Genomic DNA, 238,008 nt, shown 5'->3' on the forward strand with positions numbered 1-238,008 from the left:
TGTGTGACCTAACAACTTTCCCCCTAAGTATGTACCTCTCCCCCCAAGAGAAAATATATCTTCACACAAAGCATATACGCAAAAGTTCATAGCATTATTCATAATAATCAGAAAAGTGGAAACACCCCAAATGTTCATAAACAAGAAAATGGATAAATAAAGTGTGGTATATTCATATAATGAAATATTATTTGGTAATAAGAAAGGGATGAAATACTGGTACATACAATCACACAAATAAACCTAGAAAACATTATGTTAATGAATAAACTAGTCACAAAATTCCACATTTTGCCCATAGATATAGAAAGTAAATGGATGCCTAAACCTGGGGCTGTTGGGAGAAAATGGAAAGTGACTACCTAATAGTTGTAGGGTTTCTTTTTGGAGTTATTAAAATATTCTAAACTTTTTGTGGCAATGGTTGCAAAAATCTGTAACTATAGGCAGTCCTCAGGTTACAAACAAGATAGGTTCTGTAGGTTTGAAAAGTTTTAAGTGTTTACATGCATAAAAAAGGTAAAAATAAATACAATGTTAGGACAAAGGTAAAAATAAATACTAAATTAAGACAAACATTGACCTAAGTTGCATTTAATAGGTAATGTACCTGTTCCAACTTATGTACAAATTCAACTACAGAACCTATCTCCTTCATAACCCAAGGACTGCTTATATACTAAAAGCAATGTAGTTGTACACTTTAAATGGATGAATTATATGGTAGGTAAATTATCTCAATAAAGCTGTTTATTAAAAATTGGTAATACAACCAGTTACCTTTCTAAATGAGTTAATATATTTATACTACTATGATTTTATCTGAAATTTTGTGTGCCTGAGAAGTTTTAGAGCATTATTTTTAGTTGTGTGATGCAAAAAGAGAAGAACTTTTCATTACTTGGCCTCTCTGCAGATATATCTTTTTCAATAATAAAGTACATGTTGCTATAAATGAACACAGCCAAGAATTGAGATGTCCAATATTGCTCAGTGATGCACAGTTTGCCACAAAAGATTCTGAGGCTTTAGTGAATAGGATCCATATTGTTCCTTCTGTTCTCAAATAAGAGGGTTGCTTAATTCATTATTAGTGATTCTATTCGGGCATCCAACGTGCTTCTCTGCTGTGTTTTGATTTTTGGAGAGCCAATCTGTAAAATTAGGCTTATTCACCACTGGAAAACACTGGACCTATAATTTCAGCTCACCCCACCACATCTGTGCTTTTTAAGAAGGGAGACTTTAGTCATTACTATTTAAGAAAAGAGACTGAAACATATATATCCTTTGGTTCCAAAGCATAACTCTTTATTAAAGCAAGTAAATTTAAGTAACATTAGCCAATGAAGCATAATTCTTCTAGAGAAAAACTTCTTTCAAAAATAAAGACTTAGAATGTATTTATTAATAATTATTTTTAAATAGAAGACCTTAGACATCTCTTTTTTAATAATTTTTTTATGTGTATGAAAGAGAGAGAGGGAAACATCAATCTATTGTTTCTCTTACTTGTGAAATCATTGGTTGATTCTTGTATGTGCCCTGACTGGGGATCAAATCTGCAACCTTGTTGTATCGGAATGAGCTACCCAGCCAGGGCCAACACAACTCTCCTTGAACACATGTTATACATGTCAGCTTGCAGTTCAAAACCTCTCATAGTTTATTCTCAACTGTCCTCCACATTAGAGGGAAAAGAGTATCAGCTTCTGTTTCCTAGCCACAGACTATTAATCAGTGTCCACATTAAGTTAAAAAAAAATGGTTTACCTTTGTAACCAACTTGCAGTTAGAAATTCTATATCCTTCATGGTGTGCAGTGGAGAAGAGAACCCTCTGCACCAACCATTCCCTCATCTCTCACTTGGTCATGGTCGCTCAGAGAGCCCACTTTCACAGGCTAGCGTTCTGTTATTTCCCTTCCTCTTTCTAACTCTTCCCTCCAGGCAAAGATTTGACTTCAGAGCTGGAGCCAGATGGACCTTCAGTAATTTAAAATATATTTGTTTACATTTTGAAAAAATGGCAGCCCCTATAAAAAAAATGATATAAACTATTCGAAAGCACCGATATTTTCTAAATGATTGTAATATTCTGAGAACAACTTAACGACTTTCCAATGGAAATAATGCTTGTAAAGAATGGTGCCTGACCTGTGGTGGCGCAGAGGATAAAGCGTCGACCTGGAAATGCTGAGGTCGCCGGTTCGAAACCCTGGGCTTGCCTGGTCAAGGCACATATGGGAGTTGAGGCTTCCTGCTCCTCCCCCTTCTCTCTCTCTCTCCTCTCTAAAAATGAATAAATAAAATAAAATAAATAATAAAAAATAAATAAAGAATGGCACCAGGCTGAACTGTTTGGGGGCTACTTTGTAAGTAGCCTGCCTTTAGCCAACCACATCTAATTTAGGAATCAGACCCTTTTCTAGCTCAAGGCACCAACAATAAATTGATGGCAAGATGGATCATTAAATTCTGGTAATTAGTGGGATATTATTCTTTCTATCAAATTTGAAGCATAATTGATTAATCCCTTAACTTTGAGATATGTCACATTAATTTCTTTTGCTTGTCTCAATTGTAATCTTTCCAGTTCTTAACACAGTTACTTCAAAATTATAGATCTAGCAATCGATACATATTTACAAGTGCCAAAAAAGGTGTGAGTTATTATGGAGAGCTTTATGGAGCATACAAGGATAGATAAAATCTCTTTGTCACAGATAATTGGGAACAAAGTAAATGAAAGATTTGTTTTTTTTAAGCAGAGAGAGGTAATAAGTATGTCCAATGACTGGTCTGAATCTCCTTTAAGCACTAACCATCAGATGAGTCGTGAGATTATCAGTCACACAGCTTATTATTCACAGTGCTTTCATTGGCTACCCAAATCCTTCATCGTACTTATAGAAATAAGAATATTCTCATTTCCTTCAATAATTAAAAACTACAAGACAGCCCAATTTCTAGTGACAAATGCATTTTTGTTTTGACTTGGTATTATAAAATATTGTCTTTTAAATTATTCATTCATAAGACTATTTCTTTTTTTTTTATAATAAATTTTTATTAATGGTAATGGGATGACATTAATAAATCAGGGTACATATATTCAAAGAAAACATGTCTAGGTTATTTTGTCATTAAATTATGTTGCAAACCCCTCGCCCAAAGTCAGATTGTCCTCCGCCACCCTCTATCTAGTTCTCTGTGCCCCTCCCCCTCCCCCTAACTCTCTCCCTCCCTCCCTCCCATGTCCTCCCTCTCCCCACCCTTGGTAACCACCACACTCTTGTCCATGTCTCTTAGTCTCATTTTTATGTTCCACCAATGTATGGAATCATGTAGTTCTTGTTTTTTTCTGATTTACTTATTTCACTCCTTATAATGTTATCAAGATCCCACCATTTTGCTGTAAATGATCTGATGTCATCATTTCTTATGGCTGAGTAGTATTCCATAGTGTATATGTGCCACATCTTCTTTATCCAGTCTTCTATTGAAGGGCTTTTTGGTTGTTTCCATGTCTTGGCCACTGTGAACAGTGCTGCAATGAACATGGGGCTACATGTGTCTTCACGTATCAATGTTTCTGAGGTTTTGGGGTATATACCCAGTAGAGGGATTGCTGGGTCATAAGGTAGTTCTATTTGCAGTTTTTTGAGGAACCACCATACTTTCCTCCATAATGGTTGTACTACTTTACAGTCCCACCAACAGTGAATGAGGGTTCCTTTTTCTCCACAGCCTCTCCAACATTTGCTATTACCCGTCTTGTTGATAATAGCTAATCTAACAGGGGTGAGGTGGTATCTCATTGTAGTTTTGATTTGCATTTCTCTAATAACTAATGAAGCTGAGCATCTTTTCATATATCTGTTGGCCATTTGTATCTCTTCCTGGGAGAAGTGTCTGTTCATGTCCTCTTCCCATTTTTTTATTGGATTGCTTGTTTGTTTGTTGTTGAGTTTTATGAGTTCTTTGTAAATTTTGGATATTAGGCCCTTATCTGAGCTGTCGTTTGAAAATATCAGTTCCCATATAGTTGGCTGTCTGTTTATTTTGATATCAGTTTCTCTTGCTGAGAAAAAACTTTTAATTCTGATGTAGTCCCATTCATTTATCTTTGCCTTCACTTCTCTTGCCATTGGAGTCAAGTTCATAAAATGTCATAAGACTATTTCTTAAAGCATTTTGGTAATCAATTATTACTTTCTGCACTAGGCTTTCTTGTTGTTGTTGTTGTTAGAGAACAGTCTAATGACTATGGTATTAGACACGTTTTGAAAAATTTAGCCTGCTAACATAAGTCATCTAGAATTGTGAAGTTGCTGATACTGCATACACCAAGGAAGCAAAACAGTGACAACTTGGAAGAATATTTTTATTAAAAATCAGGCAAAGAATTGACTGTATGTTCATGGCTTGGTTATTTTCATTTTTATTGTCCCTGTTTTTTAAAAAGAGAGAGCTTTCACAGCAGATTATTTAATTAATAATGGATGTGTGACCCTGGGTTCATTTTCACCCACTCTGAACCCTGCCTACAAACATAATTCATATCCAGAAATCTGCTCGTACACAGGAAAGGAAAGCAGTGACCTGCAGCCTCATTACCAGGTTTATCTCTAGTACGTGTCATATCAGAATTTTTATTTCATCTTCTTCTAAATTTGATTTTATAAACAACAAATATGTTACTGTTATGCAAGGGACACATTCATTAATCACAATACCACCTGCAATTATGAGCTACATTTATTTATTACACTAAAATAATAGCTGCCAGATGAGTAACTAATCTGTTGTTAATATTCTATTAAGATAATTCAACAGGGCATTATAAATGTAAACTACAAAGAGGATCCAGAAAGACTAGAGAGTTCTTTTGTTTGAAACTTAAAGGTTTAAAGTATTGTCATGAGGTGGTTAATAAAAAAAAAAAAAACATAAGGCACCAATTCCATTGTGATGATAACTGCAAGTAAACACAGCAAAGAAATATTTCCTTTTATCCTTATAGCATCTTAATTTCAGTTCTAAAAACTGTTATTTAAAAGTATATGAAGGCTTAGGATTTTTAAAGCAATATGCTTTATGATACGTGCACAAAGATAAAAGGAACTACACATGTCTGACTTCTAACTCATGCTGATAACTAGGAATTTTCTCTTTCTCAGGAATTTATGTTTCTAACCGATAATAAGCACCCTGGGGAAAAGGGCCCCGGGGAGAAACGGGTAGTAGCTATTACGGGGAGTTTACAGAGTGCTGTTCTCTATTAACATTTCTCACTCCCTGGGTGCCTGTCTCTGACAGCTCCCAAGGCGCAACACCAACACAAAAGCTTCAGCTGGTGGATGATGGAAAGTTCACAGGTATTGTGGCATTCTGGAAACCATGCAAGTTTGAAGTCCGATGTGTGTTCAAATTCTGACTTGACTATCTAATGACTAACTGGCCTTTGATAGCTGTCAACTTTCTACCTTTCAAGTTTTTAATATGCAGAATAAATCGAGTATTATACACCCTCAAAATAAAATGATATGATGCGTATAAATATCTGGTAAACCATAGGCCTTTAATTAATTATAGGTAGTTTGAAATATTTAAGGACTACCATGTGGCGTGCACTGCACCAGGAGATGGTGAATAAGATAGACTGAGCTACTTTGGGGGCCCAAATGTTGTATTTTGTCTGAAGGTTATAGCAAAGAAAGTCCTGGATTCCAAAAACTCCTAAGCCACTGGCAAACCAGGACTGTTGCTCATCCTACCAGAGCATCAACCTAACTAACTATATCTCAGTGCCAGCAGGGACATGATCCCACCAAAGTGGGTGTGAGAATTACAGGATTTCAGAAGGGTTAGTGAGAGCATCCAGAACTGGATTACAAACAGGGAGAGCCAGGGCCATCAGGCTGGGTAAGCAACTGAAGAGCCATCTGAGATTTCTAGGAACTCTAAACTGTCCTTGAGGAAATGTTCTATAGAGTGTTTGTCACTTACCTGTGGCATCCCATGGAGGAAGAAGTTATATAGGAAGCTAATGTATGTAGGTAGTTACACCACTTGGGGAAGAGCCAAAGCATAGGACATTTTCTGTGGTCAAAGCTTGATGAGACCACATACTGGGCATATAATATAGTGTTGGATAATACTTTCATAATACCTCCATCTAGTAGTGAGAATAACTAAAGCTCCAAATGTTACCTTCAGCCTCGTGGTCCTGAGTCACTGTTCCAAATGTGAGCTCCTCTGTTTTTCTTCCTTGCCTGGACCTTAGTCCCAATACTCCTCCAAGCTTTTTTGCTTCAGTATTTCCTCCCATGCCTACTTTCCCAGCCAAATCTACTCTCTGGAACCCACTATTTTATTGGAACTCCCACCAGATTTTAACTACTTTATCAATATTCCTCTTGCTTCTCCTCTGCTATTTCATGACTGCTGTTTCAGTTCATGTTGCATTGCTGTTTACAAATCCCATGGTAACCTCTAACCAGTCTCTGTGCCTCCATTTCATCCTTTTCTAATGTAGCCTCCAAAGCTGGCAAAGCTAGAGGCCCCCAACCTGCCAGAGAGAGTTCTACAATGAGAATCTGATCACGTCTGTGCCCAGCTTTGAAATCATTCAAAATTTCCCTTTTAAGTTTTTCTTTGACTTAATGTTTCTTCAAGAGTGTGTTGTGTTGTTGAAATTCCACAGATTTGTGAATTTTCCAGTTTTGCTTCTGTAATTGATTTTTAGTTGATTCCATATTGGTTAGAAAAGGTACGAGGTATGATTTCAATCTTTGAAAACTTGTTAAGACTTGTTTTGTGACCTAGCATGTGACCTTTTTTGAAGAAAGGCCTACATGCGCTGGAGAAGAACGTAAAATCAACTGCTATAAGGTCTAATGTTCTGTACATTCATGTTACATAGATTTGGCCCATGTGTTGTTCAAGTCCTTTGTTTCCTTATTGATCTTCTATATAAGACATTTTTTATCAGAAGTCTGTATAATTATGGATAATCTTTCCATTATTTTAAGTAGGGTATTGGAGTCTCCTATATGACTGTGTCACTGTTTATTTCTCCCTTCAATCTGTCAGTATTTGCTTTATATATTTAGATGGTCTTATGTTGGGTACATATATAGTTATAATTGTTATACCCCTCTGTTGAATTGACTCTGTCATTGTATAATCTCAATTTTTTTGGTCTCCTGTCACAGTTCTTGACATAAAGTTTATCTTGTCTATTTTAAGTATAGCCATCCCTGCTCTCTTTCGGTTATCATTTGCATGGAATTTTTTTTTTTTATCTCTTTACTTTCAGCAAAAAGTAAAGAGATTGTCTTAAATTAGCAAATAATTTAAATGTTTCTTATAGACAGCCCATACTTGGGCCTTGTTTTTTAAAATCTATTCAAACACTCTCTGTGTTTTGATTGGGGAGTTTAATCCATATACACTTGTCATTATTGACACTTTGTTAATATTTTCTGTCTGCTTTATAGTTTTTGTTGCTGTTGTTGTTCATCTCTTCCTCTCTGGAGGTCTTCCTTTGTGCTTTGATAAGATTTTTATTTATAAACACAATGACCAAAAGGATTTATCCTTGGGATACAAGAATCATTCAACATATACAAATCAGTTAACACACACAGTAACAGAATAAAATATAAAATTCGCATGATCATCTCAAAAACATTTTTCATGATAAAAGCTTTCAACAAATTAAAACTTACCACATAACACAATAAAAGTCATCTATAAAAGGCCCACAGCTAACATTGTACTGGTAAAATGGTAAAAACTAAAAGCTTTTCTTTAAGACTGAGAGCAATTTAGGAGAGAAATAAAAAATAATAGAAATTAAAAAAGAAGTGAAAGTATCTCTGTTTGTAGATGATATGTAGAAAACCTCAAAAACTGAACCAAAAATATCTCCTAGTTAATTTATATTGCATCTCCTGACCATGCGGTAGGTAGCGCAGTGGGCAGAGCGTCAGACTGGGACTCAGAGGACCCAGTTTCTAAACCCCAAGGTCACTGGCTTGAGTGCAGGGGCTCACCCAGCTAGATAGGGGGCTCATCAGTTTGACCGTGGGGTTGATGACTTGAGCATGGGATCATAGACATGACCCCTTGGTCGCTGGCTTGAGCAAGGGGTCACTCACTCTGCTGTAGTCCCCCCCACCAAGGGGCACATATGGGAAAGCAGTCAATGAAAAACTAAGGTGCCACAACGAAGAATTGATGCTTCCCATCTCTCTCCTATCTGTCTGTCCCTATCTGTCTCTCACTCTGTTTCTCTCTCTGTCTCAGTCATACACACAAAAAAGTTATATTGCATCTTCCAGACCAAGTTCAAATGCACCTTCTTAGTATCCCTACAGCTGGTTTAGATACCCTTTCCCAAACTTCCAAGGCACCCACTTCATTTCACTTAGCACTTTGTATTTTCCTGAGAAGAGAGGACTGCTTATTTACCTTGGTATGATTAGTACCATTTTTGACCTATACTAGATACTTGCTAATTGTGGAATTAACAGGATATTGAAAATATAGTAAAGAAGAAATCATTAAACTAAAATTTAATGGGGGAAATTGGACCAGTAACTACCTATCTAAAAAATGAGTAAGAAGCAGCAAAGGTGTCCTTCTGGAGTGCTCTGAATACAAGAAAATGAACTACAGGGCCTCTGAGGTCTTCTTCTTGCCTTTGGAGTCTGAAATTCTGCGAGAATAATATATATCTCTCTATGAGTTTGACCTAGCACCTTCAAATGGATTTATCATTATTTATTTAAATAATGTATGACTTACCCTTACAGCTGAATATCAAATGGAAAAACAAATCTGATCATAGATTTCCTAACATCACCAAGTTAAAATCACATTCAAATTCAATGAGATGAAAAGATCTTAGATAAGAATTATTAGAAATTTCTCCACCCTCTTTTAACTGTCATTTTTATAGTCTTTCTTTTTCATGTCTATTTTGACTTTCTAAAGCCTTTTACAGAGATTTTAAATTATCCTTTTTTGACTTGTTTAGTGAAAACATTAGAATCTACAGAGAAAATTTGTTGCGTTTATAACCATCTTTTTTCCCTGTCAAAATTTTATTCCCTTGTTCTTTTATGACTTCTTTTTTCATTAATCCACTCTGTCAGGAGTTCTGATAGCTGAAATATGTGATTAGTGCCATATTATATCTCAACATATAGACTTAAATTTAGTCAAAGTGGTTCTAGTTGAATTTTTATTTGTCATAATATTTTAGTCTTAAATGAAAGCTACCCACGCATACCTTTTACAAAAATAGTTCTTGCACAGAAAGATTTACAGTATCCTTCCTTCATAGTAAGTCTGAATGAGTCACCTCAAGCAGCTGAAAACAAGTTTTGTTTCATCCTCTATATTTGGGGATTGTATATACACAGTAAAATTTTTCACCTGACCTGTGGTGGTGCAGTGGATACAGTGTCGACCTGGAAATGCTGAGGTCGCCAGTTCAAAATCCTGGGCTTGCCTGGTCAAGGCACATATGGGAGTTGAAACTTCCTGCTCCTCCCCCCTTCTCTCTCTCTCTTTCTCTCTCTCCTCTAAAATGAATAAATAAATAAAAATAATTTAAAATTTTTTTTTCATGCCTACCAGTACTTAAGATGCACTAAGGAAGTTAACTTTCTTACCTCCTGGAAAGCATGGTCTTATGACTTCCTTCCTTACTCAAGTGTGACTCACAGTTCACCACTTTATCCAAATACTACCTTAAATGTTTTTTTATCCCTTGTGACATTCCTCAGAATTGCTTGAGGGATGAAAAAATATAAAGTAGTTCAAATTTACTCCCATACCTGCTCCTCATCAAATATTTTTTTTTTTGCATAACTGAGCACTAGATCTCTTATCTTATTAGGAAACAATAAGACAGTTAGAGACAGGAAACATTCTTTTATCAAAAAAGAACATGACAGATGACGTCAGAGTAATGGCGGAGTAGGAAGCGATACCGATAAATCTCCCCCAAACCTCAACAAAATCTTCAACCAGAAACAGAAAAACCTATCCTTGGAGCCTCCAGATGTTTCGCAATACACCCAAAGGTAGGATGGAGTGAAAAATTGGCTAAATATATAACCAAAACCCGAAGGAAATAGGGAGTAAGAAATGCTCCGCCTTCCTCACTAACCTAAACAGGGCGGCTTTCTCTGGTAACTGTGAATATAGAAACTGAGGCAGGCAAAGGGAGTGAATAGATCCAGGCCGTGGCACAAACGGCTGAACCAGGCTGTGGCACGGAGATCCAAGCCAAGGAAAAACTGTTCCTGTGACAACCCGGGCAATACAGCTAACACTAGCGCCAAACCCAGACAAAGAAAGACAAGTGGAGCGGCCATTTTACCTGATCCCCTGCTAGCCGCATAGTGGGCGAGAGATTCCTTCCAAAGCCCCCGGAAGGTGCGCCCATGTTACTCCACAGAGAGGCAGAGTCAGAGGCCTTTGTGTGAGCCGAAAGCCTCCGGGCTGCCCCAGCACCTGGGGAGAGCCGCACACGGGGAGGAAGCGAGAGCTAATTCCAACACTGGAACTTTTCAGTGCGGGCGGGAGGTTTCACTCAGAGGGCGAGACTCCGACCTCACATCCTGGTCTGCGCGCACGGAGAGTGGGAAGGAGACTCCTCCCAGCACCTCCGGAGTGGGAGCCCGTGTTGTCCCACGAAGGGGCAGAGTCGGGGGCCTTTGTGTGGGCCGAGGGCGGAGTCACGGGCTGCCCCAGCGCCTTGAAAGAGTGGCACACGGGGATGAGCGAGAGCCAAGTCCAACATTGGAACTTTTCAGTGCGGGCGGGGGGTTTCACTCAGAGGGCGAGACTTCCGGTCTAACATCCTGGTCTGCGCGCAGACCTGCCCGTGTTACTGGACAGAGTGACAGAGCCAGAGGTCTTTGAGTAGGCAAAAGCCCCGGCTGATTATGCTAGCAGCTCTGACTGACTGAGCCTTACCCAGAGCCCTGTGCTGAGTGGAAATAAGAGTGGGGAGTTGACCACTCTTAGAGCCTCTTACTATCCAGGCAGAGGCAGCAGCAACCCCATAGTTGGATTCTCAGGCTGCTGGTTGAGGAAGGAAAGACTAGGAGAGAGGCTCCTGGAACACGGACTCTCTCACTGTCGGAGCCTATAAACGCTAATGAGCCTTGACTGCCAACAAGACTGAAGCATAATACATGACATCGCCATAGAGACTTATCAACTGCAAACCTCTACCTGAGCGTGCCGAAGGGGCAGAACCCGGGGTACAGAGTCGTCGACCAGGAAGAGGGAGAGAAAAGAAAAAGCAAGAAGATAACCTCTCAAAATCAGAATAATCCGCAGACTTTATAACTTATCCCATTTTATTATATTTGTTCGTTTGTTTCTCTTATCTTCATCCTTGATTTTTTTTTTCTTCTTTTTTCTTTTTTTTTTCCTCCTCCAATTTGGTCGTTTAACTCCCTACCGGTCTTACTCTCTCCTCTCCTTGAACTACACTACTCATAAGTGCTATATCTCCCATTATCTTTTCTTTCCTCTTCCTTTCTCTCTATGAGGGTTGCACTCCAAAACCCTTAACTCTCTCTCTTTCTCTCTCTCTCTCTCTCTCCTCTTTTTTCTTTTTTCTTCTTTTAGTGGTTCCCTCTTTTTTCTCTCTCTCTCCCTTCTTTTCTCCCTCTATATTAGTTTCTTCCTTTTTCCTTTACATCTCCTCCCATTCAAACCTCAATAACACACAAATTATTTTATCTGGGACTCAAACTTATGTTTGTGGCATTTTGGGGGGTTTTTACTTCACCTTTTTAACTCACTAGCAGTGCTCCCATCCCTGGCTCTCCATTTTATCAAGCTCTTGTTCCACTAAATACAATAGTAATTTTTTAATTTGTCCCCCATTTTCCTGTTTCCCTCTTACTCCTCTCATCATAACTCTTAGTCAACCAACACCTTAACGCAAATCATTTTATTCTTGATCCAAAATTTTGCATTATTTGCTTTTTGTGGGTCCATACCACCACCCCTTTTTTTATTTATTTTTTTTCTTGCCCCTTTATTACTTTTCCCCAATTCAGGCCCTCCATTACAGGCATTGTTTGTTCTATTAAATACAATATAATTCACAGTTCACCACAAGATTTTCTCAAGAAAGAGGGGAGAGAAGAGGAGAGGAAAAAAGGAGGGGGGGGAATAATTTCCTTTTTTTTAATTTTTATTTTATTTTATTTTTCTTTATTTCATTATTAATTTTTTAAAAAAACAACTTTTTCCAATTTTTTATTTTTTTAACTTTTTATTTTTTATTAAATCTCATTAATACTATCAACAAAACCACCCTCAGATGCCATTAAGGAAGAGAAAATCGAATATCATGGATACAAAAGAAAGAGAGGTAACACAGATAGAAGAGGAAAAATCTATGGAAAAAAAATTTAATATATTGGAAATCTTGGAGTTAAATGACAGAGAATTCAAGATAGAAATCCTAAAAATACTCAGAGATATACAAGAAAACACAGAAAGGCAATTAAGGGAGCTCAGAAAACAACTCAATGAACACAAAGAATATATGTCCAAGGAAATTGAAACTATAAAAACAAATCAAACAGAGATGAAAAACTCAATTCACGAGCTGAAAAACGAGGTAACAAGCTTGGCTAATAGAACAGGCCAGATAGAAGAGAGGATTAGTGAAATAGAAGACAAGCAACTTGAGGCACAACAGAGAGAGGAAGAAAGAGACTCAAAAATTAAAAAAAAAATGAGATAGCCCTACAAGAATTATCTGACTCCATCAGAAAGAATAACATAAGAATAATAGGTATATCAGAGGGAGAAGAGAGAGAAAATGGAATGGAGAACATACTCAAACAAATAATAGATGAGAACTTCCCAAGCCTGTGGAAAGAACTAAAGCCTCAAATTCATGAAGCAAACAGAACTCCGAGTTTTCTTAACCCCAACAAACCTACTCCAAGGCACATCGTAATGAAATTGGCACAAACCAATGGCAAAGAAAAAATTCTCAAGGCAGCCAGGGAAAAGAAGAATACAACATATAAAGGAAGGCCCATTAGACTATCATCAGATTTCTCAGCAGAAACCCTACAAGCTAGAAGAGAGTGGACCCCAATATTTAAAGTCCTGAAAGAGAGGAACTTTCAGCCACGAATACTATACCCATCAAAGCTATCCTTCAAATATGAAGGAGAAATAAAAACATTCACAGATACAGAAAAGATGAGGGAATTTATCATCAGAAAACCCCCACTCCAGAAATTACTAAAGGGGGTTCTCCAATCAGATACAAAGAACAAAAAAAAAAAACAGAGCCACAAGTAAAAGCTCCAAGAAGAACACAATAAAACCAAATTTAAACTGTGACAACAACAAAAAGAAAAGGGGGAGAGGATGGAGATTAACAGTAGCAAAGGACGATGGAGTGCAAAAGTACTCACAAAATAGTGCGCTACAATGAACAGGGTAGGAACCCTTTTCATTACCTAAAGGTAACCACCATTGAAAAAACCACCACAGAATCACATGAGATAAAAAAGATAGCAACAGTGGAAAGATGTATGGAATACAACCAAATAAAAACAAAAGATAAAAAAACGAAAGAGAAGGATCAAACAAGACACAAAACTAACAGAAAGCAATCTATAAAATGGCAATAGGAAACTCACAAGTGTCAATAATTACACTAAATGTAAACGGATTAAACTCACCAATAAAAAGACACAGAGTAGCAGAATGGATTAAAAAAGAAAATCCAACTGTATGCTGCCTACAGGAAATGCATCTAAGTAACAAGGATAAAAACAAACTCAAAGTGAAAGGCTGGAAAACAATACTCCAAGCAAATAACATCCAAAAAAAAGCAGGCGTAGCAATAGTAATATCTGATAATGCTGTCTACAAGACAACAAAAGTACTCAGAGACAAAAATGGCCATTTCATAATGGCTAAGGGGACACTGAATCAAGAAGACATAACAATTCTTAATATATATGCACCAAACCAAGGAGCACCAAAATATATAAGACAGCTACTTATTGACCTTAAAACAAAAACTGACAAAAATACAATCATACTTGGAGACCTCAATACACCGCTGATGGCTCTAGATCGGTCATCCAAACAGAGAATCAACAAAGATATAGTGGCCTTAAACAAAACACTAGAGCACCTGGATATGATAGACATCTACAGGACATTTCATCCCAAAGTGACTGAGTATACATTTTTCTCCAGTGTACATGGATCATTCTCAAGAATTGACCATATGTTGGGCCACAAAAACAACATCAGCAAATTCAGAAAAATCGAAGTTGTACCAAGCATATTTTCTGATCATAAAGCCTTGAAACTAGAATTCAACTGCAAAAAGGAGGAAAAAAATCCCACAAAAATGTGGAAACTAAACAACATACTTTTAAAAAATGAATGGGTCAAAGAAGAAATAAGTGCAGAGATCAAAAGATATATACAGACTAATGAAAATGACAATATGACATATCAGAATCTATGGGATGCAGCAAAAGCAGTGATAAGAGGGAAGTTCATATCACTTCAGGCATATATGAACAAACAAGAGAGAGCCCAAGTGAACCACTTAACTTCCCACCTTAAGGAACTAGAAAAAGAAGAACAAAAACAACCCAAAACTAGCTGAAGAAAGGAGATAATAAAAATCAGAGCAGAAATAAATGAAATAGAGAACAGTAAAACTATAGAAAAAATTAATAAAACAAAGAGCTGGTTCTTTGAAAAGATCAATAAAATTGACAAACCCTTGGCAAGACTCACCAAGGAAAAAACAGAAAGAATTTATATAAACAAAATCCAAAATAAAAGAGGAGAAATCACCACAGACACCGTAGATATACAAAGAATTATTGTAGAATACTATGAAAAACTTTATGCCACTAAATTCAACAATCTAGAAGAAATGGATAAATTCCTAGAACAATACAACCTTCCTAGACTGAGTCAAGAAGAAGCAGAAAGCCTAAACAGACCTATTAGTAGAGAAGAAATAGAAAAAACCATTAAAACCCCCCCAAAAAATGAAAGTCCAGGACCTGACGGATATACCAGCGAATTTTATCAAACATTCAAAGAAGACTTGGTTCCTATTCTACTCAAAGTCTTCCAAAAAATTGAAGAAGAAGCAATACTTCCAAACACATTTTATGAGGCCAACATAACCCTCATACCAAAACCAGGCAAGGACGGCACAAATAAAGAAAACTACAGACCAATATCTCTAATGAATACAGATGCTAAAATACTAAACAAAATACTAGCAAATCGAATACAACAACATATTAAAAAAATAATACATCACGATCAAGTGGGATTCATCCCAGAATCTCAAGGATGGTTCAACATACGTAAAAGAGTTAACATAATACACCATATCAACAAAACAAAGAACAAAAACCACATGATCTTATCAATAGACGCAGAAAAGGCTTTTGATAAAATACAACACAATTTTATGTGTAAGACTCTCAACAAAATGGGTATAGAAGGAAAATATCTCAACATGATAAAGGCCATATATGATAAACCATCAGCTAACATCATATTAAATGGCACTAAACTGAAGGCTTTCCCCCTTAAATCAGGAACAAGACAGGGTTGTCCACTCTCTCCACTCTTATTTAATGTGGTACTAGAGGTTCTCGCCACAGCAATCAGACAAGACAAAGAAATAAAAGGCATCCATATCGGAAAAGAAGAAGTAAAGGTATCACTTTTTGCAGATGATATGATCCTATACATCGAAAACCCCAAAGAATCCACAAAAAGACTACTAGAAACAATAAGCCAATACAGTAAGGTCGCAGGATACAAAATTAACATTCAGAAGTCAATAGCCTTTCTATATGCCAACAATGAAACAACTGAGAAGGAACTCAAAAGAATAATCCCCTTCACGATTGCAACAAAAAAAATAAAATACTTAGGAATAAACATAACAAAGAATGTAAAGGACTTATATAATGAAAACTATAAACCATTGTTAAGGGAAATTGAAAAAGATATAATGAGATGGAAGAATATACCTTGTTCTTGGCTAGGAAGAATAAATATAATCAAGATGGCTATATTACCCAAAGCAATATACAAATTCAATGCAATTCCCATCAAACTTCCAATGACGTTTTTTAAAGAAATAGAGCAAAAAATCATCAGATTTATATGGAACTATAAAAAACCCCGAATAGACAAAGCAATCCTAAAGAAAAAGAATGAAGCTGGGGGCATTACAATACCTGACTTCAAACTCTATTATAGGGCCACGACAATCAAAACAGCATGGTATTGGCAGAAAAATAGACACTCAGACCAATGCAACAGAATAGAAAGTCCAGAAATAAAACCACATATATATAGTCAAATAATTTTTGATAAAGGGGCCAACAACACACAATGGAGAAAAGAAAGCCTCTTCAATAAATGGTGCTGGGAAAACTGGAAAGCCACATGCAAAAGAATGAAACTGGACTACAGTTTGTCCCCCTGTACTAAAATTAACTCAAAATGGATCAAAGATCTAAACATAAGACCTGAAACAATTAAGTACATAGAAGAAGACATAGGTACTCAACTCATGGACCTGGGTTTTAAAGAGCATTTTATGAATTTGACTCCAATGGCAAGAGAAGTGAAGGCAAAAATTAATGAATGGGACTACATCAGACTAAGAAGTTTTTGCTCAGCAAGAGAAACTGATAACAAAATAAACAGAAAGCCAACTAAATGGGAAATGATATTTTCAAACAACAGCTCAGATAAGGGCCTAATATCCAAAATATACAAAGAACTCATAAAACTCAACAACAAACAAACAAACAATCCAATAAAAAAAATGGGAAGAGGACATGAACAGACACTTCTCCCAGGAGGAAGTACAAATGGCTAACAGATATATGAAAAGATGCTCATCTTCTTTAGTTATTAGAGAAATGCAAATCAAAACTGCAATGAGATACCACCTCACACCTGTTAGATTAGCTATTATTAACAAGACGGGTAATAGCAAATGTTGGAGAGGCTGTGGAGAAAAAGGAACCCTCATACACTGTTGGTGGGAATGTAAAGTAGTACAACCATTATGGAAGAAAGTATGGTGGTTCCTCAAAAAACTGAAAATAGAACTACCTTATGACCCAGCAATCCCTCTACTGGGTATATACCCCAAAAACTCAGAAACATTGATACGTAAAGACATATGCAGCCCCATGTTCATTGCAGCATTGTTCACAGTGGCCAGGACATGGAAACAACCAAAAAGCCCGTCAATAGAAGACTGGATAAAGAAGATGTGGCACATATACACTATGGAATACTACTCAACCATAAGAAATGATGACATCGGATCATTTACAGCAAAATGGTGGGATCTTGATAACATTATACAAAGTGAAATAAGTAAATCAGAAAAAACCAGGAACTGCATTATTCCATACGTAGGTGGGACATAAAAGTGAAACTAAGAGACATTGATAAGAGTGTGGTGGTTACGGGGGGAGGGGGGAAAGGGAGAGGGAAAGGGGGAGGGGGAGGGGCACAAAGAAAACTATATAGAAGGTGACAGAGGACAATCTGACTTTGGGTGATGGGTATGCAACATAATTGAAAGACAAGATAAGCTGGACTTGTTGATCTTTGAATATATGTAACCTGATTTATTGATGTCACCCCATTAAAAAAATAAAATTATAATTAAAAAGAAAAAAAAGAAAAAAGAACATGAATAGCCTCAGCAATCTTGAAAAAGAAGAATAAAGGGGGAGGTATCACACTTCCGGATATCAAGGCCATTGTACTCAAAACAGCCTGGTACTGGCATAAGAACGGGCACATAGATCAATGGAACAGAATGGAGAACCCAGAAATAAACCCACAGCTCTATGGACAACTGATATTTGACAAAGGAGGTAAGGGCATACAATGGAGTAAAGACAGCCTCTTTAATAAATGGTGTTGGGAAAATTGGACAGCTACCTGCAAAAAAATGAAACTAGACCACCAACTTACACCATTCACAAAAATAAACTCAAAATGGATAAAAGACTTAAATGTAAGCCGTGAAACCATAAGCATCTTAGAAGAAAACATAGGCAGTAAGCTCTCCGACATCTCTCGCAGTGATATATTTGCTGATTTATCTCCACAGGCAAGTGAAATAAAAGACAGGATAAACAAATGGGACTTGATCAAACTAAAAAGCTTTTGCACAGCCAAAGACAATAAGAACAGAATAAAAAGACAAACTACACAATGGGAGAACATATTTGACAGTACGTCTGATAAGGGGTTAATAACCAAAATTCATAAAAAAACTTGTAAATCTCAACACCAGAAAGATAAACAATCCAATCAAAAAATGGGCAAAAGAAATGAATATGCACTTCTCCAAAGAGGACATACAGATGGCCAATAGACAGTTGAAAAAATGTTCAACATCACTAATGTTTAGAGAAATGCAAATTAAAACCACAGTTTGACATCACCTCACACCAGTCAGAATGGCGCTCATCAACAAAACAACACAGAGTAAGTGCTGGTGAGGATGTGGAGAAAAGGGAACCTTCCTGCACTGCTGTTGGGAATGCAGACTGGTACAGCCTCTGTGGAAAACAGTACGGAGATTCCTCAAAAAATTGAAAATCGAACTGCCTTTTGACCCAGCTATCCCACTTTTAGGAATATACCCCAAGAACACCATAGAACTGTTCCAGAAGCAAAAATGCACCTCCATGTTTATGGCAGCATTGCTCACAATAGCAAAGATCTAGAAACAGCCCAAGTGTCCATCAGAGGACAAGTGGATTAAAAAGCTTTGGTATATATATACTATGGAGTACTACTCAGCCATAAGAAATGATGACATCGGATCATTTACAATAACATGGATAGACCTTGATAACATTATACGGAGTGAAATAAGTAAATCAGAAAAAACTAAGAACTATATGATTCCAAACATAGATGCGACATAAAAATGAGACTCAGAGACATGGACAAGAATGTGATTGTAACAGGGGGTGGGGGGGGTGGGGAGGGGACGAGGTAGGAGAGAGGGGGGTGGGGGGAAGGGAGGGGCACAAAGAAAACCAGATAAAAGGTGATGGAAGACAATTTGACTTTGGGTGAGGGGTATGCAACATAATCAAATGTCAAAATAATCTGGAGATGTTTTCTCTGAACATATGCACCCTGATTTATCAATGTCACTGCATTAAAATTAATAAAAATAAGAAAAAAAATTTCCAAATGGACAAAATATATGTATCAGCTGATGATAAAAGAGAGAGCAGTTATGAAGTATGGCATATCCTCTTTCAGATACTTTCAAATACAGAGAGAGAAAGAAGAGAGAAACAGAGAACCCAAAATACACACACACACACACACACACACACACACATCAACAAAAAGCTTCTTAATTCCAAGTAAGTTTCTAACTTCAGGCTCAAATAAAGGACATCACATGTATACTCTCAAGGGTGACCAACAGGCCACATCCCTTCATCCTAAAGAACCTATTCCTCTCTTCTTGGAGGCTTCAGCACTTTTTAAGCTCTCCTCACTCCCGAAGTTCCAGTACCGTTTTGTGCACATCCTCTAGCATGGTTGAGTTATTTCCTGCTTCATCTATATCCATTGCTGCATGAAACAAGGAAGAATATTTATATCACAAAGTAGGAGGATATGAAAGACGATTTCATCAACTTTGTTTACACTGTGGGAGGAAATATACAAATTTTCATACATATCCTATTGTTAAGGTTATAATTGTATTGACTTACCTCTTTATTGAATAAAAGAAAAGTGTCAATTTCACATTATATAAGTTACTCTATTTTCTTAATTTGGGAAGCATGAGACTCAAGAAAGAAGGTGCCGAAGACAAATTCATTTTTGTGGAGGCATTTTCCTAGCAAATAGAATCACCATTCATATACTTAACATGCCAGAGATGTGGGAAATATTCATATCTCTTTCTATTTAACTCACCATGTTTAATCAATCAAGTTCTGCTAAACAGCTGCATATTTGTGAAAATCATATACATTTCACAATTTCTACAATTACTGCCCAAAGACAAGCCATCATTATTTATCACCTGGAATACAGCAGTGGCTTCCCAAAAGGCATTTTTACATCCAGTCTTGTGTTCTTGCAAACCATTGCCACACTTCAGCCAGAATGAAAAAGTAAATCATCTCTTCCCCTTCATCCTCCTAGATATCACCCAATACAACATGTCCATTGGGATGCTAGCAAATATGCTGAATGCAAAAGCTTAAATATGTTTTAATATTGGGGTTTCCTCTTTTTTGGTGTTTTTGGAACCCAGTCACCATGAGGAAAAACAAAGGCTAGCCTGCCATTTGATAGACTTGTGTCTTTATCACTTCCATTGACCTACCAACCTCCAACCATGTCAGAGGGGCTGTCTAGAACCAGTCACTAGCTGACTACAACCATGTGGAGAAAACCAGGCAAAACCAGAAGAATGCCCAGCGGAGCCTATCCCAACTGTCAACCTACAGAATCTTGAACTAATACATGAATGACTGTTGTATCCATTGATTTGAAGAATAGCTTGTTACACAGCAAAGGCTATTGCAAATGAAAACTTACAGAGAGAAATTTGTCTATAGCTACCAAAAAAAAAATGTGTGTGTGTGTGTGTGTGTGTGTGTGTGTGTGTGTATATATATATATATATATATATATTTCACTTTGATCCAGCAATAGTATTCATTGAAAATTATTCTATAGACATACCCAATACATTTGGGTTATACCCACACATGCTCAAGAATATCATTTCCACAATGTCTGTAATAGCGAAGTATTTAAAATAAGCTGTAAGTTCATTAGTAAGGAATACTTAAACATAATAAAACTTGTTTATACAGTGGTATTATATAAAATCATTAAAAATAATGAGGTAATTCTTGATGGATGGATATGGAATAATATCTAAACTATATTTTTAAATAAAAAAATAAACAAGGAGTAAAACAGTATACTCTAATGGGTGTGTAAAAAATGTGTTGTGGTCTATTTGTGTACCTCTGAAAAATTTCATAAGGAAAGCTCATCTGGGGAATTGAAATGACTATCCTAGGGGACAGTTTGTGAAAGATGACACACTTTTTTTATCATATGCTTGTTTACATTTTGAATTTTGCACCACATGCATAAATTACTGACCCTAAAAGTAATCAATCAATTTCTAAATCCATGATATCTTTTCATTGTTCTTGGGATATAATCTAAAAATTTTTCTGTTGCTTAGCCTGCCCCCCTTCGCCGCTAGGTTGATGAGGCTATCAATAGCTTGAATCTTCTATTTGCTGCAGACCTTTAGCTAGCCTAGAATAATTATCTAACTCCTACCCCTAAGGCAGCCCTTGTTATCAAGAAGGCCCAACAACACAGGTTAGAGGAAGCAGTTTCTGCTTATTGGCTGACTTGACTGGAGAAAAATCAGTTTTCTTTCTACCTTAAGAAAAAGACCAAAAAGTATGGAAGGGGGATGGTGTAGGGAAGAATGTCATATATGCTGACCATGTGTTTTATTGTCATCAACTAAGAGTGGTCTCAGTGGATAACTGATCCTGTCACCTAATTATTGTCAGGAAGAATGGCTTAATAACACCTATTCAAAAGCTTTAATAATCATTTGGCAGACTTCCAAGGCTTAATTGACTCATAGTTAACAACTTTATATCATAGGTCAATTCATTTAGTTACCTAGGGGTATATTTTTGTAACCGGTTTATCTTGGAGGTGTACCAGGAAATGCCTTTGATTAATATTAGGCATTCTGTTGTTCCTCATTGATATGTTTATGACTACCATGAACAATTCAGAACATCTGCTTTGACTTTTTTTTTCAGACTCAAATTATTATGGCCAAGTTATATAGTTCTCTGGCATAAAATTTGAGCAACTTGAGTGCCCCTTTATTCATTTGTTGGAATGGCCTGATGCTAAATTGCTTCAAAATTATATGGCTTGTCAAATATTCTACCTATGTTCAGATAACCATTAGAGATGAGAAATAGCCCTGGCCTTAACTGAATTTCTGACTTACAAGGTTTACCCGGCGATTTCAATTACCTATTTTTCTAGATATTTCAAATCGTATAACTTGTTCCCCATTGCCTTTAGGAGAAAACCCACACACCTTACCATAAATTAGTATGCCTCTTTCTCTCATTCACTGTGCCGCACCCCCATACCAGCTTTCTTGTAATCTCTTCAACTCACCAAGACCGTTTTGTCCTCTGGGACCTTGCAGTTGCAGTTTCCCATACCTGTAATAGCTTTCTTCTTAACCTTATCATGAATGGGTCCTTCTCATCATTTAAAAGTGCTTCAATTATCTCTTCCAGAAAGGCCTTCCTTAGTCTCTTAGTTACGCCCCATCACGTAATCCTGGTGTGTCCTTTTTGTAATATTTATTACTGTTGAAATGGGTTTACTGATTTATCACCTATTTTACAAGCAGTAAGTAATCTGTGAAACTTTATCCATCTCCTTCACCAATGTATCTACAGTGTCCAGCATATACTGAATACTCAAAAAATATTTTAAATATTTCTTAAATTTATAAATAAATCCAGATTACCAGAGTAGTGACCTATAGTGAGGGACAAGCAGCCAAAAAAAAAAAATCTATCTCATATATTATAATAAAATTTTGAGGATTTAATCCACAATATTCCTGCGTTATTCCTCTAAAAGATTTAAAGGGGCTATTTATCTTGCATATTTATATAAAAGAGCAACTGGCAGCTTGTGGGCTTTGACCTGGGGTCATATATCTCTTGTATCCCGTCCTTTGTCTATTCCTAGCTGAACAAAAACACAGAACAAAACCTGAGACCCAGCTCCAAAAGCCAGACAGAAATTTATGGTGCACATTTGGAGTCCTGAACTCACCCCCAGAATTATTGCTTAGTATCATTTTGATCCATCTCTTTATTTTACGCTACCATACTGCACTGTGTGCCTTTCTGTAAGTTGTCTCAAATCCTATTTGGAATGAAATGAGCTGGATAAAAAAGAACAAATATATAAAATATGTATGTTTATTCAATGTCTACAGACAACTTAGTCCAGGATTCTCCCCTCTGCAAATCTTTTAAGTGGTTAGCCTCCTTAAAACTAAAGTAGCTCTTAAAGTTCACTGGTTATAATTCAGCATTCAATCAAATGCTCTTCTAGTATGCTCTCGTTGTTTTCATAAAATAGGTCCCATAAGATTTTTAAGTCCCTAATGTATGTATGTATGTATGTATGTATGTTCTTAGAGCACCTAGAATAGTACTTATTACATAAAAGGTATCCCATAGACCTTTATTAAATTAATTAATGAGCAAACTGCTCAATGAAAGAGTAAATTTTTTTAAAAAATTCTTAAAATCAAATCAATCCTAATATTCTGGAATCATAGCTATTGAAGCAATGGAAAATTAGTAAAAACATTTTTTCTAATAGAAATGCTACAAGAACAAAGAGAGTCTTGATGATGTTCAACTACATCAATATTAAGAGACAGTCTATGCCCTGCTTTCCGGATACAGAATTTTACTGGACATAGATTCATCAACCATGCAATGCTTTTGTATTGATTCCAAAGTGCTTTTTGGATGAACTTTGAAAGCCATTTGCTGAGTGTGAGGTTTTTGTAGGCTTGGGGTTGTCAATAAATGTGTTTTGCTGTAGTTAATAACTATATGTTCTTGCACCTGTGGGGAAGATGAAGCATCTTTCTAATTTCATGTTCAGCAATAAACATGAGCCACTGTCTGCATGATTCCTCTTTTGATTCCAGCTGCCAACAGCTTGGAATGCTGTGAGTCCAGCTCAGTCTACATTCCCTCATTAACTGGTGTCCCCATTTATTTTTCTGCCTAAATGAGTAGAGAAGTCATTTTGTTTAGCTCATTGGAATCTGTTGAGAAAGATACCAGCATATCAACACCTGTCACTTCTCAGTAAATCCTAAGAGGAACTGGAGCTTTAGAGCAGATTTGCCTTGGCAGGAAACAAAATGCTTGAGGATTGCAATAAATGACTAGATTCTCTGAAAGTGCCATCTCCTCCCTTAAAGTGGGGAATGAATATCAGTCTACTATGGATGTAATTAATCTACATCACTTATAAGACAATAAAATTTAATTATAGATTCTTAAAAACTAAGAACACACCAATTATGCTTAATAGGCTTTTTCTCGATTGTAGCTAGTGAGTTAAATTTATTGAGGCTATATTTCCAACATTTATTTTTTTAAAATATTTTATTTTTAGTTAAGTAGCTTGGGATAGCATTGCTTGGTAATGATATATCAAATACACCATTGACTTTAGTTTAGTTCCTGTATTTCGGAAAAACAATTAGTTAAAAACTAAATTCTTAGATGTGTCTCTATATAATTGATGTTCTCTGTACTTTTGAGACCTTCTATCTTTATTATCTGTTACAGAAAGTATTTCCCTCTTTCTCTGAACAGCTGGATATCTGTATTTACATTGATTTTTGGCACCTCTGTGCTTTAGAGTGCAAACAGGGCAAAAGAGTTCAAAATTCATCCTGATTTTGTCAGATTCCATAGTGGGCCAACTGCTGTTTGTGAGTGAGAACTTCATCCCGTGAAAGTGTATGAACAAGGACATTATGTATTGGATGACCCTTCTATCCACAAAGGAGTAAGTTGTCCTTACTCCTGATATGCTAGGGTTAGGTACTAGCAGTCTACATGGATTATCTTATTTACCTGTACTACAACTCATAAACTAGGTACTATTACGCCCCCCCCCTCCACTTTACAAATGAGAAAATGAAGCATAAGAAGTTTAGATAGCTTGCCCAAGTCATGCAGCAAGTCCGTGGTGGAGACAGACTTTAACACTAGAAACCTTGTTTTTAATCATTATACTCCAGTACTCTCACTTGACTAGAGCGTAGAAAAGGGTGTACACATACATGTGCACTTCTTTTTTTATTGATTGATTGATTTTGGGGAAAGAGAAACATTAATTTTTTGTTCTACTTATTTATATATTCATTGGTTGATTCTTGTAAGTGCCCTGACAGGGGATCAAGCCCAGAACCTTGATGTATTGGGAAAACACTCTAATCAACTGAGCTACCAGGCCAGAACTGTGTTTTTTTTTTTTAAGTTTGTCATATGCTTACTGTTGCAAAGCACTGTGATCAATAGCATAGTGTTCTATATGTATATATTACATGCAGGCACCTTCTTCAGATCCTGTCCAAAGAAAAGTTACTGCCAAACAGAGTCTGTACCTAGTTCTCGCTATGCAAATTCTTCAGAACTTCCTGTCTCTTCTAAGCCTCATTTAAATGCATCTTCCCAGCAAAGATTTTTTTTGCTCTCAAAATCAGTCAAAATTAGTATTAGTACAGAGCTTGACTCCAGTTGACTTTAAAGTGCCACACAGCCTTCAACAACAAAATATTATTTTTGTGCTATGGAAGACCTAGGTATGTTTTGAAGTAAGAACATGTTGTTTCATACACAGCTGATGAAATTTGCCCTGTGAATGGTGTTTACAGCTCTGATGGTGACTGCATAGAAAGCTTCAGATTTTTGGGTTAATTGAAATGATTTGTGAGTTAGATAACTAAAGTTAGGGGGTGTGATTAATTAAATAGGGCAGCAAATTCTTTGCTACTCCTCTGATTGAGAGGTGGAGTTCAATTACTCTCTCACTGAATCTGACATGGCCTAGTGATGTTTTTAACCAATTTCAATGCAGAGGAAGTGACATTCTGGGAATCACAAGGATGGGGCATAAGAAGACTTGCAACTCCCACTTAGGTCTTTCAAAATGCTTACTCTGGAGGAAGCCAACTGCCATTTAAGAAGTTTAACAGCTCTCTGACCACCACGTTGAAGAGGCCATATGTAGACAATCATTCAAAGGTCTCAGCTGGGTTCATTCTTCTACTCATCCTTCCCAAGACACTACACATGGGAGTGAAACCATCTTAGGGCTTCAAAACCAGCCCAACTACCAGCAGAGTCCACAAAATGACCTCAACCAATGTCAAAAAGCAGAAGAATTACACAGCCAAGTCAGGTTCAAATTTTAATCTACGTAATTATGAGATTAAAAAAAGTTGTTTTAAGCCTCTAAGTTTGGGGGTAGTTTTGTATGCAGCAATGGATTACCACACAGAGTTTGATATCTATTTTGGTCACAAGGAAATGAAACCTGGCATTTTGACTGTTTCATCACATAATTCTAAAATCCCCAGGCCCTAAAAAAAGTCATTTGACAGTTATTAGCAAATTTCACTTCCCTGTTGGAATCCAGCTGACTAAGGATTGACTCTCCCTATAACTAGTCCTGAAGAATGCATCTCCAATGTATTTGGGAATGCGTCTGGAGGCTGGCTGCCATCCTGGCAGACTTGCTCACTGTCTATCAAAAAAATAACAGGTTGTAATTTTGTCTTCTTACAATATGTTTTATTCGGTGATCTTTAAACATTTTAACATTATATCAATTTTACATTTACATTGCTAAGAGGTCAATGATAATTATTAGAATGTCTTCTTATAAGGCTCATTTTTCCCCCAGAATGTATTAGGTATTCAGTAAAATATGTATTTAATGATAACCAATCTCTTTCCAATCTTTAAAAATTAATATACAACTACCCTCTCAACATCTCATTTGGATGTTCCATAACAATACAACAACAACAATAGCTAATGCTTAGCACTTATGCTGTACCTAGGACTATTGCAGGTGCCGAATTTGCATTCTCTCAGTCTAACCTTCACAGCAGCCCCAAAATAGGCAGGTGTTAAAGCAGAGACAGACAGGGATAGACAGACAGGCAGGGAAAGAGATGAGACACATCAACTCATAGTTGCAGCATCTTAGCTGTTCATTGATTGCTTTCTCATACATGCCTTGACTGGCGGTCTCCAGGTGAGCCAGTGACCCCTTGTTCAAGCCAGTGACCTTAGACTCAAGCCAGTGACCTTGGGCTTCAAGCCAGAACTTTTAGGCTCAAGCCAGCCACCCCGTGTTCTATGATACCGCTGAGCCCTCACTTAAGCCAGCAACCTCAGGGTTTTGAACCTGGGTCCTCATTGCCCCAGACTGATGCTCTATCCACTGAGCCACCACCTGGTCAGGCACCACAATCATTTTTTAGAAACAAAATTTTGGTTCTGGCCGGTTGCTCAGTGGATGTACTGTTGGTCCAGCATGTGGATGTCCCAGGTTCAATTCCTAGTCAGAGTACCCAGGAGAAGCAACCTGTTTCTTCCTCACTGCCTGTCTCCCTTCTCCCCCTCCTCTCCTCCTGCATCCAGTGGCTCAATTGGTTCAAGCATGGCCCTGGACACTGAGGATAGTTCCTTTGGTCTGAGCCTGTAAGCCTCAAGAGCTAAAAATAGCTCAGCACTTGTGCAGCAGCCCCAGAGAGGGGTTGCTGGGTGGATCCTGGTCAGGGTGCATGAGGGAGTCTGCCTCACTATCTCCCTTCCTCTCAAAAAAAAAAAAAGAATAAAAGTTTGTAGATTCAAGATTCAATAGTTTTGAACATCTATAATTACATTCTAGAAAAAAAAAGGATCAATAAAACAATCTGTACCTTCCATATGCCTATATAAATACAAAAGACTCTTGATTGGTTCTCAGTTCTAGCTTTCAGGGTGAGAAAAAAAAAAATTCTGAATAATCTGGAATTATTTACAGTAGGCTAATCTCAATGGGTCAACAAAAACCATCATTGTTTAAAATGAACTCCATCATATGGGCTTTAGTATGAATACAGAAACCCAAGAACCTGCTGTTCCATGTACTTCTGAGAATATCAATTTGAAACCAAACTCCCAGAGAGATTAGCATAGCAAAATTCAAACCGCGTAATCCAGGAACCATTCCCTGATGAGTTAGTCTGCAAATTACCATCCGGTTGCATTCAGAAATCCCTATGGTCTCAACACAACATGGCACTAGGGCTAGTGAATCACTTCTGAGGCAAACAGGACTTGACCCAGTACTATAAGGCAGGTAATGATAAATTTCAGATAAAGTGAATTTTTGCTCTGGAGAACCCCAATGTTGAGAAAATCAGGTCAGTTCTGCTTTACCTTATTCTGAAACAACAAATAAAGTATGAGCCTAATTTACATTAAATACTTATGCCTCATGGTTTTAAAAATTTCTAAAAACTGCTACTCACATTTTTAACTGCAACCACCTCATTCCCCCCTGCAGCTCCCTATATATTTTAATTATGAGTGGGAAAGAAAGTATATCAAACCTCGCAAATGATATGACATTATGTCTTCGATTTAATTAGAAAACATTTTTTAAAGAATTTATATGTAAATCCTCTTGAATGGAGAGATGAAAATAAATGTTACAGTCAAATTAAATTATTCTACATAAATTTCATTTGCAGCATTTATGTGGAAATTTGTAAAGAGTTATGGAAAACATTTAGCAGAATATTTCTGTTATGCTAAAGACCTCAAAATCCTGCCATATTTCTTCTTTTTTTGTGTGTGGCAGAGACAGAGAGAGTTAGAGAGAGGGACAGACAGACAAGAAGGGAGAGAGATGAGAAACATCAATTCTTCGTTGCGGTTCCTTAGTTGTTCATTGACTGATTTCTCATATGTGCCTTGACCGAGGGGCTACAGCAGACTGAGTGACCCCTTGCTCAAGCCAGTGACATTGGGCTCAATCTGGTGAGCCTTGCTCAAACCAGATGAGGCTACACTCAAGCTGGTGACCTCGGGGTCTCAAACCTGGGTCCTCGGCATCCCAGTCCGACGGTCTATTCACTGCACCACCGCCTGGTCAGGCAAAATCCTGCCATATTTCATTCTTCAGGACCTCCCATCGGCAGGTAGAAGAAATACCATAAAAATATGCCTCAATTCCCTTAAATTTTAGTAAAAATATATAGTGATTTAGACACTAGCTATTCAAATGTAACTTTATTAACAGAACACAGACATTTTCAAGTTATTTCTCTCCTTTAACCTATTTAAATTTTTTAATTCTTTACCCTTCTGACATGTTGATACTTTGCCGGTCTCACAGTGGCTGCCAACAGCACTAAGCTTTGTGTGGGAAACTGTAGATTGGGGACACAAGCATCTTTGACTGTTCTGTGAGGCTGTTGGTGTTTATTTCTTTGATGAACAAAAGCACAGGTACCTCTCTTTGATTTCTGTGTACCTTTGAGGGGACACCTTAAAGAAATAACTAGCCAGGCTGGCCATTTCAGGAGAGAAAAAGTGGACCTTTGCTACCAGAAAAGCCTATTGTTTTGTTTCGGTTGACAATCAATAGTTTTCTTTGTGAATACAAGTCCTTTTATACAATGAAAGCTGAGCCCTGGCCAGGTTGCTTAGTTAGTTAGAGCGTCATCCTGAAGTCAATATTGCAGGTTCGATCCCTTCAGGGCACATCCAAGAATCAATTGATGAATGCGTAAATAAGTGGAATGATAAATTGATGTTTCTCTCTCTCTCTTCCTTCCTCTCTCTCTAAAACCAATAAAATAAAAAATTTAAAATAAAATGGAAGTTGCAAAAAAAAAGAACTTTAAGCAACAAGAAGCGTGCACAAATGGTGCTGATTTTGACTTGTTGAGGGTTCCCCCCCACCATTACTGCATTGAACTCAACAGCTGTAGATACTTAAACCCTCTTTCTGGAACCCTTGCGCCCGACATTATGCACGAGAAGTAGAGACAATTATTATCAGTTTCTCACAGAGCCCAGGGAGCCACTCAGGACGAGGAGAGACATTCTTCTGCCACATTACCTTCACACTCACCAATTGCAACAGCTTCTTGTAAAATAGCATGGCAATATTCATCCAGAAAAACAGAATTTGTATGCAAGAACAAAGGTGAGAGAAACAGTAAGAGAGAGAAAAGGGGAAGAAATAAAGTTGAGCTAGTTTTTTTTGTGTTTTTTTTCCCAAGCAAAACGTGCCTCCAATGCTTCGTAATGAAAGGTCTTTGTGGATTTGACTGGTGTGTGTGCGAGCATTCACAGCACCTGTGCCTGCCTGTGCGGGGGCCGCTCCAGCAGCCCAATGGTAATAGGGCTGTGTAATTACAGAGCACTTAGCCCAATTCAGCATGCTTTGTTTCCCTGATAATTTTCACTTTCATTGTTCAAGAGGCTGTGGACACCATGGAAGCTGAGGTTCAAATACCTGCAGCTGTTGAGATAAATGAGCGTTGTAGCTGCTTTCAAAAGTTTCCAATGGGAATGCTGTTTAAGAGGAAAGTTGGAAAAAGGTGCAGGTAAAATATCCTACTTACCTTTCCAAAGCCATAAAACCCTAAATCTATGCGTGGATCGTTCTTTTTCCCTCTTCATTTCACTGAGCTGCCTGAGCTCCCCCGCCCCCCTCCGGCACAGCCGAGCCAGTCATCCTCGCCTGCTATTAAATTCTCGGTATGGAAAAAGCTACTTCGATTTTCTACTCAGCTCTGCAGACATGGGCCTTATGTTGTCTGTACTTGTGATATATAATAGAATCAGACGTTTAAAAATGTGTTAACCTGTTTATATGAGAGGATAAAAATGTCCCTAAAGGACAAAGCCGTGCCAAATCGGAACACAAAGCTGCTTCCATTTTCCTGCACTTCCCTCATCCAACCCAAGTTCGTCAGTGTAGTATTTGCTGGTTCTTTCAGTCCTTTTGAAGTTTTGAACATTAGAAAACAGGAAGATAACAAAACCAAAAATTAATGCAATTCAATTTTCAGCACCAAAGAGCCAGTATATGTTGTCCAGTTTTCAAAGACCCTTTATAACAAAAATGGAGGGTTTATTTAGAAAGAATGCTGCTTTTTTCTATTGATTGATTTTGGAGAGAGGGAGGGAGGCATTCATTTGTTTCACTTCCTTGTACATTTATTAGTTGCTTCTCGTATGACCAGGATTGAACTGACAACCTTGGCATTTTCCGACAACACTCTACCAAGCTTAGCTATCCTGCCAGGCTGCTTGATTAATTACTATATAACTCTTCTCAATTTCCTGTATCTTACAAATAGTCTGTTCAAATTAGTATAAAAATTGAGAACCTTTTTTTAAATTCCCACAATACAAAAAAAAGCATTGCTTCAAACTTTTATAATTCCAGCAAGCAATTCTGTTTGTTTTCATGTATGTTGCCTTTCTAACTTGAGCACCTGCAGTCTGCTTACTCTTTCTCCTCAGAGTATACTTTTCCTCTTCCTCTTTCTGAGCATGTATGTGTTTAGCTAGAGAAATATATGGTAGTTAGATGACAGATAAGAGCTAGAGCAAGCAATACTAAATCAATAGGGTAAAATAGTACCAACAGGGAAATCTGGGTAAAGGCTGTACTATTTTATTTTTGCATTTTTTACATCCAAAATTCTTTTTAAATAAAAAGTCTTGGCCCTGGCTGTTTTGCTCAGTGGTAGAGCATCGGCCAGGCATGTCGGTGTACTGGGTTTGATTCCTGGTCAGGGCACACCAGAGAAGTGACCATCTGCTTCTCCACCCCTTCCCCTTCCTCTCTCTCTCTCTCTCTCTCTCTCTCTCTCTCTCTCTCCTTCCACAGCCATGGCTCAATTGGTTAGAGTGCATTGGCCCCGGTGCTGAGGATGGCTCCATGGAGCCTCTGCCTCAGGCTCATTTGTGAGCATGGCCCCAGATGGGCAGAGCATCAGCCCCAGGTGGAGGTCGCTGCTGGGTAGATCCTGGTCAGGGCTCATACAAAAATCTGTCTCTCTATCACCCCTCCTCTCACTTGAAAAAAAAAAAGTAAATTAAAAAAAATGTAAAATTTAAAAAATAAAAAGTCTTAAATTTTCCTTGTAGTTTAAACATGCACAATGAAGAATCCAGTCTCAACTTCTGCCCCAAGCCTTTTATCTCCACACATACCCTGACATCCAGACATGCTAAGCTACTCATTCCGCAGATAAACGCCCTCATCCTCTAGTCTGCCCGAGGAGCTGAGTCACACCGTTCCAGACTACACTGGAGTCCATTTCGCCAAAGAGGTCTCGGCCTGATTTCTTCAGGCAAGATAAGTGCTTTCATTACTGTGAGAAATGAATTTTTTACATGGCTGTCTTCATTATAATAGAAGATCAACAAAATAAGACAGTATTTTGTGAACTTAGTCAGCTATGCCTCAGTCTATTTATACTATGGAATACAACACCACCTTCTCAGAGGAACATTTTGAGGGTTAAATGGTTCATTGATGTTAACTTAGATAGGCCTGATGACTAGCAGGTGTTCCCAGCGTTACGGGGGTGCCTGGTGATGGTGGTAAGTAGTGCAGTATCAGAAAAGTATTAGAATCATAGGCGCGGGAGAGATCGTGGTACATCCCACATCAAACGTTACGGAAATTCATTAAATATTTTCAAGTAAATAAATGGATGATCAGGGAATACATTATTATAATATGCAGGGAAGAAGTAATGTGGCCCTCGCTGTGATAACAAGGAGAGAAGGAGAAACTGAATTTGAAAAGCCTTCCTGCAGGTCCGTATCGAGGTGGTAAAACCTTGATTGTGGACTGAGAGGGAAGGGATACAAACTATTATGTTATCAATACCTTAGAGCCTCCACAAAGTTGCAATGTTCAGTGGTATTTCTAGGATACGGTACCACTGTGGCAACTGGCCCTATCTCTACCAGGCAGTATGAATCATCCTCTGACTGGGTCCAAGTACTTTTCTTCGTATTTTGCTACATCTTTGGTTACAAGTTTACAATACATGTGTGGCAACCTTTAGTCAGCATGTAGTTGTAACAATACATTTGAAAGGATCTGGATCAAAGGTGATTTAGGACTATATGACCACATAATGAAAATTTTAATGCGGTATAAACAAGAGAGAGAAAAACAAGAAAAAAGATGCAACAGCTTAGGCTTTATTATTTTTAATATTAAATTTCAGCAGACTGTATGTCTTTGTATAGAAAAAAAAAAAGTGAGCCTGACCTGTGGAGGTGCAGTGGATAAAGCGTCAACCTGGAATGCTGAGGTCACCGGTTCAAATCCCTGGGTTTGCTCAGTCAGGGCACATAGAGGAAGCAGCTACTACAAGCTGATGCTTCCTGCTCCTCCCCCACCCCCTTTCTCTCGCTCTCTCCTTCTCCTCGCTCTAAAGTCAATAAGCAATATCTTTAAACAAAACCGTGACATCACCCTGGTTCCAAACCCTGTTTCATCAGAGAAGTGAACTAATTTCTGTATCAGTATAAAAGAAAGAAAGAAATGCAAGAATACAACTGCATTGCCTCTTAACAGTATTTTATTCAAAAGTTCACAAATTAGAGCGCTTGTAATAACACAAAAATTTTAAAGATACAAAGGCTGCCTTGAAGGAAGGACTTTTCTTGTATGCAGAAGGAATGGGGACACTGCTTAAGCTGTGTGGAACGGACAGCGCAGTGTGGGCCCCGGCAGGTCGTCAGAACCCGTCATCTGAAGGGAATGAACAAATTCCCAAGTGTATCTGAAATGGCGGGGGGGGGGGGCAGGGGGGGATGGCATAAACCTAAAACTTTCAGTTGGCTCAGGTTAAAAACCCAAAAACAACAGGAATAAAACCACCTCAGCGGTATCTACTAACTGCTGACATACTCCAAAACACAAAACTGCAAACTAGTGAGCTCGAAATAAATCCATTCTTTAAAGACCTCTGTCACACCTCTCAAATTCAGTACTGTGGGGAGGAACGATGACATTCCTGAATGAGCCACACAGGATGAGTATTGAAAAGGAGCGATAAACAAGCGTCGTGATGAAGGGCTTCATAAATTAAATCTGTACTTCATTTTAACAAATCCTTAGAATATTCTGCCTTGTTCAAGTGTCCTGAGTGTGGCTGTTGCTATTTAAAAACAACGACAGTAGGGTCTGTGAAGTATATGGAGAAAGAGTTCAAAAGACAAAGCAGCAAGTTTTTCTACCGTGATTATCATTATTAATCAGCACCATAAAACGTTAGCAGCAAGTAAGCACGTGGGGAAGCGTAGCCCACCAAAAATAAGGCACGAGAGAAGTGACGGACAACAATTTAATGGTGAAAGGAAAGAACATGAAGGTGTAACTGAGTAAACTAATACAAAGTTTGGTATCAGTATTCATCTCTGGGAGAGCAAGTTCAGAATCAGTTCCTCAGGCTGAGACGTGGCTTAGGTCGGGCTAGAGGTGGAGCCGGGGCCCCGTTCTCTATGCCCCTTTCCCAGCGCTGGACTGCCTGTAGTGGAAAAGACTCTTGGAGTCCACAGTGCGAGACTTCTGCACGGCTTCAGCAAACAGTTTGGTCACCTGAAAAATATAAGGGTAGGAGTCTTAGCAACCCAGAGGATATGACAGCGAATATTTAATGAAGCCGGCGTAAAAAGTCACAGTTTCTGCTCCCAATTTTCAAAGGCACATGGGATGAAAGAAACAAAAATTTGTATTTCGTGGGGACTTTTAGATCTCACCATGAAAAAGTTTATCCGCTACCCTCTACCCAACCCCTGAATAGAGATTAAAACTAACTCAGGGAACAAATATTATGGATAGAAAGTTAATGAGTGTTGAAGAACAGTTCTTCCCCTCGTGATAAAGAACTTGGTGAGTCATGTCCACGTGGAGCTGGATATGTCTTGGGTGATCATTTTCCATGAGTTGAACCAGTGCTTCACTGTATCTGGACTGTCAATTATCATTAACCTGTTGCTGTTATGTGGTGGCCTTCACTCAGAAACAATGGAATAACTTTCTCTCTCTACTCCGTGCCACACCACATTTCTTATTTAATGGGTAATTAGAGAGCCGTGGCTATCCATGGCTTCTGATTGTCTCAATCGCTTGATCACCAGCTGTCTCAGGTAGGCCATGACCTACCCTGATAGCATCATTATTTTAGATTCTGTTCAGAAATTCTTCTCCACTCTGAATGTTACAAGCGGGGAAGAAAAGGGATGTGCATAGATCGATGAACACTCTTAAGGGAAGCGCAGAAATAAAAATCCTCCTGCAACCTGCATTTGAGAACGAGAACATACCTGGAAATTAGTAAGGAGAGCAATTCCACTGTCAACAGCTGTCCTCCGAATCACATAATTATCATGGACAAACTTAGTGTTGTTGTTGGGGAGGTTAATCACCAGGTCAATGCTGCCATCTCTAATCAGTCTGGAAGAATCAACAAAACAAACAAAAGCTTGCAGGTTACCATGTATATTTTATAATTAGTTTTTAAAATACTAACATAAATGATACTCTTAGCCATGTGAGTCAATGTCACACTCAACTGACTGCCATTCATCCTCCTCTAAGTAAATGTTCAAATTAAACTCCTCGGGACTTATAATGTGTGTGTGTGTGTGTGTGTGTGTGTTCTTGAAAAAATAAAAGTCTTGGTAAAAGTCTAACTGAATGGAAAGGTTTGTTTTCTCTTTAAAAACTACCTATGCACCCTGGCCGGTTGGCTCAGTGGTAGAGCATCGGCCTGGCGTGCAGGAGTCCCGGGTTCGATTTCCGGCCAGGGCACACAGGAGAAGCGCCTATCTGCTTCTCCACCCTCCCCCTCTCCTTCCTCTCTGTCTCTCTTTTCCCCTCCCGCAGCCAAGGCTCCATTGGAGCAAAGTTTGCCTGGGTACTGAGGATGGCTCTGTGGCCTCTGCCTCAGGCGCCAGAATGGCTCTGATTTCGGCAGAGCGACGCCCCAGATGGGCAGAGCATCGCCCCCTGGTGGGCATGCCGGGTGGATCCCGGTCGGGCGCATGCGGGAGTCTGTCTGACTGCCTCCCGGTTTCCAGCTTCGGAAAAATACAAATAAAATAAAATACTACCTATGCAAGGTAAGAATTGGTAATTTGATGGATATTTATTTATTTTACAAGGAGGTGATTCCTTCAGTGTTGAAGTCTAGTCCACCCCGTCTTCCCCTCCCAGACTAACTTCACTGCCTCCTTCCAAGTGCCTCTCTGCTAATGGTATAAAAATACAAGTCACCTGCTTTTGATTTAAACCTTTTTACATTCCATTGTTGGGCTGCTACACACACAGGAGACATTTAAATGTCAAAAGCATAAAGTAATTCTAATTATTGTTTTACCAAGCCCTAAGCAAGGGCTTATAACATCATTGAAAGTCTACTAAGGTCTGAAAAATTTGCCCTACTTTTATTAATTTGATAATGACTTATAGGTTGCCTTCTTAGGAGCTCTAACAAACAGTATATTGCATAGAATTTGGCATGACTTAACCATCTGATGAGCTGTAATACCCTAGAGCAGCTGAGCAATATCTCCTATGTCCTCATGCCACATAGTTCTGCGTTTATGTAATTGTGTTCCTGAAGGCTCATACTGTGTGCTGAAATAATACATCTTGCAAACTAATGACGACACAGCCTAATGCACAGTAACCAACCTGACCAAAGAATGGCAAATTAGGTAATCCAATGAATGACATTAGCATAGCTCTCATCATAGTCTTCTGTATGTAGCAATGCTCAGTACATTGACTGAGTCGTTGATGCATAACCTCCGTGAAAGACAGCTAGTCAAACTCATACGTGGCATGCATGTATATACATAAGTTTGATGGCCGCTATACAGCTCTGCATTACAGACTTCATGCCATGATTCTCATCACTGAGCTCTCGGTGTCCGTCAAGGAAAGCGCCCGCACTAGGAACTATTTTGAAAGATGCTACATATCACCATGTGCAAATATGGCATTTTGTGTTCACAGTAATAGCAAAGTTCACAAGAACGAAATTTTATTATCCTCCACAGATATACTCATTTTAAACTCATTGACTAAGACAGCTTTCAGGCTTCCAGGTGGGCAAGGTGAAGTCCTCATACCACACTTGTTCCCCAAGTTAAACCTCTCTCTGCTTTGTTATCTCGGAAAACTCTGCCCAGTTCTTACTTTCTGATGGAAGAGAGGCTGGGATTCTGTCCTTCCTGAGACGGCCATGCCACTGGGGTGGCAGGAACATTGTTGGCATTGAGCCAGTCTGACGTGGCTTCCGTGGCAAAGAGCTGCATTTAAAATGGAAAAGTCAGTTATTGTATCACAGGGAACACTTCCACAAAGCAAAGAAGACTACTGGGTCATACATGTCATTTAAAACAGAAATTATAAGAAACCGGTGAGTATGAAGAGCAATACGATGCCATGAATAGGGCTTTGACTCAGTACCAGTCATGGATATTTTAAGTATTTTTAAATTATTTGCAGTGGTAAAGATTTTCACAACCTCAATTGTAACTGCTTTTGTAGAGGAGAAAAATAAAAAGTACTCACGGCTGATTATTGATTGTTATTAGGTCAACAAAGCCCACCACCCACAATCCCACCCTGAACGTTAGGAGTTACTTTGTTTTACTAAACCAGGCTTTGTGTGAATGTATTCACAGAAAAAACATTTCACCTATAACCGTAACCTAGTTGGAAACCATGACGACACGTGGAAAGGGAAAAGGATCAAGGGGAAATATATGGAAATGAACTGGAACTTTGTTCCAACTCTGTGTAAGCTTAACTTTCTAAGTTTATGATAATTCTGTTAAAACTTAAAACTGGTCTCTAATTTTTTTTTATTCCAGTGAAGATTTGAAACTATCAAGTTAGGATATGTTCTGAGCTATTTAATTCCCTAAGATTTTTCAATATCCCTTTGGTGGATAGAGTTTAATGCTGACAGAGAACAACTTATACAAAAATGAATAGCACATACCTTGAAGCCTTCATTGTGTAGTTGTTCAGCCACACCGAGGAATCTTGGACGGAATGATTGCTGAAATTAAAGAAATTTAATAAAATTCACATTTTAGATGTACATGCCACCACAAAAGGCACATATTGTCAGGTGTTTTATATTTAAAGATGACACGTTTTATCCATTATCCTCTTATAGTGAGTATGAGGTCTTACTTATTTTTCAATGCATATAAATTCCATCCATATTGTCTTACTCTCTGCTCTCCTACTTTCTACCCCGTCCTCAAATTTCTTCACTGCCTTTTTAATCCATTTAATCTCTGTAAATGCAGAGAGACCCCAGTTCTGCATGGATCTGTTTCCTGGTCAGAGAGTATTTATCAATACCTTGGTTAGGCGCTCAATGCCAAGTCCACTTTGCTGGATGTTTTGCCTGTTAATACCTGTTCTAATTGCTCAATTGAACCTTGTCCTGTCCTGCAGTTACTAGGTCCTGTCCTAGCCACTCATGCATAGCGCCCTGTAGTAAATCTCATGTGGAATGAACTTTTGCATTTACTTTAAGGCAAATAGTACAAGAAAGAACTCTGGAGTCACAAGCTACCTTTCAAATCCTGGCTTTACTGTTCATAGTTGTATAGAAAAGTTAATGTCTTTGAACTTCCATATCTTCATTTTTAAAACAGCAGTGAAAATAATATTGTGCCTACTTCTTGGGGCTCCATAATAAACTCTGTAACCTTGAACAATGTACTTAACCTCTCCACAATGCGCTTTCCCCACCCGTTAAACAGGAATAGTAACAGTATGAACTCAACTACCCAGTGCATTTCAGGCCGCATATCTTATGACACCCCCAACATGCATATCCGTAATAAACTTTGTATATTTTCTCCTGTTCATCTGTCCCTGCTAATTTATTAGCCCAGATAGAAGAACTTAGAAGGCGAGAAGAAAAAAAAGCAATGTTTTAGCCCCCACAAGTCAGTGAATGAATTTAAAATGAGAGAACTACTTAAGCATTAGAAGGGTGACTTAGCATTGGCCGATTGATAGTTCTCATTAAATATTATTATTATTATTCAAATAATTGTTTGTGTTCTTTCCAGAGACTAGATTCCAGCCCCTGCACCTTAGTCTCCAAGCCTGGGTCCCTCTACTGGCCGTCACATGTAAACACAAACCAACTTCCTCACATATATTTTACTTCTGGACAGGCTTCCCAGCGTTGCAGCTCACTGTTCAGATATTTTCTTACAGTTCATTGCTGTAATCTTCCAAGAGCCTCAGCTGGACCCATATAATTTCCAGGTCCTGCCTTCCCTGGATTCCTGCCCATTGCCATCAGGATTCCCCAGTTTTGAACAAACAAACCTCCTTCCTGTGGCCAAAAGCCAGAATTTGCAAGACAGTCGTCAGGGTGAAAGAAATCAGACCTAAGCGTTCTATCCAAAGATCAGTCCATGACCTCGAGCTCATTAACATAAGTAACTAAGCTAAACAGAGTATGCAAAATCATACAAAGTTAAGAAAAAAATACATTCTGCTTTAATGAGAACATTTTGGCTGCTTCCCCTTACAAAAAGTTCATACAGCAATGACATCATTTGGTCACTTTACTAAATGTTTTACAATCTATTTAGGAACCATATTAGTCATGGTTGAATAAAAATCCTGGATAGGATCTTCTTTCAGCAATTTAGAGAAACTACAAATTATGATAACAAAACATATCAAAATTGTTTCACAACTTTGATAATGTCCAGCCCGTAAAACCTCCTAATATTTACTTGCAAAGGTTTTCTGAGAACAAATCCAAATCCTAGGAAAAGACCCCAAAGACTATGTTCAAATACAGAATTCTTTCAGATTCTGGCTCTCTCAATCCCAGAACTGCAGTTTTCTGAGAGAAAACTACTGGCAAATAGAAAAGATAAATGCAACCAGATAAATCTCAGTTAAGGCAGGCCCAGGGCTTATTCATGACCGTCTTCTTGAACACCAATTGTAACCATGCCCGGAGAGGTAGCTTTCCATTTCTGCTTAGGACCAAAGAAGAAAAAATGGGCTTAGCAGTAAGAACCTCATAGCGAGACACAAAAAATAAAATAAGTATAAAATCAGAGAGTAACTCAGTGATGTTAGGGCAATTTAATGAGCTCGGTGGCAGTCTCTTTAAGACCAGATTGAGGCAGAAGAATAAGCCAATCTTTTGTTCAAGTTTGATTTGCTTGGAAAGCAAAGGACTGAATTAGATGGCATTTTAGGGTTTCTGCATGTTTTAAATTCCTTGAAATATAGCAGATATACATGAAATATTTTAAAAGAACATTTGAATTTTGGAACATTACATTGTGGCCTTTTGCTAAATAAAGAAGAGACTTAAGTGAGTGCCAAAGTACATCAGAAGGCTCACCTTTATGGTGTCCAACAAATACTTATGGACTAATTGGTGGATTAGTCATGAACTGAACAAACTAGTCTCAGTCTCTTAAATTTTCCTCTAGCAAAAAGTCACTGACAATATATGGCCATGTGATAACATAACATTGAACTACTTTTCTAAAATCCCATTTCTCAAGTACAGTGAGTCTCCAAATGTGGTCCCCTGGGAAATCGGCATCACCTGGTAACATGTTTAAACTGTGAAAACGTGGGCCCCACTGCAGGCCTACAGAATCAGGAGCTCGGAGAGTGAGTCCCAGTAATCTGCAATCTAGCAGCCCCGCCTGGTGATTTTGACCCACAACAGTGTAGGAATAGGAGGGAATAGGACATAGGAGGACCATCTTTCCCTCATTTTAGAATTTGAGGTGAAGATGTACTAAACTTGGTCAAAACACAATAAAAAATGTTGAGGGAGGAGTACTAGAATGCAATTATATTTTTCTTCACCATTTTAATGTAAAATAAGTCATCAAGTCCTCTCAGACCTGCAGATACCATTTTCGGTGCTGTACCCACGTGAAAGAGATAAATACCCTACATGACAGTCCTGGCAGGTCCCAGCCAGGCGACCCTCTGCCTTCTGGTCCGGGGTGTTGGCATTCACAGCCACGTTATAAACTCCTACCAAACATATACTGAACACTCGTGACACATAAAAGCAGCCTCTCTACAAAAAGAAACTGCAGCTGTCAGCTCGCATCTGAGCAGCCCCAGATTTAATAGCTGATTGAAAATACCTGGATAAAAACCAGTTTGTTACTAAAGCTGAAGAGTACAAGCTGATGTATCTTCTGAAAAATGTGTATAAGAAAGAAAGTTCTTTAAGAGTAAAATGTATACATATGGCTGTATAGATCTCCACCAGTTGTCATTTTCACATCACTCCAACTTTGGACGGCAGAACAGAAAAGCCAAGTTAATATTGTGCGATGCCTGTGCACTCCAGAGGACGTCTGGATTGACAACTCTGTGGCCGTTCCTAATGACTCTGTATTGAAGATAAAAGGTTATTCAAGTCACTTGGAGTTGTCTTTTTCAAACGAAATGCTGGCTTTGTGTTTCTGAGCGATGCTGAAGCCCAGATGTCAGGACAGCGTTCGCCTCTCCAGGAGCCTCGCTGAATAGCCAATCAGAGGGGACCGTAGCGGAGAGCTCTTGCTCTAGAGTAAATCACTTATTGTTAAAGGGTGTTCCAGAAAACTTCAAAACAAGGCAGACTGCCTGCCTGCTCACAGCAACCATAAATTAACCCTGATGGGATGAAAGGAAGCTGGAAACATCGCAAGAGAATCAAAGATGATTTTGTTCCCATATAAACCTGCATTTATTATGCTTTTCTTATATCAGGATCCAGGATGGTGGAAAGCTTCTTGGTAGAGACACAATGCATGTAATAGTTAAGTCGGCAAAGATCCTTTGACAAAATCTAAATTCTGATCCCCCCCCCTCCCAAACTTCTAGTTACACCCAGGTTGATGTTATAAATATTGCTAATTTCCTAAGTAATTTGACTCCTAGGATTTAACCTTAGGAGGGTGGAAGCAGAGGGTCTGTGTGTGTAAATGATTAGGGTGGGAAAGAGAAGAGAAATGAAAAGTTAAGGAGACTGCTATAAAACCAACTGGTGTACGCATGCATCCCCCCACACCCCCACTCCCCGACAACCACACAAACTATTTACTAAATGTTTCAAAGTGGCTGAGATTCTCTAGTAATAATTACTATTTAAAATATCTGTTAAACCATCAACAATGAGAAAAAAAATATCTCCTGGCTCACAGCCACTTTCACCTCTTTGTCATTCTCTTTTCCCCCCAATTTACTCCTACAACCCATTGTAAAATATTAATAATGAATTAAGGTTTCCTCAATTAAATCCAATTTAATCCATAACGGGCAGATGGATCAGGCTGGAGAGATGAAGAGAAAACGACATTTATCTCAAATAAATGGGATAGATATTGACCATTCTCCCCATTTATACATGTGAAGGAATAATAAGGGAAATTAACTGGAACAGTGCTGGCTATCAATGCTCTTCTGTGAGTGAAGTCTACACACGTGCAAAATGGATGATTATCTTAAGAAATAATATCAATTATGGATTCTCTTTCTTAGTACTTCATTACATAACTCATGTAAATTCCTTTCCTTGTATTTACTGACCCTAACACCACTTATATATTAACAGTATTATTTGGCTCCTTTTAAGTTCTGACTGTATATATTCTAATGAGTTTTTGGGACTTCTTCTGACCTAATGGAATCCTGTTAAATAAAATGATTTTTTTTAAAGTACCATGTATCCTGAGATATGGAACCCTAATACCTTATCCACAGTTGCTATAAAGTTTGGGTAAAAGGATGTGATTAGATTTTATCCCATTCTAACGAAGAAGATGCCCATGACTTTTATAGCTAGTAACTCTCAGGTTAGTGAATTCCATCATACTGTTCAGCTAAATTTATGACTACATATTTTTTAAATCACTACAAATGAAAGTCCTTCATATAGTAACAGTGCGACGATACATTAACTGATGGTGACAGCAGCTTTCCTGGCTTTCCGTATAAAGCAGGTCAGAAAATGATTCTTGTACATCTCTGAAGGCTTAGAACCATGCTGACCAAATTTACAACAGCTGAAAATATTTTATTAAGTATTTCTTTAAATGTTTTTACCTTTGTAATTAAAATACGTATATATTTAAATCCCTAACCTTATGCATTCATGCACAGGGAGAAAGCTAAGTGACTCACATAGCTGCTGGAACACTGCTTTCTTTAAAAAAAATGAGTACATGGGAAAGTAGAAGTTCAATAGACAGAAACTCTTGCTTAAAAAACTCTTTGCCCTGGCCGGTTAGCTCAGTCAGAGCGTTGTCCCCAAACACCGAGGTTGCGGGTTCAATCCCCAGTCAGGGCACACTCCAGGAAGTGACCAATGAATGCACAACTAAGTGAAACAACAAATAAAGGCTTATCTCTCTCTTTCTCCCTTCCTCTCTCTGCCTCTCTAAAACTGACTAATAAATTTTTTAAAAAAAGAAAGAAAATTCTGTTTTCTGCCAAAAACTCTTTTTTTTTTCCCCCTGCGAAGCAAAAATTCTGTTCACTAAGGCCAAATTTACACAAATATTTCATAGGCTCAAATTTACTTTGCCTCACATTGCCCTGCAGCACTGGAACCAAACAAGGCACAATTTTATACATCACTGCCTTTTTAAACTGGTATTTTAAAATGTTAGCGCTGTGTGATTAGTTGTGAAGATGGGGATTAAGGGCATGGTCTCCCCTGAATGCCCCCAGGTCTCCCATTAAACTTTCAGCCATAACTGGAAGTTGGGCAAATACTCTCATACTTGCAACTTAATAATACTTAATACCCATTTATAACATAATGAGCTGCTCCTACAGCGTGATGTGTCTCTGAATTGCCATTAGGCTTTGCAATTGCAAGTCATCTTGTTAGTCTCTGCTCTAACTGCTCACCATCACCCTTTTGGCACCTTTATAAAAGTAAGACCTCAAGTTACTGTTTGTGGAAACTTCTCCAAAGCCACTAGCTTCCCAGTCTCTAGGGTCTAATTTGCAAATATTAAGACACCCTAATGAGGTGATATGTATAATAATCACCCACTGGCTTGAGAATACCTGGTACTGCTCTAATTATATTTTAATGATTTTTATGTAACCATGCAGGGTTTGAGCTTATTAAAAGTATGGTAGGGGTAAAATAAAATATAAGAGCATCTATTGTTTCCAAAAGATCCAAGAATTGCAAAACTCCAAAAAAAAAGATAGTGAATGACCCTTTAGAAGCATCTAGCATTTTTCAGGAAATTTATAAACAGAAGAGTTTTTATATTCTTGCAAAAATTATTCTAAGGAATAGTAATAGAAGTTTCCTGGCTACCATTTTGCACTAAGATTTATATTTGACTTGGAATAATAAACCAATATTTTTCTTTTCTTTTCATCATATGAAGATATTCACTTATAATTATTGCACGCTGCTTGGAATTAGAAGGGTTACCAAATAATAGTATTTCAAGGATCTCCACAGTACACTGTGGGATGTGCTGACTTTTTTAGGACCATTAAGTCATTAGTCATGGAGAGCCGGGCTGAGAAAATGTCTCACATAATGCCCATGTCTTCTTTAACTGTGAATCTTTGACATTTAGTAGAAATTGAAATGTGAATGAATGAATGTAAGAAAAGAAGGAACAGAGGTCAGGATGAAGATAATAGGACTTCAGTTTGGGGGATGGCTTGGGTCCGAGACATGAGATAGCGGTATCCAGCAGATCATTGGAAGTATGAGAGAGCTGAGGATTCGGATTTAAAGGTGATTATTATAGATAGGAGAATGGATACTATAGGCACAGATGAGCTAAAAGGGGGAAAATCAAGAGACAGAGATAGACATAGACAGAGAGAAAGAAGAGGTGAGATAAGACCCAACCTATGGAAAAACCTATGTTCATAGCAAAGAAAGAAGAAATAAAAGAAAAACGTATAGAAATGATGTAACCAAAGAATGAAAGAGATTCCTTTATAAGGTACCCTAAATTTCTACCAAAACAAATACCCTTTCGCTAGAGACTTTTTCTGTCTTCTTTTATTTATTCCCTTATTTGTACTGGCTACTGCAATGGAAAAAGGCAAAAATTAGGGAACATACAGAGAAGAAATGGCCATTCTCTCTGTAAACTGCTGTTTTCTTTGGAGGAACTTACAACAAATCTCCCTCTTCCATAGCATAAGTCCCTTCCCCGACCCATCTCCAGCATGTGCCCACAGGCACGCATGCAACCACACCCCACGCACCTGGATTCCAATCAGGATGCCTTTCTGGGGTATCTTAAATCCTGTGGAAAGCATTGCCTTCAGGAAAGCTGTATGAATACCTTCACCAAAGCAAGCCACCTGTTTAGAATAAATGAAAAGATTAAATAAAATAAAAGGAAGCAAATAATACTTAACCACCTTTACCAAAAAACAAACAAACAAAAAAAACCCACAACAAAAAAACAACAACTACAAATGGCAAGTACTTTACTCATAGACTCCTTTGCTAGATTTTATTGAGTTGCCCATGCAATCTGAATCCAGGGATAAAAACACTGGCCAGGGCAGATGTATCTTATGTTTTTAATTAAGCATAATAAATGAATAAGCAATTATTTCTCTATCCAACAACACTCCATGGAACAACATAACTAAATTCTACTGTGAGTTATTTGGATACCAATCACAGCTTCTGGTCCATAATGTGGTGAGTTACCACATGTTAATATGACACCATGTTTTTAAACAACAGTGTCTGCTGTGTACGCTTTGTAACAATGCATGCATTCACAGGTCAGTAGCACAATTGCATAACTGCTGATCCATCAGTTGGGAGCTATTTCATACAGCTTATGAGAAAGCATTCTGAGCAATCCAATATATCTATGAAAATCTCAAATAAGTTTTTTTTATAATTTTCATAAAATGAACCTAAATACCATGCTACTATCCCTCAATCTCACAGCCATAAGTAAAAAGCAATTCCAAACTAACATATAATATTCTGATATAGAGAAGCTTCATCTAGGGTAATTGTGCTATAACATAACGACAAGTCACATGGCCAGCATAACTAGGACAAGCGGTATATGTGAGTACGATGGGAGGAAGTTCTGCCACGCACATCATCATTTGGCACAGGTACAGAACCACCCTTATATTATATAACACTAATGGCTAGATTCATTCTTTAAGCAAATGACTCCCATCCTGTGAAAGGTAAATTCTCATCACTTTGATCTTCAGTTGATCACCAATATACTATATACTGCACAGCAGAAATTTTTTTGGCCAAGTGCTGGCCAGGTAACATGAGACCTAAGTCAACAGTACCCAAATTCTAAAGGAAGGACCTGGGCCATCCCAACAGAAGTGTGGATACAACACCACATATGATGTTTTAGAGGTTTTCTACTGAAAAACATAGAAAGTAGTCAGATATTCAAGTAAAGATTAGGAATCTAATCTTTCCCACCTTACCATTCCCACCTTACCATTACGAGAACAAAAAACATCCCTTACCTATCTCAGGAGCTAAAGGTTCCTTCAATCCCACAGTAAACCATTTGAACACTGAAAGCATCTTTTCAGAGCATAATTGACATTTCACTATGTTAGAATTATTATTCTGATGTTAGTTATACAATAGACCTTGTAACATCACGCTGAGTGACACTTAGAAATATGACTCTAATAACGGAAGACAAATTATCTCTTTTTATATCTCTGAAACAAATATAACAAAGTAGAAGCCAAATTTCTAATTCTTTTATATTTCCATATTTCAGCAACTCCAATAATGTATGTTTGGAGGCAGAATGGACTTAGGCACTGAAAATAGATTTCCCACACTAAGCAAACAGCATGAAGAAAAATAGATCTCTTCCTGATCTGAGCTCTGGACCAGCTGAGAACAACCACACTACTGAGTGACCATGGGGTCAGATAAAGAAGAAGAGAGTCTCCTGCAACAGCCCAGAAATGTAATGGAGGTCCCCTACTTTAAAGTTAGGTTTTCTCACCTATTAAATTAAAACACACAATACACACCATACACACACACACACACACACACACACACGTGCGCGCGCAACAGCAAAAGAGCTAAGAGAATGTAATTATCAGTCCAAATGCAAACAAGATAGCCATTTATTCCTCACTGCTTGCCTTCCTGTCTCACTGGCTTCTCTCATCACACACCTTGCTTGTAACTAGGCAACCATATAAAACATCACGTATTTGTTGCAATTAAACATTTTCCTCTTTCAGGTTTTTCTTAACACCAAGAGGAAACAATAATGCCTCACACTCGGATGCTGACACTCCGACGGACGTGCACGGATGAGAATTTGAAGGTTGTATCTAGTAAGTTTGTCAAGGGCTAGGTGATTCATAAAACGTCCTGACACTGACATGTAGGGAACTTTCTAGAATCTGACAGCTTTCTACAAGAAACACATTTCACATTGCTGAAGAAACCGTCAGCTGACAGTCCCAACACAAGTGAAGAGGGACATCCAGTGGCCAGCCCCATTATAGGTTTTAGATGATCCGCAAGAGGTTCAAGTGGCTTTGAAAGTGGTCCTGAAAATTTGCATACATTTGCATGTTACACAATACTTAGGTCCACAATCTTTCTAATGCTGTACGTTCACTTTTACATATTGCTAGTAAAAATGTACTGATCAAATCAGGAGGGGGTTGCTATCGATAGCAGAGACCTGAGAACCTGAAAATAAAAGGACCAGAAGATATTTAAAAGATATTGTCAATGTGTAATGCAGAAATAAATTAGGATTACATGTATTATAGTCACATATAAGTGAGAATTTAGACTCTGATCTCCAAATGTAAAAGGTGATCACCCAAGATTCTTAAACCCTTTCAGGCTTACTCTGCGAGCAGAAGTTGATGTCTCCCTTATTTCTACTTACTAACTTACTTCACTATATTCAGATCATCAAACCATATATTTCAAATTAGATTTAGTGTAAGTGTTCATGGATCATTAACTAGTTACCTCTCCAGTGGAAGCCATCTCACATCGCAGGATAGGGTCAGCATCCCTCAGCCGGGGCCAGGAAAACATTGGGGCCTGTCAAAAGTAAAAGGAAAGAGAAATATGTGAGAAAAGTATTAAAGGACTAAGAGAAAAAACATATGATATTTAGTGAATCATCTCTCACACGATTCATTTAGCTTATGGTAGACATGTAAAAAAAAAAAAAAAAAACCCAAAAAAGTTTAGTCCACACATCTGACTTGAAAAACAGCTTTAAAATTCTGTTCCAAGAATTTCTTGAGCTATTGGCCAAAAACTTGAGTTAAATAATCACAAATTATTTCTGTAAATAGGGCCCGTGTGACCAGTCTAAGCCAGTGTTTCTAATCTGGCCTACACAGATTCTTACTGGAGTGATTTCAAACGAAGTCTACTGGGCATTGGTCTACCCAAACACAGAGTTCAAACACATTTTTTCCTTGGTTGGCTTTTGAAACATTCCTCTTCTTGTTTTGATCATTTGAACTTGCAACAAGCCACTTTGCCAGAAATTTCTGTCTGGAAGCTGACTTCTGAGATATTAAACTGTTGTTGACACCTCTTAAAAAGCTTTGAAAAACATTCTGCTTGAAAACACTTTTGCCCAGAACTTTCATATGAACTAGAACATAGATAGGAGTGCTTCCTTTTCATTTACTGTTATCAGTGCAACTCACTAACCACCGAATTCTTATTTCTTGCACATATTCATTTATCTAGTCTAGACTATTCCTCCTCTGAGTCTGGCACCCCTCTAAGTTGTCATGGGAATTCTAGCTTGGAGTCATTTCACTGGGACATTTTAGATGTTATTATACATTCTTGCACTCCAGCTTCTCAATGCCCTCATCTGTTGACATCCACCCACCTTACTAGGGTTACATTAAGACTGACTATATGAAAGAAAGAAAAGATTGACTATATGTATGTAATTTGGGGGGAAAAAGTAGATTTATACCATAATAACTAGGAAAGAAGTAAATTGGGAGATCCAGTGCATTTTTAAAAATGAATACCTATTCATCAATATATTTTGTGGGAAATTGTTTCATACACATGTATGCATGTGTGTGTGTGTGTGTGTGTGTGTGTGTGTGTATTACTGTCAAAATAAAGAACCATAAATTTGAAATGTATAAATAGAACCTTAAGTGGAAAGTATTTTTCAGGACCTTGTTGGTCTTTAAACAGTGTATGTATATATATCCCATTGAAAACTTTTAACAATTCATGTTCTGTCATCATCTCCAGTATTAAATGACACCCTCTCCCAACATTAAAAGTAATGTTCTATTTCAGTACACTATCAAAACCAAGGCATCCTAAATTATTAAGATTAATAAATATTTTTTATTTATAGCTTCAGATTTCCCGTAAAAGTCAGAGGTCAGAGTCTCAGCTGTAACGCCATTATGGTCGAGGTCACTAGAACACATTAAAATGGAATCTTTTGAGGGCATCTAAAATATGCAAGTGTCACCCAAAGATGTCATTCAGTATAAATTAACTTCCTGTGTGCTTCATCTAAAACAATCCAAATGTATTTATATAAAAATCTCACTAATCCTTGTGCTTGTCCGGAAAAGCAGTGAAAGTCATGTCAATTCTCCGTGCACAGACACACTGAGAAGGCTGCAGAGCACGGGGCTTTGTGACATGTTATCATAAGAAACACGCACATATACCTAGGAGATGGGAGAACACACCCTTAGGTTTTCTTTGTCACTCTTTACAAAGGGGTCGGCAATGTCATCAGTTTTACAGCCCCACGGTCAACAGTAACTGCTGCCTCAGCTTTTCACATGAACAAATCGTGCCACTAAAAGTAGAAACTAAGCAAGAGTGGCCCAGGTGGTCAGAATTTAGCCAACACCACAGGGCAAAGACTTCCACAAGATTCATGCATTCTTGAAAGCTTGGCACAATTCAAGCCTTATCCTAAGAATCTATGTCCACAATCCCTGTTGACCAACTAAACTGGCACCGTCGTATATCAGCTGCAGCAACATCGTTTATAACATACTCAACTAGTTGGTTGTGAAGTTACCCAGCTCTAAATGAGTTTTAATTATTGTGAAATACATAGCAGTTTACATAAAGAGACTGTCATGCACTTGCATTATATTTTTCAAAGGAAACATCATCTCTCCCCAGTCTAGCACTTTAGTGAGAAAGTTCATAGAAGATCCAGATTCTTTTTATGGAAAATTGTTCTTTTAATTTTCCTGGAACTCATAAAAGTGACTAACAGATTTTTTTTTTCAAATGCTACCTTAATTGCAACATAGTCAGCAGGAATGATGGGATGCTCCAACGTCGGGAGAAGTTTTTCATCGATGTTCTCTCCAATCATCACTTTAGTGGCCACATCAATGAAGTCAACCCCAAGTGTCTTGGAGACAAAGGGGAAGGACCGAGACGCTCTCAGGTTACACTCGATCACCTGGACAGGTTACAAAATTCAATAGAAGAGAAAAGACGGTGAGAGCCAATGACAACACTATTAATGTTCTCCTCACCAGCTGGGTCCCAGCGAAACTTCAGTGCATGTAATTTATGACTACTATGCAGGATGAGGCAAAAGTCAGTTTACAGTTGCTCTTGTGGAAAATAATACATTCATACATAAAAATATAAGCATAAACTCAGTTTCACATACACACCACTGCAAACCTACTTTTGCGCCACCCTGTGCATATTAAGCCTACTTCATGATAGTCACCATATCTATCTATCTATCTATCTATCTATCTATCTATCTATCCATCTATCCATCCTATGCTAAGCTGTGCTGTGCTGTGCTGTGCTATGCTATGCTATGCTATGCTATACCATACACAGATATAGTGATCTTTCCAATGGGTCAGATTACTCTACAAATCTGTACTAACATATCAGTCCCACCAAGAGCCTGTGCTTTCAAACTAGGAGGTGTTGCATGCTATGAAACATCCCATACCCGGTTACTAACAGTGGTAGGGTCTCAGTTGCTCTGTGGCTGTGTTCAGTAAAGATTACCAGAGGAACACAAACCAATATGACCTAACACAGCAGTGCTGTCTTCTTTAACACCTTGGCATGTCTTACCATGACATCGTTTCCTTTGACAAGAAACTGGACGTTGAATGGGCCGGAGATGGCAAAAGCCTTTGCAATCTTTCGGGTAGCATCCTTCACCTAGATCAAAAGGAAAATAGTATAGTGCTAAAAGCATACCTTAGAGAAAAACCAACAACAAAAAAGTTACAGAACCTTCTATGTATATCTCTTTATATCTACAGAGAGCTATAGACCCTCAAATAATAACAATAATAATAATAATTAATAATAATACAACAATAATAATAGCCACTATTAGGCTTCTACTAATAAAATAATGTGTGCTAAATATTCACAATAGGATATCAGGGGGAAAAAACACATTTTACAGGCTTATTTCTCTGCCAAATGCTTCTGTCTATCTACAATGATATATTCTGGTTTAACTTTGAGGGCTATGTACCCTTTTGATCAATTTCACCCCATTAAAATTAATAAGAAATAAATAAAAAACTTTGAGGGCTAAATGAAATCCTTTTGGTTTACTACTTTCACGACCAAAAACTGAAGACCAAACTCTATACTGATCTATTGACCCAGCTCTTGAGAGGTACAGACCCAGAAACTACATGGTTGGTTCTTCAAAGAGACCAGAGAGATTTCCTTTATATGCTTTTCAATTGCCCTGGACTCTTCAAGGGTAGGTATTATGGTCAGAAAGAAATGGTGTTACCTTGAAGGTAGGGTCGGCATGTCATATGTAGGCATTTTTGTATCTTACAGCCAGAGCTACCCATGCCAACAAGCGGCACTGACTGCAGAAGTAAGAGCTCCTCCCTCATTGCCTTCAGAATCCACCCCAGTGTGCAGCCAGACAGACAGGCCTGCCTAGATTCCGATAGCAGCATTATCAGAAAGACTCACTAAAAAGCCGGGCTTGACCTGCAATACCCGAAGACTAAGGGAACATCTGTGTGCAAGAATTAAGACAACAGTCTCTAAGAAGACACCTAGCGATGCAACACGAGAACGGAGACAGAGTCACTGTTCCTAGGAAGGTCTTTAAAGCAGTGGTTCTAAAAGAGGGGTAAAAAGTGACATATCAGAAAGTTCTGGTTTGAGCTGTCATTAGGGGTGGATAGTGAAAGCGTTAGTTCCAGAAGATTTCTGCATGATGGCTGGCTGCATTCCTGCTTCTGATCGCAAGACATTGCTTCATATGCTGCTTGCCTATAAGTAGCTCTCAAACATCAGCATCAGATGCAGCATAGTTTTCCAAATGTGGTCTCCAGACCAGTAGCAACAGCATCACTTGGAAACTTGTTAAACATGTGAATTTTGGGGCTCTGCCCAGAACTACAGAATCAGAAACTGAGGGTGCCGTCCAGGGTCCTGTACCATAACAAGTTCCCCGGGGAATTACGATGCACATGGAAGTTAGAGAACCACCGCACCAGTGTACAACCAAACACGCTCCAAAGGGCAGTGACGGGAACTATTATCTTTTAAATACCCAGCAGACTCAAAGCAAGGAAGTTCCCCTCCTAATTAAATTTTACCTGGGCATGTCCTACATTGCAACCTAGCTTTAAAAAAATACGTTTTTTTTTATCTTTGTGCTTTTCCCTTTGACTCTTCTTTATAAATGATGGCTGACCTTTTCGATGGCTCCTTGGCTGATGCTCTGTGTGGGCAGCATCAGAGTCGCATCTCCTGAGTGGACGCCTGCGTCTTCCACATGTTCAGAGATGGCATGGGAGACAACCTGGCCAAAAGAAGATTTTAGAAAGAATTGTCAGGCCCCTACTTCAATGAAGCTACTGCCCTGCCCACCCCATTTAATGCTGACAGATGCCTCGAGCACCGACTGGTTTCTTTGCCAAGTCCCCAGTGAGGAGAGTAGAAAGAGCTGCACACGTCGACTTGTCAAGCCTCCCTGGGCATTGCCTGTAGGGGAACCTGAGAGTGGCTGAGAGCTTACCTCCCTCTCCCATTGATTAGAATGGGTATAAATAATAGGAAAAGAGGACAAGTAAACCAATTTATATTGATGTTTAAGAATAGATTAAAAAAAAAACTAAAGCATTTGGGAGGCACTAGCAATATCTTTATCTTTTCCTTCCAGGTTAAGTTTTAGACACTGAAAGGGAAAGAAGATAGGGGTAGATGAGTATCTAGCTAGGTAAGTATCATCATTCAGGTGAATGAGAAAGAACACTTCAGATCTAACTAATGATCTCTTGAGGAGAGGAGAGGAGAGGAGAGAAGAGGAGAGGAGAGGAGAGGAGAGGAGAGGAGAGGAGAGGAGAGGAGAGGAGAGGAGAGGAGAGGAGAGGAGAGGAGAGGAGAGGAGAGAGAGGAGGAAAGCAAAACAAAAATATGCTTGTCCCTTTTATAGGTGAGGAAACTAGGGTAATATGAGAATAAATAGCTCAAGTACATGTGACTACCATGTAGCTGAGTCAGGATTATAAACATTTATCTGTCAGATTCTGAAGTTTATGATCTCGATTATGATACTGTGAATGTTAATAACGTGTGTCTTTGGGAAACGATAAAGCTTAGAGTGGAGGAGAATAATTGGGTGACTTTAAAAGACTTAAACTACAGAGAAGATTTGCTTATCAGATTTATAGATGACTTAAAGCAGACTGACATTTAAGACTCAGTGCTCCTTTTATCACAAACAGTGCTGTGACCTGGGCAAGATATTTCATCTGATTAGCTTTGGCCGCTGGTAAGATGGGAATCACAATAGTATCTGTCTCACAGAATGTTTGTAAGGATGAAAGAGAACACATATTCAGTGTCCCACATGATCTTTTAGTGCACAGTAAGCACTTCATTTTTTTATTGTGTCTAGAAATGAGAAGGCAATAGTCCAACTGAGCTCTGAAAATACTCTAATATATGTGAAGTACTATGTCCATTTCTGAGTGTGTGATTCATTAAAAATAATGTGAATAATCTGGAACATTTCCAAAAGAGGGAGGCCAGGATGATAAGCAGTGGTCCATGTCTGAGACGAGCTTAGGGCAAGAGCTTAGCTTGCAACCTGGAGCTAAGTCAGACCAACAGACCAACTTTACCAGCACGAAACCTTTTCAACATATAAATTTTTCTAAGCCAGTCTTACATTCCCCACCTCCGTACTGGTATGATCACATTATTCTTATTTTATAACTCAGTCTTAAATATTTAAAATATTTAAAAAACAGAAAGATAAATTTTGCCCTACAATTCTGGAGGTCAGGAGATGAGGGAGGAAAATTCTAGGGAAGCAGACTTTAGTTCTAAAGATGGAATATGTCAGATTTCAAGAAAAAACAAGAACAAAACAAATACATATATAATATATAATCTTAAGCCTTTTTGTGCTCTGTATTTCCAAAAGAGTTAAACATAAAACAAATGGCTACCTTCCAGGGAGGCTGTGAAAAAATATTCTCATCTTTGGAGGGTGTGGGATTGAAATAAGTGATTTCTAAGGATGCTTTCACTTAAGATTATATGAGTCTGTGGTAAGAAGTCATCATTACTATATAGATTTTTTTCAAAAAAAAAAAAAGAAGAAGAAAAACCCTCACTTTGAACCATTCATCTGAAAGACCAATGAAATAAAATAACATCTTCAGTCGTGTTTTTAAGTATCTGCAAAGTAGAAAATGAAGGCCAACCTTTTACATTTCCTTAAAGCAAATAAAATGACATGGACTTCCTAAAACATAACTTCCTATATTTCAAGACAAATCATAAATGCCTGACTACAATACAAGCAAACGAAGGAAAGCATTCTTCTCGTTGTCATTTACCCCTGAAGTTGGACGCATCTGTTGCACTGGCGAGATGTGATATAGTAAGTCAATGTTATGGTATTACCATTATCCACCCTGCTCTGTTTGGTTTTGCTTTTATTAATGCAATAAATAGGGGGTGGTTGGGAAATCGAAAGAGAAGAGAAATCAGGGATTCAATTAGGAACTTCAGAAAGAAATGTATTAGATGCTTTTAAAATATCCACTGGAACATAAAAGGAAACTCACAAACAAAAAAAAGTGAGAGAGAAAATTTATTCAAAAAATGATAAGTAGAGGATGATAATTAATTTTGAATCTCATGAAAGAGAATTTCTAATAGTATGAAATGTAAGAAATATGATATCTCTGACACATCAACTGAATTATTAGTGAGTTCAATTTTTTTTTTGCTGGGAAGTTTGTGCATTATTAGTAGAGACCCGTTTTGTAGAATCAGAAACTCTAATCTGTGTTGTTTCAAAACTGCTAAGAAAAAATACTTGATGGGAAGGAAAAGATGGGGGAGATAGAGATAAAGTACTTACTCTTCCTTCTTTGCCGACAGCATCCATTTCTACTTCCCGGGCCCCCTCGACGAATTTTGTCAGCACCACTGGGTGTTCCTGTCACCAAGGGTAAACAGAAGGACAGAACCTTTAGCTGAAATTATCTGTGTAGTGTCAAGTAGGCTGTGTACCGTAAGTAAATACAAGAACAATGCTAAATGTACTACACAAACTCATTAGGCAGTTGTTTTGTAAGAACAAGGTCATTCTCTATTTACAGTGAGACAGAGGGTGTTTCTCCAACTGAACATGGGGTTTGAAATTTCACATATACACTCCTAAGTGAGTTAGAGAAAAGAAGGGACTAAGGAGAAGACAGAATGGAGTTCCTTTTCTGTTTCCACTTATTGATGTTACAGAATAAAATAACCATTTTATTATTAATTATGTATTATTATTGGTTCAGGTTTTTTATGTCTTCCTACACTTATCTTTTCCAAGTACTACAATTTTCTAAGTCAGTTATCTATATGAGAGCTGTAAAATAATTTAGAAACAGTACGTAGCATTTTGTGTCGGTTTTATTAAATGAAAAATGGAATCCTTTACCTAAAATGTATATGCCTTAAACCACTTCTAAGGTATGGCATTTACAGTTGCAAAATCAAACATTTTTCTTTACTAATATTAAAATGTCCTTTTCTTCTCTGCTGTTTCAGACCCCTTGTCATTCTTGAAGCTCTTGCCACACTCAGTTCCTTCATGACAGTGTTGCGATGTGCAAACAACCTGACCACTGCTTGCTTTTTCCAGATTGAATTAAGAGGCTTAAGGAAGAGCTTCAGGGTTAGAGCAGCTCTTCTCCTCTGTGTCCTCTTGTCTTCTTACCAGACAATGATTTTCCTGTCTCCATGCCTCTCTTCCCCAAATGTGTTCCACCTTCTCTCCTCAGCCTCATCTTTTAAAACTAAATTCATTCCTTTAAGGCCCAGCTAAATGCTGCCTCCTCCCAGAAGCCTTCTGTGAACATTTCTTTCCCCTCTGAATACAAACCCCATTTGGCCACTATTATGAAGTTTATTACCTTATGCATGTGTTAAATCTAATATATCTCATCTCCTTTAAGAGAAAACTAAATGTCATTAAATTTTGTGGAACATTCAAAATAACTAATGTCTTATGCCACCAATAAGCTTTTCTAATCTCAAAATTTATTGTTAATGGGGCAAACCTCCACACTTCCTTTTCTTCAAAGCCTATGGAACATGCAATTGTGGATTAGCCAAAAATAAAAATAAATTTAAAAATTCTTTCCATCTATATTTCCACTTTTTAAAATATTGAAGGTTTAGTGTAGCAGGCCTGGCCAAGCTGTGTTGAGACCTATGTGTTTGATGAGGAGGAGGAGGAGGAGGACGACAATGTAACTTCAAAAAAAGATCAAGTTTACCAGCTGCCTTAGTTTCCTCAGCCAAGCTAAGATGGGGATTCTTACTCAAGTGATTTATCAAGGGAGTTAGAAAGCAGGCTGGGGCAGAAAAATCGGGTGAGGTTGTGCTCGGCGGAGGCTGGGTGTGGCCTCATGCCACAGGAGCTCTGGAGCATGAACTGCAACACAGAGTGCGTCCCGTCTTCAGGCACATCAGTCATTGTCTAGGATTTTGAGGGTGGTGGAGAGGTGGAGAGCTTTGCCTCCCCGTTGACAAGATTCTGCCTCCATTGAGAACAGTTATCTCCAGAAGTTCAGCTGGGAGGAGGTGTCATCAGCTATCACAGCATTTGGGGGACAGGTGCTCCCACAGATAAAAGGATCTGAGTGGGACAAAAAAGAGCACCCACCATCCTGGAAAATTTTAAAAATTTATGAAATAGCCCTTTCTATATTGAGGAAGAAAATGTTGTAATAAATTTCAGCCTTACAGCCCTGGCCGGTTGGCTCAGCGGTAGAGCGTCGGCCTGGCGTGCGGGGGACCCGGGTTCGATTCCCGGCCAGGGCACACAGGAGAAGCGCCCATTTGCTTCTCCACCCCACCCCCCCTCCTTCCTCTCTGTCTCTCTCTTCCCCTCCCGCAGCCAAGGCTCCATTGGAGCAAAGATGGCCTGGGCGCTGGGGATGGCTCCTTGGCCTCTGCCCCAGGCGCTAGAGTGGCTCTGGTCGCGGCAGAGCGACGCCCCGGAGGGAAAGAGTATCGCCCCCTGGTGGGCAGAGCGTCTCCCCTGGTGGGCGTGCCAGGTGGATCCCGGTCGGGCGCATGCGGGAGTCTGACTGTCTCTCCCCGTTTCCAGCTTCAGAAAAATACAAAAAAAAAAAAAAAAAATTTCAGCCTTACAGCAACTTATCCATTGTCACTTATGCATTCTTCCTTTGGTCCCCACGAACCACCCCTCCTGCTGCTCCCTCAGGTCCTTCCAGGGCTCTCCTCTCTCAGCCCTTCAAGGCTGGAACTCCTTCTCTTTCTGTCTTAACCACTCCTTTTCCTCTGTCTGCTCTTTGGTGATCTCTTCCATTCTCAAAACTTCCATTGACATTGTATGCTGTTTATTTTCCAAGTCTGTTTACATTTCTTTTTTTTAATTTATTTATTAAATTTAATGCAGTGACATTGATAAATCAGGGTACATATGTTGAGAGAAAACATCTCTAGATTATTTTGACATTTGATTGTGCTATATACCCCTTCCCCAAAGTTAAATTGTCTTCTGTCACCTTCTATCTGGTTTTCTTTGTGTACATTTCTATCTGTAGCCATGATCTTGAACCTTAATTCCAAATCTATAGAACTCCCTGCTTTCAAAGCATATCTACTTGGACTCCTCACAGGCACCTCACATTCAAAAAGCCAAAAATTAAACATATAATTTCCCCTTCTAAAATATCTCCTTCTCTAGTGTCCCTCATTTCCATAAGTGATAGCACTGTCCATCAAGGTGCCCAAGGCAGAAACTCAGGGGTCACAACTTGCCCTCTTTCCCCTCCTTCACCCCTGTCCATTCACTAACTGCCTCCGAGGCACATCCTCGATACTTCTGGAATGCGTGCACCTCTCTCCATCTTTACTGTTATTACTCCAACCCAGGCACTGTCATCTCTACCCTGAGCTACAACAACAGCCCCCTCACCCCTTTCCAGGGATTCAGTCCTGCCCCAGAATTCACTCTCTACACTATAGCACAGTGATCCTTGTAAAATAGAAAATACGACTAAAATCCAATTTTATTATAAGGACTGACAAGGTCTTCTTTATCTGCTCTACATCTGTCTACTTCTCCACCATAATTATCATCAATACTGCACCAGGTATGGTGCCTTAGTCATACGGTGAATACTTGATTAGTTTCTAGAAACTCCATGCTTTTTCTCTGCTACAGATCTTTACAATGCTGTTCTTCCTCCTCATATCCACAATGTAATCCTATTTAACTATAAATCAACCATTTTAAAACAATTTAAAAGTCTCTTCTTCAGAGACTGGAATACAATGCTTTTACACAGTACCTCAACATCATGTATTTCTTTTTGTTGCAATGTGCATTGTATTTAATTGTAATTATCTGATGTCTCTAGCAAAAAGGGTCCTCCATGAGAGCAGAGACTTATCTGTCTATTGAAGAGTGTAGCCCCCGACACCAAGAACAATGCTATTCTATAGCAGGTACTAAATATGAATGAATACATAATGAATGACTGATGGGGGCTGGTTTTACTCTAGTATCCTTGAATTGAGTATACCAGATTCTGCTATAGTTTGATGGGAAGACTTGACCAAGAAAGTACTTAATCAAGACATCTCTATTATAACACATTGGTTCCAGAAAGGTTCTATCCATATGCTAGCGGGGAAAAAAAAAATGTTTTTAAAAATGTTCTACCAAGTAGAGGCCCTCTGAAACCCAGTGTTTCAGGCAAAAGAAGAGAGGATACCTTTTCATCACTCCTCCGAGACCAGCTGGAGCCAGCTGCTGGTTTCTCCAAAGGGGAGGAGGGCGGGACTGTCGGCAGAGAACTGAACAGAGGCAGTCAGCCTTCCACTCCATAGCGCATTAGTGAGGACTGGCCCGCTGGAGAGATTCCCTCCTCGGTTATCTGACTTTCACACAAAAGTGAATTCTAAATCCACTTGGTTTTCTTTTTTTTACATGCTTTGTCTTTCCTCACTCTTTATCTTTATCCACTCTCCTCATTGCCCGAATGCCCTTGGAGAGCAACTATTACACAGAAGGGAGGTTCAGCTTCATGCAAGCGGGAACAACCCACGCTCTTTATTTCTCTTTGAAATGCCCCTGATTTCATTCTTCAGCTCCCTCCAAATTCCACTCACCTAATGTCAAACTCTTTTTTTTTTTTTCAGGGACAGAGAGAGAGTCAGATAGAGGGATAGACAGGGACAGACAGACAGGAACGGAGAGAGATGAGAAGCATCAATCATCAGTTTTTCGTTGCGACACCGTAGTTGTTCATTGATTGCTTTCTCATATATGCCATGACTGCGGGCCTTCAGCAGACTGAGTAACCCCCTGCTTGAGCCAGTGACCTTGGGTCCATGCTAGTGAGCTTTTTGCTTAAGCCAGATGAGCCCGCGTTCAAGCTGGCAACCCCAGGGTCTCGAACCTGGGTCCTTCCGCATCCCAGTCCGACGATCTATCCACTGAGCCACCGCCTGGTCAGGCTCAAACTCTTTTCTATAAGTTGTGCTTTCTAAATATTATATATATATATATATATATATATATATATATATATATATGGCCACAACTAGCTTTTGAAAGCTTTTAAAAGGAAAAGATTACTTTCATCCAGTACAGTACAAGGTCTGCAGATCAATAACCCCACTGGGTAAATCTTAAATGGATCACATTGAGGAAACATTAAAGGAAAAAGTAAAAGCCGGGCTAGTGCAGGAAGGCGGTTGTTTATAACAAAATTTTAAACATTTTTATTAATGAAAATGAATGTACTAAAATAAAAGAGAAATCAATAGGTGAACAAAGGGATTTACCATTAAAGTTGTAAAGTTGACTAGGTAAAAGTCTCTCCAAATGTGAAAAATTAAAAATAAGGGTTCATGAACATGGTTGGGTTCATGAACTCCCCAGTCTAGGGATAGCTTAACCAGCATCTCACTCATGATGGGACAGGATGTTTATCCAACCTGGCTCCTGGAGTCTAAAATCATGTAAATCTCTGCTGTGATCCAGTATATACTGTTCGCCTCTTCTTAATCTAACCATAAGAATCTAAATACAATTCAGTGCATTTGAGTTTTTTCATCCCCACCTGTAGGAGACTAGTGGATAGAAGAAAAAGGAAAACCATCCTAATAACATCATGTGAAAAGAAAAACAACATGAAATAAAGTAGCAATTAAGAGAAGGGGTAAACATCATCAGGAGGAAAGTGGACACTACCTGAGAGACCCTAGTGGCTTCCTCCAGGAATTTTTTCATCTCATCCTCAGTGAATACCACATTCATGGCAGACCCACTAAGAAAGAAGGGGGGAAAAACAGGTCAGTTTCTTTACCACTTTGTAAGTAAAGCATCCTAGACTTGATTGCTCCTCAAAACAGTTACAGACAACTTCTAGTTTTAGTCTGGGCTAAGTAAAATGGTACCTTTTTCTAAATTGAGACTTTATTCCATTTAATCAACAGGACACATGTTCAAAGTAAAAAGTCACCAAAGTTGAGATGAATAAGGGGTTAAAATCTGTTAAGAGACAGCACATACCCCAGATCTGTCTTTTCTGATTTACTGGTTTAACTCTCTACTGGTTCCAGGTAATTCCTGACCTTTAACAAGCTTCTTCCCAGGACCTCGTTTCTCTAACTCTGTTTCTTTGAGTTCATCATTACCAAAAGCTGACCTTAACCCACAAGTTCCCAGTCATAACAGGGCATTCTACTTTCTCAACCAGGCTACACAAAAATCAATTGTTTTAGTAACTTTTGCAATATAATGTACAGCTTGTGACAGAAATGTATTCAACTATGTCCTTCTTCCTAAATACTTAAAAAAGAATGCTGTGTGAAATCAATTTACTCCAAATTTTGACATTTTCAAAGGGAAATGGCAGGGGAACAGAGAAGGAAAACTAAGAATAGGGGAAGAAACAAGGAAAATATATTACTTCCCCATTCCTTTTTTTAAAAAGTAGTATTTTTTTTTTACCTTTTCTACTCTATTACAAAGTTCTGCATAAAGAGCTTTCAATTTCTTCATCTGTTTAAGACAAGAAAGCTAAGGCTATAGCACTGATAATTCACAGTATGAGAAACTAGAACAAAGATGTAGATAAAGATGATAAAGGCAATGCAATAGTCAAAGCTGCTTTCTGTGATCCTCCCTTAAATATCTGTGTGTTTAAATGAACTTACATTAATAGTATTATGAGACTGTGGTTTATACAAAATGTCATTTAAATAAAAAGAAAAGTTTTCCACCTCATTTGAAATTTTTTATTATTTTAAAGGATCCCATCTCAAATTCCATTTACACTTTCAAATTGTGCACAGCAAATGGTGTGTCTCTTATTATCCCCTGTTCAGTGAAGTAGGCTCCTTACATGTGGTAACATCTGAAGAGAGGAGGTGATAATTCACAACTTCTCCTTTGATGATAGATCTTAGTTTCAGAGTCTAATACAAAAGATCCTCACCGCCCATATCCCTCTCCATGATAAATCATCTATTAAAAAACTGTGATCTCACAAACTTAAAAATTCAAACCAGAGGCACCATCAGAAGGTGCTGACAACAATCAAAGATAAGCTGTCATTTCCAGGTATTAGAGAACAGATGCCGGGGAATAGATAGCTCAAGTTTGCTTTGTTTTGGTTTTGCTTTTTGGTTTTCTTGAATCGTCCTGTTCTCTAATGTAAAACTATCTTCCCACAGTTTGGCAAGGAGGTACCCTCAGCCCTGTCTCCAAGAAGTAGGACTGTCATGTCTTCCTGTTGCTACTCCCTGAAGGAAAAGCATTATGCTGAAGGACTGTGCACAGGACCTCAATCTGGTTGTATTTGTTTGGAAATTGTTGATGCATTTACAAGTTACTACACATCAAAGCCTAGTGCTATTAGCATACAACATGCAGTTTTCTATCTCTCAGTTTTTAAATCATTTGGAAAGCAATGTATTACCTCAAAACATAGGAAGGTCTCAATAAACAGGGGTAGCCCACAGACTTCGCAAAGTCCAATGCCTCGTTCTAATTAATGGAAACAACAACAAAATATATATGGTTTAAAATATTCAATGAAAATGCAGAATGGCATCATTACAATAAGTAGTAATGCAACTCTTCTTATTCTTTCTCTCAAAATACACCATTAAAATGTAAATTGGACACTGAAATACATAAAATCTCTAGCTTCTAATTCTAAATAGCAAATCTAGTTCAAAAAGAGTTTGAACTTCTTTTCATTGTCTGAATCTTAATGAGAAAACTCCTATCAATTCATAAGCAACATTTAAGTGCAATCATGGAAATACTGCAACTTTAAATTCACTAAGCACAGTGCGTTTTCTCTGCCCTGCAGTTAACACCTGCAGTAGTTAACATTCAGGTTATGACTTCAAAAGAGAACATTAAGAACAGACATGTATTTCTCTCCTTACCAGAGTGTTAACAGCTTTCCAGGGTGCCTGAGCCACCTTCAGCTCGTCCAAGACCGCTGAGAAGATGGAGCGATCCTCAGCCCTGTCGATCTGCATAGGGCTCGTGCCCATGATCTTAACACCATTCTTGTACAGAGGGACGGCCAGGTTGTTGGGAATCTGGCCTCCGACGGAAATGATGCAGCCACCACACGCCTGAGAAAACATGTGCAATGTCAGCCACTGGGGTAACTTCATCATGAATGAACAACCGTGCTGTTACTGCCTCCATTTCCTTCCTGAAATGATTAGCATGATTGTGATGGTTTCATTTTTCCTATCAAGGTAAATATTGGGTCATGCCACAAAGAGATAAATGAATTAGTTCTGATTTTTCAGGCACTTACATGATAAAGTCTACATAAAAGCCCATACAACTATACACTATTCCATATATAACTGCCATACAATTACGCATGAGTGGGTGACATACACATGTGGGACAATTAAAAAAAGAAATTCAATCCAGTAAATATCTTTGTCATATACTCTACAGCAGTGTTTTTCAACTGTTGATCCGCTGACTGGTCTACTGGAAATTTTGTGCCCATCTGTGAAAGAGTTAACTACCTGATGTTGTAGGAAGACTATAGACCCAATGATCTTAGTCCAATTTGCTTAGGCTCAGGATGATTTCTGCCTTAGCAGTCCCCAAAATAATTTTCCTATTTTCACCAGTCGCCCAAATGTAAAACTACTGCTCTACACTACGACCAATTCATTCTTGGACTACTGTTGTCATACCGATGCATCCTTCCAACATGCACCTCTCCTGTTTCCCTCCACACTGCCCTGCACATTCAGATTAATCATCCTACAAGTTATTCCTTTACTCAGAGTTCTCTAATGGTGTCCATCACCTGAAACATAAAGGATAAACTCATACTTTCCTATCTTGTCTATCATCACTTCTCTTAGCCACCGGCAGAGGGCTTGACCACTGTCCCCAACCAGGTTCACTCCCATTGACAAGCTTTTTGCACCACTTCCCCCTTCCCCTTCTCCTTTCCTGCCCTTGTTTCCTTCCTCCTTTTTTCCTCTTCCTTATTTAATCTCTACCCCTAAACCAAAAGTCAATCTAAATCCTGCCTCCTATTTTAACATCTGTTTTCCTGCTACTTTGGTGCTTGTCTATAGGATCCAATCGTAGATTGTTTTTTCCTTATTTCCTTACTATTTGCCTTACAAGCAGTGTCAGAATCTTTAACCGTAACCTCCTATTAGCAGTCAAAACTTCAAGATTAAAAAAGAAAGAAAACAAACACAAAATGTCAAATTTTCTCAAGGCTGGTGTTCTAATGGTGAGGGTGAGCCAATGAGGAATGTTGGGAACTGAATTTCATGTCAGAAGTCACTTCCCATCTTGGTCCCCTCTGTGAAGTTTCCCTTGAGGCTCAGAATTCTTGTCTGTACAATTAAGACAACAGTACGTGCCAACTTCATAAGGTGGGTATGAAGACTCAATAAGAATAAACATTAAAAATTTTATAGAAGTATATAAATGACATTATCATCAATATTAGAAAATATAATATCTGATAGGCCATTGATTTTGGCATCATTTGTGTTTGCTTTAATGACCTACTGATGCAATATTAAAATTGCTGAAGTCAAGATGAGTACCAAATGTATTTTATCAGTCTTTGAAATCATTCCGAACTGCTCTTAAAAGGAATAAAGCTAATTTCTCTCTGATAAAAAAAATGATTGTTCTGCCTAAGCAAACACCTGCAATCTCATGCTTAAATGCATTGTAAACAGTATTGAAAATAATAATCCACAGTTCTGCATATTTATAAATGTACTTTAGCTACTTTTTATCATTTTTATAGTCAATATACACTTTTGAAAAACTTTAAGAATTATTCTCTTTATAATAATATTTGTATCTGCTTATTTTTAGCTTTATTAATGGTGTTAATATTTTAAAGGCTTAAAAACTCATCCCTCAATTAAATGAATACAAAGGTCCTTCCTGTGAAGGACTTCAAAACAATCGCTATAATTAAGGAAGCAAACGTGAAGTTAACTAAATAAGAGCTTGAAGTTGAATTAAAAGCCTTTAATTAATAAATATACCAATATATTTCAAATTAGCTGTATGCAATTTTTATTTTTCAAGAAATTAAACCACGTTCAAAACAATAATAATACAAACTGCTACTATTTTCTAAGGTTGCTACTACATACCCTAGAGATCTGTTTGACCTCTAAGGCAGTCACTCCCCACCCATTTGACAATGGAAGAAACTAAGGCTTATGAAGGTAAAATGACTTGTCCATATTTCCCATCTAACAAACAGGAAGGCAGTAGTTGAACTCAATTCTACATATTATAAAGCAGATATGTTTAACTAACATTATACCAAGTTTTTGAATCTTAAGCTAATTATTTTTCCAGCTGTTTTCAGTGGTGGTTAATGTTACAGGATACAAGGAGAGCTACTTCTAAAACATTCATTTTGAACAGTAGTAGGTAGAAAAATTACTGGTAAAACCCTATTCTCCTCGACCTCCAGAAATACAGATCATCACTGGAAAGACAAAGCATGCCCATAGGAACGGTTGAGAGTACCGGCATGATGGTGTAGTATAAGTTGTGTTCATACAGCAGAAGGAATTCAAGAGCAGAGAACAAGTTTGTAGGATGAAGTTAATACAGAATAGTTTTCAGGAAAAATTCTAACTGAAAATGGCCCCAATTCTAAGTACAAAACTTGTAGGGACCTAAGAGAAGCTGGTATCTCACACAGGTAAGTGACCATCATTGTGATTACTTAACACCTAATTACTTTCAAGGAATTTACTGAAATAAAATATTCCAAAATTCAGATAGTGTTTCACCAATATCTAAAATCTTCAGCCTCAACTAACTTCATTGACTCCCAAAGTTCCTAAACTTGGCTCTTACCTAAATTTGTTTGTATCTTTTTTACCCAGCTGAGTTTCCTACGTTTTAAACCCAGTATCACTAAGCTAATGTCTTCAGATAAAGGAATATATCACTACAACATTTTCTATTAAAAAGGGAAAAGAACAAGTGAGAAGGAGACTTCAGCACGTCTAGCATTCCCTCTCACTCAAACTCTGGTCAAGACTGTCGTTCAAAACAACCAGCTTTACACAAGGGCATGCCACTTTGTTGACATCTTAATGTTTCTTTAGAGATGTTCCCTTGATGCCATGGGAACAGCATTGGTCCTGAATTAGACCAGGAGACCCATCATATTTCCCATCATCTCATGTAGCTACATATCCTCGGGAAACCCTACTACCCTTCTCAGTGACTCAAATGTGTGCTTTTGAATAAGTTTAGATGTGCTTCCAGTTTTCACAAATTTACCTCCAACATCAGATAAGGACAGTATCCTGAAGGTTAAGAAATACCTGTTATGAGAGACAACAAAACCTGTAGAGCCTGCTGAGAAGCTACACAACAATCTCACGAAAGGAAACCTATATACACATACACATACATGCACATGTACATATGATTTGTGTAATTTCCTACAATAGTGCAAAAAATACATCAATGGAATATTGTTCTTATGTTTCCCAACTTAACATTTAAAATTACCTTATAATATATAGTTGCCCTTTAATTGCCAATTAGTTTCAAAGAAGGGCCAGTTTATTTATATTATATTAAATTCAGTTATAGTAAAAGGAACTCAATAATATTTATGTGTAACTATATTCAAAGGCAGTTATCAACATTTCTAATCTTTCCTTAAAGAATTCCTGGGGAAATAATTAATTATGTATAAAGTGCCTGCTGCTACTGCCCACAGTTCTTACCAATATATATATATATATATTTGTGACAGAGACAGAGAGAAGGACAGATAGCAACAGACAGGAAGGGAGAGAGATGAGATGCATCAGTTCTTCGTTGCAGCACCATAGTTGTTTATTGATTGCTTTCTCATATGTGCCTTGACTTGGGGGGCTACAGCAGACCGAGTGACCCCTTGCTCAAGCCAGCAACATTGTGCTCAAGCTGGTGAGCCTTGCTCAAACCAGATGAGCCCATGCTTAAGCCAGTAACCTCAGGGTTTTGAACCTGGGTCCTCAGTGTCTCAGTCTGATGCTCTATCCACTGAGCCACCACCAGATCAACCAATTATGTATTTTTTTATACATTTATATCATAAAGTTTAGTTTTATTTCAATGCCTTAAACATAGAGACCTGGTTTTATAGCTCTCTGTCTTGTTACACCTGGCATTTAAAAGGTGCTCAAGAAACATTTGCAGAATTCACTTATTTTTATCCCTACCTAGGCATCTGAAATGAATATTAGAGAATCATTAGAGAAATCATGTCAGAGAGAAAACTAAAAATGGAGCATATTCTGCATAATGGCTCAATTTGTTATATTAAAAGATCAGTAAGCCAGGACTAAAGAGACAACTATGATGGCACATTCATCCTAAATTTGTCCATTTTTCTTTATATTAACAAAACCATCACATTGTTCTTGCACTATACTTTATATGTTACCATGTGATTTCAACCATAAATCTCACGTTACCTTCACAGTATCTGCATGAAGCACACGTTTACATTTATATAATTTACTAACAACCAAAAAAAGATGAAGCACTGAGAATGTAAATAACAAGTCAGTGAGTTCTCAACTAAAACTAGAATTGAAGTATTATTGGTCCAATTCAGTATTCTTTATTCTAAGTGACCATATTTTACATTTTGGGATGATTTTCTATGGGAAAGAATTAACTGTCATGACACCAAAAGGCACAACTACTGGATATCATTTTGAAATTTTCCAGTAGTTATTTTTTTTTAATTTAACTTAGGATCATTTAACTTGTTCTACAGGATATACAGTAACCTATAATCATCTGCACTCCTGTAGGAAAATGTTATAAAGGTACCAAAATCATTCAGAATGGACTTAGTGATCTTACATTGAGAACTAAATGGATTTATCTGATAGCACAAAAACTTCACTGTCCTTTGTGAACAAGTAAGTGGCTTCTCAACTCTGGGAATCATCATTTCATCATTAAACTCCAACAGCCCATGAACTACAGTAGAAAGAGGCTGCTTACTGTATGTCTAGATGACCAATTCAATCATTCTACAAACTATTTATTGGGATTGTCTTGTACTAGTTAATATGTATCTGGCACATGTTACCAAGAAGAGTTTTTAGGAGAGCTGGAACGCTTAGAAAGAAAACATGAATTTTATATGAAAAATAATCACTCTGAGCCAAGGCCTCAGGAATCAAAGGCTGGGGTGATTCTTTTTAAAATTTCACTACAAAATTAGACAACAGAAGACACTGACAGCCCTTTTTCTTCAGGGGAATTACAATATACATCTATATACTGAATATACATATAGAAAATATTCATTGCAATATATTTTTCTTCTTTTTCTTTTTTTTTTTTTTTCTTTTTTTACCTCCTGATGGTAGATGTCTAGGATTCTCTCCAAAGACAACTCTTCAAAGTACAATTTGTCACACTCATCAAAGTCTGTGCTCACGGTCTCAGGGTTGCAGTTCACCACCACAGTCTTCTTGCCAAGTTGACGCAGTGTGCGGATACTGGAGACAGCACACCAATCAAATTCCACACTGCTGCCTGCAGAGACATGGAGATTGAGAAGAAGGGTAAGAGAAGCGTGAAGTTACTACATAAAGAGCAGCAGAAATATGTATATACTGCAGTCAGTTCAAGCTAAGGAAGCTAATGCTCTTCCAATTTTTTTTAGCTACATTTGCTTTATTTGACCCTTCTCTTCCTCTTTTTCAATTCAATTTTTAAGACTCCAGAATATAAATTTCAGATTTATTATGTACATTATAGTAATAGCAGGAAAAATGGGACTAATTAAACAACAACGGCATGTTGGCTTGTTTTATATGCTAAGTTCTGCAATAGGTAACAGCCATATTTGAAGCCTACAGAATCTCAAAGTCAATGGGTGAAAACTGTAGTGATAAAAAAAATAGCTCCCATTTACTGAAAAGAAATTCAAAGTAAACATACTAACCTCAGTATACAAAAGTAGTTAAGTTAGTGATCAGAATATTTGAGTTCTTATTTCAGTCCTTCCACTTACCCTGCTATCTAAAGGCTAAGCCCAATGATCCCTGAGGTGACTTGTAGTTCTGACATACCTTAATTGATTAGAAAGTCCTGTCTTTTGCATGCATATTCTTTTAAGCTTGACAGGGCTACCCCATGCAGAGTGAGTGACCTTCTAAGATGTAATTTGAAGTATAATAATGGCTTAAATGCCTCAAAATATCACCTCTACTGGGATGCCATAGAACTGAAAGTTCTGGGATTTGTACTAATCCTTGACATTAGGACTTTGTCTCCTAAAGATTATTGTCAGAATAAGTTATGTAAATTCTTGCTATCAATTAAATATAGATTTGATTGTCATCTCAGCTAGCCTTCCCTGGGCCCTAGTGTGATGCAGAATTGTGGCATATATTAGATGAAATTTGAAGAGGAAGAAAAATAGGTCTAGAGAAAGAAAGAGTAGATCCTTGGGGCAGTGTTTAGGCCAGTTAGCCAAAAGAAAATATACTGGTAAAGGTACGAGCATTTATTTCCGCCTTCATAATTTGGTCAAAAATTGGTAAACTACATTTAAGAATACTTTAGAGAAACAATGTTAAATACACTTATTGGAAAAATATCATTGCCTGTTTCTATACATACTTTGTAACTGTAATAGATCTTGATTCATTATTAAATATCTACTTTTAAGTGTCTAGGGGGATATGTAACAATTTCTAGTGAGAATGTTCTAATCAAATTATATAATACTCTATGCACCAATGAGAGGAGGTCTTTGCATTTAATGTCAAAGAGATCATACATTAAGTCAGAAATTTTATCTACAAATGTAATTCTGGCTGATGTATAAAGTTCTTGGGCTAATATAAAGCTTTGTGAAATATTATGCTAGGAAAGAAAAAATCAAAGTGTAATTCATTTGTTAACCTCAGTGAGAGGCTCAGTTTAGTTCATGAGGATGAAAATGATAAAAGGATGAACTGATGAAATGAAAAAAGACAGACTTTGCAGTGGGGGCTACATCTGAGTCCCACTTCCACCACTTAATAGCCACATATGTTTGGGCTTTCTCTCTCTCTGAACCTCAATTTCCTAATTTGCAATTTATTATAACAGCATTTTACATAGTCTTTAAATAATGAAATTAGCATGTGTGAAAAGTACTATACAAACTATAAAGCCTTGTGTAAATGTAAGTTATCACTTTACCAATGTGATATGGACCACAGCCCAGCACCATCAGTCCATGGTCATCAAATTTGATATCATGCTCCTGAGAGGGAGAAAAAAGAAGATTATGAAAATTATGCATTCTTCCCTCTATTTAAACAAAGTGTCCTGTCTCCGAGTGTTTCTTTCATTCTTCCTCTTAATGATATGCATTCCCTGTTAGCCTGGGAAGCTCTAAATTATCAAAGCTCTACTTATTTGTAAAAAAAGAAAAGTAAAAGTTCAATATTGTTTTAATTAAATAGTCATTAGAATGTGGTATAACTGAATGGTTCATAGAACCATGGTCCTTATCCTTTCATTTGTCGGATTTAAACATCTTAAGGCAGTTCTTAAAAGATGAGTACAGGAAAACATCATCACATCTGATCCACATAATGTCATTTTCACTACCAAGATTACTAGATAACCAAAGACAAAAAGCATGTATTCCCCTATGTGGACCATTTAATAAATCTAGAGATTTCTGATACGGCAATGTAGCAGTTCTTACCTGACCATTGTAGGTAACATAGAGGTAGTTTGTCACTGATGGGTACTCTGCAGCCAATGTATCAATCTACGGAAGAAAATAAATAAATAAATAAATAAATAAATGTAAAATTTTTCACTCCTTTTGTTACAATTTCTTTTTCAAGAAGATTGTGCATTTTTTCAGTGCTGCGTTTGTATTCTTTTAATGTTTATTACTGTCAAAAATGAAAACAAGAAAAAGGTATGTATATTCCAATTGCTTTCTAATTCTGAAAGTAAGAGGGGGAAGAAAAACAATGACACATGTATCACTTGAGTAATAATGACAATACACATCCCAGAGCATCACTGAATTATTCTGGTAGTTCCTCTCATGAACACAAGAAAGTAGTCATATAATCAGCAAGTTACCGAGAAGACTAACTGAGCAAGTTGTCTAAAACAAATGCAGATAAAATCTAAAATCAAAGCAAAATGACTTATAGCTAAGAATGTCTTTGGTTTTCCAAATTAACACTTAAGAGTTAAGTTACCTATGGCAATGAGCTATTGGATGACACAGGTCTCATAAAGGAAGGAGACAAGATTTCATTGAATGGAAAAAGTGAATCAATTCAGCTCTCAAGGACCAGGAGCTCAGCTCAGAGAGTAAGGGTTTGGGGGCTGACAGGGCAAGCTAGTGTAAAGCAGTGAGACAGAAAAAAAAGATAATAATTGCTGAGTAGGAAATAGCATCAAGCCTGAGACCTAAGGGTATGGATATGCCCCTTGAGCACACGGGAAAGGTCAATGATTTTAAAGGACAAAAACCGGCTGGTGTGGTACTTTAAGCCAAGACAACTCTTCTACTAAAGGCCAAAAAAAGAAAAAAGAAAAGAAAGAAAAAGAAAGAAAGAAAGAAAGAAAGAAAGAAAGAAAGAAAGAAAGAAAGAAAGAAAGAAAGAAAGAAAGAAAGAAAGAAAGAAATCACAACGGTACACCTATGAAAGTTCTTGTGTGATTGTCATGAATACTAGATGAGCTCATTATGCCCAACCCTATCACAATGAATACTAAATGAACCATAATGATGGGGTACTTAACATAAAGTATTACCTTGTAAAAAGTTAGTGCCAAAGGAGATAACTATTCTTTTCAAGAGCCTCAGCCACTACGTTAGAGTATTTCAAGTCCTTTTTCTACATTAAAGATTTCTCTTTCTACAGATATATTTGCACTCAGTCAAAAAGCAGAAGAGAGGTCATTTTCTTTTTCTTTTTTCATTTAGGCCAAGAAAATCATGTACTCACTTTTACCTTTACATCCCAGTTACCACTTTACCCTTTCCCTTTTAAGCATAAACAAATCCTGTGCTAAATAAAATTGGTGACATCATGAGCATCAGCTGAACAGGTAGAGTCACTTTCAAATCCCACCCTTCTTTTTATTGACAGTGTCCCTATGATTTGGTGCCTACATTTCACTTGAGGAACCTTGAGAAGAAAGAAAAACTACTTTACCTGTTTCACCCACGGGTGGATATTTTTCTTTAACCTCAGCTCCCTTGTCTGGGCCTCAGTCAGCTTGAGGCATTTGGAAATCTGCTTGTCTGAGAACCCAATCACCTTTGCCTTCCTCAGGATTTCTTCTGTGATGGACTCACTAGGATTTAATGAAAAAGAGAGACTCAAGTTTAAACCAACAACAATAAGAAGCAGTCAACTATTTCATCTCAAAAACAACAAAGGTTCTTCATTTTCTATCTTCAACAGGTTTGGCTTTATGTTCTAAAAATAAACAAATAACCCACGACAGCTTCTAGCTTCTCTGAAGTCTATTCGCAAAGCTGATCTCAGACATGTGGATGCCTACTTTCACACTGCATGCACCTTCTTCTTATTTCCTGAACAATGGTTTCTGCATTTATTGTTCTAATGATTTCCTCTTTAAAAATAATCAGGGACCCCCTTCCTTACTAAATTAAGGAGCTCTTTCTCACTTTTGCTCTCCTTAACCTGTCAGTGTATGACCTGTTCAATGTTCCAAGGTATTTTCATTTGGCTTCTGGTAAGTTGCTTCTCACCTTCATTTATGGCTCCCAAAAATTATTTATTATTTTTTCCCAAGGCTGTATCCTCAGTTATGTGCTTAGTCTTGCTACTTTCTCTCCCTGTCTAAATCTAGCCACTGTCTTTGGCACAAGTAGTATAAGTGGTCAATGATACCCAAATCTGTAGACCCTTCTCCAGTGTCTGACCTGTATCCAGGTCTTTATATATATGAACTTTGAAAATCATCTTCATCTGGGCATCCCAACACTGCATTAGTCTAGGTCTCCTCCATAAATTGCCTTTAGTTATTAATATCAGATATCTGTCTTCTGTTGGGAAGATGGCTTTGTGGTTTCATGATTATTTTCTACTCAAGCCAGATTTATCTCCTCACTGTCCCCACACTCATTTGCATGGAACAGACTGTATTCCTGTTGTTTCTCGCATCTGCAAAACTATAATATTCCTGTTATCTACTCAACTTCTCTCCAACTCACAGCCACCCTTCTTAGGTCAACAAAAGCCAAACTTTATCTCAGAAGCCTTCTCAGTCTGCTCTTATCCAAAATGATCTTCCTGGGCTCCTCACTGATGCTTACGTTTGAACCAAGTTGGCAGTTGGAAGCACACTGCTTAACATGCCATTATCACCTAGTATTTTAGATGTTTCTTACTTTTATTTTTTAACCAATCAGATTTTTTTCCTGCTAGATTCAAGTTCCACAAGGACAAGGAATACATCTGGCTCATTTACCAGATTATTCCCAAAGCCTAGCACACTCTCTGGCCCACAGAAAACATCCAATAGATATTTTTTAAATAAATAAAAATAACTGTAAATCCATGCCCTTTTATTTCATAGTAAAAACAAAGAAGTCATTGAAATCAGCTTGTAACCAAAATTTTAAATGTGCACAGAAACAACTGATAAGGCCCAATGTTCAGAAAAATAAAATACTACTGTAAAAGCATCTTTAACCAAATAGCTGTGGGCCGGCTATTCTCAGCAATAGTCAGTACAATAAAATTCAATTATGATAATTTGATAGTCAATTCAATAAAATTAAAATGTAACAATATGTTGTCAGAAGATCTAGTAATAAATATTTGCACTGAAATTCTGCTATTAAAATGTGGTTGAATGAAATCTATTGCAATTTGTTCATTTTATTCTTCAAACTTCTTTATTTAATTTATTCATATTCTGAGTTTAGAGAAGAGAGAATCAAGCTGGTATATTTAATAGCTATTTCTCTAGGGTTTTGACAGCAGACTTAGTTTAAGTTTTTGCAGCCACAGCTCTTCTTATTCAATATGCTTTTACTATGGCACCTAAATTCCCTTCTGTCTCTCAAAGCAATTTGTTATTTCTCCCAATGAACTTAATATTGTTCGATTCCCATTTAGATTTTTTTAATCTTCCCAAGTATTTGATCAGCATTCTCTGAGAGCAACACATCTTTTTGTCAAATTCTTGAACACAATCTGATTATTGTCATCAGTCATTTACTCTGTATGCCAGCCACTGCACTACCTGCTCTAGAACTGTGATGTCCAATATGGTAGCTGCTAGCTACACAAAACCATTTAAGTTGGCATGTCCATTAATTAAATTTTTTAGAAATTAAACATTTAGATCCACAGTCAGCCTAGCCCCACTTCAAGTGTTCAATAGCTGCATAGGACTAGTGACTACTGCATGGGATAATGCCAATTACAGGACATAGTATCACCACAGAAATTTCTACGGGACAATGCTTCCCAAAAAGATACAAAACAATATTGGAGACAATGAATGAGAGAGTGATTCAACACATTTTATGGGAAAATAAGCTGTGTGGTAAAATGGGAGGTCAGAGAAAAGAGATAGCAATGTGAGTGGTTGTGGTTGAGAAATACTATGGCAGTCAAGGGATGAGAATAGAGCCATAAAGAAAGTTTAGTTCTATATAGAAGAAGGAGTTGACAGATGTACTATAAGCAAGGGCAACTGCATTTGCGATACTTTGAGGCAGCCATAGGCATCACAGGTATAGGGAATATACTGAGGATTTGTAGTTAGGAAAAATTGGCAGGCAATTGTGGATGGTGAAGGTGGGAATACACTCATTGCCATTCTTTCATTAGTGAGTTAACATTTAGTAAACATGTTCTGTGAGCCCAGCTTCCTCTGGGAAGCTTGGAAATGCTTCTGAGGGTCTTTGCGACACCCAAGTTTATGATTTAGCTTTAATTTTGTCAAGAAAAAAATGTTTTTTCCTGACCAGGCAGTGGTGCAGAGGACAGAGCATCAGCGTGGGATGCTGAGGACCCAGGTTCAAAACCTCGAGGTCGTCAGCTTGAGCGTGGGCTCACCAGCTTGAGCGTGGGGTCACTGGCTTGAGTATAGGATTATAGACATAACCCTATGGTCTCTGGCTTGAGGAAGGGGTCACTGACTCAGCTGAAGCCCCCCCAGTCAAGGCATTATGAGAAAGCAATCAATGAACAACTAAGGTGCTGCGATGAAGAATTGATGCTTCTCATCTCTCTCCCTTCCCTCCTGGCTCTTTCTCTCTTTCTCTCTTTCTCTCTTTTTCTCTCTCTCTCACTAAAAAAAAAATGTTTTTGAGACAAAAGCAGAGGAAGGGATTTGTTGTTGTTGCTATTTATTTTAGAAATGTAAATTTCCACTTTTCCTTGCCAAGACTGCTCCTAGATAAATTGCTCATTTGTTTTCGTACAAGTGTGCATTCAACCTCAAAGTAGAAGTGCTTGATAAATTAGCTATTTTTCTAAATTAGAACTTTGGATGATGTTCTTTTTAAATAAATACCTTTAATTATGAGTTTGGTAAAAGATCTCAAATCATGTTAATGTTTACCTGCAAAGGGAAAACTACATATTTTCTCTGTGATCTGAAATTATATTAAAAACATAGATATGAAAGTTAAGTGGAGAAATACTGTATATACGACACTGAGCATAGAGTTTTCTAGCTGCTTGCTAGAACATTTTCCCATCATTGCGGGATATTAGTAAAGATAAAACAAGCAAAGAGTAAGTAATCCTTCAATAAGACATCTCTTTACTATTGCAAAAACCTACCTGAGGCCAACCTATACTACATTACTATCTTGACCACCACACTAAACTAAATGACTGAACCCTGACCCTAAACAACAGTGGTCTACACACACTTAAGAAACATGCCTTGAAAAGAACCATCACACCTATAATTTTGACTATGGACAAGCTTAAGTGCGAGTTCTCCAAGTCTATGATAACCAGGCGTAATATATTTATCTTTTATTTTTGGGCCATGTTTTTTTGTAATTGTTCTTTTTTGTTTGTTAGTTAGTTTTTTGGGTTTTGTGGGGCATTTTTTGCCTTTAAAGATTTATTTTAGTTTTTCTTATATGGAATATCAGCCCATTTTTCAAAAGTTCCTATATTGCTTTAAATGAAAGTTATACATAATGATATAAAACAAACAAGAAACCATTCAGATTCCTCACATTTCCATTAGGGATGCAGCGCATTTGCATTTGTTCTGTTCACATTCGGAAATGCAGTCTTTTCTATTACTGAAGTATGCATAATTCCTTATTCTTTTCTACCCCCCAAAAAAAAGGTCCAATGGAATATATAAAGATATTTTCAGCAAATACACAAAGTGTTTCCCAACCCACCAAATAAAACTGGAGTCATAACAACAAATTTTTCTAAAGAAAAGATGATTGATAGAACTGGCCTTATTCATAAAGAAATAAAGTGAATTAATTTTGGGCTCAGCTCTGGTGGCAAAAAATAGCTATCTGTCACTAGACCAACTCAACTTTTACTGTTTTCCCTAGCATATCCACCGCAGAGAGTTTTCATTATTTAAAGAGGACGCCTGAGAAGAGCAACAGTAACACAAAATAATGAACCATGAATGATAGAATTTCAGAATGGGGGTGAAAACTATTTCTCCATTGGCACCCCTCACATCATCCCAGGTGAGAGTTCTGAAATAGACCTATGAAGCCAAACCAGCAGAGTGAATGTTTTAATTTCACAAGTTGAATCTCAGAATGTTTTATCGGTGAACCAAAACCTGCTTCATCTTTTGCCCAATATTCAAATACTATAATTAGATCAATAGCATGATATGATAGTTTTTAACATCTTGAATATTAGGGTGTGTTAAATTCGAATGGCACATGAATCTGCTCCGGTTCATCTATCTCAACTTGAATGCAAATATTGAGTAGGTATTTTTATATGAACTTCAAAGTGACATATCTTCTATATAGTATTTCATTCATGGTCTCTTCTTCATAATTCATTTCTACTCTTTAGACATGCTCGTGAAATAGCATAAAGCACTTTGCAATCCCCCTCACTGAGAAAAGAGATGTTCATTTGACCTACAAAAGCAATTACAAGGAGAGAGAGAGAGAGAGAGAGAGAGAGAGATAAGGTAGGTCCCTACCCACATTCTGTGCTGCCCTAATTCTGCGAGGCACCCCTAACTCCAAGACCCGGGGGCAGGCTACCTCTCTCTGTATGTCCCTCATTCACTCTCTCTGCTATTCTGCATAATGCAGGCTGGCTGGCATATCATTACACACAGAAGAAAATTGACTTTATTCCCTACTTGTTCTGATACAAAATTTTATTTTGAGACCCATTATAATAAAATAAAAGAAGAGACAGTTTGAAGACACGATTCATTAGCTTTGGGCCAGTGATTCAGATAAGGTTAAACCTCTTCAGAGTCAAATACAAGATGAATAATCTTAAGTGAACATAAAAGCTCATTTAACAATGTGGAGATTCAGATACATGCTCCTCATTTTTATCTGTCCATATCGGACTGCCTTCTATTTTGTCTGCTAAAAAGAATTTTCATCAGGGTGAAATTTGTTTAAAGCAAGCTAGGTAAAAGCTTATTTTAGGGAAGAGGCTAGAATATTTCTGTTTTTCCAAAGGAAAATAAAAACCTTAATTTGGAACAAACTCAAAACAGAATAGTTACTAAAAGAAATATAAACCCTGAATTTGTTATTCAAAACTCTGCTCTTTGAAAACTCAATAGGGAATGTTTTGTTTGTATTATATTGTAAATCAAGAGAGCATTATACCAAGTGAGAAATGTGATCAGCTGAATAGAGTATATTGTTCTAAAGCACAGTTTTAAAATCTGTATAATAAATAAGTTATTCTGTTATTTAATATGAACTTGTGTGTACTAAGTATGTTTATGTTTATCTTTACTTCTTTGAACATGAACACATTAAATCCATATTTCAGAACTGTGTCCTCTAGATCCAAATGTTCCTTCCCCAACCAGTTTTCCTTGCTTTCAGAGTTCAAGGGCAAACTCTTCAAAGGGTACACTGTTATCATGGCATAATAGAATCTAAACAATAAAACAAAGAAACACCAAATAGCTGTGATGCTGGCCTTTTCATAATCTTTAGTTTCTCTCTACATGGCAGCACAAAAATGACAGTCTGAAATTCTAGAGGAGGAAAATCATTTTAAAAACAGACCATCAGACTTTTACACGCTCTGCCATAATCTTTGAACGGTTAGCACGGCTGGGCTTCTACAGAGGGATGTCTCTCCTGTGTTCTCTGGTTCTATAAACAATACAAGACTTTTGTCTCTCTCTCTCTCTCTTCTACTTCCAATGTAGATTTTGTTGCCGTTGTTTAAAATTCTACCCTGTCATCTCCAAAACTTCCTCCACTCACATTTAGTCTTCAATAATAAATGATAACAGGAAATGGAATAAATTCCTCTTAATGAGGAAATTTTCACCTGGCCCAGAGGAGCTGGGGAAATCTATTAGGCGACCGGAGGAACGCCTGCAGCACGGCAATTACCGGGGGGAGTGAGCGTACTTCACTTGGTCCTCTCTTCCACTTGACTGGCTTTTATCTGATCCACCAAATCACAAGGAACGCTAAACAAATTTCCCTCCAGATTGCACACTCTCTAATGTGAAAATGAGCCCTCCACTTGGCCTACAATTACGGGATGGGCTTGCAATTTTATTATTCTCTTCCCTTTCAAAATCCCCCCAAAGGCAGAAGCTGGTTGAAACACTAGGCCTGATGCTCAGTAATGACACCTGCTTTCATAGCAAAAGAGAGTTGAGTAAGATATACGTCCTCTGCCGTGGGACCCCTCACCAGCCTCTCCCCTTAGCTTTGCACGGCTGCACCGGTTATTGTTCGGCCCTTCCCAGGTTCGAGACCACGCACAATCACAATAATGCAATCAGTGGAGAAATTATTTTTCTTTTCTTTCAAGAAATTGGCTTGTTCCCTCTTTCCTTAAGAGAAATATAAAAAAAAAACATTCTCCCCCCAAAAACAGCAGTAGCATTTAGAAAAAGCAAAGGATAAAACCCAGGCAATTGGGAAAATACTACTCTTTTCTCTTAAATTTTGAGAGCAACAAGGCCTTTGGAAAAATTAAAGAAAATCTCGATCTTTATCTGCTGTACAGGACAAACAAGAGCTCTATCCGATGTTCACGCGAAAGCATGCCATCCTGAGATTTGTCTATTAGGACCTCCGTCCTCTTAGCACTATCACAATAATGCTATAATAGCACATGTATTGATTTTCAAGGGACAGCATACTTAAAACTATATTTCATTGTAAAGGCTATTAACAACAATAAAATCAAAACAAAGAAGAAAATCTTATGAGAAATTAGTACTGTAGCCATTTTTTTTTAATTTTTATTTTTATTCATTTTAGAGAGGAGAGACATAGAGAGAGAGGAGAGACAGAGAGAGAGAAGGGGGAGGAGCTGGAAGCATCAACTCCCATATGTGCCTTGACCAGGCAAGCCCAGGGTTTCGAACCGGCGACCTCAGCATTTCCAGGTCGATGCTTTATCCACTGCGCCACCACAGGTCAGGCACTGTAGCCATTTTTAAGGACACAAATTTTAATTTCTGAATCCTATGTTCATTTTTTCCCATCTCAAGTTAACAATCCCGTAACTCAGAAATATTGCAATGTTACTTTCAATCTGGTAAGGCCCCTTATATACTATTGATTATAATATCATGATTATGAATACCAAGTAATAATAATGGAAAAATTGCCTAATGTAGCTTGAGTTAATTGTAATTTTTGAGCTTCAATGTATTATAGTTTGTATTTCAGTGACTCTTAATAGGAAATGCTGGGACTCTCTCTGCCCTTGATTCGGCAATAATAAAAAACAAATGGAAACCACCTAACCACTGTGGTAAGTCATGTCTATTACAGTCTGTGCTCTGTTACATTCAAAAAAGCATATTTCTAGATATCAAATAGCTTTCACCTGGTCAGAATGAACTAACAGGCAAAGTCCATACAATGAAATATTGCTTTTGATACTTCTGATTAATAGAGTTATTTATAATTTTAAAAATATTTAACGTATTCTTTCCCAAATAATAAAAGGACATCGTGTAAGCAAAACCCTGGGTTTTCCCACGAATATAGACTTGTTATGTGTATGGCATTAAATCCAACAGATATAAAGAAATACTGGCCTGACCTGTGGTAGCACCGTGGATAAAGCATTGACCTGGAAAGCTAAGGTCACCAGTTCGAAACCCCAGCCTTGCCCAGTCAAGGCACATCTGAGAAGCAACTACTACAAGGTAATACTTCCTGCTTCTCTCTCTTTCTTTTTTCTAAAATCAATATATAAAAGCTTTTTAAAAAATAAAAATTAAATAAATATTGTATGAGGCCTCAGTAGAAAACAAATTGAATAAGCATTCTTTATTTTAAAATGTGTTATTTCACAAATAAATTCATTTGTTCTATATTTTAAAACATCTCTGTCTTCCTTGGTTAAAGAAAATCATGTTTCCAAAGGGTACTTTTTTCAAATATCACATAGAGTGTCCCAAGAAACAAATGTATAACTTTCAAATATATAACCTGCTTTGACTTCTAGAAACTATGGCTAAAAATCTTATTAAAATAAATTATGTAACTGAAGCTTCTCCACTAGTTGGCACACCGTTTTTTTGTTTGTTTGTTTTTTTCTTGCTAAAGGTAACATACACAGGAATAATCTTTGCTCAATATTTTTTTAGTTCTTGAATGAGAAACTGCATGCCTTTCTCCCAAAGAGGGAAATGAAAAGCCATTTCTAAGAGAATGTGGAAGAAGTCTAGCCTTAAATTCCTGGTGATGTATTGCATTAGATATATATTAATTTGAAGATTATTACCTACATGGAATTCAAGATTCTTAATCACTGAGGGTTTCTGAGAAGACATGTAAATGCACATTAACAACTGTGATAGCAAAAATTCTCACATACTTCACACTAATGATTATATACGTATGCAAGAAAAAATTGAGTAGCTCAGTAGTTGACTCTTCAAGCTGCCTAGAGCAAAGAATGATTAAATCAGTCCATCAGCTAACGAGTACGCAGTACGGTAGGATACGAGGCAGTGTGGCCATGTTCATACTGATTAACGTTATATTCATATAAGCAAGGAATACCCTAACAGTCTGTTCCAACCCTCCACAGGCAAATGCTTGTTCAAAATGGACAAATCTAGAATCAGTTTCCATCTATGCTGAGGAAAAATATAATCAATCAGATGAAACAATGAAAGTCTGAAGAGTTTGTGTAGCACAATGTCAAGCAGGTAATAAGTGCTTCATAAATGCAAATGCCAGAGGACGAGGAAGAAGGGGAGGAGCAGTCACAAGGGAGGAGAAGGAGAAAGAGGAAGGAGAGAAGCAGCAGGAGTTCACAGACCACGACTGGCAAGTCACCTAAATTTGGCCCCAGCACCTCAGCTCTTCTCAGTCTCTTCCCTGTCGACGACGGTAGCAGTCCTGTCCTCACACCTCGAGGTGGCAACAGCCATCTTATTAAAGACTCCCAGCAGACCACAAGGGATCGTCTGGAGAGCACATGCATCAGGCACTGACCCCGCGGCCGGAGGCTTGGCCGCAGGACAGACACCACACGCTTCATCTCCAAGGGCAGACGCCAGAGCTCTGTGCTTCCCTAAGGGCATCTCACACAGGATGAGCAAGTGAAAAGATTCTGGGGGTCCGTCAGTGACGATCTAGTTTCTGTAACTATAGCTCAGGGAGCCTATTTTGCCTAAATTTAATTTCTATTGTGCCTTTCAGAAGTATTTTTACTCACACATGCATTAATATAAAAGACTAGGCATTTGCATATTACTGAAACAAAAAACATATATGTATGTGTGCATGTGAATATACAGCCTTTTATCATAAACACAGCGAATTTTAAGAATGAAAATCCTTATCCTATCTCCCCATAACCTTGAAAAGCCAGTGGGGGCGATTCTCCCCGCCAGGCCCTGTGTTTTCCCCACAAGAGTTCTAGAGAAGGGGCACGTTGCTTACAATAGTTCTGCTCTAAATGGGGTCAACAATTCAGGCAGGAAAACACACAGCTCACAACTTGACAGCTAAGGAGGAACTGATCTCCCGCTGTCTGATTTAAAAGTCAGAGCACTGGAAAGAAGCTTTGGGAAAGGGTTAGTGACTAGAACCAAAGGCAGAAGCCCTGAGCTACATTTCCGGCCCTCCTCTGACAGCTGGGACATAACATATGACACACATCAGAATGTGACTCAGTTTCACCAGCCGCAAAAATAGAAGAGTGGTTATTTTCTACCTGTCTAAAACAGAAATGTACTTTCAGGTCACCAGAGAGATAGAGATCTGTGTATTATAAAGACTACAAGTATCCAGTTTTTGCCTTAACCTTCTTTGCTATTTAACTCAGAGCCTTCCCTGCAACTATAAATATTGATGAATATTTCTTAGAAAAAATTTTCTAAAATTTCTCATTTTAATAAATTTGATAATTTTTTAATCAAAATTATACAAATTTTGGTTGTTCTCAACAGGCAGTAGAGATTTTATGTCCTATAAGAATTATAACACAGTGTATGGAATCCCTATTTGACAATATAAAACAATTAAATAAATCCCATTTTATTAAAAAAAAACAGTTTATTACAAGTCTTCCCAGCTAATTAGTAGATATATAGTCACTTAGAGATGCTAATTTACAGTGTCTTCTAATACAGAGTGAACTTATATCTTGGAGTATACATTTTTTCAAATAATAAAGTTGTAGGTCTCTGAACAACCAGAAATTTTAAGGCATTTTCTTCCACTTCAATGTCCCTTCTCTGGCATGACAAAAAAATTTTGATGCTCACTTTCTACCAGGAATAGTTCTTCATTTATTTAATGGGCATGTTATCAATGCAAATATTATTGACTGTTTACTCTAGACAAGACCAATTCCCAAGAAAATACAGTAAATAAACAATTGGAAGCCAGTCCTGTTTCAACACTGACGTTACACTTTAGAATGGTGAACTCTATTCTGCATACACACAAATCAGCAAGAGCTCTTAAGAAAGGGTTATAATAATAGTACATTGAAATCCGTCCTAATGGGATTTATATTTAATTGGAGGCTGTTACTAGCATACAGGTAATCATTACAGAACAATGAAGTGAAACTGTGGGGCTCCAACTATCTACATGGAGCAAATAGGTAGGTAATATCCCCCTTAATACTGTTCATAGACTTCACTTCTTTACAGAAAGATTCACATTTTCATGAAATGTAGCAAAATAGGAGCAAACACAATTTGTCCCTTTCTAAATACAATTCTTCCATTTACCTACTTCCTCTTTCTCATAGTGCATTGGGCCCTTACAGTGCAGTTATGGCTCCTGCCTCCCTGTCATCAAATTTGGTGGACTCACTCCACTCTCTTCCTTTCCACTCTCCCTAAACCATGCAATAGTGTTGAAAGTGTCTTCTTATTTTACTCATTTTGTTTTAAATTCTCTCTGCCCTTGACTCCTATGACATTGGGATATATGGAAGGGAAAGCATTGTCCTTGGATTCTAAAAGTCCTGTGAACTCAAAGCCTGGCTCAAATATGCACTACCTCTGAAATCTTGAAAAGCTCAATTAAACCTGTGAGCCATCACTTTATCTATAAAATACAGATTAGGAATGCATACCTTCCAGCAACTCTTAAATTGAGGCTTATATGAAAAAACATATGCAAAACTCTTAGAACTTTTGTTTTTAACCTCAACAGTTTTATGATTTTGCCCCTTGTTGGTATATTAAAAGCAAGATGTCTTATATATAATTATGTATATATTTAATCTTCAAAAATAAATTACAAATCCATTGAAGGCAAGTTAATTACTACCAGTTATTCATCAGCAAATAGCACTGGACCTAGTACCATGTCTAGCACATACTAAGTACTGAATAAGTATTAATGAATGAATAGATGAAAAATAATGTCTGGTATGATAACAGCTTCTAATAAAGAGAAATGTCAGACCTGGCTGGTAGACTAAATGGTAGAGCATTAGCCTGCGATGTGGATTTCCTGAATTTGATTCTTGGTCAGGGCACACAGAAGAAGCAACCATCTGCTTCTCCACTTTTCCCCTGCCTCTTCTCTCTCATCTCCTCCTGCAACTATGACTCAGTTGGTTTCAGCACATTAGCCCCAGGAGCTGAGGATGGTTCCCTCTAGCTTCTACCTCAGGTGCTAAAAATAGCTCAGTTGTGAACATGGCCCTAGACGGGCAGAGTATTGGCCCCAGACAGGGATACCCAGGTGGATCCCAGTCAGGATGCATGCAGGAGTCTCTCTATCTCTCCTCCTCTCACTTGGAAAAGAAGATAGATGATGATAGATAGATAGATAGATAGATAGATAGATAGATAGATAGATAGATAGATAGATGATAGATAGATAGAAAGATAGATAGATAGAAATGGCATCAAGTATATATACAACCATCAGGCTGAGATCAAAGCTATAGACAGACATAGGGATAATCTATTAATTCTTGACTATTAAATATATACATGCAAGTTATGAGTATATATAATATTAATTTAACAATAATTTTGTCTGGCCTGGTGGTAGTGCAGTGAACAAAATGGGACACAGAGGACCCAGGTGTGAAACCTTGAGGTTGTTGGCTAGAACGCAGGATCATCTGGCTTGAGCACAGGGTCACTGGTTTGAACATGGGATCATAAACATGACCCCATGGTGTCTGACTTGACCCCAAAAGTTGCTGGCTTGAAGCCCAAGGTCACTGGCTTTAGCAAGGGGTCACTTGCTCTGCTGTAGCCCCCCAGTCAAGGCACATATGAGAAAGCAATCAATGAACAGCTAAGGTGCCACAATAAAGAATTGATGCTTATCATCTCTTTCCCTTCCTGTCTGTCTGTCCCTATCTGTCCCTCTCTCTGACTCTTTCTGTCTGTCAAAAAATTTTTTGAAGTGATCAAACATATAAGAATCAATACTAATAGAACATACAAAATTTATTTTATGAATAATCTGACTATCACTCCGAAAATGTTTTAAGTAAACCATTTATCTTGCCCATGCCAGAATCAAGTACTCTCTCACACTTTCAAAGTGCAAAATTACTTGTAAAAACTATGACAATACAATTTAAATCATGAATTCAATGAGGGTTCTCAGAACACTTAACAATTTACATAAAACTTTATTATATCTGAGTAGATAAAGTATTACTTTAAAAATTAATGGAAGTCTATCAAATCTATGACATCACTCAGAATACCTTATCTTATTACATGGAACATAAAAACAAATTTAAAATAAAGTATATTTTGGCATTAGTTCACAATAGCATGGGAAATCCCATAGTAATACTCCTTTTATATATAGAGAGAAAATAACCTTCTTATGTGAGCCCAATTTGTAATACTTTTAATGAGGCCCATTAGATAAGTAAGTGGTTCAGGGTACGAGAAGACTAAAACTGTAGAAGGGTAATATGTAATCACTGATAAAACGTTTTCCTTTAGAGTTAATTATTTCACATATATTACATATTCATCTAACTGTAAGGCTGACTAGTAAAATAAGAAAGGAGTATTTTTTTTTTACTGGGGTGACACCAAGAGTTAGAAATACAGGGTGAGTTGATAGTGGTGTCTAGAGACATAACCCATTTTCTGCAAATCAAATCAATGGGTTCCACTAAAGTGTCCAGACATTTACATTCTAGTTTCATTCAAAATAATAAATACCTACAAATTTAGTATATATTTGAATGTCTACAGACTGGACTGGGCAAAATAATAACATAAATTTGCCATAGCAAAGTATCATAAAAATTATAACATGTAATTCAATGTGATATATAAGAAACAGATATATTTCTTTCCTTAAATTTCTTTTATATTTAATACACCTTAAAACTAAAGTTGTTTATCGTTAATTTTTTCCTACCAGAAAGTATAAATTATCTTTGGAAAGAAGTACTGGCTCTTCTCTGGCTTACAACTAAGTTTTAACATCTTTTAGGTGACATTCCTCCCCCCCACCACCACCAAACTTCAATCAAATATAAGCACAAAATGTTCTTGTCTTGTCTGGTTTTGCCATGCTTCCTGAGCAAGTTAAATAAAAAGCCAATAGAAACTAACACGGGTAGGAGAGGACATTCAAAAGGAGTGTTCCAGCTAAGGTGACACCTGTATTATTACATCTGCCAAAAGTTGGTGGCTGCAGGGAAGTGGCCAGCTTTACTGAGCTCAATTTAGCACTTGAGTGCCCAAGTGGAACTCACCAGGCATGCCCTAGACCATTTCCCTGAGCTATAGGCCCACCTATGATTTTTCAGCATTTATCAATGGATGGAGTTTATTACATTGAACATAGTAATGGTCATATGAAAATTAGGCCCTTCAGAAGTACATTTTCTCTTTTTTACTACATTGAATACAGAAGTAAGTGGCCATGAAGGGGGAACAGATATTAATATTATTAGAATTAAAATAATAAATGAAACCTATAGAATAAGGGGAAAAGCAAGTTTTGAATAATTAGCACTTATTCATAGTAAATTAAGTAAATATAAACAATTACTAAAGAAATAGATCCAAATCTCAGCCTTCTATACTTCTATGGAATGAACTATATCCCAACGGTCAGATCTCCTACCTTTGAACATCTAAAATAAATAAAAACAAATTTTTAAAAAATAGACATCCATAATGTAGCTAACATAAATAGCAGCATTGAACCAAAAAATGCAGAGAACAAAATGGATCACTCCAGGAAAACTGCCCAAATTGAAGGAAAATCAGAAGAAGAAGTAATCGTCATAAGTATCATAAATGGCGGAAACCCTCCAGTTGGTCATTTAACATGGAACAGCAAGAGCAGAGGCTGGCTGTCTTCTTTAAGCTTATCACTTAAAAGAGGAATTAAAAACTTAATACCACTTAGTTTTATCTAGTAAAGAACAAAATTGTACAATGTAAGCAGGTATAATAAAATCCTTGCACTAGATATGGCACTCAAAAAAAAAAAAAAACTAAACTAAATAACCCAAAGAAATCAAAATAAGAAAAAAAATTTTTTAAAGAAAGATTCTCAGGCAGAAGATAAACAGATGCTCAAAGCTGGCAATTGGTACTCTCACATTTTTTTTCTTGCCTATTTACATTTTTGTTTTTCTAAAAGTATCATGATTGTCTTTCAATCTAAAATTGCTCATCACACTTGATATAAATAAAAATATTGGGGGTATGATGTCCTGAAATAGTTTCTGCTCACAAACAAGCTTTATTATAGTTGATTTCTTTCCTTACTTATAGCAAAAGGGGTTCAGCTGAGAGATTCTTATACTTGTGCTTGTGTATTAATTACTAATATAGTTGAAACCTTATTATAAAGGGGGGTTCTCTAGTGATAGGACTATCATCCCTTTCCTAGCATGCCCTTGGTCAGCCATAAACAATTTCCTTCTGTTGCTATACTGAAAGCATCTATTGTAGGTAGTCTTATTTCCTCCAGATGTTATACTGTCTTTCCACACATCTAAACATACATATGTATGTATGTATATTTATGTTGATGTCTGTGTAGTCACATATACGCATGTGTGTATATATACATACAAATGCAAACACATATATTACATAGGGACTAAATATCAAATATCCTAGGCTCTGTAGTCCTGCTCAGGTTTCATCTCAATTCTGTTGTTTATTAGCATGTTATATCATGAATCAGCTATATCAGAAGAACCTCACTGATGAAGAAATTTGACATATTTATTCATCTGATTTATGGTACTGACAATTCTGCCCTCCAGGCCAAATTTATTTGCGAAACCGAAGTAGAATCTGTCAATGTACTAATAAATGAAAGGACTATAGGTAAGGTTTCTGTAGTTTTTCATAGATGAAAATAAATGTATTTTCTTTCTTTCTAGTGACTATTGATGAAACTGTTATATGGGAGAAGTATTTATGTGTGAAAGAGTCAGGAAGTTTGGTAAAAATGAACATAACTAAAGTTTGGCTAGTTCAGAAGTAAAGGCCAACGGATAAAGCTTATACAAATGCAGCTCCATTAAAAATTCTGACAGACTTAAGTTTTCTTAAACTCCTTGCAAAGTGATCTTGTAATGTGAAATCAATAGATCAAACATCTAAATCCTAGTGCATATACGTAATAGTTATCGGAATCCTATATGATACAACTCACATCACATTGAATAAAGAGAAACTTTTCAAAACCTAAAGAAATCCACTGTAAAATATATTATCACTCTAGGTTGGTGAATGCTACCACACCAGCTTATAAATCTGGGGAACTGCCTGGAACAGTCAACTTTCTTAGCATGCCCTTGGGCAGCCATAAACAATTTAAGAAAAAAAGAAGAAAGTCAGTGAACTCAAATGGGAAGAGGAAGTTTTTTTGCTGAAGCTGTCAGAATAATGGTTATCAATGAATATTGCTAACCATGGTAAACATGAATATTGCTTCGGAAGTCTCATGAGAATTGCCATCGCTAATGCTCATGTGCTGGAGACAGCGAATTGAGTTCTGGTTGGAGCAAACAGGTAAATGCTGAGTGGATTCTTCTAACACCCATTTGATTGGTCTCATCACCCTGAAGAAGGCTGGGATTTCATTCACCATCTTCATCATGATACATGTTTAGCTCCACCCTTAAAGGCCAGGGGTTTCTTACTATAATCTTCACTTTCTCAAATGCATAGAAAACTCATCTGGTGTTTCTGTAATGTTGATCTGGCTACATCAGTTTTGTGTTTTCCATTCTAGTCAGCAGACATTAACACACATACTAACTACATGGGTATATTCAACTTGGAAATCAACTTCTAGACTTCATTTCAGATCACTATGTGTAAATATAAGTATAGACTAGTTATCAATTTGAGTGATATTCTCATCTTCCACTAGTGAATGAGTTTATTAAATATTAGAAGAATTTTAGCATTATTAACAACAGTAGATTGGGATTTTTTGTTTATTAGCATGATGAAGTGTTACTGACCTTTTGATAAAGATAGCATTTGTATCACTAGCTATCATTGTTTCTTTTTAAAAATAAGTCTGCTATTAAAATAAGTGAAAAATACATCATGAAGAAAACTAAGAAATGATATACTGCAAAATATATGAGCAAATGCAAATTGTGGCTTCGAAAATGAGTCTTTTAATACATATATCTAAAACTACAAAATGTCTTAATTTTAATAAGCAGCATTTTCATTTTGGGAGGACAGAGGGAAAACCTTCTTGGGCACTCATTATATGCCAGGTTTCCTTTACACTTATATCATTTAAGCTTCACAACCATAAAGTAGACAGCAGCAGGAAGAATGTGAGGCTAGAGAAGTAAGGAAGGTCACACGCCTACGGTTCCACAGCGGGTAAGACTGCACGCCAGTCTATCTGACTAGCTCCATAGCCTATGCTCCATCCACTGCCCAAGGAAGGAACAAGATGAAACAACCCACGTCTAGCATTCTATACATCATCTTCTTTAAGTTTCTCCTTTTCTCCAAGTTGACAGCCCAGATGCCTATTTTCCCAAGAACATACCAGAAAAGTACAAAGGGAACTGGCATTGGGACCAGAGACGTATGTTGAAGCAAGTCAATTTGGGATTCTCTCAAATTATCCTAAACAAACATCTACCTCCTGGCCCTATGTCTAAATCTAACCTTTCCAACACTAAAGAAGTTGAGATCTTGCAACAAAGAACCATAAATAAATGCAACATAAAAAAGAACAACTGATCTTAACCTTCTTCCAAACTGGCAATAATAGATAATTCAGCCATATAAGGCCAACTGTTAATAGAGACTTACAATTACTGTTAGAGCTATATATGTCTAAATGACTAAGCCTCCCTGAATATTTAGAGGCGGAGGAAAAGCAGAAGATGTCATAAGCTATAAAAAACAGAAGAGCAGGTGGTGAAGATAATCAAAATAGGGCAAAAAAGCTCAACTCCCATGCACGTGCCATCACCTACAATATGCCTTCAACTTCAGAACCCGACATGCCACATAGTGAGTGAGACAAGGAGCTTCGGTGGCCACCTAGTTTTACTTCATTTACCTAACACCTCTAAATAACAAGCATTATCAAACTGCTATGCAGAAAGAAAGGAATTAAACAGTCAAGTAGCATTCAGATCATAATCAATTCAGGGTTTAAGTTTACTAACACCATGAATCATCTGTTGAGATAATTGTAAGTGTAATATCTTAGACTCTTAAATTATTAAAAGCTCTATATAAAAGTGTTTATTGTAGATAATTATGAATGATAGAAAGTATCTCTATTTAAAAATATGCCTATGCAAGAAAACGAAGACTGAAACTGTCTAATTACTAGCAAAGAAATACAACAAGATGTGAAAGTCAAATAGATATTATAAGTGACCAATAACAGTGACTTGTTTAAATCCTCCAAGGACCCTAATCACTATCAATATATGTTTATTTCTGCTTCGCTAGGGTTTCAATTTGACTTCTGGTTGTAACAAAAACTATTCAATTAAAACATCGAATTTGTCTAAAAATCAGAATGTTTATCAAGTGGAAATTTAAATCACCATAACATCTGCTATTTTTCACCCCCAGGTCTCTCCACCGCCACAACTGGTGTACTGTAAGTGTCTAGCACCCTCATGTGGTTTAATTGGAGCAGTTTCATAGGCATTTGAAATCAGTTGTCTGAAACTGAGAACAGTGGAACAGACTGTAATTCAACCTTGAAGTTCTGCTGGCATCGTAAACCAAGAAAGGAAACCTCAACTCAGCAAAATTCTAAGATGAATGTAGAGGCTCAATTCTTAACTTATTTGCTGTCTACTGTTCATTTATATGATCACTAGAGAGAATGACTTATAAGCAGGATTGGAATTGCCAGTTCTCAAAACCAAGCATTTGTTGTGGGCAATTGTTGAATAGATGAAAAAGAACCTCATTTTGCTCAAAAGGAAAAACAAGCATTTTTAGTGCCTAGTTTGTATGCATCTTGTTCACGTAAACACAGCAAACCCCAGTATATGTTGTGGTTGTTAAACAATTGAGAAATCAAGGCTTTGAGATCTTCCACTGTCTTCAACCCAACTGTTACTGAATGATCTTTCTACATTTTCTCAAATAATTTGAAAACAATTTACAAAGGCAAAATTTTTTCCCCTCTCTCAAGAGACTTGTTGGTAAGGCTTCTTTTCAATAGAAGTGTATTCAGGGCTCTCTTAAAGAGGAAAACTGAAGAGGATTACACTGTGTTCCTTAAATAAGAAATACTCCTCTTATGAAAAATACATTTTTGGTGCTGGGAAAACTAGAAAGCCACATGCAAAAGAATGAAACTGGACTACAGTTTGTCCCCCTGTACTAAAATTAACTCAAAATGGACCAAAGATCTAAACATAAGACCTGAAACAATAAAGTACATAGAAGAAGACATAGGTACTAAAATCATGGACCTGGGTTTTAAAGAGCATCTTATGAATTTGACTCCAAAGGCAAGAGAAGTGAAGGCAAAAATTAATGAATGGGACTACAACAGACTAAGAAGTTTTGCTCAGCAAGAGAAACTGATAACAAAATAAACAGACAGCCAACTAAATGGGAGATGATATTTTCAAACAACTGCTCAGATAAGGGCCTAATATCCAAAATATACAAAGAACTCATAAAACTCAACAACAAACAAACAAACAATCCAATAAAAAAAATGGGAAGAGGACATGAAGAGACACTTCTCCCAGGAAGAAATACAAATGGCCAACAGATATATGAAAAGATGCTCATCTTCTTTAGTTATTAGAGAAATGCAAATCAAAACTGCAATGAGATACCACCTCACACCTGTTAGATTAGCTATTATCAACAAAAAAGGTAATAGCAAATGTTGGAAAGGTTGTGGAGAAAAAGGAACCCTCATTCACTGTTGGTGGGAATGTAAAGTAGTACAACCATTATGGAAGAAAGTATGGTGGTTCCTCAAAAACTGAAAATAGAACTACCTTATGACCCAGCAATCCCCCTACTGGGTATATACCCCAAAAACTCAGAAACATTGATACGTAAAGACATATTGCAGCATTGTTCACAGTGGCCAGGACATGAAAACAACCAAAAAGCCCGTCAATAGATGACTGGATAAAGAAGATGTGGCACATATACACTATGGAATACTACTCAGCCATAAGAAATGATGACATCAGATCATTTACAGCAAAATGGTGGGATCTTGATAACATTATACGGAGTGAAATAAGTAAATCAGAAAAAAACAGGAACTGCATTATTCCATATGTAGGTGGGACATAAAAGTGAGACTAAGAGACATTGATAAGAGTGTGGTGGTTATGGGGGGAGGGGAGAGAGGGAGAGGGAAAGGGGGAGGGGGAGGGGCACAAAGAAAACTAGATAGAAGGTGACAGAGGACAATCTGACTTTGGGTGATGGGTATGCAACATAATTGAATGACAAGATAACCTGGACATGTTATCTTTGAATATATGTATCCTGATTTATTGATGTCACCCCATTAAAAAAATAAAATTATTTTTTAAAAAAAAGGAAAAATACATTTTTAAGATCTATCGATGAGTTCCTAAACTTGAGGTACCCCAACAAATGATCTTTCCAGAAAAAAATAAGAAAGTAGATTTTAAAGCGTTATTGGAATATTCTGAACATGAAAAATTTTAAGGTAATTGGTCATGAAGGAAGTAAAAATTTAAATTAGTGAGAGGTAAAGAGTCTGTTAACAGAAATTTGACGGTGGCTCTTTTTGTAGGTTGATCTGGAAGTCCCAATGCTAAAAATATCAGTACAATGCAAGAAGAATACATTTGCTCACCAATGTACAGGCTGATAAAAAAAGAGAAAAACAGTTTTTCAAATTCAGAAAATGTATAGAAAACAGAAATATTACTCTATTGGTTATTAAAATGTAAACCTAGGTACTGTTTAGTAGTTATATAGCACATGGCAGATAATAAATACATTACACTGATTTTCATAAATTCAAAAGACCTAATAAAAACATCAGGCCCTGTCCAGTTGGCTCAACAGTAAAGCATCAACCCAGAATGTGGATGTCCTGGGTTTGTTTCCCAGACAGGGCACACAGGAGAAGTGATCATCTGCTTTTCCACCCTTCCCTTTTCTTTCTATCTCTCTCTTCACCTCCTAAAATCATGGCTTGAATGGTTCAGCAAGTTAGCCCCAGGTGCTGAGGATGGCTCCATGGCCTCACCTCGGGCACTAAAATACAGTGTGTTCGTAAAGTCATGGTGCACTTTTGACCGGTCACAGGAAAGCACCAAAAGATGATAGAAATGTGAAATCTGCACCAAATAAAAGGAAAACCCTCCCAGTTTCAGTAGGATGATGTGGCAGCATGTGCGCATGCGCAGATGATGACGTAACACCATGTATACAGCAGAGCCGCCCACGGCCATGCCAGTCGAGATGTGGATGGTACAGAGGAAAGTTCAGTATGTTCTGTGGCTTGCTAAATTAGATTTCACGACCAAAGTGCAACGTGAATATCGGTGCGTTTATAACGAAGCGCCACCACATAGGAATAACATTACTCGATGGGATAAGCAGTTGAAGAAAACCGGCAGTTTGTTGGAGAAACCCCGTTCTGGTAGGCCATCAATCAGTGATGAGTCTGTAGAAGCTATATGGGATAGCTACCTAAGGAGCCCTAAAAAAATTTGTGCATGAGCCCACATCAAACTGCACTGAATAGGTATGAAACTGGGAGAGTTTTCCTTTTATTTGGTGCAGATTTCACATTTCTATCATCTTTTATTGCTTTCCTGTGACTGGTCAAAAGTGCACCATGACTTTATGGACACACTGTAGCTCAGTTGCTGTGCAATGGAACAGTGGCCCCAGACAGGTAGAACATTGCCCTCTAGGGCAGGTAGATGCCAGTCGAGACAAATGCAGTAGTCTGTTTCACTGCCTCTCCGCCTCTCACTTAATAAAAAAAAATAAAAAAATTTATGTGTGCAATAAGAATGAGGTAAAAGATAGTTCAACTAGTAATAGATACATTTCAATAGCTAAACATCTAAAAATTTCTATTTCTTCTGGCTATGGCTACTGTTGTCTAACCTCAACACTACTTACCTTGTTGAATCATAATATTGGTCAAATGCTTAAAGGTCAGAGGACGAGTGTTCAAAAATCTCACAGAAGACATCTGGAGTGAACCAGAGCCAAACTCTCTTACCTGTTGAGACCTTTCAGTGTCTTTTCCATGTTTAAAATGTCACGCATCTTATACAAAAACCACTTGTCAATGGATGTGAGCTTCATAACCTCATCAATGGACATGTTATCTTCCAAAGCCTGACAAAAGGAGATGAGACACATGTTTTGGGCAAACATTTCATAAATGTCTTATTTGCTTGAAAGCCTAGAGTAGCCATCCTCTCCTTGTAATTCAGAGAGCCTGAGGCTATAAACTGAGACACGAAATGTGAAATTGTTATCATATCATAGATGTGTCTCCCAATGAACCATCAGATACTGCAGGTACTACCATTTCCACAGTGACATAAGAAGGAGGTGCTCTGAGTTAATCAGAGTGGTGTGTGCTCAGAAAAATCCTTCTAACAGGCTCTGCTTTCCTGCTCTAAATACAACTATGTTACCAATTATATCCTACATTTGAGACATTTCTTTGGAATTAAATAGAATCTCTTGAAACTACAGTTAAGCCAAATTGGTAAGGAAATTTAGAATCATAATAATAATCATTTTACTTGTATTTTAGATAATTATCCTTTAAGAAATAGCATGCTTCTATCACCTCACTTCACAGGCACACAAACTAGTCACTGAGAATGCACGGGTCAAATCTGGCTTGGTGCAATTTCTCTCGAATATACTCTCACAAAGGACTTCAAACAAAAAAAATTATTTTGAATCAGTTACTTTGATTTTTGCACTGACAGGCACTTTGCAAAATTCTAATATATTCCAAAACAGTGTAGTAATAACTTCAGTGCTGATAAAGAGTTCAGTTTTTTTCCAAAGCTTACTTGAGCAATTTCTCAAAAGTAAAATTACATTTTTTGGTCACTAGGCTAAATAGAAAAGGCATCTGAATAAAGAGATAAACTCTCAAAACCAAAACCTTCATATTTTAAAGGCATTTATTCTTATTTTTTACTATTTTTAGATATACACTTATACCCTATAAAAAATAATCAGATAATAATCCCAAACAACATATTTTAGAATGGCACACTATATTTTTATATTCCATTAAGAAATATATGTAACTCAAAACTCTACTGTTATATTTCAACCCAGAGCACTTGAATTTTTTAAAACTTTTGCTTATTTCTATTTTCAGAGAGACCATAATTATAGGTGTTGAGAGATAAAATAGTTCATAATTCTGTTGACTGGAATAAAATGACATCTAATGGGAATTTTCAAAGGCATGTTCCTCTCATAAGTATATTTCATAAGTATAATTCTCCCTATAATTACAACCAGATTCCCAAGCACTTTATATTCTGTCTTATTTTCCAAGTGAATAAAGTACAATTAGCCATTGGCCATCAACATTGTGAGGGGGATTGAACCTGAAGTGAGCGTACTTTTGACAGACCAGAGGAAGTTTGCACATAATCACACAACAATAATCACCCTGCAATTAACAGAGGACCTAGAATCCCCTAGTCATGTCACCATGAGGAAGGACAAATACAGTCACATCTGCCATTTTAAACAAAAGCAAGATCCTGCCTGTCTTAGGACTTCATCTCTAAGCACTGCAGCCTTGCTGTGTTGCATGGCTATAATGAAGTTCATAATGACCCCAAACAAGTTTGAGGTGACTCTGATAATCCCCAAATCAAAAATACTACCCTGTGTTTTCCCCAAATCAAAAGAGGTGATGATCCAGTCATCCTGAAATAAGACTGCTGCAAAAATCAGACCTCAGAGCAAGTTGCCCTTTTCTAAGAAACATGAAAGCCAGCGAAGATTTACACACTCCCTTCATTCTGTTTCCCCTTCAGCCCTCCACAGCTCTCACACTCTTTGTCAAAATCACCAAGTTCTTGGTTGCTGTGGCAATGAACAGTAATGATGACCTCTAACAAACAGAAATCAGTTCCTTCTCCCGGCACTCTGGCAGACAATAATTTATACTTCAGCCCCTGCATTTCTGGCTCGAACATAGGGTACCCTGTGCAAGAAAGAATCTCCGCACATTTTTCCCTGAATTTCGTCCTTTATAAGTCTGTTAGGAAAAAAAAAATCAAAGGTTTGCTTGAGTTTTACAGCCTCACAGGGAATTTGAAAATACTTTCCTTTTCCATCTGTCTCAAAATGGCAGGAGCATGATAACTAGACTTAAGAAAAAAATCAATTTATTGCCCTTTGTCTGGAAAAAAAATTATAAGCATATATATATTCATCTGAATGTTGTAGATTGTTTTTTAAACAAAAGACTGAAATAAAAACAAGAAAGAAGATGCAATAGCTTTCTAGAGTTAACTTCTCATGACTACTATCACCCCTACCACCACTGAAAAATGTTCATTCTCTATTACCTTGAAATTCAACAATGAGAAGTGTTCACCAAAAGATACTAGCATTTCCCAGAATTTCTATGGGAATTAAATATTCTGCATTTAGAAACTGTAAAGGTGAGAAGAACGTACGTTGTGTGTAGTGAGGAAACACGCCCTCCCATTCTTCCTTCTCTGCGGGACTCCCAGTGTTCGGACATAAAAGCTGCAGTGAGTTCAGAATCACTAACAGCATTGTGCTGTGGCAACAACACATTACAAAGACAGATTCAGTCCTTATGGACAAAATACATATTTCCATCAACTCATATCGCATGACGCACGTGCACGCATAAAATGGTCAGAAGGGTTTTGTCACTCTAGTATGGTTTGACTCTGTTGGAGGATTAATGCCTAAGCTTCCTTAAATGTCAAAAAGCCATGCAGGGATTTCTGACCAGAAAGATCCCAGCTGCCCAAGTTCACCTTTTATAAAATCAGATAAGCTCAAACTTCAAAACTTTAAGCATAATAAACATGAAAGGAGATTAACATGGCATTTAATTTGCATAAAAGGGAACTAGGGAGTGGAAGTGAGAAATGTTGAGCTTTTTTGTTCTAAAAGTAAGACCACTAAAATGATTACATAGAGAAAAGCCTATAATCATGGAAGTTCTTTGTAGTCTGTTGTTGTTGTTTAAAACAGAAAAAGAAGCAAATAAAGAACATCCTAGAGTTTTAGGTAACCCATACGAAGTGGTACTATCTTATACACCTTTCCTTCTAAAATATTGTATAATTGTTACATATTTTCAAGGAACAAGTAATGAAAGTAATAGGAAATGACAAGTCAGTATTATCACATCTACGCTAAGAGTACTGCCATGATACATAAAAAAAGGGAGGAACATTTTATCTATGTGATCATCCATTAAAACTGCAACGTATCCTTAACTCTAGTCTTAAAGCCAAATAAAATAGGAAATTTTTTTATTAATTATAGAATAATCTGATGAAATTCATAGACGTCTCCAATTTAATACTGTTAAAGAGAATTAAAATTTTCCTACAAATTCCTGAAGATCACTTTGTGATTCAGCTTTACTTTAATGTTCAGGCTGTCTTTATTCAGAAAAAAATAGTAGCCCTGGATCCTTTGTCATATATTACCTTGGCAATGGCGTAGATGCGGGTGCTGGATGGATCAGACAGCTCTGTTTTGAGATTTAAGTTTGATGGCCAGTCTTTGTTCATTGGGAGACGGGAAGTGAAACCATCGATAGAAGGGTGGCACATCCGTAAAGCTTTCTGGAAACTCTCCTCAAAGGTGCGACCAATGGCCATGACCTATAATATACATTTAAGAGTTCATATTTAAAGAAAGAGCTTATTTGTTTCTAATTTGTAACAGAATTAGAAGAGAGATATTTTTCAGAAAAGACTTAGGAATAAAACATATATCAGAAGAACACTACTCAAATTTAAGTGTTATTTTTCTTCTTTTCTTTTTTCTGTGGATTTGATATAAAGTCTTCAACATTGGGTCAGTCTTTTATCACTTGGAGAATTTAGCTGTATTTGTTGAGACTAATGAGAAATCACCTGTACCTGCCCTGGACCATAATATTAAAATAAGGATTCTGTGGCCAGAACATATAGAATCTTCCTTAATAAGATCTTGCTTTTATGCAAATGTCTTTTAGAATGGAAAGCAAATGAAGAGAACCCAGGCATATATTAACACATAAACAGAACTATTTCTAAACATAGATCAGTCAGTATCCAAGACAGGTTGGCTTTTTTTTAGTTAAGCATTAATATTAATAGAACCTTGAGAATCATAACAAATATTGACAGATTCAGATTTTGTGAGTAGGTGGACACTAAATTCTCCATAACAAATTCAATGTGTCTTCCCACAATCTTTACAGCTGATTGTACACTAATCAATTGAGAAAAAAAAACATGGTGATCTAGTTTGAACAATTCATAAGTCAGAACAAAACTTAAATTGATTTTGAAGCCTATCCAGTTATTTCCAGTGGATAAATACTGTCTTTGAATTTTTCCATGAAATAATAGATTGTTATGCATATTTTGGTCACCAATTTAAAATAATAACAGTCTTAATGTTGCCATCAAAAAACTTCCATAATTCCTCAAAAAGGACTAAATTCCCATGAATGTCAGTTTAGTAAATCTTCATGTCAATTGTGTGACAAGATACATATTCAAAGATAACTAAAGCCAAACACATAACCTTTCCACACTGCTCCAGATTTAATTAGAAATCAGAGAAGATTCTCAAGAGTGGAATAAATAAAATCTTAGTCCAATTGAGATATGCAATTTGCAAGGCATAGTGATAGTTCAAGAGTTAGACAACATGTTCATAGATGTGCTTGCTTAGGCAAGGGACAGACTGCCAGATAGAAGATGTTTTATGGTACCATCAAATTAAGAAAGTGTATTTGAAATATTCAATAAAATTTTTAAGTACTACATATTTAAAAAGTTGGCCCTATAAAGTAACTCATTCTGTAACTGACTGACCATAATTTATAAATTATTATTTAAGTTCACTATATATAATGGTATGTGGAATAAACATAATAAAAGAGAAGCAAGCTTACCTATAGCTTAACACAGGACTATATATCTGTGCTCAAAATTTTTGCTCTTTAGTACTACATATTATTTAAATTCACATTTTTTTAAATTCATATTTATTAAGTAAAAATTTTACCATGTATCAGTGGAATAACTATCTTGGCTTTTCCTTACCATATTCTACTACATTTTAACAGCATCTGTACATAAAGACTGTATTTTAATGTTTACACAGTTTAATTCATATTATATTTGGTTCAGTTTATATAGTCTGAATTTACCAACTACAGATAATATGTCACAATTATTACCTTATTCATGTTATATCCTCAAACTGCCTGTGTATAGTAAGAACTCAGGAAATTTTACTAACTTGGGTTGAGCTAAATGTTTACATTAATTGATGACAGAAATCCCTCAGATAATAATAAAAAATATACAAAATTATCTCATTGCTTGTCCTATAAATTTTACTGTAAATATTATGAAAAAGGACACTTCACAAAAAATGTCAACTAAGTAATAGAGGGGTTTTTTTGGCAGAAACACTACCAACAAAACTTTTCATGGCCTTTGAGTTCTAATTCTATTGTGTATCTTGAAGTATAATAGAGAAAAATAAGATTTAAAACAACTATAAAGGAAGAAAAACTACTACTTATCTTTTACAACTAGTAAGACATTTTCCTTTAAAAGGTCAAGTTGTTCTTTATCTGCTATTATTTTAAAAGCCTTCCATTAATATCTTGGATACTAAGGAAACCAAACAGTGATAGTTCTGCCTTTCACCTGTGAATATGACTGATCAGGAAAATGTCTTTGTTGTTGTTGTTGTCATTGTTCTTTTTCACTGCTTCAGTAATGGATTCAAGCTGTGTTTTTTGTGATTAGTGGCATGCATTTCTAGAATGACTAGCCTGAGTTTAGGCAATAATCTGTGTATGGGAAAAAAATGAAGACTAATATAGAACAACAGATTACAAATACTGGTAGATGTTTGCTCTGTAATCTAACTGACTTAGATACCTAGAAATACACTAAGATCTCCTACATTGACCAGATAGAAATTGAGATGAGATAAAGTAAAACAGATAGGTAGATATAGATAGATTTTGAGATTTATGCATACTGCTGGCATTCAAAAGTTCTGCCCACCAGCAATGACAATAATACTGATAATAATACTGATACATTTTTTGGAAATGTGTTATGAATCCACCTTAAAAGTTATTGCTAAACATCTACATATGTTAATCCTAAACCTCATAAGAACCTTACAAAGTATTATCATCTTTATTATCCAGAAGGGGACACTGAGGCTCAGTGTTTTGTATGAGTGTCTCTAGGTAGTGAGTGGCAAGACCAAGAGTAAAACCCAAGTTCATCTGGTTCCAAGGCTCATGTACTGTTTACTGTGTCAAGCCACCTGGGTGCCAAAAGAAATGAACCCCTTGGTGCGAGTGGGAAGAGAGCAAATCTCAGAGGGAGGGATCTGAATTCTTGTTACCTCTTGCATAAGGAGCAATGCTTCTTTGAAGATGAAATTATCAAAAGCTAACTTTAATTTAAAATAAAACATTATATGAATTTGAAAATGACTAAAGACCTTAAAACATTTCAATATAATGAAAGGGACTTCATATTCCACTGCACTCTTCTCAATGTAGAATTCTAGAGCTTGAAGGGCCATGAGCGCTCTTCCAGCCCAGCTTGGTTCTGTCTTTCATGAAAGTGGAAAGTGAGGTCCACAGAGACATAGCAACATTTTTACTTGGACTAAAATTGAATTCTTAACCACAGCTCAGTGGTCTTTTTGATACACTATGTTATCTTTTATATAATACTATTTTATGGATTTGGTTATAAATTATATTATAATCCAGTTATATAAACATATATGTTTATATATTATATACACATATAGTCTCTCCTTTTGAATGCTCCTAGGATACTAGAATGTTTAGAGGCTCTTAGAATTCATTAAATGGGCAAGTAACAAATGCCATATGTTAACAGTCTAATAAAGAGTGAAATGCTAGGGAAGAAATGAAATTCCTGTGTGTCCTTCAATTAATAACTGAATATCCAGGCAACCTTAAGACTTTCAATGAAGTTAAAAATTAGACAAAATAACTGAGAACAAAGATGAAATAAAGAAATAAACAGAGGACTTACCTCTCCTACACTCTTCATAGAGCTACCAATTCGGCTAGATGTTCCATGGAAACGATCAAGATCCCAGCGAGGGATCTTAGTAACCATGTAATCCAGGCTAGGCTCAAAGCAGGCTGATGTCTTCCCTGATACAACGTTCTTGATTTCTGGAAGTGGGATTCCTAGGGCAATCTTTGCAGCAATGAATGCCAATGGGTAGCTATAAAGAAAAAGACAATTTTATTTTTTTCTTTTAGCAATAACTATTAAAAATAGCCAAAAACATAAATCGGTCTTTCTTAGAATTCTGGTATTATTCCACATCAGGGTATACAACACTCAGATTCTTCATTCTGAATGAATACTTAATAGTCACTTATAAAATAATGGGGGTTATAATAGAGTATAGAGGCACAGATCTCAAAGAATACATTTACTCTGTCTGACATGCAGAGCTACAGCTCCCAACCATCACCTGTTCAATCCAAAATCAATAGCTTCCTTATCAATAAAGTGGCCACTGTGTAAAACTTCCAAAATATATACATGTCTGCACCTCAGGAGACAGTGGAGTTAGCTAATATAAATACTATGGAGTATGTAATAGTCCGAAACCATAGGCAATGACAGTTTGCGTCTTACGCTATCTTCAAATTATCTTTGAACTTTGGGTTTCCTACAAACTATCACTTTGGGAACTGGGCTATCCTCCTCTGAAATGTCAGTTTTGGTCACTGTATTAGAGAAAATAATTTATGAACTACACAATTATATTTAGTCCTTTAGTACAACTCCCCCACCTAACAGGTGAGGAAAATGATAGAGACAGTAGGTGATATGTCCCAAGCCTCACACTCAGTGGAAGGGCCAGAAGGAGAACTCAGGTCTCTTACTCTTGCCTAGTGCAACATGCTCTCCATTAGTCCATGCAACACTGTGTAGCGACATTAAAAAAAGAAATATTTAAAGGTAAATATTTTGTTCATTTATATGTCATATAATTTAAATGCCATAAGCTAAATATATTAATAGAAACAAAAGGGGTTAATTAATTTTTCCCCAATTATGCTTACGATCAGTTGGTAAATTTATAGAAAATTTATTTATCTGGTGGCAGCATATATCTATAGAAAAATCAAAATTATTTGTTCTTGTGGCGTTTCACTAAAATAAGGTATATTAAACACTTGAATCAAGTGAGCTACATTATTTCTCTTACTATTTGCTACACCTGAAAAAAAGAGAAACAGTTGAGAACTAAAACTAAGGATTAATTTGCACTTTTTTTTAAACAACATCTGCAAAGTGTAATTAAGAAGCAGATTTTTCTCAGCCTGCTTTGACCGCCCAGATTTTGATTAGTTTATGATTAGCCAGCAAACAAAGCCAGCTAGCAATACCGTTTCTCTCAATCTGGCAGCAAGCTCGTTAATAACCATGTCCTTAGGGTCCTAAATGATGTGGAGCCAGCATACAGAAATGGGGACTACGGTTTGTAAATGTAGCACAGTCTTCACAAGCTGTCAGTTTTCCAATTCTCTCTGTGAAGAATTCACAAACCCATGGTTGGAGCATTCTGGTCTTACCCAGTGGCCTTCGAGGCCAGGGCAGAGCTTCGGGACAGTCTGGCATTCACTTCAATGATGCAGTATTCCATTGAGGTAGGATGAAGGGCAAACTGAATGTTGCATTCACCCACGATGCCCAAGTGGCGAACGACATTGACCGAAGTACGTCTCAACATCTGAAACTCCGCATTGGAGAGTGTCTGGGCAGGCGCCACAACAACTGAGTCACCTGTACATCCAAGCAGCACTCATTAATTTATTTGCATGGTACAAGACACATAACAGTCTAAGGGCTTGTTGGGAAAAGAATGATCTTATAATAAATATAAGGCACATCAGGTATTTCTTCTTCTGGTTTTTGTTTTACCTGTTTTATTCAGACACATTTAGAGGAACCCTTCTAACCGTGCTTAAGCTCATCTTGCTGTCAAGGTTTCAATCACCTACTTCCTGGACTGAAAGTAACTTCATCAATTTCCCTTCTCTTCATCTCAAATTATCTCTCCCAAGTTCTCCTTTCCATAAAACAACTCCTCTTCACCCAGACTGGCTCATTTACTTGTTTCTGTATCCCATCCCTTCCCGTTTTCTCACTCTTCTGCAATCCTAGTCCCTTGTATCTTTAATCACTTAATCCTTAGTCACCATCCCCCTGCCTGCAAATATGCTCAGATCTCTACAAGTTCAAGAAGCCCCTCCCCAACATTGCTAGAAAATTACTAGAACTAACCCTCATTCTTTACATGACTCACTTCTCAAAAGTTTACCTGTTCTGCTTATCATTCATTGCCATATAACCCCATTGAATATGGTCCACGTAATCAATTTTGTATTGATACTGTCCTCTGGAACATTCATAAGCTATATTAAAGTCTCATAGCATTTAATATAGCCAAAATCAAAGCTCTTGTATAAAATATTTTCTTACATTGGCTTACTTGGCACTGTACTCCCTTGCTTTTCCTCCTATCACTCTCTTCTTTGTATTCAACACTAATCCTTCCCCTTTCTCCCACCCTGTAAACTCTAAATATTTCCCAACATTAAGTCCTTGACCTTATTCTCTGTCCTTCTATGCTTCTGCTCTTGAATACTTAGTAACTGTTTCCAGTTTCAGCTATAACATTTATACCAATGACTTTATATCAACTTCTTTATTTCTACCTCATTTTTGAATTCCAATTCCATTTTCTTAATCTTCTCCTCGAGAGTTTCATCCATGCTTCAAATTTAGCATTTGTATATATTAAGTCATCTCTGTGCCTTCTAGTCTAACTTGTTTCCCTTCCTAAGAAACCAGTTTTTATTATCTGTGGCTATGTGATAGCCACACTTAGTGATGAATACCCCAGTCTGCTTTAAATTTTCTTAATCTCACTCGTTACTTCTCAACCTAAGTCTTATAGAGTTCGCCTTCACTATATTGCTTATATTTGACCCCTTCCTTCCTCAAGTGAAATCAGGGTAATTCCTGCCTTACTTCATAGAATTTTTGTGAAGATCCAATTAAATGTAAAAATATTTTCAATACTAAAAAATATTATATGTATACAAAAGTTTACACTAGACTGTCAGCAAAGAATGGTAATTTAAAGAACAGAATTTAATATAGACAGCTGTGGTCATCAGAAACATGAGCTGAAGGTGTTACTATAATTCTTGAAGATTCTTTGCCTACCTGTATGAACGCCCATGGCATCAACGTTTTCCATGTTACAGACAGTGACACAATTGTCATCAGCATCTCGGACCACTTCATATTCTATTTCTTTCCAACCTGTCACCGACCTCTCCACAAGGATCTGGTTGGTCATAGCAAAGGCCTGAAAATTGGTAACAAAAGATATCTAAGAGTAAGAAAAGGCACTGGTTTAAACATGAATACTTGGCAAAGTGTCCTGGCCTAAATCCTGGCCAGCACTGAAGTCACAAGCCCAACCATCCTCCTCCTCTACCCTCCAGGAGACACAAAGTGTCAGAAAATCAGCGAGGTTCTGGGAAGATCATCCTACAGTGAATATGCTTGATTTACATTATTGAGGCTTGCCATTCAAAGTGCTGAGATGACATTAAATCAAACTAATTTAGGAAAAGAGAAAATAATTGAGCAATCAGGCAGAGGGAAATGAAATTATTTCAGCAGTGAGGCTTCTGTGAGACCAGAAAATGTGATAAGTGTGAATAAATATAGCAAAATAAGTCTAAAGACTCTGGCTTTCTCTAAAATAGCTGAGGGTGCTTCGTACAGAGGCATACACACAATACAAGTCAGTTGAAGTTGATGAGGAGAAGAAAGGAGATGATGATGGTTGTAAACAGTTAGCCAAGATGGCATATGAAACTTGGGAATTAGAAGAGTCATATGCAACTATTATTATGGTTAATCACTGCCTAAGTGCTTAAGTACTCTGAGTCATATATCATGTATGCCTGATTAAACAGAAATAAATTAGTATAATCATCATTTTATATTTACTGAGGACTGACTGGTAAGTAGAACTAAACTCAAAATATGAGATAGTCTTTGACCTGAGGAAATTTATTGGCTGAAAATCCAAGACAGAAATGTCCTTTCTCTCTCTCTCTCTCTCTTTTTTTAATTGACTTGAGAGAGAATGGAAGGGAGAAAGAAACAGAGAGACAGACAAGAGAGAGAAAGATCAATTTGTTGGTCCACTTTATTCATTCATTCATCAGATGAGTATTGTATGTGCCCTGACCAGAAATCAAGCCCGCAACTTTGAGGTCAGGACGATGATGCTCTAACCAACTGAACTATCTGACTAGGGCCTGTCCTTTGTCTCTTAATATAGTTGATTTGTAATGGCAGGTAAAAGAAGAGAAAGCAACTGGGGAAAGCAAAGTTTTTTAAATTGTTAGCAGGCAGTAAAATGAAACAATTCAATTAAGTTTTTCCATAATGTTTCTCAACACTACTTTTTTAACCTCAGTCCATCCCACAGGCTCCGACACGTGCAGTTGAAAATGGAACACATTAATCCCCACAGCTGCCCATGATGAGGTTTTAAAAGTGGTTAGGCTACTCTGTAGCCAGTGTTAACAATTTAATAATGATTAACTTGTTGTTAGAATTGCTTGCTAAAAGAAGAAATCTGGGAAACAAAGGATATTAATTTAGAAAAGCCTTTCGCATTCTGGAGCAGACTGAATATTTGGGCAAAAGGATAATTGACATCATGTTGCTTCAATTTCTATTTTTTTTAATTCTCAGATTTTATACAAAACATTGATTTAAGGACCCAGATGAGTTAATACAATTTCTTATGGTGCTAAATATAACCTCAAGAGACTTGGGTTGTTTAGGATATAATGATACAAGTAATTATTCTCAAGAGAAAAGTTAGGTTTCTAAGGAAGAAAACCCCATTTAAAAGCCTATTGATTATTTTAAAGGAATAAAAATAATTAAAAATTATCCTATTCCAAAATTGCCTTCATTAGTAATTCTTTTTAGCCAGTTCAGTATTCAGGATGTTCTATACTGTAAAACTATATATTTTTAGTGGAGAATAAAGTATACATGTTGTCACAATTGGCATTACTAAGATTGCTAATATGAAAAATATTGAGTATATCTAATAAACTAGAGAGGAAAATATCATATACCTCCACAAATATGGTTTTCTTTAAGTACATGATCCAGAAGTCCAGAATAGAAACAAGAGATATTCAATATTAAATACGTTTCATTTATTTTTTAACTTTTTTTTTAATTTTTTTATTTATTTATTCATTTTAGAGGAGAGAGAGATTGAGAGAGGGGGGGAGAGAGGGGGAGAGAGAGAGAGAGAGAGAGAAGGGGGGAGGAGCAGGAAGCTTCAACTCCCATATGTGCCTTGACTGGGCAAGCCCAGGGTTTTGAACCGGCAACCTCAGCATTCCAGGTCAACGCTTTATCCACTGCGCCACCACAGGTCTGGCATGTTTCATTTATTTTTGTTTGTCTTAGCAACTTTAGAAAATCTAAATCCAAGTTGTTGACATGTCAGTTTGTCATTATAGCTATTTGAATTTATTTAATTTTATTTAGTTTTTTTCTCAAAATCCTTCAACAACTGAAGGGCCTGACCAGGTGGTGGCGCAGTGGATAGAGCATGGGACTGGGATGCGGAGGACCCAGGTTTGAGACCCAAGGTCGCTGACTTGAGCAAGGGGTTACTCCGTCTGCTGTAGCCCCACGGTCAAGGCACATATGAGAAAGCAATCAATGAACAACTAAGGTGTCGCAATGAAAAACTAATGATTGATGCTTCTCATCCCTCCGTTCCTGTCTGACTGTCCATATCTATCCCTCTCTCTGACTCTCTCTCTGTCTCTAAAAAAAAAAACCCAAAAAAACTGAAGGGCCTCGTTTAGTTTGACCTCAAAAGTAAGTAATGATAAAACTATAAACTGTGTTTGGATTGTCTACTCAGCATTTCCCAAAATAACCCTCAGAAAGATTCTCTTGCATGACTTCCCTGTGACTTATCTGGGCCTCTTGGAGCACATACACACTCTCATTCAGTAAGCCCCTGGTCTAACCAGGCACTGTTCTGTTCTGTGGGAATAGAGTGTGGGCAAAACTCTGCTTTCAGCCCTGGCCGGTTGGCTCAGCAGTAGAGCGTCAGCCTAGCGTGCGGAGGACCCGGGTTCAATTCCCGGCCAGGGCACACAGGAGAAGCGCCCATTTGCTTCTCCACCCCTCCGCCGTGCTTTCCTCTCTGTCTCTCTCTTCCCCTCCCGCAGCTAAGGCTCCATTGGAGCAAAGATGGCCCCGGGCGCTGGGGATGGCTCTGTGGCCTCTGCCTCAGGCACTAGAGTGGCTCTGGTCGCAACATGGCGACGCCCGGGAGGGGCAGAGCATCGCCCCCTGGTGGGCAGAGCGTCGCCCCATGGTGGGCGTGCTGGATGGATCCCGGTCGGGCGCATGCGGGAGTCTGTCTGACTGTCTCTCCGTTTCCAGCTTCAGAAAAATGAAAAAAAAAAACAAAACTCTGCTTTCATCAAGCATGTTTTCTGTGTTAACCTCTAATTTATTTGGGGGCTGTATATTTATTTTCTCCAGATTTTCCCTTTATTACTTAAGAAAAAAGTATTTAGTATGTAAAAGTGATTTTGATAGACAGAAGTTATAATACAGGGGTAGTCAACCTTTTTATACCTACCGCCCACTTTTGTATCTCTGTTAGTAGTAAAATTTTCTAACCACTCACCGGTTCCACAGTACCGGTGGTTTATAAAGTAGGGAAGTAACTTTACTTGATAAAATTTATAAAGCAGAGTTACAGCAAGTTAAAGCATATAATAATAATTACTTACCAAGTACTTTATGTCGGACTTTCATTAAGTTTGGCAGAATAAATCTTTATAAAACAACTTACTATAGTTAAATCTATCTTTTTATTTATACTTTGATTGCTCCGCTACCGCCCACCATGAAAGCTGGAACGCCGGGGTGGTAGGCACCAAGTTGACTATCACTGTTATAATATAATTCTATTTTGCTTATATGTGTATGTTAGTTGGCAGAGAACTCACTTGTTTATGATATGAGGTGTTTATACCATATATATTTCAAACACCTGAGTTTCAGGTGAAGTTAAATGACTCAAAATGTTTTTGTTTCACTGACTGAAGGTCATTCATGTCATATTATTTCAAAAAATAATGAAAAAAATGAACATTGTATTCTAGTTTTTTTAATCACTAAAATATATTTTAGCATTAGGAATGTTTTGAAACACATTTGGAAGCAGAGGGAGATGAAACTGGATTAACTTCATAGCCCTGGAATCAAAAGACAGGACGGTGAAGATTGACCTTTAGGTAGAGTCAGCACCAGTTTGCCTAGGATTATCTGGTTTAACACTGGGGCCCACTATAAATAACGGTACTATATTTCCCTTTCAAAGGTGTCATCTTTTAGGCAACACTTTTAGAGAACATGATAGTGATTAAATTAATAGAAGAAAGGTTGTTTGTTTTCACCGACATAACTTTCTCTCATTGAAATGGTATGCCAAGTCAGTTTTCTGGTGGTTAAGAATTCGGTCTGAGAACATACATACCTTTGTGCTGAGGTCCACCAGAGTCTCCTTGTTAGGACAGATGCCCGAGCCTAACCCTCCCAGGGCATAGGCAGAACGGATCATGACTGGGTAGCCAATGGTGTCCGCTGCCTTCAGCGCATCCTCAATCTGTCAACAAGAACCAGGACTCAAAGTTTACAAGCTGACCACACTAGCAGAAAAGATCACACCGAAAGTGTCTGGCACTTTAGGTAAATCAGTTGATTTGAGGAGAATGATTAAAGAAATGTTATATTAGTCTCTCATCTCCTGAAAAGTAAATATTGTTTTACCAATTTTCAATAAAATTCTAGGATTATTTTAACATACAGTGAAGGGTCTTTTTTATCCCTTTGTGATATATATTATTTTTGCACATAAAATAATAATAATAATAATAATAAAACAAAGGCCCAAACTAAAACAACCATCATTAATTTGAGAATGAAAGTCATATTGAATTTCTAATTCAGCTTAAAAGTCTTCATCTCTTAATGAAACAAGGTTTTCTACCACGGAAACTAACTTGGTATTACTGCAATAAGCCATTAGGAATAGAGACATATTTCATTTTTCAAGTTCAGTCAGAGAGTCCTCCCAGAAGCTTGGAATTCTTTTTTATTTTTAACTTACAAAATAAAACACACGGTGGCTATTTTTTTTCTGTCATGGAATATTATTACACCACCAATGGGAATGTAATTACATCTTTCCCATATGCCTGTTTCTCATCCTGAGAAAGCAAGGACATAATTAAATCTGGCAATGAAAGAATAAATGGATGGCAGGAGCTTTCCAAATGTTCAGCAGAGCTGTCGTGGGATTATTCCTGATTGACAGCCTTGCAACATAGTATGTACTTGACAGCATCCTTTTCTGAAACATAACAGAGCCCGTTTTCGTTGGCCCAGCTGTACTTGCCTTATCTCTAAGGATCTGCCTATTTCTTCAATGGGGAAGTTGCAGCAAAAACTGCCTCCAGCACCCACCCCCACACCACTGACTACATGCCAAAATCAGGAGTAAAACCAGGGGCAAAAATAGATGAATAGAAAGCTGATGTTTTCCTCGGTGCCTATCAATGGACAGAGGAGATGATGGAAAATGGTTAATGGAAATGGAAATAATCTGCCCTCTTTCAAAATCTAAGCCACTGATATCTCTGTCATAAAGTTTACTGATTATATCCAATGCTTTTTATCTTGATAATCTCATTTATCCTGATAATCTATCCCATTGTAAAAAGAAAGTGTAAATGGAGTGACTTGCCCTTTGCAGGTCATTTGCACATACAAGATGTGTGACTGAGTGTGCAGAAGGAGGTAAAAATTACTTTGGCATTGCAGGTTAGTGTGATTCTTAGTTTTAATGCAGGAGGATTGAGAATCAATGACATTGATAAAATCACTTCTCTCAGTTTACGCTGCTCTTTTCAAAAAATAAAATATTAATACCTATCCCTACAATCTGATCATTGAATGCTGCAATTAATACACAATGTCTCTGAGGTGCTAACACATCTCTGTAAGAACATATATGCAAGTATAATTCATTGTAACTATTATCTTTATGCATGATAAACCACTCTCCCTACTATGCAAAACAAATAATGGCTTTGTTTAAATAGAACAAAGGTTGCTTACCGATTCCACTGCAAAGCTTGGAGCAATCTTTTCATTAATCTCATTTAGTTTGTCTGAGAACAGTTGCCTGTCTTCCGTGGCCATAATGGATTCAACTGAGGTCCCCAGAACTTTCACACCATATTCCTTGAGCACACCTCTCTTGAATAGTTCCACTCCTATAAAAGAACCAAATACAATCAGTTTTTAAAAATCTTAAACTCTTATATCTCCTTTAATACCATTTCTTAACATCTTAATATTAACTCCAAGAAGCCACCAGGGTCCAAAATAGAATTGCATTGAGGAGGAAAAACACTGAATTAAAAATTCTGAAGACATTCTAACAAGATATTTACTGATGCAACTGTTACTTATGTTACCATTTTCTTCAAATAATTTTCATTATTGTCATTAATAGAAATCATTGGATTACAGTGAGCTTTAAGATTTTAATATATTTTCTTCCCTTTGAAGGTACATTCTTATAATGAGATCCTTTTATTTAAATAATTCCAGTGACATGGATATGTATCTGGATTAAAAATCATCAAAATTATTTGTTTTTATTAACTTGCTAACTTTAGTTGTTTTATATTTGTCATTAATAGAAATCATTGGATTACAGTGAGCTTTAAGATTTTAATATATTTTCTTCCCTTTGAAGGTACATTCTTATAATGAGATCCTTTTATTTAAATAATTCCAGTGACATGGGTATGTATCTGGATTAAAAATCATCAAAATTATTTGTTTTTATTAACTTGCTAACTTTAGTTGTTTTATATTTGTCATACAAATTACATTGTCAACATTTTACCCTAATTAGCTAATGACATTCTCATTTACAATCTCGTTCCAAAGGTTTGAAGCATTTTAAAGAGAAAAAAACATTGGACTCAGCAGATCATGCAGAGACAGTAGAGAGACTGATCTATGTCATCATGAAAATACACATGAAAATGCATGCATAATAGTTCTCTGGACTTCACTGGTGATGGAGGAAATAATAATAATCTCCTGGGTTAGAGGTGGAGACCCAAGAAACCGACTTGGCCGCTCCAGAGCACTCAAGCAAAAGGTTTCCTTTTGTCTCTCAGATGGTCTGTGAAATAAACCAGTAATAAGCATCATATGACATTTTCAGGTGGTTGTCTGCTAACTGCTTCGTCACACATTCGAGGAAAGCTTTTATAAACACACATCGCACAACTGTTAGGTAGAATCAAACAACAATAAAAAATTATACATAAATCTATGGACCGGAACTCTACAATCAAACTTGAAAGGACTCACCGCAGTTCAGAGCTGTCTGGCCACCCATGCCTAGAATAAGCCCATCTGGCCGTTCTGCCTTGATGACCTCTGTGACAAACTGGGGGGTGATGGGGAGGAAGTAGACAGAATCTGCTTGTTTTAAGCCCACCTCGTTGGTCTGTACTGATGCGATGTTTGGGTTCATCAGAACAGTTCTGACATTTTCTTCCTGAAACATAAAGATCCAGAATCTGAATTCATGGTCTAAAGAAGAGAATGACCATATTCTAATAAAACGTATTACTGGGTAATGAATGGATTAAGTAAGAAGGAATGAAGGAATGAATGAGTGAAAGTTAGAGGGAAACAAACATTTGGTGAAAGGAAGAAACTGAGTGAAAATAAAACTATTCAGAAAGTCCTGCCTCCCTCATAAGGATCATCCTGAATTCATCACCACGGAAAGTATCAAGCAAAGCTAGAAATGATTTCTATAGAATTTGACTTGATGTCCACAAATACAGCAGGTCATCAAATAATGTCTTTATGTTCATTAACGAGAAAAACAAATTAATTCCTGGTTGGGGCCACTGTCTCTGTGGAGTTTGCACATTCCTCCCACATCTGTGTGGGTTTTCTCCAGGTGCTCCAGGTTTCTCCCACATCCCAAAGATGTCCAGTGCGATGAACTGGCTTGTCCAAATGATCCCCGCGTACAATTGTGTGTGCATGAGCAGAGCCTGCAATGGAAGGGCACCCTGTCCAGGGTGGTGCCCGCCTGCACCCTGAGCGGCTGAGAGACGCTCTGGCCACCCAAGGCCCTGGAGTGGAATAGCGGATTGGAAAATAATTACTTAACTTGCTTTTCTTCATCTTTTTAATATGCCTGTATAGCTCACATTTATTTCAATGCTTAATAATAGAAGTATTTAGGGTCTTTATTTATAAGTTTGCCGTTGATTTGAGTGATCAGAAAAATGCAACAGGAACTTAACTCTTGTTACTATCAATTAGCCTATGGCAAAATTGGTTTTTTTAAGCAACATTGTTTTGCTTAAAGATGCAGTTTCTGAGAAACTATCATCTACATAAAGCGAGTATTACTGAAATTTACAGCTCAATCGACCTTAAAAGAACACAATATTCCAAAAATTTTTAATGAGTAAACTATAAAATAGAACTAGAGGCAACATCAAAGCTGCTTCCCTCTCTAATGTTTGTCAGAGTACAACATTTAGTGTACATTTAAAATGCAGGGTAATGTGTTCCCTTCTTGCTAGAAGCACTGAGAGCCTTCTGCTGGTTTCTATTTTCCTTATATTTTCATGCTGGCTGTAGTGCTCTTAACAAATAGCATTATACAACTGCTTTACATATTATATAAAAAGAAAGTGACCATATGGCAAAATAAAATCAAATAAACTCTGTGTGTGTGTGTGTGTGTGTGTGTGTGAAGGTATTCATATCCTATCTCATTCCTGACATCTGGAAAGACCATCAAAATAATTTTTCATATAGGCTACTAAGTTTTATAAACCAAGATGAGTGTGAAATTTAGCAAAAACAATGATTATAAAATATGACCAGATGGTTCCTATTATTTTATCTAGTAGCATATCCGTTTTGAACTGTTCTTAAAAAGTCAACAAAATATTCAGGTGAAACTATAGAAATCATTGTTGAGAGCCCTACATATTCTTGGGGAAATATCTGAATGAAAAATTAAATATATCTCATACTATTTTAAATTCAAATAGTACCTTAAAACTTGTAATGTACTTTTTTGTTAACTTATTTGATTTTTATACCAAGACTACAAGAGAAATTTCCACCTTACAGATAAAAGCATTGAAATTCAATAAATAACTTACCAAAGATCATATAGCTGGTAAGAGCCAAAATTAAAACTCTAACTGAAGTCATAATTCAAGTCCTATGCCTTTCCTTAATATGAGTCATCAAGATTATTAGGTATATAAGCAAAATATTAAATAGATACATGCAGATAAGCAATTGCATTTAAAATGTGGGTTGAAATTTGGCCCTGGCCAGTTGGCTCAGTGATAGACTGTCAGCCCAGTGTGTGGATGTCCTGGGTTCAATTGCTGACCAGGGCACACAGAAAAAGCACCCATCTGCTTCTTATACCTCCCCCTCTCACTTCTTTCTCTATCTCTCTCTTCTACTCCCCTCTTGCAGCCAAGACTCAATTCAAGCAAGTTGGCCTCAGGTGTTCAGGATGACAATGGAGCAATTGCCCCAGATGGGCAAAGCATCACCCCCTAGTGGGTTTTCCAGGTGGATTCTGGTTCAGGCACATGTGGGAGTCTGTCTCTCTGCCTCCTCTCCTCTCACTTAAATAAATAAATAAATAAATAAATAAATAAATAAATAAATAAAATACAGTATGGGTTGGAATTTAAATAATTGGGTACAAACTCAGAATGCATCATAAACCAAAGTAGTAGAAGCTCTTGCTACTACAGAAAAGTACCAACAAATCTAAATATATATGTATTTTTCTGAATGGGCTATACAATGAATATAGGTATTTTTATAAATCATATTACATAGAAAAGTTCCAGCTATGCATGTAATAGGTATCCATTCATTTTAAAACTTACAAAAGCCTGACCAGGCAGTGATGCAGTGGATAGAGTGTTGGACTGGGACGCAGAGGACTCAGGTTCAAAACCCTGAGGTCGCCGGTTTGAGCACGGGCTCATCTGGCTTGAGCAAGGCTCACCAGCTTGAGTCCAAAGTCACTGGGTTGAGGGGCCACTCTCTGCTGTAGCTCCCCAGTCAAGGCACATATGAGAAAGCAATCAATGAACAACTAAGGTGCCGCAATGAAGATTGATGCTTCTCATCTCTCTACCTTCCTGTCTCTGTGTCCCTATCTGTCCCTCTCTCTGTCTCTATCACACACAAAAACCCTCACAAAAAATTTAAAACAATTTTAATAATTTTTACATTATTTTTTTCTAATATAGTTCTGGCTACAATACCTGCACAATCTAATTCTTTTAAAATATTTGGTTCATAAAGTTATCTTTGTTAACCTAATTAATCACAATACCATATCTGATAATCCCTATTCTTCAGTTTAAATATATAACTTCATCTAATGGACGTTAAAGCACATAAAAAATACAAGCAATGAAAATATTAATCCTTCATAAAGCTGCCAAAAAAGCTTTAAAAAATGTACGCTAATAAAATGTGTTTTAAACCCAGAACACACTTAGATTTGTTCTAATCAATCTAAACCACTACCTATCTAAAGATACATGGAATCATAATGCAATAAAGTATGCAATGAAAATGTACAACAAAAAATGTATGTGTGTGTATGTACACTCATGTGTATTGAAAAAAAGAGTACTATAAATATATCAAATAAGAGGAAGATAAGGTCATTGGGGCTGTGTTCTACATTTTTTTACAACAAACATTTGTCAAGTGAAAATCTTTGTATATAGAATACTAAATAAAAAGTAAAATTGGACAACTGTTCCTCGTGTTTGTTGTTCCAATCTCCTACTACCTTCCCTATGTTGTTCTCTCCTGCTCGGGTGTCTGGTAAGTGGCTTCACACTACAAAGCCTAAGGCAAGGTCACAGAGAGCTCACAGTGCCTCCCGGTTGCCTGATTGGCACCAAAACGGGGACTATCCAGGGAAATAAGGACACCAAAGAGAAGCCAAGTTAGCTCTTTACTAGAAATGCCTTACATGTACAGTAGGATTTTACTAAAGGTTTGTTTTACTATGTTAAGAGTTAGGGAGATCTCAAGAGACTTTGAAAAAAACATGGAGGATGTTCTTCATAGCTTGGATATTAAATCCTCTTTTCCATTTGAAAATCCAACCACGCCATCCTGGTAGGTCAGGCATTCCAAGTTACAACTTGGGGAATTGGGTCCCCTAGTGACAAATTATAACTTCTAGAGCTTGGACAGAAGTTACTGTTGTCTTTGCTTCCCCAATGGGTCTTCCCATTTTAACTACAGAGATGCCCAAAGCACCCGATAGAATATTGAAGTACTTTATTTTAGAGCACCAAGGATGCCACAATTCCATTTCACATATGAGACAAGTGTATTTTAAAAGCTTCCTGCCTCAAAAGGAATGTGAAACACCAATAAGGGAGGTTTTCTATGTTTGCATTACAATAGTTAATAATGTAGATAATTTCTGAAGACCCATCTAAACTTGATTTGCAGGTGTGCACATTTAAGAAAGTTAAAAATCTCATCTGTGATCAAACATCCTTTAATATAAGATGTGTAAGAAACAGTTAAGGAAATTAATTATAGTGACTTTGAATAGAGGTAGTGTCATAAATCTAAATTATACAATACTAATTAGACTCATTAAAGGGAGTATATTAATTCTAGCAAAGATCATACGCTCTCACCTTCATGGCTTTTACAGCTTGAGATCCCGAGTAATCAAATTCACCTGCCTGACCAATGGACAGACCTCCTGATCCTAGGATAAGGACTTTGGAAACCTGTAAGCAATAAAAAAAAGAATTGTTTTTATTATTAAAATGAGGAAATAAGGCATTTTCAAAAATGGAGAAGACTATATTGTGTGGGTTATGTGATGATTTAAAGTACAGTGTTTTAAAAATCTGTAACATATGAGTAAAATGATTCACAATTTACAAAGTGAGTCACAATAATCCCAAATGATTCACAATTTAAAATGATTCACAATAATCCCAAACTATTAAAAAAACAGCATCTTAAAACCGTAAGTTTCTACGCTAAGAAAAGCACTACATAGTAAGTACATGGCTTCTTTCGCTACCAAGAACCCATAGTTTGATTTCACATTGATAGGCTGGATAACCTCCAGTCTTTATTTCAGGAAAAGAGATTGTCATGGAAATCCTTAAATCATCTAACTCAGTTTATTTCATGAAAACATATAAATCAATTATTTCTGTTCATAAATTGTATACATATTATATCCTCCTAAATTTCATATAATAATTATGTGGGTATGCATCTGTGTGGCTTAACTGTAAAAGAAATGGGTAGAGATCTTATATTAAAATATACTTTCAAACAAATAAGGATTCAAGTCTTATGATATGTTAATCTTTATCCATTTGCTCTTTCAAGGTAAATGATATTATTCAATTCATTGAAAAATAATCCTTCTACTTAAAACAAAACTAATTCTAAAATCTATAATGACTCTGTAGTCTGAACTATGTATCTCAAGCATATGTAAAAGTATAGTTTCTTGAATAACAGAAAATATATCATCCCTAGAAGGCCAGTTTCTTCAGTTAGAGCACTGTCCTAAAAAGCCAAGGTTATGGGTTCAGTCCCTGGTAAGGGCATATACAGGAAGCAGCCAGTGAATACACAACTAAGCAGAATAATACATAAATGCTTCTGTCTCTTTCTCTCCCTTTCACTCTTTGTCTCTCTTAATACACATTTATACATATATGTTAATATATATATTAAATTTAATAATATATTATATTTAATATATATATATTAAATTTTAAAAGATATGACTTTAAATCTAAAGGTGAAAATTTGAATAGCATTAACAAGAACATAACTAATAATTAGATGCTAAAATGATGAAAGACTGCAGTAACCAATCATCTTTCATAGATATTAAAAAGGTTGACATACTCACTTAAAAATATATCATTACATCCATACATTGGTGGGACATAAAAACGAGGCTAAGAGACATAGACAAGAGTGTGGTGGTTACCAGGGGTGGGGAGAGGGAGGACGTGGGAGGGAAGGAGGGAGAGGGGAAGGGGGAAGGGGAGGGGCACAAAGAAAACTAGATAGAGGGTGACAGAGGACAATCTGACTTTGGGTGATGGGTATGCAACATAATTGCATGACAAGATAACCTGGACATGTTTTCTTTGAATATATGTACCCTGATTTATTAATGTCACCCCATTAACATTAATAAAAATTTATTTAAAAAAATATATCATTACATAAACTAAAAAGAAGCCCACATATACTGACCTCAATTCGAGATGCAACCAGAGCTGGCTTTGGCAGAACTGATGTAATGGTGGTACCTTTCTCCTTCTTTATCAGTGAGAAAAATGAATCAAACAGATACTAGAAATAAATATAACCAACGAGTTAGAAGTTTCATAATTCATAAGATTATCAGATAAAACACAGCATAGTTAAATTTGAACTTTAGATAAACAAATAATTTTTTAGGATAAGTATTTCTATACAATATTTGCTTTTTTGTTTGTTTGGTTTCTTTACAATTCTGGCAAACTAAGTATTTACTACTGTAATAATTAGATCAAATAAAAACTTCTAACTGCCTATGTAATATCCTATCAAAAATGTTTTCAGCAGATAAATGAACATTTCACATAATGCCTTCTGAGAATGTCAAGTTTTCAGTCTCTTAATTATCAGCCATTTTCCTCTTCTAAGAAAAATTCTGGTTATACATACAAAAAAAAACACACCAAAACAAAACAAACAAACAAAAAAAGCTATATAACTTATGCATCCTAAAGTTAGAACTAAATTTTTAAATTTCTGTCAACTCTAAAAAAATCTCTAAAAACTATCCTTAAACTTTACTTCAATTTTTGCAACAGATATAACAAATTTCAACAAAAAAAATACTCATTTTGCAACTATTTGGCACAGAAGAAAAAGAATTCAGTAATACTGGATATTACATATTTTAATTTCAATGTTCCTAATCAGAAGTACTAATATAGGCAAATAATTAATATTTTAAATTTAAAAACAAAGTATTAGCATTAGGCAATATATGTGTGTAACAAACGTATTTATGCGTTTCATTACGGGCAAATAATGCTATATTGACTTTGGCTATTATTTCTTAATAATCATAAAATAACACAAATGTCTGAAAAAGCAATTCAAAGATTATTGAGCAAACCAATGTGTTTCAAGTGTGAAATAAGTGACTTAAGTATTTTGCATTGGCGCGGGGCACCACCGTGTGTGTGTGTGTGTGTGTGTGTGTGTGTGTGTGTGTGTGTGTGTGTGAGAAAGGCTGCAGGTGCTTGTCCACAGGGAGGCAGATTGCAAATTGCAGATTGCCCTCTGCCACTGGGAGGGACAATTGTTTGCTATCATTGGCCGGAGAAGGGGTATTTCTGCCTAGTCTGTTTGGCTGGTAGGGGCTCTGAGTCTGGTGAACTGAGAGAATGAGTCCAGTGAGTCTGGAGTGCTGAGGGGCTTGGGAGCCCTGAGTGACAGGGAAGCGGTCTTCGCTGCCTGCTTGCTCGTTCGCCCATATGAGACATTAAATGGAATGGCCCTCCATCGCCTAGCTCCACAGTTCCTTTACCGTCTGCCCAAATCCAATGTGAACCTGCATGGCCAGGGCGCAGCCACTGTCCTTGCAAAGAGGAAGTAGTAGAGTTTATAGACTGAAAATTTTTATTCTTCTCCTTATTTTATAGGTGTCTTTTTTGAGAGTATCTGCTGACAAGGAAGAACTGTCAGCATTACCATTGGAGGCTCTAGGGTGTGAGAGATAAAGAGTTACACCAGACTTTCCTGACTTTTCTATTACTGCAAGCCCTTGTTTTGCAAAGATGTCCTTGAACATTGGACCGAAACTTCACACAATAAAAGTAGAAATCTTTAAATTACAAACAAAACTTTTCTAAGACGTTTATGGTTCTTTCCTTAAGCCATCTGACTCATCCGTGTGTGCATGGACGCCCTCTCCCCTCCCCCACACTCCTGCCCTTCTTCCTTCTCCTGCTGCTGTTTATTCTTCCTAAATGGCTACACAACCAGTTGCCATAGAGATTATGTGAAATCACAGATGGGGGATTAAAATTTCATTTCAGTTATGAGAATGAAAGAGCAAGAGGGAATTCATTTGCATAGGACAATTGTAAATTTCAGAACTAAATATATTAGAATGAAAATGATTTAAATAAAAATAGCATTGCATCAGGTTTCCCAAGGGCTTCCCCACTTGGAGTTAAAAAAAAATAGATGTTTTTTCCAATTCACGGGCAAGTTTTAGAACAATGAGTTTATTATCACAGCACTCTTCTTGAGAATGTTCTGTATCAAGATCATGTAGGGTGATTATTTTGGTTTCTCAAGTTTTCACATGAATACATTTCTAGTTTAAAAAATAATAATAATAAGTACACAACAGGCCTCATATTTCTGACATACCTCAGTGTCTGTTGGCCCAGGGCTGACCTCTGGGTGGAACTGTACACCAAAAAAGGGTTTGCTCTCATGCATAATCCCCTAAAGGAACAAGAAATTGGAGAAATGCCTTCTGTAACAATGAATGCCAACCACCACTATGTATTATTCAAATTAAAAACTTGAGTTAAATATTTAAGAACATTAAAAAAACTAACAGTGCTCATTAAAATAACCAGCAAGCCAACAAAGACTCAACTGATTGTGGTTCCCTTAAAAACACCTGATTTGGTTAATAGCCTGTGGCCTCTGGAAGCTCTGCTCAGAATACATCCAAATCCTCTTCTTATCTTCATCTCCTAAATTGCGTCTCTAACCATCTCCTCAGAAGCTACTTCCAGGCTTAGTCCCAGAGACTCACACAGAGTATTTTCAAACACATCTCTCTACCAACCCCCATTAACAATGATCAACCACTAAAAGAATGGATCTTGATGAATCAACTGATGAGAGAATAAGACAGAGAGAAATGACTTTTTGAAAAACAGAGGGCTAGGGGAAGTAACACACAGCCCAAATAACCCACATAAACAAGGGGAAGGTGTCTATATAACAGAGTATGAAAAGACTTGCATTTCTCAGCACCAACCAAATAGGTTTCTTGAGAGCACTTACCTCATTGGTTTGATCATTGACATTCACAAAAAGTGGCTTCCAGCCAGCAGGAAGGGTGTTTTCCAGGGCATAGCCATGATTCTGAGCAGTAATGAAAGCCTGTCTGTTTGTCACATTCAAAACAGGCTGATTTTGCCCTCTAGAAAAAAAAAAGGAAGAGGGTAAAAAGAATACAAATATATTTGTTGTAAAATAGCAAACAGGAAAAAACTTTTAAAATTCAAAAGTCTCAATTGCTTAGTAAAAATTACTCTGTGAGAAAAGTCACAGATTGTTAGTCCCAATAATTTTAGCAACAAATATCAATTCAGGAAGCTTCCTTGTGTGTTGAATACCAGGTCTATTAAACTTCTATAATCAGTTTTAGAAAGGGAGGAATTGCATTCACAACAAAAACTTGAAGAGTTGCTTCCTAGCTTAACAGAGGCAGACAAATAGAAGCGCCTTATTTTAAGGGAGCTACAGTAATTGTGAAGCCAGATGAGAGTTTGGGAGGGATAATAAAGCGACAGCTCCCCAGTCCTGAATCAGTTTGAATTATATGATACTTTCTGTGAAAGGCGGTCTGTGTCTAAAAGCTCCGTGAACAATAAATTAACAACATCTGGGATAAGAGAGTACACCCTAGAGCAGTGGTCCCCTACCTTTTTTGGGCCACGGACCAGTTTAATGTCAGAAAATATTTTGACGGACCAGCCTTTAGGGTGGGATGGATAAATGTATCACATGACCGAGACAAGTGTCAAGAGTGAGTCTTAGACGGATGTAACAGAGAGAATCTGGTCATTTTTTTAAAATAAAACATCGTTCATACTTAAATATAAATAAAACAGAAATAATGTAAGTTATTTATTCTTCCTCTGTGGACCGGTACCAAATGGCCCACAGACTGGTACCAGTCCGCGGCCCGAGGGTTGGGGACCACTGCCCCTGAGGTCTGAAGGTTTCTCAGTTCTTAAGTCACCCAGCCTTACCATGCTCTGAAATCAAATTTAAAATAAGAACAGTTCCCTTCAGAATATTATTTGATTGGGTATTACAACTTCAATTTATGCCAAAGGAAGGACAATATCTTTCAACTACAGCAAAGTTATTGTTAGAGAAGACTGACTTTCAAAAATGCAATGTAAGTAGCATCAGGTACTCAGACAACTGTAAACCACGTAGTAGTGTGCTTATCTAATAATTCTGAAGAAATTGCATATCAATTCCCTAAGTCTTTTGGATTTAGTGACTAATAGTATTTCAGAGCTAGTTTGACCTGTAAAAAATAAGCCTGCTGCCTCACCGGTTGGCCATGGGCATCTTGTAGGTTTTGGCACCAGCAGCTAATCCCAATACCAAGTTTCCTGTGCTGATTCCAAACAATGGCTCCTTGCGGTCACTCTCCAAAACCTACATCAAGGAGAGTTCTTTGTTAACCCAGAAATACAGTTCAAAAAAGCACCTCTGAAGCAATAAAAATGAAGCATCCTTTTTTTTTTCCTTAACTAACAGTTAAAGAGAATAGTAACTGAACAAAAAGTTGGATTATAAATAAGAACGTGATTGACAGATTTATAGTATTAGAATTCAATAAAATGTACTTAATATTCAGACTAAAGTAAATCTAATTTAATATTTTTTTAGAAACTTGAGGGTATTATAGGTCGTGGTGAGGAGCAGTAAGCTGTCCTTTCACAATTGCATAGATAAACACATCTGGAGATCAGGCTCTAGCTCTCTGAACTCAAGGACACAATCCCAGGTACTCTGCCTAATGGGTGGCTCTTTTTCCTCTGGTACTTCTCTCCTCATTGGTTCCCCCTAATACATATCAGTGTGCATGTTACCTCAGAGGTCATAAATAGAGGTAATAAAAACATTCCAGGATAAGTAAAACATATCACAGCCTCTGGGCAGTCTAAAAGAGATTCCCTCCATTATGCACACAGATACTCACCTTTTTTACATTCTGAATCAGTGGTTGTGCAAGAGCTGGGTTCCCAGGTCCTCCGGCAATTAAAAGCCCATCATACTCCATCTTGGTGAAATCGTGATTCCAGGGAACCAAATGCACTTCAGCGCCTCGCTAGAAAAGAAACACAAGAATGATCAGTATTTAATGACATTTTTCTATGCTAAAGTATAATTTTGTTAGACCATCTCTTGACTAACCACTCCCTAAAGTGAAGGAAAAAATAGCATGTGACTCAAATAAAGAAATCTAGACCCTGGCCGGTTGGCTCAGTGGTAGAGCGTCGGCCTGGCGTGCAGGAGTCCCGGGTTCAATTCCCGGCCAGGGCACACAGGAGAAGCACCATCTGCTTCTCCACCCCTCCTCCTCTCCTTCCTCTCTGTCTCTCTCTTCCCCTTCCACAGCCAAGGCTCCATTGGAGCAAAGTTGGCCCGGGCGCTGTGGATGGCTCTATGGCCCCTGCCTCAGGCGCTAGAATGGTTCTGGTTGCAACAGAGTGATGCCCCAGATGGGCAGAGCATCGCCCCCTGGTGAGCATGCTGGGTGGATCCCGGTCGGGCGCATGCGGGAGTCTGTCTGACTGCCTCCCCATTTCCAACTTCAGAAAAATATATACAAAAAAAAAAAAAAGTATGAGCACAATCTTTTTTTGTTGACCCGCTGTATTTTGTGTGATGTAAATGGAGCCAATGATCAATAAATAGTAGAGAAAAAAAAACACTATTAAAGATTGACCCTGAAAAAATAGATAATATACTTTCCTCACCTCAGATGGTTTCATAGCCTAAAGGCTTTATACCTGAGCACACAGGAATACATTTTATCTTACCTACAACTATGGGGAAAATTGTTGCAAAAAAAGGAATTAATTTTCTGCAAAACTTAAGTTGGCCTACCTTTAACTTTTTCAATTTTGCCTTTCTTGTTTGGTCAAATGTTAAGCGGCCTTCTTTGCCAGGGCTTTCTCATATTATCTATAATATTTATATTCTGATTGAAAAATTAAGACTTTTCTATATAAATATGAATAGGAGGATGTCTTTGTGGTTTTCTAGAAGCATTTCCTGAGACAAGGAGTTGAAAAAAGTCTCTTTTGAAGCATTTCCAAGAAATACCAATAGAAGGTGATGCTGTGAGGCACCCCGATAAAGTATGCATTATCAAACAGTTACTATAATATAATGGACAACTGGAGCTTTAGCCCACTGAGGAACTGAGAGCCGGTGCAGAATATTTGTCTTACAGACAGCCCAGCCATGGAGCAAAGAGGCTGAGATATTTGCACAAGACCTTCGCTAGTCATTGCTTGAGGCTGCAGCAAGGATTATTAATTCTGCAGCATTTTCTGAATGCCAGCAGGATCCAGCCAACAACCTCAGAGAGCCCTCAGGCAATGAGATGCAGACGCTTGCAACTGGAAGCCAAGCAAACGCCCAGGTTAATCGAGAGGGCGAGGGCGATGCCAGAGATATGCAACAGGCCATCCACAGCATCTGCAATGGAAGAGGCTGTGCACATTTTTGTTACGAAACTTGACCAAATTTTAAAACTATGATTTAGATAAATCTGATATTCTCTAAAAAAGAATTTAAGAATTCTCCCATACTCAGGCTAATTTGATATTATGCAAATATACCTCTGTGTGTTTGTGTGTGTGTGTGTGTCTATGTGTGAACGTCTGTGTGAAACAGAGACAGAAACAAAGAACGGGAGAAGAAGGTGGAGAAGGAGAAATCCCAACAACAACAACAAGAAACTATTTAAGAGAAGGAATGAAGCAAAACCAAACAAAGAAAAAAACACAACTCATAGACACAAACAAGAGCACGATGCTTACCAGAGGGGAAGGCGGATGGGGGAGGTAGAGGAGGGTGTAGGGGGATACATGGGGAAGGAAGGAGACTTGACTTGGGTGGGGAATACACAATACCATATACAGGTGATGTATTGTAGAACTGTACATACCTATATAATTTTATTAATCAATGGCATCCCAATAAATTCAATAAAAATAAAATAAATAAATAAAAACTAAAAAAAGTGAAAAAATTGTAATAATGGTTAAATTCTGAATGATTTTTAAGGTTTACTATTGATGGTGGTGAAAGAGTTGATATAAAGCAATGTGAATGTTTGCACTGTATGAAAGCATGACTTCTACAAACATGTGGTTCATGATAAATGTGGCTCAGTGGAGAGGCGCTCCAGCAGACTCTAGATTCTTACTTATCCTAAACCCCAAGAATGTGAATGTGGCATGGCTCAGAATGTCAGTCCATAAGTGATAAAAACCAGTCATCATTTTCTTTGTTTTTATGGCCTTCGTGGGTTTTTTTTAACCATCTCTAACTTTAACAGGGATACTTGCGTCATTTTGTATATCAAAGGCAACAAGAACAGAGCAGATTCCCTAACGTTCTGAGAGAATGCACAAGGTTTCTCTGTAGCAGAGAAAATCAGCTTAATGCCAAACAATCAATTCACAAATCCTCACCCTTGAGATGGAACAATTTACTTACCTTTATAAGTAAGCGGATTACGTTGTTCTTTATCCCACAGTCCACAGCTACCACTTTTGTAGGGTTCCCCTTGCCGTACACCTTCACGTCCTGCCATTTTAAAAACCAAAGATGAGAGGGAAGTTCCAGCTATGAGCCGCACATCAATACCAAACACACATCTGAGGATGCTTTGCCCTAAGATTGGCAGGAGATTGATGGCTAACCACTTAGGAGTGACTGGCAGTTAATCAATCTGTAAGGAAGGCACAGCAAGTGCCACAGTCTGTATCCCTCTTATGAGAAAAAAGAACTTTGCTGTTTTATATATAAAAATTTTCATTATATTAATAACAATGATCCTTAAGAAGTTGGTTGCTTCCAAAGTTAATAACCATGCTTCCCATGTTTTGCCTCACTAACAAGCAGTAGCAAAATAGTATTGCTGCCTGATTCAGCACTAGACAGATGTGGCAATAAATATATCATGCTTTAAATACCACCAGATCCTCAACTTGCAATAAAGTGTGGATGGGGTAGAGCATTAGGCTTATGCAGTTGGGCTAATGGATAAAATCGGTATGAGAGCTGGAGGAATTGCTGAGCTAGTGTAGACCTCAGGTCCCTCTAGGTTATTGTGCAATCGTTTGCATTTAAATGGTAGACTTCATAAAAAAAAAAAATCCCAGAGCATATCATAATCATTACCTATGTCTTAAGCACCGCTTAGAGTCAGATCCATTTTCACAGGCATTTACCCAAGAAGCAGTTCCCCAAAGTCATAAAAGGAAAAATAATAAAAATACAGGGAGAGAAGCCTAGAGGGCTGGGTACCCACAGGATTCCAGCTTTGAGAGTTCATTAGCACATTCTGAATTTAAAATCATTCAAAGTTTGCAAAAGGTTTTCGATAAAAATTGCAATCTTGATATTTGAAAAAGCATTTTTACTTTAACTGAAATGTATAGCTCTGCACAAAGTCTATAGAAGGTGAAATCATAATCCTTAGACTGTACTTGAGGAAAAAAATTTGAAAGTTTATATGTTTTTTTGTCCTGCTGATGATTCTAGAGAAAAAAAAATACCCCATTTCTATTATGATGTGGGGGAGTTATTACTGAACTGATCCATAAATGCTACAGATAATCTCTCTCATCAGATCATTTGAAGGAGTATAGATTTATTATTTATTATTATAGGCTTCTGCTACAAAATAAAGCAATATTACCATCTAGTTGTAGCTGCATCAAATTGCAATAACAAGACAATGAAATAAGTTATCAGTCACAACCAAACAAATTTAAAGAATAAATATAGTCTGATTTAAGCATATATTTTATCACAGCTAAAATGAAATTATTCAATTGCTCTGACATTAAAAAAAGAGAGCTCCTTGTTTGCTGATCTCCACAAACATATCATATGTTCTCCATATAAAAAGATAGATGTTAAGCAAGACTCACAGACTTGTGAATATATGAATTTGCATTAGGAAACTCTAAGAGAGGAATATATTAAGTGTTTTTCAAACTTATTTGATCATAGAATTTTTTTTAAGGTTAATGTCTCCAATTCCAATGTTCCTCATACTTGGAAAATGCAAGAGTAGATGCTCAAGGTAGTTGACAATTTTACATTCTGTTATTCTAGAAAGAAAAACAGTCCTCTCTCATGCTGTGTCTCAAACTAAGTCAATTTACATGGAAATGTGCAGAAACAAATACAGGGAATATAGCTTTATGTCATTTGAATAGACAAATTTTAGAATTAAAAAGAAGTAAATAGCTCATGTGGCATGATATAATTCTAGATATATAAACAATTATATATCTAATATAAAAACTCATATACTTCAAATTGATGTGAATGCATGTCTATGCCCAACATGAGTATCAAGAATTTATAATCAAGTACTAATTTCCAAGGACCCAAATTCCTGGATCTCCATTTCCACATAACAGGAATAAGAACACCAGATAATATCAACACAGGTTTTCTCTCAGTCTGACATAGTTTTACTCTTTACAAAAATGCCCTGGTGCAATATCATTCTCGCGGCTACAAGTCTTCTTCATGAAGTGTTGCCCTCTATAATCATTCTGATTGGTGCTAGGTTGCAACACGAATCATTTCTCAAATGAGCAAGGTATCAGTAAGTGTCAGGGAGGAAGCTTCCTTTCTAACGACCCTTAATGAGAAGGTTTTGTCACAGTAGTGGGTAGAATACTTCATACAATGAGATTGAGTTTTCTAGTACATTTACCCACTGTCCAATCACATGCTTTACTTTTTCTGATTAGAAGAAGTCCTTAAATCTTCACTTTACAAATGTAAAAAGGTGGTGTAAAACTATAGAAACTTACAAATATGACATAACAGTAAGACAGTGGTTACTAGTAATTATTATAAATATTTCCAGTATGTTAGAAGGCAGTATAAGACAATGTTTAAGAAGTAGGTACTAGAACAAACCTTCTTAGGTATAAATCTTAGTAACTGTTGACCCTGAGAAGGGGATTTAATCTGTATTTCAGTTTCTTCATTGGTAAGATGAAATACTAATAGGCAAGAAACTGTATTTTGATGTATAGAGGAATAAAATGTTGTGGCAAATAATTCTACTTAAAGTAAAATTTTAAAGCAAAAGAGCCATTACTGCTCCCATGTTGATAAAAGAGAAGTCTGTGGCCATCTCTCCTGTAGTGAAAATAATTTCCAATGTAGAACCAGCCAATAGTAATGACTTCAAAAAGGCCTGAATTCTCCACATTTTAAGTTCATTGATAATCAAATACACGTTCCTAAGAAAAGCAAAATCTGCTCTGTCTCCTGTTTTATGCAGTAAAAACAGAAAGCAGCAATCCACCTTTTAAATTTCAAACTACACCAAACACGTTTCTTTAAAAAAATTTTTATAGCAAATCCCGTAGACATCTCAAACTCCTATTGAAATCATCACTGTGCTCATTCAAACTAATTGAAATTGTTGAGAAAATAGAATGATCTTTTATCTGGTCACACCCAGCATTGTCCAATCCACTTCGCTGTCTCTTTCCTGCTGTTACTGCTCAGTGCATGCTCCCCCGGGTGTTGTCCTGATTAGCTACAATAACCTAGTTCAGCGATTCTCAACCTTATTCGTCTTATAGCACACATAAACTAATTAGTAATATTCTGCGGCACACCAAAATATGCATGTTTTTGCCAATCTGACAAAACAGAGGTATAATTTTGATTCACTCACATCGATGTCTATTGTGTTGCCTGTTGTAACTGTTTGTTTTTATTTTTTTTTACAATCTAAGGGAAAAGAAGTCAGTGCTCCTGACTACACAGTCAGATATTGTATGTTTTAAAAATTCTTACAGCACGTTGGCTAAAAATCACTGACCTGGTTAATGGCTGGTTTTATTTTTATTACTTGCTTTAGGTTTCGTTTTTTTTTTGTTTTGTTTTTAGTGATAAGAAGGGGTGGGGGAGCTGGAAGCATCAACACCCATATGTGGCTTGTCCAAGCAAGCCAGTGGTTTTGAACCAGCGACCTCAGCATTTCAGGTCAACACTTTATCCACTGCGCCACCACAGGTCAGGCTAATTGCTGTTTTACATGCAGTCTACTTCCCTCCAACCTGATGTTGAATGAGTTCCCAATTTTTCCAGTTTTGTTGATTTAACCCAGGGGTAGTCAACCTTTTTATACCTACCGCCCACTTTTGTTTCTCTGTCTGTAGTAAAATTTTCTTTTTTGTTTGTTTTTATTTTATTTTTTTTAATTTATTCATTTTAGAAAGGAGATAGAGAGAGACAGAGAGAGAAGGGGGGAGGAGCAGGAAGCATCAACTCCCATATGTGCCTTGACCAGGCAAGCCCAGGGTTTCAAACCGGCGACCTCAGCATTTCCAGGTTGATGCTTTATCCACTGCGCCACCACAGGTCAGGCCAAGTAGTAAAAATTTCTAACTACCCACCAGTTCCACAGTAATGGTGATTTATAAAGTAGGGAAGTCACTTTACTTTATAAAATTTATAGAGCAGAGTTACAGCAAGTTAAAGCATATAATAATAATTACTTACCAAGTACTTTATGTCAGATTTTTGCTAAGGTTGGTAGAATAAATCTTTATAAAACAACTTACTATAGTTAAATCTCTTTTTATTTATACTTTGGTTGCTCCGCTACCGCCCATCACGAAAGCTGGAATACCCACTAATTGGCTGTAGGGACCAGGTTGACTACCACTGAAATTTTAACCAATGATACAAAACCCTCTGCTCATCTTTAACCAAATATATGAACCCTTTGGTTCAACCATACCAAACAATGTGCAACTCTTCAAAGGCACCATGTTGCTGCATACCTTTATGCCTCTCAAAAAAATGCTATTTTTGTGTGTGTGAGTGTGTGTGTGTGATAGAGACAGACAGAGAGAGGGACAGATAAGGATAGATAGACAGGAAGGGAGAGAGATGAGAAATATCAATTCTTCATGTGTCACCTTAGTTGTTCAATGATTGCTTTCTCATATGTGCCTTGACTGGGGGGGGGCTACAGAAGAGTGAGTGACCCCTTGCTCAAGCCAGCGACCTTGGGCTCAAGCCAGTGACCTTTAGGCTCAAGCCAGTGACCATGGGATCATGCCTATGATCCCGCACTCAAGATGAGCCAGTGCTCAAGCTGATGAGCCAGCGCTCAGGCCAGCAACCTCAGCCTTTCAAACCTGGGTCCTCTGTGTCCCAGACTGATGCTATATTCATTGCACCACTGCCTGGTCAGGCTAAATGCCATCTTTTATGCATGACACTCAGTCCTCTTAGTTCATCTATTTAACTCTCCACTCTTTACATCTCGGAACAAGCCTAACTCCTCCGCAGAGCCTCCCCTGACCCAGCTGTCTCTCATTTGCTGCTGTTTCAAGCATGCCCTTGCCCTTGTGGCCACCGGTGTGCATTCTAAGGACAGTATTTACCACAAAGTTCTGTCCACGGTGATCACTCACTGCCTGTTCCACTAGCGTTTATGCTCCCCCAAACAGAGACCATCACCCAAGAGACATGCCTACATCAATAAATATTTAACCAAAACCAACAGAAATCTTTCAAAAGTGCATTCTATACCCTCATAAATATACACTGAACATAGCTTATTTTGGGAGGAGCACAATGGTTATTAATAATTTTTGAATTGAGCTATAATACAATGAATCTTCCCTGTATCAGGGAACACTTTTCCCTGCCCTAAATGACCCCAGACTTTTATTATCCTGTCTGATTTCTTTAAAGTGCTCTTGACTCCCTGGTAGGCTATTAGTTCTCACTCCTGATTGTCACCATGCCTGTCTCTGGCAAGTCAATGTCCCCTTTATTTGACATTGTTAAAGCTTTGAACTGGAGAACCAGGGAAAAAAAAGCATTAAAATAATAGTAAACCATTTCTCACTTTAAACGTACTGATTTGTAATATATATACTTTAGCTGCTGCAACACCCTTTCCCATTCAACTCTGGTGCTTCTAAAAGATGACTTTGGCCTAAATGAAGCTTTTGATACTACAAGAAAGGGAGGTCTAAAGGGAATAAAACAAAACTACAAAATATAAAAGAAGATTGCTCACCTTGGTTGAAACCTCAGCAATCAAATTCTTCTTATTTGGATCCGCAAAGTCCACAGACTGACCCTCAACTTCAATCTTGCCAAGCGTGGTGCCCTACCAAATTAAAAAACTAGACAGTTAGAGAGGAGCAATGATGAAGGTGTTGACAGGATAAATTCTCAGGGACTTAAACAGCTGCTCTGAGGTTTCGCTGTCTTTGTAACTGCTCATAACCAAAAGCAGAAGATCGTCATCTCAACCTGGAAAGACAAAGGAATTTGCACAGTGTATTTCAGAAACCACTCTGGGAAGTACAGTTGGTTCTTTTAGGGCTCAGACAATCATCGGGGGTAAGCAAAGTCAAAGACATCAGACTTTGGGTCTTCGGCTCCCAGTACTTAGGGTACCTGTTCCTTAGTACATCTGACCTAACGGTATTTTACAAGAGACATTGACAGAACAATCTACTGAGAAAAAAATAAATAACAAATCCAAAAGGTACTGGAAAGTTGAAAAGATGGGAATTTATTATATACATTGTGATAGTAAAATTAACTCACAAGAAAATGTGAAATGCTATGTAAGTCATAAACTTTGAGAAGTGGTGTTGAAAATATTCACTGTTTTAGAAATGCTAATGTCTGGATGTCCCTAAGAGCATGAACTTTAAGAAATGTTTAGTCTTCTGTGAAGTTGTAACAAATTAGCCTTGCTAGCTTGAACATGGCAAATGTTTTCTTCTTATTATTAGTTATATCATGAGATTTACATTTGTTGGTAAGTCTAATTTGACTTATTTAGAAAAAATGGTATGCTATATTTAGAAAAAAGTGGCATATTCCATTTAATAAGTGAGACTTTATTGAGGGAGAGAACTGTCAAACTAATTCATTGATTTGCCTTTCTCCAAGAAATTACTGAAGTGAAGAAAATAAAAGAAAGTTTTTACTTCCCTTTGAAATTTATTACTTACAGAAAGTCACCATTCAGATATAACGTTTATTTCTATGATTACTAAAATCAAAGTGTTGCCTCACATTCTGGAAAAAATAACTAATAATCACATTTCATTTCCACACTGGATTAATAATTTTCATGACAGTCTATACTCATTTTTAGAACCAAAATTACAGAACCCCTTGACTGCATTTATGGATCTTTAATTTTGAATTTTGGTTTTCAGTTCACATTCTTTTCTTCTTCTTTTTTTTTTATGACAGAGACAGAGAGAGGGAAAAATAGGTACAGACAGGAAGAAAGTGATGAGAAGCATCAATACTTTGTTGCAGCACCTTAGTTGTTTACACCTTAGTTGTTCATTGATTACTTTCTCATATGTGCCTTGACCAGGGGGTTACAGCAGAGCAAGTGACCTCTTGCTCAAGCCAGCAACCTTGGGCTTCAAGCCAGTGACCTTTGGGCTTAAGCCAGCGACCATGGGGTCATGTCTATGATCCCACACTCAAGCCAGCAACCCTGCACTCAAGCTGGTAAACCCATGCTCAAGCCAGATGAGCCCGGGCTCAAGCTGGCAACCTTGGGATTTCAAACCTGAGTCCCCTGGGTCCCAGTCTGACTCTTTATCTACTGCGCCACCACCTGGTCAGGGTCATTCCTTTCTTCTTAAAGAATGCTAAATGCAATTCACTCTTACTTTCCAACCTAAGATTAATAGACTAAAAGCTGCAGTATACATTTTTAATATGAGCTAGCACCACTCAAAATTAAATATAATAGGTGATTCTACAATTTTGTCTGCACTAACCTATTCAGCCAAATTTTAAAAAACCTAACTGCCTGTGATAAAAGAAGGGTTAATCTTAAACTAACATAAGAACACAGGATGGTCTTGTAGAGTGTTTTCCCAAATTAATAGGTCTCACTCTATTTTATCCAGCTTGCCAATTCTGCAGTCCAAATTGAATTTCTTAATTTTATTTCCTTTCCATTCTGGTAGCCTCATCATTGTTTACTGCTCCCACAACACCACTGGGCTGAGAAAGCACAAGAATCTACTTGGGATATTTAACCACATTAACAACTGTTGTCAGGAAAATCAGAGGCAGAAACAAAAGGTCACATAAACTCTCACTGTTTTCCTTATGGTCATGGGTAGGTAGTCACTTTCGTATGTTCAAAGCTGTTCTTTCCTTCTGTTTATAAAGATCCTATGTCAATATATTCTAACAGGAAATCTACAACAGGTTTTCTTGAGAAATCTCTTTCACTTTGAAATTGTATCATTTCTTTTTTGTCTCTTTTTATGTAACATACTTCAATGAGACAACGTTAGTGGCGCTGTGGGAAATTCAGTTAACCTTAGGTAAAGTTATTTTTTTCTGGTCTGGGATATGAAGGTATCATGTGTGTGTGTGGGGGGGTGTCTACCTCTTATAACAAGAAGAAATAAGATGATGGTATTCTGAGAGGAGGAGTCAGATGCTTCAGCAATAAGATATAAAAACAAAAGATAAACACCTGTCATCATCTCAGGCGTGGATACAGTCTCATGAAAGACTATGTCATTGAGTTAGCATGTGCAGGGCTTATGTCACACACTCATGAAATATTACTCACTAATTGCACAGAGAAATTCTCCTAGAGGACCAAACAAAGAAGAGCCTCAGTGGTGTCCACTTCCTGCATGAAAGTGTTCAATTTAGGGAAATTGTTACGCATCTCGTCGCCTTCTCCACTTATTTCACTAGTCCTGAGCTGAATTCTAAAGGCCTTGACTTGTTGGGATCATGAACACAGAGTAGGCACTCAATGAACTGCTGCTGAGTGAATTGATCTCAAGTCTATTCAGTAACAAACATCCCAATCAAGCATTGGGTCTCGATGGCATCAGAAATAATAAAACAAGATGACAGAAATCCAAGTGGCAGAAATTGGCCAGATTTGTTCTTTTATGTACTAATGGATCCCTCGGGCACCAATAAAAAACTATATATTTATATGTGAAGAAACACAGATTTGACTAAAGATGATGATCATACCTTCTCCCGAATTATTTTGGTCAGCATTCTTGTATCTACTCCATAAATTGCAGGGACCTATAAAAAAAATTGTAGTGACAGTAAAATTGGAGGAAATGAGATCCAGCGTATTGTTTTCAAGTTACAAACTTAGCATCATCTATCTTCTTGAGCAGTAAATAATTTCCCTACTCCTCTTCTCTGACCCAGGGTGACTGTGTTGTCAGAACACGGTAAATTGCTGCTCCAGTTGGGCACAAGACTCCTAATACCCAGGCACTTGCTCAGAATAAAAAATGAGAGATTCTGAACATCAATCTTTTGCCATAGTTTTGTTGCTTTTAATGCAGATGTTAAATAATATCCTGTACATACACACAAATACATATTGGGAAATAATAGAATTTGTGAAACTCATAAGCAATGATATGTAAAAAAAATATGCAAATCCATGTTTAAGCCAAATGTTCCTGTCACATAGTAAGCACTCAACACACTTTGCTGAAAGTCCTTGTTAAGTAGTCATGCTAGAATAAAATGTGTTCATCTTTTTAATACATCAGACAATGCCACCATTTATTTGATTTTTCTTTGACTAGGCTGGATAGAGACAGATGTGATATAATGAAAGAGCAATGAGTCAGGAATCAAGAAAAACAGTTGTCATGGTTTTTTTCTCACCAATTATTTGAGTGATGCTTGAGCGAGCTGGCTTTTCTCACATGTACCTCAAAGAAGCAAACTGGTTTTTATTTTATACCCTTCTTTATTTTATGTGTCTGTCTGTGTTCATGGAAGAACCAAAGCACATTTATAAAACAAACAAGCTATGGATGAGACTTATATTTAAACTATAATTTCTGACACAAAGTAGCTAATATCAGGTTCCCAAAATAACACAAAGGAAACACTAGATAGAGGTTGGACTGAGGTTGGGGGATCTTCTGAATAACCATTATGAAAATTAGTTCTCTGGAAGTGAATTCAGGCGTTTTAGAAGAAAATAGTAATAACCCAGCAGATGATATAAACTTCTCTTTTAATATTTAGAAAGAATGAGAACAAGGAAGCCAAGATGAAGTTCTTTTTTTGTCAGAAACAGGCAACACTTAGCCCCAATAGCTAGGTGCTGATGGGGAGGCAGAGCCTTAGGAGAATAATATTCTGTCAGTAACAAGCCCAGCAACAATTTCACACAGAGCAGCTACAGCAACACTGAAGATGAAGCTAAGTAGAAAGCAGGTTCATTAACTTGAGGTATGTCTGACATTCAAACTAGAAAAAAAGAAAACCTTATTTGATTGAAATTTATCATATAAATGAGGAAATATAAGATAAGGTTTATAAACTTTTTCACTGATAACTTCAAATGAGATTATGTCTAATTCTATAGAGTCATAATGTTTAAGCCCAAAGAGACTCAAATAGCTATTTATACTAGTCAAGAATTAAAAATTTAAAACCTACGGTACAACAACATAACCTGCATAAAGTCATAGAGCTAGTTAATGGTAGAGCTGGTACTAGAACCCATGACAAAAGTTGTATGTCTGGGTCCTGGATAAAAGGGTAGGGAGAATTTAAGTTGCTTGAAAGAACAGAAAATTCTAATATTTTCTCCAACCCTTTTCCAGGATTAGAAATGCAACTAAACATGTATGACTGCCACCTAGTGGATAAGATGAAAATATGTGGTCCTGGATGTTTAGAAGAGTTTTCAGATAATTCAGGCTGTGTATGTAGTAAGAGAAAGAAACTGCTTTCTGAAATAAATTCCAATCAGCACAATCTGCCTCATCATCTACGTGGCTCTTTTCAATTGTATACACTTTCCCACCTTTCCACAGAATCCACCAATTGTCCATCGGTGGTGTTGAATGCCTTACTGTACTTCTCACCTTTTCTTCCTGTAGCCATTGTGCTAGACTTTTTGTAGCCAGCCAGTGGTTGTAGTCATTACTATAATTCAGCACCAGCAATCCTGCAACCTAGAAATATAAGCAGTCATTTAAAAGGGGTGATCACAAAATATTATCCAACTGTTGTGACATGTCTTAAGAGTCAGTGTGCACTTTGGGTGATGGGTATGCAGCATAATCAAATGTCAAAATAACCTGGAGATATCTTCTCTGAACATATGTACCCTGATTTATCAATGTCACCCCATTAAAATAATATTAATAATAAAAAAGAAAAGTGTCAGTCTGAGGGGTTTTTTTTTAAGCTTTAGTACATCCACTTAAATTTGACATGAGGCTTAAATTTTTGGAGAAAAAAAGATGATCAACATTTTGCTTTTAAAGTTTATCATTGTTACCTTAATTATCTATTATCTGAGGGAACGGTTTTACCTATTTTGCCAAATCCTGGGACTAAGCTAGATCGCCCTTCTCAGAACTTTCTATTTTTTCTCAATGGCATTTACCAATAATCTAATTAGTAATTATTTATTTAATATACATGAAGAATGAAATAATTTTTAATCTGTATTTTAAGGTGAATGAGAAATTTGGGTAAAATTGTGAGAAATAGAGTTAAAGTAAGTAATCAGGCTAAGCCATTCAAAAATAAGATGGTGAAAAAAAACCCAAAGTGGTAAATTTGGTGTGTAAATTTTTCAGTTGTACACACAGCCCATGATCCTAAGATATTATTCAAGTTTACAGTGACAAGAAAATTTTAAAGTCTTTCATTTACACTGGCATATTAGCTATCTTTTATTCATCTCCTAAAGGGGATAAGATGAAAAGGCAAATAGTTAATACAGAGTTGGTTATCAAAATGCTTTTAAAAGATGATTCATCACCAATTCCTGTAGCAAAGTTATTATGTGAAGTTATAATAACTGTTTTCTAAATGAAGCCAAGTTTCATCAAGGTATTAAAGAACAAATCCAGAGTCCCCTGTGTAATAAAATTCAAAATAATGTCATGTTAAAGATTATTCTCATATATCCAGGATGAGGTTGAGAATATGAATTTAATGGTTTGTACTATGCAGTAGCGTAGCGGGGGGTAGGGGTGGGGGGTAAGGGGTCTATCATGCTCGGGGCACCACTCGCAGAGGGGCGCCAAATGGTCTCCAAGAAGAACAGAAATAGCGTAGTAGAAGGGAGGAGGGGCGCCAATAAAGGGGTTCACCTAACGTAGGGAACCCCGGGCGCCGGTTAGGTTTGCTACGCCACTGCTACTATGGGATTGAGGAAGAAACTTTAGAGTTTCTTGGAGTAAATCAACTACTTATACCCCTTCAAGGTGAGACTTTTTTTTTTTTTTTCCTGTATTTTTCTGAAGCCAGAAACGGGGAGAAACAGACAGACTCCCGCATGCGCCCGACGGGATCCACCCGGCACGCCCACCAGGGGGCGATGCTCTGCCCCTCCGAGGGGGGGGGGTCGTTCTGTTGTGACCAGAGCCACTCTAGCGCCTGGGGCAGAGACCGAGGAGCATCCCCAGCGCCGGGGCCATCTTTGCTCCAGTGGAGCCTCGGCTGTGGGAGGGGAAGAGAGAGACAGAGAGGAAGGAGAGGGGGAGGGGTGGAGAAGTAGATTCCCTGGCCGGGAATCCAACCCGGGACTTCTACACGCCAGGCCGACGCTCTACCACTGAGCCAACTGGCCAGGGCCTCAAGGTGAGACTTTTTTAAATGTCATCGTACTACCTTAATTCCATCAGACTCCAAATATTTGCTAAGTCCCATTTCATCCCGTGCAGCAGTGTCAGGGGCTCCACCGTTTCCAATAATAGGATTAGCCATAGTAAGAATCTGTCCCTTGTAGGCAGGGTCAGTAATGGCTTCTGGGTACCTGGGGAAGGATGCCAAAAGATTACCAACAAAAAATGTATACAATCACAGTGCCTTAAGTATTGAACACTTGAAAATTACATCCCATGAGATTAAAATCCTATAAACTTCTCTCTAGATTTGAGCAAACCTAGGGAAATTTTTTTCCATTTTATTTATTTATTTATTAGTGAGAGATAGAGATAAAAGGAAGGCAGACAGAGACAGACAGACAGGAAGAGAGAGAGAGATGAGAAGCATCCATTTTGTTGTTGTGGCACTTTAGCTGATCATTGATCATTGTCTAATACGTGCCTTGACTGGGGGGCTCCAGCTAAGCCAGTGACCCCTTGTTCAAGCCAACGACCTTGACTCAAGCCAGTGACTATGAAGTCATGTCTATGAGCCTGTGCTCAAGGCAATGACCCTGCATTCAAGCTGGTGAGCCCACACTCAAGCCGGCAACCTCAGGGTTTTGAACCTGGGTCTTCAGATTCCCAGATCAGTGCTCTATCTACTGCATTACCACCTGGTCAGACAAACTTAGAGAAGTTTTATGATAAAATGTAGAAATCTATTTTATGATACGACTGGTAGGAAAAGAAAAAGTGATTCTTAAATACTAAAGTATATTTTTATATAATTTTCATTCTTTAATTTCTTAAACTTTTAAGTCCTTAAAAAATTTCTCTAAGGTCTTAATTTTTAAAATATTGCTCTAAAGTTTGCAAATATCCTGAAAATTCCCTTAACCTACCAGACCTGAGTGAGCCCAAATTGATATGTACTGTTGAGGGCTACCAATTTCATGAAGATGTTAACTGTGAAAAATTTAAAAAATTTTAAATATTTTTTTTAAATTCTGAAGAACATCCTTAGTATGTCAGTGGTGATTTCTTTTTCTTCTTCTTTTCTTAAGTGACAGAAGAGGAGATAGTGAGATAGTGAGACAGACTCTTGCATACACCCAGAGAGGGATTCATCCAGCAACCCCAGTTTGGGGCTGACACTTGGACCTATCAAACCGTGGCTATGGGAGGAGAAGAGAGAGAGGGAGGGGTGGGGTGGGAAAGAGAAGCAGATGGTCACTTTTCCTGTGTGCCCTGACCCAAAATCAAACCGGGACATCCATACACCAGGCTGACACTATCCACCCAGCAAACTGGCCAGGGCCATCAATGGTGATTTTATGGTGCACATGCTTATTAAAATTTATTGAACATTTAAAACACAGAGTTAATTTCTATGAAATACATATATAACATAGTTGACTTTTAAAATAGTAGGTTTAGAGAAAGGTATGTTAGAAAATTATTATCTACTTAGAAGAAAAAAAATCAATCCCATAAAAATTGACAGGAAGAATATCTGACTTCTGAATTAAAAGATCTAAATAACTAGGCCCTGGCCTGTTGGCTCAGTGGTAGAGCATTGGCCTAGTGTATGGATGTCCTGGGTTTGATTCCCGGCCACGGCACACAGGAGATGTGCCCATCTGCTTTTCCATCCCTCCCCCTCTCACTTCTTTTTCTCTCTTCTCCCCTCCTACAGCTATAGATCAATTGGAGCAAGTTGGTCCTGGGTGCTGAGGATGGCTCCATGGCCTCTGCCTCAGGCACTAAGAAGAGCTTGGTTGTGAGCAATGGAGCAATGCCCCAGATGGGCACAGCATTGTTCCCTAGTGGGCTTGCTGGGTGGATCCCTGTCAGGGCACATGCAGGAGTCTGTCTCTCTGCCTCCCCTCTTCTCACTTAAAAAAAGATCCAAATAACTATTTTAAATAGTGATGTGAAATTACGGAGGGATGAATGCAAGAGGGTTTTATTTTAAAGTTTGTGGAGGGGAAAAAAATAAGAATACTTACATTCTTATTTTATATATATTCATATCTATCTTCATATATCATATATATTCATTGTTATAAATATATATTTATAACCATCTATCTTATTTATAATAATATGAAACTTTATTCCCATAAATGCCAGCAGCTCTTTCATGCATTGAAATGCATTGCAATGAGGTTTTTCTCCCGTCTTACATTTCACTTTCTGCAGAAAGTGTTAAACCAAATCTTTCTTGTGGATTACCACTGAAAGTGAATTTAGGTGCTGAGGGGGACAGCATCGCATCGCCAACCTTGAAACCAATAAAGTTCAGCTTGGGCAGTAGTCAACATATATTCTTCAACCCCCATCCAGACTAACTCCTCCCCAAACTACCTCTGTCAACAGAACACTCAGTCTTTCGCTCAGCAAACCCTAAGGTGACTTAAGTGCTGTGATATTTATCCACACCTCCATCAGCTAATTTCTCAGATGCCTCTCACTTGTCAGGAACTGATAATTTTTTAGCCAAGACTTACCCACAATATAAATGCATTTCTTGAGGATGAAAAACAAAATAACCCCTTTAATTATCAACCACCTCCCTGAGTGAGTGAGCCACACAATGAATGAAAGCAGCATTTCTCAATGACAAACAGGGTTTGTGGACTGAGCTTCTTAATGAATGCCTTTTTCTACATCAAAACACATCTTTAGTTAATTTAATTTTACTTCTCTTTCTTCTTTCTCTCCGTAAAAGAACTGTCCGTTTTCTTTAAACATATGCTTACAATACTCTCCGGTAAATGAATAAATACGGCTTGTCCTAGAGAACTGCAGTGTTGGAAGCAAATTAATCTATCAGGTCCTGTTTGACTTTTGTGATGTGACAAGATTTATTACCCATAATCTATCACACAGAAGAAAACTCTAGTGCCCTCCATCATTCTGATCTATATTAAACAGTTGTTTGTTGGCAGGCATATTAACACGGCTAGTAATTAGTGCTGTCGAAAAGCTTAAATAATTGCCTGGTGAAGCAAAACTTTTCAAACGGGTTTTATACACTGTAATTTAATGTTCTCACCAGTGGAACTATTTTAAAAGCCATCTAGTATTCATTTGAAACAGAAAGCCAAGAGTTTAGAGAAAATGTAAAATGTACATTAATAATATAATGGAAGTTCGGTCAGTCAATATCTTTAATATCAGTTAACCTAATGTCTCTTTGTCTATAAGGCTAACAATTTCAGTAAAGAATTTATCAAATATTTTATAGTGTTGTCTACTGAATTTCTAAAGGAAGCCTCTTGAAACCACCTGGTCATTTTTTTAAAGTCTCTAATTCTTTTTTAATTCCCAGCTGTAAATGACTGTCTAATCCAGCTCCCTCACTGTTTCTATGTGCAAACTAGGATTCAGAAAGGTTCAGGCATTTTCTCAATATCATATAATCAGGCATCATTAGAACTGAGAGCAGAACTTCAGCCTCCTGGTTCTCAGAGGAACAGACGTTCGTTGGCTAGATAAAAACTGCTACAGGATTTCTGTAGCAACTCTTATCTTTGCTGCAGTGCATCTGTTAGCAGATCTTAACAACCAAGTTGGGTCTCAACTGATAAACTTTGAAAATATCAGATCTATGCACCTGCTCTCCCATTGAATAGTTCTACACAATAATGTATCTGTTATTTTGCCTTTCTTACTAGAGTGCAAAAATTGTATAAAATACCTGAGGACTGCCTTGGCTCCCAAGTGTAGTTCACATTAGATGTGCAAGGTTGGTTTTTGTTTTAAGGTCAACTCTTAACTTCACTAATAGAATGGCACTAGCGTTTGCGACACATCCTTTGCCCTGCTCCAATTTTCACATTAATCACATTAACCTCACCTGGCAGAAGCCATTTGATCATCTCACATAACCTGTGTCCTTGTACCCTAAGTTTCTAGAATTAATTTTGTTCTCCCCCGACCCGAGGGAACACCAGTGTCTGTTCTCTCTTCATTTATAGCAGCACAGAGGAGTTTGTGTCTAGGCTTCTTTTCAGGATGGCTGCACACAGCACAGTGCAACATCAGGACAACGTGTAGTCTTATTATGATACAGTGATTTTGACTTCCCGCCATGACTAAGATCACCCAGCCATTTCTCCACACAGAGAAAGAATAAAACCTTGGAACAGAAGCATCACTCACCCTCCCAGGCCAGTATTAAAAACCACTTCACCAGCAACAGAGGATGGATGGCCAAAGGAGTAACCCTTCATCTTAGTTCCATCTTCCAGGACAATGTGTGCTGTCTGGGCCTAAAGAAACAGATTCATGATTCTTAGGAGAATACCAAATGTAAAGCACAACTAGTTGGAAAAAACAACAACAACAAAGGTTCAATAGACAAAGTGATTAAATAAATACACGGTACATAGTACATGTGATGAAACCTTACTGCCTAGATTCAGAGTTGCTCTATTGTTACTTGTCACTTTTCTTCAACTGCTATGACTCTTGTCACCGGCAGGTCTTTAATTTTGTTTTGCTGAAAGAGGAACTGAACCATGTCAATACATTGTTTATTCTAAGACTACTTTACAGAGTTATTGTCAGTCCAGAAATACTTCCATTTAGCTGAAATGCTATGTGTCTATGCTTTTCCCCTTAATATTCCCTAGCTTTGCTCAAGTATTGCTTTAAGGGAAGTCATGAGTTTTCAAAAACATTGTGAATTGTACCGTACAGCTCATCATCAGTCTGAGGTTCAGAGCTAGAAGGAGTCTTCAAGGTTATATATCAAATTGTGTTCCACAGAGCTCTTGTGTTTGATAGAATTGTCCCAAGGGCTGCCCCTTCCATGAGCTTTATGGCTGTAAAGAGGCTGACACTTTACGCTCTGTTAATACTGATAGAAAAGCAAGCACTATAGAACATCTAAAAATATACTGTATTTTGCTTTTTAGTAGAGTTCACTATATCCATGTCTGGTTCTGTCTTTAAATTACAAGGCATTCTTAATTTTATTACTTCAGTATACTAATCTTTGAACAGCTTCTATTAAGATTTTGGCTTAGAACAGGAACAATTAGAGAAACTTATCTAAGAAGCAGGCATCATCCATTCCTCATAAACACTATAAATTATATTGTTGAAACAATTTAAATCTTATTCTCAGTGACCATAAAGTTCAGGAGAAAGATAAATTTGTTGAACCGCACTTTGGTGTGCAAAATCTAGACTCTGTAAGAAACAATGGATATAATAATAATTGCAACATGATTAAAAAATAAACTCTAAAAAACCTCTGTAATAATTGAGATTTGCATAATCATATTTGGTATAATATTTTTTAAGATTGAAGGTGATATTGTACTTATATATTTAAGGGTTCTTACTGTTTTAAAGGTATACACTGAAGTACTGAAATGATTAAGGACAAAATAATATGATATTTGAAATTTTGTTCAAAGGGATTGGGGAATAAGTAGGGACGGAGGTGAAACAAGTTTGGCCGTGAGTTGAAATAGCTGAAGTCATGTTGTTGTTCTGTGAGGATTAAATGTGGTCATTAAAGATATAAATATACTCATTTTCTACTTTCCTTACCTTACAGTTTTAGGACTGAACCCATAGTTTCTAATCCTTTTGTATCCTGCCAGCCACCTCCACTCCCACCACACACACACACACACACACACACACACACACACACACACCTTGGTATGCAGCAGAAACTCAATAAATGATTTCTAGATCTCTGTTTCTATGATCTTATAGCTTTATAACATGCACTAAGCTTTTCAAGTGTTAAAAAACTATTTTTCTGTAGGGATCTTCTCTGTAGATATACGATGCCTGTTTTATGTGCAAAGTACACAAGTCTCTTGACAGTGGAATGATTGCTCTTCAATGTAAAGTAGTGTGTGATTATCTTTAAATCAGTATATCCTGAGTCTAACTATCGTTTATGTGTGCATGTGAATACACATTAATTTATATACACACAAGCAATTTAAGTACTTCTTATTAAAATTGACAGGATACTTCTTTCAGCGGGTCAGTATGTATATGTTGAATCAGGGACAATGCATAGAATTTAGGTGTATGTTTCTGAGACAGACTGAACAAGTGCTGTGCTGCACATTTTACATCCTCGTGTGTGTGAGTGTATGTGTGTCTGAACCTGGACAGAGTTACTCAGAAGAATTTTGCCCTTTTCTTAGCATATCAAATTACCTGTGGGGTAAAGTTGTGGGTTTTTTTTTTTTCATCAATAGCCTTGGAATCAGTGTTTGAGATCTCAAGCTTGACACTTTTTAAATAGTTATGGTCTCTCTTCTCAGTCATTAAACTAAAAAGGCTTTCGGAATTGATTACTCAGCACAAAGGAAACCATAATAATTAATGTAGTATGAGCGATGACAAGACTTCACTGGCAGAGATCAGCAGAATGCAGAAGTTCTAGATTCCACTCCTGCATCCAAGAAATCAACTCTGTACATCACTTTTTATACTAACATGATACTCTTATTTTCTATTTTACTTTGTCAACTGTTTGTTTGTAATTCAAGATAAAGTTGATGATTTTAGGAAATAAGAAATAACGTTCTGTATATTTTCAAAGAGTATTAAAAGCTCTTCAAATGTCTATGGTGATGGTTCTCAACAGTGTATGTTTATTGGGAAAATTCCCTTGGTAGCTCTGACATGTTTCACTGGGTGGAAACCCTTTTACTGCAAATAATAGATATTCACTGTCAAAAAAAAAATCTTCTACTGAAAGTATTATTTTCTATTCTCAAGGAAGTCATATGTGACCTACATGCTTTCATAAAGTGGATAGAAAAAAAAGAAAACAGTTTCTTAAATAATATGTAACTTTGATAGCATCTAAAATAACTGTATTTAGTTCACAAAACTTGTGTGTTAACTGCACATTTCAATTGTTTTCCATATACCATTTTACCCACCCCACTCTGCACACGGCCTGCCTAAAATATCACCTCTATTTATATTTTTCTTTCATTTTGTCCTCTTCTCATCTAAGAATTTCAGATTGTTGCCTGAGCTATGGATTAGCCATCACCTCATTATTTTAAAGAAAGGTAAGAATTAACATAAGCAAATCTAACTCCTGTTAACTTATTCCTACTTGATTTGGTATTTTTCTTACTTGCTCCATCGGACTGGTTTTCAATTTTGCTTTTCACATTTTAAAGATATATTTGAGAAGACACATCCTGTTGCTTGGAATAGTCCCTGAGACTGTGCTCAATATGTCTTTTTTCTCCTTTAATTATATTTTTTGTTCTTTTTGGCAGCTTTTATAGTTCTTCCAATCCTCTTTTCCACTATACATCATATTGTTACAAGGCTTCTGTTTATTGCTTACAGTACCCTTTATATTCCATTTAACTACATTGGCCTCCAATGAGTTGAAAATAATGAGTGCCAATTGACTTATCTATGAATGAATGGAGGAACTCTGAACAAAGAGCAATTATCTAGAATCCTCTCTCTTGGCTAACAGTTCCCCAAATGCTATTTTATTCCAATAAATCCAAAAGAAATCACCTTGTTACTATTGTAAGATATTTCAGTAGCCTCAGTCCTAGTAAAAAGAGGTCCATAGCCGAGGAATTAGAGTATAGCATAAAGTTATAATTTGCGTGCCTACTGCCAGAGCACTGTGGTACTCAAAATGCTGAAAATGCAAAGGAAACTTTAATAAAGAGAAATATGTATACTTGTAGAATGTTAGAAAAGGTAACCCAAAGATTATATAAATATGAGTTCCATAAAATAAAGTACCTCTATTATGAGTGTTTAATTATATGAATTTTCCAACAAGAGAGTTTAGATGTTCAAGTGACAACACGTGCCAAGGACCATGCTAAGCTCTGGAAATACAAGGAGAAATGCATGGTTGATAAAAGAGAGGACACCTCAAGAACAATATCACTGAAGGACCTGGATATATAGAGATTTCTCTTTAATAAAAAATATTCACATTGCCTTTTCTATCCATGATTTCAGTATTAAAAATAAAATTATTTTTAAAAAAACCTTATGTCAAATTTTGAATTTGAAGTCCAAAATTTAAAGATTCCTTCAACACTTTGCTCAAATGCCATCCATGTTCCTGACCCTCCTGTTTAAAATGACAGTATTCTTCCCAGTACTCTATCTCCTTAGTCTCTCTTTTCTTATACCACTCATTGCCTCCTAACATACCATCTGGTGTCTTATTTAAAATATCTGCTTATTTCACGAAAGAGTCAACTTTACATGGGCAAAAGTGTTAGGTCAGCTTTGTTCACTGGTGTACCTCTTGAACCCACATCAGTGCTTGGAACAGAACAAAAAATCTTTTCATTTTTGTTGGATAAAGAATCATTGAGTATCGATTTGAAGTAAATAACATTAAAAATACTAGAGGTCCTGGCCAGTTGGCTCAGCGGTAAAGCATCAGCCTGGCATGCGGATGTACTGGGTTTGATTCCCGGCCATGGCACACAGGAGAAGCACCCATCTGCTTCTCCATCTCTCCCCCTCTTGCTTCTCTCTCTATATATATATATATATCTCTCTTCTCCTCCCTTCCTGCAGCCCAGGCTCTACTGGAGCAAGTTGGCCCTTGGCACTGAGAATGGCTCCATGGCTTCCACCTCAGGCACTAGAATGGCTTCTGTTGCAATGGAGCAAGGGCCCCAAATAGGCAGAGCATCACCCCCTAGTGGGCTTGCCAGGTGGATCTTGGTTGGGGCACATGCAGGAGACTGTCTCTCTGCCTCCCATTCTCTTACTATAAATAAGTAAATAAACAAACAAACAAACAAATAAATACTGGAAAGTATTGTTGCACATTAGGTTTTTTAGTGTGTTTTAGATATGAATTTTAAAATAAGCAAATAGCTGTTTTGTCTTTTCATTATGAGTAACTAACAGTGCCTTTCTATGATATCTTAAATGTAGTCCCCATAATGTGAAGATATTATGGTAGGACAGAGATGTGAGTGTCGTGGAGGGATAAAGGAGTGAAGAAAGGAAAGGTCAGGGGATGGTTACATCAGGTTATATTAATGTTCAAATATAAATATATACTGTGCAGAGTTAAAACAAATAATCATGGTAATTCAAAAAGAAAAGGATTGTTTTTATCAGTTTACTAGGTATTTCACATGAAAATGGTTGACGTTGTTTGAAATACATAACCAACTATTTCAGTCATTATTTCACTTTGTACAATAGACAAAGAATGAGAAAGTCCTCCTAACCAAGTATATTTAAAATATAGCAGTAAAAGAAACCCCCATATTATTCTATTTAGTTTTAAAGTAATTTATACAAATGAATCTTAAAGAAAAATTATTTTACATTTCTCATATTATTCTCTCATATTTTTGCCATAAGTGAAAAGTCCAAATCTAATTCAAAAGCAATCAAAAGTTATTTTGAACACTAAAAGTTGTTTACTTTTGTATGTGTGTGAGAGAGAGAAAAAGACAGACAGACAGGAAGGCAGAGAGATGAGAGCATCAACTCTAGTTGTGCCACTTTAGTTGTTCATTAATTATTTCTCATAAGTGCTCTGAATGGGGCCTCAAGCCGAGCCAGTGACTTTTTGCTCAAGCTAGCAACCTCAGGGTTTTGAACCTGGATCCTTAACATCCCAGGCCAACTGCTCTATCCACTGTACCAGCACTGGTCAGGCAAAACTATTTACTTTTTTTTATTTATTTAGTGAGAAGAAGGGAGGCAGAGACAGACTCCCACATGCACCCAAACCGGGATCAACCCTGCAAGCCCACTAGAGGGTGATGCTCTGACCAACTGGGGCCCTCCCTCCATTGCAACTGGAGCCATTATTTTTTAGCACTTGAGGCAGAGGCCATGGAGCCATCCTCAGTGCTGGGGGCCCACTCACTCCAATAGAACTGTGGCTGCAGGAGGGGAGGAAAAGAGAGAGAGAGAAGCGAGAGGGGGAGGTGTGGAGAAGCAAATGAGTGCTTCTCCTGTGTGCCCTTGCCAGGAATTGAATCCGGGACATCCACACACTGGGGCAACTCTCTACCACTGAGCCATCCAGCCAGGGCCAGAACTATTTACTTTTTAATCACTAAAATTATTTGAATAAACATATATTATTCACATTGTTCAATTGGAAATTTGAATCTAATTTGCTGTTGTGTCCTTCTTAGTCAATCATTACAAAGTAATATAAGTAAGCAACAGATTCTAAGGTAAATTTTTTTTATCTAAGGTAAATTTAACGTTGGTAAAATTGAAAAGGATATTACTTTGGTTTGCTCTCGCTAGATATGAAAAACAACTTTTCTCCTTCCAAAATATGAATACTTATTGAACCATTATTTGCATCTGGCTACTTTGGATACTTTCTTGTTTATTTCTTGTTGCTGTTTTTTAGATTATATTTATTGATTTTTGGAAAGAAAGGGGAAAGAGAGAGAGAGAATAAAAATGAGGAAGAAGTGGAAAGCATCTCTTGTAGTGGTTGCTTCCTGTATGTGCCTTGACCGTGCAAACCCGGGGACTTGAACCGGCTACCTCAGCGTTCCAGGTTGATGCTTTATCCACTGTGCCACCACAGGTTTTTCTTTTTAATATGTCCTTACAGCTCTTTATTTTATTTTCTCCTCTCTGGGTCATGTATTAATATTCCAATAACTTCTCTTAGTAAATTTTTTATGTAAATTAAATTTCATGTGTGGCAGGATCCACAAAGTGGCTTAATTTAACTGAATACTCATTTGTATTATAGTATAATTCTTCATCAGTAACCAAAGGCAGATAAAATCATAGGAATATTCTTCAAATCTCAAGATCATAGCCAATAAAAAAGTTAAATTAATTCACTATCTAATTTTAGATTTATGGGCCTCAAAGTTAAAGGACTATTTAGATGTTATCATTATTACCTTTATTCATATCGATTCAACCAAGTTGAAAATAAAATGCTGAAATATAACAAAGTATTGTTTTTAGGCTGTATGTATTATTAGTCTTCAGCTTAGAAGTTAAAAGATATTTAAATGGCCTTTATTAATCAATCCTTTTTCTTCACTTACTATTATTTATCACCCAAACATACATAGTCCACTAAAGGGGAAAACAAGGAGAACCTTACTACAAGGATCAACAGAATATAATGTTTCTATTTGGAAATCTCATTTAATTATAGTCAAGCACATTAGGTTTGGCAAATGTATAGATTACAGATTTTGAAAGATAAAAAAGCTATCCATTTATATAATATATATTTTTTACACACACACATTATCTAAATAACTATTGCCCAAATTTGCTTAAGTACTCAATCTAAATTGCAAACCAGTTTAGAAAGATAGTTCAGGCCCCGGTCAGTTGGCTCAGTGGATAGAGCAATGGCTCAGCATGCAACATCCCAAGTTTGATCCTGGTCAGGGCACACATAAAAAGCGAACATCTGCTTCTCTTCCCTTCCTCTCCCTCCTCTCTCTCTCTTTCTCTCCCACAGCCAGTGGCTCAATTGATCTGAGCATCCGCCCTGATGTTGAGGATGGTTCAGTTGATTCAAGTATTGGCCCCAGACAGGGGTTACATGGTAGGTCCCGATCGGGGAGCATGTGGGAGTCTGTTTATCTCCCTTCCCTTCATTTAAAAAAAGAAAGAGAAAGATAGTTTAGGTTAAGAGTAGAGTATAACTTTCCATCCATCCAGGGGAGAAATTATTTTATGTATAGAAAGGGCAAACTTTTAGAGAAAAGCAGTGAAAAGAGAAGATTCTTTAGGAGAAAAGTAATTATAGACTAAGGGCAATGACTTATTCTACCCTGACCCATGGATCCCAATCTGTGCATAGCTCTATCCATTTGGGGACGTTTTGTAATCCTGTTCTGTGGAAGAGAAAAAGAGAGAGTATAAATGAGGTTAGGCTGAAGAGAAAACTTTTATCATTGTTTCACCTTTCTCCATTTAGCTTTCTCTTTTCCTTCCACATCTTGCCTGGTGAAATAGGGATTTTACTAGTTTTGAGTGGTTTTTGTATGTTTGTTTGTTTGCTTAGTTTTGGTTTTAGTTTTATACTCCTGAACAAATATTTATTAAAAATTAATTTTTCAGATGCCTTTGAAGACTTTGTCATAAAAACAAGTTTTAAAGACCTTCTTGGCCTAATGACTTTGGTATGCCCAAGTTCTTACCCCATTCCTGCTCTCTCTTCTTTCCACCCAACAAAATTCTACCTCTTCCTAGAAACCAAAGCTTGGGCCCTGGCCAATTGGCTCAGTGGTAGAGCATCGGCCCAGCATGTGGAAGTCCCAGGTTCAATTCCTGGTCAGGGCACACAGGACCATCTGCTTTCCACACCTCCCCCTCTCCCTTCTCTCTCTCTCTCTTTCTCCCTCTCTCTTTCTTTCTCTCTCTTCCCTTCCTGCAGCCATGGCTTCAGTGGTTCAAGCAAGTTGGCCTCGGGCACTGAGGATAGCTCCATAACCTGGCCTTAGGCGCTAAAATAGCTTGGTTGCCATGCAATAGAGCAGCAGCTGCAGATGGGCAGAGCATCGCCCTGTAAGGGGCTTGCTGGGCAGATCCTGATTGGGATGCATGTGGGAGTCTGTCTCTTTGCCTTTCTGCCTTTCTGCCTCCCAGCCTCTCACTTAATAAAAAAAAAAAAAGGAAAAAGAAAAGAAACTCCAGCTTGATCATCTATATACCAGAGAAGTAGTGAAGGACTTGTTGCTTCCAAAGTTAAGGTTAAACAAAAATTGGCTTTTAAAATTTACTGCCCTATATTCAAGTATATGACTAATTTATCCAATTAGATTATAGGCAACACCAGACCACATCAAAGAGAGATAGCCAGCCTTTTCTGTACAACATAATATTACCATCACACAGCACGGCATCTGACACATAGTGGGTGATTGGGGAAACCATTTTGCACTTTTTTGAATTCATACTCTGGCTCGTGAAGTTAATTTTCAGGGACTTCCTTGCAAGGGAGAAGTAATAGGAGTGATTGATGACTTTGGAAAATGGAATTGAGCAAGACTGGCCCAGCCCCTCTTAACTCACTTTTCAAAGAAATCTGTTCTCAGTTGTACAACAGTACAGTAGATTTGGTACAATGCATTTGGTTACAGACCAAACCCTGTTTTCCAAACAATTTTAACAGAAATAAAGCTGATTCTCAAATCCCTATTTGTTTGAATGCTATGTTTATTTTTCAATTGATTTTAAATGCAGAGGTTGAGAGGAAGGTGTGATTATCACCCTTAAAATCCTACCAGTAGTAATTACCTAGCAAACTAACTGGTTGAATGAGTGAATGAATGAATGAATGAATGGCTATCAAGTGGCAAAAGTTGCTACATAATTCTACTTTTGTTTCTCTGGAACAGACAGACTAGCTTGCAAATTATACCCCTGCTTTGCTCCCAGTCATATTTAAACTATTCCTCTTAGGCTCTGCTCACAAAAATGAGAAGTGATGGGCAATTTATAGCTGTATTTAATTCCACATGATCTGTTTCCTGGAGACTAGGTAAGGGAATAAAGAACACCTGCTCCCATAGTATTTCCCCTTCCATATTCCTCCAAGTAAGTGGATATGGCAATTTCTTTTTATAAAGCCATTACAGCATAATTAAGCTTTATTCACACTTTAGTAAAATTACTTTAGTCAGATAATCTACTAACTGTTTAGCAGAGTACTGTTAAATGATTAAAAAAATGAATTCAGTAAAAGAGAAAAAGTTATAACAGAAAAAAATATAAATATAAGCATACACTCTCTCCCACACCCATTACCCCATTGTTTATTTTAATGCTGATACTATTAAACATTTCTCCTTTTTTTTTCATTTTATACATGATATAATTTTTACATTTAATTACATTTTAAATTACTAGTTCATTTGCCTTTTTGGTTGAACTATTTTCCAAAACATAGATTTCTTAGTATTTTTTCTAGGAGTGGTGAGTCTTACAAATCTTCCACATGTTAAATCTAATACTAAAATATTGGAGTTTCAGTCTTTCTCTCTCTTTTTGGCATCTCTTCCTAACATCTCTTGGGAGTAACAACTTTGAAATCACATCTCCTTCTAAGAATCCAAATTCAGGTTAAGAATCCAAAGGTTTTTAAGAGTCTCAAGAAATAAAGTTCTTTTACTGATGGGGGTCTCAGTTTAGAGCTCTGCTGGGAACCTAAGTGCTTGCCTTTCTTCGTGTATCCCTAAAACCTAAGAATTAGCCCAGACTTCAAGTGAGCCTGACACAGCCCCTAACCATCAGTCAAGGTCCAGGGGCCTTAGAAGCCCTCAAATTACCTAATGTTCAAGAGTGAACATTCACTTTTTAGAGAAAAATTTTTCTCTAAATTAAACTGAATTACATAAATTTCTATTTGATCTCTATTCTTACGTCACATTTCAAACAAACATTTTAGCCAGACTGGTTGTGATGCAGTGGGTAGAGCGTCAACCTGGAACACTGAGGACACCAGTTAGAAACCCTGAGGTCAACGGCTTGAGCGCTGGCTCATTGGCTTAAGCAAGTCCTTGCCAGCTTGAGCATTAGGTCGCTGCCTTGAGTGCAGGATCATCAACATGATCCCAAGGTCATTGACTTGAGCCCAAATGTCACTGGCTTGAGCACAAGGTCACTGGCTTAAGCAAGGGGTCACAGGCTCAGCTGGAGCCCCCTGGTCAAGGCACATATAAGAAAGCAATCAATGAACAATTAAAGTGAAGCAATTATAAGTTGATGCTTCTCGTTGCTCTCTTCTCCCTCTCTCTTTCTCTCTCTTTTTTTTTAAAAAAATGACCATTTTAATTAACTGAACAATATTTGGAAGTTGTATATTCTAATATTTGTCAAACCTGGGAATTCTTTCACAAATTTATAGTAATTTCTGATAAAAATACATATTTATGAGGAAGGTTGCATATAAATAGAAATTCCAATAAATTATCAATATTTATTTGTTGATTTTTCTGCTATGTAGTTTGGTATTATTTTTATTATACCATAAAGAACTTCACTGTCAATTATGTTTCCAAAACATGATACTACAAGCACATCTGATATTTTCCCTAATCACCTCATGTTTTTATGACTTTCAATGTTTTCCCTTAAAATTAAAATACACTGTAAACCTATATTTATGGGTTTATTTTCATTTCCTAGTAAGATGATTGATTGGCTTTATGGGACTACAAATGACCAGAATTTTATACACTAATACTCTCAGTTTGAGATCAATTTTTAAAGAATAGAATAAGAACAATGCAACAACTATTAATGGGAGTCACACAGCCAAATTCCCTTTCAAAAACCTTTAAAAATATGTCTATGCTGCTATGTTCAACTGATTTAGAGAGCCTAGTCTTAGGAAGTAACAGTCAAAATTCAAAACAAAATTTATCATTTAACCTATAAAAGTTTTGAAAGAGCTTGGCATTTATTACTATCATTAGGCTTTTCCTTTGCATTCAGCATTATGCTATTAAAAGTCATCCACTCGGCCCTGGCTGGTTGGCTCAGCGGTAGAGCGTCGGCTTGGCGTCTGGAAGTCCCAGGTTTGATTCCCGGTCAGGGCACACAGGAGAAGCACCCATCTGCTTCTTCACCCATCCCCTTCTCCTTTCTCTCTATCTCTCTCTTCCCCTCCTGCAGCCAAGGCTCTCCATTGGAACAAAGTGGCTCTATGGCCTCTGCCTCAGCTGCTAGAATGGCTCCTATTGCAGCGGAGCAACACCCCAGAGGGGCCGAGCATAGCCCCTTGGTAAGCATGCCAGGTGGATCCCAGTTGCACGCATGTGGGAGTGTTTCTGCCTCCCTCCCTCAACCCACCCCCCGCATCTCACTTCAGAAAAATACAAAAAAATAAATAAAATAAAAAATCATCCACTATTCTGAACCAGTTTTCTTTGGATACTTTGGTTCAAATACTGGCAACAAATCCAGACGATATTTTCTTGCAATCTAAAATTGCTTATAGTGAACACCTATCACATTAGAATTTTGCATATGTGGAACTTACAGGACTGTATGAGAAAGAAACAACCCAAAAATTGGAAGATAGCATGTTTTGTTACAAATACATGACAGTATTTTGGTTGAAGTGGAAGAAATATGTCAACTCTAAACAATATTGCCTTAAAATATTCTACTTAAAGAATTACTAACGGCCATCTAAAACAAGACTCCTTACTGATTCTTTGATTTAAACAATCTGTTCTCAAAATACAAACAATAAAAGAAAAGGAAAAAATATGATTTATTTTATATTAAGATAAAGTACAGTATGTAAATGGGCTCTTGAGCAAGCAATAAAATTGCAAGAGGAGGAATGATTTAGAACATTCTGAAGCCACGTTAAACAACCAGGACTTCAGATATATAAGCAAAGTAACAAAAATGTCAAATTAAAAAGATTCATGTGGTGTTTGAGACCTAATTATAATTCTAACCAGCTCTGCTGCATGTATATTTTACTCTGTGTACAAAAACAGATACCCATGAATCCTTTTTATTAACTACAGTACTTATCCATCTCTGAAATGGGAAGAAGAGCATTGTTTCTCCCCCTGGGAGTGAGAATTCACCAGTAAAATGCTCTGGATGCAAAGCCCCAAGCTAATTTAGCAATCTTTCATATAAGGTTTGAATATAAAATTTTATACCTACAATTAATCCTTTTAAGCTAGTAGTGGAAATAAAAATGATTTACTCTGAGAATCTGTATTACTGTTAAACCATTGGGTATGTAAGTTATTTGCATAGCAAAAAAAGTAGAAGCTCTGTGTGTGTGTTTCCATTTTCACCACAGCCTAAAGGTATATAACATATTTGATTTCCAGCTTACCTGATGGCTCTTAGCTATTAGTTCATGTTAGCACTCATCCTCTTAAGAAATAAAATAAATTTCATCCAAGTTTCTTAAATTTAATTTTCTTTTTGGTGACAGAGACAGAAAGAGGGACATATAGGGACAGACAGGCAGGAAGGGAGAGATGAGAGGCATCAATATTTTGTTACGGCTCCTTAGTTCTTCAGTGACTGCTTTTCCATATGTGCCATGACCAGGAGGCTACAGCAGACTGAGTGACCCTTTGCTCAAGCCAGTGACCTTGGGCTCAAGCTAGTGACCCTTGCTCAAACCAGATGAGCCCGCACTCAAGTTGGTGACCTTGGGGTTTCGAACCTGGTTCCTCTGCATCCGAGTCCGACACCCTATCCACTGCGCCACCGCCTGATCAGGCCATCCAACTTTTATTTGTCAAGCTCCCTTAGCAAAAAGGAAGCTTAAAGCTAGAATTTATTCAGTTTATTATTGCATAGGTAATATGGTAAAAAGTTGGAATGTTCTTTATTGTTAAAAAATATATTTTTTATTCTTGAAGTTACACTATCAAAATATGGAAACTTACGATTCAGAATTATGGTACAATTTGCTATGTCTCTAGAATATTTAATGAGACTTCACTGCAGCTATAATGTCAACATTTCAGGATCTTAAAATACTGTAACAGCAGTAATCAATTAAGCCCTATGATATCCTAAGTTAATATTCAGTCATCTGCCTTTGGTTAAACAAAAGCCAGTGTTGGGGAAAAACAATCATGAGGTTAATTTTCTTGAATACCTCTATGTTCTGGGCATTTATAAATAAATGAGTCATATTTATAAGCAATTTTTATTCTAGTTATGTTCCTCATTATAAGTGTAGCATTTAGAAAAATTCCATTATAAAACATGTAATTACGAAATATGCTTATAAATTGTAGGTTTCTTAACAAGCACTTAAGGGGCATCTGTGGTACAGTGTTCTGAATCTGAGAGGAATCTCCAATGTTGTAAGGTAACTTTTATTTATGATAATAAAGTAAAATGGTCTGATATTGAATTCTACATCGTAGAATAAACTTGTTCAGTAAAATTCTTAGTGATACAGCAACCCTATTGATTCATTTTTAAGAATGTCACATTAATCAATAATCTCCCTATAAAATTTAAAAGATCAGTATGTGGCATTTATGAAGTTGGGTGAAAAAAAGAAAAGGATAGAGAGACTTGAAAATTTTTCATGAGTTAAATTCATTAGTCCAGATGAAGAAAATCAAGTGTAAATTCAAGGTCACTAGGGCTGAGGAGTCCAAAACCCTAGCCCATGTAGCTTTCTTTAGTCCTTGGTTGTATAGAAACCCTGGGGAATACTGGTCAGTCTCATGAAGCACATTCTGTATTACACAGCAAATTCCTAAAGCCTTGAAGTGATCTCTGGTATGACCATTGCCTTAACAGATGCTGGAAGCCTTCTACTACACCACCAACCTCTAGCACAGGGGTCGGGAACCTATGGCTTATGAGCTAGATGTGGCTCTTTTGATGGCTGCATCTAGCTCGCAGAGAAATCTTTAATAAAAAAAATAATAACGTTAAAAATATAAAACATTCTCATGTATTACAATCCACTCATTTTCTACCGCTTATGTTCATGGTTGCGGGTGGCTGGAGCCAATCACAGCTGTCCTCCGGGACAACACCAAATTTTTATTGGATAATGCCTAACATACACGGGTCGTTGTATGGCTCTCACGGAATTACATTTTAAAATATGTGGCATTCACGGCTCTCTCAGCCAAAAAGTTTCCCGACCCCTGCTCTAGTACAAGTCAGAAATATGAAGAAAGTCTAATAAATATGTGAGGATGGAGGAATGTTCTCTATTTCCACAGTGGTGGGCTCTAACGTAGCATTTAAACCAGCAGTAAGTCTGGCTAAGCATGGTTAGATAGAAACTGGAGGCATCATCAGCAAGAGAGGGAAGCATGAGGCCAAGACTAGTGCCAGTTCTTTAGGCATTTCCCCTGCCTGGCTTCTTAGTTTCTGGCCCAGGGCTAGGACTAGAGTGAGGTGCACAAGGTGCCTAGGGGGCAGTGTGGGAGGAAGGCAGCCGTGGCCCTGGTAGTGTCAGCCTCCTTCAATGTTGTACCTTAGATATCTCACTCGTCCCACCCTAGTCTAAGCCCTGTTCAACTATAGGCTTTTCAAGAATTACATAGCAAGAAGTTCGAAATATCAAAGCACTGTTGATGACACACAAATTGGGTCTATTTTTTAGAAAGAGTGGATATAAAAAGTGGAATACATAAAAATTTTTTAAAAGAGAGGTCACTCCCCCCCCACTTAAAGAAATATTGTACACCAGAAATACATAACATTGCTTATCTATCCCAACTAATTCTGTAATAGCTCATTTGAGGTTGGAATATAATCTATTATTTCAACAATTTGGATTATCATGGATGAAATCCAGCCCTAAAAACCTGTCTTTAGTAAAAGTCTAATACAATGGTTGTATTTGAAGTGTGTGATAACCATACACTTATCCTCACCTCCAATAGGTACAAAGGTACTATTTCTTGTGAATGTCTTTAAAGCTGCTACAATATAACTAAATGATTCTAATCGCAGGAGCTTTTGTGGTTGTCAATTCTAATCAAATCACAATATCTCCTCAAGCCAGAGCTAAACAGATACTTCTATTAGAATCAGAATATGATACCTTACAAAATGAAAACCTTTCAAAGAGAATAATTATTCCTGGGACTCCTTTGTATCTGAAGTGCCAGAGAGAAAGATACTTGGACAGTTAGGTTCCTGACTCAATTGTAACACAAGTCACTGTTTTTAAAAATGAGTGGACTTATGTTAGAAGCAGTACTTATAGAACATTTTTCTATTCATAAGGAACTTAATCTTTCCAATGAATACCTTTGATCATCAAATTCATTTGCAAGTAAAAATAAAACTATTTAGACTTGGTGACTTTCCAAGACTTGTAAACTCAGAATTTTTTAATTTGTAAGTTTCTTGAAATCAGAGACAATCTACTAATAATTCGTTATTTCCACTTATTCTCCCTGTATTCTATCAGGATAAAAGTTTTGTGTGTCCTTGTTAAATAATGAATTCATTAACGAATGAAATAAGATATTAGGTTGTATATTCTGACTTTTGGAACTGAATTCTCCAGAGTGGAAAAAAATATATTTGTGTCATAATCTTTGTGTCTAATGCATTATAAGCAATATTTTCCTAGAGATAGGCTTAATATGAGGCAAATGTAAAAAAAGAAATTACCATTTTAAATACTGGAGACATTTAGTTATACATCTTATTGTAACAATGTATAGTCCATGAGTGACATGAAGAAACTCTGATCTTAGTTTTTTTTCTACTAAAATGCAGAAAACATAATTAATTTTTTAAATATCCAGTTTTCTTTTAAAGCATTTTATAGATTTTCAAGTACTGGTCATGTATGATGGTACACAATCCCTTGAGTAAATCAAGATTTATTTCCACATTACGATGTCAAAACTATATATAGGTTTGGAGAGACTATATGAGTTGACCAAGTTCAGAGAATTAATAAATGCAGAACAGGATTAGAATCCAGGTCTTTTTATTCCCATCTAGTGTGTTTACCACTATACAACCACAACTGGCTGAATGCAATAATGAGAACTGAACATTTTCAGTACTAATATAAAGAGATTATGGTCTCTAAAACCTTCATAGTTTATGGTGGTTGATCATGTATACCCTTGATATTACATTCTTTTCAAAGGCAGAGCATCTTGAAATTCTTTCTTCTTCCCATATGTGAACTACCACTACGTTAATTAGCAAGGTATGCTATATAAATATTAGCCACAAACAATTACGCAAGGAAGGGCCACATGAAAGTACAAGTGTGTCACGGCTGTTATCAAATCCGCTCTCTCTGTCACCAAGGGGAGAGGAGAAGTGACCTTCAAAGACATTGAAAGGGTAACCAATTTACAGGGCACTGTATATAGATTGATAGCAATGTATTTTCCACAATCCACTTACTACCTATAACTAGCTATAATGCAACTATTAGTGACCATCCTCACAGCCTTTCATTATTATGCATATGCAGCCTAATGATTTTAGTGATCTTTAAAATATGCCTATTAAAGAAGAGAAAATTTAGATTATTTTTTCTAAGAGAGTTGAGTTTTAAAAGTAAGGCAGGAATAAAATTAGTTAGAAGATTCTTTCAAAATAAGTAAATAATAACAGAAGTCCCCTTAGACTGCTCTATAGAATTTTAATTCACTACTGTGAAATTGAAGAACCTCTATTTCTTCTGAAACTCTGGCCAGAACTGACTGAGTGTGAGGAACGGCTTTAATATTATGAAATGATAGCTTATTTCTCCTAGAAATTTTTCGTTATTAGCTGTGAATTTTGTCAGACCCTTAACACATATCTACCACCATGAACTAAAAGAGCTACTTGCAGAAGAGTTCAACCACATAATTAAACTGTTTTGCTGTATAGATAGATCACTTGTTATGATCTTGTAGGATTGGCTTCTAATCTCATTCACATCTATGCCATTTTAAGTAGTCATTCAATTTCTCTGTTTCTGATGTTTGATGGAGATGCACCTATTTCTACTTATTTTCATAAGAAAAAATAGATATTCCAAGGGACACAACTTTAAAATCTTAGAAGACTCACCTAACTCCAGATGATATATTTTTATTACCATTTATTCTCTTTGAAGTTATATATGAGTGCCTTTGGCATATCACTGACACCGAACTGAAACCAGACAGTTTCATAGTTTATAGCCCCTCACTGTGTGTCTTTGATGATGGTTTAGAACACATCGCCCTCCTTTCTGCTCTCTTGTTACAATTAAACTGAATCCAAACAAATAGCTGTCCCTGGGTTTCTTAATTTACAAAAGGGAGTTTTTTATACTTTATCCTGAGATCTTGAGCCACTTCTCTCTCTCTCTCTCTCTCTCTCTCTCTCTCTCTCTCTCTCTCGTTTGTCTCTCTTCTTTTCCTTTTTTTCCACCCCTCTCCCATTCCTATCAGTGGAGGCCATAAGAATCTATGAGCATTGCTGAGCCCTGAAGCTGTCACTCAAATCAAACCATATTGAATCCTGACTAGAGCAACCTAAGCAGTGGAACCCATGGAAGCGTTTGAAGGACTTTCAGTCAACCCAGTGAACATATGAAATATAATCCGAATACTTAGAACTGTGACACTTTATTTTAGAGCAACAGATAGAGGTTGTTTGGAGATTTTTTTAACTTCACTTATTATAGATCATACTACTAAGGAACTACTATAATTACTTAGGTTTTATATTTACAAAAGGTAATTTTCATTGTAAAATTTCCCATGGAGTAATTTCAGACTTCTTTGGTAATAAATCGCTTCATAGAGTTATAGAAAGGAAAAGAAGTTCCCACTAGAATTTCATCATTCAGTTGTGAAGGCTAAAGAGGAGCATTGAATGTTCCCTCCTGGACCTGCTCCTCAGTTATAGATACACTCAGAGGGACAGAGTCAGCAGCTGCTAATTCTCTCAGTGTCTTAATCTGCAAACGAAAACTCATAGATTTGGCCTTCTAAAGAAAAGCTAAAAGGAAAAAGAAAAAATCATTGTCTACGTAATGATATGCAAATATCAAAATTATATAGATGTTTTCCTTTTAACTTTTTCTGAAAAAAAAAACAGAACACTTACACTTTACATGCTAGCAAGAACTGTAACCCTTCTTGCTGTATTTTTACTCAGGGCCGATAAAAATAAGCATCTGGTCAGTCAGTAGGTTCTATAGTAAAGTAGATATTAATAAATTAGCGCTTCAGAACTACATTTAAGTATGTCTTTGCTTCACACTAAACTATACCCCATACAATTTAATCAGAAGCAACGAATATGGACTATTACCTTGACGGAAAGGAGCCTAACGCAGGGTCTTGAAAATTTCCATTGATGATGTGCAGTCACATTGGTAAAGCCAAAACAAGTCTTCAGGGTCCTCACCACTTTGCAAGCTGTCAAAATCCTCGTCATTTTGAAGATGTTGATTTGTGACTAAGAATTAAATGAAATTACATATATTTTATGAAAATTTTGTTATAATATTTTTAAATTAATGTGAAAGAAAGCTGGGGAGAGGGGAGTGCAGTCCGGTGTTTAAGGGTTGACTGCACAGGGATCTTTGAATTTCTATTCATTCTGTCATTAAATGTCCTCAGCCAGAGCTCCTCCTCCTCTTAACCCCGCCTCTGGAGGTAATGTCCGGAGATGTCCCATGGACATGTAATACATATTGCAAAATATCAAACACTACCTTCTCCTGCTGAAATAATGCTAGTGTGGTAGAAAACCAGTCATTCATCAAAGGAATTGCTTATGCAACTGAATAGCATGACCTAGACACCATGGACAACCTTAGGCATCTCACTCTAAAGAGTAGCAAATTTCTAACAATGCTATAAAGATCAAAGGCTTTTTACTTGTATTGAATGTGATGTCTAATTCGCCTCAAAAGAAGTTTTGCATTCCCAAAGAAACTTGAAGATTTGCCATTTTCTGCTTGGAAAATGATGACAGAAGTCACATACAGTACAAAAGACATGAGAATAAACTTTTTTCCACAAATACAGAGTAAACATATCTATATTGGGGTTTTTTTCCCATTTTATTCTTTTAGTTAATAAAGTTCTGTGTTCAAAATTTTAAAGCAATGACTAATATTAAGTAAAACACAACTGGAGCTATGTTGCCTATTTATATCCCTTGTGAGTGTTAGATTTGTAAGTGTATGAAGCAATGGTAAACATTAATTTTAACTACAAAATGAAGCTTTATTCATTATTAAAATAGTATGTATAAAATTCTCAAAACTTGAGCATCAGGGCCCTGGCTGGTTGGCTCAGCAGTAGAGAGTCGGCCTGGCGTGTGGGGGACCCGGGTTCGATTCCCGGCCAGGGCACATAGGAGAAGCGCCCATTTGCTTCTCCACCCCCCCCTTCCTCTCTGTCTCTCTCTTCCCCTCCCGCAGCTGAGGCTCCATTGGAGCAAAGATGGCCCGGGCGCTGTGGATGGCTCCTTGGCCTCTGCCCCAGGTGCTAGAGTGGCTCTGGTCGCGGCAGAGCAACCCCCCGGAGGGGCAGAGCATCGCCCCTGGTGGGCATGCCGGGTGGATCCCGGTCGGGCGCATGCGGGAGTCTGACTGTCTTCCAGCTTCGGAAAAAGTACAAAAAACAAACAAACAAACAAAAAAACTTGAGCATCAGTGTTTCAACCTGATTTGAAATAAATAATTTAGCCTTTCAATCCCATGGTTGATAAGGCAGGCAAAGGGTCTCATTGGCTGGTGGAAGCTCTCCCTAAGTCACGTGTCTATGTAGATTAGGAAATACTGCAGCATCTTCCTTTGATGTTTTTGCAAAGGAGACAGAAAAATAAAGGCTCCCCCTTAGGGCCTCCCAACATGGTAAAGATGACATAGAATGACACAGAGATTGTGAACTTCACTAACATAGGATGAGTACTAGCACCAGGGGGGTGAGGGTAGGCAGGGGGTGAGTATGAGTTGAGCAATGTTAAAATCCTATTTTTTGTCTCACTTGTATTCACTTATAAACATTCTCTGAGTCCAAACTACTTTTCATCATGGCTTCTGGTGATACAAAAATGAAAAAAAAATAGTATAATCTAGTGTATATAAGCAATGAATAAAATAAGTAATGTTATGCTAGAGTGTAAAATACAATAGAAAAAATAAATGTAAAAAATTGGCTCCCTTGTGCCTGTGCAATAAAATTTAAGTATGGGACTATGTTGAACCATGTTATCCTGAAGGGTGGATGAAAGGATATAGTAGAGACAGGGGCAAAAATAGAGGGGATGACATGAGCAACAACATAAACACATGAAATCATATGGCATATTAAAACAAAAAGCTGAAACATTCCAATAAAGCCTAAATGCAGGGGATAGAGCGGGGAAGGGAAAGACATCATAACGTGGAAGACATTGTGTGCTTTAAAATGGTTAGCCTTAGTCCAAAAATAGTGTTCACGATACTCACGGAAGTACTTTGAACAAAGTTGAGATTTGTGTGAAAGGAAGATTGTAAAAAAAATGAATTGGAGAAGAAAACTGTCAGAAGGAACTCGCAACTTAGATATTAAGACTTAGGAACAGTACTTACTGGCTTAGTGCAGTTTTAGGTTCAGCATTGGTCTCATCCTTTGTCAACATATTTACAAAACATATCATGAAGCTTGCCTTTCCCTGATTAAAAAAATATGATCTTCTTATTCTTAAATTTTTTTTAATGCAAAATAAATTTAAATCATGGCCCTATTACCCAAGGATATCCATGAAGAGTGAACATTGTAGTACATTTCCTCCCTCTATTGTCTGTGATCTAAATAAATATGGCAATTAGGAAACTGGTGAGTCCAGAGCTTGAACAAGAAAATTATATGGATAGGCAGCTTTATAACAATTTTTAATAGTTGACCAAAAATTATGAGAAACTGAACATGTTTTTCCAGAAAGATATCAGCAACTTTAAGATATCATTCCATGACTCTCTGACCTAAAATAATCAAACAAACAAATAAAGTAGGCCAGGCCCTGGCCGGTTGGCTCAGCGGTAGAGCGTCGGCCTGGCGTGCGGGGACCCGGGTTCGATTCCCGGCCAGGGCACACAGGAGAAGCGCCCATTTGCTTCTCCACCCCCCACCCCCTCCTTCCTCTCTGTCTCTCTCTTCCCCTCCCGCAGCCAAGGCTCCATTGGAGCAAAGATGGCCCGGGCGCTGGGGATGGCTCCTTGACCTCTGCCCCAGGCGCTGGAGTGGCTCTGGTCGCAACACAGTGACGCCCCGGAGGGGCAGAGCATCGCCCCCTGGTGGGCAGAGCGTTGCCCATGGTGGGCGTGCTGGGTGGATCCCGGTCGGGCGCATGCGGGAGTCTGTCTGACTGTCTCTCTCTGTTTCTAGCTTCAGAAAAGAAAGAAAAAAAAATAAAAATAAAAAATAAAGTAGGCCAAAGAGTTGTAATGGGCATTCAGTTCTGTTAGTAGAAGGGCCTGCATGCAGGCTGTGGCCCATGTTTCCAGTCACCAGAATGAAAGGGGAAGAGAAAGAAAATTTGTGAAAATTGGTAAAATATTCTGAATCAAAGACTTAGAAATTTATCTACCATGCTTATACAATCATCACAGGGATTGGAAAGGCCAATAAATAAAATGGTGAGTAGTTTTAAATTTGAGTGTTCAAAACAAACTGAAATATACAAACTAGAAAACAACTTAATGCATTAGTGAGATAGTTACATGAGAAAAGAGCAGCAATTTTCAACCAATGAACAGCTGCAGACACACAGGTGTGTCACAAGAATATATTTTTTTTTAAGTGAGAGGCAGGGAGGCAGACACAGACTCCCACATAGGCCCTGACCAGGATTCACCCAGCAAGTCGTCTACCAGGTGATGCTCTGCTGTCTGTGCTGCTGCTCTGCTGCTCAGCAACCAAGCTATTTCAGCACCTGAGACAGCCCATGGAGCCATCCTCAGTGCCCAGGGCCAACTTTGCTCAAACCATTTGAGCCATGGCTGCAGGAGGAGAAGAGAGAGAAAGATAGAGTGGTAGAAAGGGTGGAGCCCTGGCCGGTTGGCTCAGCGGTAGAGCGTCGGCCTAGCGTGCGGAGGACCCGGGTTCGAGTCCCGGCCAGGGCACACAGGAGAAGCGCACATTTGCTTCTCCACCCCTCCGCCGCGCCTTCCTCTCTGTCTCTCTCTTCCCCTCCCACAGCCAAGGCTCCATTGGAGCAAGGATGGCCCGGGCGCTGGGGATGGCTCTGTGGCCTCTGCCCCAGGCGCTAGAGTGGCTCTGGTCGCAACATGGCGACACCCAGGAGGGTCGCAACATGGCGACGCCCAGGATGGGCAGAGCATCGCCCCCTGGTGGGCGTGCCGGGTGGATCCCGGTCGGGCGCATGCGGGAGTCTGTCTGACTGTCTCTCCCTGTTTCCAGCTTCAGAAAAATGCAAAAAAAATTTAAAAAAAAAAAAAAAAAAAGAAAGGGTGGAGAAGTAGATGGTCACTTCTGCTGTGTGCCCTGATCGGGAATCAAACCCTGGGACTTCCACATGCCAGGCCTATGCCCTACCACTGAGCCAACCAGCCAGAGCCTAAAATTTTTAAAACACGCAATGTCTATTTATTCAAGGGAACTGAGTTCTTCTCCTTTAGATTGTCAAACAAACAAACAAAAAATGACAACAGCTAACACAACAATAGCTATCTGGTATTAATGAGTCAAAATTATAGCTATGTTTTTGTCAGAGCAGCAAAAGATATAATACAGGGTGGGCAAAAATAGGTTTATCCCATGGAAATTAATACAATATTAATAACTAATAATACAAAAATAAACTATGTTTCATATACTCACAACTGCAAACCTACATTTGCCCCCACCCTGTATATTTTTGGAGAGCCGCAGAATTTCGGTAGTTAGTTTACGTGTGCCGTGGGATGAAAAAGATTGTAAATCACTGGGATGGACTAAAGAAGTGAGGCAAGGGTTGCTTGCTAGTGAACATTTAAGTCTGACAGGAAAAATTTAGTGGAAATATTTCACTTTGAGGAAAAACAGTTTTTCAAAGCCTTTTTTTAAAAAGTGTTTTTCAGTTTGGAATGATTTCCCCCCTCTGATTGCATTAACATGGTCTTCCCTTCACATGAGCTGCACACCATGAAGCAGGGTGACCTTTACCCACGTACACACAGTGGTTGAGGAAATTTCTGCTTTTGAAATGTACTTTGTATGAGCCAGGCCAGTAAGGATTCTCTAATCTTATACGTCACTCACTTTTCTCATTTCGATGGAGTAACTAATGAGTACTTTTTAATTTAATGATAAAAAAGGTATTATATTTCTTCTATCAACTGAAAAATGTCTTGACTATATATAGATAAATATACGTATATATGTGCATATGTGTGTGTGTGGAAAGTTAATTATGCTTAATTAACATAATTATTTATCATTTCTTTAGAGGAATGAAGCATTTTGAGACTTTCAAATCCCTAAGAGTAATTAATTTGATGAGTTTGTCATTGGAATATTTATTATTGAAAATGGTACTATATCAAATACTAAGTGATATTTATGTTCATTTGATATTTAAAGAAATTTGGAAAATACAGAAAAATAGATAATAGCTACCCCTCAAACATAACTTCTGTTAATATTTTAGTGTATTTTCTTTTAGCATTTATTTACATGCACAACTCATAACTTTGAAAACTGTGATCATTTTATTTGTTTCCTTTTTACTGAATTTTGAGCAGTGACATTGGTTAATAAAATTACAGAGGTTTCAAGAGTACAATTCTATAATTCATTACTAGTATATTGCATTGTGTGTTCAGCACCCCAAGCCAAGTCTTTTTCCACCACCATTTATCCCCTATACCCAATTCTACCTTCCCCACTTCCTCTCTGGTAATCACCACATTGTTGTCCGTGTCTACAATTTTTTTTTTTGGCTTAATCCCTTCATTTTCTTCATGCAGCCTCCTTCCTCTCTGACAACTGTCAATCTGTTCCCTATGACTCTATTTCTATTTGTTTGTTAGTTTATTTTGCTCAGTAGATTCCACATATAAGTGAAATCATATGGTATTGTCTTTCTCTGACTGGGTTATTTCACTCAGCATAATGCTCTCCAGGTTTATCCATGCTGTCGCAAAGGATAAGATTTCCTTTTTATTATGGCCAAGTAGTATTCCATTGTGTAGATCAGTGGTAGTCAACCTGGTCCCTACCACCCACTAGTGGGTGTTCCAGCTTTCATGGTGAGTGGTAACAGAGCAACCAAAGTATAAATAAAAAGATAGATTTAACTATAGTAAGTTGTTTTATATTTATTCTGCCAGACTTAGCAAAAATCCGACATAAAGTACTTGGTGAGTAATTATTATTATATGCTTTAACTTGCTGTAACTCTGCTTTATAAATTTTGTAAAGTTACTTCTCTACTTTTTAAATCACCATTACTGTGGAACCAGTGGGCGGTTAGAAAATTTTACTACTAACAGAGATACAAAAGTGGGCGGTAGGTATAAAAAGGTTGACTGCCCCTGGTGTAGATCTACAATCTACTACAGCAGTTTTATCCACTCGCCTATTGCTGGGTAGCATTTGGCTGCTTCCAAATCTTAGCTGTTGTAAATAACACCGAAATGAACATAGGAGTTGTTGGGCAAATGAGTTTGTCAAATTTGTGTTTTTTGAGTTTGCTCACTTTTATTTTTAAAAATGGTACTGGGCGCCCTGGCCAGTTGGCTCAGCGGTAGAGCGTCGGCCTAGCGTGCGGAGGACCGGGGTTCGATTCCCGGCCAGGGCACACAGGAGAAGCGCCCATTTGCTTCTCCACCCCTCCGCCACGCTTTCCTCTCTGTCTCTCTCTTCCCCTCCCGCAGCCAAGGCTCCATTGGAGCAAAGATGGCCCGGGCGCTGGGGATGGCTCTGTGGCCTCTGCCTCAGGCGCTAGAGTGGCTCTGGTCACAATATGGCGACGCCCAGGATGGGCAGAGCATCGCCCCCTGGTGGGCAGAGCGTAGCCCCTGGTGGGCGTGCCGGGTGGATCCCGGTCGGGCGCATGCGGGAGTCTGTCTGACTGTCTCTCCCTGTTTCCAGCTTCAGAAAAATGGAAGAAAAAAAAAATGGTACTGGGCAGCTGCGTGCATGCTTGCCCTCAGAGCAGGGCAGTTTATTGCAGATTATGTATTTTCCTGCTTTGGAGGGGCCATTGTTTTTGATAATGTTTGCTGGAGAAGTTTTCATGCCAGAAAGTTTTGAAAAGAGAGGAGAGGAGGCAGAGAGAAGCCATGCTTTGCACGGAGAGCAGAGAGAATGCAGGGTGCTGAGGAAGGAGTCATGTTGGCAGAGAAGAGAGAAGATGTGTAGATGGGAAGCAGAGACGAGGGGCTGTTGTGAGCTTCACTAAGATTGGTGGGGCCTTTGATTCTAGGAGAAACTGGAGAAGTTTCTCCTGGTTGTGGAACCAGATAATATGTCAGGGCTTTGTGAGCTCTGAATGAATGAAGAGGGAAGTGTTTTCCTTGTGTGCTTGCTCGTTGGCCAGTGCAAGATTTTAATAAAGGAATGGCCCACCATTTTTTGGCTCCACTGTTTCTTTACCATCTGCCTGAATCTAATGAGAACCTGCATGTGCATGGCCATGATGGCAGCAAATACTGGCCATATAGGAGTGCACATATTCTTTTGAGTTAGTGATTTGGCTTTCTTCAGATATATTCCCAGGAGTGGAATCACTGGGTCATAAGGCTTTTGTTTTTAATTTTTTTTAATTCATTTTAGAGAGGAGAGAGAAAGGGAGAGAGAGAGAGAGAGAGAGAGAGAGAGAGGAGAGAGAGACAGAGAGAAAAGGTGGGGAGGAGCTGGAAGCATCAACTCCCATATGTGCCTTGACCAGGCAAGTCCAGGGTTTCAAACTGGCGACCTCAGCATTTCCAGGTCGACACTTTATCCACTGCGCCACCGCAGGTCAGGCTGTTTTTAATTTTTTGAGGTAACTCTATATGCTTTTCACAGAAGTAGTACCAATTTTCATTTTCACCAACAGTGGACAAATCTGTTTCTCCACATTCTCACCAGCACTTGCTGTTTGTTGATTTATTGATGATAAACATTCTGACAGGTATGCAGAGATATCTCACTGTTGTTTTAATTTGCATTTCTCTTATGATTAGTGAGTGATGTTGAGCATTTTTTTATATGTCTGTTGCCTCTGTGTCCTCTTTGGAGAACTGTCTACTCAGAGCCTCTGCCCATTTTAAAAATTAGATTGTTTGTTTTTTGGTATCGAGTTTTATAAGTTCTTATTGGATATTAACTCCTTATTGGATGTATCATTGGCCAATATGTTCTCCCATCCAAAGGGTTATTTTTTTTTTTCATTTTGTTAATGGCTTCTTTTGCTGTGCAAAATCTTTTTAGTTTGTTGTAGTTGCATTTGTTTTATTTCCCCTTGTTCTAGACAATATATTATAAAAATATATATTGCTACAAGATGTAAGGAATCACCCACTTAACCTTGAACCCTCTATGACTTGCATTGGGGAACTTTAGGTAAAAGCCCTGAGTGAATGTCTCTTGGATGCAAACACCAAGAAAGTGTGAGTGAGTGACCTATGTGCAGACACAAAGGAATGCATGTGAGCGGGCTTTAGAAAGTTAGCCAAGAGGTCCTAGATTGCCCCTTCCTTTGTGCTTGTTAATTAGTAAAAGAAAAAGAATATTCTGACCAAATTAGCCTTTTCTCCTGTCAGCAAAAAGTCCATTAGTCATTCTCCCCCCTTGTTACCTGGCCTCCCTCCCTTGTGATCCTGTTACGTCTGTTCTGCTTCTCATAATAAAAGCTAAGGGAGAAGGAGATTCAGGAGGTTTCTCTTTTGCCTCCCTTGGCAGGCTTCCCTCTCTCTTCCTCTTGACATATAAGTTTGTGTCTCAAGTAGGTTTTTTCCACGCAATATCAGTAGTTCCCAGCGGGCTGGAGTACTACAATAAGAAATTATCAACTTTCATTATGCTTTGTGAAGTACTATTGTATTAAAAGTATGCTCAACATTATTACATGTCCTTTTAAAATTTAATTGAAATGGCTGCAACATGTTCTATTTTCATTGCTTTTACTGAAACTCTATACTGCTTATATTGTAACTCAAATATGGCATATCAATATTGCCATATTTGATAAATGTTAGCAAATTTTTCTAAAAAGAATATATTCAACTACACACCAATCCTATTATGAGTGTCCTTTTTAATACATACTCACCAACATTAAGTGTTCTTTTTTATTTGCTTCTTTGAGTACAGAAAATGATAATTTGTTTTCATTTAAATTTTAAATTACTAGTGAAGTTGAATATTTACATATACTTTTAATTAGAATTATTTATTTTTTCTATCTTTTTGTTTCTATTAATCTATTTATCTTAATGATCAAGAAAACCTCTAAAAAGGAAAAATAAAGCAACTTGATTGACAGGCTGTATTTGTATCTTCCTCAATTGGACAATCCATTGACATAAACACAGAGAAGCCTACTACTGAATGGGAAAAAACTGCTCATTCTGTAGAATAAAAGCCTCAGGTTAGAATAAAGAAAAAATAATGCTGTTAGTTTTCCCTTCTTTTTTTTTTTTTTAATAAATTTTTATTAATGGTAATGGGATGACATTAATAAATCAGGGTACATATATTCAAAGAAAACATGTCTAGGTTATTTTGTCATTAAATTATGTTGCATACCCCTCGCCCAAAGTCAGATTGTCCTCCGCCACCCTCTATCTAGTTCTCTGTGCCCCTCCCCCTAACTCTCTCCCTCCCTCCCTCCCATGTCCTCCCTCCCCCCACCCCCGGTAACCACCACACTCCTGTCCATGTCTCCTAGTCTCATTCTCAGCCATAAGAAATGATGACATCAGATCATTTACAGCAAAATGGTGGGATCTTGATAACATTATAAGGAGTGAAATAAGTAAATCAGAAAAAAACAAGAACTACATGATTCCATACATTGGTGGAACATAAGTTTTTCCTTCTTAAAAGATACAGAAACAGCCAACTGCCCTACTTGAAGTGTGTCTTGGTAGGTAATGAATCAGAGGCAACTCTTGGAGAGTGATGTTACTATCAAAAAGTCTTTAATATAGCATACACACAAGGGATGCTTCTGGAAAAAATGATTGAAAAAATGAATAAATTTCTGTGTTCTGAGTTCCTGCTTGATCAATGATATTTGTTTAAGGAAAAAATAAATAAAATTATGTCAGACAAATATAAGAAAAAATAAAGATGTTTAGGAATAAGAAGAGAGAACAGTCAGTTAAGAATTTTACAAAAGGCTGTTTTGAAGAGATAAATTTAAAGCAAAAAGCAAGGTATGTCCCAATAGCAAATAAATTCAGAGTAAAAGAAGATAAAGCAAACTTCCAGAAACAATGTTTTATTTTGTATTTGAGCCTAGATGCATGAAAATAGAACATAAAAGGAGGAAGTGATATTACGGTAAATTCTAAGTTTATTAGCCAAATATAACAAGGAACCCTGTCATAAGTGAGGATATAAAGAAAACAAACAAAAAAAAGAAAGCAATATGGATTTGTATCCACATAAAAGGTATATAATTTCTCTCATCACAGAAATTAGGAGAAACTGGTGAAAAGATTTTCCAAGGTTTGACGAAAAAGATTTATCAATAATTACAATATATCAAGTTGTTAGATGATTGGTTTTTAAATAACCCGAAGTCTTTGGAAATCCAATTGAGTGAAACACATTTCTTAAGGTCCACTTAATAAAGGTAGAAAGTGAGGAACCAGTTTTCATGAATGTGCTTCTCAATCTAACATTTGATAGCATGCAGAGAGGTTGGGGTAAAACAAAAGATGACAAATGAAACTGAAAAAAGGACCTTGTAAAATGGCTTTACACATTAAAATCCAAGGCACATATGATTTATATTTTATAATAAAAAAGCTATAATTTATAAGACCCTACTTGAAAACACCTTAAAGAGAATGAGTTAGCTGATACAAGCAGCATGTATTTATAAAGAATAAATCTTGTCTTACTAACATCTTCCTTAAAAAAAGAGACATACTAGACTAAGTGAAAATGTTAGATGCAATCGACCTTAATTCAAGACCATTGAATATATATTCTTGATCATTATTAGGTACATACACATTTGCTAGAGAATACATAAATGTAATAGGACACATTGAATTAGCCAGTGAGTAAATCAACCTTGTTATGTAGGATGAGAACAGAGTGAATAATGCTTTAGAAAGTTGGTTCAGAATTCACAGTGACCTTGGCAAACTGAAGACATAGTCAAACACAAACAGAGTAAAGTGCAAGCAAAGTAAGGTCACGTGTAAGTTAGTCCAAAAAGAGGATGAAAAACAAGCTTCAAATACAAGTTGTAGAGGACTGATCATATCGGAATAAGCCAAAACCCATAGGTAGCAGTCATAAAGTATAGCAAGCTGCCCAAAGTTACTCATAGTGACATGTAATCATTAAAGCCATCCACGAGAGCCCTGGCCGGTTGGCTCAGCGGTAGAGCATCGGCCTAGCGTGCGGAGGACCCGGGTTCGATTCCCGGCCAGGGCACACAGGAGAAGCGCCCATTTGCTTCTCCACCCCTCCGCCGCGCTTTCCTGTCTCTCTCTTCCCCTCCTGCAGCCAAGGCTCCATTGGAGCAAAGATGGCCCGGGTGCTGTGGATGGCTCCTTGGCCTCTGCCCCAGGCGCTAGAGTGGCTCTGGTCGCAACATGGCGATGCCCAGGATGGGCAGAGCATCGCCCCCTGGTGGGCAGAGCCTCGCCCCTGGTGGGCGTGCCGGGTGGATCCCGGTCGGACGCATGCAGGAGTCTGTCTGACTGTCTCTCCCTGTTTCCAGCTTCAGAAAAAATGAAAAGAAAAAAAAAAAAGCCATCCACGAGAGTAGAATTTAGAGTGAAATTTGAGGAAAGAAACTCAAAGTCTACTAAAAAATTTAAATATTAAATAACTTACAATACGAAAAACAGAATTTTGACTATGAGATGATTATTAAATTTAAAATCACGTCGTGTACGTCTCCTAACCAAATCTTTCAATAGTTCTGAAAAGGTGAAAAAAAAAGAGTAAATTCTTGGGTAATAAATAAGAATAATCTTAAAATAGATGCTAAATAATTGCAATTTATGATCACAATATGTTAACATATGTTTATTCGAGAAATAAATACTCCACTTGCTATTATTCCAGTTAGTGCAAATAGATATTTAAATAAATAAATTGTAATGGCTTCAATGATGATAAATGTGATCCCTCCTGAAAGTTGAGGTACCTGACATTTGTTGATCACTCACAGAGTGCCAGCTACTGACTTAGGCACTTGGTATGACTTATTTGCTAAACATAAAAGGAATCCCTGCACTGAACATAGCTAATACTATCTGTGTTTCATAAACATGGTGAGTGAGTTCCAATTAGGAACACACAACTAATATGTTGCAAAGCCAAGATCAGAACTCAGCTCTTAGCCAACACCCATCCCCTTTCTAGCATGTCAAAGGCTAGTTAAGATCCAATTTGATGAAAGAGTATATGATTCTAGAGGTAGCAATGGAAAGAAATATTATACTACTATGAAATGAGTAAGATTTAACTTGTAAAAAATCAAATATTAAGAGAGAAAAAGGATCAATAATCAGTCTGACTTATTATATTTAAAAATAAGATAACATAAGAAACGAAGAATAATATAGAAATAAAACTATAATTGTTTTATACTAATCTACCTAGAAAAACTAATTGGTCTGGGAGCCATACTTCTAGCTGGCTAAGTGATATAGATGGACTTATCAAAAATAGCACAGGAGCCCTGGCTGGTTGGCTCAGCGGTAGAGTGTCGGCCTGGCGTGCGGGGGACCCGGGTTCGATTCCCGGCCAGGGCACATAGGAGAAGCGCCCATTTGCTTCTCCACCCCCACCCCCTCCTTCCTCTCTGTCTCTCTCTTCCCCTCCTGCAGCCGAGGCTCCATTGGAGCAAAGATGGCCCGGGCGCTAGGGATGGCTCCTTGGCCTCTGCCCCAGGCGCTGGAGTGGCTCTGGTCGCAACACAGCAACGCCCAGAGGGGCAGAGCATCGCCCCCTGGTGGGCAGAGCGTTGCCCCTGGTGGGCGTGCCGGGTGGATCTCGGTCGGTCGGGCGCATGCGGGAGTCTGTCTGACTGTCTCTCCCCGTTTCCAGCTTCAGAAAAGTACCAAAAAAAAAAAAATAGCACAGGATATTTCATATTTTTCTATTTTATATTCCATTTTATATATTATTACTTGAAGTTACTTATTGCAGAATCTGGACAATTAAATGCCATTGAATTTTCATAGTTGTTCTTAAGTAAAGTCTACAATTACTAAAAAAAATAATAATAATAATAACAACCAATTCAGGAAATATTTATTGAGCACTTTCTATTTATCACACACTTGATATCAGGAAACAGTGTTGTTTTCTGCTGAAAGGTGCTTTGGAAGAAATTGAAAAACTTTTAATGTATTTCTTAAATTCTTACCAGACAGACTATAAAAATATATAAATAGTTTCATATAGCTGAAAGAAATCTTCAAAATCGTCTTTTTTAAATCCTTTGTTTATAGATATAAGAAACATCTAAATGAGACAAAGTCATATTACTGTTTTTGAATAATTTAATACTAGATCTAAAGCCTTTAGTAGAAACTACTGTAGAAACATAAGTTCTAAACAATTACATTTCATATTAAAATATTTTTAATGATGAAACAATTAGTGAAAGAAACTAACAATTATATAAATCAAAGTCTACAGTTAATGTTGACCAAAGCTACTCCTTAAAATTTGACCTGAACATATCCACAACATAAGCTTCATAAAATGAAACGAATGACTAAATCATGATTAGGCCCTTGTCCTTCCATATAGTAAAATATTTCTAAGAAAAAGTTTTAAGAATTTAATTCATCATCAGCCCTTTTGGCACAATGACTATCATTGCAGCAAAATCATCTTCTAATGTGCTTAATAGAACAGACAGCTCTGATGGGCTTGTTTTTTTAACTTCTGTGGAGAGATAACACAAGAGATTTTGCAAGATTCTAAAGAGCAACTCTGTCCATGAGGAGGGGTTACCTATTATCTATTATTACCCATGTCATGTGCTGGAAGAGTATTAAACCCTCATTCAATTAAACACATTTGAGGATCACAGAGAAGCAACTTGTGCAATGTGTCTTGAAGTTACCGACTTCATGAAGTAAGGGGCAGCAGGTGACACTGTAATGACGTAGAAGACTTTTTTTTTTTTTCAATTAAAATCAGGTCACTCACGTACATTCCTCCTCCACCCTTTTTTATAATGCATTGGTTACACTACATCTGATTCCTCCCATGGCCTCCAGTTCTCAGGCCATGGTCCAGGAAGCTGTATTGTGTCCTCCTAGCAATCAGACCACTGCTCTTACAGACAGTCAAGTTTCCTCTTTACTCAAGTTGCCTCTCACGGCAAGTTCCTATGAATGAACCATACAGCTATTTCTTTGTCCAAATTTGGAGACTTCTGTGTTGTGTCGTTACAAGGCAGGGTACCTTTTGAATTTTTATTGAGGTTAAAATTTTTTGGAGCAAAGTCATGCTTTAAAAGGGAAAAAGGAAAAACAAAAAGGAGAGCAAGGCAAGGAGGAAGGAGAGAAGAGAAAAAATAAATTCTGGCCCTTGAACTCTACAAACTTCTAATGAACAGTCAAAAGTACCAATTTGGATTTCAACTCCTGACACTTCCTTGGCATTGAAGAATTAAATGTTGTGTTCTGTATTGTTCATTGATGTCATTTATTTTTAACCTGTACTTGACCTCATCAAGACCATCCTCAGCCTATAAGAAAAAGAAAATATGTAATATGGTCTGCTAATTGAACTTGGAGTAAGGAATTGATAGTTTCCAGAGAATATTCTTGAAAACTTTCTAAACTGAAAAAGGAAAGAATTGAATACTAGAAAGTTGAGAACTCTGTCAAGTTTTTAAATTTTTTTTAAAAGTTAATTGACTGGAATTAGAAGTTGAAGTCAAGCAGTAATAATAAAACTCTAAAAACAATGATCAGACATATTATAAAAAGTAATACAAATGAAATAAAGTTGTATAAGGGGAGAAGTATTAGTACAATGTTAGTTACTCTGAATGATATACCAATCTATAACTCAAAAAAAGAAAGGCTTATTGTCTTAAAACAATATTTGTACTAAAAATGGTGACAGCATCCCTTAAATTATTAAAGACTGTGACTCAAAAAGTAATTTTCTACCATTAATTAACAAGCTTAATTAGTACTTGATTAATCAATCACTATTTCCCTATTATAACAAAACAAAGATAGATATAGGGTTTTCAGGGACATTAGTTAGTTATAAAATATTGCTACTCTCCACCCAATCCAAGGATTTTTTCTTGGGAACATATCTACCTCTCAAAACTAGCAAATAGATAGAATTATATGTCCTCTAGATAAATTATATGATAAAACTTTAAATAAAACACAAGTCTTTTATTACAACAAAATATTTTATTTTTTCTACTTTTAACTGAATTCGTTGGAGTGACACTGGATAACATAATTATATAGGTTTCAGGTATCCAATTTCATAACACATCTCTGCACACTATATTTTGTGTTTACCTCCCCAAGTTAAATCTTCATCCATGACCATTTATCCCCCCATCCCTCTTTTATCTCCCCTTCATCTCTCACTCCCAACAGTTACTACACTGTTTGAAGACTTAAAATCTAATGAAAGCTACTGAAACCTTCAACTAAAAGCCTTTCAGGAGTATAGTTTAATTTTCCCCACTCACATGCAAATAAGAGATAATTAATAATAATTCTGTGAACACCATACAAAAAGAATTGCTATCCATTAGACTATATAGCTCTCATTTTACTTTTATTTTTAATACGCAGGGTAGAGAAATAAGGAATTTCCCTATTGTGAAAGTATTCCAATACTTATCTTGATAATACTCGTAAGTAAATTGAAATAACACAGTGAACTGGTAAAACAAAACTGAGTTCTGAGAATAAACATTTTTAATAACCCAAAATTAAACTCTTGAAATGCATGCATTTTTTTTACAAACTGTCTTTGTAGCTAACTCTCTGCTTAAAGGCTAGAATCAATTTCAATGAAAGTCAGCCTTTTAAAGTGGAAAAATTTCTAAAATAAAATTTTAAAATGTTCACATTTGAATAAAAGTTGTTTTTCATGCTGACAGAAAAAAATCAGCAAATATGTCCATTGAGCACCATCATTTTTTTTTAAGTGTTATTTTCACTTGGGATTTATAAGTAGTCCCTGGCTCAGCATCTAGAGCAGGGACTATAATAGGCCAAATGGCTCTTAAACCTTTTAGGTTAGACATACATGCATTATTTCACAATGATACTATAGGAAATCAAGGCACAGACCTATGAAAATCTAAAAACAACACTGAAGGTCAAGCCAGACTCTTAGAGGCCGGAGCCATTCAATGGGAGAGTCCATTTCTACTGGGACGTTCTTACTCTACACTTCAGTGACCCCCTTGCCTAAAATAGAGTATCAGCTCTATCCACTCTGACTATGTTTTTCTCTTCTCTTCCTCATCCTGCTGCACAAATTTCACCAGAGAAAATATAAATACTTAGGGCCTGATGGAAGGGGAACAAGGAACAAGAAAAGGAAGGAGTCAAACGAATGATGTGTGATGATAAAACAAGATTTTTAAATATGCAAATGAATCTCACGTGACTTAACACACTGGCAACAGGGTCAAAAGTCACACAACTTCTGACTACTGAAACTTTCTCTTTATGAAATAGAGGTGATAAAAAAACCTGTGATAAATAATTAATAACAGATTATGAATTATTTAGGCAACATACAATGCTGCAACTTTTATCTGCTGAAGAAATTTGAGGCCGCACATTTGTTAAATTAATTTTCTCAATGTCTATATTCATTCAGTCCTTCAAAGCCATGTACATGAAATCTCACTTCTTTAGGAACTTTTTGAACATCTTGGTTGCACCATACAGCTAAGTTGCTATATCACCTATTCTTATTTCATGTACTGATTAAATCACTAAATAGCTCCACACTGCTTGTTGACTACAGTGCACAGTTAAAAATACAATATATACCTTTCAGCACAGCTTTAGGCTCTTTTATGCCTCATTCCTGTTGTGTGACCCTGAGTTAGTTTCTTTATTGTCTGTTTTCTATCAACAAATTGGAAATAGTTGATTATGTGACTTCTCATAGGCCATAAGTGATCATTAATTCTCTAATTCCTTCTTTCAGCATGTATTGAAGGGGTTTTATGTGCCAAACATGGTGCTAAATCCTAGAATAGAAACAAGATTCAACCACAGACCTGCCCCCCAAAAAACTACTTTTGAAAAACCTTTCCAATTTAGTCTTTAAAAAGAGACATGACATAAGTTTTCTATCTCAAGATTAAACAGTCAAGAATAACAATAAGAATTGTAGGCCTAAGCAACTTGAGACTGGTAAGAATGAAGCTAAAAGGCCAAATCAGTATCTAACTCCAGCAGCTCTCACAGGGTGAGATGTGATCACCTGGTAATGTACTTTACAAAGTAAATAGCCCTCATGTCCCCTTCCATATCACAGAGGAGTTGACCCACAACCTAGGCATCATTTCAGATCCAACAACTCTCAAAAATGACCACACTTTTTCACCAGCCAATTTTGGCTAACAGAGCTAGAGATCAACACCTGATCAAATTAGAATAAAATTTAATGTGTCACTATAAAGACAAGGTATAAACCATGAAATCTCACATTCATTCCTTTTTAAAAGAAAAAGCAAATATTTTCTTCAAAACACATGAAAGATAGAGAAATTTTTGCTAAAATGTATTTTTAAATGAATTCAGATAAATATTGAATGTCACAAACACATAAGGCATATGGATATTTTTTAAAAAGCAAGCTTTAAAATAAATAGAACCTCAAACACCCATGAATTTATAAATCTATATCTACTATCACACCCAATAGGAATACCAAAATATAATGACTAATACCAAAATATAATGACTAAATCACAGAGAGAAAAGGAAAGGCTCATACCAAAGTTCTATTTAAGTTATAAGGGTTTAAAACTCAGGAAGAGTAAAATTTCTCAAGAACTTCTCATCAGAATCCAATGAATTACTCAGCTCACCACTGTTCCTTCTTCTCCAAGTCTTGAATACAAGCAGCTAAGAAAAGATGAGCCGTATCAAAACCAAAGAGAACAAACTTCTGATTTTTAAAGCTTATACACACGTTGGCTGGAAACAGGATTGCCATGTCCAGGCCCCAGTTAGCAAACTCCTTTTTAAAGGAGATTAAGCTTTTTCTTCAGGCTGGAGAGCCCTGTGTTAAGTCTGGGAAAATAACTACTCCACTACCTTGATACTGGACTCCGGGTTTCTTCCAGATCTAAGGTGAGGCGCTTTTCCTTATCTCTTCCAAAGAAAAGACATGGCTCCAAAGTCCAGGAGACAGGTAACAGTCTAATGCCAATAGGATTAGAGGCACAGCTTGGTCACCTGACTTGGTCTGGGGGGAAGAAAATGTATAGACACTTGAATTCAACACAAAACGTCTCTAAAATAACATATTTCCTTACTAAACACATGCCCTAAATATCATTATAAATTTTAAGATGAAATACGCATAATTTTTATACACTTAATCTATTACACTTCAAAAGGCACACCGCAGTGAATGAACCAGCAGAAATATGCTCAAAATTTGACTTGCAATTATATTTCAAGCCTGATATAATTTTTTACTTCAAGGAATGTCTATTCGCTCAGGCTAGCATGAGGGAAATTCTAATTAAAACCAGTTGAAAATGATTTACAGCTTTAAAAATATTTTCCATAGTATTTACATGTAAAAATGGTAAAGAGTTAAGTAAAATGTTATACAGAATTATTTCCCTCGAACTCAATGCATCCTGGTTCCTATTAATCTTTCTTTGATATGTCTAAGTCTCAGCAGTCAGCGGAATTAGGACTTTTAATATTAAAGGTATAAACTGTTCTTCACATGAGGATGGAAAACATAGCTGTGTGTTTATACAACTCAACTCAAAACCCCAGAACAGAGCTTTGATGGTAATTCATGCTATCACAGTGGCTGAGATATTTAACCTTTGCATCTTTTTCTCATAAGGAAATTGAGAAAGATTAATGGCCATGAAAAAAAAAGAGTACTTGGTTTAAAGGTATATCTTATCAAATATGTTATGTACAGATGAGAAACATCCTTTTTCTAGTAGAAGGTGTGTTCATTTGGTAGTGTGAAGATGAGAGCTTGGCCAGTTGATGGTGTCTACTCTATAATGGAGTAAAATGTAGAATTTTTAACTGAGGATAGAAAGGTTTAAAATCATTTATGTGAAGATTCAGACATGCTGTCATTAGAGAACCATAGCAGGTGATCCAGTAGTGTGAGATTTCCATTTGAAACTGACCAGGAAGAGAGACACCAGAATGTCTATGCATGTGGTTTTCTCCAGCATGTTCAACTATATGGTCACAGACATAGCAATGCAGGATTACTCACCAAAGGTTTAAGTTTTGCCATGTCAGTTAGAAAGAAACAGGGCTGTAGAAGTTGAGGGTGCCTGGAAGGAAAGATTGTAATTGTGGATGCTAGATTCTAAACTAGATAAGAAAAGATGCTCAAAAATTGTTAACAGTGGAAATACATGAGTATATGAAATCAAAGAATAAGGGAAGGGGCACATGGGAAGAAGGACGTTTGAACTATGGAAGTGGTGCAATTTCTGGAAAAGAGAGACTGAATGTGATCACAGGAGTTGGTAGGTGAAGTCAAAGTCGAGGCATAGGAGTGGGATGATTAACTAAAACTGCTTTGCTTCATACCGTTTGGTTTACACAACCCCAGTAATCTGGGGTCAACCATTATCAGCCAAATGACATGAATTCCCTTTAGAAACTTGACTTACTAACCACCATTACATTACAAACCAATCTGGGTGAGGAAATTGTACTAAGTGAAACAAATATTTTCCTGTTTTTCCCTGTGGGGAAATCTACAACTTCACCTCTCAGAAATATTGGTTTCAATAAAATTTTAAGAACTTTTTTGTTGTTGTTTTTCAGGGGTTAATCATACTAAACGTGGCCTTGGACTTCTCCAAGTCAGCAAAACTGATCAATCAGCATTTCACTGATTGCTTAATTCCTCCTTCTCTACATAAAAGGGGAGGGGGGAAAGCCCTTGCAAAATGTGTTTGTTCTATTTGTAATTCTGGACAAAGCCGATAACGAGTTGCAGCTGCTGTACAGAGTGTACTGCTGGCGAGGCCACTGCTTTAACTTACAGATAGAAGGGGAGCAGCCAGAGATGCGCCTGGGGCTGAAGCCGGTGCTGTAAATAGGACAGCACTCTCCAGCTACTGTATGTGCATTTCATTATCCAAAGGTTTGTTCTGCCAGGAGTGTTTGGCCAGGCAAGAGACTCAAAAAGAGAGATTTTTAAATATCATGACTCAGCCAAAAGAGTTCTGTTCTCTGACCTGAGGAATTGGCTTCTGTCAGTCTCAATGAAGATGCCGGTAATAGTAGGAGATTCAGATTTTGAAGGCGTTTGTCCCTTTGGACACAGTGCTCTCCTGATGATTAGAGTCTTGGGGCGATGCCTCGGGCCTCACAGTTCCCAGGGCTAAAGCTAGCTGGAGATCTGGCCCTTTATCTAACCAAGTTTTGTTCTTTGCCTGTGTAACTAATGATTACAAGTCAAAAAGATGTAAGGTCAACTATTTGCCCTTGACCAGTTAATAGGTGTTTAAACTGAGTTAACTAATGAAATAGCATCATTTGTCCATTATTTGTGATATCATTTTCTATTTTATCCTAGATTATTAACTAGGACATGCAGAAAAGAATAGTAGTCAATATTATAAAGATTAACCCAAAATAGAAACAGATATCTGGAATGAAGGGTTAAAATAGTAGGCATTTTATGTTTTGCTTGAAAGGTTCCCAGATTGTCACTTAATATCTATGTGGCCTTGAGTGAGTTGCTCTAACTCTTTGAACTTCAATCTCTTCATGTATAAAATGAGAATAAGAATCCCTGCTGTGGAGGGTTGTTGAGAGAATGTAAGTGGAATAATTTATGTAAAATGTCTCCCAGTGGTGAGTAAAGGATACTCGAGTGTCAATCAGTCTAGTCACTTTGTAGCATGACTTGTTGTTATACAGTAAGATACATAAGGTAAAATGTGCGTACCCTATGCCAATTATATTTCTCAGTATGTAAGTTAGACAAATACTAAAATATGCACAGAATAAAATTGATACATAGGTAGATAGATATTCATTGCAGTAGAAATAAACCAGTGGAAATAATATTTAAATGTATTAATGTCCTTTTCTCTTTCAAGTTCTATTGACTGACCTTCACCACATACACATCCCATTTGCTTTGGAGTAGTTTACACTTATTACAACAGGAATAAAAAGAAAGAATTCATCTTTATTTTATGACATTCTAATGAGATTTTGCAGTAAAACAATAGTCCTGAAAGACATGATATGTCCAAGGAGAAAAGTTATTTTAAAATCTTTAAACTCTAACTTATCAGACCTGCCCTGGAGGCATACTGGTGATTGAGAAATGCAATTTACAGAACAGTATGTACTGTATCACATTAATAAAACACTCACAAACCAACACCATACAACTTTTATCTGTAAACAACGGGGGGCAAAATTTTGAAAGGATATTATCAAATTGATAATAATATGCTCTTCTAATAACAGGAAGAGTTTTCCATATGGAAGAATGTTATCAAAGAAACATTTTAACCTTATCCATTAGGTTTTAATTTTTCACATTGACAAGACAGCAATGTACACATTGCTTAAAGTTGATAATACATGTAATACTAAAAATAGTGGTCTCAGAGGATGATGATAACTAATACATTTTTATTGCCTACTTTATCTGCAATATGCTTGTATTACAAGAAATTATAAGAAAATTTAAGAATATACATAAGATAATGCTGAAAGTTAATAAATTGACATTGTTCATTCTACTATCCCTACTGAATGTCAATTGACTGATTTTTAATCATGCAATAGTAATTAAACGGATCAATGGCATTCTCTCAAGAACACCAACCTAAACAAAATTAATTACTTGAGACAAGAATGAGAACTAAATTATTGAAATTAAAATGCATAACTTCTCTTAAATGTATAAAGATAGCTCATTTTAATATAGTAAAAAGTTTAGCCACCATAAAATTCTTTTTTCTTGATTTTTTAAAAACATTAATTGGATTCTGACTCTGGGCTATAGCGTACAATCTGTAATATAGAGAAGTAGAACATTTTAAATATGGTATTATTATGTATATATAAAATAAATATGAAAAGAAATAAGGATACAGACTATTATAATAGAAAATGCAGGCCCCTATATAGTTTATAAAGGCCTTTAAAACTTGAATAGCATATTGGGACAAGATTGGAAATCTAAAAATGGTACCTTATTAATTTGGAAGATAATGTCATATATATATATATGTATATATATATATATATAATTATACAATCTCTGTTATTTCAAATCCTGTCCCAAACCAAAACAGCTACTGCAGAAAAGATCATTAATGAGGGGCTGTCCTCTCCTAGCCAGGAGGATCAAAGCGCTCATATTCCAGGGAAAGAGAATCCACTGCTCATTGTCAGAGAAATACAGTTAACTATGAGCTAAACACTGAAGTTTTAAGCTTGTATTTGTCTGTAGAACAGAGAATGTGTGTGTGTGTGTGTGTGTGTGTGTGTGTAAATCATTGTCTATAGCTCTAATATAATACTGTTCTTTCAGCCTGTAAAGATTGCTTGTACTGGGGAGTGGTGTGAAAAAGGAAATGCCAGGTTTTGTAGGATAACAGAATGTGTTAGCCTCTGTGCAATGCCACACCAAACACAAGCACACCACCTGTCAACAGTACCCGATAAATCACATCACTGCTGATCCTAAAAGAATCACCGTGGTCTTATCATCTCCATAGCAAATGACACACTCTTCAGGGAAATGCAGTTGCTTACTCCAAATTGATGGTATAAAATGTCCACCTTGGAATGAGGGTACCACATTTGATTAAGAGTACAACTGAACAGCAGTTGAATGCAGCTGCGGGAAAACCTCCATAATGTTCAGGTATGTCAGTACTCAACACTGCAGAGCACTGTTTTGGCAGGTGCTGTTACGTTATTAATGTGCAGCATGCCCGCCCCTGGAGGAAGATGACAGTTCCATGCTAGCGTGAACTCACCATTCTGTACATAAAATCTTTACTAACACCATGTCTATTACTCTGACCAGGCAGAATTAGGCAATTGTCATGTTTCCCCACAATATACAGCAAATGCAAGAAAAAAGAATTCACAAAGAAAGAATTTTATCACCTTTTATTTGTTTTTTTCCCCCTTCCCTTATCACTGGCCATTCTCATCACTCAGTTTGAAAATTAACCCCTTAGCAATGTCCTATAACTAAATCTGGGGTGCTTAAAGGAAACAGAAATTCAAAACTGATAATTCATCTTCAGACAATATATGAAACACTTCCACAGTTTATCAGCATTTCAAAGTACAAAAGTTTAAGAAATTCCTATTGAAATGCATCTAGTCTCATTAAGGAAGAAAATGGTGACCTTTATATCTTTCTGGGTTTCTGGTGTATTCAGGAATATATCAAATTTATAACTGACTTTTGACTGCTGACATTTCCACCACTTGAAACACACAGTGAAATTACCTGTTAATAATACATGAGCATTTTGCTCTTTATGTTTACCTTTCTTGTAATATTTAGCTTTACTTTAAGAAGTGGCCCAAAAATTATTCAAGGTTTCTATCCAACTATTAATTCTTATGATCTTACTATCTTAATCTCATTGTCCTCCTACCTTTTAAATTAAATTTATTGGGGTGGCATTGGTTGATAAAATTATATAGTTTACAAGTGTACAATTCTATTATATGATACATCACCTGTATATTGCATTATGTGCTCACCACCCCAAATCTAGTCTCCTTCTGTCACTGTATATTTGACCCTCTATTATACCCCCAAATCCATTCCTTTTAGTAACACCATACTATTGTATGTGTCTATGAGTGTTTGTTTGTTTTTCTTGTTTGTTCACTTTTTTTGCTTCCAGTTTTATATCCCACATATGAGTGAAATCATATGGTTCTTGACTTTTTCTGTCTGCCTTATTATTCTTAGCATGATATTCTCAAGATCCATCTATCTTGTTGGTTACAAATGACAGTATTTTATCTTTTCTTAAAGGCATTATGACAGTAGGTACTATAGTTGGTATTCACAATTCCAATGTTTTTTGAAGACCTATTGGTTCATTTTGCATTACAAATCCACTGGTCTTAAATCTAAAGAACTACTACTATATCTAAGCACTATTTAATCAGAATGTATTTTTTAAAAAATGCTTAGAAAAAAACATTGAAATTATCAATAGATTATTTTCTTTCAAATTTAAATTTTATACATAATTATTTTTAGTTGTATACACATAAAATCCCTTTGTTAGAACTTAATTTTCATGAAATGTTTTCAGGATGATTTAGCTTAATGTGTGCCTAATAAGTTTGAAATAAACTCACACTGAAAATGGCAATATAATGTCAACTTCAGAAATTTAAGATTAGAAATTACAGACCTGGGATTGAATCCCAGCATTGTCACTTTCTAGGTGAGTAAATCTAGTCATAATATCCTCAATTCAGTTTTCCCATCTGAAAAGTGAAGATCATAATAGTTCCTCCCTCATAGCGCCCACTTTAGATGGCTTAGAGATGGCAACAATCTGGTTTAGGGGAGCGAGAGTTAAGATTTAGTTGCATGGAACCTTACCCAATAATAAGAAAATTTCACTGCTATGGGACATTGGAAAAAATGGAGAAGGAAAAAGGGAAGAGAACCTGGACTTTTTTCTTAAGTACATGCTGTTAAAAAGAAAAGTGTTGTGACTGAGATAAATATTATTGAATTATTAACGCATGCATTTTCTTCCCTAGGAGTCTGTGTTTCATACTCTACCGATGAATCAAACAACTCCATTCCTTACTTCCAGAAGAGCATAAACACAGCAGAGAACCAACATGTCATCCCTCAGCTTAGATACTCAAATCTGCCTCTTTTAGAGCCAGTAGCTGAGACAACATTCTGGAAAGTAAGGCTTTCAGGTATTAATGTAAGGAAATGGGTTAGTAGGATTCAATGAGCCAAAGCTTAAATGACTCAGCATTATATTTTATAGTATAAAACTCAGAGCAGAGATAAAACATGGGTTTTCCTGACACTTAAAGGTTGATAACGCCTTGAATGGGAGGAGGGAAGAAGGCGATTAGCCAGGTAAGCGTCTCAGACACAGAGCATGTTGTAGCACGCTGACATGGGTGAACGCCTAACCTGCTCTCTGCCTGCCTACCCACCCCACTATGATTGTTTTTGTTTGTTTGTTTCTCTTTATTTTTTAGTGAGATAGACAGAAAGAAGGACAGATAAGGACAGACAGACAGGAAGGGAGAGAGATGAGAAGCAACAACTCATAGTTGCAGCTCCTTAGGTGTTCATTGATTGCCTTCTCATATGTGCCTTGACTGGGGGGCTCCAGCCAAGCTAGTGACCCCTTGCTCAAGCCAGCGACCTTGGGCTTCAAGCCAGCAACCTTTGGGCTTAAGCCAGCAACTATGAATCATGTCTACGATCCCACGTTCAAGTCGGCCACCCTGCACTCAAGCTAGTGAAGCCGCACTCAAACTGAATGAGCCACACTCAAGATGGCGACCTCGGGGTTCCAAACCTGGATCCTCTGTGCCTCAGGCCAATCAATGCTTTATCCACTGCTCTACTGCCTGGCCAGGCACCACCCCACTATGATTAAAACCCCAGAATGGAAAAGCAATTGCAACACCCAGAGCAAAATATAAATGCTTTGTTTCTCAAAGCATAGCCAGGAAACACCGCAAGCCCTTAGGAAAATCCCTCATTCGGCTTGGCACCCAAGCAACATAGCACAAGAGCCATCACAATGGCTGGGAAAGGTTCTAGACAGATGAGCCATAGCAAGCTTCCTAGAGTCCCACGGAGTCCCCGTTCTACACAGAAAGCAACCATAAGTTCTTGAGCATCCTCTGAGGGAACTAGAGAAGTAATCAGAGGGCCTGTGGCCTGAAGAGCACCAGAGTTAGGACCTAGCATGTAAAATCTGGACCTCTAGACCACACATTTAGCCAGGTTCAACTATGTCAACTCCAGACCCTGCACACGAGACCCAAGGGCTAGAATAGGCCTGCAATACCTCACTGGAAACCAGCCAGCAGCCTAGGTGCCACTCCAAGTCACACAGCAATTTAGATCATTTCTATGGACAATCAAAGAAGGGTCTAGAAAGCTAATCTCAGAATTTCACAGAGTAAACTGCAAGTAACTAAACCAAGTTAAAGTGGCAAGAGCAACACTTCTCAGCCAACTGAGCAAACAGGAGCTTAAGCTAAGTTAGGGTCAGTAATATAAAAATAAACAATCCTTTGTGTACACCTGAGTTGTGACTGTAAAGTTCTAAACCCACTATATTGCTTTATCAATAATACATTTACATGGAACGCAGACCCACTGAGACTTCTTGGGAACTTACTGCCTGTTTCTTCTAAGGCACTTTCAAGTTAACAGAAGCATCCCCTCAATGCTTTGTACACAGGTCAGCAATGGCCACAGTGGAGCAATCCTAGGAATGTACAAATCTGATCCACAACAATAGATATTAATGGTTTTTGGTAGTTGTTACAAGGGTGAACAGTCATTTATCTCTAAAGTGAGTCTGCATTAAGCAGAAGAAAGATGAAGTGATTATGCAAGGTCCTCCCTCCTTCAAAGGTGTCCTTCATCCTTTTCATAGCACAAGTGAAGGGAAACACTGGAAGGGAACAGCCTGTCCCTCCGTCACTGCAGGGCTTGCTGTGCACCTTAGCAAGGTCTGCCTCTGCAGGCAGCTCCTCCACATGCAGAATTCTTGCCATTGAAACATCGCTTATTTCCCCACAGGGTATTTCAGTGCTTCTTTCACGAAGCTGTGTGACAGCAGCAGCCAAGTGCTAACTCATCAGAACATGCAGCATGAACATCCAACACGGCTCTGTCGGTCACACTACGCTTGGACTCAGCAAGGGGCAGCCAACAAAGGAGACCTGAGGACACTGGCTTGACGCAACAGCTCGCCGTCTGATTAAACCAGGCAGAGGGAGTTGTAGCAGTTGGTTTCCCTTTGAAGAAAAAGAGGAACAAAAGGTCATTTTTGATTACTTCGAAATGAACTTGTTCCTATGGAGTTATTAATGATCACTTGATTGATCTCCCTTATTAGGCCACTGTCTGGTACATGATTCTCCAGGTGAATTTCATAAACATGGAGACCATCCAAGAAACCTCAATTTACAAATCTAAGAAACCTTCAAGGCCCTGGTCAGTTGGCTTGGTGGTAGAGCATCAGCCCAGCTTGTGGAAATCTCAGGTTCGATTCCCAGTCAGGGCACACAGGAGAAGCAATCATCTGCTTCTCCACCCCTCCTTCTTTTCCTCTCTCTCTCTCTCTCTCTCTCTCTCTCACCCACACACACACTCCCTCTCTCTGCCCCTACTGCAGCCATGGCTCAAATTGTTCGAGCAAGTTGGCCCAGGATGCTGAGGATGGCTCCATAGCTGCTGCCTCAGGTGCTAAGAGGAGCTCAGTTGCTGAGCAAGGGAACAATGCCCCAGATGGGCAGAGCATGGCCCTCTAAGGAGCTTGCTGGGTAGATACCAGTTCAGGTGCTTGCAGGAGTCTGTTTCTCCATCACCCCACTTCTCAATTTAAAAAAAAAGAGAGCAAAAAGAAAGTGATTCCTTTAGAAAAAATAAATTTTTATTGTTTTGAAAAGCCAGATATATAGCTTGTTCCCACCGTGTCCAGCCCTATGAATCTAGACCTTCACAGCTTCAGTTGGCGGGAGCACGTCTTTGGAATCTCATTCTTTGACCCGGTTGTAACCGAGAACAGAGATTCAGGAGCCTGACTGCCTGGTTCGGAACCTGCTTCCACTACTTACTAAATGTGTGCGCTAGGGAAAATTGCCTACTTACTTTTCCTGTGCCTCAGTTTCCCATCTATATAATTGGTATAAGGGCATTGCTTACCTCATAGGGTTGTAGTGGGAATTAAATGAGTGATTTTAGACAAAGTGTTTACAACATTATCTAGCATATAATTAGTGCCACAGCAGAGTTAACTGCTATTCAATATTGTTAATGTTATCTTTGCAATCTCAAGACACTCTGCTTTATGCCTTCAGAAACCAGAAACCCTTTTAATCTTTAGTGCCTTCTCTAAGTCCAAAAGGCTCCAATGATTTGAGATAGTTCAAGGCCAATGATAGCAGGTCCACACAGATGCTAGCTTCTTGTTTCTTGTGGTCATGCCACTCTCCAGGAAAATCCTACACCTGAAAAGCCACTCTCTTCTCTTCTCTTCTCTTCTCTTCTCTTCTCTTCTCTTCTCTTCTCAGCACTGCTCTTCCTTACCATTAATTTCATTGGTCACTCACTCTCACTTTAGCTTGATAGCAGATTTGTTTTGCACAATCATCTTTCTGAAGACTTGATTAACCAGTGAAAAGCAGTCAACCGCAGTCTGAGTGTGATCTTTAAGGCTAAGTACTCTATCCTATTAAAAAAAAAAATCCCATTTGGAATGTGAGTCAGGCCTGTGGTCAGGTTGGCAGAACTGTTTGTGTGACCAGGCATAAGGCACCAAGTATAGAAACTGTTTTATTAGTACTAAACTCACCAGAAAACACATATTTTTATTTAGAAATCTCCTAAACCTAAGTTTTAAATAAATAACTTGAAACTAAACTTAATTTAATTTAATAAGACAATTTAGAATTCTGAGTATCAGAATATATACCACCACATAAAAATCTAAAGCATCTGGTAAGTTTTTTTGATCTAGCAAACTTCAGTTTAAAAAGCCAGATATAACTATTAGTTATTGCTTCTGCACAAGTCACCCTTTCTAGTAGCCACCCTATTCTCAACCAGAAAGAGTAGAAAGACACAAAAATCTACATCTACTTTAGTCTTATATAAGATGATTTCAAAACAAGAGAGTAATTCAGAATGTAGGACTGCTAAGTAGAAAGCCATTCAGTTGGGATTTTTAAATCAGGTTCTCTTTGCATTCTTCAGAATAATGTTTAATCTAACACTTTCCAAGTAACATAGTCCCCTTTCAAATGACTCTAAGGTCAAACACTAATTAACCTTTTCTCTTTAAACCTGGCAATGATACAGACCTTGTTGCCTTATTTTAAAGTTCGGAGCAGTCTTACAATCCTCCAAAATTAATTACACATCCTCCAAAACGCCTCACAGTTCTGTGTGATCTAGTTGAAACTAATAAAATGCTTAAACTTTCACCCCAAAGGTCCTATATGAAAACTGTGACACAGAAATCTAGTGTTAATCAGAGACCTAACTAAATAAGATTACCAGAAAAATGTAGGGCTTCAGAGTTAACAAATCCCTGCACCCTTGGCAGAGAGCATCACATGAGCCAATCAGAAATCCTTGCTCTCCTCACTGATTTAGAGACCTTGAGCTGCTAATTAATGTGTGAGAGTATATTTTTCCAGCAATTAAATAGAGAAAATTATATTTAGGGTCTCCTTGTCACAAGAACAATGCAGTCTGGACAGCTATGTGCAGCACAGAGGAACAGAAAAATTGGGTTATAACGATCCATTTGTGCTTAAATTTTAACATTCGGGACATAATACAACGTGGCTATAGTTTCACCTCATATCAAGTCCAATTTAGAATCTTATTCTCAAAATCTTTTTGGTCATAGATTGTAAACAATTTAAGGGAACCATCTGTTGTAAGAGCATTCTACCATAAATTCCTCCCCATAAACAACCTTTTTTTTTTTTTCTCTCTTAGAGTTCAAAGTTACCAGAAATTCTCTAATCTTTTTTGTCTTGTCTCATTCATTAGGCCAAGTCAAACAGAGCTTGGAGGCATAACCTCCTCAAATTTGAACAAATACTTAAATGCAAAGCTTCAGATTGGATTGCCTCATTAAAATGTTTCGAGTTGATTACTTTTATTGTTCACTTTTTCAGTAGGCATGGAATGATAAGTACCAAAGAAATAGAAAGCCTGAAATAACTGGTAAATCACTAGACAATTGAGAAACCAGTACACAATGCTAAATAGAAACCACAGGAGCTAACGGCTGGCGCAAGAATTCTGTTCAAAATTACAAACTGAATATAGAATTATCTGTTCTGCAGAATGCCAACATTTTTCTTCTCTCTTTGCCCACTGTGGCTAAAATTAATCCCCTAGGGCTTTCAGCCCAAGGCCATGCTCTTCCAACATGCATGCTAGTTGCTCCTTCTGTCCTCATTTTGTCTTAGATTAGAAGCAGAAATTCTGTCCTGTCCTGAAGAGTTTTCAAACCTTGTAGTTTTATCAACCGGTGACATGGCAAGAATTTGTAAGACAGTATTACCATTTTTAAGAACACATATTTGAGACTTAAATAAGACTAAAGATTAAAAAAATCATTGTTGCTCTCAAACATTTTTCTGATAGTAATTAACAGTTGTGGTGGCTAAAATGCAGATTCGTGGGCCATTCATCAGATCTACTGACTCTGAATTGTTACACTTGGAACTGGGGGTTACATTTTTAATAAGCACTACAGTTGATTCAGAAGTAGCTGCATACAGACCAGAACTAGATTATGAATGGAGGTTGGGGTAAAAACAAATAGGCGCCCTGGCCGGTTGGCTCAGCGGTAGAGCGTCGGCCTAACGTGCGGAGGGCCTGGGTTCGATTCCCGGCCAGGGCACAAAGGAGAAGCGCCCATTTGCTTCTCCACCCCTCCGCCACGCTTTCCTCTCTGTCTCTCTCTTCCCCTTCCGCAGCCAAGGCTCCATTGGAGCAAAGATGGCCCGGGCGCTGGGGATGGCTCTGTGGCCTCTGCCTCAGGCGCTAGAGTGGCTCTGGTCGCAACATGGCGACGCCCAGGATGGGCAGAGCATCACCCCCTGGTGGCAGAGCATCGCCCCTGGTGGGCGTGCCGGGTGGATCCCGGTCGGGCGCATGCGGGAGTCTGTCTGACTGTCTCTCCCTGTTTCCAGCTTCAGAAAAATGAAAAAAATAAAAATAAAAAAAACAAATAGGCAATATTTGTGAGAGTGCAGGAAGATTCTGGAACTTGGCTTAACTGCTGACTTTACCATTACTGTTTACAACTACTACCTTAAGGTAACTTAGGTAATCTTCCTCAGCCTCAGTTTCCTCATCTGAAGAATGAAAATACAAATATGATATAATCCCTACCTCACACAACTGTTATTATAAGGATGGGTTTACAGTACCAAATCACAGCAGGCCAGAACAAAAAAAGTCATTCATCCTTAAGTCCTCATAAGTATAAACACAAAGACAACTGTGTCTGAAACAGGTGGCAGTAGAGGTAAAAAATGCTGATTCTGAAGTTAAACCATCTAAATTTAAATGTTAATTATACCACTTATTTGAGCAAATTAATTAACATATATGTGCCTTGGTTCCCTCCTCTGTTCAATCAGCATAATGAGTGCCTGTCTCAGGTAAAATGGTGAGCAGAGCTCTAGTCAATGCTCAATCACTTAGCTATTATTGCAGCATATAAAAGAGGATCTGATAGAGACAAGTGTATAGTTTTATTTTATAGTTGAGGATTGAAGAAAAAAGATGCAAATTATTTTATTAAGTACCAGTGATATTTATAGAAGCAAATTGTTGGCATATGCCACCAACATGATTCCAGATTAAAAGAGACATTGATTTAAAGAGTTGGCCCTGGACTCAGTAGATGAAGTGTCGGCCCTGCATATGGATGCCCTGGTTACGATTCTTGGTCAGGGTACACAGGAGAAGCAACCATATGCTTCTCTCCCCCTTCTCTCCCTCTTCCCTACCCATAGCCAGTGGTTCAAATGGTTCGAGCATGGCCCTGGGTGCTGAGAATAGCTTGGTTGTTACAAGCTCTATAGCCTCAGATGCTAAAAATAGCTCAGCACTCAAGCATCGGCCCCAGACAGGGGTTGCTGAGTGGATCCTGGTCAGCATGCATGTGGGAGTCTGCCTACTATCTCCCTTTCTCTCACCTAAAAGAGAGAGAGAGAGAGTTAATAACTCCACCTGTCAAAAGTGCATTTTACTTAATAATATAACAACCCATTTTGTATAGGAACTTAATAATTTTGCCTACCTTTTAGGTAAGTGACCTTATGCCTTTATGCAAGTCACTAAATTGCCTTCAGTATCAACCTTCCTATCATAGAAGTAATTATGAAGTGGTAAGTGGTATAATAGAATTATACTTTTAATAAAATGTTACAGTTAAATTTTTTTAAATTAGAAGCTTAAAATCATTAAATTTATTATAGTAAACTTGAAATACATAAAAAAAAGAAGATTTAGCTGGTGACAAGATCTGAAAATGCTTTTGAGTGAAAATGTCTAGCATTATATTGTGTGTATATCTCAAGTTGAAATAGAATAAAATTGAACTGACATGGAGCAATGAATGGGCAATAAAATGGGAACAGAATAAATGCAGTTAAGCTGAAATCAAATACAATCTATATTTTATCCATCCTCATCTATCACCAAAATACTGTCACTTATTATCTGGGTGTCTAACCCAGTTTCTACTTCCAAGTGAAAAAAGACATTCTCTCTCTTGCTGCGGGTGGAAGTATTGATTGAGTAGTGAAGCGTAAGCAAAAATATTGAAATGCTATTTTTCCAGATTTTTTTTCTTTATTGTCAGAATCAAAGAAAAACCCAGACTAAAATGTCTCACTGTTTTCTTTCAAGAAGCTAATGTTTCGGGCATAAGTGTCTGTAATGCAATAAACCCAACAACCAAGAGAGGACAAATTAAAAAATCCTCCTCTAATTATATACACCTGACTGGAGGAAATAAATCATGCAGATGGACTCTCTGGTTATCAAAACAGGTAGCCTCTAAAATAGGTTTCTAGCAAAACCTTAGAATAATCAAGATACTTTGGAACACTCAGGGTATTTCTTAGTTTTGTTTTTGATTTACAAACCCTAAGACCCTTAAATAAATCTTTATCATTTATTACTAAAAGAAAGGTAAAATTTTGAACTTTTTCCAAAGAAAGTGGAAATTTCCTAATACTTTGCTCTTTTATTCTATATTCCAATTTGATATCTCAGTGATTTCTTTTGCACCTACTGTGTGCTAAGCAAGACTTAGGATACTGAAAGACAATTAAGGCATGATTCCTATGTTTAAGGAAATGAAAAAGAGTCAAAGTATACAGAATTAACCAGGGCAAGTTACTCTGTTCTCATGGCTATGCCACCAACCTGACTTTATATTTCCAGTACTATATTCACTATAACTGCCTGTAAAACTCTTAACTTGGGCTATACATCATCATGATAAACTCAAATATGCATAAAGACAAACAAAAAATAATTCCTTCTCTCTCCTTCCCCCCCAAAAAAGCATTTTACGTGCCAAAATTCCTCACAGTATTACTATTTTCTCAATTATCCTAGGCTGAAAAGTTGACATTTTCTTTGATTAATCCCTTTCTCTCCTGTCTCATCTTCAGTCAGCCACCATATCCTATCCAAAAAAAGCATTTTACATGCCAAAATTCCTCACAGTATTACTATTTTCTCAATTATCCTACGCTGTAAAAGTTGACATTTTCTTTGATTAATCCCTTTCTCTCCTGTCCCATCTTCAGTCAGCCACTATATCCTGTCCAGTTTTTCTGAGGATTTTGCTCCATAACATTTTCCCTCACTTCCTACTACTAAATATACCTTCTTTTAGATTCCCTTGAACTATTATAGTCAGAAGTAAATGGATTGACAGAGATCTGCCTCCTTCACACTGTGAACTTGAACTAAAAGGAAGAAGAATGTAGTAATGCAGCTGAAATGGCCTCAAAAGGTTCCCAATGACCACTGGGTTCCCCAGGGCCAACTCCACTCCTGAGGCACTATATTTTAGGTCATCTTTTTCTTCTTTGAGCTACCTTAGCATATTTCCAATAAATTACCTTTCTTTTTTTTTTAACATTGATTTCTGTTGCTTGAACCTAAAAGAATCTGAACCAATACAAAGGGTATAAAAGGGGATAAGATGAGAGTTAAATCGACAAGTACTAAGAGGAGATTGAATGTCTCTCAGAGCTATAACATTTTGCTAAGGCTTAATTGGCACTTTTGACATAAATAAAAACCATGCATGTTAAGTGGAAGCTGGTGTTGACACATATTCAGGGGAGCTAAAGTAGTACTATGTTCATTAGAGAGGTGGCAGTCAGGTCTCTAAAAAGGTTTTCGTTTTCTGCTATGGGGTAAAAATGTTTCCTATGATCAGATGGCAACCTAGATAAAATATGCCTCAAGATCATCACTTCATGGTTGTTTCAGTTACACACTCACTAAACAGTTCACTGTGCATGTCCTCAAGTCCCCACATATCTCAGCACTGACACCCCGGTGACCTGTGCTGAGGGTGCAAACAGTTTAAAGGGACTGCTCCTATTTTAAATGAACAATGTCTCTACACATTTGTACCAGGAGTCTCTTACTAAAAGTAAAATTATTTATGAAAGGACCAATAAAGGCCAGAGTAAGGTTCTAAAATATTAAGAAATATAATCTTAAATGCCATGAAATCACAAGGAAAATATCAGTCTCTGAGCCCTTGATGCAACTTCCTTGTCACTGTCAGCCTCCACTCCCATTCCACCATCAAATTCAATACCTGTACAACTTCCCACTCCACACACCCCCACCATCCCCTGTGCATTCATTCATTTTCCTTGAGTATTTTTATATTTATCAAGCACTGTATCAGGTAATGAAGAAACCATGGGTACAAATATGAATAATAATAGTTTATTAATAATTTATTAATAGTTTATTTATAATTTATTAATTAATAATAATATAATGCCAGTGAATATAAGAAAGAACAAATAGAAGATTCTTTTAGAATATATAACAGAATGATGTATCCTAGTCAGGTCTATCACGGCTATTTCTTTGAGGAATAATATTAAAATTGAGACCCGGAAGATGGCCCCAGAGACCTCCCTCCAAACCTTTTCTCCTGCCACTGCTTGACTAATATTTAACAGAGCTTTTAACATTTCTCCAGTGTTCAAACTCTCTGGCTGATAATTACACTGGGGAAACTACCTTTGGGAACCACTAGACTAGGCGATCTCAAAAGTCCCTTACAGATCTAACAAGGCTATGGTTATTTTTCAGTATATGCATTGTGTTTCAGATTTATGGGAGTCATGCAATTAGCTGGATGTTCTTAATATATTTAAGGAAGTTATTCCATTTTTAGAAAAATGGTCAATTACAACTTAGTAGAAGAATTTTTGTTTGTATGTTGTTTTTTGAGCATAAAGAACATGTAGAAGGAAACATATCAAGTTATTAATAATGATTTCCTAAGAGAAAGAAAGAAGATAGGAACAAATAAAAAACTATAAATGGCTGTCAAACAACTGACAAATATCAGTTTAAGTAAAAATTCAAATGTAAATATGTCATCTATACTCTTTCTGCAAATCTGTGAGAATTGAAAATGGTAGAGATTTTGGTCTTTACCAAATAGACTTGCCAGAGATAAATCTCAGTATTGATTGATTAGGGTGACAAGATTATAGCAATTTGTACCATCGGTTTCTGTTTTCATTTTAAAGCTACACTTGTAATTGAGTAATGTTTAAGCTTGTAAGTTAAACTCACAAAAGTGGCTACCCAGTTTCAAAGGCTCTCTTTAATCCAGTTTCATCCTCTCCAATCAATTTCCCACTCCTTCCCGCATGCATTCACTAAGCACTTTTTATCAGTAACCTTCAGCTTTATGGCTTTGATGATAAATTTCAGGGTGTGTGGGGAAATGGGAGAGAGAAAAATTTCTTGAATTCTGCTGTCTGGCAGACACCGGTACTAGGTACAGTAAGCCCTAACTCAATGTCATTGATAGGGTCTTGGAAACTGCAACTTTAAGCAAAACTGTATAACAAAACCAATTTTACCAGAGGCTTCCTGTTAAAAACAAGAGTTAAGTCCCTACAGCATATTTCCAGTCATAGAAACATCATCAAACTTTTAATAAAGACTCAAAATACTTCTTATAAAATATTTTCTAATATTAAACACTGAAATAAATGTGAGCTATATATACATTTAGAAGGATTAATAAAAACAAGATTATTATTTTCCAACCTGTTTATTCCAGTTCAGGATCATGAGCAGCAGGAGCCTGTCCCAGCAGCTCAGGGCACAAGAAGAGAGCCCACCCTGGATAGGACATCCTTCTATTGCAGGGGACACTCATATCACACATACTCACCTATATGGGGACAACTGGAACACGCCAATTACCTCGCATGCGCATCTTTGAGATGTGGGAGGCAGCTGGAGGACCCTGAGACAACCCACTCATTCATGGAGAGAACATGCAAACTGCACCAACACTGAACAAAACAACATTATTGAGGGCCTGCTGGACTTGACATTCATGAATCCATTAAATCCTTATAATAACATTAAAATGAAGGTGTTGCTACCTTCCCTTTTATAGATAAAAACACTAGGTTAAGTCAACTTCTCAAGTCAACACCACCCAAGGGACAGAACTTGCATTTTCACAGAGAACAGCCCAATTACAAAATTCATCCTCTACCTACTGCGCTTTGCCCTCTGCCAGCCTTTCCCTGCTCACTTCCCATGAGGCCCCAGTGAACTCTTTGCCCCAGGTATATCAGTCATATCGGGCGACTTTAATTTTCTAGCACAACTCACTCTTTCTCTTGTGCATTCCTCTCATCCTTTTTCTCTCCCTCCTCCTTCTTCTTTACCACCTCCTTCTTCTTCATTCCCTCCTCTCTTTCCCACTCTCTTGCTCCCTTTCTCTTTCTCTCTCCCTTCCTCCCTTCCCCCCTCCCTCCATTTTACTTTGTTTGGTAGGCATTACCCTTTCTTCACCTATACATTAAGCAAACTTTGTTTGTTTTTATTTGTTTTTGTTTTTGGTTTTTTTTGGTTTTTTCTTTTTCTGAAGCTGGAAACGGGGAGAGACAGTTAGACAGACTCCCGCATGAGCCTGACCGGGATCCACCCGGCACGCCCACCAGGGGCTACGCTCTGCCCACCAGGGGGCGATGCTCTGCCCCTCCGGGGCGTCGCTCTGCCGCGACCAGAGCCACTCTAGCGCCTGGGGCAGAGGCCTAGGAGCCATCCCCCACGCCCGGGACATCTTTGCTCCAATGGAGCCTTGGCTGCGGGAGGGGAAGAGAGAGACAGAGAGGAAGGAGGGGGGAGTGGAGAAGCAAATGGGCGCTTCTCCTATGTGCCCTGGCCGGGAATAGAACCCGGGTCCCCCACACGCCAGGCCGAAGCAAACTTTGTTTTGTTCTCTAAGACTCAGCTCAGTCATCCTTTCCTTCTAAGACCATCCATGACATGACATCTCTAAGCACTCAAGAGCTTCTTCTGTGCTCTCATTATGCCAATTTTTCCAACTCTCTCGTGGCACTTCTCACTGCCACGATTGATTATTTAGCCACCACTTCACTAACCAACCTTCCTTGTCCTGATTGTGAGTCATGTTGGGCAGAAACTCTAATAAGTTCTTCTCTGTAATTTCACGGTCTCACACAGGACATGGGACAAGGCAAAAACTTAAGGAATACATGTTAGATAAATAAATGAACGAATTGTTCCCTAGGGTTCAGTGCACAAATCAGGCTCATGGAGAGAAGATAGGTGAATGAAAAAGACAAAATAAACATGATAGTTTGCCCTATGTTCTTAGAAGATAGCAAAAAGTCTCAGACAAATGAACTGTCTGAGGGAGGTTTTGCATCAGAATAATTAGTCAGAGAGTACAAAGTTTCAGACAAATTATATATACATATGTATACAAAGTTTTACATGGTGCGCCTACAGAAACTGAAACTTAGCCCAAGGGTGTCCAGCCATATCAAAGACTTCCTTGTCCCTGGTGTTCTATAGATGCTAGAATAGTGGCTATTTCAGCAGTGACCCATGTGGACAAGTGTCTGATGACAACAGGAGCTTCCTTAGTTCTTATTTTTACAGATAAGCAGAACCCCAATGAAACTATGTTAAATTTTTTGCCAACCCAGTGGATGAGACTTAGAGTTGAACTTAAATTAACAAATAGAGATATATTTTTAATGTGATGCTTCTTGCTTAACCAATTTAGTACAGTTAGAAACTACTGGACTCCAAATAACACAAAATTCAGTAACTTAAACAAGAAACTTTGAATGTTTGCACAGAAGAAATAGTCAAAGAATAATTCCTTTGTAACCAACAAGATTAGTGAAGCTCTGAGGTTCACTCATTAGTGAAGTTCAAGGTTAACAGGAATTAGTGGCAAATGTCAGAATGTCGTCTCTGTACAGAATTCGCTCCAATAATTTTCAGTCCTTTAGTTATTCAGTCTGACAAAAGCATCTGATTATTCCAGCATGGCCATGTGCCCACAAATTGGCTAAGAAAAAATTGGAGGTACTTGAGGGACAGTTTCACCAAGATTCCAATCAAAGGAAGATGACAAGTTTCCCAAAGAAATGTGCAGAAAATAAGAAAGTAGATAAATGGTTTTGGGGACAGCAAAAACAACATACCCACTACTGAGTCATTTGCCTACTTTTCACTGTTTAGAATATAAGCTCCTTGAGGACAAAAACTTTTGTGATTTTCCTTGAGATATCCTCATCACTGGCATATTAGCTAGCATATAGAAAGCATTTAATAAAAATGAGTTAAATTAACTTAATATCTTGTTTCTAAAGGAATTACTCTTTAGTTCTAGTAGCTAGTTATCTAGTGGGTCTCCAAGAAGAAAAAATGTACAGTGTAGGTAACTTTTGAGGCAAACAAAAGTGTAAAAGAGAATCAAAGCCTAAGGCAGATTCTAATGAGAACCCTGGATGAGCAGAGAACCATATGAAGGTTCCAAAGGCTTCTGAAATGTAAATATCAGAGTACATGTTAGAGGGCAAGGCATAGGGAAGATGAGGGAAGACAAGTAATATCAACTGAGGGCCCACTTTCTGACAGGGCACTTTTTCATATGTTGTCTCACTAAATATGGTATACTAAAATTTCAGAGGATACACAAAAAGTAATGACTACTGCAGAATTCAACCTCACTTACTTTATAATTGTGTGTATGGCTTGTTTTTGACCTGAGGTACCCTCCACTGAGCACACATTTGTTTTGCACAATGGGGCCCTGATAAAGAGCAAAGTGTCAACACCACCGGTCAAAGAAATAACAATCTTTGCTCATCCCTGCTCCACTCACAAGCACACCCCCTGCAGGAAATCATGCCAAGCCCTTCCTATGTGCCTACATGAGCATTCTTTCCTTAACCCTTTGAATGGTGAGATTTTTGTTAACCCTCTGAGTGAGGACATAAAGGAACGTTCATACTCCTCAAAGAGTTAAAGGTGTGCTGACACAACAGTCAGCTCAGGTTTTTAGAAACTTCCTTCTTCTCTAGCATCTAAAGTAAAGAGAATCCAGCTCACTCTGTCCTAAAATAAAGATTGATGATTTGAGGTAGAGAAGAAGGCATTTCCAGATGGTTATCTATACAGACAAATCTAAGGAACTCTGCAATATCCATTCCATGCTTAATTTACCCAGGACAAACAAAGGCTCAGATAAGAAAAGTGAACTGCTCAGTATCTCAAAGCCAGTGAGTCTTAGGGCAAGGACTTGAGCCTGTCTCCAAACCCCTAATTCAGTTCTCTTCTTACATCATCAGTTTCCTTAGATGTTGAGATTCCATGGTAGCTTTAAGTCGTTTACAATAAGATATAGTAAATTAACAACCTTAATATTTCACCTGATTTAATTATTCACCTCCATCTCTCAGAATTGTTTTTCTCAGTCCAAATGATGTCCAATGAAGCAAAGCATTAGTTTCTCACAAGAACCATAGAGATCAAAATTGTGGGTTTATCACAAGAGGTTTTCACTTTGGGGTGTTCTTTTTCTATTTGAGTCTTCACAATCATAATGATATGCTCTTCTACCTAATTATCTAAGACTGTGATGAAATAGATGGACTCAAAAAGCACCGTAAAATGCCCACTATGATCTCTGGGATGTTTTAAATCAAAACAACTTCTACCATCCAGATAAGAAAGTCCCTCAGTAACTGAACTAATAGCACCTTCTTGTTGGCAGCAGGAAAGGCAAGCCACGAAAATCATAACTGTCCAAAATGAAGTTTTGTAACCCAGAGTAGCTTGCCATCATTTTGGAATCTAAATATCTGGAATGAAAATAAAATTCTTTTGATCTCCTCCCTTAATTATCATATCAATCAAAATTTTTAGTTATAAACAACAAAATTCACTCTGGCTAGTTTCAGTAGAAAAAAATAATTTCTTAAAATGATAACAGCCTTAGCTATGCCAAGACATCATCTATGAAAGTGTTGGTGAGGATGCAGAAAAACTGGCAGCTTTACATACTGCTAGTGAAAATGTAAAATGGTATAACTTCTTTGAAATCAGTTTACCAGCTTCTTTAAAATTAAACATGAATTGACTATATGACTCAACAATCCCACATTTAGCTATCTATCAAGAGAAATAAAATGAAAACATATCTCCACACAAAGACTTATACACAGATATTTATAGAAGCATTATTCATAATATCCAGAAAGAGGAAACAATCCAAATGCCTGTCAAGTGGTAAATGAATAAACAAAATGTGATATATCCATACAAAGGGATTTTTATTCAATAAGAAATAACAAACTACTTATAAACACTACCATGTGGATAAACCTCAAGAACCTCATCGTAACTAAAAGAAGCCATTGCAAATACTGTCTGCTTCCATTTAGACAAAACGTCTGGAAAAGGCGATTCTATGAGACAGAATGTAGATTAGTAGTTGTCTGAGCTGAGGGTTGGAACAAAAGTAATTAATTACAAGTAGATACGAACTCTTAGAATTGATGGAAATTGTCTAAAACTAGATAGTGGTAACGGTTGCACAACTCTGAGAATTTCTTTAAAATCATTAACTTCTATGCTTAAGATGGGTGAATTTTAAGGTATATAAATTACCATTTAATAATGTTTCTTGAAGATTTTCACTTTTGGCTAAAATAAAGTAAAAGGCACTAGGTACACCCTCCCACGTGACAGAATCAAAATATGCCAAACAATATACATAAAACAACTGTTTCTAGGACTCAGGAAATAGGCAGTAAATATCAGGGGTCCCAGATAGACGAAACAAATGAGACAACCCCTGTGATTGCCTCAGCTTACTGTCTTAAGGCTTTTCAGTCTTTGGTTCAGAGAAAGGGGACGGAGGAAAAGTGGATTTCCTAACACTGAGGACATGAAGCTGAGAGTCTGGAGAGACAAAATCAGCTAGAGTTCTCAGTATGGAGTATTGAACAAAGTGAGCTAGAGAGAAAAAGAGAGAGAGAGAAAGCAAGTATTCAACATGTGCATGTGAGGGAATTACACTAGGCCAGAAAGAAATGTGATCTGAAAAGATCAGAAGGAACAGCTAGACTAAACAGCCTCATAACTCACAGGGCATTGAGAAGAGTAGTAAGGGTCCTGCTTCAATAAGGACGGATAATTTGGTCCTAGACTACACATGCGACCCAGTCCCATATTTGGGATCTCATAAGAGCGAGATCCCAAAGGGTCAAACCGCTAAGCAAGTGCCTTAACTGTATCCACAAAGCCAAGAAGTATTTTTAGGAATACAGAAGTCTCCAGCACCCAATAATGTAAAGTAACAATATTGACATCAAATAAAAAATTACCAGGCATTGAAGAAGCAGAAAATATAACCTACAAAGTAGAAAAAAAGAAAAGCAATCATAATTGAAATAGAACTGACACAGATATTAAAATCAGCAATAAGGAAATTAAAGCAGTTTTTATAACTCTATCTCTTATGTTCTAACAATTAGTATAGATAAGAGAGATATTTTTTAAAAAAACAAATTAAACTTATGGAGATAAAAAATACTATGTCTGATATTAAAAATACACTGGATGAGATTATAAAAATTAAATGTTGCAGAAGAAAAGATCAATAAATTCAATGAACATGGACAGAAAAGAAAATCTTTTTAACAAGTGAATGAAGCACCAGTGAGCTGCTGGGCAACTTTTAGTGGTCTAACATGACTAATTGGAGTCCCCAAAGGAGAAAAACAAGAAAAACAGAAAAATGTTTAAGAAATAATGGCTGGAATTTTTTGAGTTTTATGAAAACTATAGAGATCAAATAAGCCTAATGATATTCAAACACACACACACACACACACAGATGAACTATAGATACAATAACATAGATGAATCTCAAAATAATTGTGTTTGGTAAGAAAGGTTGATAAAAAATTGTATTGTATGATTCCATTGATATAAAATTCTAGAAGTACAAACAAACCTATTGTAACTGAAACAAATGAGGGATTGACAGGGAAGATAGGGAGGAAGGAAGCATTGCAGAAGGACATGAGGAAATTTGGGGGGTGATAGATACATTCATTAGCTTGTTGTGGTGACAGTTTCACAAATGCATATACATCTACAAAAATATATCAAATTGAAGGCCTTATAAGTATGGTTTATTAGGTATCAATTATATCTCCATAAAGTGTAGGTTTAAAACATTCATATATTAAATATATGGTTTAATATATGTCAAAATTATATAAATGAGCCAAAATCAATACCAAAGCTTAGAATAAACTAGAACAGAAGACTGAATTGGGAACCTAATAAAATTTAAGTAAATATATAGTAACAATTTGTAGATCACAGACTGTTTTGAGGTATATAACAATAAACATATGGGTGTGCTTCCAGGAACGTGGCAGAGACTGGAGCAGATGAGGACGCCACAGCTGTTACCGCTGCCTCTGAGCACTGCATGCTGGCACTCAGCTCTGATGATATCATCAAAGCCACCAGAACCAAGGCCACTTTTCCCCAAATCACCACCCGTTTCTGAAGCCACATACCATTGCCAGCACTTGAATCAGAAAAATGCAAACCCCACTGGTGCCTCGTCTTGCCTACTTTTGAATTGAAGTCTCATTCAAGTTCATGTGATTGGTGAGGCCTGGGTCACTTGTCTGTATCTAGCCACAGGTAATGCTGGAAATCTGAGTTCAAAATCCATGCAGGGCAAAGCATGCTATTGATGTATTAGTTTCTCTCTAGACGGAAAAGTCATATACTGGGAAGTTACAAATAATGATGAATGGCCACTACAATGATTATTACTAAGAGGACCCAAGCCAAACTATTAACATTTATTTAGACATCACTTTAAACAAAAGAAAATTTTATAAACTTCAATAATTTAAACTTTAGATATGATACTTTTCTGTATTTAAAAATGTTTAAAAGTGATGCTAGGGGGGTAGATTATATAATTTTAATTTCAGAATTATAGCAGTGGAATGTAAAATATATTAGGAATAAGTTAGCCACATGTATCATTTACACTTTAAGGGCTTTTCCCGTAACTCACCTGTTATTTCAAAAGCAGTGGTCACACCTAAGGCAAAATGCAATCAGGTCTCCAGAAATTGAAGCATTGAGTAGCAACCCTGCCTGATGAGGCAGAATTAATGACTAATGATGCAGAAAATTGGGATAGATGTATAGAAAGCCCAGGAAACAACTCGGCACTACTTGATAAATACATTTCATTTTCTACAGAAACTGATCAAGAAACTCAATCAAGACCGTGTTCTGATTTTGAAGACCACGTCAGTGAGCAAATCTTCTTGACTGTGGTGGATTCTCTCATCACAGCGAGAGAAGGGAAGAAGCTGAAAGTGCTTTTAAGGTTTTAGTTTGAAACACAATCAGAGCAAATCTGGAGAGAAAACTATTGGGTTAAATTTTGCAAAAGTTAGAGTTGGGTCAACCATCTGCAAAAGTTCAGCAATCAGAAATTTTGGTCTGAAATTTCAAATTCACGAAATACTTACTTTCAGTTCTCAACTTTCTTGTTTGTTTGTTTGGATCTTGTTTACTTATTTATTTAATTATTATATATTTTTTTAATTTAAGTGAGGGGAGAGGAGATAAACAAACAGATTACTGCAGGCACGCAGACCAGGATCCACCAGGCAACCCCATCTGGGGCTGATGCTCTGCCCATCTGGGGCCATGATAGCAACCAACCTATTTTTTAGTACCTGAGGCAGAGGCTCCACGGTGCCATCCTCAGCACCCTAGCCAACATGCTCAATCAATTGAGCCATGGCTGCGGAGGGGAAGAGGGTGATGGGAAGAAGAGAGAAGAAGCAGATGGTGCGTTTTCTGTGTGCTCTGACCAGGAATCAAACCCAGAACTTCCACAAGTCAGGTTGACACTCCACCACTGAGCCAATCTTCTGGGGCCATTGTTTGGATCTTGTAATAAGAAGATTAAGTTCAGGGGGGAAAAAGAAAGGTAGTTGAAGTTTAAGCAAGACGGAAACATGGTTTTCTCTCTGATCTATTAAATACAGAAGTGGTTGGGTAGGACGTTCCACAGAATCAGAGTCCAAGCTCCATTTTTTCAAGTTACATTATGGTACAAGAGGGCTGCTGTAACTTAAACCAGTGGTACCCAACTTTTTTTGGGCCACAGACCGGTTTAATGTCAGAAAATATTTTCACGGACCGGCCTCTATGTGGGACAGATAAATGCACAAAATAAAATTATGCGACCAGTGTAAAAACTGTGGTATTTTTAAATATAATTGCCGAACTTACGATATTTATTGGGCTAAATTAAAGGAGGAACAAGCATGTTCTCATTATTCAGGCTGTATTTAAATCTGTTATTCTGACAACGTTTCATGTCTGACATCAATATGTAATATGATAGGTTCAGGCTCGCTACAAATCATGAACCTACGACAATAAAAATAAACATGAATCCACTGTGTACTCATATGCAACTTTATTAGAAGCGTCCTCTTAACATCGCACCAACAACATAACATGAGTAACATCCTCTCTGCCTCCAAGCACTTTCCAGTAGCTATGGTAACTTTTAAACATGCCTTAAAAATAAGATAGAACACAAAAACAAATATAAAGTGCATGAAAAATACAACTCACCATTGTTATGAATATTGTAAGTTAAGGGTTATTTATTATAATGTTTATATAGAATGAGAGATAGTAGCCTATCTCTCAACAACCATAACTCTAAATCAATGGGAGCCTTGAGCTTGTTTCTCTGCAACAAGACGGTCCCATCTAAGGGTAATGGGAGACAATGACACCCAAAGTGTGTTGCTTATGTCCAGTCTATTCCGTAATTTTGTTTTGGTTGCTGTCACTGCAGAACATCCCGCTTCACACAAATAGTATGTCGGAAATGGCAACAGGGTTTTTAGTGCTTTTGTGGTGATCTCGGGGTATTCTGCCATGACTTTAATCCAGAACACCGGCAGGGTTGTAGTCTCGAACATATTTTTAAGGCCACCGTCATTGGCGATCTCCAGTAGTTGATCCTCTTCTTGCATAGACACGCTGAATTCACCTGGTTTGTTGACAAATGGATCGCGGATTCATCCCTTGGCAATTCATGGGTCTTTTGCAGTTGGGAAGTAGCGTTCAAACTCTTTTAAAAGTAAATACAGGTGATCGTGCACCAGCTGGGACAATGAAGGCTTGGGCTCAGTCTCTTCCAAAATTCCCGCGAATGTTTGAAACATGTCAAATATACCCCTGTTCACACGTCATCCCCACAAATCCAGTTTGGCTTTAAATGCAGCTACTTTATCTGCCAACTTGAAGACAGTTGTCATTTTCCCCTGAAGTGACCAATTGAGTTCGTTGAGGACGTTAAATATGTCACACAAGTAAGCAAGTTTTGCGATCCATTCCTCGTCACTGAAATGTGCTGCTAGCGGTGACTTTTTTTCTGAGAGAAATCTCTGCAGCGGCTCTCATAATTCAAACACTCTGGCCAGGGACCTCCCTCGGGATAACCATCTTATTTCTGTGTATAAGAGAAGGTGTCTGTGCTCCGCGTTCATTTCCTCACAAAGCTGCTCGAACAGGCGCAAGTGAAGGGCGTGTGCTTTGATGTGGTTAATAACTTTAATGATATCATTCAATACACTGTTAAGTTCTAGTGGTATATTTCAGATAGCCAGCATTTCCCTGTGGATGACACAATGCATACACTCGCATTCAGGTGTAACCTCCTTAATTCGAGTAGTTAAACCAGACATCCTTCCAGTCATGGCAGCAGCTCCATCTGTGCATGTGCCAACACAAAAAGAGCATTTCAGTTTTCCTGATATATAGTCATCCAGTGATTTAAATAGTTCTGCGGCTGTGGTTTTGGTTGGCAATGATAGTGCACATAACATATCCTCATGTACATCCTCTTGATAAAGATAACACACGTAAACAAGTTGCATTGCCTTGTTGTCAATATCTGTAGATTCAACCTGGAGAGCGTACCATGATGATTTATTAATCCTTTCCAACAATTGTGATTCAATGTCCTCTGCTATTTCCTCAATGCACCATGTGACGGTGGTAGCCAAAAGAGGCATCTGTGCTATCTTTTTAACCGCAGCCTCTCTTAGAAGTTCACAACAAATGTCTTTAGTGGCTGGAAGGATCAATTCCTTCACCAATGGTGAATGGCTTCTTAGCCTTAGCAATACGATTAGCCACCAAGTATGATGCTCTCAGTGCACTTGCATTTATTGATGTAGTGGCCACCAGTAATTGTTTCTGTCCTTCTTGTTCATGCTTTTTTCTTTTGAAATACTCAGAAGGCTTGTCTTTTAAAGTAGGGTGCTTGGTCTCCAAGTGGCAAAGCAGTTTTGAAGGCTTCATTGCCTCATTACTTAGCTGGTCACCACATATTATGCAGAGCAGCCCTGGTGCATGAGAATCACCAGTTGCGATAAATCCATACTTCAAGTAGGACTGCTGGTATTGTCTGTTAAATGAAGCCTTCTTTTTCTTCGAGGTGGTAGGTTCTTCTTCTGTCTCCTCACTGGCCCTTTCCCACTTCTCAAAAAAACTTTCGATGGAATTTTGTTTTTCACTCATTTTGCTAGTTTATAGGTTTAATTTTAGCAGCAATGTATCACGTGACCAAAACAAGTATCAAAAGTGAGTCTTAGCCTGATCAGGCAGTGGCGCAGTAGATAGAGCGTCGAACTGGGATGCAGAAGGATCCAGGTTCGAGACCCTAAGGTCACCAGCTTGAGCGTGGGCTCATCTGGTTTGAGCAAAAAGCTCACCGGCTTGGACCCAGGGTCGCTGGCTCCAGCAAGGGGTTACTCGGTCTGCTGAAGGCCCATGGTCAAGGCACATATGAGAAAGCAATCAATGAACAACTAAGAAGTCGCAACGCGCAACGAGAAACTAATGATTGATGCTTTTCATCTCTCCATTCCTGTCTGTCTGTCCCTGTCTATCTCTGACTCTGTAAAAAAAAAAAAAAAAAAAGTGAGTCTTAGACGGATATAACAGAGGGAATCTGGTCATTTTTAAAAAATAAAACATCATTCAGACTTAAATATAAATAAAACAGAAATAATGTAAGTTATTTATTCTTTCTCTGTGGACCGGTACTAAATAGCCCATGGACCTCCCTCACCGGTCCGTGGCCCGGGGGGTTGGGGACCATTGACTTAAATCATCATATCCTATTCCGATCAGCAGAAGAGTGAAGGAAGGAAAAAGAGCATGCCCTCTCTCTTTAGCAATACTTCCTGTAAATTACATATACCACTTCCTACTTCATCCCATTGGCCAGAACTTAGTCAGTGGCCACACCTATGTACAAGAGCAGCTGGGGAAAGAGTCTTTATTCTGACCACACATGTACCCACTTAAAAATCATGGTTTCTTCAGTCCAAGTGCCCATAGGTAGATTGTTGTGGACCGGTAATGGCAAAAAGCCATTATAGATTCGAGGCTTGGCAGGGGGCTAAGTTCTCCCCCTTCCATCTCCATATTTGGCTTTGATGCTGAGTGTTTGCACCCACTCCACTTCCTTCCTTGGGTTGCAGGAAGCAATATACATGCCCTTCCTCTGACTCTTTGTTTTCAGATGTTTGTAAAATTCACTAATGTATACTGTTTTTGCCTTGGGAGAGTTCCTGTCTTAGCCTTTGATGTGCAACTTTGTATCAGGGTCCTTGATTTGAATAGGTCCATATAATAAAGCGAACTGGGGCTGTGAGGCACTCAGATGCTGCCAGGCAGTTTGAGGAGTCCTCCCGGTCCCATCGGTTTTGTTCTGACAAAGTGTGTTTCCTCAATTCCGCACCGTTATTTGGAAGCTGCGCTGGTCCGCGGCAGTAGATGGTGGATAAAAAAATAGTTGTGGTACATTTACACAATAGAATACTACATGGCTATAACAGAAGGAAATCTTACTTTTTGCAACAACATGGATAAACCTAGAGATTATTATACTAAGTGAAGCCAGTCAGAGAAGACGGATACCATATGATCTCACTTATATGTAGGATCTAATGAACAAATTAAACTGACAAACAACATGGAACAGACTGACAGCTGTCAGAGGAGAGGGGCGTTGGAGGAGTGAATGATAGAAGATATATATATATAACATGTAGACACAGACCACAGTGTGGTGATAGCCAGAGGGAAAAGGGGGTGGGGAAAGGCAAAGGTGGACAAAGGGGAAGGGGTAAAATGAGGACAAAAGAGACTTTGCTTGGGGCAATAGGCTCATGGTGCAGAGAGCAGATGATATTTTTTGAGTTGCACACTTGAACCTGTACCCCAATACGTTTTTAAAAATAAACATTAAAAAATGTTTACTGAATACAAATGGCCAACAGATATATGAAAAGATGCTCATCTTCTTTAGTTATTAGAGAATTGCAAATCAAAATGGCAATGAGATACCACCTCACACCTGTAGATTTTAGCTATTATCAACAAGACAGGTAATAGCAAATGTTGGAGAGGCTGTGGAGAAAAAGGAACCCTCATACACTGTTGGTGGGAATGTAAAGTAGTACAACCATTATGGAAGAAAGTATGGTGGTTCTTCAAAAAACTGAAAATAGAACTACCTTATGACCCAGCAATCCCTCTACTGGGTATATACCCCCAAAACTCATGAACATTGATACGTAAAGACACATGCAGCCCCATGTTCATTGCAGCATTGTTCACAGTGGCCAGGACATGAAAACAACCAAAAAGCCCATCAATGGATGACTGGATAAAGAAGATGTGGCACATATACACTATGGAATACTACTCAGCCATAAGAAATGATGACATCAGATCATTTACAGCAAAATGGTAGAATCTTGATAACATTATACGAAGTGAAATAAGTAAATCAGAAAAAACCAGGAACTGCATTATTCCATACGTAGATGGGACATAAAAGTGAGACTAAGAGACATTGATAAGAGTGTGGTGGTTATGGGGGAGGGGGGAGAGGGAGAGGGAAAGGGGGAGGGGAGGGGGAGGGGCACAGAGAAAACTAGATAGAAGGTGACAGAGGACAATCTGACTTTGGGTGATGGGTATCTTTGAATATATGTATCCTGATTTACTGATGTCACCCCATTAAAAAATAAAATTATTAAAATTAAAAATATGTTTACTGAAATAAAAAGCCATACAATGAAGATTGTAAAATAAATAAATAAAATTAAAATCATGTTTGTTTCTTTGTTTTCGTTTAAGGAAAAGACAGAAAACATAATGGGTATAACATAAAAACCTAGGACAGATGTCTGTGGCAGCACCATTTCTCCACTAGAGAAAGCGAGTGGCGCTAACAACACCATCACAGGAATTACTCTGAATCCAGTCTAATTTGCAAAACAGAAAATCATTCACAATATTGGTGCCTTAACAATTATTAGTGACCAATTACTTGAAAGGCACGACATATCAAAGTATCAGGGCATCATGAGTACACAGAGCCACATGGACAGCAATTAAACTATCATAGTATAGCCATTTGATGTTCCCAATCACTAATCACTTTTATACTGGCAAATGAACAAATCCAGTCACATGGGTAGTATATCATGTCATAGGTCTGAGATACAATCATGGTATGAAATTATGAAAGGTTCCAGTCATCAAAATACAAAACTCCCATTTTGAATAATTCATTGACCAGTTCAAAATGCATACTACTCACAAAATTTATGGGATATTTCCAAATGAATATGAAACGATAAAATATCCCCTAATTTTTGTGAGCAGGTAGGATAGCTGGAATAAGTTTCAACAAATAAAATCAGTAAGACACTTTTCTAAGAACTACAGTATATGCTGTTTTGTATCACATATTTCTCTAGGAAAAAAACCCAAAAGCTATATGCTCCTATTAGTCAGGTACAAAACCAAAAAGGAAAGAAAATTGGGAGACACATCAATAAGACAGAATAAAGAAACTGTGTAAATGGAATAACTGCTATCATTTTTCTTTGCCATTACCTTGACAATAAAAGGTTTGTGTGGAAGCTCCTGATTTATGGTCCTTTCAGGCAGACACTGCTGAACAGAGTCACATTGATTTCCCAGGATCCAAGGTGGGGCAGTTCAAGGCCACTAACAATTGCAACTCACACTTCCATTGGTTGACTATGAATTGGATCTGACCCAGACCAAATTTGTGAATGGGGCTCCTCTTGGCCTACCTGTCTTATCGCTGACAAATAGAAACCTTTACCTTACCATAAGTCACACACATGAGCACACCCTGGACTTCTGACCCATCTCTGTGCTGGCTCTCTGGTTCAGAGAACTTAAGACTCTCTTTGAAGATTATGCACCAATAAACTATATTTATCTTTGATACAGCCGAACTTTAACGGCTGAGAACACTATGGTTACAGCAAGAAGACTAAGTTCAAGAAATTAGGCAGAAAATTTCAAAACATGTGTTTTTGGGTTTTCCATAGGTTAGTATCATTGATAAAGTGAGACTAAAAATTCCTTTATGAAATATTTCCTCTTGCCTGACCTGTAGTGGCGCAGTGGATAAAGCGTCGACCTGGAAATGCTGAGGTCGCCGGTTCAAAACCCTGGGCTTGCCTGGTCAAGGCACATATGGGAGTTGATGCTTCCAGCTCCTCCCCCCTTCTTTCTCTGTCTCTCTCTCTGTCTCTCTCTCCTTCTCTGTCTCTCTCTCCTTCTCTGTCTCTCTCTCCTTCTCTGTCTCTCCCTCTCCTCTCTAAAAAATGAATAAATAAAAAAAAAAGAAAAAAAAACCTTAATTAAAAAAAAGAGAAATATTTCCTCTTTTACAAAACATTACACATAGAGAAATAAAGTAGGGACATAGAAAAGAGTAAGCCAAACTGTAGTGTCAATGGACATGTATGAGTCTACACATAAAGGCAAAGAAGAGTGAGATTAAAAGAACAGAATAAAGCTAACATTTTAATAAATAACTGATAAAGAGGAAGAAAAGCCTGACACCAATAATAATCATAGTAAAGAAATGAATCAGAAAAACATTAGAGGAATAAAGACTAACTGAAGTCGTAACTACGCAGCTGAGGAGTGTCACTGAAAAGCTCTCTGGCGGAGGTGGCAAGAACTGAGTTTTGAGGGACAAGTAGAAGTCATTAGAGAGGACAGCATGTGTGGAGATAGAAAGAAGTAACAGAACAATCCATCTGAGGAACTGCTCCCCATGGGTGAGGTGGAGGTACAAAGGGAGGGAGGGAGGGAGTGGGGTTCAAATCCTCTGTTTTCATGCCCTAAGGCAGTTTACTTTATCCTGAAAGCTCAATGGAACTCCTGAAGGAGTTTAAGCAAAAATAAGTAATTTGATTAGAAAAGCGTTTTAGAAAAATCACTGAACCACAGAGAAGGACACAGAGGAATGTGGTCGAAGTGGAGACAGAAAGACAGTTCTAGAGATGAGAAGTAACTAAATCTTGAACTTAAAGACCAGTGGTGGGATTCAGCTGGTTCACACCAGTTCGGCAGAACTGATACCTAATTTTTCATTAAGTTCAGCAAACTGGTTGTTAAAATGGCTTTTGTAATCTGGATTCTCTCTAAGGTCGGCACCTGGGCAGCTGCCCATTGTGGAAATCACAAATTTACATTCCTTACTCTTTTTTAATGTTCATCTGCGTACCAGCATATTCTAAGCACCCATAGTCTTTTGTATTGACTGCCTTTAGCAAGAGAGGAAAAGAGAGAGAGAGAGAGAGAGAGAGAGAAAAAAACCTTGAGCTGTTCCTGTGTGTGCCTTGACCAGGGATCAAACCTGCAACCTCTGTGTTTCAGATGATACTCTTACCAACTGAGCCATCCGGCCAGGGCTGAAAGGAAATCTTTATCATCAGCAATGTCATACAAATATATTAGAATGGCTCTGGACATCGCCCGTTAAAGTTGCTGTGGTTCATCTTCCAATTGTCTCCTGCTCTGCAAATGTCTCCTCTGAAGAGAGCCAATAGGTGGAAGTTATACTCTTCATTACCCCAAGTGAAGCCTCAAGGGACCAAAAGAGTACTTTCTTCTTAAGATTCTAGGCTAGAAAATTGCAAGTGAGGACACCAATCAAGAAGCAAAATATCTTAAATAACAGTTTTATTGATTTTGTCAGGTATTATATAATATTTTTCCATTAATATTTTAAAACTCTTTCTTGTAACATAATCTAGTTTGTGTACTCTTTTATTGTGCTTATTTAAGTATTAAATGCATGAAATAATAAACTACCTTACAGTATATCATTTTTACATACTTAAAACGGTCATTAGGGCAGAGAACTGGTTAAATTATTTGAATCCCACCACTGTTAAAAACACTAGAAAAGAAAAAAACAAGATTCAAGAAACATTAGGAGACAAGAACCATGGACTTTGTAGGTTGATTGAAAGAGAATCGTGTAAAATGATACCATCTATATTTCAGGTTTTAGCAACTAGGCAGCCAGTTTTGAATTCTCTGAAATATGTTTTATGGGAGAATAAGAGGTGTAGGAGAAAGACAGTAAGTTCAGTTTTGATAACTTTCAAGTTGAACTGCATAATAAGATATCGGGAGATGCCAGGAGGCAATTGATATCATTTATGGTGTAATGACTCACAGAAAATAAAACCCAGAGAAATGCTTTAACTAAAGAATTATACTGGTGTAAATAAATTTGTTGAAAATGATCAAAACTACAATGTATAAATAAATATTATTTATTAGTTTTGAGTTTTCTGTAGTCTTTCCTCACTAAGGAATCTGTGTTGCCCCTCCAGCAGTGTGGTACGGGGTAACAACCTCTGGGAGCCTTTCTGTTACTTTCCACGCATGCACCGTACTGCCCTTGTCCCATTAAATTTGACCCACACTGTCATGGAAGCTGATTTCTAAGCCTCGAGATTTGCTTAGGGGGCCATGCAAGTCTTTGAATACAGGGTCTCTCTTCATCAACGCCCATGAATGTCTGCACAGTGATGCTGACTCTTGGATTCTTCTGTAGAGGTCATCATTCTTCAATAGCAAGGTTTGTGTTCTTTTTCTTTTTAGTGGCTTCAGTTTCTTTCTGTTCCAACTAAAAAGATTTCAAAGCCCTAATAATTATATGAATTTCTCCCTCTAGATTCCTATTCAAAAAAAATTCTTATATGCCCCTGGAAGTAGCTCATTCAGAATTCTGTCTTCTCTCTTCATGCCCAAAATTACTTCAATTACACTAATGCACTCTTCCAGGCTGAGTGAGTATGTCTTTCCTCTGGACCTCTGTTGACCTAAAGAAGACAGTGTGTGTCTAGCGGGGAAGAGCTCCCAAATGCCATTTGTTAAAATCATATATATGTATTGGTCCTTATCTTCTGCCCCCACTCAGGTGACTTATAGGTGAGTCAGCAAGAAACAAACAAGGATCATCCTTCCACTTGCTCATTTCCTAAATGTATTTAGGTTTGTACAGACACACTGCACAATGCCAATCACAATTAAGAAGAAAGTTTCCTCTTGGTTGCCTCACCAATAGGAAATGGGTATACCAGAATACACTTAGTCCTCCAAAATGAGGAAAAAGTGACTTTGAAACATCTATACAACCATATATCACAGGACATATAGCTACATTAACAAGAAAGACACCCTTTCCTAAAGACTATCCAAATGACAATTCTATCCTTTAGAACATGGATGTAGGGTTAATAGAACATGGTCTCTGATGTCAAACTGCCTGGGTGCAGAGATTTGCTCAGCTATTTATCAGTTGTGTGGCATTGAGAAATCCACTTAACCCTGCCCTTACTTAGCTTCCTCACTTGTAAAATGTGGATAATAATAAAACCTAGGACATGATGCTAACCTGAGGATTAAATGATATAATAATGATGTCAAGTGTTTAAAACATACCTGGCATACAGTGAACAATCAATAACATCAGCTAAATAACATCTGCTATTGATTTAAAGAAAGACTTTTTCTTATATTTTTGTTCGTTTTTACATAGGTTTTGGGTGTTTGTTGTTTTTGTTTCATTTTTAATGAAGATCAGTATTTAATGCTGCCAGATGGAAACCAGAGAACAGTAAACAACCAGGGATCTTCATGGGTGGACACACAACATGCTTTGCTCCACCGTTCCAGGCAGTGACCCGATCGGCACATGTCACTCAGGGAGGAAGAAATCACAGTGGTATATTCTGGCATCAAGAGCATGGCATCTCCCTCAATGACAAGCGGCTGGGCTAGAACAAAGCCAGGGAAGAAAGGCAATCTCTTTTAAAAAAAATTACAACACATCTTCCCTTTTGACAGCATGAGGGGAAAGGGCAGCTATATAAAATAAAGCAGTGCATTTTGAGATTTTCCAGTGAAAAGCAGCAGAAAAGTATACCCAGTTATTATGCAGAACCTTACTTATACGTAAACCCAGAGCTTTGGCCATTGCCCAAATTGTACTGTAAAAAAGGAGAGGATTTTGACTTTTTCCCTGATAGGGCTTAAAATTCTTTTTCTCTGACTGGATTTGGCTAGTGCTGCCACAGCTGTTGCAGAAGTCCCCTGAATAAGAATTTACAATTGCAATTTGAATGTGCTCACCCTTCTTTTAATGCCGCATCTGAGTAATTTTTAGATGCCTAAAATTTTTATCAACCACAAAGGTAGCAAAGAAAAATGTAATCCATTATTCGTTATGATGACCAGATACAAAATGGTGATGAGAAGCTAAAAACCAAGAAAAGAGGATAGAGAAAGAAAAAGAAAAGCCACCGACAGAGAAAAAGAGAGAGGAAAATACAGAGAGGAGGGAAGGAACACACACCTGCTGGAAATAATAAGAAAAATGTGAGCTAATATTTATGCAAGGGTTCACTTTCGCTCTCCCTTCAGACGATAGCATGTTCATTTAATGAGTCTCTCTCTATCAACTTGTCAAGCAAAACAGCTGCACCTTCTGCGCCTTTAGCTCAGGGAAAAGAACTTAAGTGTCATGTCCCCACAAAGCTTCCTAAGCTAGATGTCTCAGGGATATTGCTCAGGGAAAGAGAAAATTCCAAATAACCAGGATCTCCTTCACCCAAGAATTGCCTCTGCCATCTAGCGGCAGCACGGAACATAACCTCCAAGGGTTTGTCAACAGAATTACAAGAGCTTCTGATTTTATTTTCTATGTTAGGGTCAGAAAGGCCTAAATTGTCTCACCACCACCACCACCACCTCATGGGATGTCAATGCGAGAAGAGGCCTTAATGAGACAATGATCTCGGCTCTGGCTGTGCAAGAGAATCATACAAAGAGCTCTTTAAAAATGCCATATTAGTACTTGGATCTCGTGCCCAAATACTTATTGCCATAAAATAATTTTAGAAAATAAAGTAACTTATTTTTTTTCAAATATAATGCATGAGAATTTATAGGATGAGGGCCCCTGAAATTGGTACTTTTAGAGGTCTTTAGGTCACTTAAAGTGAATCCAGGTTTGAGACCCCCTTTGCTGTTTAACAGTGTGGAAGAAGGAATGAGTTGCCCTTCGTCATTCAATTCCTGGAGGAGCAGAGATGGGAGCAGGAGCTCTCACTCAAATTATGACGTCCTGTTAGACCAAGGTGAAAGTCACAAGACTGTGGAGGGTCAGGGCAAGAGAGAAGCCCATCCAGACTAGACTTATGACATCCTTTTACAGTGGATTTGCTCTGCTCTCTAATTTTTTCAGTCCCCTGTTCAGTCATATGCTCCAAATATGTTCAAACTAAATTGACAAATGCTAACATAAATGGACGTTGTATTCATTGGAAAAGATTTTTTTTATAATAAAAAAAAATGTAACTCTCCCAAAATAAATAGAATGTAATGTTTCAAAAACCATTTATTAAACTTCCTTTTAATGACATCTATGTGCACAGAGTTTGCTGGCATTAGGAGTTATGATGATAAATTCTTCTTTATAACTTGTCTCACTTCAAAAAAAAAAAAGATTTGGAACAAAAATAGTTATACAACAGTAATTTTTAATTTAATTTTTAAACAAATCAGAATGAAGGGTAACAAGGACCAAATAGTAAGACAAAATCAGGAAGAGTTAATACACAGTTCTTTAATTAGATCTTACACAAAGTCTCCTGCGCTTATTAGAATTCATAAAAAATAAGGCAGATATGATCAGTTATAACATTTCTGTTCCCTATTTGATAATAGAAAAGACTAGTTATTCAGAATAATAGTAGGGTTTAATTTTTACAGAAAATAAATTAAATCAGTATGCATATCAGATGATAATAAATGCTACGAAGGGAAAGGAAGCAGAGAAGGAGGATAGGAGTTTTCAATGGCATGGCCAGGAAAGATGTTGCTGAGAAGGCAAGGCAACAAGTCGCACAGTGATCTGTACAAGATCACTTCCTACTCACGCGAAAGCGGCACAGGTCGACGTGATGGCTCTGATCCATAGGCTAATTCAGGGCACCAGACCTTTTCCGTCTTGCGACCTCGCTCTCCCTCAGGTCCTCGGCGTTCTTCTCTCTGTTCAGCTGGATAATGTGGAAGGAGAAAGAGTGTGAAAGGGCACACACTCCTTACCTGAGGAGACAGGCATCATCCCCTCTCATGCCAGTGAGAACCAGTCACGCAGCTCCACTGAGATGCCACGGGCCTGGGACAGGCACACAAGCTGTGTGCCAGGGAAGGGGAAGGGGTGCCTCGTGGTGGGCATCTGCGGTTCCTGCCCGCAGCCAGAGGATGTGACTGCAGCTATCCCAGGGAAGAGCGTGCGGGGGGAACCAGGTGGTAATAGTAGAGCTGGTGAAAAGGGATAAAGCTCTGGATATCTGGAGTTGACAGAATGTACTGAGAAATTCGATACTCAGTTTGAAAGAGTGGATACTTTGTGTGAGAGAACGCGAGGAGTCAATCCTAGAGCCAAAACAGGTGAACTGCTAATGTACAGACATACTGTACCAGGGCATCGTGAGAGCTCAACCTGCCAATATTCCCAAGTTAATTCCTCTTTGGCTTCTGTTTGTGGCCAAAGAAAGAGGAAGGTTTTATTCAAGAACACCCAGGCAACAAGAGGAGAAAATAACGATAACAAGACGGTGGTTCTTCTTAGGCCACAACATTCTCCTGAGAGATAGATGGAGAACTTGTTTCCACAAGGACTTTGGAGACAGACATATACAGTTTTTTTTCATTTGGGGATTTTTTTTTAATTTCTCAAATAACAAAATGTAAAGTGATAAAGTTGACCATTTTCTTGGGCAAATCACAGTATCTAAGGGGTCAGCAAACGCAGCAGACATTTCTAATACATTGGCAGTGCCCTGTCGGGTTGTACTTTTTGATGAGTAACCTATATAAGGCACACTCCAAGAAATACTTGGTTAGAAGACAGAGAATTTTGATGAAAACCAGGATCTGCATTTTTAAAAAATAAAAACAATGTTTTGTGTTCTCTACCAATTTACTTTTATTAGGAAGAGAAAGAAAGAAAGAAAGAAAGAAAGAAAGAAAGAAAGAAAGAAAGAAAGAAAGAAAGAAAGAAAGAGAGAGAGGGGAAGGAAGGAAGGAAGGAAGGAAGGAAGGAAGGAAGGAAGGAAGGAAGGGAGAGAAAGAAAGAAAGAGAGAGAGAGAGAGGGGAAGGAAGGAAGGAAGGAAGGAAGGAAGGAAGGAAGGAAGGAAGGAAGGAAGAAAAAGAGAGAAAGAAAGAAAGAAAGAAAGAAAGAAAGAAAGAAAGAAAGAAAGAAAGAGGAAGGAAGGAAGGAAGGAAGGAAGGAAGGAAGGAAGGAAGGAAGAAAAAAAGAAAAAGAGAGAAAGAAAGAAGAAAGAAAGAAAGAAAGAAAGAAAGAAAGAAAGAAAGAAAGAAAGAAAGAGGAAGGAAGGAAGGAAGGAAGGAAGGAAGGAAGGAAGGAAGGAAGGAAGGAAGGAAGGAAGAAAAAAAGAAAAAGAGAGAAAGAAAGAAGAAAGAAAGAAAGAAAGAAAGAAAGAAAGAAAGAAAGGAAGGAAGGAAAGAAAAGGAGGAAAGGAAGGAGGAAGGAAAAGAAAGAGGGAGGGAGGGAGGGGGACAAAAAGGGGAGGAAAGAGGAGGGGAGGGGAAGGGAGGGGAAGGAAGATGGAAGGAAGAAGGAAGGAAAGAAGGAAGAAAGGAAAGACTGAATATTCTCCCATGCCTACACACACAAACATATTAAATGCACACACACTCATATAACTTTCTGTGCTCAGTGACAAAGAGATGTGGCAAATTGGAAAAAAGGGGGGGGATTTCCTGCTAAATACTTTTCTTTATATATTTTGCTTTCAAAAGTCTAAGCCCAGTTTGGGGACAGTGATAAGAGAAAATACTCCTGGACAGATCAAATATGCAAGCCAAATATGCAAACATGAGAGCAAAAGGATTTTTCCTGGGTAAATAAGATTTTCCTCAACTAGAAGGGACAGGCAGGAATGAAGCGCAGTATTGCCAGAAAGGCTGTATTTCCCACAGGCAGAGGGGCTGGTGATGGCGGTGTTTAAATCCCATCTTTCTTTAACCTTTTGATATGTTGTTTATAATGAAATCTTTTATTAATTTAGATTTTTTGAATTTTGCATTAGGCTGTGATTTATGTGACACTGAGTTTTGTGGTACCCCTTAGTCCTAGGCTTAGTGTCACATCACAGAAAAATGCCAATGCTCCAGGCATACCACACTACCAGATCCAATGTGCCATGCGTATAGGATGATGGATATCCAATGGTAACTTCAATGGCTAGATGAATGACAGGTAAAGAGGCCCCTTCTATTCCCCCAAACTTTACACTATGTAAGAACTTTAAACTACAGGATTAAGTAAACTTTAAGAGAAAATGAAGTTGATAGCAAAATTGAGGTTGGAATAAAAATAATTTGAGTTCATGGACCAGTTACATCCATTTACCAATAATTCTCAACCCCAGTTGCATATTACAATAGAATCCGAAGAGTACTTTTAATACAGACCAAAGACAGAGCCCCACCTGTAGACGTTTGGATATAAATGGCATGTTTGAAAGGCTCTCCAAGTAATTCTAACATGAAGCCAGGGCTGAAAGCCACTGTGTGGGCTTACACTATCAAGTGTCAATGGTGCACGCTGTGTACACTCTGACAGTTGAGCCTAGTAGAGGGTCAGCAAAATGACAGCCTCTCCACTCTGTCTTCCTATCTTTCCTGCTTATGTGGTTTCAAAACTAATCTCAGTGCACACTGCAGTGAAGCACGAAACCAAGCCAAGCTCACCGCACAAAGGGAGAAAGCATGGAAACGCAATTAAAACAACAAATGTAAAAGCACCCCTTCACCTAAAGCCTAGACCAGGGGTCCCCAAACTTTTTACACAGGGGGCCAGTTCACTGTCCCTCAGACCTTTGGAGGGTCGGACTATAAAAAAAAAAACTATGAACAAATCCCCATGCACACTGCACATATCTTATTTTAAAGTAAAAAAACAAAACGGGAACAAATACAATATTTAAAATAAAGAACAAGTAAATTTAAATCAACAAAATGAACAGTATTTCAATGGGAACTATGCTCCTCTCACTGACCACCAATGAAAGAGGTGCCCCTTCCAGAAGTGCGGCGGGGGCCGGATAAATGGCCTCAGGGGGCCGCATGTGGCCCGCGGGCCGTAGTTTGGGGACCCCTGGCCTAGACAGTGTCAAGTCTTTAAAAAGCATGTTTGGATTTATGTGATTGTTTCTTTCAAGATGCCAAAGCCATTTTATAGTTAGAGAAGTTAGAGAATCAGAAAACACATTTACAATAAAATAGCACAAAAATCATTGCAGTTCTTTGTTTTTCGGAATTAATTTATTGTCATAGCTGAAATATTTTCTCTGCGCTACATGACGGCAGCATACGCCGCACCGCCTCTACTTTTTAAAGCCTAGTAGTAAAACTTTCTCTCCTCTGTGTTGATAAAGACCTGGTTTAGATGAGGTTTAACCCTGGTTTTCAAGGTGCTTATAATCTAATAGTCTATTGGTAATTCAGCATTCACCCTCATGACACCATGATGGATGTCCCTGAAATAGCTTGCGAACCAAGTTAAAATTTCCGACAGCTTTATTAACCCATCTGTTCACTCGTATGAATGAAATCATTCCTCCACAAACTACAAATGACTATCACCTCAAATGACAGCGCTGCAAATGAGATGTTCAACTTGAAGGAGTAGTTTCCTGCCCGTAGGGAAATGTTACCGCCAGGATAAGTAGAACCAAAAGGAAACGGGAAAAGACTGCTTTTCCCGTTTGCTAAATAAAGCCTACAAGTGGCTTATGAGGAGGCACGAGAAATAATGCAGCAAAAGGTGACTGAAAGGCATCAGTAACGACCAAAAACACTCTTTACCCATCTACTCGAGTGCCAAGGAACCCAGAACCGTCATTGGTACTGAGTTCCTGGGGATTAAATAGTGCCATCTCCCTGTAGACTGTATGTAAATTTACATCCTTACTATATCCACATAGAGGCTAAAGCCTTGTCACTAACAATTACATCTAATGGAATTGGTCAGATCTTTCAGAAGCACCGAGCCTCTGACTTGGAGGAAGACTTTGCAGGGGACAGAAAAAAAATTTTTATAACTTTATAATTTGATCTAGAATTTACCGAACCTGTGTTTTTATTGCACTCTCTGGCTGACTCCACTCAATTTTCCAATGAAGCTGCCAGTGCCCCTACTTGAAAACCTATTTGAAACCTCTATTTGAACGTCATCTCAGTGAGGCAAGTGATGAGAGAAGATTCGGAAACCCAACAGAGAAGGAGTTCTTCATCATGAGCCAACAGGAAGGGGTCTGGCAATAGCATTCAAAGGATCCCAAAACTTGAATTGAAAAACAATATTTATTTTCACTACTGTCTAACTGAAATTCAGTCTTCCATTCAAATACAAATGTGGGTACCAAACCACAGTCGTATCAGCAGTTCCTATAACTTTGTCACAGACAGAATTTGCTGATATTTTGAATTCTTGTAGCAGTTTTTGTAACTGTATTGAAACACTGTATATGGATTATAATGACTATTAAGCCAGTCATTAGATTCTGGTTTTTAATGTGTAAGTAGAAAGCACACATATTACTATATTACAATGTTTAAATATTTTGATAACATATTCAATATGGTATGTTTTCTTTGAATTATTTGTATTTTATATTGTTCATTTTAAAAGGTTATTCTGAGGAAGGGTAACAAGCTTCAACAGATTGCCAAAGCCATCACGACACAAAAAACTGTTTAAGAACCTCAGAAACAGAGAGACTTCTCTCATTGCTGTTACCAGTAATTAGATTTTTGTGTACTCTTACTACATATTTCAAATATGTAATCTCAAAATTTGTATCAGGAAGGCAGGCAATATACAAAATTAAAAATCTTCTCCTAGATTTTTTTGCCACTAGTCCTGGGCTTCAAGGGGGGGGGGTGAAGAAGGCAGATATTTTCTTTCTTTTTTTTTTTTTTTCTTTTCTTTATTTTTCTGAAGCTGGAAACGGGGAGAGACAGTCAGACAGACTACCGCAAGTGCCCGACCGGGATCCACCCCGCACGCCCACCAGGGGCCACGCTCTGCCCACCAGGGGGCGATGCTCTGCCCCTCCCGGGCGTCACTCTGCTGCGACCAGAGCCACTCTAGCGCCTGGGGTAAAGGCCAAGGAGCCATCCCCAGCACCTGGGCCATCTTTGCTCCAATGGAGCCTCAGCTGCGGGAGGAGAAGAGAGAGACAGAGAGGGGGAGGGGTGGAGAAGCAGATGGGCGCTTCTCCTGTGTGCCCTGGCCGGGAATCGAACCCGGGACTTCTGCACGCCAGGCCGACGCTCTACCACTGAGCCAACCGGCCAGGGCCGAAGGCAGGTATTTTCTATACTTCATTCCAAATAACACACTAAATGTTATTTTCTGCAGCTGAGCAAACTTTAGTGACATGAATGTTTCCACTCACTACCCATTCACACTAGTTATACTATTTCTGACTTCTCTAGTGACTTGCTCGAAGACTAGCAGTTTTAACTTCACCTTTTGTAGCATCCACTTTTCTATATGTAAAAAGCATAAAGCTGTGTGTTATTAAATTGTATAACTATGTCTAAAGGTTGTCTAGCCATCAAATGCTGCTATTATATTATCACAAAATGGTATAGCACAAAAAAAGGAATTCTGGGCGATAGTGAAGTCTAACTCTTGTGGATTGGTATATTGGGTTGGCTTCGAGCCAAAGTTGTAGCAGTTGACTTTGTTGGCTTCACCCTGCTGCCAGGTTCTTGGTTGCCAGCAACTCCCCGTACCATCGTGTTGCTTGCTGCCAATGTCTAGCTGCACTCTCGCCTGCTTGGTTACCACCACCCTTACATCTCTACTGAAGCCCCTGCCACGTGAAGAGAAAAATTGGAAAGAGTTGAATGATATGATATTCTTCAGGGTAATAAGCATGAGGAAGGCCTGGTCTTCTAAATGGCATAGCGTCCCCCCGCAGAAGGTTTCTCTTCAGAGAGAGAGAGACATCTGCAACTCCCCCGTGGGACAGGTCTGCTCAAGGTGATCTTACATCCTTTTTTATGGAGGAATTGGTAGCGACTTGATGCCTTAATTGCGGTGGCAAAATAATAACTGCCCATTGTCCCAGGATACTCAGGACATCAGAGAGACATGAACAAATCCACAGATATCAAACGCATACTTGCACAACCAATGCAATTCAAATACATCTAACGCTGAAATCATTCCTGCAGGAACTCAACACAAGCCATAATTACATCATCCAAGAAAACAAAACACTTTCTTATAACCAATTAAGCTCATTTAAGTCAATTATTCAGACAATTCCTACCAAAACACAATTCAACCCTTCACGTCAAAAAAAAAAAAATTGTTTATAAACCAGGTAACTGTCTCCAGAAATTGGCTCCCTGGAAACATTATAAAGTGTCCCAGTCCAGAGTATCACAGCCTTCAAAGGGATTTTCCCCAGTTTTGCCCCACAATGCTCTTCATCTTAGCTGCAGAATCCAGAGACCACAGAGTTTTAAGGCACTTCTCAGAGACAAGAGCCTTGCCTCCCTCCCTCCAATTCCTTCCTCCCTCCCTTCCTTCCTTCCTTCCTTCCTTCCTTCCTTCCTTCCTTCCTTCCTTCCTCCCTCCCTCCCTCTCTCCCTCCCTCCCTCAATTCCTTCCTTCTTTTCTTCCTTACTTCCTTACTTCCTTCCTCCCTCCCTCCCTCCCTCTCTCCCTCCCTCAATTCCTTCCTTCCTTTCTTCCTTCCTTCCTTCCTTCCTTCCTTCCTTCCTTCCTTCCTTCCTTCCTTCCTTCCTTCCTTCTTTCCTTCCTTCCTCCCTCCCTCCCTCTCTCCCTCCCTCAATTCCTCCCTTCCTTCCATCCTTTTTTTCCTTCCTTCCATCCATCCTTTTTTCCTTCTTTCCTTCCTTTCTTATTCCCCCCTTCTCTCTTTCCTTCCTTTCTTTCAATCTTATGATAATATGGGAAAAAGCAAGTATGATTAAGGTCCTATAACTGGTTTATGGCTCTGTCTCCCCATTCTATGATATTTGACTTAAACTAGATTTCCATATCTTTGATTGCTCCTTCCCTAATATTTCCTTAGTTGCTCCTATAATCTCCAAATTGGAAATGTCAAAGTGCTAGCAGATAAATGTGCCACTATAGGGAAGTTTCTCTCCTACCCACACAATAAAGTGGAGCAGCCCTATTTCTGGGTCGCTCCACTGGTGTTCAAGTCATTGTGCAGGGAAGAAAGCACTCATTCCTGAGACATGTCAGGGAGCAAGCCAGTGTCAACACACATCCACCTCTCTGGCACCCCACCAGAGTCTTGGTCTGTCCTCTGAAAAGCTCAGTAGTCAGAAAGTCCAAACCAAGTCAGCAGCAGTGGAGCTCCTCCCTCCCTAAGCTAAACCACCTCTAGTTGCAAAGAGCATCATTTGGGAGAGAGAAGCCTTTAGACCCTGGGATATACATTCTTCAATCCTTAAAGGTAAATCAAACTAAAAATTTCTTTCTGCAAAGTTGCTTGCACTGATCCAAGCCTTAGCAAAAAGCTTTCTCATCATCTACAAATGTGCGGTGTCAACCAAATAATTTGTAAATGCTAAAACAGTACATAATTTTCTTACTAAGCTCTCCACTAAACAAACTACAGTAATCCTTAATTTATTTAGCAAGAGAAAGACAGACAGACAGGAAGGAAGACAGATGAAAAGCATCAACTCATAGTTGTGGCACCTTAGTTGCTTTCTCATATGTACCTTGACTGGGGGGTCCAGCCAAGCCAGTGACCCTTTGCTCAAGCCAACAACCTTGGGGTCATGTCTATGATCCCACATTCAAGCTGGCAAACCCTGCACTCAAGCCAGTGACCTTAGGGTTTCAGACCTGTGTCCTCAGCGTCCCAGGCCAACGCTCTATCCACTGTGCCACTGCCTGGTCAGGCAACTTATTGTATCTTTAATTTCCCACATTTGTATGAAAGTAAGAAAGATTCATGAAAGGTATGAATCTGCAGTCCTCTAAGATTTCTCCTAAAATTGTTACAAAAATCTCAGTAAATAGAGTTGGGAAATTTTTTTCACTTTTTTTTTCTACAGAAGATTAAAAATGAGGCTTTCTTTCATTTCTTTCTGGCTATCATGCCTTATAAATTAAAAAAAACAAAAATAAATAAAAGAATTAAAAATAAAATTTAGAAAGCAAAAGAAATGAAGAGTAGAAATGGGGATAGAGGCACAGTTTCTAAACACATTTTTAACTTACAGTTCCCAAAGGAAAACATTACTTTCCTGAGAGAGATCTTTCAGTTTCTGTTCAAAAGATGGGTAGAATTTGTACAGTCCCTGATAAATCCATTGGTTTATTTCTGCTCACAACGCACCCTTAATCTCTGAAGGCAGTGGTACCTATGTTCGCAGAACAATCAGGACCACAGCAGGTGCAGCAGGAGCAGATAGAGAGAGCCGGCAGCATGCTAATAAGGAGATGGTTGGTCGAAAAACCACAATCTGTCAAGCCCTGGAAAAGAAATGTGGCCATGAGCAAATGCCGCCTGCTGCTATCAGAGGCAGGTTTTATGGTACGGGGCTGAATGATAATGATGGGCCCACCCGTACATTTTCAATTTTCCTCACTTTTCAAATAAAAAGGATATGTTTGCTTCAACGATGGCATGGGAAACACGCTAATAATACTTTGTATCAACAGCTGGCCTATTTCCCAGCAAAAAACAAAAGAAGTGTGTTCTTTCCTCCAACACAAAAGAAAAAGCGAAACCCATGATCTAACAAACAGCATGATTCAGTCTTGATATTTTTTTTTCTCTTCTTTTTCTTTCTTCTCTTTCAGCCTTAGAGAATAGCCAATTTGGGCAGCTAAAAAAGAGTAATGTAAGCAAGCCAAAGAAAAAGGTTGTACAGCAAATCAGTTATTTAATAAAGGAAAAGGCCATTTCGATGCAGATTTCAATTAGTTTGGAGTCCAAAGGTTTCCCGCAGGTCGCCAGCACAGATCTATGAGTGGGGTTCAAATGCTTTATTTTTTTTTAAAAAGAACTAGGACATATCCCTATGGTCCGTAACACAGGCAGGAAAACTGATTTAGTGGCCTAATTCCATTCTCAAAATTTGGAACTCCAGTGTTGAACTGGTGCCTTCTGGGCATTTTCCTGACATTTCAGTGACGCTAAACTGTTCTCCATTTGGCTTTTTGCAAATTGATATGTATAGCTGGGAGCACAAACATGTGTAAAGGTAAATCTACCATCCAAACCCTTGAACGAAGAAAGGCGAACCGCAGGGAAAAAAAGAAAAAAAAATGAAAGGAGAAATCAGACTTACATTTGAAAAAGAGGAGGGGGCATCAATGTACAAAATAACACCAAATTAATCTTAACATAAAGACACAAGTCATCCAAAAAATGCCAGTACCAAGGAGTGGCCTGGAGAAACATTAGTGCTGTTTCCATCAACCTTCTCATCTTTTATTCTTTAATAGGCACAATTGATGCTTTTTCTCTCTTATGAAAAGTGTTTTGCAGGTTCAGATGACTCTGTTCTGTGTCCCACCCCATAAGACAGCTGCCTGAGCCACTCCCACATATAAATTATGGAGCTTCCACAAAATACAGATGATTCCAATTGTATCTGTTATATATCAGGGGCCATCTGCCATTTCTACCAGCCAGGTGTAAGATGCCAGAGTAACAGTGCCCTTCCCGAATATGTAAATGTAAGGTCAGAGGGCAGGGAAGAGGTTGGAGACAGGGAAGGCTCTATCTACATCTAGAGCCAAGGGAGAGGCAAGCCGAGTAGCATGCTGTTCAGTACCTCCTTCTGAGAAAGTAATACACAGATTCTTTGAGGGAATGAGAGGCTAGACAGTTAAGAGTATTCTGGAGTTAGATTTCTTTTCCAGAATTGTAACTGGAGACAGATGTGCATCAGTATACATTTTCCTGTGTACAGGGGACAATTCACTTACAGAGTAAGGATTTAAAGCAAGCAAACACAGTCATGGGTCTTGTTTTCAGCTTCGATCCCTAAATTGACTCTGAGACGGAGACTTGCATGCACGAGGTTTTGCAGAGGCCCCTCTGGAATGAGCGGTGTGGAGAAGCAAGGAGGCTGATTGGGCAGATGGAGAAGCTGACCCATGATGCAGTTGCAGCAGAGGCCCCTGCGCCTCCCACGGGGAGCTCTGGAACTAAGATGTCCTTTCAGGGTGGTCCCAGGTTAAAGCAAAGGTTCTAGGCACTTGGATTTCCCAAAATGACCCGGTCACTAGATAGTTTTCAAAGACTCTGCTAAGAAAATAAACAGACAAGCCACAACCTAGGAAAACAAATTTACAAACCACACAGCTGATGAAGGACTTGTGTTCAGACTATATAAAGAAATCTCAAAACTATGAAGAAAACACACATCCGAATAAAAAGAAGGGCAAAAGATTCAAACAGATACATCACCAAAAAAAATATACAAATTACAAATAAAGATACGAAAAGATATTCAAAAGTGTTGGCAATTAGGAAAATGAAAACTGAAACCACGATGAGTTACTACTACAAATATGCTAGGATGGCTAAAAGTCAAAGACTGAACACGTGGAATGTCAACGAGAATGTGAAGGATTGGAACTCTCATACACTGCCGGGGGAATGTGAAATGGTATATGTTGGTCAACAATTCATTCCCTTCTTTAAGTTAAACACACACCTAATATACTATCCAGTCATTCCACTCCTAGGTATTTACCCAAGAGAAATGAAAGCCTATAGCCATACACAGACTTGTATATATTAATAAGACCTTTATTTGTAATAGCCAATCACTGGAAATAATCCAAATATTTTTCAGGAGGTGAATAGAGAAGCAAATGGTGGTATATCCACAGAATAGAATAAAAGTGAACAATAAAAAGGATTACTGATATGTATAATAGAGATAAATCTCAAAATAATTATGTTGAGTGGAAAAAGAAAAAGTATATACTACATAATTCTATTCATATAAAATCTAGAAGACATGCTAATTGTAGTTCATCTAGATCACCCTCCGCTCACCGTTATTTATCTCACTGCTCTACCTCCAGACTCAGCTCAGCTATCACCTGCCAGAAAACCACCCTGACTGCCCAGGTCAGGGAAGGCACCTCTGCTGTGAATTCCCACAGTATCCTGTGCATCTTACGCAACATAACATTTATGTATATTATAATCATCTGTTTACTCGTTCATCTTCTTACTAGCTTGTAAGATACTTTAGTTCAAAACCACACCATTTATTTTTGTATTCCAAAAACCCTAGAACACAATAAATGTTCTGTAAACATCTACCTGAAACACCTATTGGAATGAAAAAAAGTAAATGGGTGGGCCCTGGCTGGTTTGCTCAGTGGTAGAGCGTTGGCCTGGTGTGCAGGAGTCCCAGGTTCGATTCCCAACCAGGGCACACAGGAGAAGCGCCCATCTGCTTCTCCACCCCTCCCCCTCTCCTTCCTCTCTGTCTCTCTCTTCCCCTCCCACAGCCAAGGCTCCACTGGAGCAAAGTTGGCCCAGGCGCTGAGGATGGCTCTGTGACCTCTGCCTCAGGCGCTAGAGTGGCTCTGGTTGCAACAGAGCAACGGCCCAGATGGGCAGAGCATCATCCCCTGGTGGGCGTGCCGGGTGGATCCTGGTCGGATGCATGAGGGAGTCTGTCTGACTGCCTCCCCATTTCCAACTTCAGAAAAAAAATAAGAAAAATAAAAATAATAATAAAAAAATAAAAAAATAAAGTAAATGGGTGAATGAAAAGAAAAAACCAATAGGTGAATCAGAGAATATAATTTGGAGGCATTTGAGAGGCCTAAGTCTTATGTATCCAGACAAAGCCAAACATACATATAAACAGTATACATGAAAAAAGATTAATATGTGATTTTTGTAGGAAACTAATAAAGGTATGTCTCCCACCATATACATCTGCATCAGTTTATTTGAATTCTACTCTGAAATATTCAGAATGAGACAAAGTTTTCTGAGAGAAAAGGAAGGATAAATTAGGAATTCATAATGGAGGGCAGAGGCTAGGAGAAAGTCTGAGTAACCGAAGGGCAAGCCTGAGACCCCAATGTCACTAAAGGGCAAGAAGGGACAAAACTACGGAGGGTTGGGCTGCCTTGGGGGAGGTGAGGGGTAAAGTATAGTTCAGCATATTAGCTCTCCATCCAGAAGATTTAGAGTTACCACTTGCTAGATGGTGGCCTCTGAAAAGTGACTTAACCTTCTAAGTCTTAGTTTTCTCACCTATAAAAGCTGGATATTAATAGCAGTGGCTACTCATAGTTCAAAGGAAATAACTCAGGTAAAGCACCTAGCACACAATAAAGACCCCATAAACAGTAACTGCAATCAGGAAGGGCTGTGGCCCAGTCTCTCATTCTTGGCTTTTTTGTAGTTCCGCCAACAACCCCAAGTGCTTTTGAGGGTTTATGAGCCTTTACACACGAAGTGACAGCAAATCTCCTACTAACACTTGGCATTATTCTGTCTGGCCTCTGGCTTGATTGTGCAGGGCTTTATTAAAGAGCTGTAAATTTGAATTCATGGTGAAAGGCATAAAATAAAAATTATGCTGCCTGAAGAAAATCAAGTTAAAGTTTTAAAACTTACAAAAGACATGTACTGACCAGTTGTTCTCCTCCTTGCTCAAAACAGGTTTAAAATTCTGGCTGAGAGATATTTAAGTTAGATCTAAGAAAGAAAGAATTGGAAATACGAGGATGTTAAAAACTCTAGTTGTCTACCAAAACAAAGGGAACAGACATCTATCTCTTTTCCTTTCCTTTCCTTTCCTTTCCTTTCCTTTCCTTTCCTTTCCTTTCCTTTCCTTTCCTTTCCTCTCCTCTCCTCTCCTCTCCTCTCCTCTCCTCTCCTCTCCTCTCCATTTCCTTCCTCCCTCCCTTCCTTCCTTTCTTCCTTCCTTCCTTCCAACAGTAGCCCAGGAAGTACTTTTGGAACTACAATGTATCAAATATAAACTTGAAGGCATGACATATAATTCATATATTTTCACAGTCTATTTGTTACCATTTAGCAACAGTTTTTGTATATGAGATCCTGTATGTGCGTGTGTTTGTGTGTGTGTGTGTGTGTCTCCTGTCTCTCTCCCCTCTCTCTTTCTCTAACATTTCTCAAACTTGACTCTGCAAGAGGATCATATGAACTTGTTTCCAAAAAATGCAGATTCAACCCAACCCTACTTAATCTAAAACTTTAGCAGTAAAATCAGAGAATTTACATTTTGAGTAAGCTCCTGGGATGACACAAAGTATGAGAGCACTCCGGACCCAGGCTTTTTGAGACTCAGCCAGATGTTGTGACAATGGCAAAGGAGCCAGCTCCTCCCTGCGGGTACAAGAACCACCCTGGGTCTTGGAGCCCCTTTTCTCTGCACCACAGACACTGGCTGACCAGCAAGGTGGTAAATTCCAGATGATCCTGCACGGCAGTAGCAATGAACCAGCAGAATTCTTGAAGTTTCCTTTTAGGTCTGTAAGTTACACTGCTAAATTCACATTGCCCTGAAGTAGCAGCTTCTTCCACCTCTTTTCTAAGCTGTACCCTACTCACATACTTACTCACCTATACATCTGAACACTTATCTCTTTGGGGAAATAAAAAGGAAACGTGGCTACCAAGCAAGTCAGGAAATTTTGAAGTTTCACTTACAAAGGATTGAAAAGTACCTGCTGTGAGGCAATTCTGAAGGAACTCTATGGGCCAGAGTGTCTCTGTTGATTACTTACCCCTGCCGGGGAGTAGGGCTGCCACCTCTGCCAAAGGAATACCTCAAAATGGGACAACATTATATAAGAACTGGGTGAAGCATCATCTCAGTGCATAGGTGAGCCATGGATGGGTGAGTGGGGGTGGACGCAAATGTAATCCTCCTGAATGAAGAGTCAATGTTGCCAGAGGCCGCCCCAGGCCAGGACACCTTCCATATCCACCTTCATCACTCTTTCTAAGCAAACAGAGAAATGGGACTGGTATAATTGTAACAACATAATATTGGTACATATTTTCAAGCATAAAGGAAAAAGCCTTTTTCTTCTATTTTTGTTTGTAAAGACCTGGACTAGCACTGTTGATCAAGATCCCTTCTCAAATGCTGTCTCAAATAACAGTGTGAATGTCTGTACATTTTTACCAACTTTCTGAACTCACAGTCTTTAATCTCCCCAGGAAACCCCAGTGCACCGGTGCCTCACATGATGGTGGCTCTCACCGGCAGGCACATTAAAGAAAGGAATCTGTCAGCACACTACGAACAGTCCTGACAACAGAGGGAGGAAATGCTGCCAGCATCACAAGAAATACTCTCTCCAGGAAATTAAAGGTGTATTGTACTGTGTGGTGTGCATCTGTTTATGTTCTTGTTTCCTCCACTAGCAATAGCTCCTGTCAATCCATGAATTCTGTCCTATGAATGAAAAAGAAAATTGCAACAGTATTACCTAGTCCCAGCTGTATGTTAGGTCAATGGCATGGGGATCTTAAACTCAAGCTAAGGTCATTCTTGCTTTATACTTTTTTGAGCTGAAAAAGAAACAGACACTCTAATTAAAAGACACTTTACTTAAACTTTTCTCAGGAGAAAAGTTAAAATAGTAAAAGGCATTTGTCTAATTTTTAGTATATATATGTATATGTTTATGTTAGTTGTCTGTTTTTAAGATGGGGAGAATTTTTTTAATAAAAAGAAAGAAAGAAAAGGGAAAGAGTGAAAGAAAAAGAGAAAGAAGGAAAGAAAGAAAGAAGGAAGGAAAAAGAAAGAAAGAAAGAAAGAAAGAGAGAAAGAAAGAGGAAGGGAGGAAAGGAGGGAGGGAGGGAGGGAGGAAGGGAGGGAAAGAGAGAGAGAGGGAGGGAGGGAGGAAGGGAGGGAGGGAGCGAGAGAGAAAAAGAAAAGAAAAGAGAATATGGAGACTTTTGATCTGTCTTCTAGCAAAAGTCAATGACCTAGTTGCCAAGAAAATTCAAGGGAATATGTAGGAGGAAACAAAGAAGGCATGGTTGCTAAGAGGTCAGAGGCAAGAAAACACCACAGAAACTTTAGTATGTTTCCACTTTGATAGGAGACATATAATATCAGTTACTGGAACTTCCATTATGCATCAGAGACCACTAACTATGCACTATCCACTAAAGTCAGTCCTCCCTTTCATTCATTGTAGCTGGGAACACAACAAACAGTTCAGCAGAATACTTCATTCACAGGCTCCTAGACGTGGCCATAGGACTACATTCTCATCAGTGGAATAATGTGGGACGTGATGGGTTCTACTTCTTGGTCTGGGGTTGAAGACATCTGCTATGCACTCCTTTGTTCTCCTGGCATTCCCACAAGCTGGAATACAGACAGAACTGTGACCAGGATGGATCTCACAGATGAGGATCACACAACAACATGGAAGGAACCTGGAATCTTGAGTTCCCACATGAAGCAAAGCTAATCTGAAGTAAGAGAAAAATAAATTTCTATGCGATTATGTTTTTGAGCCTCTCTATAATTATAGCTTCACTTTCACTCTAACTATGACATATTTATTTCACTCTAACTACAACACTTTAAGATCTTAGCATGGAACTAAAGAGCCCTCAAATGATCAAATGATACCTGCTTTCTCTGTTTAACATAAATCTTCCAGGATTTCTGGGGGCATTCTCTTTTAAAGACAATGATATAATGATTATTTTCTGAAAGTTTACACAAGGCAGAGTCACAAATTAAAAAAGGAGCATTGTAATATTTTTTCCAAAAAAGTTATTCTAAATTTACCAAAAATGAAATGTCCCTTGAAAAGTCATCAAAAATTAAACTTGTATTAATCACAAATGTGTTCAGACACCATCGCCATAGGTGAAAAGATAGGTATACGTGGGCTAAATTGTGCTCCACCCACACATTAAATGAACTCCTAAGTCCATGTGACTCCATTTGGAGACAAATTAAAGTGTAATGAGGTCATTAGAGTGAACCCTAGTCCAATATAACTGGTATTCTCATAAGAAGAGGATATTCAAACATAGACACACAGAGAGAATTCCATGTGAAGACAGGAAGAAGATAACTATGTACAAGGTGAGGAAAGAGGGTTTAGAAGAAATCAACTGTGCTGACAAGATTAATCTTACTTCTTGCCTTCAGAACTGTGAAACAATAAATTTCTGTTGGTTAAGCCATACAGACTGTGCTACCTTGTTGTGGCAACCTTAGAATATAAATACAGGTCCTAAATGTAAAGCATTTTTCTTTGGAGCCAAAGAACCAAGGAGGAATTCTTTGGGATGGCTCTCTAATGAAATAAAACATACAAAAGAAATCTACATGATTTCCAGTTATTCAAATCTTTGGGTTTTTCCAACTAACAAAGAGAGAACTGGTTCATACTTTGATTACATCTAAACTTTCTAAACAATTTTGAATCTTCCCCAAAATAAATTTGTATCCACATCTTTTGCTACATTCAAAAGTAAACTCCCAAGAGATTAAAGACCTAACTGTAAAAAGTAAAAAGGTAATAAAAATAAATGTAGGAAGAAGTCATTTCTGCAAACTATGAATGGATAAAGACTTTTTGAACATGAAACTAAATCTTCAAATGGCAATGTCAAAATTAAATGGGTTTAACTTTATCAAAATGAAGAAGTGTGGCCCTCCAGGTGGCTCAGTGGATAGACAGTGCCATTCTGGTACACCAAGGTCACAGGTTTGATGTCTAGTCAGGACGCATATGAGAAGCAACCAATGAGTGCACTACTAAGTGGAATAACTAAGTGAACTATAAAATAATGCTTCTCTTTGTCACTCTCTTTCTCTCTCCTTTCCTCTCTCTCTCTCTCCCAAAGCAGTGAAAAATTTTAAAAAGAGAAAGAAAGAAAATGAAGAAGTGTGAGTCAACAACAGCGTCTTCTCTGCTTCACTCTGCTAAGTCTTTGGTGTTTCAGCTCTCACAGGGAAAACAACGCAGTCTTCAACAAAAGGGAAAGTGGATTCCACAGCTAGAGGGGAGTTCAATCCTGTCCCCATGCCTGGCACTTTATTGGTTCATATTTATGCAAATGAGGATTTTGAATCCTCAAAGTTTAATTGGTCCAAAAGGCATTTTACTGATTGGTCAGAGCTGTGAACCTCCAATTGGATGAAGAAAGCCTCAGTACTATTGGTTGAAATCAGATTCCAGGAACTCCTCTACAAGGGCTAGCTCATATGGCAGAAACATAGTGCAGGCAGGCAGTTCAGTACAGGGTTCTCTCTGAAGTGCAGTTTACATGAGAAGTTCTGTGTAGAAATGGCTGCTAGGCTCTGTTTTGTTTTGTTTTGTTTTTTAACTTGAGCACAGTCACCAGGAGCCCTTCTTAGTAGGTGCCTAATTTCTCAAGGTTCACAATGGATACCCTAGAAAAAGTTAACAGACTAGAGAAGGTATCTGCAACATCTAAAGACAAAGAAGATTAATATCTAGCTTACCCTACCTCCCCCAAAAATAAAAACAAAACAAAGAACAGCTCCTGCAAATGCAATACCCAATTTAAAAATGAGCAAAGGATATGAACAGGTAAATCTCAGAAAATTTCCAGATGTCTAACAAGTATTGAAGAAAAGCTCAACCCCACTAGCAACAAAAATACTGAAAGTTTAAACATCAGTAAAATTCCACATTGTCTGTTAAAATTGAAAAAACTAGAACACTAAATAATATTAAGTGTTGGAGAGGAATGACAGAAATTATTAGATTCTGTTGCAGAGAATATGAACTAGCCCATTAGTTCTGGAAAGCCATCTAACAGCCCATACTGGGGAAATTAAGTATAAGAATGCCCTATAATCCAACTATCAACTTCTGGGTATGTATGTATTTCAGAAATACTCACATCCAGATCCTTTTGAGAACATATACCTGGATATCCCTAAGTGCATTATTTGTAATGTGGAAGTTAGCAATAGTGCCCATCTTTGGGGGAAAGGATAAGTAAAATTAGGGGGAAATATACTATAAAAATATTACATAATTATCTAAAATAACAAACTGTACAGAGAGCAACAAAGATCTAAAACAAATGTGTTGCGTATTTATAGTACTAGTCCACTTATTAAAAATACATACTTATGCAATTCATGATATATTTTTCAAAGGATATACAGTAGATCCTTAAACAACCCCACCTACCCACTGTATAATAGAAAATTCTTCTATAATTTTTTTTTTTTTGAAGCTGGAAACGGGGAGAGACAGTCAGACAGACTCCCGCATGCGCCCGACCAGGATCCACCCGGCACGCCCACCAGGGGCGACGCTCTTCCCACCAGGGGGCAATGCTCTGCCCCTCCAGGGCGTGGCTCTGCCTCGACCAGAGCCACTCTAGCGCCTGGGGCAGAGGCCAAGGAGCCATCCCCAGCGCCAGGGCCATCTTTGCTCCAATGGAGCCTTGGCTGCGGGAGGGGAAGAGAGAGACAGAGAGGAAGGAGGGGAGGGGGGTAGAGAAGCAAATGGGCGCTTCTCCTATGTGCCCTGGCCGGGAATCGAACTCGGGTCCCCCGCACACCAGGCCGACACTCTACTGCTGAGCCAACCGGCCAGGGCTTCTTCTATAATTTTTGACTCTCCAAAAACTTAACTACCTCTCTTAGTATTCTTGAGAGGTTGGTTCCAGGAACGCCTACAGATATCAAAATCTGCAGACGATCAAATCCCTTATACAGTGTGACCGTAAAGTCATGGTGCACTTTTGACGGGTCACAGGAAAGCAACAAAAGACGATAGAAATGTGAAATCTGCACCAAATAAAAGGAAAACCCTCCCAGTTTCTGTAGGATGATGTGGCAGCATGTGCGCATGTGCAGATGATGACATAACACCGTGTATACAGCAGAGCAGCCCATGGCCATGCCAGTCGAGATGTGGCCGGTACAGAGGAAAGTTCACTGTGTTCTGTGGCTCGCTAAATTCAAATCTGTGACCAAAGTGCAACGTGAATATTGGCGCGTTTATAACAAAGCACCACCACATAGGAATAACATTACTCGGTGGGATAAGCAGTTGAAGGAAACCAGGGTTTGGTGGAGAAACCCCGTTCTGGTAGGCCATCAGTCAGTGACGGGTCTGTAGAGGCTATATGGGATAGCTACCTAAGGAGCACTAAAAAAATCTGTGTGTGAGCCCACATCGAACTGCACTGAATAGGTATGAAACTGGGAGAGTTTTCCTTTTATTTGGTGTAGATTTCATATTTCTATCATCTTTTGTTGCTTTCCTGTGACCGGCCAGAAGTGCACCATGACTTTACAGACACACTGTATAAAATGGTACAGATCAATGCACACAACCATCCCTCCGCATCTGCAGATTCCCAATGCAGAGTCATAGTACAATTTTTGTTCCAGTTGGTTGAATCTGCAGATACTAAACCCATAGATACTGAGGGCTGACTGTATATGTATTGGAGAAAAATCCACATAGAAGTGGACCCACGCAGTTCAAACTCCTGTTGTTCAAGGATCAACTGTATAAATTTAACATATGGTGGTGATTGCCTTATGGAGGAGAGAAACAGAAGGGTAATAGGGAATAAAGAAAAAAATTGAATAGGGTCTTGCATTCACTGATGATGCTGTACTGAAAATTAAGAAGCATTATTAGCTGAATTCTACACCTGAGATTTAAATATACACACACACATACACATACACACATGCCCTACCACCCCCACGTTCTTCTGAATTTCTTTCAACATGTTATTCTAGCAAGCCACATCTGCAGTGGTAACACTGGAGTAAAACTGTCTAATTTCATTAAATGCTCTGGTTACACCATCTCAGTGGTTCACAACCAAGAGTGGGGCATTTTTGTTTCTCTTCTACCCCCAGGAACATTCGGTGTTAGGAATGTGTTACCACTTGGAAGGGGGTGCTACTGGATAGGGGTCAGGGACACTGCTGAACAGACTACAATGAATAGTACAGTCTCCCCCAACCCCCCAAAAAAGTCCCTTCCAAGTGTCAGAAGTGCTGAGGTTGAGAACCCCCACGCCATCTCACTAGGTTATCCAAATCAAGTGTTTGGGAGACTTCCCTGCAAGCTGACCAAATGCCCTTTTTCTTTTTTCTCATCTCATTCTTTTATTTACTCTCCTTCGATCTTCTCCTTCCAGACTTTCATTTCGCTCAAGCACAATCAACTATTTGTGCCGCCTCCCTCCCTCTGGTAATCATTAATTTACTTCAATATCACACTGATTCTACTTGTTCATATAAAGACTCTGAATGGGATAAACAGATAGTAAGCCTTTAATAAAAAAAAATTTGCTGATATGCCTCTCACTCCTTTTCCTTTTCTATCTTATCAGTTGCTCATCCACACACCCATCAATTAAAAGAGGAAGAGTATCCAATTTAAGATTCACTGAGGGCCTCTACCAAATATTCATGAATTTGGTGAAAGAGAGATAAGTGTCCTAGGAGGGTGACAGTTAAAAAGAGTCAGAGTGGGGGTCAGAAGTAGAGTGTGGGACGGCAGCCACAGAGGAACAAGTGGGATGCTTTGTGCCAAGGTGTGGAATGGGGAAGGATTGAGCTTCAACAACTGCACGATTGAGGCTAGGGTCCTTCACTGAAACAAGAGAGAAAAGGAAGAAAAGACAGAGTGACTTTCTGACTTTTAAACTGAACTCCAAAATTCTCCCAGCAACTGGATGGGCCTCATGCATACCAGGTAAGACTGTAAGTTCTAATGAAAGGAAAAGTTTCAGATAATGGAGACTATTAAATATTGAAATTGAATGTTGTGGCTGTTCTGCCCTGCTGGACTTTACTCTTTCTTTTTAAGGGG

General features: G+C 37.8%; 1 protein-coding gene, 1 long non-coding RNA gene and 1 other non-coding gene across 3 annotated transcripts; 2 read left to right on the forward strand and 1 right to left on the reverse strand.

The window, feature by feature from the left end:
* Positions 1–33,378: 33,378 nt before the first annotated feature.
* On the reverse strand, positions 33,379–160,449 carry CPS1 (carbamoyl-phosphate synthase 1). The gene is made up of 38 exons (XM_066232804.1): positions 160,170–160,449; positions 141,576–141,685; positions 137,431–137,575; positions 135,669–135,758; positions 133,792–133,848; positions 130,814–130,906; positions 125,224–125,313; positions 122,690–122,818; positions 122,036–122,142; positions 120,748–120,886; positions 120,097–120,174; positions 117,916–118,014; positions 116,313–116,408; positions 111,934–112,123; positions 110,659–110,816; positions 109,016–109,144; positions 104,623–104,767; positions 102,963–103,173; positions 101,398–101,596; positions 97,783–97,959; positions 94,314–94,432; positions 72,148–72,289; positions 70,668–70,733; positions 70,154–70,217; positions 68,313–68,494; positions 62,842–63,036; positions 62,364–62,431; positions 60,632–60,707; positions 55,265–55,342; positions 52,580–52,687; positions 50,971–51,060; positions 50,156–50,326; positions 47,863–47,937; positions 45,102–45,200; positions 37,837–37,896; positions 37,026–37,138; positions 35,147–35,276; positions 33,379–34,418 (listed from the first exon to the last, which is right to left on the reverse strand). The coding sequence occupies exons 1-38, from the start codon at positions 160,293–160,295 to the stop codon at positions 34,320–34,322; spliced, it is 4,503 nt and encodes a 1,500-aa protein (XP_066088901.1). The 5' UTR covers positions 160,296–160,449; the 3' UTR covers positions 33,379–34,319.
* A 19,746-nt stretch (positions 160,450–180,195) lies between these two features.
* LOC136337927 (uncharacterized) lies at positions 180,196–190,792 on the forward strand. The gene is made up of 3 exons (XR_010731895.1): positions 180,196–180,349; positions 185,014–185,168; positions 187,043–190,792. It is a non-coding gene; the product is annotated as an uncharacterized lncRNA (long non-coding RNA).
* Positions 190,793–190,813: 21 nt separating this feature from the next.
* TRNAV-AAC (transfer RNA valine (anticodon AAC)) lies at positions 190,814–190,889 on the forward strand. Its single transcript has one exon. It is a non-coding gene; the product is annotated as a tRNA-Val (tRNA).
* Positions 190,890–238,008: the final 47,119 nt, after the last annotated feature.

Source organism: Saccopteryx bilineata, chromosome 5 (assembly GCF_036850765.1).
Source record: "Saccopteryx bilineata isolate mSacBil1 chromosome 5, mSacBil1_pri_phased_curated, whole genome shotgun sequence".
NCBI classification, from domain to species: Eukaryota; Metazoa; Chordata; class Mammalia; order Chiroptera; family Emballonuridae; genus Saccopteryx; species Saccopteryx bilineata.

Bases quoted from the DNA above. Each gene is read 5' to 3' on its own strand.
- CPS1 (XM_066232804.1), bottom strand. From the start codon at position 160,295: ATGACGAGGATTTTGACAGCTTGCAAAGTGGTGAGGACCCTGAAGACT. The intron at 37,897-45,101 runs GTGCGTGGGGTG...CTTTAATTTCAG, and splicing joins GCATCCTGATTGGAATCCAG to CAATCATTCCGTCCAAGATT. The intron at 37,139-37,836 runs GTATGTGCTATT...TTTTAAATGCAG, and splicing joins TACACAATGAAGGCTTCAAG to CTCTTTGCCACGGAAGCCAC.